This window comes from Necator americanus, chromosome I (genome assembly GCF_031761385.1).
Source record: "Necator americanus strain Aroian chromosome I, whole genome shotgun sequence".
NCBI classification, from domain to species: domain Eukaryota; kingdom Metazoa; phylum Nematoda; class Chromadorea; order Rhabditida; family Ancylostomatidae; genus Necator; species Necator americanus.
Window position 1 is genome coordinate 14,357,863 of NC_087371.1, and position 282,115 is coordinate 14,639,977.

The 282,115-nt window shown below is 40.6% G+C and overlaps 23 protein-coding genes across 39 annotated transcripts in view; 14 read left to right on the forward strand and 9 right to left on the reverse strand.

Annotated features, from left to right (window-relative positions):
* Positions 1–1,154: 1,154 nt before the first annotated feature.
* RB195_005539 (uncharacterized protein) lies at positions 1,155–2,906 on the reverse strand (the record flags this gene model as incomplete). 2 transcript variants are annotated; one of them, XM_064178106.1, is made up of 5 exons in its annotated part: positions 1,155–1,244; positions 1,401–1,500; positions 2,191–2,312; positions 2,645–2,785; positions 2,877–2,906. In XM_064178106.1, the coding sequence occupies 5 exons, from the start codon at positions 2,904–2,906 to the stop codon at positions 1,155–1,157; spliced, it is 483 nt and encodes a 160-aa protein (XP_064035188.1). The 2 variants fall into 2 exon arrangements, with proteins under 2 accessions (XP_064035188.1, XP_013291724.1); XM_013436270.1 differs by having other exon boundaries at positions 2,877–2,891.
* Positions 2,907–11,259: 8,353 nt separating this feature from the next.
* RB195_005540 (uncharacterized protein) lies at positions 11,260–11,493 on the forward strand (the record flags this gene model as incomplete). The annotated part of the gene is made up of 1 exon (XM_064178107.1): positions 11,260–11,493. One exon carries the CDS (start codon positions 11,260–11,262, stop codon positions 11,491–11,493), a length of 234 nt encoding a protein of 77 aa, XP_064035189.1.
* A 525-nt stretch (positions 11,494–12,018) lies between these two features.
* RB195_005541 (uncharacterized protein) lies at positions 12,019–12,315 on the forward strand (the record flags this gene model as incomplete). The annotated part of the gene is made up of 1 exon (XM_064178108.1): positions 12,019–12,315. The coding sequence occupies one exon, from the start codon at positions 12,019–12,021 to the stop codon at positions 12,313–12,315; it is 297 nt and encodes a 98-aa protein (XP_064035190.1).
* Positions 12,198–12,566, forward strand: RB195_005542 (uncharacterized protein; the record flags this gene model as incomplete). Its single annotated transcript, XM_064178109.1, has 1 exon — positions 12,198–12,566. The coding sequence occupies one exon, from the start codon at positions 12,198–12,200 to the stop codon at positions 12,564–12,566; it is 369 nt and encodes a 122-aa protein (XP_064035191.1).
* A 5,969-nt stretch (positions 12,567–18,535) lies between these two features.
* On the reverse strand, positions 18,536–19,301 carry RB195_005543 (uncharacterized protein; the record flags this gene model as incomplete). 2 transcript variants are annotated; one of them, XM_064178110.1, is made up of 3 exons in its annotated part: positions 18,536–18,598; positions 18,960–19,100; positions 19,158–19,301. In XM_064178110.1, the coding sequence occupies 3 exons, from the start codon at positions 19,299–19,301 to the stop codon at positions 18,536–18,538; spliced, it is 348 nt and encodes a 115-aa protein (XP_064035192.1). The 2 variants fall into 2 exon arrangements, with proteins under 2 accessions (XP_064035192.1, XP_064035193.1); XM_064178111.1 differs by having other exon boundaries at positions 19,158–19,268.
* A 626-nt stretch (positions 19,302–19,927) lies between these two features.
* RB195_005544 (uncharacterized protein) lies at positions 19,928–20,648 on the forward strand (the record flags this gene model as incomplete). The annotated part of the gene is made up of 2 exons (XM_064178113.1): positions 19,928–19,973; positions 20,488–20,648. The coding sequence occupies 2 exons, from the start codon at positions 19,928–19,930 to the stop codon at positions 20,646–20,648; spliced, it is 207 nt and encodes a 68-aa protein (XP_064035194.1).
* Positions 20,649–27,762: 7,114 nt separating this feature from the next.
* RB195_005545 (uncharacterized protein) lies at positions 27,763–29,688 on the forward strand (the record flags this gene model as incomplete). 2 transcript variants are annotated; one of them, XM_064178114.1, is made up of 5 exons in its annotated part: positions 27,805–27,921; positions 27,995–28,129; positions 28,216–28,261; positions 28,991–29,064; positions 29,620–29,688. In XM_064178114.1, the coding sequence occupies 5 exons, from the start codon at positions 27,805–27,807 to the stop codon at positions 29,686–29,688; spliced, it is 441 nt and encodes a 146-aa protein (XP_064035195.1). The 2 variants fall into 2 exon arrangements, with proteins under 2 accessions (XP_013306207.1, XP_064035195.1); XM_013450753.2 differs by lacking the exons at positions 28,991–29,064; positions 29,620–29,688 and having other exon boundaries at positions 27,763–27,921; positions 28,216–28,332.
* Positions 29,689–32,697: 3,009 nt separating this feature from the next.
* RB195_005546 (uncharacterized protein) lies at positions 32,698–32,964 on the forward strand (the record flags this gene model as incomplete). The annotated part of the gene is made up of 1 exon (XM_064178115.1): positions 32,698–32,964. The coding sequence occupies one exon, from the start codon at positions 32,698–32,700 to the stop codon at positions 32,962–32,964; it is 267 nt and encodes an 88-aa protein (XP_064035196.1).
* A 4,582-nt stretch (positions 32,965–37,546) lies between these two features.
* Positions 37,547–39,698, reverse strand: RB195_005547 (uncharacterized protein; the record flags this gene model as incomplete). The annotated part of the gene is made up of 4 exons (XM_064178116.1): positions 37,547–37,752; positions 37,810–37,935; positions 39,261–39,440; positions 39,500–39,698. The coding sequence occupies 4 exons, from the start codon at positions 39,696–39,698 to the stop codon at positions 37,547–37,549; spliced, it is 711 nt and encodes a 236-aa protein (XP_064035197.1).
* Positions 39,699–42,983: 3,285 nt separating this feature from the next.
* Positions 42,984–47,662, forward strand: RB195_005548 (uncharacterized protein; the record flags this gene model as incomplete). 2 transcript variants are annotated; one of them, XM_064178117.1, is made up of 12 exons in its annotated part: positions 42,984–43,105; positions 43,439–43,569; positions 43,788–43,883; positions 44,681–44,773; positions 45,036–45,083; positions 45,137–45,228; positions 45,784–45,855; positions 45,925–46,006; positions 46,354–46,431; positions 46,758–46,837; positions 47,070–47,170; positions 47,293–47,662. In XM_064178117.1, the coding sequence occupies 12 exons, from the start codon at positions 42,984–42,986 to the stop codon at positions 47,660–47,662; spliced, it is 1,365 nt and encodes a 454-aa protein (XP_064035198.1). The 2 variants fall into 2 exon arrangements, with proteins under 2 accessions (XP_064035198.1, XP_064035199.1); XM_064178118.1 differs by lacking the exon at positions 42,984–43,105 and adding an exon at positions 43,156–43,241.
* Positions 47,663–48,147: 485 nt separating this feature from the next.
* RB195_005549 (uncharacterized protein) lies at positions 48,148–51,077 on the forward strand (the record flags this gene model as incomplete). The annotated part of the gene is made up of 3 exons (XM_064178119.1): positions 48,148–48,178; positions 50,592–50,674; positions 50,937–51,077. 3 exons carry the CDS (start codon positions 48,148–48,150, stop codon positions 51,075–51,077), a joined length of 255 nt encoding a protein of 84 aa, XP_064035200.1.
* On the reverse strand, positions 50,920–73,013 carry RB195_005550 (uncharacterized protein; the record flags this gene model as incomplete). Of its 3 annotated transcripts, XM_064178120.1 has the most annotated exons (20): positions 51,424–51,549; positions 51,908–52,067; positions 53,016–53,146; positions 53,208–53,262; positions 53,956–54,106; positions 55,839–55,992; positions 56,056–56,187; positions 58,140–58,218; positions 58,296–58,408; positions 58,470–58,575; positions 60,474–60,599; positions 61,453–61,545; positions 66,364–66,525; positions 66,651–66,751; positions 68,093–68,150; positions 68,224–68,372; positions 68,432–68,599; positions 71,468–71,578; positions 72,417–72,575; positions 72,945–73,013. In XM_064178120.1, the coding sequence occupies 20 exons, from the start codon at positions 73,011–73,013 to the stop codon at positions 51,424–51,426; spliced, it is 2,403 nt and encodes an 800-aa protein (XP_064035202.1). The 3 variants fall into 3 exon arrangements, with proteins under 3 accessions (XP_064035201.1, XP_064035202.1, XP_064035204.1); XM_064178121.1 differs by lacking the exons at positions 51,424–51,549; positions 60,474–60,599; positions 61,453–61,545; ... (6 more) ...; positions 72,417–72,575; positions 72,945–73,013 and adding an exon at positions 50,920–51,054 and having other exon boundaries at positions 58,470–58,541; XM_064178122.1 differs by lacking the exons at positions 51,424–51,549; positions 51,908–52,067; positions 53,016–53,146; ... (9 more) ...; positions 72,417–72,575; positions 72,945–73,013 and adding an exon at positions 64,286–64,433 and having other exon boundaries at positions 71,468–71,572.
* Positions 58,788–59,701, forward strand: RB195_005551 (uncharacterized protein; the record flags this gene model as incomplete). The annotated part of the gene is made up of 2 exons (XM_064178123.1): positions 58,788–58,790; positions 58,844–59,701. 2 exons carry the CDS (start codon positions 58,788–58,790, stop codon positions 59,699–59,701), a joined length of 861 nt encoding a protein of 286 aa, XP_064035203.1.
* Positions 73,014–74,122: 1,109 nt separating the features above from the next.
* Positions 74,123–77,697, reverse strand: RB195_005552 (uncharacterized protein; the record flags this gene model as incomplete). 2 transcript variants are annotated; one of them, XM_064178125.1, is made up of 5 exons in its annotated part: positions 74,123–74,284; positions 74,356–74,448; positions 77,103–77,188; positions 77,247–77,334; positions 77,605–77,697. In XM_064178125.1, 5 exons carry the CDS (start codon positions 77,695–77,697, stop codon positions 74,123–74,125), a joined length of 522 nt encoding a protein of 173 aa, XP_064035205.1. The 2 variants fall into 2 exon arrangements, with proteins under 2 accessions (XP_064035205.1, XP_064035206.1); XM_064178124.1 differs by lacking the exons at positions 77,103–77,188; positions 77,247–77,334; positions 77,605–77,697 and adding an exon at positions 74,965–75,276.
* Positions 77,698–84,126: 6,429 nt separating this feature from the next.
* On the forward strand, positions 84,127–85,112 carry RB195_005553 (uncharacterized protein; the record flags this gene model as incomplete). Its single annotated transcript, XM_013450750.2, has 3 exons — positions 84,127–84,261; positions 84,323–84,923; positions 84,994–85,112. The coding sequence occupies 3 exons, from the start codon at positions 84,127–84,129 to the stop codon at positions 85,110–85,112; spliced, it is 855 nt and encodes a 284-aa protein (XP_013306204.1).
* A 4,210-nt stretch (positions 85,113–89,322) lies between these two features.
* Positions 89,323–108,762, forward strand: RB195_005554 (uncharacterized protein; the record flags this gene model as incomplete). Of its 3 annotated transcripts, XM_064178127.1 has the most annotated exons (34): positions 89,672–89,749; positions 90,743–90,839; positions 90,930–91,050; positions 91,489–91,551; positions 91,665–91,725; positions 93,205–93,291; positions 93,422–93,603; positions 93,680–93,830; positions 95,763–95,821; positions 96,852–96,976; positions 97,149–97,241; positions 97,308–97,410; positions 97,473–97,554; positions 98,178–98,269; positions 98,351–98,519; positions 98,573–98,692; positions 98,987–99,058; positions 99,141–99,278; positions 99,332–99,415; positions 99,522–99,626; positions 100,428–100,632; positions 103,090–103,202; positions 103,848–103,952; positions 104,017–104,103; positions 104,236–104,400; positions 105,004–105,059; positions 105,153–105,293; positions 105,628–105,727; positions 106,057–106,184; positions 107,011–107,129; positions 107,276–107,379; positions 107,603–107,716; positions 108,297–108,425; positions 108,484–108,609. In XM_064178127.1, the coding sequence occupies 34 exons, from the start codon at positions 89,672–89,674 to the stop codon at positions 108,607–108,609; spliced, it is 3,774 nt and encodes a 1,257-aa protein (XP_064035208.1). The 3 variants fall into 3 exon arrangements, with proteins under 3 accessions (XP_064035207.1, XP_064035208.1, XP_064035209.1); XM_064178129.1 differs by lacking the exons at positions 89,672–89,749; positions 90,743–90,839; positions 90,930–91,050; ... (4 more) ...; positions 93,680–93,830; positions 95,763–95,821 and adding exons at positions 108,610–108,627; positions 108,688–108,762 and having other exon boundaries at positions 96,853–96,976; positions 108,484–108,528; XM_064178128.1 differs by lacking the exons at positions 95,763–95,821; positions 96,852–96,976; positions 97,149–97,241; ... (21 more) ...; positions 108,297–108,425; positions 108,484–108,609 and adding exons at positions 89,323–89,385; positions 89,426–89,490; positions 94,016–94,142; positions 94,764–94,858 and having other exon boundaries at positions 89,663–89,749; positions 90,743–90,769; positions 90,799–90,839.
* A 4,998-nt stretch (positions 108,763–113,760) lies between these two features.
* On the reverse strand, positions 113,761–124,803 carry RB195_005555 (uncharacterized protein; the record flags this gene model as incomplete). The annotated part of the gene is made up of 10 exons (XM_064178130.1): positions 113,761–115,080; positions 115,928–116,005; positions 116,067–116,171; positions 116,241–116,318; positions 116,665–116,769; positions 118,330–118,431; positions 118,502–118,609; positions 119,112–119,199; positions 119,317–119,396; positions 124,741–124,803. The coding sequence occupies 10 exons, from the start codon at positions 124,801–124,803 to the stop codon at positions 113,761–113,763; spliced, it is 2,127 nt and encodes a 708-aa protein (XP_064035210.1).
* Positions 124,804–124,911: 108 nt separating this feature from the next.
* Positions 124,912–141,055, forward strand: RB195_005556 (uncharacterized protein; the record flags this gene model as incomplete). Of its 2 annotated transcripts, XM_064178131.1 has the most annotated exons (12): positions 124,912–125,019; positions 134,313–134,420; positions 138,243–138,398; positions 138,466–138,564; positions 138,634–138,721; positions 138,837–138,958; positions 139,519–139,598; positions 139,791–139,909; positions 139,961–140,096; positions 140,695–140,815; positions 140,870–140,983; positions 141,044–141,055. In XM_064178131.1, 12 exons carry the CDS (start codon positions 124,912–124,914, stop codon positions 141,053–141,055), a joined length of 1,263 nt encoding a protein of 420 aa, XP_064035211.1. The 2 variants fall into 2 exon arrangements, with proteins under 2 accessions (XP_064035211.1, XP_064035213.1); XM_064178132.1 differs by lacking the exons at positions 124,912–125,019; positions 134,313–134,420 and adding an exon at positions 137,822–137,833.
* Positions 131,266–132,722, reverse strand: RB195_005557 (uncharacterized protein; the record flags this gene model as incomplete). The annotated part of the gene is made up of 2 exons (XM_064178133.1): positions 131,266–131,346; positions 132,588–132,722. 2 exons carry the CDS (start codon positions 132,720–132,722, stop codon positions 131,266–131,268), a joined length of 216 nt encoding a protein of 71 aa, XP_064035212.1.
* Positions 141,056–142,982: 1,927 nt separating the features above from the next.
* On the forward strand, positions 142,983–149,019 carry RB195_005558 (uncharacterized protein; the record flags this gene model as incomplete). 2 transcript variants are annotated; one of them, XM_064178134.1, is made up of 17 exons in its annotated part: positions 142,983–143,065; positions 143,357–143,501; positions 143,622–143,737; positions 143,814–143,916; positions 143,978–144,114; positions 144,256–144,347; positions 144,838–144,966; positions 145,016–145,176; positions 145,240–145,387; positions 145,458–145,561; positions 145,612–145,707; positions 146,079–146,189; positions 148,207–148,290; positions 148,356–148,532; positions 148,603–148,693; positions 148,809–148,923; positions 148,977–149,019. In XM_064178134.1, the coding sequence occupies 17 exons, from the start codon at positions 142,983–142,985 to the stop codon at positions 149,017–149,019; spliced, it is 1,935 nt and encodes a 644-aa protein (XP_064035214.1). The 2 variants fall into 2 exon arrangements, with proteins under 2 accessions (XP_064035214.1, XP_064035215.1); XM_064178135.1 differs by having other exon boundaries at positions 145,618–145,707.
* A 490-nt stretch (positions 149,020–149,509) lies between these two features.
* RB195_005559 (uncharacterized protein) lies at positions 149,510–153,835 on the reverse strand (the record flags this gene model as incomplete). 2 transcript variants are annotated; one of them, XM_064178137.1, is made up of 14 exons in its annotated part: positions 149,510–149,519; positions 149,622–149,704; positions 149,896–150,015; positions 150,078–150,134; positions 150,190–150,261; positions 150,762–150,822; positions 150,953–151,068; positions 151,353–151,625; positions 151,728–151,834; positions 151,986–152,037; positions 152,111–152,242; positions 152,312–152,419; positions 153,618–153,662; positions 153,773–153,835. In XM_064178137.1, 14 exons carry the CDS (start codon positions 153,833–153,835, stop codon positions 149,510–149,512), a joined length of 1,299 nt encoding a protein of 432 aa, XP_064035216.1. The 2 variants fall into 2 exon arrangements, with proteins under 2 accessions (XP_064035216.1, XP_064035217.1); XM_064178136.1 differs by lacking the exon at positions 149,510–149,519 and having other exon boundaries at positions 149,618–149,704; positions 149,896–150,011; positions 150,074–150,134.
* Positions 153,836–165,434: 11,599 nt separating this feature from the next.
* RB195_005560 (uncharacterized protein) overlaps positions 165,435–282,115 on the forward strand; it is a gene marked incomplete at both ends in the record, with an annotated part of 123,139 nt that continues 6,458 nt past the window's right edge. Inside the window, 160 exons of one of the 5 annotated variants that reach the window (XM_064178140.1) lie at positions 165,435–165,484; positions 167,521–167,644; positions 167,727–167,876; positions 168,329–168,471; positions 172,568–172,738; positions 173,608–173,653; positions 175,074–175,190; positions 187,695–187,790; positions 187,953–188,117; positions 189,517–189,651; positions 189,869–189,954; positions 190,087–190,169; positions 192,768–192,878; positions 193,396–193,506; positions 196,386–196,518; positions 196,715–196,808; positions 196,987–197,070; positions 197,149–197,238; positions 197,306–197,418; positions 197,580–197,709; positions 198,629–198,754; positions 198,811–198,894; positions 200,206–200,322; positions 200,379–200,447; positions 200,511–200,726; positions 202,289–202,411; positions 203,205–203,269; positions 203,429–203,567; positions 203,714–203,785; positions 204,442–204,635; positions 204,699–204,777; positions 205,034–205,198; positions 206,522–206,657; positions 206,908–207,025; positions 207,098–207,242; positions 207,983–208,070; positions 208,139–208,278; positions 209,319–209,522; positions 209,586–209,753; positions 209,811–209,930; positions 209,994–210,116; positions 210,538–210,717; positions 210,771–210,834; positions 210,955–211,045; positions 211,167–211,254; positions 211,310–211,453; positions 211,516–211,690; positions 211,757–211,920; positions 212,164–212,280; positions 212,470–212,621; positions 212,856–212,964; positions 213,179–213,319; positions 213,389–213,550; positions 213,607–213,705; positions 213,765–213,946; positions 214,011–214,102; positions 214,444–214,536; positions 214,592–214,734; positions 214,831–214,911; positions 216,049–216,130; positions 216,428–218,353; positions 218,409–221,432; positions 221,706–224,432; positions 224,586–224,737; positions 224,816–224,913; positions 225,562–225,753; positions 225,823–225,998; positions 226,058–226,182; positions 226,282–226,371; positions 226,973–227,068; positions 227,135–227,208; positions 228,039–228,144; positions 228,213–228,315; positions 228,372–228,513; positions 228,643–228,799; positions 228,864–228,914; positions 228,976–229,110; positions 229,342–229,416; positions 229,544–229,680; positions 229,739–229,847; positions 230,068–230,231; positions 230,346–230,463; positions 230,788–230,954; positions 231,066–231,183; positions 231,700–231,866; positions 231,923–232,040; positions 232,552–232,721; positions 232,893–233,010; positions 233,354–233,497; positions 233,558–233,671; positions 233,728–233,811; positions 233,865–233,980; positions 234,632–234,746; positions 234,884–234,988; positions 235,398–235,531; positions 235,817–235,895; positions 236,231–236,364; positions 236,433–236,550; positions 236,603–236,734; positions 237,107–237,187; positions 237,460–237,591; positions 237,729–237,859; positions 238,056–238,218; positions 238,282–238,418; positions 238,699–238,786; positions 238,877–238,964; positions 239,254–239,403; positions 239,495–239,659; positions 239,870–240,003; positions 240,244–240,349; positions 240,419–240,510; positions 240,566–240,687; positions 240,872–241,047; positions 241,115–241,230; positions 241,288–241,383; positions 241,588–241,702; positions 241,768–241,928; positions 242,009–242,096; positions 242,159–242,322; positions 242,391–242,504; positions 242,720–242,849; positions 243,157–243,317; positions 243,399–243,567; positions 246,284–246,384; positions 251,041–251,106; positions 251,182–251,273; positions 251,335–251,457; positions 251,525–251,636; positions 251,691–251,747; positions 251,805–251,931; positions 252,016–252,108; positions 252,181–252,338; positions 252,503–252,633; positions 252,692–252,801; positions 253,145–253,267; positions 253,674–253,768; positions 254,227–254,305; positions 254,391–254,503; positions 254,961–255,129; positions 255,799–255,898; positions 257,432–257,623; positions 266,164–266,262; positions 266,320–266,439; positions 266,590–266,627; positions 266,742–266,835; positions 266,901–267,053; positions 267,692–267,809; positions 269,962–270,018; positions 270,112–270,264; positions 270,322–270,526; positions 270,893–271,023; positions 273,532–273,598; positions 273,699–273,838; positions 273,905–274,051; positions 275,109–275,258; positions 277,763–277,857; positions 279,277–279,376; positions 280,653–280,757; positions 280,843–280,917; positions 282,063–282,115. The exon at positions 282,063–282,115 is cut by the window's right edge and continues 61 nt beyond it. In XM_064178140.1, coding sequence (XP_064035218.1) covers positions 165,435–165,484; positions 167,521–167,644; positions 167,727–167,876; positions 168,329–168,471; positions 172,568–172,738; positions 173,608–173,653; positions 175,074–175,190; positions 187,695–187,790; positions 187,953–188,117; positions 189,517–189,651; positions 189,869–189,954; positions 190,087–190,169; positions 192,768–192,878; positions 193,396–193,506; positions 196,386–196,518; positions 196,715–196,808; positions 196,987–197,070; positions 197,149–197,238; positions 197,306–197,418; positions 197,580–197,709; positions 198,629–198,754; positions 198,811–198,894; positions 200,206–200,322; positions 200,379–200,447; positions 200,511–200,726; positions 202,289–202,411; positions 203,205–203,269; positions 203,429–203,567; positions 203,714–203,785; positions 204,442–204,635; positions 204,699–204,777; positions 205,034–205,198; positions 206,522–206,657; positions 206,908–207,025; positions 207,098–207,242; positions 207,983–208,070; positions 208,139–208,278; positions 209,319–209,522; positions 209,586–209,753; positions 209,811–209,930; positions 209,994–210,116; positions 210,538–210,717; positions 210,771–210,834; positions 210,955–211,045; positions 211,167–211,254; positions 211,310–211,453; positions 211,516–211,690; positions 211,757–211,920; positions 212,164–212,280; positions 212,470–212,621; positions 212,856–212,964; positions 213,179–213,319; positions 213,389–213,550; positions 213,607–213,705; positions 213,765–213,946; positions 214,011–214,102; positions 214,444–214,536; positions 214,592–214,734; positions 214,831–214,911; positions 216,049–216,130; positions 216,428–218,353; positions 218,409–221,432; positions 221,706–224,432; positions 224,586–224,737; positions 224,816–224,913; positions 225,562–225,753; positions 225,823–225,998; positions 226,058–226,182; positions 226,282–226,371; positions 226,973–227,068; positions 227,135–227,208; positions 228,039–228,144; positions 228,213–228,315; positions 228,372–228,513; positions 228,643–228,799; positions 228,864–228,914; positions 228,976–229,110; positions 229,342–229,416; positions 229,544–229,680; positions 229,739–229,847; positions 230,068–230,231; positions 230,346–230,463; positions 230,788–230,954; positions 231,066–231,183; positions 231,700–231,866; positions 231,923–232,040; positions 232,552–232,721; positions 232,893–233,010; positions 233,354–233,497; positions 233,558–233,671; positions 233,728–233,811; positions 233,865–233,980; positions 234,632–234,746; positions 234,884–234,988; positions 235,398–235,531; positions 235,817–235,895; positions 236,231–236,364; positions 236,433–236,550; positions 236,603–236,734; positions 237,107–237,187; positions 237,460–237,591; positions 237,729–237,859; positions 238,056–238,218; positions 238,282–238,418; positions 238,699–238,786; positions 238,877–238,964; positions 239,254–239,403; positions 239,495–239,659; positions 239,870–240,003; positions 240,244–240,349; positions 240,419–240,510; positions 240,566–240,687; positions 240,872–241,047; positions 241,115–241,230; positions 241,288–241,383; positions 241,588–241,702; positions 241,768–241,928; positions 242,009–242,096; positions 242,159–242,322; positions 242,391–242,504; positions 242,720–242,849; positions 243,157–243,317; positions 243,399–243,567; positions 246,284–246,384; positions 251,041–251,106; positions 251,182–251,273; positions 251,335–251,457; positions 251,525–251,636; positions 251,691–251,747; positions 251,805–251,931; positions 252,016–252,108; positions 252,181–252,338; positions 252,503–252,633; positions 252,692–252,801; positions 253,145–253,267; positions 253,674–253,768; positions 254,227–254,305; positions 254,391–254,503; positions 254,961–255,129; positions 255,799–255,898; positions 257,432–257,623; positions 266,164–266,262; positions 266,320–266,439; positions 266,590–266,627; positions 266,742–266,835; positions 266,901–267,053; positions 267,692–267,809; positions 269,962–270,018; positions 270,112–270,264; positions 270,322–270,526; positions 270,893–271,023; positions 273,532–273,598; positions 273,699–273,838; positions 273,905–274,051; positions 275,109–275,258; positions 277,763–277,857; positions 279,277–279,376; positions 280,653–280,757; positions 280,843–280,917; positions 282,063–282,115 — 26,612 coding nt within the window. Of the gene's footprint in view, positions 165,485–167,520; positions 167,645–167,726; positions 167,877–168,328; positions 168,472–172,567; positions 172,739–173,607; positions 173,654–175,073; positions 175,191–187,694; positions 187,791–187,952; positions 188,118–189,516; positions 189,652–189,868; positions 189,955–190,086; positions 190,170–192,767; positions 192,879–193,395; positions 193,507–196,385; positions 196,519–196,714; positions 196,809–196,986; positions 197,071–197,148; positions 197,239–197,305; positions 197,419–197,579; positions 197,710–198,628; positions 198,755–198,810; positions 198,895–200,205; positions 200,323–200,378; positions 200,448–200,510; positions 200,727–202,288; positions 202,412–203,204; positions 203,270–203,428; positions 203,568–203,713; positions 203,786–204,441; positions 204,636–204,698; positions 204,778–205,033; positions 205,199–206,521; positions 206,658–206,907; positions 207,026–207,097; positions 207,243–207,982; positions 208,071–208,138; positions 208,279–209,318; positions 209,523–209,585; positions 209,754–209,810; positions 209,931–209,993; positions 210,117–210,537; positions 210,718–210,770; positions 210,835–210,954; positions 211,046–211,166; positions 211,255–211,309; positions 211,454–211,515; positions 211,691–211,756; positions 211,921–212,163; positions 212,281–212,469; positions 212,622–212,855; positions 212,965–213,178; positions 213,320–213,388; positions 213,551–213,606; positions 213,706–213,764; positions 213,947–214,010; positions 214,103–214,443; positions 214,537–214,591; positions 214,735–214,830; positions 214,912–216,048; positions 216,131–216,427; positions 221,433–221,705; positions 224,433–224,585; positions 224,738–224,815; positions 224,914–225,561; positions 225,754–225,822; positions 225,999–226,057; positions 226,183–226,281; positions 226,372–226,972; positions 227,069–227,134; positions 227,209–228,038; positions 228,145–228,212; positions 228,316–228,371; positions 228,514–228,642; positions 228,800–228,863; positions 228,915–228,975; positions 229,111–229,341; positions 229,417–229,543; positions 229,681–229,738; positions 229,848–230,067; positions 230,232–230,345; positions 230,464–230,787; positions 230,955–231,065; positions 231,184–231,699; positions 231,867–231,922; positions 232,041–232,551; positions 232,722–232,892; positions 233,011–233,353; positions 233,498–233,557; positions 233,672–233,727; positions 233,812–233,864; positions 233,981–234,631; positions 234,747–234,883; positions 234,989–235,397; positions 235,532–235,816; positions 235,896–236,230; positions 236,365–236,432; positions 236,551–236,602; positions 236,735–237,106; positions 237,188–237,459; positions 237,592–237,728; positions 237,860–238,055; positions 238,219–238,281; positions 238,419–238,698; positions 238,787–238,876; positions 238,965–239,253; positions 239,404–239,494; positions 239,660–239,869; positions 240,004–240,243; positions 240,350–240,418; positions 240,511–240,565; positions 240,688–240,871; positions 241,048–241,114; positions 241,231–241,287; positions 241,384–241,587; positions 241,703–241,767; positions 241,929–242,008; positions 242,097–242,158; positions 242,323–242,390; positions 242,505–242,719; positions 242,850–243,156; positions 243,318–243,398; positions 243,568–243,634; positions 243,655–246,005; positions 246,067–246,283; positions 246,385–251,040; positions 251,107–251,181; positions 251,274–251,334; positions 251,458–251,524; positions 251,637–251,690; positions 251,748–251,804; positions 251,932–252,015; positions 252,109–252,180; positions 252,339–252,502; positions 252,634–252,691; positions 252,802–253,144; positions 253,268–253,673; positions 253,769–254,226; positions 254,306–254,390; positions 254,504–254,960; positions 255,130–255,798; positions 255,899–257,431; positions 257,628–263,762; positions 263,789–266,163; positions 266,263–266,319; positions 266,440–266,589; positions 266,628–266,741; positions 266,836–266,900; positions 267,054–267,691; positions 267,810–269,961; positions 270,019–270,111; positions 270,265–270,321; positions 270,527–270,892; positions 271,024–273,531; positions 273,599–273,698; positions 273,839–273,904; positions 274,052–275,108; positions 275,259–277,762; positions 277,858–279,276; positions 279,377–280,652; positions 280,758–280,842; positions 280,918–282,062 lie in introns of those variants that run through there. The other 4 variants (XM_064178141.1, XM_064178138.1, XM_064178139.1 and 1 more) reach the window with 4 other exon arrangements.
* RB195_005561 (uncharacterized protein) lies at positions 243,826–245,948 on the reverse strand (the record flags this gene model as incomplete). The annotated part of the gene is made up of 8 exons (XM_064178143.1): positions 243,826–243,832; positions 243,909–243,957; positions 244,016–244,108; positions 244,162–244,230; positions 244,291–244,566; positions 244,974–245,084; positions 245,722–245,783; positions 245,857–245,948. 8 exons carry the CDS (start codon positions 245,946–245,948, stop codon positions 243,826–243,828), a joined length of 759 nt encoding a protein of 252 aa, XP_064035221.1.

Below are 282,115 nucleotides of genomic sequence, written 5' to 3' on the forward strand. Positions count from 1 at the left end.
TCTTTTGAAATTTGCAAAATACATCCTGAACCTTAATACTAAATACTAGTGAATGTAAACGAACATCAAAATTTTCCACAAACGCTGCCTTTACGCGGTGAAATGAGCAGCTCAACAAATTGGTTTGTGCGTATGATATCTCTTACCACCAAAACGTAAGGCATGTAGCTGAGTGGTAGGTTTAATATGAAGGCTGCTGAACCGATTTACGTATCCATGTCCTCTTTTGATGTGCGCTGGATATGCTTGATTTGTCCACAATGGCTCCAAATACAAAGTTATTACAACGGGGCTATGCTAACAAAACCTTATTACTTCAAACGATTCACCGCAATAAATTGCTATCTTTCAGAACATAAGCACATATTTTGTGATCAGTGATGGTGTGTAATTCACGTTGAAAATTAAAGCAATTTTGGGCTGGAACGCGGACGAGTTATGAGATGTGGTGGAAGGGTACTACTGAAAATGTCAGCAACAACAACAACAACTGAAATAACCATCTCGGTTGTGTGTTTTTCAGCGCCTTTGCCACGGTTTTAACCTGCAAAGTGATTATAAAGCTGTGTTGGTGGCTTCAGGTATCTTGGTAGACCATTCTTTCTACCTTTGTTCTTCCTAGGACCGGCGAATTCGATCCCACTGCTGGTATTGGTTTGGTTGGAGAAACAGAGGACACTTACATATTTTAATATAGCTGTACGTGTACTAGGAATTGCGGCTGCCTAAACTGTTCATTTTTGTGGCCAGGAACAAAGAGTGCACGAAATTGATGCTGAATTCTTTATTACTCCACTAGGCCTCCGGTTAAGGCTACGCTCTTCCAAACCTCAGTAGTAGTCGTTGAAAAAAGGGAAGTTTTGAAAAGGATTTTTAATCTGTTCTGCACCACTCATATATCGTTCCGCGGCACTGATCCTGTAAAAATACCGGTAACCGGACGAAATCACCAATAAGATCAACCAACACAAATGATTTCATCTAGTAGTAATAATGTGAGTGTAATATGGATATACCTGGATTCCCAATATCCGTTGCCGTATAAGCTGTATTGAAAGAACTACGAAACACAAGATTTCTTGATTGGTATTTAGTTAATTGTTATAAACAACCATTATACTTTATTCATCTCAGTCCACCTCGTAAACTCCAATTCATTTACTGAAAAGACAAACAAGTATGTCTTTATATGTTCCGTCCTTCATTCTGTTGTCGTAGTTGCACCCATAGTAGTGTGTGAGTTTCTGAAATTAATAGTCTTAACAGTAAAAATGTAAACCTCTTTCTGCATTCAGATCTACGGATATATGTATAATTTAGCAAATCTTTTGATCATTGGGAAACGCGAGTCTTTCCACGATTCCTCTCTGCAGGATTAGCTATGTCCACGCTGCACTCACCAGCGTTTTCAGGTACTCCTCCCATTCCTTCGCGGCTCTTTCAACGAATTCCAAGATAACAGTGTCGTCAGCATAAAACAGAGGTACTCCTCCCGCCACTCTGTAGGGAACAACAATTAAAAGCAATGTATCACAAAACTGGTGTAGTGCGGAAACCCCAGGGAAAAAGGGTAGAATTCGGGTTGTGGACTTCAGAAACGAGCGTGCTTCTGCTCATCCTTCCCTAATCGTCGTAAAAAAAAACAACGTGAAAGACGGCGATCTCTCCTGCAAAACCATTAGCAAAGGGCTTGTGGATGAACCACATCCACGGGCGAGCGGTCGAAGACCGATGAAGCCTGCTCAGCAGCCCATCCAACTAAAGCGAAAAATATGCTCCTGAGAGGACCGGAGGGTGTATGGAGGGGCGCGTTATAACGTACCTCGTGGGGACTAGAAGTGTACCCATGCCGTTTTTTTGCGAGGATTAGGAGCGGATGACCCATGTTGACGATGATGATCCCATGATGACCCATATGGACCCACGTTTTTTTTTCCAAGATCTTCACCCCGAACTATACGTTTTCTCTGTGGTTGCCGTACTACGTCAATTTCGTGATACGCTGCGTTTAAAATCGTAATGTTAAATGTTCTTGTTACGGATGAATACCACACCTGTGGTCCTAATCATTTCATCACTGAGTGAACCTTCAGTGAGTTACAAACCTTAAGGTACACAGTGCTGGATACGATCGGTGGTATGCAGATGAACAATGTGGTACATAAAAAATTGTATGTCACAGATACCTACTCTTCGTATCTTTGCTCTTCAGCATCTCGAAGTACTGGCGGCCGAATGCTATCCCACGATAGGTGTTGCTTGGAGTTGATAAAATCCGCACCAGCTGCGTCTTCCAAAAAGCAGTCGTAGCTCTGTAAAATTCACTCAGATGCTACTGTACTAGCTACTGTAGCGGTGTATTACCATAATGATAAGTTCATAAACCGGTGTAGTACTATTTTATAAAGGTTATTTTGCCACACAGTTGCGGACAGTTTTCCTGTCCTAATGCCCGTGACACATCGTCACAACGTATGTACTTTTTTCTCTTCATAATCATGACCAGATCATGATCCTTTTTCCTTCTGCACTAATTGAATGTGTTTCCTTCCTAACAAAACTAGATACTACCTGACCATGAGTACTGCTTCCATTTTGGTGCTAGAAAAATAGTGGAAAGGTGGAGTAAGTTTCCAAAACCAACCAACAACGTGGCATTGACCCGTGCTTTGATTGCTTTTTGCAGAGGTTTCTTTATTTTTGAATCTAAATACCCCATAATATCGCAGTAATGAACATCGTAATATTCCTCGGATAAGGAAGTCGTCGAGAGATGGCAAAGGATCTGAAAAAGTCTTCTGAGTTGTTCCTAATTTGGTCAGGTAGTGATTTTGTATAACGAAGTTATAATGTGGGAAGAGCTAGAATAGACTCACCAGCAAGACCAACATAGTAGAGGACGTCATTGTAAAATGGTGCTTCGAGGGGAACTCTGCTCCTTTTATAGGAATTATTTCATTAGATTTCTCACTCCAACGAAAGGACCAGTCAAAATGCACTTTAAGAAAGAAGTGTCAAAAACACTTCTTTCTTAAAGTGCATTCTGGCTGGTCCTTTTGGATTACTGTGGGAAAACATTGAAGCTTTGAGTAACAATTTTATAGTGCACATAGCCGCAATTGGACCCTCATATAAAACTCTGAACTGTGGTTTCCTTTCAGTTTTTAGAAATGAATTAGTTTCTGATCGGTTCTTTTTGTCAAAGACGGTCAATAATTGGAGCATCTGAAAATGTTTGCCTCGAGACAGTTCTAGACCATGTGCTATAAGTTGCTGTCTTAGTTCAACGCCTGGAACTGTATCGCCTGAAAAATTGGTTTTAAAAGCACACTACGAGAGTTCTGCTAGTTTTCCTTTGAGGAGAGAACTCCTAACTGAACAATATTTTTGAGCGTGTACATCGGCATTGTGTTGTTGTACCCTATTCAAATTCCTGTGAACAACTTCCATGTTTTGCCACAGTAACGTGAAAACATCAAGCAAAACGCACTTTAAGAGAATATTATTAATCCGTTGCAGTAACTATGTTGAAATAATTCCTACAAAAGAAGCTTGAAAACAGACCGAATATCATTTCGCAATGATAACCCTTGCTGTATTATGCTCTAGTGGTGAGTTTGTTCAGGAGCTGTTTTACTCTTATTTCACCCATAGAAGAATCTGGACTGAAAATACAACCAAAATTCCGGCGTTTCCTTCAGATCTTCTTTCTCCTCTCGCTATCTACACCCAAGCCAGTAGGCAAAGTCGTCTTCTATAAGGTGAAAGATCCTCTATTCCAGGGAAAAAGATCAGGCAAAACACACTTTGATAGAAGTACTATTATGAAAGGCATCACCCCACGAATGGATTTTTGTTGGGAAATACCTATATTGGCTCGTAGATTATGAATACAGGAGTGGTTCCACTCGTCTCTCCCTCCATCACTGTAAACAGACGGCTTCGGAATGCGGTTCCTTACGACATCCTCTATTGCAATGCGCCACCTTTGCGCCTTGTCCTGTTTACAGTGATGAAGGGAGAGATGACCGGAACCACCCCGGTATTCATGATCTACGACCCGACATAGGTGTACTCCAAGGAAAATCCACACCACGCCAGATTCGTGGGGTGTTGGAATATAAGCTATTGTATCATTCTATATAATAGCGCCCTTAATCCATGCGTGTGTTTGTGTGCGTCACGAAAATACTCCATTAGAATGCTCCATTGCGCCGAGCATTGTACCACTGAACCATTGTCAACAATTATTTCGTTGTATTTGAAACACCTTGCAGGACAGGTTATTTTTAGCCTGTTTTAAGACGAGAACATTGACTCTTATGGGCATGTTCACCTCCAATTCTACAAAGCAGTAAATGTGATTGGTCCTTTGATCATACAGATGGATTGGAAGTTTTTGCCTACTGCACCCACAGATCAAAATCGTATCGCTTTCTTTCTCGGAACATGTTTTTTAAAGAAGTTTCTCAGGAGTAAAGCATCTTTTTCTTGCAGAAATCAAAAACTAGGAAATTGTGGTTTATGACTCTTATCTAACCAATATCTTTGTTGACGCATCTTTTCCGCAAGTCTTACTTATGTAACATACTACTTAAAAATGGCAATTGCGTCTCTAAATTTCGTTGCAGTGAAAACATTTCATGATGTTTAAGAAGTTCAGTTAAACACGAAAGAAAGGAAACTAAGTGCAAAAGTTTCCTCTAGGTGTAATCCTCGCGTTAGATTGAATCCCTGCCTTCTTCCTTTCTTAAATGTTCTCATTTTTTTTTAGAATTGGCGCAAAAAGTTCTTTCGTTTTTCTTTAGTAATATTTTCATGTGGATTATGTTTGCTACTTCGTTCTGAAAAAAGAAAAGAAATGAAAACTTTGTGTTCTATGGTAGTTTATAGGTAGAACAAAATTTCGTTTCTACTTATCTTTTTTGTAGTGTTTAAGATGAGATTTTAAATATATTGTCGCAGGGAAAAAGTGAGACGAAAAAGGAAAAACAGATCCCACGATGTGAAGTAAGAGGAATGGTGTTAAAAGCCGAGTTTAACGATGCTGAAGTGGTCCGCCAGCGCCAGAAGGCAGAAAGATATAGTGGGACGGGCCGCACAACGGATTGTCTGATTATGCGGCGGGAAATTACTGACGGGTGGGACAGATTCTTCAGCGTCAGACAGATACACCTGTGTGAGGAGGCTGTAGGATGTGATGGAACGGGTTCCTCTCCATCCTTCTGTTTACTGGGTCTCAGATTGGTGCGCTTGCGCCAGAAGGCAGTAGGATTAGGTGTCACGTTGGCGTAGTTTGGCATCCCATCTATGGTGCAAAATAGGTTCGACGTCAGATGTGCGGACTAGCGCTAGAATTCGTTAAGACGGCTCCCACGACGTCATAGCGCGCTGACCTCAGAAAGCATTGTAATGAAGTGATACCTGTTGCCTGCGGGGCAAATCACCGAAATGCACTACACAGGGTCAAGCGTGCGTTGAGAGTTTCTCAGCAGGGAGTCGTAGGAGTGGTGTCGGAGCAGGAGAGGGTCGTAAAGCGGGTTGGAAAAGGAAGAAAAAAATGAGAAAAAGAAAACAAAAGAAAGAAAAAAATGAAAGAAAGAAAGAAGAAAGAAAAAAGAAGGAAAAGACGAGGAGGCAGTCGATATTGAATGAACCCACGTTAAGGTATGCAAAATATTAGAAAAATAGATGGCGTGAAGTATTCTTTAAAGATTCCGCAGATATAATTTCACACCTCTTGGTCCGTGCCCTGCTCGAGAAAATACTAAACAAACAAGGACATTGAAATTAGGATAAATACGAGGGGTCGTGAGTGCGAAGACAAGAAAAGAATGTAAATTATACAAAGCGTTCTTAAGAAACCCTTGTGATTTTGCTTTGAAGTGAGTTGGTCGAGGAAATTTTGCCAAAAAAAAATGAAAAAATTGAGTATGAGAAGGGGAATCAAAACGAGTGATTATCTGATATGCATAGTCAGTTGTCAATTTGAGGACGAACCATCGAATAACAAATTAAATATAGCGCATTATAAACAATATAATAGAAGTTGTGATACTAATTAAATGGAAAGCAAAGTGTTTTAATTGCACGTGGCTAAATAAAAATGTCAAGAATTTAACATCCTGTCATTACTATCTGATCTAAGCGTTACAAATTTCTGCGTTATTATTTTATTTTCAAGAAATAGGACTAGCTAGTGGTAACTTGGTATTGGGTGCTAAGAGGCAGTAGGAGACAAACTTCACTTCTTTCACTGCTCGATTATTGTTTCGATACTCCATTACAACCAATAAAATGTATTACGTACTCTACGGAAAAGCAGGAGGCAATAACAGTATTTGAAGGCGCAGTATGATGTATAGAAGTTTTTATTGCAGAGGTCAGAGATCAATCCCCGACAAAAGTGGGAATTTTGCATTTAGTGTGCGAGAGTTGAAAGAGTACATTTTTCATCCGACAGTGACGAATTTCTTATTTTTAGTCGAAAAAGCAATTCGAATACTGTTACTGAGCAAAAAAAGACATCTATAGGCGCAATTAGGGTTAAAATTAGTGCAAAGTAGGCTCCACGATTTTCTGAATATCGACGCTAAAAGTGAATCTCATGCAAGAAAGCTGGCTGCGATCTGTAGAGAGAGATTTCTTCTATATTTCCACAAAATTTGGTGCTTCTAGCTTTCCTAGTCTTTTTGAAACTTAATTGAGAAAAATCCTAAATTTTGCTTCAAATTTTCGAGTTTTTCTCAACTAGCTTTTGAGAGAACTAGAATACCTACATAGACTACAAATCGTAGTTAAGGGTTTTCTTTGATGCTCTATCAAAATATGGCATCGAATTTTTCAACGGCGCTACCGTAATCTCGCAACGGGAAAAAGTGCGAAATCTCAGATTTTTGGCAACGCGTCAAAATCTGTATGACTTCAAACAAAGTCCAATAACTCAGCTCGTGGTTTATGAAGGCAAATTCTGTTTCAATTTTGTTATAGAGGAAGATTATTGCTATCATACTTCGTTTTTACTTTTCTACAACTAGTTTACGTTCTCTCAAAAGCTAGTTGAAAAAAGTTGGAAAAAATGCTAAATTTCTCAACTTTTTCTCAACTAGCTTTCAAAAAATCCAGAGAGCCGCTAAAAAGACTGTCTGTAATCACTGCTAATGAGTAAAATTGTGTGTAGGAAGTAGAAAATAGGGAAAAAATGCTCTAAGAATGCTGCCTCGGTTAGTTGTTTTCCATTTTGAAAAGAATGGAAGAATCCCGGCGGATCGAACGCTCAACAGTTCTTTCTCATTGTCGATGAGTAAAATTGTGAGGAAATAGTAGGAAATGGTGTGAAAATGATTTTCCAATGTTTTATCTGTTGTCCTCACTCACTCGCAGTACTTTATATTAATATCCATCATAGTGGTATTTAATAATATTTACTATATTATATTATTTTTGATTTATTATTAAGCGTCCAATCTGCTTCTTTAATTCTGTTTATTTTAACTAATTTTTCATTGCTATGAGCGGCTATACTAGAAAGAACGCTTTGAGGGGGTCGCTTTCTGGCGGGTCTTCTATGGAGGGTTTTTTCCCAACTACATGCTTGACCCTGCCCACGGCGTCATTCAGATGCGCTGGTACTATAGAGTGAAGAGAAAGAGGGGAGGGGAGGGGTAAGAGACGAGTCCGACGTCAGATGAGGGCGCTAGAGGTAGAATGCAGTGAGACGGATTCCACGACGTCATAGCGCGCCAAAGCCAGAACGCATAACAGTGAAAAAAATACAGGTTGCATGCGGGGCGAATCACCGAGATGTACTCCGTATGCCCACTTCTTTGTACGTTACACTCATCATCCTTGCCAGACGATTTCTTCAAAAATTATACAAGCATGCGGAAATCCGCTTGATCTAGCGTGATGTCTTTGTCTTTTTCAGTACGATGACGACTTTCATGTTATTTAACACTATCACACCATTCTACGTAAGCTGCAGGAAAGAAAGCGAGAAAAGCTTCGATGTTGTAGCGGTATAAAAGCGAGGAATATCATGACATATAATAACGGACTTAGCCTATCATGTGTTTGTACATCTGTGTGGAACAAAACTCTAGAGAGCAGAGAGATGGGTTCTACGGCGTTGAAGTGGTGCGCAGACGCCACAAAGCGCTGGAAACTGCACAGTTGGCGGGACGGCGCAAAAATAGGAATCAGCGCAATAATTGGTGCAGCAGTACCGAGCAATAATCCCAAGAGAATTTGTTTTGAATGATTGTGTCCTTTGATAACCGTGATAACACCATGTGTTGCGTTTCATCGCTATATATCCCTTCGCATGTCTACTCCTCTGCACGTCTGCTTCAGGTTGGTAACATCCTTTCTTCTGAATTTGTGAACACGCATCAAAAAGCTGTTTAAACAGTACCTAATATATTATACCTAACATATTACTTGATCTGACGTAGAACCTTAACTTTGTCAGTATAATGATATTTTTCGCGTCATTTTATGCTGAAACATCATTCTTTGATAACTGTTGGAGAAAAGGACGATTATATCAGAAAAGTAAAAGATAAAGTCACTGGCGTATCAATCCACTTGGGAAGCGCCAACGCGTTTTACTGGAATTCGTAATCGATGAGGTTTTAGAACGCGTGTGAAAACGGGGCCAGCCGACGGTCAAGTCAATGTTCTTATCCTCCCAGACAGGTCTGGTACCAATTTATCTACCTCGGAGGGATGAAAGGCTTGGTTTACACTAGGGCGGTTTCGAATCCTCGACCGTGTGGCTACACCGGACCTCTAACCGACTGCGCCACACCCGCCCATCGATATATTAATATTTAATACCTCAAATAATGTTTCCAAACTGTACCGAAGGAATATTGATGTGAAATCAAGTTCAAATACTCTCAAAGGTAAATGCTGACCCATGCAGTAAGAAAACTACTAACTCATTCATAAATGTTTAAATATCTTTAGGAAAAAGAACGAAAATACGTCTTTCAGAGAAGAAAAATTCGATTCTATAGCATCAAAAATCTACAGAAATTGCCACTATTTTTCATTCTCATTGATAGGTAAAGGTGCACGAAGCGAGAACCACAAGAGGTCTGATGTCCGGCGTTAGCCCTCAGCAATTCATCTACTAAAAAGACAAACATGTATGTGCTTCTTTTTTCTTTCGTCGTAGTTGCAGCCAAAGTAGTGGTGAGTGCCTTTCTGAAATTGATAGTCCTAACAGAAAAAAAATTAGAAATGATCCTTTTTTTCTGAACCAAATATCTGGATCTACAGTTACATGCATAATTTCTCGAGCCCTCTTATAATTGGAAGATTCGGGGTTTTCTATGATTTTTCGTTGCAGGATTAGCTGTGTCCACGCTGCACTCACCATTTCTTCAAGATAGTTCTTCCATTGCTCCACGGCTCTCCCAAGAAATCTCGAAATAGCATTAGTCCCAGCATCTAACAGTGTTTTTCCATTCATTACTCTGCAGGTAATAACAATTAGAAGCAACGTATCACAAAATTGGTGTTGTGCGGAAACTCTAGGGAAAACGTAGAGTTCGAGTGGATTGCTGAAACGAGCGTGGTTCTGCTCATCCTTCCCTAATCGTCGTAAAAAAGACGTGGAACACGGCATTCTTCCTTACATAATCATTTGCAAAATGGCACCTTTGGTCATGCACCGCATCCACTGTCGAAGACCGATGAGGTCTTCTTAGCCCATTCAACTAAAGCCAGGAAAAAGGCTCCTGATAGGAGCGGAAAGTGTAGAAGGGGCTCGTTCCAATGTATCTAGTGGGAAGTAAAGATGTACCCATCCCGTTTTCTTTACGGGGATTAGGACTGGATGAGCGGACTCATGTTTTTTCCATGCTGTTCAGCCCAAATTCTACTCGTTTCCTCTGTGTTTGCCACGATCGCAGGTACGACGTCAATTTCATGGTACACTGCTTTTGAAATCCTTATGTCAAATGTTCTTGCTATTGTATCTGTACCGCACCTGTGGTCCTATTCATTTCAACACTAAATTGCCTTCAACAAGCTACAGACCTTACTCAAAGGCACCACCCCACGAATCTGAGGTGGTGCGGATTTCGGATTTGTTATGCCTATGCGGGGTCGTAGATAATGGGGAAGAGGGTGACTCCCAACTACCGTAAAAAACGTCCCGGAAAATGCGTCGCGCTCCAATCGAATTCGCTGTAGAAAATCGCGCCCCGGAACTCTCGAAGCCGCAACTTCCGTTTTTTACGGTAATTAGGAAGATATGGACGGAATCACCCTCCCTTCCATAATCTACGACCCCGTACAGGTATGAAACCAGCACCACCCCAGATTCGTGTAGTGTACATTGCAGTGCATCAAAACTAGTGGCAGAAACCTACTCTTCGTATCTTTGCTCCTCAGCATTTTGAAGTGCTAGCAGCCGAATTCTATCCCACGTTAGGTGTTTACCGTATAAAGCTAGTTTAACCGGGTTATGTATGTTGTGTTGTTTCAGTTTCAGACACTTATAATGTCCCAATGGTCGTGATACGCCATCACAACCGTATGTTCTTTTTTCTTTTCATAATCAAATCCAGATCAAAATTCTTTTTTCTCTGGACTAATTCAGAAAACTAGGTACTTCCTGAGCATGAGCACAACTACTGTGTCCATCTTGGCGCTAGAAAACGGTAGAACGAGAGAGACAACTTTCAAAACCAACCAACAACGTAGTTTTGACTTTTTCTTTGACTACTTTTAGCAAAGGTTTCTTTATTTCAGGATAGAGATCGGCCATAGTACCACAACGATAAAAATCGGGATCTTCATCGGATAAGGAAGTCTTCGAGAGATGGTAAAGGACCTGAAAAAGACTTCTGAACTGCTCCTAATTTCGTCAGGACTCTTAGTGATTTTTCCATGGCGAGAGTTATAATTCAGAAAGAGCTAAAACAGACTCACCACTAGAGCTAACACAACAGAGGATGTCATTGTAAAATGGTGTTTCGAGGGAAACTCAACTTCATTTATAGTGATTATTTCATCAAATTTGGCACTCCAACGTGTCAAACATACTTCTTTCTTGAAGTGCGTTCTGGTGTTTCGTAATACTGTGGGAAAACTTTGAAGTTTTGAATAACAATTTCAAAGTGCATATAGCCGCAATTACAGTTATGTAACGAAGAACTCTGCCATTCTCCCATCCCAACTATTCCCAGCGCCGAGGGTCCTGTTTTACCAACTACTGCCGTCGAAGTCAGTGATGCCCTCGCAAAAATGAAGTCGAACGAAGCAACCAGTCCTGATGACATACCTACTGATGTCTGGAAGCTGCTAGAAGATCGAGGGTCCGTGTGGCGCGCACTTTTCTTTAACAAGATCGTTGCAGAAGGACGCACTGCAGACGTTTGGCAAAATTCCGTGACCGTGCCTATCTGGAAAGGGAAAGCGGACATTGCTGACTCCACTTCGTACGGGCCTATGTATACGACTGCTGTGCCATACGATTAAGGGTTTTGAGCGTGCCCTGGAAGCTCGCCTGAGGAAGATTGTCAGCGCTTCACTCAACCAGTGTGGCTTTGTGAAGGATTGCAGCACTATAGATGCTATCCATGCTGTCCATATCCTCCTGAAGAAACACCGCGGTGTGCATCTCACTTTTCTCGTTGTTGAGAAAGCTTTCGACCGTGTCCCACATGAGCCGTTATGGATGCCCATGAGGTCGCAGTACCAGAAGAATATGAGCGGTGGATGAAGCTGCTTTATGTGAAACCTACCAGCGTTGTGCTCTGTGCTGCTGGAACAAGCAGGCCATTCCCTGTACAAGTAGGGGTTCATCACTCTCACCCCTGCTGTTCATACTGTGCATGGACACGATAAGGAAGGGAATCCAGAAGCAGTATCCGTGGACCCTACTCTTTGCCGACGATGTCGTGCTCGCATCGGAATCTCGAGATGATCTTCAAAAACAAGTACAGTCTTGAAAGGATCGGCTGCAGGAATATGAATTGCGCCTCAATGTATCAAATTGAGTAAATGGAGTGCGGTCCAAAGATGGTTCAATTCGTGTCGATGGCACCGAATTTAACAAGTTGGACTGGAGCAAGCAGGCCATTCCCTGTACAAGAAGAGGTTCACTGTCTCAAGTACCTTGGATCCAGAGTGACTTCCGTAGGCGACATTGATCAAGAATGTCGAGCACGTGTTAATGCGGCATGGATGAAACGGAAAATGGCAATATGCATAATGTGCGACAAGAAAGTCCCTGTTCGAATGAAGTCGAAGGTCTACAGGACGGTTGTGGACCCTGTTGCCCTTTACGGATGCGAGTGATGACGAGCGCGCCGACGACGAAAGCCTTAGAAAGAGTGTTGGGCGGTATGGAGATGCAGATGTTGAGATGGACGATAGGTGTAACGCCGAAAGACAAAGTATCCAACCACACTGTACGCTCCATCTTCGGCGTCGTCGGCGTCGTCCCGATAGGTGAAAAGATGAAAGAGGGGCAACTTAGATGGTTTGGTCACGTCTTGTGGCGAGAGGAAAATCCTGTTGCCAAAACCGCGCTGAAGCCCGACGTTTGAGGCGTGAGGCCGCGCAGCAGAGACATACGAGCTTTGTAATTCGCACGGTTAGAAGGCGCGAATTTTGCAGACATGGCAAAAATGTGCTGTCGTCGAGGACACTGCCAGAGCTGATACCTGATAAATTAAATACCTAAAGGGAACATTTCCGTTCCGTCAAAGAACCATCGGAAACAATTTTACACAACCCCAACATCAACTTGTATAATCCTCTAGTTTGAAATAAACGTGATTTGAAAAACTCTGACATCCAAAATCGAGCAAGGGCGGGTGCAGCGCAGTCGTCTGAAACCGATTGCACCAACCTTATCTGAAAGGATGAAAACACTAACATGGGACATCGGCTGGTCCCGCAGATTACTGTATGCGGCAACGAACGTTCATTACACCCCAACGATTTCGAATTACAGTCAAACGGCTTGGCGCATAAGAGGATTGATACGCCAGAGATTCTTTAATATTTAAAATAGTTGCACTGTTTTCAGGGTGCATATTACGCGCTAACACTGTGTTCATATTTGCTGCTGTTTCGCTGTACCAATATACTCTTTCGATATATTTCTATGTTTCCCTTGTTGGCAAGGGAACCAAATGCGTAACTGTTACGATAAGAAGGGCTAGTGGAAGCTCACCAATGCCAGAAATTGTCCCCAATGGGCTGCTGTTTTCCGAAATATAAATACACGTGATTGATATAATTTCTAGTAGTTCATGTTGGAAACCAAAGCGAATTACAGATTAGTTTGTAAGCAGCAATGATGAAATGTGGCAAAAATATGGTGAAAGTAAAAAGAATAAATAACAACAGAGATCTCTTCACACCACCATCAAGCTTTTTTATGCTGGAAAGTGATTACGCAGTTCATGTTACGGTATAATACAAAAAATGTCGAATGTGAGTCGAGAAGGCAAGAATGTACTGCTCGGATGTATCGCGCTCACGAATCGCCAACCATGGGTTGATCGACTTTTCTGCGCACCTTCGGCTCAGGTACCCTGAATTAGACGTAGGAACGAAAATCGATAGTCTAAAGGGATGATCTATGTATTCACTATGAAGTGTTGCAAATGATTGCTACAGTGAAGATTGGTCTGACAATCAACGTTCACGTAGTATCTATTTACGGTATTTGAGGACTTCGTTGCAATTGATTCACTTGCTTCTTTCTCAGAGCTGAGTCATTGAGGTGCATTACTTGGAATATTGAAGTAATCCTCTTCGACGTAATTTATCTTATTTAGAGCATGGAACTTTCGTTATATCTCCTCCTTTCCGGAAGAGCACCATCCAAGTAGCGAACAATAGACAGAATAGTAATGAATTTCGAAGTTATTACTCTTGGAGAACAGAGGACTGTAAGGGTTAATGAATGACCACATGATCACTATTACGAGCTCCAGGCGCAAAAGTTCGCGAGACTCCCATTGCCACTGGACGACCGTTGTTGAGACTTATTGCCACTAAGACGTAACCAGCTTAAATCAGATAGATCCAGACCAAGATCAACTCTAAGTCGAATTTGTTAATCACTGCTACTCTGCATCTTCATCGGGTATCAGATAAACTCCTTTATCGTACAACAGTTGACTGATTCCCTCAAAAAATTGTTGTCAAATTCCATGATCTATGGGTGATAACTTTCCTCGTCTATGAGCAGAGGTAAAATGTGGTTGAGAGAGTGGTGGGGACACTTTACACTGCTCTAGTCAAATTCCACTTCAGAGCGTAAAAAAAGTTCTTAATCCTAAAATGCAGAGAAGCCATATCTCAAGTCATTTTCGTTTCTATTTTTTTTTTCGTTGAAAGCTCTTCAGTTTCTTATGTCGAATGTTCCTGTTACGGATTTGTACCGCACCTGTGGTCCCATTCATTTCAACACTAAATTACCTTCAGCGAGCTAAAAACTTTACTTAAAGGCATCACCCCACAAATCTGAGGTGGTGCGGGTTTCAGATGGGTTATGCCTGTACAAGGTCGTAGATTATGGGGAGGAGGGTGATTCCGTCCATTTCTTCCTAATTGCCGTAAAAAAGAGAAGGTGCGCGCGTGCACAAGGCTGGCGCGCTCCAATCGAACTCTTTGTGGAAAGTAGTGCGCCTTAACGCTCGAAGCCGCATCTTCCGGGCCGTTTTCTACGGCAATTAGGAAGAAATGTACGGAATCATCCTTCTCTCAATAATCTGCGATCCCGTATACGAATACGTCACCGGAAATCCGTACCACCTCAGATTCGTGGAGTGATGCCTTTAACTATTCACTTCTCATAAGCCTGTTTGGAGAGTTTGGTGAAGTTAAAGCATTAGCAATTCCAGTTATGTCTTGCTTTATCTCATATTTTTATACGCCTACTACTTATAATTAACCCTGTAAGAAACCGGCTCAGGTTTTAGGGCTCCGATCGGCTCAGCTATTCACTTCCAATGCTGAACTGTCGCTTGATGAACCGTGCCATCTCAAGTTGAAAAGCCATTTGACTCCACTTCACCCTCCATTCATATTTTACCTTATCAGCCGTTTGTTTACGTTGTATACTTAATTGTTCTGTTTTTGGTCGAAGCATCTCCTGTGTCTTCTTATCAAAGGAAATTACTGATAAAACATTATTTTTTTTTTACTAATTCGCTCTTTCTACGTGTTTTACGGCTAATAGTTAGTTACAGCTGCGGTAATCTGGTGACGTGAATCTGAGTCGAATACGATTCCACTTTCCTGTGTGAAATTTTGGTAAAGAAGGGATCTCATTTTGGAGAAATCAAGATACAATCACGTCCATAAATGAAAAACGCTTCCGAGGAAAAAAAATTACATTCTTAATTCTCTTTTTTTAGAAAGGTCTTCACTGATGAACACACCCTCATAAGAAAGTGGTTCTGAATGGATTGGTATAGTCGGGTCAAAACGACGTGAGGCGCAGTGCGGCTGCGTAAGTGGGTGCGCCTGATACTTTATCATTTGAGACCTTGTTGACAATTTGTGCTATATTGAAGCTTCGGTGTGATGTTGGTTCAGCGAAAGAGTCTACCTTTATCCTTCAACCGCACACAGTGCAACTGGTGATGTAACTGACGTGTTAGGGGCGACACTCCCAATCCGAGCGCCAAAATTTCACAATGTAAGGCACACAAAATAAGATAACTACAGTCTAGAGTCGACCACTTCGGCGGTGTCCGTCTCCCTGTCTGATCGCGTGCTTGTGCGGCGGTGGGGCAAGCAAGAGTCAGAGGAACAGATGCAGACGGGAGACACGAATCAGCTGACAATGACAGTAAAGGGAGGGAACGAATACTGGATATGAGTGACCATGACCGCAAGCATGTGGAGTAGAAGAGGGGAAATATAGCTAGACGACCGATGGAGGGGAGCGAACGGTATCAGTATGAAGGAAGATCGGGAGACGGTAGCAATGCGGCGTCAGATCTTACGCCTCTTGGCTGGGGGGCCACCACGTGAGGAGTAGAGGATCGTATTGTGATCATCATGGTAGATGTTGCACGTAACCGAACAGTCCAGCCTGCCCTCCGGGCTATGGCATCTGCCACAGAAGTGGAGCTCCAAAGTACGCATTGCGCTTAATATGGGTCTCTATAACTCTGACATTGAGCTGAGCAATGAGCATCTACATTTTCACCGACTGCGCAGATGACGCAGTTGGATGTGGAGGCTGCTCGCGCAAGCAGAATGTGTATGTCTTCTTGTACCTGGGACGTTCTTTCGAAAAAGGAGTCGAGCCAGCCTCACATGATCAATTTTTCGACAAAAGCCTCTATGTCTTCTTGAAGTTCCAGCTCCGTAGGCTGGATCTTGCGATGTCGATGTCCTCGGTTACATGGTGAAAGAGGATGAAACAAGAGGTTCTCACTGGGGAAATATAGGAGGAAGTGGTTGTTTTTTTAGATGAGGGAAGCGTTTGCTGACTTGTGCTACTGGACCTCAGAAGTATGTCAGTCAAAATTCTCACAGTCATTACTCCACGTACACCTCGATCTCCATATTTTCAAAGGGATTTCCATGCTATGTAAATTTCGTGATATGATGCCTTGAACATGCTCTTCAGGCGTATAAATCGTGTGGGACCGTCCGTATATTCCTGTAACAACCGACCTTCCCAATCCCTTCTTTTTTAATTACATGACGCGATATATACTACATACATATCAGGTGGTTGTACAAGTTTTTTTTATTGTTTTGATTAAAGATTACTTCTTTGGAGAAAGTGTTTCTCTCAGGAAACGACCCAGTATGGTATTGAATGTTGTGGATGCATCAACTTGTATATAGTCGGGTCAAAACGACATGAAACACGGACATTTGCGCAAGCGGCTGCGCTCAAAGCGGAGCGGTGGAGCGTAGCTGTTGGGATCGTGTAAGGATCCACGCTACCGCCATATACCTCTGCAGTTCGCCATGGTCCCACCTCGATTCCAACCGCTGTCTCCACAGCACCGCTTCCGAGCGCGGCCGCTTGCGCAACGGTCCGTGCTTCATGTCGTTTGATCTCCAACTATAAAATGCATTGAGGAATCTCAGAGCAAAGACAGTTTGAGCATCTGCAGGCCTAAATATGCTCAAAACTTCTCATGTTGAAATGGTGCTGTCGTTTTGTGCAGTGTACGTTTTCTAAGATTCTTCATAGAGTGCATTAATAGCTGATAGAGGTGAGTTTTTGATACAGTGGCTATTCTCAATCGACCTTCATCGCGAATTCAAAAATATTAACATCTCGTAAGTTTTCCTTAACTAGATACTGCGCTTTATTCAACTATTTTGTACTTTGTGTACAGTGAGAAGTACATTTCCTGTGTTCGAACCGGTGCGGATGTTCTATTTGCACATTAACGTATCCTTGATATATTCATGTGCAACTGACAAACCTTTCGTGTTCGTTTTCTTGTTGAAAATTGGGCGAAACCATAAAACCGAAGAAGTTCAACAAATCTGCCATCAAAAAGAGCGGTAAACACCACAGGGCGGTTTTTAGTAGGGGAAGGAACTGAATGGGCACTCATAATTAGCACTGATATTTGTTCTTGCTCGTTGTTAATATTCAACACAAATTAGCGGCAGTGTTCATCTATGGGGCTCATAACGTGTTGTTCAATTATCTGATAGCTTCTATTGGAGCAGTTCAGAGCGAAGAATGAATATGCGTCGCATGAACAAACAGTGCGTTGCGGCAGATGCGTCCTGCCCCCACCCTATTAATGATGATTAATTAATCTAATATTAATTAATCATCAATGCTCCTGCGCAATGTTTTAATCAATGTACCACGAAATTGGCGGTGTTGATTTCCCCAGGACCAGATAAAGGTGGCGTGTAGTTCATCAGCATGAACATGATCATCCTTAATCATCCAAAAATGCACGTGTGAAACAGTCTTCCGTGATTCCCAACGATGCGTCTTACCACTAGGTACAACGCAGAAAATTGCACCGTCGTCCAACGTCCGCAATTCCCTTCAAATCTTGTAACTCAAATAAGTAGCCGAAGCGTCACCACCTGCACAATCGCATACGCATTGGAGGTCGCTGTCATTGTATTAGTCGTAATGAGTTGCATCGTTGGGAGATGCGATCGCAAAAGCTTGTTCCACACGCCTTTTTCTATGATTATCAAGGGGAATTGAGCGTGCATATCACACGCATGCTCATCAACATCCTGAGAGGAGCCAGAATCGTCAATTTTTTGATACGCTGCCTTTAGCCGTGGAACTATTAACTGTAATGCTTGCAGCGCTATAGTGGTTAATTAGCGGCTCTAGGAAAAGATGCCGATGCATTGCATGCGATCAAAATAACAAAACCTTTTTGTCCCGATTGTGTTTAATGACAAAGATATAGCACTATTTACTACCTCTTAGTAATCATTTTTAACTATCGCAACGTTCTTGTCAGTGTAAAAGAAAATTCAGTTTTATTCGACAGCTCCTTGTGATTGTAACTTATTGTCCTCGTAGTCGTGGTCTACATTACTTGCTGCTGTAGTCGTAGTTATCACAGAACTCAAACATTGAAGCCATCGTAGTGCTGTCCTGAAAAGAAAAACCTTCTAAAGAGAGTTCACATGGGGTTTTTACACATGTAGCTGTAATCATGCTTATCCGAATGTCAATCTGTGGTTCGTATTTCTCATATGTCACATCGCTGCGCAATAGTCTATTATATATATTTATATATATCTCTATATTTATTCAAGCATCCTTTTTTCAACCTTAGCGCTGCGTTTTTTGGATAGGACTGTGTTGAAAATGTTTCGCTCTGTCCACAGTATGACGCAAACAGTTACGAGGAAAATTACGCAGTTGTAATCGGTTTTTTTTGTTGTTTTTTTTAATGGCTACACATGAATGATGTTGCAACCATGAACTGCAAAGGAAAAAAGAGGAAACGTGCCTCCAGTAGATCTTTTTTGAGCTGCTCGTTCCCAACAATCCTTGGTATCAGCTTCTCGCAGATGTTCGTGCACTCCTTGTCGACAGGGTCGTTTACAAACTTTGCAAACTCTATATCTTTAGCGCAGCCATCGAGCAGAGACTATAAAAATATCGTTAAGTCGTAATATTGTGACTTGTGTGTACGGCTCGGGCTCACCTCAGTGATGTTACTGTGGTCCTCGGCCGTTTTAAGGAATTCTTTGTAATTGACTAAATTCGACTCACAAATCCAACTACATGGTTTCTCTTTGCTGTTTATTGCGTGCATCGTGGAGAAAAAAATAACGAAAGCGAAATTCATTGCCCTTCAAATGTAAGGTTAAAAATTAAAGTCAAAAATTAAAGTTAATTGTAAATAAGGCTGATTCGAGACTACAAGCCATGGAGCTGGACTTTCTAACGGAATCACGGGCCAAAATGAATTAGAAACGCTTCTTAGATCTTAGATGTTGCAAATGGTTTGGCTCCCAACATGAAGGAATTTATCATTTTCATGCTATTTTCGTATGCGTGGATAAGGTTACAGATCCAAGCACAAACGGGTGGATACAAGGGACACTGTCATGTCTCGTGTGACATTTAAGCAACAGTAACACCTACACATAGAACTGTGCTCTAGAACGTTCGACTATGCCTACAAAAAGCCAAAACACTCATTAATCTGTCTTCATAGCTCATAACTAACTCATTACCTTCCCTCTTATTAAAGTAAATTAAAATCCTCTCATTAAAGTACTTGAACCCTTTTCCCCCAAATTACCTGCCACGGAACCTCTCCTTCTTAGAACCAACGCTCGACGAACAATTTTAAGTCTATATGGTACACAACACAATAGTGTTTATTATTACGTCTTGTTTTATGATTCACAAAGCCGATGTAATTAATTTGAACAATAAACTATGTTAGAGGTAATGGAACCACGATAAATGCAGCTGTTACATGGATCAAAGGAGAAAAATAAATGGATTATCAGTAAGAATAAATTTTCACGTAAGACGTTGATTCAAGCGGAACGTGTAGGCGACAGCATTCTTTTGTGGAAAAATACTGTCTTTTCTTCCATTAAATCATGATCCACAGCAATTAGGAGGACCAACTGAAGCGCACAACTAGATGAACTACCACATTAAAGGTTAATGTTATGTGGAAAACATAATAGAGAACGGGAGCTGATGGGGGGCAAGTCATGAGAAGTGTTCGTTCTTTGTTGTGTGGTTCTTAAGGTGCGATACTGCATCTCAGCATGCTCTGTGTCCAAATATTTCTGGGCACAAAACATGCTGAGATGAAGTATCGCAACTTGAAAGCCAGATGTTTTCTTTACGTCCAAATATTTTTACTACTATTGGATCCTGAGTTATTTAAAGATACGTCCTATGATTATAATGCGGATGCATCCATGACAATGGCACACGTCAGGAAGTGCTGGGTTGAGAAAGAAGTCCTGAATGAGATTTCCTTCCAAACACTCACATTTTTGTTACAGGGAGATTTCAATCAATGGCATACTCCTATCTCATGATACTGCTTACGTCTTGTGTCAAACGAACCGGCAGTTTTTCAATTCTCGGCAATCACAGCGGATCACATTCGCAACTTGAGAACGAAGGTTGCCATGAGGTAGACGAACATCGTTGCGCTTTCTGACGAATAGCGTCAGACAACTTCTGGAGTTTATTAACGTGCAATTTAAAAGCACCACCCCACTAATCTAGGATGCCATGTACTTACGATGAGCAAAAAAACGGCGCGGAAGATGCGGCCCGTTCACAAGGGTGGCGCGTTCCAATGGAACTCTTCGTGGAAATCAGCATCGCGGAACGCTCGACTTTCACAGCGCGCCACACTTATGCACGTGCCGCATCTTCCGGGCGGTTTTTATGGCAATTAGGAAAAAATGATCGAGATCCCACCGTTTTCTTCGGTTTCTGCAATCTACTGCCCCGTATAGTCTTTCGCCATCGGAAATCCACACCACCCCAGATTCGTGGGGTGATGCCTCTAACATCCATATTGTGGACTAGACTGAAAGGAACTCGAAGTACAGTAGCAGTAAGCACTTCTTGGGATCTAATCAACAAGAGTTGAATTTTTAGAGGCATAAGAGTTCTTTGTGCTCCTGAGATGATCCTCAGGATAGCTGGCGGTGTCGCCTACGGTTGTCACATAGGCCTGAACTCTCGTCCCCAGTACGATAGCCTTGAGAACGTTTATCTTGTATGGCCAGAGGAGCAACGACCAAGAGACACTGTTCATTGACGCTTTGTCCCAATCAGAAAAAAGCGAACGCAAGGACTATGAGCGGTGTCTGATACGCTAAGCGCTTGCCATTCACTCACTCACAACTTACTTGGGTACATAATACACGAAGCATGCATCGAGGTTTTTGCGGGGGTGTTCTCTGGACCTGTTTTCGTCTCGATTTTGTGCTTTGAGAAGGGAAGCTAGGAACTGTCAAAGTATGAAATTCTCTGCATCCTGGGATATTCTGTTTCGAACGGTTTAAGTTGCTCAACATTCTGCAAGAACCATTTATCTTTGATGTCTAGATATGATCTAAAAAAAAGAGCATAGCTTTTAGAGCATAACGACCACAAATCTTGTGGTACCGCAAATACTCCACGCAAGAGGACTCTTTATTCTCTGTCGTTACTGGATACGCTCTGTTTTTTCGGTTGTCGTTGGATTAGCAACGTCGTTGCAGGAAAATGCCTGTTGCTTAAGCAGAATTCGCTCTTATACACCAACCAGAAACTAATCAGCTGGTTCTTACTGCGAGAATAAGAGCAGATTCAATAGAATGCGAGAATCTAAATTTGACCCTCCTAAAAAATGTGTGCGAATTCAGAACTGTTTCTTTGAAATTCCTATCAACCGCGTTGCCTTTCATATTCTTTAAAATTCTTCTGAAAAACCATGGAATACGAAGAATAGAAGAAAGTAACATTTGAGGAAGCTGGGATTTCTGTAGAAATTTGCTACCCCCAATCTTTCATAATAGACCGACACTTTTTGATATATTTAATTTATGATTAGTAAACTTGATATGAAGTACTGCGATCATTGAGGAAGAATGAAAGAACAAGAAAGTCCTGTTCCTGTATTTCACATCATCATTATTGTTATAATCATATATTCTGTGCATTATACATTGCACGTGCTGAGATACGAAGTATAAGAAACTGAATATATTTCTTCTTGCACTTATGCAGTGCCTTGCAAGGAGCAATGGGGAGCATGAAATTCAAGTCAAGAGGTAGAAATGCGATTCTTCACTGGCGGAATAGAAAACGACTAGAAATCAAAACTAGTGAACTTATTTTTGAACCTGTGAACACTATCTCTGCTCAAGTTTTGTTTTGATACGGCGATATATTTGGCTACGATTATTACCATAAGTAACATCGTCATAAAACGCAAACGTATCTCTAGATTTCAACGGACTGAGGAAATCGCCTGAACGAGTTAGTTGCAAACCTAAAGTAGCAGTATCAAGCTGCGAACGAGTATAAGAGTGTGGAGAAAAAAAACCCGCACAGCTGCAGATTCTCCTAAGTGGATCTTGAAGAAGCAGCAATTCCAATTTCTCAAGTGCTAGAACGCATCTTGAGTGACTAGGCTTTCTCGGTAATCGATGTTGTCTCAGTACCTAAGCAGAGGTACATTGAAGTTGAAATGAATCAGTTTTTCGTATAAATTGCGGAAATATAGATTTCATTAATTCATTTACCCTCTATCGCATTGGTGGTTCTGGATTTTTCAGCCATTTAGCGAAGATTATACTCCTCTCAACCAGTTACGATGTATGGACGGATTCTGGGGTGCGGGACAAGAGGTACCCGTGAAAACCGGCTGACCGCTCCTGTCCTCCCTTCGGCACCGCGCGCTTCCGCGTAATTGCGGCTGCCGCTCCACCAGCTAGATATCCTCCACGACCGCCTGAGATCACCTACACCCCGCCTCCCTATTGCTCTCTAATCAACGCCGCGCGCGACTTTCGTGCCGCGACGAAGCGGTGGATAGTGCGAATTTTGAAGGGGGGAGTGAAGAACGAATTGTCGAGGCGAATTCTGATGTACGGATATAGTAAACTAAGCGCATATTATTGGGAATAAAGGAGAAGAATAAGTAAAAATTATTTCAAAAAGATGCTCCAGGGAAAAGAATAACACGCATATATTTTCAAACATCTCATAATTTAACACATTTCATGCCCTAAGTTTTCTATATAAACTAGCAGTGCATAAGTATGTGTTTGTCACGATGCCATTCAATGAATTCGTGTTCAACTTTCAACTGCGGCAGTTATAATAACAGCAACATTATGCGCTTATTACTTTGTATACATTCTTTAACTCCTTTCTACATTTTACCTTTTCAAAATTTTACATAGATATAATGTTTATGTAGAGCAAGTATTGAAATATGCCAATATTTGACATATTTCAATACTTGCTTGTACGTTTTATACAGTTTTATACAATAAAACTTTGTATGGTTCTTCAAACCTCTTTCAACAGCGTTTCATCACTTCATTTCTATCTGTTTTCTGCATTACATCAATATGAAAGGTTAGGTGTATTAGTGGCGAACAGAGACCTTTGTATCTTCGAGATATACCTTTAGGTACAATGTATGTCTGCGAGGCATTATTCGCGCCTCCTTAATCGTTGGATGCCAGTTTTACCCAGCTAGATAAGCAAAAAGAAATCCATAGAAAGCGAAAAATAGTAAAGAGGATAGCATAACATTGATCAGTGGGACATTTTTTGAAACATCTCTTGCATTCCCAGAGATGAATGAGTGCTTTCCATCTAACAACTCGAAACTGGGTAATTTCATTTTCACTCGCATTTCTAAATGGCATGTCACTTGTACAAACCTATTTCATTCTTTCCTTCTTTTATATTAACTAACAAGCACATTTTATGTAGACCTTCGAACAACATCTAACACCAGGTACTTTCCTTTCCGTTCCATTTTTAAAGCGCATCATAAGAGCTGTAAGCGCGGCGGAAAAAAAAATCGCCGTAAGAGTGGCAGACGCGGCGAAATGGGTGGGGAGGGTGGCGTGGGCGGGGCGTCTTGAAGACATAGCACAAGAGGAGCAACCAGGCTACTGTAGCGATCATGACGGTATCAGGAGACGCGCGGTGCAATTAACGACGCTCATCAGCCTCCTGGATACGCGGCGGCACATCATACGGGTACCTCTTGACCGTTCCTCCGGATTCTGTGCAAAGTGTAGCGGACAATCGAGTAGGATGGGCTCAAATATGTCCAAGGACGAATCACCTCGGCGAAGATGCGGATAAGCCGCATCAGGCCATAACATCCGCACGCCGTTTAAAGGCATCACCCCACGAATCTGAGGTGGTGCAGATTTCAGGTGGAGTATTCGTATACAGGATGGGAGACTACAGAAAGGGGGGTGATTCCGTCCATTTCTTCCTAATTGCCGTAAAAAACAGCCCGAAAGATACAGCTTCATTCGTTTTGGCGCACCATTTTGTACAGGAGGTTCGATTGAAGCGCGCCAGTCTTGTGCGGCGCCGCATCTTCTGGGCCGTTTTTTACGGCAATTAGCAAGAAATGGACGGAATTACCTCCCTCTCCGTAGTCTCCCATCCTGTATACGAATACTCCACCTGAAATCTGCGCCACCTCAGATTCGTGGGGTGATGCCTTTAAGTCTAAAAAGCATTCCTCGTCCGTTAACGAATGAAATACGAATCAATAATGTGATTAAAATTATTTTCTGTTAGTGAAAATATAGCAATTAGGATGACGACGTCTTTTAGTGCATGTTGTGCCAATAACTCATGTTGCTGTGGTGTATCATTTTCTTCACTCTGGCGAATGTTTCTGTGTGTAGTTTTGGGAAGATCGCGTAGTCGACACGGAACATCTCCGTTTATCAGTTCTTCCCGAGTATCTGATTATATGGACTAAGATATTTAGTAATTTGCTGAGAACTCTTGGTGGGTCTTGCATAAAATAACCAGAAACCAAGCAACCGTAAAATTTATTTAAAATTGTTGAGGTGAGGGCGGGAGGTTTTATCCCTACCTGGGAGTAATGATAGTGGAACACCCTGTCCCTTCATTCGCTTCTATATACACAAGGTAGCCGGGTAACTTTTATGTTTAATACACAAATACAATTAAAGGGTTAAAAGTGTATGTGGGCAATCACCCTCAACCTCTTTCACTCGGCTGTTGCCCCGGGCGCATTGTCTGATGCAGCGCCACCGTTCAATACGGTTCTACAGCTCTGCGTTGTGTGCAGTTACTCCTGCACCAGTCGCTCTGGTGGCACGCACGCTTAGGCTTGAGTCCTCTCTGAGATCCTAGAGGAGCTCTGAGTCCTGTCGGCGACACTCCACTCACTCGTGGTTCGGCTACAACCACCCCTTTCCGGAGAATACGCCCGGATTCACTATCGTCTCGATCGCACTGTACTAGTGCCTTTGCCCTCAAGCCTAGCTGCTTCTTGCTACAAGGCGTCGCACTGAACGAACTGTGAGTCAGCTCCTTATATAGCCTTATATAGCCTTATATAGAGGGATTTCCCGCGCGATATCAGGTGACTGCCGCGCAACTTACGAAATCGAGAGTGCCACATTATGAAACGACTACCTACAGTAACAGCATGCAACAAATACATAACGTCCTGTATACACAAGTACCCGGTACTAACAAGAACCCGAGACGAAAATAGACGAAAATTTCGCTATGGTTGTGAACGAGTTGAATGAGCTTGTCTGTCTGATGCGAAATTTTGTTATTTTCCAAAAGTACCTCGCCGGTGAGCACTCGATTCCTATCTGTCCTATTTTGGACAACTGGAACAATGTTTCAGATGAAGAGAATTTTTTAAAAAAAATCCATGCGAGCACCCGCTTACCAGTGAAACGAGCATATTCGAGAAAGTCAGATCATATCAACACCTTTGAAAGCGCATTTCAGTGCATGCTTTAAAACTTTTGGAAATTCCTCTTGTCCTATTTGGTCAACCCTAAGTGGAGTTTTTTGGTCAACCCTAAGTGGAGTGACTGCGTGTCTATGCTCGCATTGTCGGTGCGCAGCGGTTTCGAAGAACTATAGAAGTAACATATATGGACAGAAAAGTAGTTACGGTAGTGGAATATGTACGGATCAATAAACATGGTAAGTATTGTAAGAAGGTAGCAGTGAGTTGTCGATAGCCTTCGTAATTCATTTTTTTTTGTAAGGTCAGAATCGTTGTTTGGCTCAGAGTAAATTCTTATTAGGAATTGAATCAAAATTGCTATGGTGGATCGTCATCGCCGATTATGGTGGTGTCCTAAGAATTCTTTTTGCCATTTCCTTTCCTCGACTGCTATCCAAAGAGATGTGGGAATTCACGTAGAGTTTATTATTACCCAAAATGACCGGTTAGATGAAAAGAGTAGCAAGAGGCCATATTCGCTTTAGACTGGGCACCTAACAGATTAATCAAGACATTTTTCAAATCAAAGCAAACAGTTTTCTCATTGAATTTTCTACAAGAAATGCAGATATTTTTGCAAGTGATGTTAACATACTTTGTTGACCAAAATCTTTTCTGTGACGGCAACCTACAATTTCATCACTGTGTGGACCAAGTTATTTGTACAGTTTTGAAGTGTCATCATCCTGACAGTATCGGATGGCAGCAATCGCTGTCTGCTCTAACGTTCTGAGGTTTAACAGGCGCGATGGTGCTTTTACCTTCGATAACAGCATTTTGACTGGGTTCAGCATGTTGTTTGAATAATACGGCAGAAACTTCGTAACTTGACGTTACTGGTAATCTGATCGTTTACGCGCATAAGCTCATGTGCTTCGAAGAACATCTTACAGAGGTGTTACAAGTTATGCGCAAAAACTGTCCAGTTCAAAGTGAAAATAATTAGTTTTGTAGGTGCTGTCAGTCTCTTCTCACTGACAACACTCAGCCTATCCATCGGCTGTTCGTATCGTTAAGAACTCTAGTACATATAGCAGGGTCAAAACGACACGAAGCACGGTGTAGTTACGTGAGCGGCTGCGCGCGAAGCGACGCGGTGGGATAGCGGCTGCAATCGAGGTGGGAGCATCGTGAACTACAACGAGGAATGGTGTCAGCTGAGTTCCCCCTTAGATTTTTACTTCTACACACCGCCGCAGCGCTTTCGGCGCATCAGCTTACGCAACTGCACCTTGCTTCGTTTCGACCATACAATTCCACGACGACGACTGTTAGATAAAATGAAAATTACCCTGATTCCATGTAATTTGCACGAAACTTCTGTTATCGGCCGAGTAAAAACGACCTGAAGCCCGATGCAACTACGCAGGGGGTTGCGCTGGAGGTGGGACCCTCGATTGAAGCTAAAAGTATCCCATCTTGAGCCCAACCGCTTACGCAGTTTCACCAAGTCTCAAGTCGTAACCCTGCAGTCGGCTGAATTGGAGCGGAAGCTGACTGGTTACACCACCATACCATAACGATTAGTTTTGGACGGATTGCACGTCCATACATACTTTTATTATAATACTGTTCACTTTCTTTTACGCATTTCTAAAGATTTCGTTCTGCTTAGGTTTTTAACACAATCATTTCGGGAACATCGCTCCAATGAATACGAACCAACAATTGCCGACATTCCAGTCTACAGTTCGGAAGCTTCTTTCGACATAAATATTCATGTACAATTTTGCTGAAGGACATGTATTCTCCCCACTGCGCTCAGTTTCGTTTTCACCTTGAGAACGACATGCGGCATGTTGTCTGCCTAGTTCTCCTAATTCTGCTGGTCATGACTGACGCGCAAAATTCCACTCATCTTCCATGCTACTGGAAAACTGCATGTCACGTTACATGTAAGCAGGTTGCATGGAACTCCGCTATTTTCCGAAAACGTGGTCAAAAAAAGGTGAGCTCGGCTCTGGATTGTTGTCCGATCTTCGCTTCGCTTCAAATATCGCTTTTTCCTCTTCAAATTTCAGATCCTCGGTGAATATTGCGAGAAGACTCTCGAGTACGCAAAAAAGTCATTTTCGAAGCGTGGGCTTCGTCAAGATTTCTGCAAATATCTTCTGGATTTTCTTGAAAATGCGAAAATGTTGCAATCTTTCGCAGTGGTTGGTTTGTTGCTGTTCTTCGTTGATCCTTGCGCTTCCATGTTACTTTTTATAACTCTAATCTTTATAATTATAGTTCTTTTCAGGGACTTCAAAATGAAAAAGAAGATTCAGGAGAAAAATATTTTGCGAGTGCGTATATCAATGAGATGTTGCATCTGTGCACTGATCACGTCTGCAGCAGGGAATGTGCGAGAGCCTAACGATGAAATTTCCACAAGCCGCGTTTCTTGTGTTCGACACGGTCCTTAGGATCCATTATTTTCATTATAAGCTTTATCTAGAGAGCACCTAAAGGACTGCAATTATACGTATATACGTACAACCTCTTAAATAAACGGTGACAGGTCTGCGTCCCCAATTTCCTCTTTCGCCTTCCTTTCTATTCCTCCTTTTCCCTCTCTTTCCGGAATGTACTTTCAAGTGAAACCTACAAGAAACTTGACCGGTCGCAAGGAATTGAAAGAGAAAAAAGTGTGGAAAGAAAAAAAAATGTACAAAAAAAAGCAAACCAATAGATGAGCTCTCTGGAAATTCGTTCGTATTTTCTGAGAAGCGCAGTGCTTCGCACACCGTGGTGGATCCCGGAAGTTTTGTTCAATCACTTCTTCTAAAGGTTCACGGGGACATTCACCTTCTAGGGAGTGTCCAGCGAATTTTATGCGTTTTGCGAGGAAGCAGGAGATGGATCATCCCCGATGTCACCCTGAGCTGGCTCGGTCTATTTTTGCAGACTTTTGCCTGTCTGAGCTCTGCGCTTCGCTTCATCGGAACAAGGTCCTGTACTGGATGTTTGGCGGAATATTTATAGAAATGTTTGTTCGGTGAGTTAAGCAAGCAACAATCTTTCTATTTCCTTAGGTGATGGTAGCGTTAACTCGCTCTTGGCACATCCATACTGCACTGCGAGAAATGTTCTCCAACTCGATAATCAGGTGCCGTCTTCTCCTTTCGTATCCTCTCCAACAAAAGACTCCGCTCCATCAGCGCCTCGAAAGTCTGCTTTGTCCTCCCTTTTTTGTTCAGATGCTTTTGCGGCTAGGAGACATTTCCCATTTCATGTAAACCGCGACAAATCATTAAGTGGCTCAGCATTTATAGACCTAAGAGAGCTCACTTTTCAACTACAATGCACCACAGGACGAAGATCCAATACTCACAAGAGAATTGGGCGATTTTCTTTGCCCAAAAAATGCATAGAGCTTTTGCCCATTTCGGATTTCTTTAGCAGATCTTTGCAGCATTTCGAAGAAACCATTAGGAAAAACTTTCAAAGCAAACACATGTCATGACCTATAGGGTCGTGGAACCTCAGCGGGACTCCGATTGTGCATCGAGAAGTGATCAACAGACCTTTATTATTCGTTTCAGAATAGATCTTTATAGAATAGAGGTTTAAAAAAGGGGATTCAAATTACTTAGGAGTTCAATGTAAAAAAAGTAAAAAAATTCATAGGAAAACTCCACATCATTCAAGTTTAATGTTGTAGGAGTTGTGCTCGACACAACTGAAGCTCGACGTTAGTGCAGATCGGCGGAAGAAGCCAATTCCTGTCTGATCTCTTACAAAGAGCTCATTTTCCATTCGTACCAGGTATCTATAAAGCCGTATTTGTACCAGTTGCTCAAAATTTATCGGATTCCAGCTGACCCTCCAACAAGGACCTACCGCAGTCCATCCATTCGATGGAGATCACTTCATTCATGATCTTTTTGAAAGAATCGCAATCAGCTAAGGTCACGTTAAGTTTTGGGCAATTATCGATGCTGAACTTATAGTAGGTAGGCGCGTAGACCATCCGCAACATAGGTAATTCGAGAGTCAAGTGATTCTTTATGGATCCAAGTCGAACGGCAGGGAATGTGGCTGAAAATGTAAGGTCTAAATCTTTCGTTATTTCAGTAAACATGAGCCTTAATAACTCTAGAGCTGTTTTGTTCACAAAACTTCTACATTAGGAAAAATACCCAAGAATTATGTAGGTAAGGATCTTGGATGGGAAAAGGCACAAAAAAAGCAGAGAAGGAGACGAGATTGAAGAGTATCACGAAATCTAAGAAACTCAAAACAGGATGGGGAGATGCTAATTTGGAGAGCCAGTTTTTAGCTAGGCTTAGAGAAAAACTTCGTAGCAAAGATCCTTCTCCGTATTGCAAGCACCAGCTCATCTTAGAGGAATGGCGAGAATATAAGATTACAAGAACTTGTGATGTCCCTAATATTGCAACTATTTTGGTTGAAGTTTCATCCTGTTCCAAATACGCCACATTTGTGGTTGCCACTTAACGGACGCCTGAGATGTTCTCCTCTCCGATGGCGTATGCACTCACAGTATGTGCGTCTCATCACAAAAAGAGGTACAAAATGATGCCATTTAATTGTTCTTCCACCCACAATTTTCTGAGTCCGAAGGGTGGATCGCTGCGAATGGCACATGATAGAATTGAAATTTCTATTCATGGAATATTCCATGCGCTAACCTTTGCTGTTAATGTCGGTGAATTGGAAAAAAATGCTTAGTGCATTGGCGACGAACAACTAGTTCATCAGTAAGGCACGCATTTCTGGCTATCCATCACTTAACCCTGCGACAATCACGCGGCTCCACGGTGAGCCGCACACACTTCAGCGATCCAGATACCTATAGAAAGGGGTGCGACGAATCCACCAGCGCTAGATAGCTATAGAAAGGAATGCGACGGGTCCACCGGCGCTAGATTCCTGTAGAAGGGGGTGCGACGGGTCCACCGGCGCTAGATAGCTATGGAAAGGAATGCGACGGGTCCACCGGCGCTAGATAGCTATAGAAAGGGGTGCGACGGGTCCACCGGCGCTAGATTCCTGTAGAAGTGGGTGCGACCGGTCCACCGGCGCTAGATTCCCGTAGAAGTGGGTGCGACGGGTCCACCGGCGTCGGATTGGCGTGGCGGCGCCAGATAACTATAGAAAGGAGTGCGACGGGTTGGCTCTCAATAACTTCGTGTGCGTGTCGCAAAAGGTAAATGGGATGGTTCATAGTTATGGCCACTGAGCGCGTTGCTTTTCAAGATTATGACTCCTCCGCGTGTCTATTTCTTTCTCCGTTCGCCTCAAGTTGATAGCATGCCTTCCTAAGAAAGTGGAAGATGCATCCAAACGGCTGCTTAAATAGTAGCGAACAGTTTACATGATCTGACGTAGAACGTTATCGTTATCAGTAGGATAAAGTCTTTGACGTCATTTTGTGCTGAAACATCATTCATCGATAGCTCTTGGAGGGTAACAGGAGGAAAACCCAAATTTCGAGAAACGCTTTCAAAGTGTGTCTACATTATATTGGAATCGACGGAGTGTATGAAACTGAAGTTTGAATATTCTCCAAATGTAGAAATGAAGCGGTTAGAAAGAGAAATATGACATCTCTTGCTTTTATTTGTAATAAAAAAAGATGAGGAAAGATTGCTAGAGATGCACAAGTCTAATTTCACAGAAAAGAGCACTAATATTGATTTTCGTTGGTCAGTGAAGGGGAGCGAAGCGAACGCCGCAGAAAGTCTGAAGTCCGGCTTTAGCCAGACGTTCAGACTGGTAATTTATAACGGATGGAGATAATCTCTCCGATGTTGATCAATGGCTCTACAATAACGTATTCCTAACTTGTTCTCATTTTTTTACCGGGAAAATATATTAGCATTTAGAGGGAGATCAAGTTCCCAGGTGGCGACAATACAAATAAATCCAGCATAGTTTCAGATGGATGAAGGCACTTTTTCGGAAAGATATAAACCCAAAATTATCTGTCTTCCATAGAAGCAGAGTCAAATGTGGTGATGGGAAACGACCCTCTCGAATACGACCCCCACCCTTCCTTTTCTTTTTCTTCTTCTTCTTCTCCAACGTTCCTGCGACATTTCTCAGTTGCTGCCAATTCAAAACATTGAAGATTTCGTATGCTTCAAAATGGAAAAAAATTGAAAATTAGCAGAGGAACAAATGGCAAATGAGAAAATCGGTAGCTAGCAGGAGCGAAAAAGCAACAAGCAGTAGAAGAATCAAATTTGAAATGTTAGTGAAATATTGCTGTTGAAATGAAATTCGGGTTCATCCTAGTTTATTTTTATTCTAAAAGCTATGAAATATCTTTTAATACTGATTAAATGACACAACACGACGAAAAAAAGAGAAGGGTCAGTTGCGTAGGTCGAATTACATAAGAACGTCGAAAAAAAATCACGAAAAAATCGACATTTTGTTCCTACAATGTCGACAATGGGACGACGCAGATCGACACCTTGCGGAGTCAAATTTTTGTAAAACAGTTAGAAACTAGAAACCACTTCTAAAAAATGAAGTATTTCACTATACGTGGTTATAAGCAGTATAAAAGTAGATGTAGTAGAATTTAGTGACCAAAAAAGCTCAAATCTGTGCGCATTACTTGGTCTGGAATAACTTCGTGAAAAGACAACTGAAAGAGATATCTCATGTAGTTTCTTGGAGAGAATGGTCTGCCCTAGAAACAGTGCTTTCGCACACTTTCTGGTCTCTTTGAAATTTTGACGGGATCAATTTTTCATTTTAAAAAATCATGGAAGAACGACAAAGCGCTGAAAGTCGTTTAAACGGCGTTGGTTCTAGAGCTTGTGGTGACATGAGTCTCAAAGATAAGGAAGGTCGCAGTCGTAGTTCTGAAGTTGGCGACCACCTGCTGAAGGCAGTCATCGGAGGTCCGCTTAAAACAACACATGAGGTTGCCCAAGAACTGGGCTTTGACCAGTCTACAGCTGTTTGCCATTTGGAAAAAATGAGAAAGATGAAAAAGTTGAAGAAGTGTGTGAAGCATGAACTGAGCTAGTCCCGTTTTGAGATCTGCTCAACACTTCTGTTACGCAACAAGAACGATCCATTTCTCGATCGCATTGTTACGTGCAAGGAGAAATGGATTCTTTAACAAGAGGAAGCGTTCTGCTCAATAGATGGGCTAGGATGAAGCTCTCAAGCACTTCCCGAAGCCGAAAATGCACCCAAAGAAGACCATGGTGACTGTGTGGAGGTGTGCTGCAGGTGCAATCAACTACAGCTTCCTGAAACGTGTAAAGACCGTCACCGCAGAGAAGTACTGCAAAGAACTGAACGAAACGCACTGGAAAATCCAACTTCTTCGACCGGGATTAGTGAACAGAAAGGACCCGATTCTCCTACATGACAATGCCCGGCCACGCATTTCAAACCTGACGCTACTGAAGTTGAGCGAGTTAGGCTACGAGACTGCATCCCCCACCATATTCGCCAGACCTTTCGCCAACCGACTATCACTATTTCACACATCTGGACAGCTGCGTAGTAGGTAAGATCTTCCAAAACCAAAGCGATGTCGAAAACGACTACAGGAAGTTCGTGGATTTCAAAAGCTCGGACATTTTTGCGGTGGGAATAAGCAAGTTTGTGTCTCGTTGGCAAAAATGCGTGGATTGTAGTGGTTCTCATTTCGATTGATAAAGTTGATTTTGAGGCGAGTTACAGCGTTTCGAAGTGAATGTTTGAAAACGCGCATTATTTTTGCACCAACTAATACTAGTATATTACACTAATAATAGTATGCTACACTAATATATTGTCCGCACGTCATACATTTTCAAAACAAAATATTGGGGCTTTCATACTGTCCTGCGTCTGAAACTAAATACAATATTTTGTAATTTATGTAATAATTTAATATTATTCATTGTAATTGTATTAATTAATTTTTTTTATTAACAATAATTGTATGTAATTTTCTGATGCTACGTAATATTTTGTTCTGGTTATCATGTTATTTCCCTGCCTTGTAACCCCTGCTGCGTCCCCCTTCCCTTGCAACCCCCTCTGTTTAAGACCCCCAATGGGAAAATCCCATCACAAGCTTGACCCTGCATACAAGGTTAAGAAGAGAATCAGAGGTCTATGGAACTCAAAGTAGTGGGATTGAAGAGCTAAGTTGACAAAAGCAATTGTAGCAAGTATTATAGGGAATCCTCATGCGAGAGATCGTTCTCCACGTTACGAAAATTGGCTCACTTTGAAAAGATAACAACAATAACGGAAACTCACCATGTCCCTAATATTGGGATTGTTTTGATTGGAATCTTTGCCTGTTGGAAATACGCCGCATATGCCATTGGCCATCCGAACAGCAGATTGTTGGTGATTCTCAGCTTCGAGACATGTACGCAGGTTAGGTGTGCATGGCAGGAAGATGAGATAAAAAGCAAGGCCAATCATTAATCCTCCTCCCAGGATCATAAATGTCCGAAGGGTGGTTCTGGTGAATGGCACATAAGAGAATTGAATTCTCTATTAATATGATTCTGTCTGTAATGAAATCTCTATTTATATGCTTCTGTCTGTAACATCTTTTGCTAGCTATTGTCGCGTACAAAAAAGAAAGGGTTCAGTGCATCGGAACTAACTAGCGCAGCGGTAAGTCATCTATTTCTAGCCGTAATTCGTGCAGAAAGGTGGTGTAGCGCAGTCTGTAAGATGTTCCGCTGTGGCTACAATGGGGTTCCAGGTTCCAATCCGCCCTAGTGCAAACCAAGTTTTCATTCCTCCAGGGTGAATAAATTGGTACCAGACTTGCCTGGGAGGATAAAAACAGTGACTTGGGACATCGGCAGGGTCAAGCGTGTCTTTAGAATTGCTTAACAGAAGGTCTTAAGAGGAGTGTCGGAGAAGGAGAGGGCTTGTCAGCAGAGTAGAAGAAAAGGAAGAGAGCAAGAAGAAGAGACGAAGAGAATGTCGATTTCAATGATTTCGATGAGTACGACGTCAAGAAAAAAGTGTAAATTATGCAATACGTTCTGAACGAAGTCTTGTGGCCTTGCTTTCAAGTGAGATGTTTTTTTTTAAATATTAACCAAGGAAATGGAAAATATTGAGTTTGATAGATGGAATCAGAGAGAGTACATATGGTTTGCTGAAGCTGATAGAGGCAACAGTGTTACAACAGCTGATGGAGCAAGGTGATGTGTTGCCGTATTTATTGGAACTGTCAAACGTCAATCCCTGACAAAAGTGGGATTATTGCATCTAGTGTGCGCGAGTTAGTAGAGCATATTTCTCATCCGACAGTAACGAATTTATTACTGACACCCGAAAAAGCGATTTCGATGCTATTACTGAGCGAAAAAAAGACATCTGCAGGCGCAGTTATGGACAAAATTAATGCAAAATAGGCTCCAAGTTTCCGAATATCGACGCTCAAAGTGAATTTCTTGCCACAAAGCTGGCTGCGATTTGTAAAAATAGACTTTTTCTATAGTTCGACAAAGTTTGGTGCTTTTAGCTTCCCCAGTTTTCTTCGAAGCCTAGTTGAGAATATCCATTCATATTCGTTATTCATATTTATTTCAAGGTACTAAAATCCGACCAGTAATTTTCAATCGGGGCCTGTTTCGGTTCGCTAAAATAACCTCTAAATAAAACCTATATGCGACGAACAGTCCTCTAAAGCTTCAGAAAAACTGCCCGTGAAATGATCGTCTCAGTAATTTTTTTTCGATTGTGCAAGAATCAAGATTCCGGCGGGTAATGGACTATTCATTGTCGGTAATCACCGTCAATGAGGGAAATTATGTGTAGAAAGTAGAAAATAGTGATAAAATGCTTTTAGAATGTGATTTGCGTCGGTATTAGTTGTTTTTCCATTTCGCAAAAGTGGAAAAATTTCGGCCGGGATCGTACACCGAACCGTTTGTAATCACTGTCAAAAGAAGAACTGTGTCGTCGAATACACGTTGAGTGCTTCCTCATCTTTTCAGTTTGCATGTGCACATATGTACTCTTACTTCTAATCCTTACATTGAGCTATCAGTAGCGTCTACACTATATTATATATTTTTTATTTTACTTGCGGCACTTTATATTAATATCGAAAATAAAAAAGGATAAAGTCACTGGCGTATCAATAATCCACCTGGGATGTGCCAACGCGTTTTACTGGAATTCGTAATCGTTGAGGTTTTGGAACGGGTGTTGGCCTCTAGAATGACTTGCGGGGGCCAGCCGATGATCAAGTCAGTGTTTTTATCCTCCCAGACAAGCGTGGTACCAATTTATCGCCCCCGAAGGGATGGAAGGCTTCGTTTGCGCTAGGGCGGCTTCGAACTCTCGACTGTGTGGCCACAACGGGCCTCTAACCGACTGCGCCACCTATTTGATTTATTTATTAATCGTCCAATTTATTTCTTTAACTCTGTGTATTAGAGCTAATTTTTCACTGCTATAAGCGGCTTTGCTAGAAAGAACGAGATGAGGGGGTCGTTCTCTGGAGGGTCTTCTATGGAGGGCATCTTTTTCAGGAGGGTTTTTTTCTCAACCACAAGCCTGTCCCTGCACATCAGCTAGCCTTCGCAAGTCATTGTGAAGCTGCACGCTCGTTCATAATCCTCAAACGAAGTCCGAGTTGAAGTCGAACGAGTAGGCGCACATCGGCATTTTCTCATTTCTTCATCAAAATCGTTGTCGTTGTGTCAAATGTTGTGAGCAAGCGAGTTCGTTTTTTTCATCGCTTCATAATTATTGAACTATTAAATGAACTGAGACGTATGACCAAAAAAAAGTAAATTATCAAATTACGTAAGATAAAATGAAATTAATGAAGTTTTTGAAATATTTCTCCCATATTTCTTGCTTATGACAAAAGTGTTAAGCGCATAATTCATAGATTTAGTTAAAGAGACAAGCTTGACTTCACTTTTGAACTCTTCGTCTCATAGATTTTTTTAAGCAAAAGAACCTTGACTTGTTCTCAACTTCCTTTTTCTCTCCGATAAATTGCTTACCGTTTAAAGAGATTATCTCCTCCAGCGACGAAAACATAGATAAGTCCTTGATATCCATCCCAATAAAGTCTACATTGCCGTAGATTCTGTGGATTTGTTGGAGTTTTTTCACTTCCGCTTCTGAGAATGATCGACCCTCGTAGTAGAGGAGGCCAACAGTTGAGGTGCAATTTTCGTGCAATAGAGTGATATCGTCTTTCAATGAGTTGAACATGCATACGTCTAGTGGTAGATCTTCTGAAAAATAAGAAGATGGTTGCCAGTAGAAGTGAAATTCGTTCAAATCTCTATTTTAGGACTTCCGCCAAAACTTCTTGTTCTGTACAATTCTTCACAATTTTAAATTCCTGTACCCCATGTTTACAAAGTGGGGAACGTAGCTGCTGGCTCTTTGTTGACTCCCCCGTTAGTCAAACAGGGCCATGTGGCTCAATTTTGAACAATGATACGATTCTTAAAGATGGTTTTCAAAAAAAAAAGATAGTTGTTTGCTAGTTCACTCGAGTTACCTCCGCTTTGTTTCCTTCCTGTACTCCCTTCACTACAACATCAAAAAATTTCGCTACTTCCTTTCTTCTACTTTCAATGAGGAAAAGTAGCAACGATGCTTCTAAATCACGGACCTGTCGAGAAGATGCCCTGCACTCGATCGCCACCCACACTGGCCGATGCAAAAATCTCAGCCTCCTCGATTGTGATCTGCAGAATTCTATTGCTAACAATTTCCAGTTGCCGTTGGGTGACGATTTTTGTCAGTTTCCGTAGTCCGAGATTTTCCATGTAATGATTTGTCGTGATCCAAACCGCTGTATCTGTTCTACCTACAGAAAGGTTGGTTAATGTCGTAGGATTGCATATGTTCACAGGGAAAAACTCACTTTGACAGATTATTTCCTCAAGATTTTCAAGGAAAGAAAGAGTCTCGAAATTTGTTACATATACTGTAAGGCATCCATATAGTTTTTTCACAGATCGTAATACCGACAACCGCTCTGGAGGTATTGCTAAAATATGAGATTAGTTCGAATTTTCCGAAAATCCACTATCTTGGTACGATTTATGAGATTGAAGCAGAATTAACGATTCCAAGAAAGGTAAACTCGAACTACAACGAAAATCTGTGTCCACCCGGTGACAGTACCCCACGGGGGGAAAGCATAAGGTGCTCAGAACCACTGGATGCTGTTTACAAGCACAATGGTATATGAAAAAAAACAGAACGAGCGGTGAAATGTGGAACGAGTTGCAGCCAGATCCGCTCAACCCGTAGAACTTGCGCTCCATTGCCTTATTATCAGGAATTCTTAGATCACGTGATAACTAGAAAATCTATTCTTTCTTTTTTTTTTAAACTAAATTGCTACTTCTAATAAAAAGGAGAGATAAAAGAATGTCGTGTAATATACAAGTGCCTGCGCCGTTCACCAATTTGGAAAACGGTTTTTCGGGCTCAGAGTTAGTTACCCAGCGGAAGTTATAGAATGTTACCTGTTTCCTCGAACTGAAGATTACCATAGATTATAGACAGATTTGCCGGCACACCCAGAATAGATGTAAATGTAAGCGGAAAATCGAGTTGAAATCCTGAAAATGGGTTATGGAGAATTTTTCCGATAATTTAAGAAACCATTTAAGAATCTACATACTCCCTTCTATTTGCGGTCAATGCAATTGCATTCTTTAATAAAGTTTAGAAGTAAATAAGGAGAGAAAACACATGGTGCTAAAGGATAACAATAAAAGGATAAAGGATAAAGTGTCTGGCGGTAATCAATCCGCATGGGATGCGCCCCCACGTTCACTTCATTTCAGAATCGTTTGATGTTTACGAACGTGTAGCTACCATAAACAATGACTTACTATGCTAGCCGAAGTGTCAAGCCAGTGCTTTTATCCTCCCAGACAAGTGTGGTACCAATTTATCGACCCCGGAGGGATTAAAGCTTGGTGAATACTACGTTGACATGAAGAGGACCAGAATTATCTCTATACACTATATTAAGTACTACTTACTGTCATTCTCCTCTCTGAAGCTATAAAAGTATGAAGAAATATTGATTGATTCTGATGTAGGCGGAAAGCCATCCACGAACTATGCATGCTATTCCGATGCCCAAGAATTTTCCAGAGGATTTGAAAAGTTACATAAATTCTAGGAGTTTTTAAGTTCCTGTTACGGTCGACGCGTTTCAAGCAGGGGACGCAGTAAATGACGGTGGATTTTCGATCAGACGCTATTGCGGAGTGTTACAGGAGCATGAAAATCCTGAGACATCCATAGCCATAATCCTGCACAAAGAAGAAAAAGAAAGTCAAGAAAACAACTCACCACAATTTCCCTTATTCCTTAGAATTATTCTGTTCCCAAGCAACACTCTGTCGAACAACTGACAGTATTTTTTCACATCTAGTTCACGATTATCCGTAATCACGACAATACCATCGGATCGATTGAGCCGGTCAATTTGGATTTGCGTTAGAAGAGGATTTCCAACAATCTCAAGGACATCTGAAACTAACTCCTCCGCTGACTTCAGGTAAAGCGGAGAAGGCAAGAAAACTGCTCACTATCGAGATATCCTCTAGTCAGAATTTCGATATTTTTCAGGAACGACAGCTGTTTCAAAGTGGTATTCCGCACGGTAACGCTTCCTTGAACAGAAGTAACGTTTTGAAATAAGTTTTGGAGCTGTGACTCGGTGATATTTGACGTTGAGTCAACGACAAGGTCACCGACTACAACGGAACATTCCGAGGACCACGGCATCTTCACGGACGACGTCAGTGTTCCAGAGAACTCGCATGTTGGTGTCTTGGATGTCGAGCCAGTCTCGATCGTATCTGAGAGGAAGATTTCTCAAAAATAATGTTAGGTGCCATGTAAACGTATTCATAAGTCTATTAGTTCAAATGTGGGCAAGGTCTCGAAGAAGTGAAGACCTGAAGTGATTAATTGAGGTAGAGGAAATGCAGATGCCGGTATTTGTGTTACTGTAAAATTGAGCAAGAATGGAGCATGGACATTCCTTTACTTACAAGTTTCCAACTTTTGAATAAAGCGATGTATTTTTGAATGTATTACTGTAACATCTATTGGATTGTGTGCTACTTTTTTTGAGCAGAAGCAAGATTGTAGTTTTTGAGTCACAAACGACTGTTCGCAACGCAACTGTAGTACGTAAGTCGAGGAGTGTCTATGCCAGGAAGCTCGCTAGGGCCTGACCTTTTTCAAAAGAACAACGATCACAGTGCATAAACCTAATTCCTTCCAAAGAGATCGTGGAGCGTAATGATGGTTTTTTGGTCAGAATGGTGTTATGTGATGTTTGTCGGATTTTCCTACTCGAAATTGCATAAGTGGTGCCAAAAAAAAGCCGCAAAAGCAAGCTGCATTAGTTTTTCCAAATAGCTAGTTCTTACGAACATAGCAAGGAAAACTGTGGTCGTAGACCTTCGGGAATCGGCTTTGGCTTCTTCCATCGATTTGTTGTATTTCATACTTCTAAGAAAAGAACACAAGTAGCAAATATCAGTAAAGTGTCAGATATCGCAGTGAATGGGTAGAAGTTTCATCTTATGTGACGTACGGCACACGTCTCGTTAGCGAAATCTGAGGGGACATTGGAGCATGCTCCTCCCTCACTGTGCCAGCGTGTACGTACCTTGTGTACGTACGGCTTAGATGTGAGGACACAAAATGAGGCCATTCAACTAGCTCCCACCCAGGGCACTACAATTCCGCAGGGTGGGTCGCGTGAAATGGCATATTATCGGCATCAGCACTAGATGCACATTCATATCGACTGAGGTTTGAAGGTCAAGAATTTACCTTGTACTTTCTTTTGCCCTCTCCCTTTTGCTTCTCAGACCCGAACACAAAAATATGAATTGAAAAAGTGGAGCTTCATATTGAAGTATGAGCGGGTTTTCGTCCTCTCTCCTGTTTTTCTCCTGTGAAGCATCTATTTCGCATAGATTACAAATTATCCAATCACTTTAGGAATTTTTCGGAGTATTTCATGGTTTCGCGCTGTCTGACTAAAGTAAAACTACGATTCAAAAGCTGCATACCACGAAATTGACGATATTCCACGGATACGGATCAGAACGCGGAAAGATAACGCGAGGCAGTTTAGAACACGCGTATGAGGGTTGTCACGTCCAGTTATATCTGGTCGTCCTCGAAAACGGTAATTCCTGTACGAATTTACCTACGAGGCATCTTATAACGCTACTACACGTGCCGCCTCCCCGCTAGCAGCCTTGGTAGTTATAAGGTGCCTCGTAGGAAGAGTCATAGATTTTTCAAGATGATTAGGGGCAGGTGAGCGAAAACTCTTCACTCCTCATTTTCGTACAAAGTTGCCTTTAAATATAAGGATTTCATTTGTAAACAGGTGACACCTCACAGTAACTAACTAAAGTTTTTTTTTCCTCTCCCGATTGATCGTACTTATCTGGTGTAGTGAAAAAATAACCTCAGGGATGATGGTTCAGCTTAATGCTTCGCATTATCCACATATTCGCACTGATATTTGTACTTTAGTCTTTCTAAAGTTCTTCTAGTCGTACATACTTTAGTTTAGTCGTATTAACAGTAAAAACGATTGAATTCTAAGATTCTGCATCAATTTAAGATAATATAACTCAATTATGCGTTAAAGCCAAAATTCAATCGATGTTTTTTTCGGTGGAAATATCTCCTTTATTATTTATTTTTATTTATTATATGCAGTAATAACGAATCACCACAAACAATTTTCGTACCTTCACATTTGACAGAAATCGCTAACAAAAGCAGATGAAGGGAAGAAGTGAGCGAAATATTCGAGAAATAAATTGTAGGATATAGACTTCTTCGACGAATGTAAGACGCGTATAGCATTCGTGCAGGAAATGAAATTTTGATATCAGGAGTGCTTCGGGCGGCACGAGGAAATTACAGCACTCTCCCATTAAATCGGCACCTACAATCCAATATTATGTGTTAATCGAGCGTATGTAGTTTATGAGAATGGTAATGGCAGCAGTCCCGTGAACCTGCTACTTTTTACATGGTCGACAGAAACTCAAACTGAGATAGAACTAGTCCTTCTTTTTTGTCGCTGCTCTTTAAAAAAAACAGTTCAAAGTACAGTATGGCTCGGAAGGATTTCTGCAACTTTTGCAACATATTTGGACTCTATTCTCAACCTGACCTGACCTCGAAATAAAAAAATGATGTTCTTACGGGTAGATCTTGGATTCCGCAAAATTTGAGAGCTGCGAAGGCACAAGCAAACTTTGTAGAGAAAAGTAGAAAGGGAAAAAGGTAAATTCTTACTCTTTTTTACTATCAATCTTGCCTCGGTTCCTATTTCTGCTGAACGTCAGGATATGGCTACCACATTCTCAATTTTGAGGATAGAACAGGTGATTGGTCCTTTTCAGAGTCGTCTGAGATTCATTCATTCTCTTTGTTGGCCTCCAATTTTTTTTCTCCAAAATTTTTCTTCTTCGTCCGTCTCTCTTCTGAATTGCTGAAAGCAAAGACCACCTTTTGCGAAATCTTTTCTTTTTTTTTCAAAAAAAAAACCAAAAAAAAAATTTAAAAAAAAAAAAAAAAAAAAAAAAAAAAAAAAAAAAAAAAAAAAGTGTAATTTCCAGACCTTATAAACCATTCAGCTGTGCTTCTATGCTTCTTCTATGCTTTTTTGCTCATCTTCTTAAGGGCAACGCATCACGATTTTAACGCAGTGCGGATCCAAAAGCGAAAGCGTAGAGTTCGGATATACAGAGTAGATTGCATCACATCGTCGATTAGGAAACGATGGGCCGTGGTCCGGCCCATCTCTCGCTAATCGACGATTTCAGTTGCAACGACTGATTTTGCGCACGTGCCGCATCCGAGTGCGAGCGGTCGAAGACCACTGATGTCTTCTCACCGGCCGATTCATGTGCGACAACTGAGTAGCCTGCTGGGAAGACAGGAACATGTGCACAGAAGCGTGTTCTAACGTACCTAGGCGAAACTAAAGCGGCACCCACACCTTTTTTTTACGACGATTAGGGAATGATGAGAGGAACCACGCTCTGGGTTCCGCAATCAACTGCCGAACTGTACGCTTCCGTTTTGGGCTCCTGGGTACCACGTCAAAATCCTGGTACGTTGTCCTTCAGTGACGTTTTGCCCAGGTAGAGCTAACTGTGACCTATTGATTCGACGTCGGTGAGTCTCGCCAACCATGTGTTTGAGTCATTGGCGGGATCGCTTGGCGGCGCAGCACATCGCTGCTGGAATCTACTTGCTGTTTACTCATCTAATCCAAAGGTGAATTGCTTATATTAGTACTGTAAAGTGTGAGCCTGATTCAATGATTAAACCTCAAGTACTAGACATTCCGACAATTTTGTCTAAATTACAAACATTTACATGTAATCAATCAATCACATATATTTTTATTTGGAATTTTACCACATTTTTCTGTCATTCATTTTCCATGATTTTTTTTGACCGCTGGTTTTTAGTTTACGACTAACACCGTCGTTATTCGCGACTATGGCTTCCCTGCTAGATCCCCATGTACTCCTCCTGTGGTCCCATCTGCTCACTGTGACTCCTTTCTCGCTAGCATCCTTCGAACTTGCAAAAACTAAAGGTAAAATGTGAATATTTCCTTACACTGACAATAAATGCCTTCTTCGTTTGTTTTCAAGAGGTAATGCGTAATAATTCGTTTGTCGTCCACTGAAAGTGCACTACTTCTAGTTTTCCCAGTTTTTTTTTTTGATCGACTAAAAAAGGTTCCGCAAAAGAAGTTAGCTCACTCGTTGGTTTTTTTCCTCACTTGAGTCTTTCCTGACTGGTCAGTTTAAGCCTCGAATGAGGAGCGTTGGCGAACGGATGATCAAAATGATTGGACTGGGATCTGCGCGGATGGCAACAATCAGTCGCCGGTGGATCTCGCACTCAGTGAGCTCGCATTCTACTAAATGTTAGGAACTTAAATCCTGATGAATGTCGAATGAGTCGAATATTGAGTCATTCAAAGCATCTTGAAAAACGTTAAGTTGCAATTTTGGATCAAAGAATATCCAGAGTAGAGTAGATGTGAACAGAAACTTCACCATCGTGAATGTAGTTAAGCAGAAATTTTCCAATTCATTCAAGATAAGTCTCTACGCTTCGGTCGCTTGGGATCAGACAAAAGGCAAGGTAAATTGAGCTAAAAAGCTAAAAAGCCCCTGCTTTTTCGGGGGTTGGAAAAGTTTCTGAAGTTGTTGGAGGTTTTCGCTGCTGCGTGATTTCAATACGCATTGTTTCTGTTTGCTATTTATTTATAATGTGTGCAAAAGCTTTCATTTCATTCGTTGTCTTGTTTGCACGCAGAATTAATTCTGTTGAGTTAAAATGAAGCCCTAAGAATCTAGAAAATTACGTAATTGAACACTTATAATTTTAAAGCCAAAAACGTGACATGAAGCACGGTGCAGTTGCGTAAGCGGCAGCGCTCGTAGCGGTGCGGCGGAGCGTAGCTCTCGCAATCCGTTTATTATTGTAATTTGCCATAGTACCAACTCGATATTAAACTGTACCGTGCTTCATGTCGTTTTGACCCTACTATATTTCCAAATACATTTATTTTCTATACTAATGTTGACTTTTATTTAATACTTGTATATTTTTCCCAATTTTTATCTCATCTTCTAGTTTTCAGACAGTTTTTTCTCGTAGACAAAAAACCATTTTAAAATATTTTTGATTTTTAGGTGCGGCGGAGCTAGTCAACTATGACAGAATAACATTCAACAATTACCATCTCACGGGACCAGTTTTCGTAGATAATAGTAGCGGACATTCAGGTAATTTCCTCATATACGTGCCCATGTGTTAAAAATCAGAGAAAAGAGATGAAAGTGCACTGAGATAATTTGAAAAATCTTAGAATCTTGTCGAAGAAAGTACATTATTGCTTAGACCGTGAGACAATTACTTTGGGGATACCTGGGGAAATTCATGGATCGATAAACGTAGATATATTGATTATATTGTTGCATCAGTAACCGATAGGTTGAATAACTGGTCAATGGAAGACGTGTGCCAAAAGTTATCGATCGATTCTAGGAACAGTGGAAGGATTTTTCAAATGGGGGCTACCACCTTCGATCAGCGGCAAGTGATTCGTTAAAGCGCCCCCGTATAGAAATGAATATCGATTGGTTCAGGTGGAAACTTGAAAACTACGTATTTCCTGCGGCAACTACATTTTCACTGGAACAGTGAGCACACGTTTAACGGACTTCACTATCCAGCCGAGGTATTTATGTATAGTAGGGCCAGAAGGACATGAAGCACGGTGCAGTTGCGGAAGCGGCTGCGTTCGGAGCGGCGCGGTGGAGAAAGCGGTTGGAATCGAGATGGGACCATATAGCAAGGATTGGTGCCAGCAAGGGTCCCGCTAGATTCCAACCGTTACGCTCCGCCGCACCGCTTCGAGCGCCGTCGCTTACGCAACTACGCCGTGCTTCATGTCGTTTTGACTCTACTACATATATGTACGTGTGGCGTGTCCTAATACTGGATTAAGCCGAATTGAGATTTGAAATCCTGTTGTAGCGCCTGACGAAAGAGAAAAGGCGATTTGTGAATTAAAAGAATGCGGAGAAGAGCGGAAAGGATGAATCTTGTGATTTCTTGGTGATGGGCTATGTGACCAGGAACAGCACTGTTAATCAACGCTGAACAGTATTCCGTACAGTTTTTCTGAATGGATGTAACTGTTCAATTGATATTCTCAGGGCTCTATAGTTGACATAGGAGCTGTTGCTAACAATTTCACTGCGATTTTAGAGTTCCTTCTGAATTGTTTCAGCTCCATCTTGTACATATATCCGATCGATATGATCCCACTCTGAACATGAGCCTCTCTGGAAAAGTTGCAGTTGTGAGTTCTGCTTACGTTAACGCATTTGTCTGCCTTCCCCATCGACATAATCGTGTGAATCGTCTTCAGATAGCCATCCCGTTTCAAGTTGGAGATTCGGACGCTGGTCTCTATGGGATCGATGATCTTTTGATCGCGGTCAATTCAATAGGTTTATATACTTGAGATTTTCTTTCCCAGAATTTATCAAAGAATTAAGCATTATTTTAGTTTTTGTAGCAGTATTTCAGTATATAAAAAAATAAGAAGAAATTAAGCTCGTAACGTTAGCGGTAACATGGTGAAAACTCGCATTTCATTGGTAACACCAGTCACCACTCGCGACTGAGGGCCAGTTCTCACACAGTCTTATTTTTCCCCCAGAAAAAAAGTAACCGAGCAGAACTGTAGCTCTGAAAAAATTATAGGCAGAAAGGAATAGTCACAGTGTAGGAAGATAATTTAGCCGTTCACTGAGTGAAAGAACTCCGTCCTGAAAGCTTCCAACAGCTAATTCAGATTCTGGAAAGGCTACTGCTTCAATCAGTCCAAGTGTCCTACTGCCCATGGACACCAAAACATTCTTTAGATATTCGGGTACGTCGTCTTATTAAATTTTCTGTTGTCATTTTTGTTTTCTAAAATGAGAAAATGGAAAAGAAATCGGGAAAACACAAGCCTCATCCCATTATTTCCTGTTATATCGTCAGTTTTGCAGGCCGTATATGGTTTGCATTGCAGGTCTGAGCCCGGTTAATTGTATAAGAATGAGTAGTAAATTTCCCTACTCTTACTGTGAAAAACCCGTTGAAAATGTCGTCAGGCAGTCGTCTATGGTGTCGCGTTGGATGATAGACATGTTTTCCTGCGAGTACAGACGGAAAGCAATATTTTTCTTAAAATTATGTCACAACGTATTTCAGGATCCCTCACCACTCCACCATGCACAGAGGGTGTCACGTGGACAGTTCTTTCGGAACCGGTAATTTTGTCAGCCGAACAGGTACAGTAAGTTTATTTCACATGTTAAAAATCTAGTTCTGCAACTTGTTCCTTGCGAGAACTGGTCCTTGCCTCCGTATATTAGCATTTCTTCAGTGAGCCTTAATTTTGCTTTACCTCAGGAAGATGCGCTGCTTCAGTGTTTTCTTCTGGGACATAGAAAAGTGCGCTGAGAAGGTCTAGAGATCAGTTCTCGTTTGTATTCTGCTTAACGTTCGTGTAGTTGTCTTCAGTTAGCTGCCCTAAAAGGTCCCCATACTCATGTTGACATAGAAGAAGTTCGTAATTCAAGGCCCATTCAACCCATGAAAGGGAGAAAATTGTACCTGAACAAGTGAGTGATCTTTTCCGAGGTACACAAAAAAGAGATTACAAAAGATTTCCGCAGGATTATTCGGGCATAGAAACCTTCTAGAGGAAAATTATTTTTAGCTGTACAAAATGTGTGGTTTATAGGGGAGGAAGGACATTCCTGGAAGAGGACGCTCTCTCCAAAGTGCTCTACATTTTCTCCCTTCTAATACTGCTAATGGTAGCACCACCATTACTCATTTTATGGGTGATCTACAAGAAAACCACACTTCCAAATTCAAATGCGTCCACAATCTCCGGAGACGATTCGGAGACGGAAACTGCAAGGGAGGAGGAATTAGGATTTATGAGAGCAGAGTTAGAAGTGCCGCTGGAGGAGCCGGCGCTACAAAATCCTTCTCAACAACCAGCCAACCCATCTAATGGACGTCGTGAATCTTCTCTTGGTCGCCAAATATACGAGTGTCTGTGTGTCTCCCCAGAGGAGTCGGTGCTCCCGTACCACGGCGAATAAACCACGCCCACCCAGGAAACGTTGAAATTAGTTCTTTCATAATATGAAACTTCATACTATCATTTGTTGGGTCACCAGTGCTATAAAAGGATGCCTTTACCGTATAATCTATCCTCCTACTCAGTAACACGTTGTCCCTCCTACTAAACTATCTATTTGAACAGATTTTTACTTGTTGCCGCTTTTGAAAATTGCCCTCATTTCCTAGTCGAGTTTATACCGGCATTTTTTTCCAACTCAGTGTGTGTATTTTTTGTGAGTAAAGGAAGAGCTATAGATTTCTGCGTTCATTATGAATAATGTGACAGTGTCCTTGAGAATGGATTATAGTTGTAACCAGGATCCTGGTTGGTAATTGCTGATTGCTCTCCTCTCTATTCGTGTAACTTCATTTTTTTTCATTGTGTAAGTGAAAATTTCCAGGATGTCTTTCACGTTAAAGTTTCATTTATATCCTTGTACTATTTTTTTTTTGAAATGTATGAATGAGTACTGATAAATATTTGCGAGAAATTGGTAGTTAATAACGAATAACTTTCGAGTCTTTCGTTTCTACTTATTTTGTTATTTTTTTCTTTTTCTACGTAATTCACATTTTTTTCATCCTTCTATGATTTCCCATTTTTAACTTGTCGAAAACGGTCCGCTGCTGTTTTCTTTTCATCATTCGATTCTTTCATTCTTTTCTGATTCATTCTTGATGGCGTGTTGCGAGGCATGAATTCTCAAAATTCATCTGATTTCTTTGCACTCCACAATTCGATAATCTTTCTTACCTGGATACTTGAAGGACCCTGTTCACCGGACGTGCGGACCTCAACATCTTTTCCACTCGTTTCATTCCCTCGCCATTGTCATCCAAGATGTTGTCAAGTTCCATGAATGACGTTTATGAGCTTTTTGAGGCGTATCCACCTGAGCTCACAGCTGGTCCTCCCGTGCGGCGAACGCAACACCGCATTCCGTTAGCGGCCTCCCTCGAGTGCGTTTCACATCTCTTGGGATCCATTCTAGCTTCCTGTTAGTCCATCTATCGTCGATTCTTCTTATAATGTGACCGGCCCATCTATGCTTTGCTTTCGATATATAATATCATATATTCAGCTTAGTCGCGAAGAAGGGACATTGCTCTCAAGATGGAGCTGCAATGTCCGGTTAGGTACTGTGTGCACCGGTTAGACTTCAGAAGACATCTCTCAAGGGATATGTGATTAACAAATCTTCCTAGATGTAACAGCACTCTCTGCACAGTCCGCTACTGCGTAACAGAGTGCTGAAAGAACTGTCGAATCGAAGAGATGGAAGCTCTTGGTATTGATTCGATCCAAACCATTCGCGCGGGTACGAATGCGGCATACGCTGTTCTCATCCTTCTATTCCGTTCCTCATTCAGATTACACTCACAGAACGTCCGACTTACACGTATGACAAAGTTTCCACAATTTGAGAGCTTTAAAGTTGCACTCTTTCGTACTCGCACTAGACGTTTTTCACGGCTGTGACTGTTTATTCGGAATCTTATTCTCTTCCCTGGTTCGTTTAACCCTTTGAGGAACTCTTTCTTTCAGTCGTTTTTCTCAAAAGGAGAACGATGCCGTCCGCAAAACCAGGGTTTGAGAGGACGTCAACACGTATACTTCTTTCTTCCCATGCATATGATTTCATTATCCAATGTAAGACAGTCCTGAAGAGCTTAGGCGATATAAACATTACCGCCTTATCGTACTTCTTTTCCAATGGGGGTGGTGAGGTGGCGGTGGAAATGATGTATCGTAGTGCTACATCGATTGGATCAGCTACATGATGTCCTTACATATGACGCCTCTGCACTTTAATCGGCCAGTGCTGGCAATATTGCATTTGTTTCAGCGCTGTCGAAGGCTTTTTCGTAGTCGACGAAGATTAGGACAAGGAGCAAACGGTACTCCCGACAAATCTCCACGACCCTGGATGCGGAAGTTGGGTTTCATCCAGTATCCTAGACTTGCGCTCGATCTGAAGATCGTGATCTTAGGTCCTCCCGGCTACCTTTCTTACGGTTAAGAACGTTTTGGAGGTCCTCCATCGGTCTGGGATGCTTTCTTTCTGTAGATAGAACGTCATGAAGGATCTGAGTAACAGAAAAGTAGAAAACACCAAGCCTCAAAGTATTTTTCATTTCAACACTTCTTGGTAGTTTTCGAAACCCGAAAATTTTTTCGTACGCAGTTTCGAGGCACATTCAGCACAGATGCAGAATTCACCGAGAAGCAGGTCGTAATATACGTTTGGGTCCTCTTCTGTTTGGGAATCGATCCTACCTAGGGACGAAAATCCCAGAGCATGCAGTTGTCCTATACAGCTTCCTTCTTCGTTTTCGATAACAGACATCCTTTTCATTCTTCCGGCTAAGTGTATTTTCGAACGAAGGAGACGGTGGTCAGAACCACTAAAAAACGATTGTGCCACTGAGACGTCATGTAGACACCACCTCCGGTTGGTGAGTATGTAGTCCATCTTCGCACGAGTCGTGTCATTGGACGACACTCATGCCCACCAACGATGGGCAACCGCTCGGCAATTTCTCCATGGAAAACGAATTCGTGGAAAGAAGCGAGTGGCAAAATTGGCCCGGCGAGACGATTGCCGGTTTCATTCCGATCCTCTAGTTCAAGTCTTCTGATCCAACATTCTGTGGCTTTTCCATTTTTGCGTTGGCGCAGAAGGCGGAAGCGAAGAATAACCAGAAGAGGTGACAGAATCTCGTGAAAATTGGCGGGGTGGAGCGCCGATCACCATATCATTTGACGTCTGAGACGGCGGGGCTCAGTGCAGGGTGCAGAGGCATTGTGTATGCTGAAGCGGCAAGAAAATCTTCCCCGTACTGAGCACCTCTGCCATGGCGAGCTTAGCTTTCACCACAGAGCAAGGCCAACAAATATGAATCTAGGTGTCACTTTGAGACATTTTGCCAAGACGATGATGAATTTTAAAATGGTTTACTGTTGGCCGGGGGCGGGTATAGCACAGTCGGTAAGAGGTTCCGCTGTCTTCACAATCGATCAGAGGTTCGAATCTGCCCTAGTGTTCACCAAGCCTTTGATCCTTCGATAAAATGGTACCAGACTTGTCCCGGAGAATAAAACACTGACTTTACACATCGTCTAGCCCCTGCAAGTCACTGTATAGGTTGGTTACACGGTCGCAAACCTCAAACGATTCAGAATTAAAGTGAACTTGGTATCGCATCTCAAGCGGATTGGTTACCGCTTTACCCTTTATCCTTTATCCTTAGGCTTTGGCCAAGCATCCGAAACCGAGAAGTCGAGATGTCGGAGATATCGATCTTCTTCCCAGCTTGGGAGACCTCGCCAGAGGACATTCGCCACCCAGATATAGTCGGATCCACTTTGCTATTTGCGAAACTTGTCTCTAAGCTATTCCATCAATCAAACCGAACCCATTTTCTCGAAGAAAATCAAGACACGGCTATCAGCAGACTATGAACTTGCAAAAAATTGCTCTGAAGCTCTTAAGGAGAAAATTGTGCAAATTTGCAAATATTTTTACTTACAATAACAGAAAAAACCGCACAATACTATTTTCAATATCACCGAATAGAGCCTGAAGCCTCAGGGTATTTTCGAAATTACCGAGATCAAGAATCACCGTAAAAGAGTTGAAAACGAAATAAACCACTGAAACAAAGAAAGATGTGGTTTGGGAATTCAGAACAGAGAAAGAAGGATCGCTGGAACGCCATCCCCTCTCAGATGTGAATCCTACGGCCGGCATCCATCCTCTTCCTTGAACGAATGGTGATCGGCAAAATGAAGATTGATATGTGTTCCATCGTTGATTGAATGATATTCAGCAACTGAATTGTAGCATGAAATGCCGCGCGGGAACTGAAAAATTTCTTCTTTTTGAACATGATGATCAGCTTCCCCGCTTACGAACCTTAGAAGCGATTGTGGTTACGGAGCGCGAAGTGAACGCGCTTTATCTCCGGGGACTTTCAATTGTCCTATATTAGACGAATTTAAATGAAATGATACTTGGTCAGCTCTCTGGACTGCCCGAATTTTATGCAGAGCAAACATTTAAAACAGGGACGAAAGCAAAAAAAAGGGCAAAATTTCGAATTGTTCGGCGGTTTTAGCCATCAGTTTTGTCACCTCCAACAAACGATTTCGGCACTGGACCACAGATTTTCCCAATGTTTCTCTTATGTTTAGTTACTGAAAATTTCAAATGTGAACTTACCATGCACCGATCCGGTCCAGGACACTTAAGCTCGGTTACTCTTCCGGAGTAGTGATACTTGTAAAAAGTGTCTTCATAGCACTGAGCGATTGCTTCCAGATAAACAAATTTTGTTGGCAAATTTGGGAAAATTCTAGCCACCTCCTCTTTGCTGGCCATTCTGCAATCAGAGTGACTAAGAGATATGGTAGTTATTGATACCTCTTAACCTTTTGTGGACATAACAGTAGGAAGAGTACCAATCAGGGACCAGATCTCATTCTTTATTTTACAATATGCGCAGGCATAAAACAACTTATAGTGAGGTCAAGACGACATGAAGCCACGGTGCAGTTGCCTAAGCGGTTGCACTCGAAGTGGCGCGGTGGAGAAAACGGTAGGGATCGGGTTGGGACCATCGCGAACTGCAGTGATAAGTGAAGCTAGCGAGGATCCCCATTCGATCCTCACTTGTTCGTTCCAACGCACCGCTTCGAGAGCAGCCGCCTACGCAAGTTCAGCGTGCTTCATGTCGTTTTCACTCTACTATACTTCTGAGAACTTAAGCATTTTAATTCCAGACATCTAAGGGAACTATCAAATGTTTCTCCGTGCCAAGATTATCCGAAACTAAGTCGGTTGTAATCCATGGAGAATTTGGTGTGAGAGGTTTTCTACTCTTTTATGAATGCTCTTCCACTCAAGTATAGTGAAGAGATAATTTTGCTCCAAAAGAACTGCTGACACATAACTCTGTTCTACTGCAGAGAATTTGAACATGAGTGAAATACAGATAAACTGGGATGAGTTGAGAGGAGCCCATTTTTTTAAATCGACAATGAGCAAAAAATTTCTGGAAAAAACCAAAAATTTACAAATAGCGAAAGTTTGAGTTCTTGCTTCAAATGAAACTTTTCTAACGATAAGACTAAACGGGTATTGAATTCTCATGTTTTACTCGAAAATAGAAGACAAATTTATCGTTCATAGTGAACATTTTCTCACGGTGTGATTGGTGTCAACATCTGTTGGTTCGTGCTCCATTGCGACCTGCTGATAGTCAGGGCTTTTCCCCTGTCACGGCGTCTGATTCTTTTCCTTTCTTTAGGAGAGGAATGTTATGACTCACCTTTCAAAATCCATCTGAATCTGATCGATATCATGCTGTGACATCAGCGGTTTCTTGCTGAGAACATTGTAGGTATTCGGCTTAAATGACGGAATTACCCAACCTGATTTGGGTTTTTCGCTCTTCGTTTCCTAGAAAATAATTGTATGTAGTACGTACTTCGGAGAAAGATCCATAAAATTAAATACTTACAAATTTCATATGCTTAAGATGAGTTATTGCGTTCACGTGGCTTGGCACAGTGTACCTAAAATATGAAAAGTGAAATTAGTTGATGTAGATGATTTTGAAGTAAATCTATTGAACCCTGCTTTAATCTTATTGAAGTGAATGAAAAAAAAAACGGAGCTAGGCACATACAGTACACTATCTGTCTTCAAACTCGCCCATCTTTGTCTTTTATTCAAGATCAGTGCAGTAGAATCATAAGTGTCTATTCAATAATCCATTTCTTTTTAGAGTAAGATCTCTGCAATAGTACGCTGTGCTGCTATTTTCTCTGTTAAACTAACGGTTTTAGATAGTTTCCATTACAGTCCAAAGAAATTTGTCTCAGGAGAAATACTCAAATTTACAGTCTTTCCTACACATCTCTCTCTCGCTACCATCTCGTTACCGAAATTTGGGAGTACCGTGTGAAAATGCAAGAAAATACGACAACATTTCCTTGGGAATAAGAAAGAGGCACATGGGCAGACAAATTTCTGCAGTTATACGCAGGGATATAGACATAGCTCACTTAAGTCCGATCTAATTTAATTTAGGAATAAATCTTTTCTTCCTCGCACAAATCCATTAATAAATCAAAAAAAGGAGAAAAAGAAACCAAAAGGAGAACTTACCGAGTCACTTAAAAAATTAACAATTAGGAAAAAAAACTCCTTTTGAGTGAAATATGTGCAAAATGTTCAAGATTTGTGATGTAATCCCATAGCAGTACCTCTCCATTCCAGCTGGTATTGAGATTGGGAAGTGAATCCAAGTGCTATTCACATAACGTGGATCGGCGACAAGTTTCCCGGTTTCGGTAACCCTTTCGAACTGAATGCTCATCAACATTTCTTTCAGCGAGAAATCGGAACCATTTTTAGCTGAAATTCGGTAAAAAATTTGTTGCCTTGTAAATTAAATTGTATTAACCGACTATTACCATTATTGTCTGTATTAATATTATATTATTTACATTAGCTTTATTACCGCTTTGTATTAATTTTTTTATCTATTTATATCTATCTACATCTATATTTTATTTATATGTATTGACATAATATCATTTATATTTCGTATCATTTATATCATTTTATATTTCCTTTATCATCATTTATAATCATGATCATGATATATAATAACGAGCTTAGTCCGTGTGTGTGTGTGTGTGTGTGTTTGTCTGTGTGTCACGAAATTCGAAAAAGGAGGTGCGACGGGTCCACCCGGCGTCGTATTGGTGCGCCGGCGCCAGATACCTGTAGAAGGGGGTGCGACCGGTCCACCGGCGTCAGATACCTATAGAATGGGGTGCGACGGGTCCACCGGCGCCAGATACCTATAGAAGGGGGTGCGACGGGTCCACCGGCGCCAGATACCTATAGAAGGGGGTGCGACGGATCCACCGGCGTCAGATACCTATAGAAGGGGGTGCGACAGATCCACCGGCGTCAGATTGGTGCGCCAGCGCCAGATATCCAGAAAAAGAGGTGCGACGGGTCCACCGGCGGAAGATACCTATAGAAGGGGGACCCACGGGTCCACCGGCGCCAGATACCTATAGAAGGGGGTGCGACGGGTCCACCGGCGCCAGGAAGCCATAATATGGGGTGCGAAGGGTCCACCGGCGTCGCATTGGTGCGCCTCCGACAGATACCTATAGAAGGGGGTGTGACGGATCCATCGGCGTCGGTGGACCCGGTCATTGGAGCGCAATAAATTAGTGTGCATGACGCAAAAGGTACTGATAAGGAGTGTTTGAAACTGAAGCTCGAATGTTCTCGAAATGTAGAACTGACGCGTTTAGGAAGATGTCTATGAAATTTTTCACCATTAGTTATAATATAAAAAAGGAAGAAAAATTGTTGGAGATGCACAAGTCCAATTTCGTAGAAAACGGCACTAATATTAATTTTCGTTAATCAGTGAAGGCGAGCGAAGCAAACTCCACGAAAGTCTTAAGTCCGGCTTTAGCCGGACGTTCAGACTGGTCAATAATAAATTCAATTAGTTAATTCAATTTTTAGGGTTCATTCACTAAAAATCTGCAACCTGTATTCGAAGCTAATGTCGCCGAACGACTAAAGATAATTGTAATCTGTAAGGTTGATATATTCAATAAGCCGAGTGTCTGTTGGTATGTAAAACGCGTGTTACATTACTCGAAGATTGAATAGATAAGGGCTGGGAATGCGCGTCATGAAATAACATCGACGCGTATAAAAAGTTCACACGAACCGTAGTCAGTGTTCTCGCGTTCATTCTGTAGATTCTCATTGCTGTTCATTTATTCATTCATTTATTGTAGATCATATTGATTTTTGTCCGTTCGTTGAATTTGTCATTAATTGAATAAAACCAGGCTTAATTACCCAAGTTTGAGGTAGTGAGAAAGTACCGCGTGGCCTGACAGCGTCCTTTGAGCTAGTATAATCGAGCTCGAGCGAGCTAGTATAATCGCAAAGCACTACTTCAGCTAACGAGTTGAGTTTCATGGAAAGTATGATTTTATTACAAAAAAGCTTCCGCCTTCGGAACCGGCTGACGAATGAAGGATCAGAAAATGATCAGTCTGGGAGGTTTTTGCAAGTTCTCTTGTGTTTTTCTTGTAAACCTCACCTGTTTTGAGCTTGACGTTCTCCTTAACATAGTGAATATAGGCTACATTGGGCATAGAATGGAAGAGATGCGCAAACTCTTCCAAATAATTGTTGAAAAGCCTAGGAATCAGCACATCATCTAAGTCGACGAATGTAATATAGGAGGCAGACTCCTAAATGATTATGTATGCTTCCCTTGCTAGCGGGTAACTCGTCCTTTTTACGATCAAACTCACTTTGTACTGCAGCAAACAGTCAGTTTGAGCGGCTGCCTGATTTCGGAACTCGACGTTGATATTTGGATTGAAATGTAGTTCAGATATAGAAAGCAGGATTATCCGCAGCCATGGTTGAATGGTCAGATAACTCTGAACAAATGTAATGTTTATTTATTCATACAACTGCATTATCTGTGAGGCCTATTTCATATCATATTTCTGTTCAAGTTTTTTGCCCATAGATTATGGAGAGGAGGGTGATTCCGTTCATTTCTTTCTAATTGCCGTAGAAAACGACCCGGAAGATACCGCTTCGAACGTTCCGGCGCACTATTTCCTACAAGGAGTTCGATTGGAGCGCGCCAGTCCTGTGCGGCGCCGCATCTTCCGGGCCGTTTATTACGGCAATTAGGAAGAAATGAACGGAATCACCCCTTCTCCATAATCTTCTATCCCGTATACGAATACTCCACCTGAAGTCCGTGCCACCTCAGATTCGTGGGGTGATGCCTTTAAGCAGTGTAGAGGAAAAAATCAGTAGTAGTGGTTTTCCGAGACCATCTGTGAGGCCTGTCTCATCATATCTCTGTTTAGGTCTTAAACTCGCTGATTACTGATTAGCAACCGATTTTCTTTTCGTTGTCTTGTCGATTTTTCACAACGGTTTACTGCGTCATAGTGGCACGGAGGTGACTCTGGTGCCGAACTGCGATACACATAGGTAATGCGTCCTCTTGCAGCGTTTCTCAAGCCGAGAAGTTTGACACATTGTTCCGACTTCTCGGAATCGGAGGCTTGGGCAAGAGTAAACGACTGCTAAGATTCATCACCGTCCTGGAAAAATGTCGCAAGATTCATACATGTTGGAGACAACCAGTGGCGAAAACTAAGTTCGCCGTGGCAGGGGTGCTCAGTTTGTGGAGAAGTTTCTCGGTAACTCCGGCATACTCACTGCATTAGTACCCTACACACTGGGCCCTGCGGTCTCAGACGTCAAACGGCATGGCGACCGGTGAGAGGCGATCAAATCGCAGGTTGCTTGGGACGCTTTTTATTCTTTACCAAGGTGACACGTGCACGACTCGCCATGTAGACTATCTCAGGCTTTTATCCTACAACGGGAAAACAGTATCCACAGACGCTGACGTACATGCTCTTCCCGGAGCTACAGAGCGTATCGCATTTCATGTGATTCCTCTTGTGACCTCATCTGGACATTCTTCAGATGGAGATGGACCACACACTCACCAACCGGAGGTAGTGTCAACATGACGTCTCTATAGTACCATTCTTTTGTAGTAGTTCTGACCCCCGTCTTCTTCTCCTTCACCGTATAATAGATGGAAAAGAACATCTGTTATCGTCAACTGATGAGGACAGGTCAGAAGAACTGCAGCAGGGACCTCTGCGAATATAATACTAGGCTAACAGCCTTGTTGAGCGAAGACGCGACACCTTCGCAGTTATTCTCATCGTGAGATGGTAATCATTCACAAGAGGTTCTACTCTAACCTTTTCCGTTGGTCAACTCTCTGTCGAGCTCTATCATCTTTACCGGTAAATCCCGACCACGGACTTTCTCTTCCTAATTGCGAGTGGCGAGGGCTAAGGGCTGGTGGCCATCCGCTTCATGTAATTCTAGCACTGTACATGATGTCTTTTTCCAGAGAGAAAAGATCCCAGACCAGTGGAAGATCTCGCGAACCGTTCTTATCCATGGGAAAGATGACCGAGAGGACCTTCGAAACTATCGTTGGATATGCTTGCTGAGCGTTTTATACAAGGTGTTCACCAAGACCATTCTCACGCGCATATCTAAGACATATCTAAGACACTGTACGAAGCCCAACTCAAGAACAAGCTGGGTCCCGTCAGGGTTGCAGCAGCGTGGACTACATGCGGATTGTGTTGACTATAAGAGGTCTGCCGGGACTGTCGCCTGCCCAATGTCTTTACCTTCGACATATACGAGAAATATATGACGAAGGTATAATACGTATATATTGTATATGGAAAACAGAAAGGCTTGTGAAGAATTATTCGAGAGGATCACAGCAAATAGATTAAAAAAACTATTCTAAACACATACTGCGGCACTGTACCTCACGTTCGTAGATTTTCATTAGTTCGAACACCGGTGACACCATACTCCGTACGTATAAATGCATATGAGTGCCAAATCTAGAGCAGGGCAGAGATTACGATACCTTGCAGTAATTTGAGGACAAAGGGCTGAAGTTTTAAACTTCAGAACCTACCTTTTGTACACGTGGGCGGCAAACAGCGCTTGTTGCCATTGTTCATTGCCAAAGAGTGGAGCGATACATGTGACTACCTCGTGTTTTTTGGTCACCGGTTCTCGGAATGGGATCTGCGGACGAAAAAGTCCGGAAATTTCACGAAATCATCGAAAGACACGGTAAGAAGCCTACTTCAACAAGCCTGTTTCCCACTGATAATGCCACCGTATGAGGATCCGGGATGAGTGGAACCGTCACAAGCATAGGAATCCATCGGCAAACATTATGAGGGGTAACTCTGAAATCTTTTCCTGAGTTTAGTTTGGGGGAAATTCCGCTAATATCTGCAATTTCCTTATCTTTGTTTCTTTTTGTACCTGCGGCAATATCTCTCGCAGCCTCCTATTTTCCTGCCCTCTCTCTGCACGGTCTACCTATTTCTGCTGACGTCGTTTTTCCCGATAGATCACAAAAAAGGCAGCACTTAATTTTTTCTGTTTTGGCCTTGGGATGGTTTCTGTTTGGCTGCATCATTCCATTATATAGCAGTGTCGCACGTATTACAGATTATTATTATTATTATTATTATTATTATTATTATTATTATTATTATTATTATTATTATTATCACTTTTATTATTATTATTATTATTATTATTATTATTATTATTATTATTATTATTATATTATTATTATTATTATTATTATTATTATTATTATTATTATTATTATTATTATTATTATTATTATTATTATTATTATTATTATTATTATTATTATTATTATTATTATTATTATTATTATTATTATTATTATTATTATTATTATTATTATTATTATTATTATTATTATTATTATTATTATTATTATTATTATTATTATTATTATTATTATTATTATTATTATTATTATTATTATTATTATTATTATTATTATTATTATTATTATTATTATTATTATTATTATTATTATTATTATTATTATTATTATTATTATTATTATTATTATTATTATTATTATTATTATTATTATTATTATTATTATTATTATTATTATTATTATTATTATTATTATTATTATTATTATTATTATTATTATTATTATTATTATTATTATTATTATTATTATTATTATTATTATTATTATTATTATTATTATTATTATTATTATTATTATTATTATTATTATTATTATTATTATTATTATTATTATTATTATTATTATTATTATTATTATTATTATTATTATTATTATTATTATTATTATTATTATTATTATTATTATTATTATTATTATTATTATTATTATTATTATTATTATTATTATTATTATTATTATTATTATTATTATTATTATTATTATTATTATTATTATTATTATTATTATTATTATTATTATTATTATTATTACTATTACGTGTTTAATGCAGGCTTTCTGAACAGAAAAAAAGTTCAGCGAAACTGTTCTCCCTTAGTGTCACGTTTTGGATGTTAGAGGTTACGTTTTTTCCTCGTGCTGTCCGATGTAATTTCTTCTTGGAGATCACTAATGCAACTAATGTATGTTGCCCACAAAGACCCGCGCGATGTTCTTGCACTAATCTTCTCACAAGTCCAGATTATTAAGTTATTTGAAGTAGAAAAAATCTGTCGGATCAAATCAGTTTTGTTCCTAAGAACGTCTGAATACTTTTCTTCCTTAAAAAGAATCCTTTTTTCTTACTGGATGTACTGAAGTGTTTGTTTATAAAGTATTGATTTCTAACAATTCTAACAATATTTCTTTTTGAAACAAAAACGACCCCAGAACTATGTAAGGGTTCCTGAAATCCACTTACGACACTAGTTTTATTACAAAGCACTGAACGTCAACCCTGGACACGTCTCGCATATTCAAGAATATTTTGTAAAAATGTTCCTGAAGAACCCTTAGAGTCACTGTTTACGATTGCGGCCGTATTTATTATTGAACTCATCCGAATCGCAAAGTTCACTACGGCTACCCAGGCCCGATAGTTTATATTTACTTGTTTATTTGTTAGTACGATAGCGAGCACCTCTGGCCTAACAGTAACGGTACCAAGCAGAAGTGTCGAAATAATGGATGAGTACCTCTGTCTCGATGCGCACAATGGCAAAGCTGCATAAAAGTGAAGAAGCAAAGAGCAGTGCCCGGCTGTGATCGAACGTAACTCACCGCTGCAGCTCTCCCTCTCTGACGGCGTTCGTCACGTTGTTCCACGCAACCACCTGAACTCCCTTCAGATCTTTCAGTATAGCAATGTCGCCAGTTACCACTAAGGCAATGGAATTGTTGCCGAGACTGGAATATTATTCGAATAATACTTTTAAAATAATGTTATCTAAGAAATATTATTCGAGAACTGAGAGGATCAAGCTGTAATGTTTGCTAAGGTACAATTTGACGGGAAAATCTCGTTTTGGTGGAGGTTTTTGAAGAAAACTAGAAGGTTTACGTTCTGGTTTACGTTTTCTAGCCAACTTCCACCCATGATCTTCTTTGTATTTTTGCAGAGATCCTATACATGGTAGAATTGGTATTTCCACTGGAGAAAATTCTTTGGCCTGGCAACCAAATCGTTTTCCGTTCAAATTCACTTGTAGATTAGAGTCTCCGAAATGTCCACGAAGAAATCTTCATCTACTGTGTCTGCCACGCCCACTTCTAGAACTTCATCCTCGGGCCGATGTGTTATGGAAGTGCGGAAGAACCGCTGGAGTAAATTTTTTGACAGTTGCCCAGTCCACGCTAATCCAGTGACTTTTTAGTCATAGTAAAAGAAACGCGGTTTATGTAAAAAACTCAAATTCTTTTTAGAAGGCAAGTACCGCATTTAACGATCAAACTTGAGGAGAATTTCTCCCAGATAGAAATTCATGAACGTTTTGAACGAAAAATGTGGAAAAATTGAGTTGAGAGAAAGAAGTAGAATGTAGGAATGTCGTAGAATTTTCGTAACTTTCTCGTTCGTCAGGAACTGAAAGCGGTTTGCTAGAAAGCTGCATAGAGTTAAAGTAAAGAGACCTGTATCGAAATTTCTTAAAGGGTGCATTTGTGTGTTCTGATTTGAAGCGTGATCCACTTCGCAGAAGAAACACCCAGAAATGCTGTATAACTCAAAGAAAACAAGCTTCTCAATTAAAACCTTTCCCACCTTTCTGACGTTTTGTAATAGTAAGCTGATAGTAAAAATATCTCGAAGGGCTCTTCAGGCGGTTTAAACGGTTCGCCTCTGTAGTCTATGAATCTGAATGTAACACTTTAAAATAACAGACCTCGGGCATTTCCAGGGACAATTTTATTTTCGAAAACATTCCACTCACCTGATGTTAAAAGAACTGAAGAGGAACAGGTTTAACAGAACAAATAGAGGAATCAACACTGGAAGACTTTCAGCAAATCGCAGTAACATTTCTTCTTATTACTAAACGCTAAAATTCTCCGCGTATGAATGGATAAATGGGGAATGACTGCAGGATCATACGAAATAGTCCAGAAAATTTAGATGAGTAGATTCTGCTGCGATTTGCCATTGAAAACGTTATGGAAAAGAAAGGATTTTAAAAGCGGATTCTGCGGTATCCTCCCGAAAAAGACTGCTGGGTGTTCTTTTCTGATAGACAATAGAGAGAAACGTGTAGCTGACTATGTGTGCCTCTGCGATCATAATCGCGATCACCTATCGCTACGGCGATCAGCGGCGAAGCGAACGCGAAAAATCCTCCGTGCGCTTCAAGTACATCAATAAAACTGGACCTCGGTTCTGAACGCAGCAGTTTTTCTTTGATACCTTGGCTGGAACTTTCCTGAATGGAACAGAAGGGTCACGGAACACCTAGCAGGGTTTCACATGATTGCGATCCTTAGCAGAAGACTACGGATCGGCTAAATTCAGAGTCTTACCCTCCTTCGTTGAAGATCTTTCTGAAAATGCTGCTTTTTCGGCAATGGACAATTTATTTACCTCAGTGAATTGAAATTCATGCATGTGAACCGTCGAATAACAAACCTTCCTCTACTGTGTTTCCAACTGTTTTTCTTTTTTGTTCTCGATCCTGTCTTATCTTTGTTTTTCATCAAAAGAACGTTACATCTCTATTAAATCTCCGGGGGAAAAAAGGACGGTTTGAGATCAAGAAGCAGGTTTTCCTGTGCATGTACTGTTAATTTTAAAGAGAGACTGCTCCCAAAATAGGAAGCATCGTTTGTTTATGTGAATTTAAAAAAGAAATGGAAGCAAAATATGGATATGGAATACACATCGATGTTCAAAAGTAAACGAAAAAGTTCGATAAGTTCGCAAAAAAATCCGTCAATATACACTTTTGGCATGTTTTTCTGGCTTTTATTTGAGTTTTTGTGTTGTACGATCATACTAATCAGCTCGCTATCCAGCATACAGAACCAGTTATAAACACTGCTACGGATGATTTTTTGTACTGTTTTCCTTCTTTCATTTCATGGATGGGAATGATCAAATTTTGTGCTTGTGAGAGAAATTTTAGCTGCTTCTGAAATTGATACTGATATTTGACACCACAAGCGTTCAGCAGTGGCACGATAGTCATCCGATTCTAAGGTACGGTGTTCCCTTCTTCTTATAGCTATGAGACCCAACGAAAAGTCCCAAACCCAAATTTAGGTGGTCGGATAGATCACGTTCGATTTCACCTTCTCACGCCTTGATGAAATGTAAGCCACGAATGGAGGATCATAACAACCTCGTGTATGCTCAATCAAAGAAAGTATATATTATATATAATAATTACAGATAGTGACTAAGTATTTAGTGGTCGAAATTCACGAACAGCACCGAATACTTCGCAAGCTTTATTGCCAATGAGAGGCAGACCGAAGGCACCATCCTCTCGGTACCCGCGTGTATCTATCACACGTACATGCGTAAAGAAAACGAGGTTAGAGAAATGAGACCATTCAGAAGTGCACCATCCAGAATCCTCAATGCTGTAGGATGGCTGGGAAGAAATGGCGTATTCTAAGATCATACTAAGTCACAACCGTCATTCCTGATATTTTTAAATGACGATAAACTTCTTGGTACAGAAGGGCGTACAGCAACCTGGCACTGTAAGTGGAAGCGAGAGTGGTTCGATTAATCTCGGAATCACAAGGCACTAAAGGGTGCTGACTCTGCTTTGCACAGGGTTGGAATCCTTAACTTTTCGAGTGTTCTTCAGGGAATATCCAGACGAGCGATCAGACATACTTTCTTGATAAAACAATGACGAGGTTTGGGATGTGCATTACGAGTGCTGGAAGGTGGTGTGAGCGGATTGGTACATCCGGACCGTTACTAAATTCCCGTATTCAGTTGTAAATGGAAGATAATTTCTAGTAAGTTTTCGCCTGCGATGGCGGAGAGCGGGAAGAGAAGTGGTGAATACACCAACGACAGCCTGCGTGATACATCGGTTGGTCACACGGATTCGTGGTTACGTTTACGGTTCGCTCATGCGCTAAAATCTGACTTTTCTCTATGAGCATAGGAACTTTGGATTTTTTTTTCATTGGTATCATGAAACAGATCATTGTGGTATTGTGGCAAAATGGAAGGAAATGTGAATGTTTCGCAGTAGGTTTTCGGTTTTTTGTATTAGAGATGAGATTGTAATTCGAGAATTTCAGCTCAGAATTGACTGCCATTTTAAGCTTCGTTTCGTAAAATTCTTCTTGTTTACGCCTCCGTGATACCAGAAAGAGTTGGAACGTAGCGGTACAAGCGAAGCCTTGACGCTTTCCCATCCCAGCTTCAAACGTTACCCTGCTTCAAACGTGTTTTTAATAGACTTCTTCTTCATTTTTGATCCCCTTATGATTTATTGACTTTGACTGCTTTCGCTTCGTTTGTCTTGCCCTTTGAGATGACTACAACAGCACTTTGAACTAGAAAAACTAGAACCAATTACAGCAATATTTATTGATAAAACCTGTGTATCTATTAGTTTAATGTTTACGAACATCACTGATCAGGAGATCATATCGTTGACTGAGGGCTCTTCCAAGAAAGTTCGATGAAGTTCAGAATGCGGTGGTCGAAATCTGTATCGCCACCGCGATGGTTTCAAGTCTTTAGCAACTTTCTTCCATTTGAGTTCACTGCGAAGAACTGACGATCTGAAATGACCACTAGAAATCAGTGATGATGGAGAAATTTAGAGGTAAAATTTGGAACGAATCCGCGCCATTTAGGTGAGGATACTAGAGTCAGAAGCATTTCTGCAAACGTGTTATAACATATATAGAGATACATCGAGCGATTGCACACGAAATACATGGATTTAATAGTCTGTATAAATACAAATATACATCTATAGTCATCTTCTATATAGTTTTTCAGTCACGAATCTACATCTTTTAAAAACCAAGAGTCTCGTTTCTAGACCTTTTAACTTTTATTTTGGAACGTTTTCAATTTCCAGTTTCATTTATGTTTTCTGATGTTGTTTTTTTCTTGTACAAATCTTCTACGTTCTTTCTTCATTTTCAGCATTTTCATTTTCTACGTCTTTTTCCACTTGTTACGTTGGTACCTTTTCGTTCTTTGAACATTCCTGGAACTCAACTCTATCACTTAATTCCAATACAAACACGGCACATCACCTCAGTGGTGATGGGTGGGCGTGGCTTAGTGATCACAGGTGGACTAAAATATGCCTGCTCTGGCCTACTGACGGCCTCTTCTGCAGGCACTTATTCGGCTGCAGATAATCGCCTGCGGGTTCCTAACAACCGCCCCCCAATCATGGGTGTCACACTCATGGGTGATTTTTCCGTCAAAACAAAACCATGTCCATCTAAAAAATCTCCCTTTTTAAAGTAACGTATCAAGAAACTGACGTAGTACGGAAACCCCACGCTATCCGTAGAGTTAGCGAACCAGGCATTGCTCCACTCAACCTCTCCGAATCATCGTAAAAAAAACGACGTGGAGGAAACGACGCGTTCTTTTCCTCATGAGGTAAGTTGGAGCGCACCGCACTCTTGTGCACGCGCCGCGTACACTAGCGAGCGGTCGAAGATCAATGATGTCTCCTCACCAGCTGGGTTTCTTATTTCGTCGATTTTGTGATACGCTGCCTCTAACAAGGATTATACGAGAAATTTGATTCTTATACAATTTTTCTTTATGGGAAATTGCTTTTTTTCATATCTACTAAACCGTAATCACCGCTGACGGAGGTAGTGGAGTTTCCATTTTCGGAAGGTGTATATTCGTATATTCTTTTACAACCCATATTAGACATCTGAATCATGGCTAGATTACCAACATCCATAGTCGAATTTGTTCAACCAGTTGAACGCGACGCATCCCCTGCTACGCACGCTATCATTCCGCTTGATACGCTTCTCCCTTTTCCCTGTCCCTGTCGGAAGCGCAATGCTCACCTCAGGTTGAACACCTTCGATGTAGAGTATATCTTCTTATTATCTTTACAAGCCTCGTAAATTCTGCTTGAAACTCAAATATCAAGTGAAATTGACCGTTTCCTTTCTTCATTCTTAATTAAAGTGGATTAAAAACTGTTGTTATTTACCAGACATTTGAAAAAGAGCTGAAACGTTCATTCGACAAAAAGATTACCGCCATTTAGACCTACGTGGACAATAGCTTGGACGACAAATAACAACTTTTCCACTCCAATTGTGGAACGGTCATGTAGGTCCAGAAGGGCGAAGGAGCAGGGCAGACTAATGATTGAATGCAGAGCTGGATGCGGAGTAGATCAAAAAGGGCTGATCGGTCGGTCCTCCATCAGGGGTCCATCACTTACACTATGAATCACCAGGGAAGGAAGGGAATAGTTGGTGGAATCAAAAAAAGAGAAAAACAGAGAAAAACAGAACGAATAGGGATTTAATTCCTCTTCTGGTTACATACTGTACCTGCTCTTTTGATTTAAAATTCCTGAACGTAAATTTCAAACTCTTTTACCACAACCTCAGGAACTAGTGACTCTTGTGTTCCAAGAAACGAAGCATCATTTTTCAACGGAATAGTTTGAATTTCAGCTGAAATCCTGAAAAACTGCGCTCCAGAACTTACGAAAGGTTCTCTCGCACTGAAGGAATGCAGTTTCCATCTTCGGAGAGCAGCCATAGTCCTGCTTTTTTCAACGCCGACTTTTTTGTCGACATCGGAATGTGCACAATATCTGGTGGAATTGTTCTCTGTTTGTCTCGAAACCAACCGGTACCGACCATAAGCCTAAATTTAAGCGACCTGAGACCTCGGACGTTTTACTTTTCTGCAAATTGCTCCACTTTTCCGACCTCTACTGAACGAATGGTGATAATAAGCCTTTTTTGTGAAAGAAAAATAGCAGCTCTCACCCTTGTGGCATACGATGGCACATATATCGTCGTGGCACATCACAGGCGTAAGTCAGCGCAGAATCAGCCGAAGTGAATTTTCTACTCAGTAGTTGTGCACTCTGAAAATAGAATTTCGAAGTTTTCACGAATAAAATTACTCAACAGGTTGGGCATATAAAATACTGTTGAGAAATAAAACTGAGAAATTCTTGGCGAGACTTGAATGCCATCTTCTTTAAAGTACCAATAATTCTATAATAATCCATATTCATTAACTTTTCACTTTAAAGGACAAAGGACAAAATTTCTGACGTTAATCAATCCGCTTAGGATGCGCCCCCACGTTCACTTCAATTCAGAATTGCTTGAGGTTCATGAACGTGTATCTGGCCTATAGAATAGGCTTGCGGGGGCCAGCCGATGTGTCAAGTCAGTGCTTTTATCCTCCCAGACAAGTCTGGTACCAATTTATCGACCCAGGATGGATGAAAGGCTTGGTGAGCACTAGGGTGGATTCGAACCTCCGATCGATTGTGCAGGAAGCGGGACCTCTAACCGCTACACTACATCCGCCCTAACTTTTCACTTTATAAATAAATATTATAAATGCTAACATTATGTAAGAGGTCCGCTGTGGCCGCACTATCGATGGTTCGAAACCGCTCTAGTGCAAACCACGCCTTTCTTCTCCCTGGGGTCGATAAATTGGTGCCAGACTTGCCTAGGGAGCATGAAAAAGCACTGACTTGGTCATCGGCTGGCCAGTCACATATGGGCCAACACACGTTCCGAAACCTCAACGATTGCGAGTCGCAGCGAACCTCATCCCAAGTGGATTGACACCCCAGAGACTTTACTTTATTCTTCAACGCTGACATTGACGTTTAGGATGAATTACAACTCATCTGCTCCAGTATTCGTGATCCTAAAGAATTGAAGCGTCCCAGCACGATGAAAGAAGTGGAATCGATCAGATCGTTGTTTACCTGATGTGGATGCTGAACAGAGCAAATGTTAAAATAGTTTGTAGTTCTCGGCATAAGGTTCTTCTCTAACCTTTGGTCACTCGAAAACCTTTGAAGTCTTGTGATAACACAACAAGAATGCGTTTACATGCGTTACGAATCTAATGTTTGTCTCACGGAGCTTCAGAGTGCAAATTTTAAACGCATGGAATAGTTAATTAATTTCAACTATAATTCTAAAGCAGATATTATGTTAATGCATGTATTACGGCAGGTTTGCCTGAACGACCGCTATGAAAGCGCGATTGCAAGTGCAGTGCCGAGAGGATTTGTCTGACGGAGAAATTCCTCCGGGCGCGTCGCCGTCGCCCTAGTAAACATAGGGGCTAACGAGTATATACGTATCGAGCGAAGAACATATTTATTCGGTGGGGATAATTGATATTGCAAATATAAGCACCGGGAATCATAAATCATTAACTTAGCTCCACTTACCAACTGCTGTACCAGCAATCCTTCACGGTTCTGATGACCTCTATAGCGATACAGTGTTCTGGAAATACAAAAAATTTTTGCTGTAATGAAAATTTGTCGCAATACAACCGTACTTACCTTAATTCCCTTACCTATTCAGCAAATAATTAGTCCATACTTGATTTGGTGCTGCAATGATCGCATCCATCTCCTTCTTGGCCACCATCGCTCCGATGCGTAGTCGAAGGATCTCAACCACGCGATGTCGCACCACTTCGTCGTACTTCGGCCGTATACCATCCTACGAAAGAAGCAGTGATACTTTCACGCTGAAGACGCTCGAAAATTGTGAACGTTCACCGAAATCTCATTGAAGCTCATTTCGTAGACTTGCAGCATGGGGAATTTCAGGCCGATCGAAAGTGTGGTGTCGTGATCGGTGGTGATTATGGATAGACGCGTCAACATGTTGAATTCAGCAACACTGCAAACAAAATTTCGTATCCACGAGAACGTTCCTTCGTTTGCCTGAAAACAATAGAAATATAGCTGAAGAACGTGTACATAGCCAGTAATGATAACTTTAGGAACTGGTAGCGGCGCAGAATGTTCAGAAAAATGCAATTTTACGATAAAAATTGAAGGAAACACGGAAACAATTTTCAAAACCAGTCCCTGGAAACTGTCGAGAAACTTCTGCAAAGGTCACTGGATCCCGAATTCCCTTTCTATTTCATAGAAGAACAAACCGAAGGAGGGAGAGAGACGGACAGACAAAATCCGAAAGATCTACTCTTGAACGGAATTTCTGGATGTGACTTCCTGATTTCCGTAATTAAAAAGCATCGGTGTTCCTGATCACGTGCATCACAACGGTGTTACCCAAGGGCTTCATTCCCACACTATTTTTAATGGTAGGGTACAGTGTAGTGGTAAGTGGTTCCGTTGCGATTGCATAGTGGGCGGTTCGAAACCGTCTCTCAGGGACCCGCGTTGATGAAAGGGGTTCATCACGGGGTCACTTTATCTTTTATCCCTTTACTGCGATTTTTCCTTTACTCGACTGATACAAGGCAACATCAATTGTCAGCCCGCTGGTCTCTTTATCCATGTTTGGCTTAATCGCTTCACGACGGATGGATAAACGGACCACCTACAGTTCAGTGAAATAACGTGATAACTTGTACATTTAGTTCTATAAGAGATAACTGGATAAAGTGTCTGGCGTCAATTAATCCGTTTGGGATGCGCCCCCACGTCCACTTCAATTCAGAATCGTTTGAGGTTTACGAACGCGTCTTTGGCCGATGTACAGAGTTAGTGTTTTGTCCTCCCAGATAAGTCTGGAACCAATTAATCGATGCTGGTAGGATGAAAGTCCCGGTCGACACTAAGACATTTTCGAACTATCGATCGAGTCACAGCGGAACCTCTTGTCGAGTGCGCTACAGCACCCCCATTCAATTTTATAGCACCCGCTTAAAAAATAAGATTTATTAGCAGCGTCAATGCCGACCATAGTTTCTACCATGCATATTGATCGTTCATTGCATAGAAAGAAAGGCTATTGATTATGTCTTAGTGACAGATTGTTTGATCTTTATTTGGCTACTTTGGGGTGCCTTTGCCTGGAAAATCAAGACACGTGTATCTACTCCTAACGCTCGTCTAACAGATATGATTTAGCGAACAGATTATTTAAAGAACGTCAGAGACCGCGCTCTTGTAGCCAGATGTGATGTTGGGCCACCGTTGTGGTTGGCCGCTAGTTTAACTGAAATGCCCGCCTCTGCCCCGTGGTACCCGAGGTTGTATGGGCCGTGTTGGCGGTGTTTTTTCGTTTTGGTTTTGGTGTGATATAAATATGTTTTTCGTGTAGACGTCTGTTGGTGCCAGTGTGACGCTTTTGGGGGTGTTGTCTGACACTGTGGGGCTAAGGGGATGTGTTTTTGTTTTAGAGCTGGTGTCTTGCGCGGATCATGTGATCTTCCTGTTGATGTCTATGCAGGTGTTTAGGTAGATAACCCCCATAAACCACTGATTAGTTATTGATCACCGATCACACCCGCCATGACGGAGCCATTGTGGAGATAATAAGTCGTCAATAGTGTCTAACAATTGTCAAAAAAAGAAATCACAAGAAAAAAAACTATAAAACTGTGATACCCTTTCGGGTGAGTGTAGCGCAGCCGGTAAGAGGTCCACTGTGACCATACGGTCGATGGTTCGAAACTGCACTAGTGCCAAGTAAGCCTTTCATCCTTTCGGGACCGACAAATTGGTGCCACGCTTGTGTGAGAGGACGAAAACACCGACCTGATCTGAGTGGCCACCTCAAAGGGCCAGCACGCGTTCCAAAACCTCAACGACTACGAATTTCAATCAAAAAAACTCAGTGGCGCATCCCAAGCGGATTGCCAGAGATGCCAAAGACTTTATTTTTTTAATACCGTTTCTTCTTATTTAATATCTTCCCAAGACCAACTTTTCCAATGAAAAAGGCGTGTAAAAATCCCATTCTTGGAGCTTGCTGCTACTGCAGCAAATAACGTTTTATTTTGACTAATCCTACAGCTGATCCTGCACTTCGGATTCTTTGTTAAATCAAAGAATCTGCCCACTGTTTTCGCAACAAAATGTTTTTTAGCGTGGACAATGTCTGCTCCAAAGAGGAGAAAACTGCTAATGTACTTAGATGAAACGTATCCACTGAGAACAACGTCACTCTGAAGAAGACCAAAAAAATCTCATCAATAAAACAGCAAAGAACAACGAACTAAAGAAATAGCAGATTTTATCCTTTCCAGACTCCAACACAAGTGAGAAAACAAACATCAGTCAAAATTCCAACTTTCATTAGACGAAAAGGTGCACACTTTACAGAAAAAAAGGTAGTTTTAAAAGTCAGATTGTCTTTTTTGCCTACTTTGAAACGATCGTTACAAATCTTAATCCGTAGAACGTTTTTTGGATGCGAATTTTTCGAAAATTTTCATACGAGAACACTCTTTTCATCTCATTACTGTCACTTTTTTCTTTTAGATGTAAGATCTTCTAGAAAAACGCCACTCGTCGAGACATAGTCATCGCGATTTATGTTAAGATGCTTGATCGCATCGCATCCACAGCAGCGCACGCAACCCGTTCCACCTCTGCCGTGGCGCAGTTAAACGCGCTTCGTGGCCTCTTAGACCACCGACCTACTGGGTATCCGTAAAAAATGGTTTTTGAGCAGTTAACAGGGTTATAATACCAAAACACCATTGGTATTTTCCTTCTTGATTAAATTTCCGTTCGTACATGTGGGATTGCCACCGTAGCTATCGTATCTGCTACCTCTTATGAATCAAACTATCTTCATACAACGGTTTTAGGAAAGTTTCGAAGATTTCTTACCACTATAATCATGCTGGGGTTGGGAACTTTTGTATCCTTCTCAGATCGTTCAGCAGCTCCTTGCAGGAAAGCGGCGAGATTCCTATCGGCTTCCAGCTTTTGCATGCTGACCTGGAAATGGTGACCCGTGAACATGGCTGAGAATAGATATGCACATGCTGCATAATTCTGAATATTTCTGCGAAGATATCATAGTTTTATGGAAGGAGTTTAATAGGGAAAAGGAAAAAATTCTTAGTTATAGTTTTAATATTTCGTAAAAATTTGCAACAGCCACATCTAGGGCTGCTTGTGGAGCATATTTTTAGCAACAAAAAAAGGTCTTCAGAGTTTGACTTCAGCTAATTCATCAAATTTTATGATCGTACTGTGTTCTCCTCTTCTATTTCCTTAATTTTCAACCATCTTTAAACTCATATTCAATTTTGCTACGGAAAAGTTACGTATGTGACTTGTTGACGTTGCTTCAAGGTCAGAAAAAACATTTGCAGAGATAGATTTGATAAAACATTTGTTTATAGGCATAGGAAAATAAAACAAAGCTTTTCCATTTAGTTAAGGGTTTAATATAAGAAATGAAGAAGCCAGAAAAAATTTTCCAAGAATATCGTCATTTTCAAATACATTTTGATACTTATCTATTTCAACTAATGTTTGTGTCTCCATCCTTTTCCTCCCTAAAGTCGACTAGAGGGGGCGCTATCGACTAGGATGGAATATAACCGTATTTGTATGGTGAAATTCTGAATGCGGGCATGAATTTTATATCTTCCCATACTTTTACAGTATGCTAAACCAGAAATTTTCTATGACGATTTTTATTTTTCATTGTAATTTTTTTATGGAAAAGAGAAGTCAAAGTCATGAGTTAAGTGGAGAAGAATTTTCCAAAATCGAGTTTCAATTAGTGCAGGAGGTACAGTTGTTGATGCCAAGGATAAAAACGTACTTGTTCCTCGAACTCTCGAATATAGTGCTGAACTGCATGCATTTTTTCGATTGTGCGAGTCGAATGTACAGGATTTAGAATTTTTCCGCATATGTAAATGAGAAATTGGAATAAGAGTAATGTGGGGAGCAAGCTTTTCAAGCGAATCCATTTCCACATCTGAAAAACAAATTGGAATTTTAGAGATATAGATTGGCCGGTAAAAATCTACGCATTTTCCGAACAAAAGACATTTTTTTAAGAAAAATCTCAAGCGTTACTAACCGAAAATGAGATTTCCAGACTAACGCTGAATGATTCTAGTAAGAACAAGGGGACTAAAGTATCTTTCGAGTATTCTGTGATAGAAAATGCTTCTGGGTCAACGATTCAGATTTTTCTACGGCGAGAGTTTACAAACGTGCAGAACAGAAATTCAACGAAATCTCATCGGCACGAATGACTTTCAGAAAATTCCTACAAGAACTGAAACATCTTCCAGAGCTGCTCTGGAGAAGCCGCACTAGTGCGTAGGGAACAAAAACTTGCATATGTTCCGTGTGACGATTTTTCGATGTTATCAAAAAAAATCCCATCGCCGCAAATACCAGACAACATCACGACAACGAGGATAGCCGTTTGAACCGGTTAGAAGAGGACCTGTACGAACCTACAGAAGTCACGTGGTCATTCCTGAACAATCGATCTTCTCTTTAAAAGTCACAGCTATGTAGAGGGCTTTAGCTCCGAAGTACAAGAAAACCCAGTAAAGGGGAAGACAAGGACACTCGCGGTAGGCAACCGGTCGAGGATAAAACAACTCCATTATTTCTCGGCGTTTTCCTTCCAAAAGTTCTGCTGATCAGCGCGATTTTTTTCTCAAAGGATTAAACAGCTTCAGCATGCGTAATTTCCTTCTCCAAAGATGAAGCAATCATTTTGACTGTTTTCTCTTACTCTAAATCCTAGGTGAGCTCCTAAATTTTTCTTAACGACACGATACCTTCGTATACGTCAAAAATTTTCTCCTTCTTTAAAAGGAAGCATGCTTTGTGAACGTTGTTTTTCGTTTTCATTGCGCTGAAACCAGTGACGAGATCAGCCCACCGCGCTGCAGCCGGCGGCCTCTATTGACTTCTGTTATTTCCACAAAAACGCGAAAAACGTCTGCTTTATTGAAGAAACATTTACAAATTTTGTTACTTTATTTATTTTATTGAAGAAACATCACAACAACACAGTGACAACACCAATGTTTACACTGGTGACCGCGACGCTACCGCCGCATTTTCTTTGGTTGGCACACACTGCCTCTTCTCTTCCCTCTCCTACGCCGTCAACCACTCATTCGAACCTTCGCTTTTTGAAAGTACTTTAGCAGCAGTCGATTCAGTTCAAAAATGAGATGCGAACAGTTGTTTTGTTTTCTTGAATTTCAGTGCTCTTGTACTTTTCGGTGTCTTTTGGTTCCTCCATGGTTCATTTATTCTCAATTATCATCCAATTTATTCAAATAAATCATATTCACTAGATTTTTCTTGACATTGTGACTCTAGCGGAAGTTATCAAAATCAGACTGTAGGAGTCCTTCAAGTTGAAAATAGTTGAAGCCTTTACTTCAGGAAAAAAAAACCAGTCAATAGCTCATAGAAGCACCATTGTGACACCAATATTTTATCTAATACGTTTGTGTTTACTAACACGTCTGTTTGCCGCAAGTTTCTAATTCAATTAGTTTTAACTTCTTTGGATTCCCGGGAAACTCCAGTAGATTTAGATCGACTGATGGACTTGTATTTCTGCACTTTTTTCCTCCACCAAGCTACAAAACGTCGTCTCTGATCGCTACCACCTCGTCGTCTGCTTCGGCGCAATCGCGAAGTTTTCACCTGAAGGTGACAATCTCTTTTCTTTCCCCAAACGTTGACAGAGAAAAGTAGGGAAGTGTAAAGAGAGATACCAGGTCCTGAGATGTGACGAGGACTCCACTCCGAGCTTTTGAACATAGAAGTCCAGCATTTATCCAGTCGGAATTCGCAGGTACGTTCTCATACTGAAAACAACAAAAAATTCCAATAATAAAAATCAACAAGTAATTTCGCTGGCGCGGAGCGATATTGCATAAAAACTTTGTAGTAGACCATGAAGAATAGGACCGAATATCGTATTCTTCATCCTATTTCATGAAAAAAAAGAACCACATGACAAAAATTCAGGAAGAAAAGATGCTAAGCCCTAATTCTGAGATCTGGCTCCTACGATAATACCTCAGAAGATAAGAAAAATCATGTCATTCACTGCGAAACCTTCAAGGGTATCGTAGTTCAAATAATGGAGATAACTGCAAATTTTGTTACTGCTATGAAATTTGTAAAAACAGTTGTAAAAATCTTAACATGGATTCATTGACGGTCCTAGCAATGGTACTACTTAACAACGCGTCTTTAGGGTTTACTTACTTTCTTTTTTGTTTCTTTATTCATTTATTTTTTATTTCTTCTCAGACATGACTTATTTTTCCCTCCAAGGGAACATTCTATACTCTTCATTTCTTTAAAATCCTACGCACAAATCCAGCAACTATCACTGCATCATCCTTGAGAAGTCCAGAGTCCGGTGATGCCGAGATGGGCACTGCTTTGACGAGCGGAACTTGAGCGTAGATGCAACTAACCGCAATGGTTTCAGCTGTTGCGTAGGAGGACTGGGAGGACTTGAAGCTTGTGGGATCGTCGCTACTCCACTCCAACGGAAGAGATAGCGGAGCTAACGAGAGTCCCATCACAGCCATTACCGCGTCCTCGTCGCTGCGAGCTTCAGGCAACTCTGACCCGGCCATACTTCTTTTCGGCGATACCAGCGGATAGGAAATCGCTGACATTGGAAGAGAGCTTAGTAGATAAATGTGCCTCAGAGTTAGAGAACTAGATGCATCGATCGATTTTTGTGGCCTGGTGAACTCCGATCTTTGATCATGCCTAGGTGGTCGGATCCTCAGACCAAGACTTTTGTTGATCTTCATCAGTAGTCAACGTTTTCGCTGTTGTCAGTGAACAGGGAACCGAAGGCCTAAGTGATTGTTCCTTTCAAACGCCTCCCTACGCAGTTAAAGGCAGCAAACCACACGTTGTTTTTTTGTTGGTTCATTTGTTTATTATATATTAAGGAATCCAGAGCGGTTTCGCTCATCTTTCCTTATTCGTCGCAAAAAACAGCGTGGAAGACGCCTTTTCTGCGACGTTTTCAGTTGCTACGCGCCACCCTTGCGCATTCGCCACACCGCTATCCGAGCGGTCGAAGCTCGGTGATGTCCTCCCACCAGAATATTCAAGTGAAACCTATGTCGAAAAACCTAACCTAACCTAGGTCGCCGGGGGACCAGAACGTATACATAGAGGAGCGTTCTAAAGTACCTGGCAGGCAGGGAAGCAGTTCCCACGCCATTGTTTTACGACGATTAGGTAGAGTTGAGCGGAACCATCCCGGATCTCGCAATCTACAACCCGATCTCTAGTTTTTACCGCGGTTTCCCTCATCACGTCAAAGTCGTGATATGTGGCCTTTAAATGCCTAGCATTTTGCACAAAAACAGCCTCATGATTACTTTAGGTGTCGAGAAGTGGCAGTACAGGCCAGCTCATAGCTGTGAACCTTCGGAATGATCTAGAGAAAGGCCAAAACAACCGCTCTGTGATCAAAATTCGTAGAGATGACAAGGAGGCAGCTCGTCTGCGATCACGAAGCTCACATCATCTGTTTTGCATGTTACTTCTGCACATTTAAGGTAACCATTACGTCCACACTGCCGATGGTGCAATTTTGCACAAAGCCAGCTAGACATTTTCTCCATTTCGTGTCCATAAAATATCCACATTGGGCGGATGTAGCAGAGACGGCAAGAAGTCTGCTGTTGCCACACGATCGATCGATGGTTCGAAACTGTCCTAGCGAAACCTTTCCTATCTGCGAGGTCGATAAATTGGCGCCTGACCTGTCTAGGAGGAGAAAACATTGACTTGACCATCGGCTGGCCACGCGTCCGTCAACCATTGCGACTATGAGTTGTAATCAAAAACCGTGGCGCCCCCCAAAAAAGTCGAATAAGGCTGTCCGCAGAGTTAGCAGAAGCTACGGCGTCAAGTGCCGCCTTGCTACCAATAGGTGATCATTGATTGTACGCTATGACGTGGACGAGTTCGGCCGATAATCACCAATTGGGAGAAGCGCCACCACTTCTGCTCTGTGTGCAGCGTAGCTTCTTTCGAACGCTTCATTCTTCATTGTTCATTCAAGAAAATTCTAAGGCTGTGCGCAAAGAGTACATCCATAACCTCAGATTCGTATAACATCGATCTCCAAAAGTATTTTCGCTACGTGAATAGCACCCAAAGACGTTTTCGTAACGACGATTAGGCATTTGAGAGGGCGAATCACTTATATCTTTGACTTTCTGCGCTCCTACCGCAGAAACGTCGGACTAGCTTAGGTGTTAGTGAAAATAGGTAACAATCTCAGCCTCCAGCTCAAGCAGCTCAATGGATGGTAGCGAAATTTTACTTTTTGATTTTACTTTTTTTATTTTTTTTTTATTTTTACTGCTACAGGGCACGGACTGCTTCTTCCCAGATCCAGAGTACTCGTCTGCAATTTCGGTAACAAGCCTGTTCCTTACGCTGTCTAAACTCATTGCGAACAGTGCAAACTTACATCGTCCAGCAACTCGAATTCGGGGCTTTCAAAAATCCCACGAACGATCGTTCGTCTCCTGTTAGCGATGACTATGTAGCCCAGAACTGTAAGCAAGTATTCTTGGAGGTGTTCGGTTAGGGATCCACACGTCTTGTTACTTACCGAAGGAAATTGTTGCAACCACAGTTAGGTATATGAAAACTATCCAGAACGGAACGAAGACCACACCCGTAGATGAGGTGTGCGAAAGCTGAATTATTACGCCCAGCTTAATCAACTTGGAACGCGTTCAACGCAGCAGACGCGACGCGGCCGCTGGACCTTTAAAAAGCGTGGCAGCAAAAATGTCCCAGTTGTAGGGGAGTGTGAACGGAAGGGAGCGCCCCTACTCCGCTTTGCCGCGTATCCAACCATACCCCACTGGAAAACTTCGGCGATTGTTATTCACTACTCCACAATCAACATACAAGAAATAGGAAAACTCCACTCAAGCTCAAGGGAATAACATCAAAACCGTCACCTTTACGGTGTGCACTCCTCGAAAAACTGTCGCCAGCGCGATCAAGCCAGGCAGTTGACGACTCGACCTCTCACCAATGGATGATGAAGACATCTGAGCTTGAGATGAGGGCTTGTTTGGCAATGAGGCTCTTAACACTCTGACATCAAACCATCATGTCAACAATAATGGCTTTTTTGTGTATTTGCGCTGGGTTTTTTTTTGACTTTAAAGACAGCATACTACGAATTCGACGTGGTGAAGGAATCAGCGGGAAAATCTAGAGTTATTATTGTAGAATGGGATCAGTGTTGGTTCCGATTGTAGAATTGGATTAGTGTTGGTTCCGCTCGCCTCTCCCTGGTCGCTGTAAAAAAACGGCGTGAAAGACTCCGTTTTTCACGACGATTTCAGTTGCAACGGGCCACCCTTGCGCACGCATCGCATCCAAGTGCGATCGGTCGAGAACCAGTGGTGTCTTCTCACCAGCCTATTCCAGTTAAACCAACGAATAGACTACTGAGGGGAACGGAACGTGTACAAAGAGGAGCGTTCCAACGCAATTCGTAATAACTGAAGTGGTTCCCACGCCGTTTCTTACGACGATGAGGGAGAGATGAGCGGAACCACCCCTGACCTCGCAATCTTCAACCCCATCTCTAACTTTTTCGGATTCCTTCACCACGTCAGATTCGTGGCATGCTTCCTCTTAATTCAGAACCGTTTGGGGTTCATGAACGCGCACGCAGCCGAGCCGATCCAATGTCGAGTCATCAGTGTTTTCATCCTCCCAGACAGGTCTGATAAGAATTTATCGACTCCGTAGGGATGGAAGGATTGGTTGTCGCTAGGGGATTCGAGCCTCAGACCGATTATGCAGACACAAGGGAACCTTTTACCTTCCGTGCTACATCCGCCCTATTGGTGCATTAGCAGCAAAAAAAGTTGCGATACGCCTGACACCATAAAATTCATGCAGGAATAGCTCGGATGAAATGAGAGTTCATATCGGTGCCGGAGAGTGGGGCTATGTGTTTGGAGAGGTTCATATTGCAAAGCTTCGCGATCTTCAGGTTGCTCTTACATCAAAAACTAAGTCAAATTAGATTTATTTGGAAGGAATCATCACTTTCTATACCAAATATCTTTTCAGAACAACTTAACATTTTTTCTAGCCCTTTTCTATACTATCGAACTTTGCTCGCAATTTCTTTGGATGCTCTTATTACTCAGGGATTTTGACGTGTAGCGTTGTAATCTATGGTACGCGCCAAAATTCCTGTCCCCAACGATTCTTTTGCCGCGTGCGGCGGCAGTGCGGTTCACGTGGCGCTTAGCTATGTGTGCTGTCGATTGGAGGATATGCTCGGGCCCGAGAAGGTTGTGAGGAGGCAGTCGAGGGAATGGAATTTGGCGGAGATTTCGTTTTTGTCATCGATTACTTCCAACATTTGTCTTGTCCTATCACTTTGCCGATCGAAGAACCAACGAAGAGTTTTGTCGTGAGCATCCAAGGAGATTTTTATGAATTAGCCGAAATTGTGGGTTCATTGATGTACAACTCTGTTTTACATATGATTTTCAACATGATGCGTTGACTTCGTCTTATGTAGAACTGGAACGGTCGGTCGGTTTCTCGTGAACACCACAACAGTTCTGTCGCAGTGTTACCATCTGATCGACCAGCTTGTCATTCTAACAACACCGGTTCTTCTCGTTTTACATAAAGTTACATTCCACTTTAAACTTTAACAACGTTCCATAACAATGGGAAAGCAAGTTTGTGGACGTCTATGATGATCGTATTTCTACACTTAGAAGTGGATGAGAGCAGTGAGGAAATTGCCGCCATAAAACCGGTTGTGTACAGATGATGATGAACTGGCTGTTTAGTTCATTCTAAGGAACCGCTTCGGCGTGAATGCGGCAGCCAGGTACTTGAGAGAAGATTCTTCTCGAAAAATTTCAAAGCGTTGAGAGATTTTTTGAAGAATTCTTTTTGAAAGCTCTCTTAAAATTCAGTTCATGGATGTGTTATTAATCTTGTTCGAGGATTTCTCCAGAAAGACACCAGATACGTTCCATGATCGCGCAACAGCTCAATGTCATAAATCATTATGGAGTTTTTCCTTTCTTCAAAGTGATTGACCAAATACGGCGGCGAGCGCGCGTAAATCCCTTGTTTCCTATGTGAATCCATCCTTTTTTGTATTTACTCATCAATCTGGAGAGGTGAGGGGTCTCTACAATACTCCAGATTTCAAACGCGCTCTGTAGACACGGGAAAATTCGAAAATGCGGAAGATCGGAAGTTTTGTCCTGCTTATCAAGACCTCTAAATTTGAAAAACACTGATGCTGTCAAGGATTGACTTGGATGTGTGAAGACGCAGTTACTACCTTCTTTAACTATATTTTTTTTTGTTTATTCATCATGTTCAAATGCGTACCAAGAAAATCTAGTGAAGGGAAATACAAAACAGATACAGTATATGCATAGTGAAAAGACAGAAAAAAAGAATGCACGGATCAGTTGCGTTGCGGTCCCGGCACAAGTCATGCGTACTCAAACACATCCAGATTTTCTAGGACTCAGCGACGCTGCGCCGCAGCCTGCGTAGTGATCCAGTGATTAGGAATCAGCTGTTAATTTTTTACGCTGTTTTTAGGCTGTGCCTGCTTATTTTTGGTAAAAGCCAAACTTTATTCATCCAATCCATCACGGTATTGATTGATCCGGATCATCGGCCACAATGAAGGATTGGGATTTTTAACTGCAAAATGTATCACTTTTATATCGATCAAATAGAAACTTAGGTTTTCCCGTAGCTTTCAGTACACCTCACCTTACTCATGGTTACTCATTTCTGCTCATTTTCATTGTTTCTACTTAGCCAGCTTATTCTATTTGATCCCTTAATCCTTCATTTGACCACTTTTGGGATGGAGAGGATTTCTACGCACAGACGCGTAGATGAAAATCTACGATCAGCACCGGACAAGTTACTTTCTGTCTCGGAATCGTCTTTAGACTACTGTAGATGGAAACAAAATCTAGGATCAGCGCTGAACGACCCTAGAAGAAACGTTTCGCGAACCCCTAATCTTCCTCTGCTGCTGGGACACCAAACTCCTACCAGGCTTGAGCCACTTTTTTTCCAGTCCTTCTTGGTAAGAATCACGCATATATCCAACTCAGAAAATTCCTCTCCTGCTCTGCGGAAATAAAATCTAGCAAAACCGGGTCGTCCTGGTGCCGAAGTTGCTGGTTCGCTTCAAACTTTTCGAGCGACTCTCTTGAAACCACTTGAGGTCCTTTTTGTAATTCTACCTTCAAAGTGTTCTTTTTTCCGACAACCTCTGCTCCTTTTTGTGGATGACAGAAACATCTGCATTTCTGAAAAAAAGTTGTGCCGTTTATTGCAGCTCTCTCACTTTCTTCCTTGTGCACGTAAAAGAAGTTAAACTTGGCTCTACAACTTAGTGGAACAGTTCCCAGAACCATAAAACTTTTCTTCTGTACTAACTTAATGGCTGTTTTGCTGCTGAACGGTGAAATTAATGTTAAAAACAAGTTTTGGGAGTGATTTCTCTGGAGGTTAGAGGACATTTCCATAGCGTTTAGAAGAAGGAAAAGTGGGGTGCACTTAGCTAAAACCGTAACTCGCAATGTTTGAAGAACTTGGCCGCAATTAGCAGAATTTCCGCGGCCAAAGGGCGACGATGTTCCTCGGCAAATGAAAGAGAAATGTCTTTTTGTTCAGAATTGATCCCTAAAAAATGGCCACTGAACTGGAAATTTTCTTTAATAAAGAACTTTTATGCGGCCATCACTCCTTGCCAGGCCATACTGGCAAAATGCTGGGTCATCCCACTAACCATTTTTTCAGTGACACCGAAGGAGTATCTCATGTTTCGCGGAGAAGTGAAAGTTTTGGAAGAGGAGAAGTGGAAAAGAAGAAAGAAAAAGAAAAGAAGCTCAGAGAAGTTTTGGAAGTAGAAAATCTGCAATAAAAATAGAATAGAAACAGAATTGCAAATGTTTAAACTTTCCAGGCTCTGACGAAGGCGAGAACGCCGAAATGTTAGCCGTAATAAAGTTTGCTAACAATCTTGGCTGTTGCTTAAATTTGACTATCGACAAAAATAGAACAATATTGCAGGGAACGAAATACAGTATATTTTAGTCTAAAAAAAATCAATTTCTTTAATTCTGAGAACTAAAAGGCTAAAGGAAGTAGAATAATAGTATACCATATTACTTATGGGATTGACCCATATTGAACCTATGGGACGAATGTTACACATCCACTTTTTTTCAATTTTGCATTCGTTTCCCAATTTCTGCATACAAAATTTGTCTGCAGAAAGTTCCGGATAAAAAAATTCCCATAGATTCTGCACATGATGAGTATAAGGGTAACATAGTAACGGTTGATTACATCACAAAACCATGTACAGCCTAGAGAATTTCTCTGTGCGGGTATTTTTCAAGAGGGAATTCAGAAAAACGCACGCGCATTCCGATGCGTTAAATCACTGCAAACCAACTTTTCAATCAGATATGTTATACAATCCATTTTTTCCTCCTCTCTTCTGGAAGAATTGAACTACGTAATTCTTAGCGACCGTATTTGTATGGAAGTTAGCAATTCCCTCCCACAGTACGTGAGAGGAAATCATTTCAAAATTAAATCGATCGGCTTAATTTATCCTGTCATTCTTTCAATTACTTATTATAACACTTATTTAACATCTACTTTATTTCTGACTTACTTTATTTGCCTTATTCACTTTTTTCTCCGTGCGATACTTGTAGACAATTTTTCTGTGTAGAAGTATTCTTTGGGAATTTTGAGGTGGAAAATAATGTTCCTCTCCCAGCCACCCTATCATTCATGGTTATCTGTCAGCAGTCATCCGTATGATTAGTACGGGGAAAGGAAGGAGAGTGCTGGACGGGGGACGGGGCCGGGGGCTGCTGAGTGTTCGTCGGGCGCGGCGCAGCTTCTTCGTCACTTGTGTGTACGCGATAGTGTTTCGTTCCACCTCCACAACCGCATATAAGCTCGTCGACCATCCGAATGCTCGTCGTCAACTTCACCTCCTCGGCAACTCCCCTCATTTCCTTCCACATGGACGCACACACCTCGACCCGCATCAGTCCATGCGCAGCTTACAAAATTCCTTGCTCCTTCTTCCCTCACTTCGTGAAATTACAGGCATTAGCTGTCGCATCAGTGTCTTTCGGTCTCAGCTGATCTCTTTTAGAACATAAAATGCGTAGTTGCGAAGAAGAAGTTCGGTTACCTCCTTGTAGAAAACCTGTAGAAAAACTTCCTTAGCTCCTTGCACCGTAACTTCACCCTCGAGTCAAACCATGTCTCTCGGATGCTTCTTGAACTCTGCTACAAAGCTCCAAAGTATTCACTGTTGTTTTCCAGAGAAAATTTACCAGTTACAATCACGTTTTTCGATTTCTGTATTCGCATATTTATTTGATCTCATTTTAGAAAAGAGTGCTTTGAAAAGCGTTTGTATTGTACTAAAATGGTTGTGTTTTTCCGCTCTTTTCTTCTTCATTGGATAAAATGATGGCAAATAAAAAATTCTCACTTTACTCTAGCAATATCTGGTGAAAATTCCAACTATCACAGCAGAATTAGCAGCGAAGAAAAACAAAGTGGATGAAACACATAATTTCTTTAATGGCCCTTCTTTCATTTACGTGCTGTAATACCTGATCTGACAGCGATTGTCCGAGATTTCTGGAGCAGCTTTCAGTTTCCTATAAAACCCAGTGCACAAGAGTGTGCTGAATTTGTTGTAACTCTGGGAAAGTTCAATTTTTCATCAGAAAAATCGGGCATATTTCTTAGGATTTTGAGGAAAAACTTTCGCTAGTGCATTAAAGATCATGGTCAACACAACAAATAAGTAAGGAAGTCTAGTCTCAATAAGAGAAACGCAAAGTCTAAATTTCATTTAAGCTTGTGTTTCCAGGAAAAATACGCAGGAAAACGCAGGACACAGCGCAGAAAAGGGCTGGTCACGGCCTCCTGACCCTTCTAGCCACTTCCATCGAATTTTGGGACTGGGATCCACTAATGAACCGAATACAAGTTCTGAGTTGCTGCACTCTTTTCTATTCTTATCTCCTCATCATCCGGTTCACCAATGAATTCGAATGTTTCGACTATTTTTAAGGATCTATTCTATAAATGGGGCTTGAAATCCGCGAAAAAGTTGTTTTACAAGTCTTCGCGCGTAAATGCGTCTTCACTACTTAAGACGACTACGTCTCCAGCCAGGACCGGTTCTGTCCGGCAGGGCACGTCAACCACTCGAACATAACGTGCAAAATCTTGCTTGCGGAAACGCCTTGATTTTTTTCCGACCCTGAGAGCCTCATAAAAGGATCATTCCAAGCACAATTATGAACCTCCATTTCTCTACTTTCGCTTTGTTGAATTTTCTCATTTTGAATGAAAAAAGTCTGTGAATTACGGTGATTCCATGGACGATCTTTCATCTTTGCAGGAAAATGGACGAGAAAAAGGACTCGTTGAGGGGCGTAGCCTTTGCCGCAGTCGTCTTTTCCACCGTAGCCGTCTCGGCATGTTTGGTCACCTTCCCTCTGGTGTTCCATTATGTACAAACACTACAGGCTACAGTACAGGTAAAGTAGAACAGCAAAAATGCTAAAAATTCCGGCTACTTAAGAAATTTCCATTATTCAGGGTGAGGTCGAATATTGTAAGTCGCGATCACGAGACATGTGGCGCGAAATGGTCGAAGTAACGCCGGAAGGTGGTGAAGACTCATTAGATGTCCTTCTCCGTGCAACTCGTCAGGCAGAAGCGCAGTGTTGTACATGTCAACAAGGTCCACCTGGTCCTGACGGTCTTCCCGGACCTGATGGCAAAGATGGTGCCCCGGGCGCCGGCCCCGGCGAACCCGGACCTCCTGGACCGGATGCGGAACTCCACGACCGTCTCCTACCTGTACCACCTCAATGTCCGTGCATGGCTGCTCCTGGAATGCCAGGACCACCTGGACCTCCCGGACAGGACGGCGCTCCAGGACAGCCAGGCGGCAACGGAAACGACGGAGGCCCAGGACAGCAAGGACCCGCTGGACCACCAGGACCACCTGGACCTCCAGGACAGCCTGGACAACGTGGACCACCCGGCGAGCCCGGACAATTGGTACCTGGTGGACCTGCACCCGCTGGTCCACCTGGGCCTACTGGACGACCAGGAGCGCCTGGACAACCAGGAAAAGCAGGAGTACCTGGAAGGGATGGAGAGAATGGAAGTCCTGGACCTACTGGAGAACCTGGTGAGTTTAGCTACAGTTGGATCATGAGCGATTTTCTGCTTTCAAGGCTTGGGTATCTATTGTATCCTAGGACAACGTGGACCACCGGGACCACCTGGACCCGCTGGTGGCCCTGGAAACCCAGGAGAGAACGGATCTCCTGGAAGTTGCGACCATTGTCCTCCAGCTCGTCTTGCTCCAGGATATTAATAACATGTCTGTCCTCAATAAAAATTCTATCCCAGCTGATGTTTGTTTTTGTGAAGAAGCCAAATCAAGTGCTCAAAAAATTTATCTATGCGGCGTTTGACGTTTCTTGATTGTTCTTTGTTTTTTTTAGGCTTGATTCCCTCCTGAGATTTATAGTAGTGTGATAAAATTCTGAAGAAAAGCGATTAAGCTTTTGTATGGAGGATGGAGCAGTGTGAAGGTGGGACGAGAGGTAGGAGCAAAAGCCGGAAAATCGGGCAGTCGGCTTAAGGTCGGACACTTCATGTCAGATGATCAGATCCAGACTTCCTGGCAGATATGTCAAGCGTATGCAAATCAACTAGCGAATGATGACCCGGAGCAGAGAAGTGTACTGAGATTTAGCGAAAAAAGGTGTTTCAACGCAGAAGAGAAAGAAGAAGGATCTTTAAGGTATCCGAAGTAAGTAGAAAAAGGAAGGTTCAAGGGAGAATAACGAGAATAAAGAAAGTTAGTTTAACTAAGAAAGTGCAAGTCAGGTTCAGCAGTGCCTTCCTCTAGGCGTTGGTTTAAGAACAATCGGAGATTGACCGTCATTCAATAGAAAAAGTTTTGAAGCATAGCTCATCTGCTTGGATTTACGGTGATCTCCGGGGAAAAAATACACGCAACAATCTAGCCGTCCAAAATTCCAGTTATCCTGCGGTGGACGGAGCTTATCATCCGACCATGTAAGTTTGACCAATGCTGCGAATGCAGCCCTTTGCACACCTGCTGGGAAAAACGGCCCACAATGCGGACGAAATTCTGTTTTTGGCAAATTCTTCAGTGTTTTCTATGCATTTAAAACGAAGAATAGATTCACATGAGTCAACAACAAATTCATGCATCTCTAATGTTCAGGAACAGCTTGACAGCCAAGTAGTAGCACGTTCCTGTGTCGTTTACACATCTTTAGTGGGTTTATTACGGGTGACTCACCGGTGGTCACTGTTTCGAACGCAATTTTCCTTACACGTCTGCATGTGCTACCTACAATTCTTTTTTTTCATTATTCCTCTAAAATATCTAGTTGTGTATCGCACTCGATCCCAAGCGTAAAAATGTGGTCCTTGGTGCTGAATTGAATCCTCGAAATCCTTGAACTGAATTGAAGGTGCTCAACGTAAATCAACGTAAACTCAAAAAGTAACAACTAGATTCTACAATATTTACGTTTGTTTGTTTTTGTTTGTTCTACTCAAGGAAGTGTTAAGGATTTTCAAAAAAGTTTGGCATGGTCAGAGTTGAATATGGAAGGGCAACTTCTTTTTTCTTGGTAATTTTATGGTCAATCGGCCGTTCTTTTTTCTCTCGCTGTTGCTTTAAAGCATACCATGAAATACAGCCAAAATTTTCGTTGCCTTGGCGATCTTCGCACAAACTTTGGATGCGGGAAAAATCCTCCTTTTTGTCCTTTTCCTTTCATTTCTCCCCTGCTTCGCGCATCCATAAATTTCCAGAGCAGAGTTGAAATTGAGGGAACCTCAGCATAAGTTTTGAAATGGCTGCTGTGTATAAGGCTGGTTTTTCTCTGAGTTTATTATTTCTTTTGCCTTCTTATAGCATCTCTTCATAAATTTCCGTAGCAAGGAAGAATATGGAACTTTTGATTAGATCTTATGCAAATGCTTCAGCAGTCCTCAAATAACAAAGGAAAAGAGTTCGCTTTGGCCTTTCAAGTTCGAAGACGTCGTTTTCAAAACGACTCCACATTCCTCACCATGTGTAGGACTCCACGGCAGTTATTTTCACACCTCTGCAGAGCTCGCCTATTGCATCGGCAATCAGCGCTGCAGCGTTGCTCGGAAACATTGCGTGGATGCGAAATCCACATCTCCACATAAAATCCAACATTTCACTGTCAATACGGCGGCTGTTCATCCTCCAATGTTGGATTTACCACCAACAGATGGCCAGCTCGTTCTTGCGTGAGGTGCTCGCAGTTGGAGTCGATTTTTAAGTAACCGCATGAATGATTGATAAAAAAAAAGAGGTGGTGAGTGTTGACGGAATTACATACACACCACAAGGAACAAAAGCAGTCTGAATAGCATCGCATTGTGTAACCGCTGAACTGGAGCTCCATAACATCTACACAGCTTCACAACTCTGAACTTCATAATTATAATAATATAATTCACATTAAATACTATATTCAATTATAATATATTCAACACTTCTTCGTTACAATTATATTATTCTTAATCTTTAAATCGCTTGTGTAACAGTTGCAGAAGATTAATTCATGGGTTTTTCAAAGCAAAAATGTGCGACGTCCACACGTTGTCCTCCGAACGCTGCGGCAGTGATTGCCGGTAGAGCAGCAGTGCAGTCCTGGCTGACGTGCAAAAGCAGCCGGGGCGCAGAGCCTCAAAAAAACTCGAATCGTTTTGAAAACGACATCGTGCAACTTGAAATGTGCGGTAAACTCAATTTTTTCGTAAATTAGGCAGTGTAGCGTTGAAACAGTTGCCTAAAATCTATCCCCTATTTTCTAAAAAAACCTGTATTCTTCCTTGCTAGGGAAAGTTATGAGAAAGCGGCATTTATGAAAGTGCAAGAAAATCCATTCAGAAAAAAACCAGCTTTACAAACTGAGGTGCATTATGTGTTTCGAGAGTTCTGCTCAGGTTCCTTCAATTCGAACTCTGTTCTTGAGATTAACGGGGTTGCAGCGTAGAGAAGAAATGAAAAGGGAAAAGAAAGAAAAGTCGAATTTCCAAAGTTTACGGTGCTCTACTGTGTGAACGAAGTTCGTCTCTCCACACATGATAAAAAAGTTCAAAAAAGCCCAGGTATAGTTGCGCTCAATAGCGATTTTATTAGCTGTTTTGATAGTTTTTTTTCGATGAGATGAGCAAGAAATAAATAAACCCACGATATCATGTGGTTGGCTCCAACAATCTTTTTGAAGTTCTGATGAAGTGTGAAAGTTTGAGTCTCTGAATACTTCTTCGACTATAATCTCAGGATATGTTAGGTTCCAATTACTGTGCTTTGGCGAATAGTTGGTGCCATTTTGCTCCCTTGCGCTATGCCTATTTTGGGATGGATATCAGAGGAGTCTGACGGTGTGTTGCTCTGAAATTTCCGTTTGATGACAAGCTGAGAGCAAGCGACGGTCACTCACCATCGGTTCTTAAACATTCAGTAGTATTGTACGTAGCCGCGCATTCACAGGGTTCTCCAAGCGACCAGGACGGGTTGGCCAGAACTCATTCTTTTTCCTCGTCTTACCCCCTTATGTCCTTCTTCCTCGCTCTACCTCGGTCAAGTGTGTGTTCCGGTCGTCCGCATAAACATAGTACCTCTTCCGTTACAAGCAAGTTCTCTACAACTGCACAACCAAAAGAACCAAGCAAGGGCGCACCCGTTGTTCCCCAGCTGTGGTTCTTTCCGAAATAGAAACGGGACTCCAGTGAATACAGCCATAAATTATTTCAATGAACAGAGCCACAAAGTGCTTGGTCAAGGGACGTCGGATTCTCTGCACGTCATTTTGACGGCGTGTTTCATGCATCAAGGATGTCACGCGCGCGTTGCTGCACTTTCGCCCCGCCTTATCACCAACGACACATCTGCTCAGCGCACATACGCCGAGTTCCCAAGACTTCTGAGGCATCAGGATGAAGCCCGCCCATGCATGACTTTTGTGTCAATACGCCATTATGCACCCACTCTGCAGTTCTCCACGCACACTAAAAATCCAGAATTGTTTTTTTTTTGCATTTGCTCGGACCTTGATTTCTTCTTAAGGTACAAGTTCCCCCACTTGTCTTCACTTTTCTCCTTTACGTTCAACTCAATTTCCCAAAGTAATCAGCGAGCTTATATGGAGCATATAATCTCTCTCCAAGTGTTGTGCACAGCGAGCATAAAACGCAGTTTGCGCTGCGGACGACGCACTGCGGTCACCAGGGCGAACACAACGGACGCCGACCAGACGGGGTCTTGCTCCGCTCCCAGCTCTCGTGCCATGCATCAAACCCCTGGCCACGTGGTCGCGTCACGCCGCGATTACTCTGACCTTTAGGTATCGATGGAGAGAATTCCCTTCCCGAAGAACTTACCCACATCCAAACTGGAGATCCGAGACGGTTCTGCTCCGCTTCTATATGATTCCGACTACTTCTAAAGTGCGAATAATATCCACCGCAAAGCGCATCAACAATGCCGTTAGAATCAGCTGATGGGTTCATCCATCAATTCTTGCGCGTCGATTCACATGTTTCGCAATTACGCATTGGCACAGGTGACTACCGTAACACATAAAAGCAAACATATGATTGCAGGAGATCGATACTGACCGCTTCTTGTCTTTCTTCTTCAATACGCTGAATATTCAACGAAGCCCTGAGTAAGTTTGCGTTTCGAAACATTTCGTTCTTATTGATTGGGCTGATTCATAGCTGTGACTGCTTAAAAGCTTTCCAGAATTGTATCCACCCGTCATTATCGATAGTGCTGTAGCAGTTGTTGCACTTCCCCACGTGATTACCAATTGTACATTGGTTCTTAGTTTTATTTAGGAGAGGGATATGTCTTCTATGGAAATGCATGCCTTTGCACGTGATGTTCAACCGCTGGTGGACACGCCACTTCCAGAAATGCATGAGGTTCTTTTTGATTTATTTTCTGATTGCTTGTTTTCGTCATTCCAGCTATTTGGAGGTTCTTCCATTGCTTCACTTCACTGCCTCTTTCTTTCTTTTGTCCTACAAATGCAATGGTATCTCCTGCACTTAAACTACATTGTTGTTTGAATATTGAGGATTTACTAAAGTCTTTTTTTTTGTCTTCCCAAATAAGTAAGCATCGCTTTGCGACATTTTGAACCTGAACAACAAATTTTCAACTCTGAAATTGAAAGGGCAGCCCATCTTATCGCTCTCGCTTACTATATATCTTTCCTTTAGTCGACCTTATCTTTAGGTTTTTTCTTAAGGTGAAAGGATGTTTGTTGAAGGAAATTATCTGAGTGTAAATAGACTCAGATTATCCTTTAATTTGGAGCTTTTGGGATGTGTATTTGGTTTGTTAGATCACATACAAGATGCTCAGTTCTTGAAGATATCAGGTACTTCTCTCGATATCTCGTTAATTTCACAAAAACAGATGCATCAAATTTCGAATGCCACTTCCACTTGTCTCCTGTGTGATGGAAGTAGTGTTGATTAGGTTTGCTTTCATTTCTAAACCAAGAGCTCCTTAAGTTCCTCCTCACAGAATTGCGAAACTTCTATATCATGTCACCGTTAGCAGTATCTACTATTAAAAAATTCAAACCCGTGTGATTTTCTAGGAATGTTGGAGTGTTTCTTCGCTGAAAGTGCAGTGAGAATATCTAAAATGAATATTACTATGTATTTGAATTCAGAAAGCGAACATGAAAGTTGACACGTGGTTTCTGTTGCCCTCTTTTTCCACGTTCCTTTAGGACGTTTGCATTGACGAAAATTCTACTACCAGCGGAAAAGTCTTTCAAATAGATCTTCAGAGAAATGTGGTTTCTATTATTGAGAAATGAAACTTGTTTAGGAGTTTATCACTATAAAGTTACAGAAAGAATGGAATTCTTCAGTTCATGCTCTATTCCTTTCTTTTTCCAGGAACGAGTGGATACAGATTATGGGAAGGTGAAGGTGTCGATTTATGGTAATCGTAGTAAACATCCCCTCGTAACCTTTCACGATCTCGCCCTCGATTGTGAGTTTTCAGTGTCTTTTTACAGAAGATTATCTTTGTTGTTATAATTGGATCCCAGACTCCAGTAATCCGTGCTTGTTTTTTTTTTAGCAGAGAGCAACTTCCAGAACTTCTTCCAATTCGTTTCAATAGCAGAATTTACTGATAAATTCTGCATTTACAACATCAATGCTCCTGGACAAGAAATGGATGCTCACCCGCTTCCAGAAACGTAAGTGTAGTTCCTTTCAGTGCTTTATCTATGGCAACTTATCGACCGTTCGTCGTCCCATCATTGTTTGCGATATTAAAGGCATCACCCCACGAATCAGACGTGGTACGGATTTCAGGTGGAGTATTCGTATACAGGATCGTAGATTATGGAGAGGGGGTGATTCCGTCCATTTTTTCCTAATTGCCGTAAAAAACAGCCCGGAAGATGCTTCGCGTGCACACGGCTGGCGCGCTCCAATCGGACTCGTTCTAGAAAATAACGCGCCGGAACGCTCGAAGCCGTATCTTCCGGCCTTTTTCACGGCAACTAGGAAGAAAGGGACGGAATCACCCACCTCTCCGTAATCTACGATCCCGTATACGAATATTCCACCTGAAATCCGTACCACCTCAGATTCGTGGGATGATGCCTTTAATTGATTGAATGCTATTGTAGATATGTGTTTCCTTCCATGGATGACCTCGCTAGAATCGTTGAGAATGTTGTTGATCATTTTGAGTGAGTATTTTGCTCTAGTCTTTTTTTCGCATTTCTAAACATTATGTTCCGTTCTTCTGCGAGGTTCTCTTCTTTCTACTCTTACTCTTGTTGAGATTGATACTTGGTTTCAGTCTTCACTCACTTATTGCCTTTGGTGTCGGTGTGGGAGCGAATGTGCTGCTAAGATATGCGGTCAGTACGGTTATAAATCTATGTGTTATGATTTAACATGCAATACAATGATGGCGATTTGGGTTGTCTCACAATTATTGTGCCTGCTTTCTTCCTATCTTAGTAACCTTCTTCTTTTTTCAACCGGAGAGACCTACTCAAAAAGCTTTGGTATGGTACTACTTTACACCTTGCTTTACATCTCACACCTTTACTCTTCGAGCTGAATTGAAAAACTTATCACAACCTGGACCTACTCTTTCGTTCATCTTCTTTAGCAGGAACTCTTTTTAAAAGAGTTAAATTTATTTGAAACAGAAAGGGAAAAACATGGTTTTTACGAAGCTGTGAAAGTCAAGCGTTAACTAATAAATAAATCAGAATAGACTAAGTAGTACCGGAAACCCCGTAGCAAAAACATCTTAATCCATTATCTTTCAGCGCATCCCAGGGAAATGAAAAAATCTGTTATAGGTAACATGTACAGGACGGCGGCAAGAGTCTCATCGAGTAGCCAGGAAAAAGCATTGTCTGTAAATCTAGCCCATAAAGTGGCAATATCCAATGGGTACCCAACTGGAGATGGTGCTACCCGAGAAAGGATCCCTTTCTGTTTACCTTATATATCTGATGATATGAGCAGAGCGGTACGGAGCTGTCTTCGAAAAGCGGGTCTAGAGAATGACGTGAGGGTTGTGGAAATACCTCCAGCGAACTTCAATGGTCAGCTGCTACGTAGCCGTGCGTATGATCGACTCTGCAGAACTCCCAGCTGCATGGCTTGCGTCTGTTGTGTATTAGGGTCAAGGAGCATCTCGATGGACTCGCAAAATCTAAAACCCTCACCCACTTGGAGAACACCGTAGAATATGTCATCCAAACTCCGAAGTAAAGATAGAAGTTAGTATATTATCCTTAGAGTCCGAGATCACAGCACGTAGAACACTAGAGGCCTTTTGGAAAACCGCCAATGGTCCAAAAATGAACAAAAAGGATGAGTGCATTGCTATCACAAACGAGTTATCCCTATATCAAGACCTATGCGGGTTTTGATCTACGGGGCGGGCCGTGAAGTCCCTATATAAAACCCTTGTGACTCATAATTGTGGAACGTGGTGGTCTGTTGCGTTACCAAGTCTAGCTAATGATGTATGCTTTAGCCAATGTGTTGCTGTTGAGTTTGCTTACCGTTTGAATGCTTTCTGTATGGTGATGAGGCGCTTGAGAGTATAAATCACTAACGGTTTTGAATTTTCTAGGCTCTGACGAAGGCGATAAAGCCTTAACGTCAGCTGTTGTTTAATAAAGACGATCAATAACAATCTTGGATACAGCTCAAGAAAATCAATTAAAAGCTACGTTTCAACATGCCGAGATTCAAAGACAGTCGAACATGGGCAATGAGAATAGTGTTCTATGAAACACTACCTGTACTATAGTATTGAAATTATAAGAAATAAAACTAGTAGAGCAGATAAATTATGTTTATCGCTTTTACAGCTTCTCAACCAGCGTCGTCTTGATGCTTTAATCCTTGTCAACTGCGTTGCCAACACTGCGGGGTGGATCGAGTGGGCATATCACAAGGTTAACACTTTAATGTTGCTGTTTCTTATAATTAAACTTCGTTTCCTGTTTTTTTTTTGCAATAAACTTGCGGTCATTACGATTCCGCTCTTTTTCAAATTTGTTTGTAAATTGAATACTTTTTTTTAAGATGAATCTTCGATATCTGCGCAGTGTTGGAATGAACACATTCACCGTCGATTATTTGATGTGGCACCATTTTGGACGACGCCTGGACGAGTGTAGCCCAGATATTGTCCGTCAATACCGCGTATATTTCCAGCATCTGCCTAATCCATCGAATCTAGCAATGTTCATCGAATCTTATTTGAAGTGAGTTTGATACATTCATGCGCATAGTTCCACTTCTGACAATATTCATACTGTTTTATCAATGCGTTTTTTTTAGTCGCTCACCTATTGCGATTTCACGGGACGGTGAAACCGGTCCTCAGTTGCACGTACCTGTTCTGCAGATTGTAGGAGCTGGAAGCCCATTCGTCAATGATACGGTAGATGTAAACACGAAACTAGATCCAGCCCATTCTGACTGGATCAAGGTAAGATATAAGATGCATAAGAGGATGACATGCTGCAGGTTCATTTCACCCCCATTCATATCTAGAGGTGTGTATAAGATGATAACACATGTGAGATTCATTTGTTTCGCAAATTATCCAACCGTGGAATTCCATTGATGATAAGAAGTACATAACAATAAAATGCGTTCCAAACACTGTAAGAGCCTAATCTGGTCACATTAAGCTATTATGTTCTTTTTTGGGTATCCGACGCATGCGGACTTGTTTTGGATGATCGTCCTGAAGTGGTTACAGAAAGTATGATGCTTTTCCTCCAGGGGCTTGGGTTCTGTGAGTTTTGAATTCCTCCTTGTTTTTTTTTTTAAGAAGAAACATATAGTGGTTTACTCCAACCAATAATAACGTTTAAACTTTACAGATGTTGCATTTAGGTTGAATATTTCTTTTGTTAAAAAGAAAGACTACGTTTTCTGTTCTATTTGTTTGTTTTTTTTTGTGTCACCTGGTTCCTTTGGACTTGGTTGTCACTTGATTCTCGTAGCGTGCCCAGCTTGCGAAATTAAACTCCCTACTACCTTGGTCGGAACTCTTTTTTTTTCGTGAAATCAAGCTGTGGTCGAATACAGGTATGAATGAGTAGATGAAACCACCAAGATGATATCCAGAAATTACATGAGATCGGTCAACGTCCACCAAAAACATGTTTTCTGCCGTTCTCGAAGTTGTGTCGTTTCTGGTAACCTTTCGCAGTTACTGGGTACGATGAATCGATCATAGGTAATGTCTGATGAGGAGTTGGTACGCAAAAACTAGTGTAAAAACCCTCAGCATTCCTTGAAGCATTGTCTCGGTGTGCGTCTTTATTTCAAGGGACTAAAATACGTATTTGAATGGATGTTGTACATAGATTTCATAGGTTATAGTTTGCATTAACGAACACCATATTTGCAGTTCCAACAATGAACGTGGTGAAACTGATAAAGAAGATCCACGACACGCAGAACGATTCCTATTTGGCAACGACCGACAACATTGATGAATGCTGATCGTCAGGAATATATGGATTTTCTCTTATTTGAACTTTTGTTTATTTTTATTTCACATCATAGCCGTTTTGGCTAACAATGCCTTTTTGAAGGCGAGTCTCCATTTTTTTTTTTTTTTTCAAAATATCTATTTAATGGGAGTTTGTAGTGTTAAGCTTTTGTGATTGTACTTAAGCGTGTATCGAATTGTTGCAACTCGATGCAGGACTTTGCTTTACTCTCCGTGGCAGATGTTATTGAGTCCACAGCCAATTGTTTTTTTTTTGCTCGGTTTTTTTTCCCAAAAATCATGTGTTAGTAATAAAATTGACATTCCATCTAGATCGTCACTAGTCTCAACAATCGGCGTTTAGTGATTTATGATACTATTTATCTGTATACGTTTTTCTGGTAGCGTTCTCGATAAGTGATGCCTTTAGTTGTCAGAGTTTATGGAATTTATGTATACTATTCCAGATTGTACTCAACCAACATCAATAATAAATGAATGTTCATTTGAAAAATCACAAGAATATGTTGTATCTGTATTTGGTTACTTTTGTGTGCCATAGTCATACATATTCCAACAAAGTACGTTAAGTGTTATTGCGGTATTGTCAAATTTTGTGCTTAACATATCTTTGAAAAGTTGCCCATTTCGTGTATGTGCAAGAAGGTCATAAGGATTGGTTGAATCACTGTCGGGTGGTGCTTCTGGATAATTTTGATCTTTAAGATACGGATATTTGAGAATTGCACTTGTATGTTACGTACAAGATACGGATATTTGTGGTTGTTCTTTTGGATTTTTTGTTATTCCGGGTCTTCTATACTGCCAATCTTTAGAAATAAGGGATAGAGGAGAATGAAATAATGTCGCTAACGCTGGTGCGTTTAATTATGCGGATTTTGAGGTAGTGTTTAGAGAGCATGTGAACCATCATTGAGTGCAAAACCTAAAAAGAAACTAAGAAGAAGGTTCACGTGGGTGTAGCAGCCCTGAAGCAGGAAGAGGTAGAATACAAAGCGTAGCGGCCAATATTGGAAAGGGACCTCCTGCACAATGTGAACTGCTCCCCTGTCGTAAATTTTTGCTCGATGCATTCGAACGATTCGTCGGCGCATTCGAACAGCGCTGACAAACGTCGCAACAAGACTACTTACGAGAAAAGGCGTTCTCTGCAAATGAATATTGTATGACCAATCTCGGCACTAACTGTGGTGGAAATGAGCGAAAGAATTGCAAAAGAGTTGTGAGATTCCATATCGTCACATAATTGCAGCTCAACTGTGAATGTCATTAGCACAATGACAAAATAATTATGCCAAGTGTTTGGACTAGATGGATCCCTCACTTCATCTTTTTTGTAGCTTATGGCTAAGATGCTTTAGGGTACAATTGACCATCCCTGAACCGTATTAACTGGTGAGAAAACACATTATTGACATCTAATCGAATGCCGGTAGAAAATTACAGTCTCTAGCTTCTTGGCCACTTTAGAGACATTACGACTGGCTTCGCCCCTTCACAATAACTCTTTTAACCTGCGTTTCCCATAGAGCAGGAATAAAATAGTTATTCTTAATCCTACGACAGTTGAAAAATCAGAGAAGGAGGAGATCAGAGTAAAGAAGGGAACAAGCAAGATGCATCATCCGGAACTAAACGCTCGATGAGCAGTTATTTTGGAGAGTAGCGCGGCCCACTGATCTTTGATTCCGTTGTGAAGTCGATGCTGTGATTTGTTAAGCACAAAAACGTGTTATAATTTTAGGAATCAGACACTAGTTTACTAGAATCGAAGGCACTCTATGATTCCGATTGAATAGTTCGTTTGAATCTGATTGCTGTAGAACAATTTTGTCGTGGAGTGAGGGCTGAGAAACTGTATCAGGCAGAGGAAATTCGTAAAAAAAAATGTTGCGAAAGTGTTGTGGTTGTCCTGGTAAACTCGTGTCCATTACTCTCTGTACTTTAAAAGTTTTGTAACACCAATTATGTTTTGGTTTTCAGGATGGATTTAGTGGATACTATACAGAATTTGAGTGAATACTGGGGACCACCTGCAGAGAACTGGTTCGACTATTTCGTCCATGCCGAAAAACTTTCACAGCTACTCTCCAAATCAGGGAATCAAGGTTTGGATCACTTTTTTGAGAGAAAATTGTATCATGGTTCTTGAGTTGTTTTATCATGGTTCTTGAGTTTATCATGCTTCTTGGTCAGCATAGAAAAGTTTTCACCATCTTTTCAACATTTCAATGTTTTTTAAAGGTGTGGATACTTGCTTTATTCTTGTAATATTTTCAGAAGTTGTTGGTCGTCTGGCAATCCAGTTTGCTGAGCAGGCCGCATCCACTCAAAAAGAGGGTGAAATGATGATTGCTAAAGGATTTCCAAACGGTTTGGATCTCTTTTCCTTATCTATCGTCGCAGTTTCATTTTCGACTAAATATAATTCCACTTTAGAGGATGTTCAGTTCGCTGAGAAAAAAGCTGCGTGCCTTGTTCTATGTGCCATGGCTTGCTTTGCATACATCGGATGGGACATTGATTATTTGATAGATAAATAGTAAGATTCGTTGACTGTTTGTTTTTCATACAGTCTTGACCACTTTTATTACATCAATTCAGCAATGAAATCCTATCGGTTCGGATATTAATAGAAAATCTCCTTGGATTGTGTCGTTCCAGTGAAACCACATCAGATGCTCAGGTTTGATGATTATCTTTCACATTTAAAAAAAAAAAACTTTCTCTTCTTTATACCTGTATGAAACACATTTACACACAGGACACAATGGTGTTTCTGTCTTACGTTCCATTTTGTCTCTCACTTTGCGTGTTCTGAAAACATAGCAAGCTAGGTTCGGAGTTGCAGCGGAGTCCATCCGACCCATTCGACTCGTTGAGGCGCAGTCCAAATCACCCGTTCAAAAACTGCTCTTTTCCTGTCTCATTTTTGCCCCCGTTTGTCTCGTGATCTACCGTGACATTTAAAATGGTCCAGTCCTTCATGAAGAATGTCTAGGATTGTGCGCAAGATATCGTCTTTCAGTCTGGAGATAAATTTACATTGAGTTACGCATTTCATGCTTTTAATGTGTGCAATTAAGTTGTTGCTAGTTTAAAAAGATCGTGTTGGAATATGTTTGGGTGTGAATTTTTCGATGGGAACAAGAAAAACCTCCACCACATCGCCAACATTCTATCGGTAAAGCTAATTGTGACCAACATGCTTTGCTATGAGCTTTAATTCTAAAGATGTCGAAATTGAGCGAGTTTCTCGTTTTGGTAATTTACTTTATAAATATCCCCACTGATTTCCTCCTTCCTTAGTTTGCTGAATACTTATTCGCTAAGTGGGCCATGATAGTCGATCGCCGATATCGTATACCACCTCCACCTGCTAAGCAAACTGTGAACAATCCGTAAGTTTAGATATTTCAGATGGTCTCTTCATCAATTCATTCATTCAATCAAGCTTAGAGGTTCTGCGCTACATATTTCAGACTACTTGTCCCTGATCTGCACTTGACCAAACATGAAAATATTCGTAAAATGGTGGTTGATACGAGGACTTGGTTTCCCCAAGTTGTCTCTTCCCTTGAGAAATTTGTCGCAGAAGGAAGAGATCTCAACGTTCCTAATGTGAACTGCTTCCTGTCACCCTTTCTTGAGGTCAGCCAGGCGATTATCATTTCTTCGCAGTTGTTTGATGATGTTCTATTCAGAAAGGTGGTATGTCGTTAGGAGTTGGTGTTGCTGGGATAAACGTTTTGTGCATGTGGACACCTCGTCCAGATTTCAGCTTGTCCACATTTGTGATTCCGGGAGCAGATGTGGTAAATGCGGTACGTTATTTGGCATCTTTTCAATCAATAGAGTTTTGAAAGATTGACGGAGTGAAGGGGTGCAAGGTTTCCCAACACTGAACCTTTTTGTCGTCGGCCAAGTATTTCCCCATATTAATTGAATTAACTTATTTCGATTTTTGCTTGTTGGCCGTTTTGGCAAATAATCGTCTTAAACGCTATACCGTTCCTAACATTCGGGTTTTTGATATTTATCTTCGCTAGAGTTGCTGTGTTTCTCGGTTTTTGTTCAGATTTTTCCACTTTTCATACTTTTGTCTCCAATCTGTTCAGAGCCGATTCGACCTCCTTCAGTTCCATTTCGCAAATGGATCTATTGATATTGCACGAGAACAACTGAAACAGGCCAGTGTATTCTGAACCCTGTATCACGTTTGAGGAAGAGAAATTTGTGCGGGGATTCAGCTTTGAAACAATGGCTTTTCAGATAACTTCTCCATCGAACACATCTCCACTTGTTGCCATTGATAAAAGAGAGTTGAATGGTTACTATTTAGCACTAAATGTGCCATCACCAATGCCGCCTATTCCGTTCACAGGAAACGAGTTTTCACCAGATCAGAAAGTAAATATTTATTTATTTGTGCTCGTCTTCTTGTCATACATCCGACTTTTCAGCTCCTCACCGAAGATTCGTCAATTTTCCGTCGTTTGCGGATGTGGAGGTCACGCGCGGTCACAAGAACCAGTGGCCAATTACAGGTAAATTTCCTCCCACTATCTTTGCTTTTCCCTCTCATTATTGTATAAGTAACGCTACCACTTTATCGTTATAGTGAAGATTATTCTAGGAGACTTTAAACTCCAGGTTGCCTTTCGTTCCGAGAATGCGGCTAAAGATGTGTTAGAAGGTCGTGCTACTTCGGTTCGGCAACGACTTCTTGAAAAAGTAGTGCAACAACGGTTTATCAAGGTGTTTTTTTCATTCACCCATCATTCTTCTTCTTTTGATAGTTCTTCATCATTCTTCATCATTCAAGGGTTCATTCACCCATCATTCTTGTTCTTTTGATAGTTCGTTTGTTCACAGAATCACCCGTTTATCCACAAATCAGCTACTTCCGTTGGTATTACAAATTATTTTGGACTTTTTTTTTGTTCGAAATTCATATAAACGCCAATTTGATGGATATCCAAATCTATCTTCAACAGCTTAATCCACATGCAAGTTGACATGCTTTTTTACATCATGGAGTGCAACTGCTGGCAGTTTTTTTTTTAAATTTCCAACTACCTTCTGGATTCCAGTTCCTTCACTAGTAGTGTCCTGTCTTCAGTTTCAGTCTTCGTTTGTGTAAAATTGTAGTCTGGTGTCGAAATGTCATTGTATAAGCTTATGCCATTTCCTTATTTTAGCTCTAGTTATCTTTGCTCTTTCTTTATTTCTATTTTCTCGCCCTAGTGTTGCTGAAGGTAGTCTGCTGTAGACAAGAAGGGGAACGATAGGCTATGATTCGTAGGTGAAGATGTAGATTTTATTTGGAAGAGTTAAGGCTTTTTTTATTGTTTTTAAAATGCTGCTTCTGAGTGATTTTGAAAAGAACATGGGGAAGAAGTCTTGCACAGTCTGAAAGAAAAATCTTGCTTTTATTTGCATTTCTGTTTTTCCCGTTACTTTTCAGTTATTTACTAGATTACTACTTAGCTCTCACTTCGCATTTACTTCTCCTCTTCTTATGTATTAAATTCGAGGTGAACCTTGCATTGTTTTCAGTCGCTTCAACGCCAAGTATCTTCCATTCAAGATGTCGTAACTAGAAGAAGAATCGATGCTCTTCTAATTTTTCTTTGTGCTACAGTACCAGGAATGCGCGAAGAGCTACTTCGTAGTGGCTGGGATACACCGTCCAGACTTCGTTCACTTGCATCTCAGGCCCCGAAGACGGCAACACCGCCTTTGAGCATACAGATTGTAAAGAGTTCGTATTTGCAAATTTTGATTTAAACAATCCATTAGAAACACTTTGGGACTCATTGAACGGTGTTCTCCATGGGGAGTTCTGTAGCAAAAAGTTGGAAAAAAGGCAAGGGTCAAAATACCAAAAGCTCGATTGTTACTCTTTTTGATGTTCGGGTGTTTTACGCTTAAAAAAATCAAAATTTTCTTTGTTTCTTCATCTTGTTTTGCTTTGATTCAGGTTATTTATTTATTTATGTATCATTGGTTTTTACTAGGGAACGTTATCCTGATTCATTTTATTCGGTTCTAGGTTAACCTGTGACTTATTCATTTGGGAATAGTGTACCTTCTCTCTTATAGGATTTTATAAAAAAAAATCCTCACAGGTCTCACAAATACGAACCTGCCATAAATTCACCAAGAAGAAAGAATTCTCCGCATTGGATTTTTTCTAAGTCAAACATTAAGGGATTTATTTGTTACTTTTTTGGTTGAGCATGTTTGAGACGTTCCGGTTCTACTATTGCTGCTGCTTCAAAAAAAAGTAATTTTCAAAAGTTTATTATCAGTTCCCTTTCTCAAGGACGAGATGGATTTCGAAAGGAAATACGTAACAATACAGCCAAGGATTTGTTTTATAGTCGGAAATGTTTTCTCTGGTTCACATTCGTCTCTTCAGTCATTACATTCTTCCCTCTGCGCAAATTCTTGCATTTTTTTTTCGACATTTTCTGCATCAGTGCAAATTTCTTATTTTTTTACGCTATTTATTTCTCAACATTGCCGTTAGAAAGGGTTTTTGGAGTTCCTGCTATCTACAACTTTTAAAGATCCACCACTTTCCTTAGTTTCGCTGTTTTTTTTAAATGAACACTAAACTTCGTATGGCTTACTGCGGCTTTTGTCCCATTTTTTCTTATCATCAATGTACTAGAACGAGTTTAGCCTGTTTCCACTTGAAAATTGGTGCGGGCAATTTTTCGCATGTCTAGCCAGTTGGTGGGAGCCGGCTGCGATACGACGCACAAGAGAACGCGCTTATGTAGACGAGCGCAGTGTGGGCTGCTTCGCAGGTTTTCCGGAAGAAGGCGTGGGGGGTGACCCACAGGTCCACGTGACCTCCACTCCCCCGGGAAGGTCTGAGATGAGGTCATGCTCGGTTTCGGATGAGCATCGGGTCTGAGAAGGACCTCATTCGTGAGAATGAGAGGCTGTAACAGAAATGTCCCCCGCGGGGTTTGAAAACAGTCTCGATCGGCAGTGCCTGAGTGCGATCGCCCAATGTAACACAATTCAGACTAGTCTTCGGAAAACCCACTTTTGTTATTCAAAGTGGTGTGTTGTTTGTATTCCTTCTGATGAAAAGGGTTTTTATTACGACCTTCGTATAGATCAGTTTACAATAATATCGAAGTCAACTTTCTTTTATTTGCTTAAATGGCTCTATTGAACATATCTATCGAAAAAACAAGATTTTTAATCGAGGAATGTTTGCATTGCTCTTCTGCTTGCCGTTTATTTTCCAGCTCCCTCACTATAGTAGAAATCAGCCTTCACTATATACTAATTCCTTGAAATAGAGCTCAAATTCATACATGGTTGGAGATTCTGGTCCTTAACATAAAGTTTTGAATCTAAGATTTCTCGAGAAAATTGATTAGTTGCTTAAGTGTAACGCCAACAAATGTGGTAAAGGTAAGACAAAGATAAGAGATTCATAGAACAGCATCTCAGTGCGTCATCTAAAAATTACAAGCATAGGTGTGTATGATAAGAATAAGTAATCTTCATGTTTTGTGAGTTCCTAAAAAAAAAGATCTTCGCACGCGGCACGCAATTCCCATGATTTCTAGTGCGTTTGGAGGTTTTACAATCCTACTTAGGTTGGAGAGCTAGACCTATCTGAGGAGATTTAGAGTGGCTATGGTGAATCCGTAAACCGATCTCAGATAACGCGCCTTTGCGACTACGATTTATTGTTTTTAATCTCAAGGCCATACTTCCTTGGTGAAATTCATCTTCTATCTGTGATAGGATAGTCGATCTTACAGCAGCTGAAATTCCACCAGTTTCCGTTGAATTTTAGCCTTAGACTCATTTAGTTAATCGATAATCAATAAAAGTTAATTAGTCTATATTACATTGGTGAAATGGAACTTGATTTAATAAATATTTTTATGAGACAGATTTTACACTTTTTTAAAAGAAAATGTATCGGTTGAAGGACAAAAGTCTCGAGTAAAGAACTATTGAGGGATTGGGGTTGATGAAATTGAGCCCATCTAGGAAACTAAGTTTATTTCTGTTTTTCTAACTCATCTCAGGCCTAGCGATGATGACATTGTCAGACCGCATGCTGAAAGATTAGATTTTGTTCTCTACGTCGACGTTTTTCGGACGCTCGTTTTGTCCCTGCAATGAGGTGGAATAACTGGCGGTTGTTTTGCGTACGTGACTCTGATTTGTACGATTTCAGGGATTCTTAACAGCAGTGAAAACCCGTTTTGGACGATACTTACCTCATTCAGTGCGGCTGAACTGAAATTGGCAATGACAAATGTCGAACGACCTTTTCTGCGACCTTATATGGTATGCTTATTCATTTTGCTATTATCTCCGCGTTTTTTTTTTGCTTCATCTTTTATTTTATTTACTTATCAACTGTTATCAGTTCTGCAAAGTTGTCATTTGCTGCGTGTTTTCGGTGATATGGAAGTGATGGTTTTCAGAGAGGAAAGTAGGGGATATGCAGCGGCGAAGATGTTTGCTCCACTGGAGAAATTGAAGGACTTTTAATAGATAGAATTAGAGCTAGGGTCGAGTGAAGTGCTGGTGCTAATAACAGATTATTGGAAACCACAAATAAATGTGGAGAATTGAGTCAGACATTGCTAGCAACACTTATTCAAGTTTTTTTTTCGATGGAAGAGTTGACGAAAATTGACAATCAGATTTTTCAAGTTCTTTGGGATTCTTTGTCAAGTTTTTTCTCACTAAAAGAAAAACTACAGAGATATATAACAATTAATACAACAGCACCTTTGCGCAGGCTACAGTCACAAGTATACTTTAGAAGTTACAGACTAAATTCCTTTCCGCTGATCCTAACGGATTTCTTCGCTTGAAACTAAGCTGAAATAAAGCCAATGTTTCCTCTTTTTCTTTTGTTTTCGTTTCCATATTTTTCTACTTGGTTCAAACGCTTTTATTGGCTTGTTAGTGTTGAAATTTCAGTTTGTTATGCCTGAAATGCTGGCTGACTGTGTCCTTATCACTCGTCCTGTGAATGAACTCCACGCCATTTTACTAGCTAAACTCAACCAATTAGCTGAAATGATGGTAACGTTTCTTGTTTGAAATCAGTATTTATTGTTTTCCCCCTCTCCATAAACAAAAATTTTAGAATCGCACAGAATGGGATGCTCAATGTCAAACATATTGGCAGGAGTTTGGATTACCAGCAAACAGTCAGATAGTGATGTTAACAGAGGTTTGTGAGCGGAATCCTCTAAATCTTCGATTTAGGCTTTTTAGTGCTTGTAAGACCTTTTGTAACTGTGTATATACGTGGGCACTTTTGGAGCATCTGTGTTCCCTACTATTAAAGAGATTGTGGTTTTAGGCCGTGAAAGTTCAAGCGCAATGCATATCGGCCAGGGCACTAAGACATGACTGTCCAGATGCAGCTGGTGACGAGCGTCAACTTCGATCCATGAAGAAATTATTCAAGATGAATACCGATGCAGATATGTTGAAGAAGCTTGGCGGAATCGCATTTGCTGCTCAGGTATCCTTTATTTCTTTGGATTTTTCCTTGTTTCTGAATATATCTCTTTCTGTCGATTCGGCATCGCCGCTTTACTAAAAAAAAACCTGAAGTTTTCGAACTTGATTCGCTCATTACGACTGTTATATAGTAGAGCACTAAGGCCTAACATAGAGGGTCAAAATGAAATGAAGCACGGTGTAGTTGCATTAGCGGCCGCGAGGAAGCGTAACGGTTAGGATCACGGCAGGACCGTTCTAGTACTATCCATCACTGCAGCCCGCGATGACCCCTCGTCGATTCCAATCGCCATCACCAAAGCGCTTCGAGTGCAGCCGCCTACTTTTGTCTATTCTGTACTTATTCTGAATGTTTGCAAGACCTGCAGTCAAACTCGACCATTGTTTCGTCACAGGAATGCTTAACCATGATAGATGCAAGTAAAACTTCGAAAAGGACAAATAAGGCTTAAGGTTTAAGTGGAACAAATCGAAATTTTGAAAAACAAAAACTGCCAACAAAACGCTTTGTGTATTGTATGTCTTCTTCTAGACCATAGTATTGTCGTCTAATTGGTTTCGCCAAGTTTTTGCAGTTATTCTCATTAATTACGATGTTGTTTAGACGTTTGCAAGGGCTCTAAATGCAGAAGATTTCGACTTCATTACAACTGAAGTAAAGTGAGTGAACTGTTTTTATTTGTTTTTTTTTTCATGAAAAGAATGTCTAACCCTCATAGTCTTCGCTTTGAGTATCCAAAGAACAATTTTCAGATTCCCTTCAACAACGACAACTATGGCACAGCTGTTAGCGGCGTATCTAATGAGCTCAGCACCAGGAAAAGATGCCAGTCAAATGCGGAAAGTTTGTGATACTTTCAACGCACATGTTGGACCATTATTCGAGCAAGTGAAGTTAGTGTTTAGTAAAACTGCAGTGTTCTATAATATTCATGGTTTATTTAGTTCGTTTTTATACTTGGCAATTTGTCCCCTCCCCCACCCCCATAATAGGAAAATTTTCGCAAAGGTTAAGTCTAGTGATTCTGCAGTCTTATAAAATTGCAGTAAATAACAACTGACTGCAGGAGGTTTTTGTTCCCTAGTTTGCTTATCCATCTACTTGTAGTGCTTTTTGCTTGTATTTTTATTGTTTTCATTCAATTACATTTAAAATCCGGCTATTCTGAGTATGTGCGGAGTTGTAGGAGTCTCTCAAAATCAGATGCCATCTATAACTTGTTTCCAGCCGAACTGCTCGAAGAGATGTAAATCGCGGACGAGATAGAGAAGATCAGGCCCGTGCAGCTACAATAATAGAACTATCACGGTTCCTCAAACTTATACGAGTAAGTTAAGGGCTTCGAAAGGGGAACGCTTTTCTCAATTCTTGTGATTTGATTTGAAAACGTCATATTTTGGTGGTCGCTAGCAGTTTTCATTTGAACCGGCAAAAAAGGCGTCTCTTTTCCTATGCTCCTTTCCAGTGTATTGATTTCTTCTATTTTTTAAGTGTTCCTAATTCTATATTGTGTGCTTGACGAGAATCACTACCGTACTTTTTGTATTAGCAACATTTTTTTCGTTTTTTTTTCTGTTCATTTTCTATCAGTCTTTGTGCTTTCAACTTTTTGTTTTGTTTTCTTTCTCTTCTTTTGCATCCACTTTCTTTGTTTAGAATGAATCGCTGCTGTCATTTCTGATCACCTACTTCGGTTATCTGTTCAATCGTTACCTACTAACTAAGAAAAGGCCACATCTTCGAATGACTCTACCCCTCGGGGAAATATTTGGACACGAGACCGAGTGAGTTTGTGTTGGTTTTGCCGCAGGGTATCGCTGAATAAGTATTGCTCACCTTGTTTATATCCAACTGTTTGGGAAGGCTAATGTCACATATTTTCTTCCCTTTATTGGTCTTCATCTTTAGCCAAGTGGCCCTTTAGCATAGCTATTCCTAACGTGAACTTGATTCTAAGGTCTTTTCGAATTTTAGATTAGGGGCTTAGATAGTGTTCCAATAGAGCGCATTGCAGAGAACATGACGCATCTTCCATCTCAGTATGTCTGCTCCGAGGTGATACGAGAATCATACAACCCTTTACAATGCAATTTGATTGCTGTTCGCGACAGATGCACTAAGGAGCAGACAATTAATCTGTCTGTCTGAACCCGCATCCAATGTATTCCTCTTTGGGAGGATAAATAAGATGGAAATGAGCTCATCAGCGACTTACTTTTCCAACTATGCTTTCCAATATTATTCGATTGATTTCCTGACTCTTTGTGATGGTACTTTGTTGCGGTACCGAACCAATTGTTTGATGAACATTTTCAAAGCTGGATAGCTATTTCCGCCGCGTCATGCATGTAACCAAGGGCAAATTTTCACTGCGTAGCAACGCATTCAACCTAGGCCCATTTGTCGATCTGGGTGCACTTATCCAGTTCGATAAATGATATTGGATGCAGACTCAGAGGTACTCTGTCGCAAACCAAGACGAGATATATAAATCTGAATACAACGGGAAGGGTCACAACTGAAGCCCTATCTGATCGGTTTTCACATATACCCTCTGAAACGGTGTTTTTCAAAGTGGTTTTTTTACTTCATCGGTATTCGATTATTTAGACTGAACCACGTGAATATTTTGGCCGTCCAAGAACTACTGGAAATATTTTTCCACAACGCATTCCTCGTAAATGCCACAAATCCAAACTGGTTACGATCAGCCGCTGATTTTCGATACGGTATGTTACTCGCACTAATTAGTGCTAGTTGTTTTAAAATAATGTGTGGTCATGATGTATCGGTAAGTGAAATCATTGCCGAATTCAAACAGTGTATTATCTTTGACAAACGTACGTCTTGTACATTTGTTTTGAGTTTGCTTCAGGAAGAGGACTTCTCGGTGAAGGTGGTATTCTATATATGGAATATCTGATAGCTTCCAGAACACCGTTATTAGTAGGCCCACAAGAAAGTCAGGTTGAGGATTTGGTGAGAACTCTTCTACTGTACTTAGATATGCCCACTCCACACGTTATTTTCTGTTCGTTTATCTATCTATTTATTTATTCATTCATTCAACTATCTATTTTCGTACTTTTAATTCGAACAGGCTCTGAAAATACGTCTTTCAAAAAACAAAATCCTGCTGTAGCTTCATTTTCCAGATTTTCAAATTTCTTAAAAGGAACAATGCTCAGGTTTTTTTCTGCAGGTCTGGCGACGTTTGAGAGTCTGTTTGTCGAAATCGCACTGGTTCACTTTGGCTGCTCTAGTGTGTCAAAATATCGAACACAAGAGAGAGGACGAATATATGAAGGCAATGGAGGTAAATCGATTTTTCGTTCTTCCATAAGACCAGTGGGTCAATCACTTATCCATTAAGTTAATTCTCTTTTTGCACATTAATGACACTCTGCACAACTGGTTTTGCAAGCAACAAGCAAGCTGTCTCAAATTTGCAAAAAGCTCCCTCTTTTCAAAAATGCTTCGTTTTAAATTCGTTGGAAAACTTAAGAAAAAAAGAACTCTGCAGTTTAAGTGCCAGTGAAGTAAGCGTTGCATTCGAATGTCGTACCTTTCATAGTTCACTGAAAGTTTCATAGTTTCTGCGAACTGAGGTCTCAAAAAGCAGTTGCGGAAGCTTGCGCGCTGTCGGAAGTGTGTTAGAGAAGCCCGGATTTCTATTCTAACGTACTTTAGCTGGGTTATTTTCGTTATTGTCATCATCATTCTTTACAATATCTTAATCTTCACCGTGTTTCTAATTTTTCCTTTCCACCGTAAGAAGAGGAGAGCTTAACAAAATGTAATCTTCTGGATCTGAAGTCTTTTCACCTAGTAGATGTGTGTTACAGGATAAGGGTTCATACATTTTTTCTTCTTCGGAAAATGTCATCTCCATTCAGCTCCTATATTCACAACTGTCTCTCGATGCTGGGGCCGATTACTCCTGCATGGTGTTCGACAATACCCTAGCAGAACTTCTCTCTGACGTCTACGAGAGAAATCATATGCAACCTAGCGCAGATTTACTGGTAGGTTATTCATCTGCTAGAACATTTATTTTCAAACATCGTGTTGGCTTTTTTTCAGTTCTCTTATGCATACAGAAGTTGTATGAATCCAGAAGGTCGGGATGTTCTAACCAGGGAGCAATTTAGAAGAAATCAACGTCTACTCAGAACACTTGCATCGCAATTATTTGATGCACACTTTTAGGTTGATGTACCTCATTGGGTAGGAATTTGTTGTTGTTTTTTTGTGTTTCCTATTTGTATCTGCTCCGAATCTTTGCAGGTTGCGCTTATCGTTGTTGATCTCAGTCTGTTTGGTTCTTATTACCGGTTTTTAAGTGGTTTTGATGAAGCTTAATGTGTTATTGTGCTTGTTGCTTACAGTTTAATCTTCCAAGCAAGTTTTTAATGTGATATAATTTTGTTAGGAGTGAGATTTTTTCGGTTGTTGTTGAAAAATGTGATATTTTTGTATATAATGAATACAGTGGAGACGACTTCTGTCCTCTTATCTCGAAGAAGGGCGGATTTTCATAACGCACTGGCCGCACGTCCGACGATTGGACCCGCCGAGGTCGACAAGTTGGTGCATAGACTCGCCAGGGGAAAGCAAAAAAACTATCTCTCTTCACTGGCTACTTCCCACAAATTATTGCACAAGCTGGAGGCGTTAACTTATCATCAGATTGATGGAGTTTTTTCTTTTGACCCGTTCAAGAATTGTTGAATCTGAAGGTAGAAAGTGAATTAGAGGACTTGAAGAAAAATCGACGCTATTCTACAATAGGCTGCTCGCAGAGCCGCCAAACCGCGCGCCCTTGCGTCTCTCAACTCTGCGAGCAGCCTCGGTTTCCTTTATGTTACAACTTCGAGATGTTGGACCCACAGAAGTAAGAGCAGAGTTTTCCAAACCGTTAAGCTTCGAAATGACTCATTTGTCTAGAGGATATCTCAACCTGTGAATAGTTCTTCAGCAACCAAAACTGCAGGAATTCTTCGGGCTTAAGAACTGAAATAGACTGAGAAAAACACAAAATCGAACAAAGCACACCATCTACAGATGCAATGATCCCATGGTGAACTAAATGTGTAATTAGTAGTAGTGGATTGTAACCTAGAAGTCAATACTATTGGACGGTACAGCTCGTACTAGTCACTGCCTTTCAGCCAGCTGAAGTGATTCGTACCCGCACGACGGAGAGGAGAAAAACCTTGAAGATAAAGGCATATTGAGGGATCTGATAGTAGTATTTACTCTTAACCTTACCCGTCACTCATCATACTGCAGTTGAACCATGGACCTGCACTTGGGACGGGCGAGTGGGATTTGGACTGTCGAAGTAGCTGGGATGGCGATTGTCCCGACTCCAACCCTCTTCGCAAACGGTAGCAGTCGTCCGCACGCATACATCAGAATCCAAACCCTCAGTTTTGCCTTTCGTGCTTTTACGGCAAAACTTACATGGATTCCGCTGGACAAACGGAAAATTTGAAGCTTGTGAAGAGGTCAGAAAAAGATCAGCGTAAATGCAAAGTCACAAATAAGCGATACTTTTCCAAATGTATATGGAGGGGATGCTGCCTTTAAAAGTGGAGAACCTGCGGGGAATACAGTAAATTGTTTGGTCAGAGGAACCCAGCTACTACCATTTCCTTATAACGGGAAGAGGAAAACGCTTACGTTCCAATATCTCTTATGAACATAAGCAGAAAGTATCCTTCCTATTATTTGTTTGATTCTCCTATTCTATTTAATTCTTCTTGGCAAGAAATTTAGTCAAGTCATAAATGGTCGGAAACCTTTGAACCTCTGCCGGAGGTCGGAGAAAATGAATCAAAGTGGTGTAAGTGTAAGGGGTACAATCTTGTTGAAAGTGTTGAAACGAAGGGCGCTGGAGCCGTGGTCCCTATCGACATTAAGAGAGAATTTGGTCAACTGAACCCACAGGATAATTGTGAGTTCCTCTCTTTTCTCCTCTTTTATTCATATTTATATTTTTATATTATTTTATGGTTATTCTTAAGCGAGTGCACACGTTCCTAACTAGACAAATGTGTAGTAGAACGTAAGCTTCTGACTTGCGCGTTTCTTTCTATAGTCGGGTCAGAACATCATGAGGCACGGTGCATTTGCGTACGCGCTGGAAACGGCGCTGTGGAGGCAGCAGTTGGAACCGAGGTGGGACCGTCGCAAATTGCAGCGACGGGAGGTGCAGCAAGGATTCCAGCACGCTCCTAACCGCTACGCTCCAGCGAAACGCTTCGAGAGAAGTCGGGTACGCAATTGCGTACGTGCTTCATTTCGTTTAGATTCCAGTATACCAACATATCTTGCCAAAATACTTGAAGTTTATGAGAATGTATGCGTACAGAAAACAAATGGAGAATTTATCAGTTAATCACAGCCAGAGGTGTTGAGTAATCGTTGATCGTGACCACAATCTTCACATTCTGTTCTTTTCACTTGGGGAAAAACCATGACTTTGTTGGACGTTTCTGCTCATCATCTATAGTTGGGTCAAAACGACATGAAGCACGCACCGTTGCGCAAGCGGCCGCGTGCGGAAGCGGTGCGGTAGAGACAGTGGTTGGAAGCGAAGTGGGACCATGTCGAACTGCAGAGGTGTGTGGCGGTAGCGTGGATCCTTACACGATCCCAACCGCTACGCTCCACCGCTCCGCTTTGAGCGCAGCCGCTTGCGCAGATGTCCGTGCTTCATGTCGTTTTGACCCGACTATAGTTCGTTCGTTCTGGTTCGTTTTTTCCACAACTTTGCGGCCATAGTCCCAGTCAGCATACGCAGGATTCTGTTCATTAATATAATTCTGGAATGAACGCTGATTTCAGTTGTCTGGAGCTCGCAAATACCATGGGTAACTGTCGAAAATGCTTGCCCACGAGACCTTCGGAGAAAAGCTTTCAATAAAATATTCAGTTTTCAGACTGCTACTATATCTTCTGCTATATCACCAGCAACGGATGGATGAGATTGAAAATCCAGGACCGTATTCATCCGCAACGTTGAACAAGCAGATTTTAATAATATTTATGTCTGCTGCTTCTCATTGTTTACACACGCGAACTGCATTCTAACTTGAATGCTACTGAAATGCAGAAAAGTAATCTGGTGGAGTTGAGATCGAATCGACCTTCCTGACGTCGTAAGTGAAATATGAAAAATGCTACACAGAAAGTTAAGTGGAATCTTAAAAAAAACGGTACGTATTTTTAAAGTTGAAAGTTAGAGGATCGATTTTATGTGATTACTAATTAGCTTGCGTTGCTGAAGGTGTTCCATGGCTTTTTACAATAATGCAGGATTGTTGCGTCCATTTGTTTGTGCGTCTCATTTCTCGCTAATCGTCGTAAAAAAAAAACGGTGGAAGACGCTGTTCTTAAGAACAACTTCAGCTGCCAAGCGCCACTCCCGCGCACAAAGATTGAAAGAATTCAAAGATTACTTGCATGCTAAAATCAAGGAATGGATTACCTAAAGAGCAAAAGTATGATTTTTTAGCTTTCTACTTTTTTCAGCAACAGTCAAGGCTTCTTACTTAAAAGCATCACCCCACGAATCTGAGGTGGTACGGATTTCAGGTGGAGTATTCGTATACGGGATCGTAGATTATGGAGAGGTTGGTGATTCCGTCCATTTCTTCCTGATTGCCGTAAAAAACGGTCCGAAAGATGCTGCGCGTGCACAAGGCTGGCGCGCTCCAGTCGAACTCCTTGTGGAAAATAGTGCGCCGGAACGCTCGAAGCCGTATCTTCCGGGCCGTTTTCTACGGCAATTAGGAAGAAATTGACGGAATCGCCCTTCTCTCAATAATCTACGATCCCGTATATGAATACTCCACCGGAAATCCGTACCACCCTAGACTCGCGGGGTGATGTCTTTAAGGACAGCATATCATGATTTTGACATGGTGCGGGACTCAGAGCTAAAGTGTTGAATTCGGGTGGTAGGAATAGAAATAAAAAAATATCAATAGGAATAAGAAAGTAGGAAAATCGCGGAATCCAACGTGGTTCCGCTCATCTTTCCCTAATCTAATCTAAAAAAAAATGTCGTGGGAACCGCTTTATTTCCAACGAGGCACGTTAGAACCCTCCTCTATGTATATACACGTTTTGGTCGCCTCAGCAGCGTATTCATTGGTCTTACTTGAATAGGCTTGCGAGTAGACCTCATAAATTTCTGACCACTCTGTCGTGGATGCGGCACGTGCACAAGGGCGGCGCGTTGCAGCTGATTTCGTTTGGAAGGAAACTGGCTTCTTTTAATAATTATAATTTATAATGTTTTAATTTGCAATTTTTACGACGGCTAGGGAGAGATGGAATCATCCCGGATCTTGCCTTCTACAACCCCGTCTGCAGCGTGTCCCGCCGAATCTCCACATCAGACTCGTGGTATGCTGCCTTCAAGCTTCAGGTTGTGAACCGGATGCAGTTCTTCAGAAGAAGAACGTAGTAACGTCGTATTTGTAATTCAGGTGTTCTACGCTCGCTACTATTGCTTCCGCGTGTTCCTTGGCACTCGACATCCATGCTTTCTATTTGAGGCACTCTATAGTTTTTTCTTGGGTTTTCCTCGATGTTCCGTTGTTTTATTAGAAGATTTATGTCTCCATTTATAGTTGTAATTATAAATAATAATTATTGAGGCGTGGATGAGAATATCACAATTTGAACAACCAAAGTAATTTGCTAATTAATTGATTTACTAATTGGAATGATAGATGGTTTCTTTGACATGAAAAAAAAAGAAGAAAAAGAGATACGGAAATGCGGAGTACCTCTAGACAACTTCTGCATCGCCACTATTTATTGGAAATCGTCTTCATGCTATTTGAAAAAGCAAAGAAATGATAGCTCTCTTACCTCAGAAGCACGAAGAAATCTAAGTTCTTCAAGATCGTTCTAAGATTCATTTATTTTCATTTTTGCATCGTTTCCTGTTCAAATTAAGCCCAACCATCATTTGTTGTGGTAGATAAATAATGGCATACCCAGAAATCGACGGGGTCGAGACCTCTCCATGAGTAGATGTGAACGACATTTCGTGGAAGCCTACCGTAGGTTCTAACTACCTTACAGTAGGAGATTCGTGCCAAAGATTCGTTGACGTGTCATTTATTTTCAGTCAGTATTTCGTCCGGAATGAAGCGTTTTCTCAAAAAAAAAAAGATCAAAACATAACAATTGCGGCCGAAACTTATTTATTTAGACATTTATTTGTACTCTCACAGAAGCTAATAAAAAAATTAGCATATCACTATGCAGCACATTGCGTCGCGTAATTTTATGTACAAAAGAAAACATTCCGACAGCGCTGAGATCCGTGGGACGGAGCTAAACATTCACAAGTTGGGGTTGACCATAAAACCTCAACACTTCTCCGTTCGGTAGTATGATGCGGCCTTCGGGTGAGTTTTCGTTACAGGGGCGTGTCCTGAGCAGCCAGAACTCGCCGTTTCCCGATGTGGTTCCCTCACTATCGCACGGTTTTATGCCAGACGAATCCTTTAGTTGGATCCTGGGGATTTTATGCTGTGAGGGTTGAAGGCGCTTAAACTCGTCTACTGAAAGATGGCTTCGTGAATTAGACTCTACGGGTGTTCCATTGTCGCCTGTGCTTGCTTGAGCGACTTTTTCGGCGTTTTCACCTTCGGTATAAACATACGCCCCCATGTTCCCTTCCTTTATAAAGTAGCTCGCTCCTTGCGCCTTCTTCCTCTCTCCGGCCTCTTCTTCTTTCCGCTTCCTCTCCTGATCTCTCTCCGAATATACTATAGCCGCCATGTTCCCTTTCTGGACGTATTGTGCTGAGCCGCTCTGCACATCTGGCAGCTGCACGTCAGTTCTGGTGTCTCCAACTGCGGGTACGCTCTTGTAGGGGTACCAGTACTTATTTCCATCCGTAGAGCGGTTCTTTTGATTCGCAAGCTGCGAATAACGCCAAGTACTATAGTCAGTGTCATTTTCTCCGTTGTACCTGTTTCTCATCGTTTCATGGTCCATACGGATAGCCTTAGCCAACAGTTCGCGATAATTTCCCTGATAATCAGGCGCGTGGAATTTTCTTACTTTAACCATTGTTTTCCCGCCAGAGGGGGGATTGTCAGCGGATTTCACCGCTGGGATGGATGCTCTCTGCTCAGAAGCAGATTGTGGGGAACGCCTGAGGTGCCAAGCGCCGTTATGGAAAACCCACGTCCCCGTCGGATGCGTTGGCGAAGCTGCCTCCAGTGCCGTTTTAGGGGCCACTTCAACTGCGTTCTGTGGCTCAAAGTGCCACTCTCCTCCCCGAAACACCCATGCACCTCCTTCACCTTCAACCCGATTCTCCACGGGTGTTTCTGCGTTGCGTTCCTGAGAAGACGGTCGCGTATGTGATCCGTCATGACTGTTTTGGCGTCTGTCTCCTAAGAAACGAGGGTGTCCGGTAGAATCCAAATAAGAAGACCTGTGGAGACCGTTATGATGATCGTTTCTACGGTTAGAATGATGTTCTCCAATTTGTTGAAGATCGGGTTGGGACTTGGGGTGTTCCTGAATACTGTGACGTTCGCTCGTGGGAAGTTGACCGCTCGCTGCCATCGGACGAATGCCTCTCACTCGCGACATCTCTTCCTGAGTCATCTCGCGCCAGCCGTAACGAGGAGAAAAGAGCTGAAAGCTAGTGCATATAGATTCAAAAGCAGTGTTCGATGAAATTCCTGATATTGAATTCTTTCTAACTAGGGTTAAAGTTTGAAAGCAAGATTTCAGGAATGGCAGAGAAAACGCGGCATATGTGGAACTAGAAGAACTCGGAAGTTTCAGTTGATCTCACGATGCAGCTCTTCACTCTCGCAAGAGAAATGACATGGAAGCGCATAGAATTACTCCACAATTCGTCTGCATACACGAGCCGGATTCCTATAGTCGGCGCAAAACGACATGAAGCAGTTGGGTGAGCGGCTGCACTCAAGGCGGCGCGGTGTAGAATCGAGCTGGACCATCGCGATGGGTGGTCGACACTCCCTTCGCCGATCATCGACGGTCCCTCTCGATCCTAACAGCAATGCTTCACCGAACTGCATCAAAGTGGAACTGTTGGAGCTATAATACTACCTGTAACAACCTTTATAATATACCCTATAGAGTTTCCGTAATTAAGGAACTGTTTTATTCCTGTGAGATATTTAGGAGGTTTTCCGTGGACTTTGATATTCCAAAGCTATTCTGACAAAGATTTTCGTCACTACGGAAACGTGTTGGAATAAAAGATCGGATTTCGGTAGCTTCAAAAGTGTCCAAAAAATCAGAACATTGGGGGAATCATAAGTTGGTTACTCAGTGTTCTTAAGGCAGCTTCCTTCAACTTTATAACATTTCAAAATTCCAAATGAATTAGGTGAAAAATATTTCGAAAATAGGGGTTGGTAAGAAAATCCCCGTTTGAGGATCTGTTTTGTAAAACTTCTATTCGCGTCAACTAAAATTTGCAATGGTCATTCCAGGAAAAAACACTAACCAATCTAGGATAAGCCCCTTGACCAGCAGGTTCATACCAGATCTCATCGTAGTAGGAGTAACTCTTAGCAGGTGAACTCTAAAAACGTTTTATGGAGGAAATGAAAAGTTTTTTTCGAAGGTTGAGAACAATAACCGGCCTCGTGCATCCTTGGTTCTTGCATAGGTGGTGGCGGGTTCGCTGGAACGGCTTCATGTCGAGCTTCCGCTGCAAACTGTTCGGTTCCTCCTATGCGTTGTTGCTGCTGAAAATAAATTCCATAACAAATAACCAACAGTGATTTGGGTTTTATAAAAGTTATTTTGAAACCTACCTCATAGTAAGAAGGAAGCCTGGGAGGTGTAGGTTCCTTTACCCTAGTTTCCGTTCGATGTTCTTGAGGAATATGATCCTGAAGTATGCAGTACTTTACTGCGGAGGAATATTTACTACATTGAAATAAATCCTATTTCGATTTTGAAGGATTACTGCACATTTTCTTTTTTTTTTTGCCATTAAAATTTCTACTGGCAAGTGTTCTTGGAATATAACTTTTACCTTGATCTAGTGCAGATATTGTTGCCAGATAACCTTTTCTCAATTTCCAAACCAGAACTGAATAACTGGAGATTTTATTCGTGAGACTATTAAAGGGGATTTACACTCATCGTTTTCCTGATATTTTTTATGAAAATTTTCTCCATATGTCAAATAAGTAAATGGATACACTGGATATATCGATTTCTTCCAAAACCAACCCCATGGCGTCCTCTTGCAACAGGTAATGGCGCAACTTCTGCTTGTACAGGTTTCTGTGCATCTATTTCCATTCGATGAGCACTGGCCTTCGCAGAATCGTAGTCCTGAAATGAGCGGAAATGCTTGGAAAGTAAGAACTATGCGCAAGATTTGCAGGATGAACGCTTGAGATGTGTCTTCGCTATATGATTTTCCTAGACAATTCTAAATTTCCTAAAAAGCAAGCAGCGATAGAGGGACCATTCGCTGTTGTGGTCGTTTTGGGACCAACTACTCGCAAACGGACATCACTGAGGAATGGATGAAAGACGACGTTTTTGGAAGACGTTTTCGCGGATATTCGCCGTAATTTAATAACCGGTATGGTTTCGATTTTTCATTGCTGCAGTAATTAGCAATTTCCAATTTCTGATTCTAGAGTTCTCCCTGGTTTGCAGGAATTAGTTTTTTTCTTTGTTCGGCCTCTCCTGCTTCACTTCCTGTCTTTTGACATTTTCTAGACACTACATAGTTAAAGGCATCACCCCACGAATCTGAGGTGGTACGGATTTCAGGGGCGATTCCGTCAATTTCTTCCTAATTGCCGTGGAAAACGGCCCGGAAGATGCGGCGCGTGCACAAGGCTGGCGCGCTCCAAGTGAACTCGTTGTAGAAAGTAGCGCGCCGGAGCGCTAGAAGCCGTATCTTCCGAGCTGTTTTTTACGGCAATTAGGAAGAAATGAACGGAATCACACCTCTCCCTTAATCTACGATACCGTATACGAATACTCCACCTGAAATCAGTACCACCTCAGATTCGTGGGGTGATGCCTTTAAGTACCGAAGCGAGCCAGCAGTAGTAGGGATATGAAGGAGATAGTGAAAGAGAAAGGATCTTGTTGAGTATGCCTTCATCACTTTAAAAAGTGATCTCAATGGAAGAAGCTTCGAAAGCTTCTTCCATTGAGATCATTTTTACAGCTTTGAATATAAGGACTCATGAGTAAAGCGTGCAGGAGACCTTAGCTATGCTTAAAAAAGTTTAAATCTTGTGTTCTAAAAAAAGTAACAATCTCTTCGGTCATGCTACGTTCCATTCGGAACGCGCTTTTGATCTTTACATGTACTCACAGTTACTTAGCAGTCGTAGTATGGTCAACGTACCTGAAGCTCGGTGCAGATACGTAAGGTGCGCTCGAAAAGAAGTTGCGGTGGAGATTGGACCCTCGCTAGAACCGAACATCGCGACAATCCGAGGGGAACTGACGATGGTCCCACCTCGATCCTAAGCACTAACTCCACGGCGACGCTTTGAGCGCAGCCGCCTGTGCAACTACATCGAACTTGAAGTCGTTTTGACGCAATTAAACTACGCTAGGTTGCGACAACCGGGATTTCGAGACGACTAAGGACTTATTGTGCAACCACACTGCAGCGAAAAACCACTAATCGTTGGCGAAAGCTGGAATACAGTTCTGATAACAGCTCATTCGGATCCCGGAAATTCTATGCCTGAATAATAGTAACGAACCCTCAATTGGGGACAATCGGTGAAATGGATGTGAGTCAGAGAAAGTGAGTGAGGGTATTTTGAATCCGAACAGAGAAATTGGGAATGTGCAAATATCTTTTCTGAATCCTATAGCCGATACATATCTGATCAGTGCAGGAAAACCACATCACACCTGATCCACGTTGGAAACAGGCCATCGACCGGATCGTTCCGCTGCGATTTCCTCGATCCATGTAGGTGCTCGACGATTGTTGTTTGCCGCTGCGATTGAGTCCTGAAGAAGAAATTTACGGTAATGTTAGGTGAAAAGACCTTATGGAATAAAACATAGCAACCAAAGGAACCTGTGGTGGCTCGTCTGGTAGATGCGGCGATGGTTCAGCAACGGGTGCAGTCGTCTCTTCTATTCTGGATTCGATACGATATTTTCCGTCACCTATGGGGACCAACTCCTGAACGAGGTGAACAATCGCAGGGATTTTGAGTCTATGTTGTCTTTTAATGAATCTGAAGCACGTCATTTCATCCGAAAAGAAAAACTAGAAGAACGTTATTTAAAGCATCAGTCACGACCTTAACCAACAGCTTCGTTTGTAGGTGGCTGTGGAACATTATCGCTGTGCTTCCTATTCAACTGCACTACTGGACTAAACTATTAGTCGCTCACTTCCATCAAGAAAAGGAAGCGATCAACATTTTTAAGATCTCTATGCTGTTTACATCTAATTTTTCTCATTTCATTCTCATTTTATCAGTACATTCAGTAACCGTCTAATCATGTTGTAATTCCCTATTTCTTCTCCTTTTTTGATTTTTTTTTCCATTTAATTAGTTGTTTAATTCTTTCAGTTACGTTTATTGTTCAAGTTTATTTGTTTTTAACTGCGTGAGCGAATTTGATAGTTAGGAGACCGATAAGGGATCTTCACAAGATTATCAAACTCTGTCTCTAACCTGAATTTCAACAAAATGGCGGCCATCACGTTCAAAGCGTCTGCTGCCCACGAGGCCGTCGGACGACCATTTAACTCGAAGATGCTCTCTGGAAGAACGTGACTGTTTCTCGTCATTTTGTCTTTTTACGCCGCTCCACATGTCGAGAAATAACTAATGTGGGTCTCATGGCTAGAAGAAAAAATTGCCATTGAAGAAAACTCACGTGTTATCCGGAAAAGCAGGACGACGTAGACGTTTCAGTGCACATCTTGTCATAGATTTGCGGCAGCGTCCAGGAAATGGCTGGAAATTAAAATTCCACTTATGAACAGAAAAGTCTCGAAGGGATTCTAATAGGATCGCAAAAAAGTGCGCAACAGCTCCTTTTTCAACAATGTTGTAATCAAAATTTCTATACGATTTTTTTTTTCAAATTTTAACTCAATTCGATGGGGGTCCAGATCACTTTGGATTTCCTTGTGCTGTTGTGGGACCAACGAGCTCTGTTCTTGCCTTGCTCTGTTCTTCCTTACTTCTAGCAATATTTTGCACCTGAAGAACCATTAATCGCTCCTCTATTGGTTCCTCTTCGTAATACATATGTGTGGTGGCCTTGAACACTTGCAGTGGTAGAAAGTTAACGGGCACAGGAGTTGGTTGATCCCGAAATTTTCGATTGAATTGTAGAATACTGTACTTTTCACTATTGTCTTCTGTCGATAGTCAAATTTGAGCAACAGCCAAGATTTTTAACAAACTTCATTACGGCTAACGTTTCGGCGTTGTCGCCTTCGTCAGAGCCTGGAGAGTAAGAACATTTGCAATATATCCTCTCAAATGCCTCATCCAGAACAAGTCATCATCCCCTGGGATAATGTGTTTTCTGTCAATTTCTCGGTTCTATCAAAAATACGGGAATTTTTTGGTTCTAGATGAATTTCCTGGGTTTTATCTCCTTTACAGGACTAGCTGCTCTGGTAAAAGAATAGGTGAAGACAAGAATGATGAACAATCAGAGGCGGTAGCAGTCGTAAATTATCAGCGGGGAGCAGATAAGGATCGTTAGTGTGCCACTAATACTCGGATGACATCTAAACAAAAAAGTCAACTGTCGTGTCTCTCATTTACTCAGTGAAGTGCGTCTGGATTCATCCTAGAGAGAACTTGGGACCTCTGCTACGTACATCTTTTTCATTACGTGGGGTTGGAGGCCGTTTCTATCGAGTGAACTCCATTGACCACAGTCTCCAGACTCTTCTGATATCTGCATGCACATGTAATTTTCTACACTGCAGAAAAATGCGTATCAACACAGATAACGTATCACGGATCATTCTTTCGTCAGCGTTGGAAGTTGCACTTCCTGCTGCAGCGACGCTGATGGGAAGGAAGTGGGGACCTGTATGATACTGTATGTAACATACTGGAATAAGCTTGCGAAAAAAGCTCCTAGATACGTCTTTGTACGATCGCGAAATCGCGGAGGTCTCAAAGCTCAAACGGTGAAATTCCGCCGTTTTTTTTTGCTTTCCAGGCTCCATGTTTTACAAAAACTGCTAAAGATGGCAACAACTACACCTACGATGAACGTTCATATTCTAGATACCTTGTTAGCAGGCAGTAATTGCCGAAAAAGATGCAAAAACGGAAATGGAACTGAAATAATATGGTGTTGGACAACGGTAATTGTTTCGCAGACCTTCATGAACATAAGAACCTCATAATAATCGCTTCCAGGCTTCCAGTTACAGTGGAATAACTGACGATGTCGACTCCCACCCTCCAACGCCTGAGGAGCAAGAAGCGAAAACGGAGGATAACAGCACTAATATTTCAGCTCGAATGGGTCTGGCAAGGAACTTCCGTCTGACGTTCAGAAATCAAGGACTTTCTGGGACTCGCATTTTGTTGCCGCCTTCACATCTCAACTTAAGAATACGGTTTTCGATAAGACGTCGATGAGTTCTAGTTCTCCGACGTTCGAAATGTTCGCCGACGCTGAAGAAGACGTCTAGGCGAGAATAGTGGAAGGATTTCTGAAGATTATATTTGAGAGTGACTAGGAATTGAAAGGTAGTTACCTATGTGGAAGGATGGTGAAGATACAGGCAGCCGTGTTGAAGCGCTACACCTCGATAACATCATGCAAGTGGGTCAAGTCGTTTTGTACATTGGTAAGGCTGTTTCAGTGAGACTTACCGTGGAGTTAGCGGCTTCCCGTCTCTATTGTCGCTCGTCAAATTCCCCACTCCCTGCCAGTATACGATATTGCTTCAGTCGCATGACGTAGAATCCCCAATGGATAGAAAAACGCACTCAGCAGTCCCACGGACACAGTGTGGCTAGGGAGCCAGTAGTCGTTGTTGTTGTTGTTGTCTCACAAGACGGAGAGGGTCTACTTTCAGTTTCTCCAGTTCCCCTGGGTGGTATTGTCGTACGTCTAAGGATCTTAAGAGAGCGAATGTGCGATAATCTTACAGTTCAAAAAGTGATACCAACGGTATAATTTTATCATGGACACTTATTTCCGCCGATCATTCAGTGTCAACGCCCTTCGTCGCTAGCATCTACCCCATTGAGGAAGAGCTGTTGTGTAGGTGTGCAGATAAACAATGGAATGAAGCCCGGAGACTGCGAGTTTCGAACCGAGTGAAGATAGATCCACAGCGTTCATTTGGGATGACTTTAAAGCATTTCTTGGACGCTCTTTTCCTCATAAGCGAGGATCGTGCCCCTCGTTTCCTCTGAGTTTCCTTTGCTTACGTCTTTCAAGTAGTGGGATCATATTTCCATATCGTTTTCTAGGTGAATGTTCTTCGATACACAATCCAGGAACCGTCCTGATTTCTACAATGCAGGTAGCATTGCATTGTATCCATTCTGACTGGTGAATTACTCCGACTCTGGCAGAGCCTCCAAGCCTCTTTCTGTATGAGCTCTCAAAGTAGTTCGACATATACTGCTTGTCGTAGAGCTCGTGGCGTTATAGTTCGCAATTGTTTCCGATGCTGTACCATTTCCGAGACAATGTTCAACGTGTGGCAACAGTTGTGGAGCCGGAACTGACGAGAAGGCAGCAGAAAATTCTGCAGACGTAGTGTTGTCGCACTACGACACCTAGTTTAAGAGCAGGATATCCTTGCATTTCGGCCGATAAACTCCAGCTAGGCTACGCGATCCATCTCGTTATTTATCTACTACGGGCATTCACGTATTTGTACAGAACGTGTTGCCAAAAATCGCTACTTGACAGTTGCACAAAGAAAAGAATTCGCATATGTGAAGCTCATTTTTCTAAATTTCCCTACGATGCCATTTCACACTTCCAATACCATGAAAAACCCGATTTGAGCATTTTGCCCCGATACCCAGGCATTCCTCAGTTTCTCTCGTATGTGTTCGACCGTTCATTCATCATTTCGAAACAGTTGTCTATTTTGGGTTTTGTGGAAGATACGACAAAACAAATATTGGTGTGTCGGTAGCACAGGTGGCAAGCACGCTATCACCGGTTCTTCTACACTTCGCATGAATACTAAACTGTCTGTCAAGTTTTTTACAGCGTAATAAAAGCATGCAGTTTCACAAAACGAATTATGTTCATTGTTATCCCGCACGTATAAAGTTGGACCAGTAATAAACTCCAAAGGAGGAAGAATAGATCACATTTCATTAATTTTAAATTGGAATTCCAGGGAACCCGCTGCACAGGCTGTCATCTCGTCTATCCAACGCTTCAAGTTCCTTTGGTTGGCCAGATTTGACCAAACTGCGTCTTAGACTTTCTTGAACACAAATGCTCGGTCAGATGTCAGAAGCCCTCTGAAACGCTAGGTCAGACGTCAGAAGCCCTCTAAAATGCTCGGTAGACAGGGTCCCATGATCTGGTCAAAACAGCCGGAAGCTAGGCGCAGTTGCGTAAGCTGCTCCGCTTGAAGCGACGTGGATGAGCGGAGAACTCACGGTTGGCAGATCCTCGGACTGCAAAATGAACGGAACTACAGGGGTCTCGATCGAAGCCGCTGACGTTCAGCATGTTTTGACCCTTCTGTAATATAGGAACATTTGGATAAAGCAAGGAACGCTCAACGAGTCTGGTCACCAAATGTTCTTGGCGTAACATCTCCAAGTAGTCAGGGCATCCACACTCTCAAATCGAAAGACCGTCTATGGAGCAGAACCTTGAGCCATAGCTTGCGATCTGCTGCATGTGCAGAACAGAAGAAGCGGCGAGAACGTCTTTGCCACCTGTATCCTGCCTTTACATCCATAACCATCATGACTTCAACACAATTCAAAATGGGTGGGAGTTTCAGAAAGTTTTCTAAACGAACGGCAGATTCTTGCGACGGCGGGAGATCTCACACAAGTCCTCACGTGCTTAATCATTTCGTCTTGTGTATTTCAACATTTCCGACATTACATAGCAGAGGATGGTGCGAACGCAGTTGCAATACGATACATTTGGTGAAAATAAATGGATGGAAATACAGCCGTCGCCTCGCAACATCGTTTCCGAAAAGCATTATGTGTTGATGTCACCATTTTGTTGTGTGCACCTATTCTAGGACTGGAGATTGGGCCAAGATGGGCATGATTTTTGCCAGACAGAATGAAAACATGCAACGCTATTCCTATTGAAGAAAGAAGGATTTCTAACTTCTGCGACAAAAAGCGATCCAGTTTAAAAAAACGACGTAAGAAAAACGTCATCACTTGAGAAGTATGAGTTAAAAACACATAATGAAATTGACTATAATGAGAAACGGATGATCTTTCCCTATGGAGATCTGCTAGAAAGGTCCCTGGAGCGATTTTGAGTTACTGTTAGAAATCTGCCTCAGAACGAGAGAAATGAGTTTTTGCCGATTAGTTGTTTTTTGTCGTTGGTATCACTCAATTAGCTGCGAAACCGTCGCAAGCGTATCTCTCTAACGCCATCACACATACGACACCACCATCTAAAGGGACATCGCAGTAGATTTAATTCACCCGCTATGAGAACAAAAACAATACTCCCTTCGCTCGTTTTCTTTTCCTTCCGAGGTGGGTGAGAGGAAGGGACGGAGGGAAGAAAGGAAGGAAGGAAAAATTGATCAGTTTTTTTTCGTTTTTTCTACTGAACTTTTCACGCACAACGGTGAGAGGATATCGGTCATTAGTGGAAATTGGCGATGAGTTTGATGGAATGAGGTGATTGAAATAAGATCGCGAAGAGAGAGCAATTTTCAGACTTTTCAGAGCGACGAAAAAGTCGAAAGGTTAGACCTTTGTCTAGCACAAATTCAATTTTCGGTTTAAAACTAATTGTCACAAATGTCATCAATTTAGTAATTCTGAGCAGAGGAACAATTTTCACAGGGGTCGTGACTTTTTTGGGGCCGAGGAAGTGTTGCACATTTATTTGGTTTTTGTCGTAGATTTCAATTTTTTGCATTTTTTATTGCTATTGTTTTATTGTCCATAAATTGACATCAAGCCTCTTTTATATACATCTTTATACAAGAGGGCTCATCCCAATCCGTGGTGCAAAGTGAAAAAATTCTGCTGACTTCAACCAACAAAATATGGTGTAATGATTTTTAAGCAGTCCCGCCTATAAACTGAAAATAACTTAAAGGAAAAATAAAACAGCAGCGATACTCACCTTTGCTTCAATAAAGCTGAGCAATACAAACAAAAGTAAGACAGTGGAGAAGTGTCGAATCATCAGCAGGAGCGCGACGGTTCTCCCACTAGAGAGCGGTACTGAAATCGAGGGAAAGCCTTCACTTCAGCTGATGGATTATCCACAGATTTCCAAGAGAGAGCGGCAGAGATGGCAGCGAGCAGCGGACCATCGCGAAAGAATGGTTTTTTGTTGTTAAGCGAGGATGCATTGTCAAGTGACCACATGCTACGCAACCAGCCGCTTATCAATCTTTCAGTGGGTTATCGCACCGTGTGAGTGTTGCACGTAACGTAACGCTTTTTCGTGTTGATTTTATGAGGAGCGAAGCGGAGGGAACGTGGGACTCGATGTGGTGAAATTTTGTCGTCGTCCGCACAACAACAAGTGAATGTCTGCGTGCATCCGCACGTTATATCTATCTCCCAGAAAAAAAAATATCCAAGAAATGGCTGGTACGAATGTATTGAGCATATGAAATGCTTTCACGAGATGGTCGACTGAATAAACTTTGAGACTGAGAACGACCGAGGAAAGAGAAGCACGTGAGTAACCTAAACCTATTTCCCGAGAATAACGGATCTGAGGAACATCCGGAAACACTAGAGATGGGTTTTTTTGGAGAGGGCACATGAACCATTGCGATGTAATACGTTACAACAGAAGCTAAGAAGAATGGATGGCGATGAACTTTGTGCCTTTCCTTTATCTGATCGTGGCGCACGATTACCAGTGGGATTAAATGATGCTGGAAATTTTGAAGCTTATGGTTATTTTCGTAGCCGAAGAATCTCTAATGCGCAAAGAAAAACGAAAAGAATTCCCCGGATGACGGGCAGATTGAAGGACTTTTGTTTTGTTGATGGTATGTTGAAATGGGATTAGGATGCCAAGAGAAAGAAAACTTCATGATTTTCATTCGCATATGTAACAGATGCAGAGCGTTCCGTGCACTTCTGCGAGATAACGTGCAAAGGTTGGCCTACAAGTAATTTGTAACACATCGCTTTGCGGAAATTGCTGCAATATTTGAAGTAATAAATGAGTGGCACTAACCGAACTAACAGCACGATGTTATTGTTTTTTTTTAGAATTCGATTGGAAAGTGAGTGAAAAGAAGAACGCTTTGAAATGAAAAAGGAGAATTTCTAAAGAGGACGAACAAAAGTCGTCTCTATCAACATAAGTTATGCGAAACTTCGGTAATTAACATCACATGGAAACAGGTAAGGATAACAGCTAAACAACTATGTATGTTTAGTTTCAAATATTTGAGTGAAAGTAGCATAGGTACGAGTATTACAATGGACATAGATTTTTCCGAACAACTGAACCAAGTCGAATGTCTACGGGGGAGAGGAAGTGGATCAACTTATCCCCCTCATCCGCAGACATTCGATTTAGTGTTGTAATTTTCTTTACCTTGGCGACATCGCTTACGCCCAACATCAGACTCAAAAAGAAGTCGAGGTTGCTAAATAGGCTCAGCAAGAAGCTCGGGAAGAAAAAAAATTCAACCTTCTTCCAATCTTAGCATAATAACAGCAACTTTTCGATTATCGATGCGAGGCAAACGCCAAGACTGTTAACAGTCACTACAACGGCTAACGTTTCGCCACTGTCACCTTATTTAAGGACCGGGAAGTCAGATCATTTCTAACATATCTTCTCAAATGCTTCATGCAGAATAAGACTCAGGAAGACTCTACTAAAAACCATACCTTCTATAGAAGTTCATTGTTAGTGATTACAGAACATCTAAGGAACAAATCACATTGAAAAAAATCCTCGGATTATTAGAAAAATAACAAACTGTTTGGAAACTTTCCTAGGGAAAAGTTCTAGCATGGAGCTTAATTATCTACTGGTCCCTTGGTCGCTTCAGTTGGAAGATTGACCTCAACTCCTTCACAACGGTCGCACCCGCGACAGAATATAGTAAGGCTACTCATGGAGATACTGCAATGTCCAGGGCAGGGCCAACCGAATGAACTGAAGCACCAAAATAGAAAAATCCAGATCGATGGTGCTCATGAAGGTGTCTACATCGCATAGTGACGATCTGGTTCAGCGAGATAAGAAAATCTCCGCGAGTAAGGTTTCGTTTCCTTCATGCACTCAGGCGAAGGGAACTGACAACGATAGCGTTTCCTCCTCTTTCCTCGGTTCTGCTCCTTTAGAAAATAGATACCTCTGAGATGCAACCATTCTCAGAAACCCAACCTCTCCTTTCTTCTTCTGTATCCTAAATTGAAAAGCCACAGAAACGCATTTTTCTTTATTTCCCTGTTCCAACAGGATCAAAGCAAAATTATGGAAAGTATCATGTAAATATAAATCATTCACGAAGTCAACGATTATTGCAATTGTCATTTCTGTCCTATATATCCTTCTAAGTGAACAGAAGTGGTCAAACGCAGCTACTTTAAACGAAGCCTCAAAATAGAGGAATTCCTCGAATGCACCACTTTTGACTCATCAAATTTCCTTCTCAGTCATTTTTTTCGGATTACGCCAACGCTGCGGAGCAATTCTTATCACACTCCTGGAGTGTCTGCGTCAGTTTTTAATGTCGAAAAGCTGATCGTGCCATAAACTGAGTGGGGAGGGTGAGGAATGACTGAGCGAAATTATTCCGAGAGGCTATGTAGTGGAGAACAATTAAGACGACTTTTATTTCTTGATAAGAGAATTCCAAAAATTCTTCCGCGCAGGATATGTTAAGTGAAAATACGGCTACGTGTGTGTGTCATACGAATGTCGTGTGTTCCACAACAATTGTTTTACAAAAAAGTGAAGGTTGCAATTGAGTAACAGCTGTTCCTCATAAAACAAGCCCTTCTTTCATTACGGGGAAGAACACAGTCTCACCGGCGGTAGATCTCCAGTTACTTAAACGTGGACTGATCAGATAAACTCTCATAGTCAAGCAAGTCCGTGAATTCGAAGAAGCCAGAGTAAAATCCGAGAGCTACCGTAACCATCAAGAAGATACGGTCAGAGGTGTTTTAGTAAACATCTATGGTGCGCGCTGCGATTTTTCCTTGAAATATTGTACATTAGAAACAATTCGATTCCGTATTCATCGGCCTTTTTCACCCCAACCACTTTCTCCTGGGCTCACATTCGAATTTGAAAAAAACGTAAACATGATGCTATTTTTTTAATTGGCTAGAGAATAACAGCGAAAGAATTTCATAAAATTTTATCGTTCCTTTTTCTTGGCTATTCCCCCATAAATTTGAATTAAGTGCTTGTGGACGATTTCTCCAACATTATATTCTTCTCAAAAGTGCAAATATTTCTTGTAGCTGAAACAGCCCAACAATCTAACAATTCAATAATTTACAACAAAACTTTTCACTCGTTCGGGATCGCCTTTCTCGAATTACATGCCCTTGCCCTTTCTAATAGTAAAGTTCTGAAACGCTCAGCAATCTGCGAAACAGAAGATTTGAGGATCAAGAAGCATAAACTCAGGTGAGGCTGACATTATTTGCTTGCAGTAAACCCCAGTGAACAGTCGTAAGTCGTTGCTCCATAGAGTTTAAAGGAAATTTGATGAAAAAAGGTAATTATCTTCGTATGAGCACTCAGCATCACCGCGTTGGTCTTCTGAGCAGATAGTGGGATAATGTACTCCTTCATGTGTCTTTTTCAGGTCCATCACAATAATTTCAGGAGGAATGTAATTGCTTCTAATCCCCATAATATTTTACTTTTCTAACCACAGGGTCCAGCACACACGAGGATTCATTTCGATCAGTTGTTTTAGCCTCGTTCATTCCTTTAGTGACCTAGGAGTCGCCTAAGTTCTCTTGTGGCGAAGGCCAGTTTTTCCGAACTCTACCAAAACTCCTGAAATGTGCATTATTTTATCTTTCATACTTGCCGAATTATACGGATGGCTGTCAGCTCAGCTGTTGCCCAGATCTGTTTTTTTCTCTGACCCTCATTTATCAGTGGAAGCAAACATAAGTCAACGTAAAGTTACAGGAAGAAAAGCAAATGTTTACATCGTAGCACTATTAGAAAGGTCTGACAGAAAAAGCACGAGAGCTTCGAAGACAAGGGCAGAAACACGAAAAGAACGCGACCGTTAGGAAAACAGTCGTTTATCTTTGTTTCGAATGTCGTCGAGGAGTGGTGGAGGCGGACCGTCTGACTGTTTCTTCAACTCATGCTTGAATGACAAGACTTTACTACAAGCCTATGAGTCATACCGTACAATTGTAGCCTGGAAAAAGCCCCGTCCCAGAGTAGCTCATCGAAAGCACGTACTTCCCTGGAGGAAAAAGCAGTGAGAAAAAAGTTGCACTACTCAAACCTAACAAGATGATTGAATAACGCTTTAACTTTCACAAATTGTTTATGGTAGCGCAGATCCTAATAATCACCAGAAACTTTGGTTTTTTACAATGATTGCTACTGAGGAACTCAATGAAATAGTTATAGGAACAGAAGGTGGAGAGAAAGGACATCTGCAAACTATTCAGTGTGAAAAATGATGGAAAATAGTGGCGCCAAAAATTTTCCCGAATACTTCAAGGCCAGCAGATGTTGTTAATAGTTACAGACTTTAAATACATTATGTATTGTATTTTCCTTAAAAGTAAAGAATAGAGTTTCCACGGCTATACGGCGGTTTTGAACCATCGACAGTGCAGTTATAGCCGAACCTCTTACCAGCTGCGCTACAACCGTGAACGATTATTGGCGTTTGTTTTCGCCTTATAACCACGAATTTCTAAGATCACATTAGACGAAGCAACTCACACTGTAATGAAAATAGTAATAAAAAGAAAGCCATAAAACGTTCTAGGGCATGTTGTTGAGGAGGAATCCACAAAACCACCATTAATATAGAATTTCATAAAGGAAAGCGAATAATATTTGTCGCAAAGGAGGAAGCGCACCCCGTTTACGTCTGTGAAGCATCGAAACTCTATTAATTGCGAACGAGCCCGGTTTCTTATCTGCCGCTACGAGGACGAGGGCTCCACGGGCTGTTGTTGATGTTTGCCTATTCGTCGTTTTTATCGCTTTTAACTTTTATCGGCTCAATTCTGGTCAGACCACTGAGGAAGCCGCCTTTTAGGTGACACCGAAGTGGTAGAGACTGATGAGAATTGTTTTTCATGTTGAAAAGAGAACTACATATGTGTAGACTCTAGGAACTAAATTCAGGGAATGGTTAGGGGGATCTTTTAGGAACACCATAATCATTACTCTTGGAATAAAAGAGGGAGCAAAATAAAGGGGTAAATAAATAATAATAATAAAATAGTAAATAATAAGTATTAATACGATGTTAGTTTTTTCAGTGTTAAAGAAATTAAAAATAAAATTTTGAAGAAGCGAAAGCTACTATAAAATGAAAGTTTTAATTCTTCAAAAAAAAATGCTGTATTTTTGGACGCTTTTTTTCTCTTCCTCATATCGCTTGTAATAGTTTTTCCGATTTCTGAACACTATCGAAGTGATAAGAACTGCACACAAAACTTCTGAACTGTAGCAATTGGTGTACGTAACCAGTAATTCCCTACATCATTTCTATTCAAAACACTACCAAGATATACTTAATTTTGCTTAAAATCCTGAACTTTCAGTGGAGCTCTCAGACTTTCCTTCTTTACAAATTTAGATTGAGCAGCGCTTAGCACGCAATGGAGAGACGTTCTGACCGTCAACAACTTCTGACTTCCCCCTCCCCCCATAACCAACGTCCGTCTATTCATAATTAGTCTCAGAAAGAATTAACGAGCAGAGAGTTGCGAACATTTTTAGGTCAGTCGAATCGTAAGCGCAGAAAATGTGCGCAGCATTCAGCAAAGCCAATTGATGAATCCGAAACTAGCTATAAAATCTCTCTCTCTCTCTATTTTCTTACACATATTTCTCTCTGTAAATTGGTCAAGGTAAATTTTCCCTAGACGACTTCTACTTCGACAACTACTTATCTGATTACATTTGCTGCAAAATTTTGAACAGCTGTGCTTTTTGCCGCGATAACAACTTTTATTGCAGATGTATTTGCTCGTCAAAGTACATTCATCTCAGTTTCTCAACAGCGACACGAGGATCCCAAACAGAATAAAGTGTAAACTTTGAGAACATTCCGGTAACGAAGTACTATTATGTGGAATTCCTGTGATTTAGTTCTGATACTATGTTTACAGTGGTATGAAGTGTATATGAGAAGTCAGCAGAAAAGTTGGCATTATCTCCTCCAAGTCCGGAGAGATTAATAAAACAGTAAAACATACAGACTTCGGTACTTATGTTTGTTCGGAGAACCGCGCTGCGCTTTCGACTGCGGCACACCTGAGGGCAGAATGAGAGGGGAAAGGGAAAGGAGAGAAAGAAAAGGGAGAGAGGAGTATGATCTGCGAGTCTGTGTGTGTTTGTGTCTGTCTGTCTCTCGGTCTGTCACGAAACGAATGAGTTGCTAATGCGTCGCGGTCGTACTGGTGAACATAAGTACAGATAATCACATGGCAAACGTTACCCAACGATGCTTGACAGTCGCGAAGATTTCGATTTTTTCACTAGTTGTTCCTCACTATGACATTTCAATCCGTCTCTCTGGAATGAGTATCGACTAACGATTTTCACGAGTAGATGCAATTAAAGGCATCATCCCACGAATCTGAGGTGGTTCAGATTTCAGGTGGAGTATTCGTATACGGGATAGTAGATTATGGAGACGAGGGTGATTCTGTCCATTCCTCCCTAATTGGCGTAAAAAACGGTCCGGAAGATGCGGCGCGTGCACAAGGCTGGCGCGCTCCAGTCGAACTCCCTGTAGAAAATAGAGCGCCGGAACGCTCGAAGTCGTATCTTCAGGGCCGTTTTCAACGGCAATTAGGAAGAAATGGACGTAATCACCCTCCTCTCCATTGATGCCTTTAATGCCGAAAATTAATTATATGTGGTGGATGGATCAATAATGGCGCATGGATCATTGATCATTCTCAATCAATACAAAATTATTTCGACAGCGGCAAAAATGTATCATTAACATCATTATTCGATCGTGTAAATCTCCCGCAGAGATTAAATTTTTGACTGCATTCCAGCTCCTTTCAGAGTAAATCCAAGGATTTTGATAGCACCTCCCTTTTTTACATTTTCAAATCTTACCGTGTACATATTTTCCTAGACGCATCCCGTACATCCAGGGCATCTGAAAAAACAAGAAAATAAACCGTTTTGACTCTGATTTATGCAGTTTTCTGCCACACCGATGACGTTCTTGGACACTCTTCGAGAACTGACTGACTAGTTTTTTCTGGGAATATTTTTTCACGGATGAAAATCAGGGATTATTTTCGTCAAAATTGGATTCTGCGAAAACCACTGCGTGAAAATAGTCATTTGTAACAACCCTTACAGCGTTCAGATGCCCTGGATGTACGGGAATATCCACCCCATATAGAATTCGAGAACTGAGCAGGCTCATCTTCTTACATCTTCGTAAGTCTAGAAAACTACGGACACAGATGAAACTTTCAGCAGCTTTTTTCTATAAAAGCGGAGCGATAACAGCGTCCGTAAGCTTCCTCGAAACTATTGAGATGACGATGAAATGAGACTTGGGAAATTGGTAAAACTAAAAGTTTTCTTTCAATCCTGCATCCTTTATATAGGAATCCGAGCACACTTCACTCCTGACCATGGATCCAAAACAAGAAATTGCTTGAAAATTGCCCTCAATTCCCACACTCTCGTCAGCAATCTTCCGTTCAATAATAAATCGTGATTCAGAGTCAGGAGCACTCCGATGTACTGACAAATAACCGAGGACACTGTAACGATTTACTCACCAATTGACTGTGAGGCCCCGGAGTTACGTGCCGAGGCATGCCTTCGGTTATGTTCCCGGTGCTCGGAGGATCAACAGATTGACACCTGCAGCGGTTAGCGAGCAGATCTAAGAGGATCCGGATGAGATGGCCCATCTCTTAAATCAAGATCTACTGGAGAAACAAAGATTCTCTGGACACAAAGTTAATATACTCACTTCTATATTCTTCTTTCTAGTCAGTAATAAATAATTTATTTGGGTGTTTTTAAAGCAACATGAATTACATCAGACAAACGTATAAACTTTGTTCTTTACAGAAAAAATAAATATTAAAAGTTATGAAGGCACAAAGCAAAAAAAAAGATGGAAGATGTGAAAAAAATAATTATTCGTCTTATTCCGTGTCTACGTTACTACATGTAGTGTATAATTCTTATTTCTGGTTCGTAATAAAACACTGATTCAGGTTTTTTTTAATACTTGTACGAACTGCATCCATACAGACACCTATAAATAAATAAATATTCAATGAAAAGCAAAAAAAAAGATAGAAAACTAGAAAACAATTAGCTCCTCGTCTTATTCTACGCGTACATCGTAGGTTCATTTTAAAGAAGAAAATTTTTAAAAAAGTTAAATTCATTTATTTTCGTCAACAGATACACCGCCTATTCGGCGGGATCTTCAGTGACTCGTTACGATTCACTCTAACTTTCAGTTACATAGCCTAAATTAGGATTTTGAAATGGAAGCTCAAGTTGTTATCATAAATTAGCTCTAAAATTTGGTGGAAATAATTTTCTTCTTACAAAATGATCGACTACAGACCTTAGACTTGTAGTAAACCTCTCTCGACAAACATTCAATCTTAAAGGTATTATTCCACGAATCTGAGGTGGTACGGATTTCAGGTGGAGTATTCTTATAAGGGATAGTAGATTATTGAGAGGAAGGTGATTCCGTCCATTTCTTCCTAATTGCCGCAAGAAACGTCCCGGAAGATACGGCTTCAGGCGTTCTGGCGCACTATTTTCTACAGGGAGTTCGAGTGGAGAGCGCCAGCCTTGCGCGGCGCCGCATCTTCCGGGCCGTTTTTTACGGCAGTTAGGAAGAAATGGACGAAATCACTCTCCTCTCGATAATCTACTATCTCTTATAAGAATACTCCACCTGCAATCTGCACCACCTCAGATTCGTGGGGTGATGCCTTTAAGTTTAATCGAACAATCGCCTAATACGTGCATCTTCTTGTTTACATATTCGTCAGCCATTTCAAATATCTCGTAGATCTTTCTCAAAGACTTTATGGTATATTCTAGAATCAAATAGTAATGAATTTATGGAAACCCAGTTTTAAGTTATCGAACTATTTCCTAAAGTTAACATCAATATTTATTGAAAGCTTCAAGAAATAAAAATTCGGAAGTTGAAAGAAAAAGCTGCAAAAGCAAGCAAGAAATAAGAAAAAAGAAAATTTGTGCGATCTGTATCAGATTCCTCCTGACAGCTGGTAAACGTCCAAACATCTGCGGTCAGCGCCTTAAAAAATGGAAATGCTTCAACGGATCTATGATACTACGTCAGTGTAGTTAGTAGGAGCTTTATGCTTGATATTTTCGAGAACAAATCAACTAATTCGGCAAATTCTCTTCAAAATTGATGATTTCATTCGGCGAGCGCACCTCATAGAAATATTCGAGCCCTTCCAGATATGCAAACGCACGTGTATTGCTGCATTTTTCAGGACCATATCCACGATGATGCCGCCGACACCGCTCTGACAATCCGTGAAGGTGTCATACCCTCGATGTGGTCGCTTCTGCCTGCGGCATGCCTCACCATGGCTCTGGAGGTGCTAGCGCCAGCGATCTGATCGCACTTAGTGTCGGCATGCGGTAGAGATTAACTAAAGTGAATGGATTTGCTGTTTGCTGTAGCCTACGGTAATTCGAAATTGGCCTCGAACAATGTAAATTATCCAAAAAAAACATCTTCCATGAAACGATCTGGGTCTATGAAAAGTATGAGCGTGCTGTGGGAAGTTACATAAACGGTGAACACGTAAGAACTGCCGGATCCAAGTTAAATAAAATAATATGTTTAATAGAAAAAATAGAATAAAAGAAAGAAAATGAAAAAGGATAGAAATATAATGTGGATAAGAGTTATTATCTTTTAATAGCCACACGACTAGACGGTACAGCCACTTCTTTGAACTGGAGTATTTTGGATCCTTAAATTCCTGACACAGGAAGCTGGACTATTCAGAAATATTCGTACGAAATATTTGTACAGAACTTTAGCCACTGGTAAGATTTCAACTCCCAGTTTTATCAGAACGTGTGGTATCCTTGTTCCTCTCCAAGTCGCCGTCATTTTCCTGTCATTTTTCTTTACTAGGAGGTGCCAAGATTACTTCTTAGGGTACTTTACTTATTAGGAACGAAACGAATCAGAAATATCTTTTCTTCAAAATTTCCTAAGAAATATAATTGAGTGAAAGGACAACATTATCTAATTTAATTAACAAGTGAAATTACAGTATTTATGAATTTTTCCATCCTCCAGATGGAAATAACGACTGTTGAGAAGACGAGCGAGCAGCGGAAAATCTAAGGACATTTGAGAAAACTAAACGAACCCTCAACAAAAACCCATAAATTCTTCAGATGATTCTTTAGGGCCATCGCCTTCCTCGAAAATGTGCCCCCACGATCGTCCGCGGGTGACAATTGAATCGTGAGCGGATCCTCGTAAATAAGGCGGCATATTGTAATTGGTTGATAATAGCAATAAAACGTACTTGGAGAGATTTATTCAAGTCAAATGTAGCTTTAGGAGGTTCGTTATAACCTGGGGAGGGTTTTTTAGTAGTGTATGTTTGATCAGTATAGGAGACTTATAGAACTAGGGTAGCAACAAGAAAAAAATCAAGGCGAGAAGTTTAGAAAAGGACGCCTCTATGGAAAAACTTTTTCCTTTTTTTGTTGTTTTTTCTTCTGAAATATGTTTAATTAGAACTTTCCGCTTATAAGAAAATTCAGGAGACAAAGAATGTTTTTTTTTCAAACGCTCCCTGCCCTAAAATGGTGGGAATAAAAACTTTAGGTCACAAAATAAACTGGTGAAGATGAGAATCTTCACATTATTCAAAGTCAAAATGAGAATGAACATATAAACAACTTTTTTTGGAAATTCTGAAAAGAATGGAAATTAATAAAGTGATTGGGTTCTAACGAGAATAAGATTACTACCTTACAAAAGTGATAAAATGACTTCAGATAAAGAAAACAAGAAATTAGTTGTGGTGCTCAGTTCCGTTCAACGGAGCTCTCAGCTCACGCCTCAATAGTTCCAGCAACTGTAGAGTACATCATTCTGAATGAAGTGATTTTGTCGCAGTTCCATGAGTAGCGGATTATCCACGGAGAGATGCTGGGGGTTTGAACAGTGATCAACTGCGAAATAAACCGATATGCTACTAACAAACGTCTTCCACAAAAACACACGCTGTCCAGCTTATTCGGGCTGAGAATCCGCTAAGAAGTACAAATTTTCAGCAAATATTACTGTGCAAACAATATATGCATTGATGGGATCCTAGACTTTTTCGCTAGAAAAGCAGAGTAATCCCGGAAAATCCGCACCGTTTTACTGATCAAATGTTCCAAACAAAAAAATTTTCTTCGGGATTTACTGAAGCGGAACTAAACGTTAGGTGTTGAGTAAGGAATTCAAATTATTGGGTGAAGGGATTTATACATAACGTATAGAATAAAGATTGAAGTGAAGAAAATCCACACGTTGCGGATTTGAAATGAAATTATAAAGCTACATCTTCAGCTTTGAGTAGATCTAAATGGAGGAAAAAAGCAGCTTATCATCCTAGAGCAGAAATAACAACGAGAAAAAAGCTTATTTATCCTGAGAAATGCATGAAAATAATCAATTATTATGTATATAATTAATGTAACTCATCAACAATCGTGAGTAGTGAAAGTAATAATACTTTTCTAGTAATATCAGAGTGTAAAATTAGTCCCAGGCAAATTAGAAAATTTGGAATTATGATCTACATTAACTTCAATGGAAATAACTGGAAGAAATTATTGCATTAATTTAAAGTCAATGTAGAATTTTACGAAAGGTGATTCGGATTAAATGTTGCTGTTTTTGGAAATTCTTGAAAACATCGCCACCCCGAGAAATGTCATGACAGCTTATTAAACAGTTAAAGATTTAGTTTAACTAATTGTAGACATTAGTATTCCTACAAAAATAAAAGAAAAAATAAAAATAAAAAGGAGAGAAGAACAGTGAGAAATGGCTGCTTTACAAAGGTCGTATCTACATCTTTCCGGCTACCAAAAATCAGTGACCTGCGCTCACTGATTTCCAGTAATACAACGAAGAGGTCAAATCAATTCTTCTGCTACTCCTTAATGTCTTGGGAAAAAAATTTTTGCTAGGTTTCCAGGAGGTTAGATGCCATAAAATTCTGTGCCAGATATCTATAACAACTACATGATTTACTTATCTTTACTGCGGTGCACCACACCGCCCACAAGTATTGTTTCTCGTGAACATGGAAGAATTTCGAGGCGACTATAGATCATTTCAGATCGTCAATACGAATTTTCGCGCCAATGTTGGCCGTACATGGGAGGAGTATCATCGTAATTGTTTTGGACGTATTCGAGTGTATTTTCTCTTAATTTAAACTTTTCTAAGCTTTTTTTTCTCAGAGTCTCCTTCCCTATTTGATATTATTTGTCGTATACATCAGCAGTTTGCTTCGAACTTTTGCATCTGAAGGATCCTTTCATTTCAAAAGAACAATTTTTCAAAGAAATTATCTTCTGGATCTGTTGTAGCAAGAAGTCCAAACTTTCGCAAAAAAAGGATTTCATTTGTCCGGATAATTTTTGGCGCTGAGTTAATTTCTCGCTCCCTTTTTAAAAGTTTATAATACTAAATAATTAAGCGTGTAACAAAGTGTGAATCCGAAGTAAAATGAGATTCAAATAACCATACAATAACAGACAAATATAGAAGAAAATAGCTCAAAAAATGACGAAAATTGTTTAGAAATTGTTTGAAAAGTAGATAGATTATTATACCATCCAGTTCTAAAAAAAATATCAATTCTCAAATATTTTCATCGCAAATACTTCCGTCCAACGATAGCGGCAAACGCTCGTCCTACAAAGGTCATCCCGTGTCGTCCGATTCCTCCAGGAAGTGATAACAGTGATGCTAACTTCCGTAAGGGGTGCTTTATATCTTATCCTCACTTTTCGCACCTTGTTACTGCGAAGCGCACCGCGCCGCCGCATGCCCTATGGGGCGTTAGGGGGCCACCACTATCACCACCACCGAATCCTACCGGGAGAGTCCGGGCGCTGTTGGAGGGCGTGAGAGCTGCGAGAAAATGGTTTCGGGACATTTTGGGCGTTCCTGGAAGTGTTTTTGGGCGGTGCTGTAGTTGCACGACAATTATAACATTTTCCATGGTTGTGTCCTTGGTTGCTGGAGGTTTTCCTCTCCACTTTTTTTCTCAGTTGATCGGTTAATTTTCACAAACCTGAAGTTCGTGGTGATGCTAACTGACGTAAGCTACCGCAACCAAAGTCCTTTAGCTATACCGTAATAACCTAAACGTTTTACTATTCAGAATACCAAAATGTCCGGTGATATGGGTATTGGCAATGGACCAGCGCCTAATTCAATGAACACTAGGAAGCGGCCGCTTACGGATGCATCGATGGAGATGAACACTCCGAAACGCGAGTACTACCAAAACTTCCAGACCTATCAATACATGAATATGGTAGGTGCTCCCCTCGGGACCAACCCGGAATCTCTTCCTTAGTGATTCAATAGTAATATTCTTATAGATGACTCCACCACCGATGTTCCACTCAACCCCATTCTCGATGCGAGGCGATGAGAATCAACCGCCCCCTCAGTTCATGGCCGGGGAGTTCTGCCAACCGGTTGGTCCCCCGAGTCAAACCCGTTCAGATACCTCTTTCTAACTGCAACAGTTAAAATGAGAATTTCAGATCGCTTTCCCTTCGTACACACCTTTCAGCTGCTCGTCGGCGAACTCGTCCGTCTTGTCGAACTCGTCCAGCAACGACTCTGGGATTAGTGAGTGCAGTTAGTACTTGGGAATAACAGCTTTTTTTCAAAAGATGATCCATACACCAAATTAGATCAAAATTCTTAAGAAAAGAACAACTAGTGTCAAAACATATAATATCAGGTGGTGGTTCGTCGTCATCAAGTTGCGAGACCTCTCCATCTACATCATCTGAACCCAAGTCCAAGGACGATGAAGTGCTCTTCCAAGTGCCCAGCCGTCTTAATCACATCAGCAAGAACAAAGTAGGTTGTTTCTATGTCTTGGGGATTTCTTCGCGTCAATTCAAACAGGTTCTTTGAGGCTAAGTGCTCCCAACTAAGTACTACCTAACTTCTGCGTCGCTAATCCTCGAAAAAAATTGAAAATTGAAATGCTGAACACTTCATATGTTTCCTTACCACTTCGAGTTCCGATGGAGCAATTTCATTTTCGTCATCTAAGGGGTTTCGGTGAAGGTTCGAAATACAAGTTTTGCGACCCAAGCAAATGAAATTCAAATTGGAGAGTAATTAAGTAGTAGCTAAGCAAAAGTAGATTTTGACATTTCGGAAAAATTATTCGGTCTTCCATGGGTTTACGTGCGAGACTCAGCTATCACAAAGTCTTGAAACCATAGACTCACACTGTCAAAATTTACACACATTTACACATTGTACATAGATTATGTAAAGCATTGCACTATTGAGGTTCCGACAACATTTTGAGCACCACCAAATCTTACCCAAATTTCATTAGAAAGCACTTCGGACTTCTTTGACAGGCATTCGTATTCATCTAAAACAATTAGTGCATCTTGTTCCAGGTAACCCTAGCCGAGCTGAAGCGACGAATCGCCGCTCCGGAATGCCTCAACAGCAGCTTCCTTGGAATCTACCTCAGACTGTCCGCATCTTCTTTTGTTTTTTTTTTCCTTTTTTGTGTTTTCTTTTCAGAATAGTAGATCGCTGCTGTTCGATGCATGGACACAATTCCATGACAATGAATGAGAATTTAGGGAAATGAACAATGATTTGATCTTATTCTCAGAAACATCATTTGTTTTCTCCGAATTACATAATATTCTATTCTTTTTAGGGCAAAGACCAAGGAAGTGGGCAAAGAGCTGAGAGATAACCTAGCAAAACATGGAATTTCATTGCCATCTGGTAGACGAAAAGGAGTTCAAAACACTGTGTTCACATGCTTAGTCGAAGGTACAGTTCAGTACAGTAATTGAAGAATTTTTCGCAAATTTTTTGTTCCAGAGGAAGCTACTCAGCTGGGACGTGATATGCACTCTCTGGTTCAACAACATTATCCTGTCCGACCGTTGATCGACATGGCTGCTCGTAAATCAGTCAGCCATCCAGACGAGCGGCGCAGGGATCTCATCGGAGCAATGTGAGTTTGAGATTCTTGAATGATCCTTCGTGAAGAATTATGTGAATCATTAGAATTGGAAATGAAACATCAAGAACTGGTTTGTAGATGCTTCCTGCATGTCAGCGTAGCTCATAAGCAGTTTAGCATCTCCATTTTCTAGTTATTGTGTTATTATTTTTATTTTTGATCAGCAGTGCTACTAGCCTAACTGTTTGCTTTTGTGAAAAGGATTTGTCCACGTTTTGATTAACGCACGATTTCCTTATAACTGAGTATAATTCATTACAACTTCATAGCGACAGCGCAGCAAAAGTGTATTTGATTGGGAAGTATAAGTCGTATAGCGGAGTAACACAACAACATTTAAATACTTATTCATTTTTACCACTATCACTATCCACATGTCAGTGACTGACTACTTGGAAGAACATTCCGTCTATTACTTATTTAATTTTATTTACTTATTTTCTTTCATTTCTTCAGTATTTTATGGTTTTACACTAATAAAAACCAATATATTGTTGTGGATATCTTAAGCCGTGTCCAAAAATTTTATTGCTATTTCATTCTTTCGTGTTTATTATCATGTTTTGTGATAGACCTATTATATTTTCAGAAGGATCCTCGATGAACTGAACGGGATGTTTAACGAGCTTCAAACTCCGTTAGGTGTTCGTATCCAAAACAATATCCCAATCCATCATGAACTCGAAGTTGGAATGAACCATTTTAGTTTGGTATGTCACAGCTGACTATTCTTAAATTTTTGTCGACACAATGTGCCCGTTCAGATAACTCACACCTTTGGTCCTATTAATCAGTCCACATGGTGTAACGCATTTCTGAACTATGCCAAGATGTCACTGGCTATGTATCAAGGACGAATGGAACCGAGTAACCCTCAGGTAAACGACGCTTACTTCATTTTCATTGCGACGTAGCTATCACGATGCTTTTATTTCCAGTATAACCAATGAATAATAGTTACTGCTCTATTGTACACTGCCAGCAATAATTATCGCCAAAGAACAGAAGAAAGACTTGACTTTTATTGCTATGTATTGTTGAGTATTGTATTTCCATAGGATCTTTGTATTCATATAAAGGTTTAAGCATTAATCTCAAGTTGTGATCTATTTTTTTTATCGGAATCTCCTATCACTTATCTTGGACGGACGGTTTTAAGAGCAGTAGTGTGGTAATAAGTTAATAATTTATGTGATTGAATTATCTCGAAATGTACATATAACTCATATTATAATAAAAGTATTTTGTAAATTCGTGAAGCTTCGAGAGTCGGTACCGAAGGGGACTGTGAGGAGGACAAACATCACAATGCTATCTTGACTAATCTGAATGCAAAGGAAGAGAAAGGTCGCACCTCCTCGGAAATGCTAGGAATAGGTTTTTTGCGAGTGTTGTTTTGTTGATGGATGTGGCACACAACTTTCCTTCATGCTGTTCGAGAAGTTGACAGATGCGCCTCCTAAATTTGGTGATTTTGAATGCAATATCGTCACGTCAAAGTGCTCTGTCGATAATCACCAGTTGGCTAGGACTCTTTTGTAAACACCTCGGGCAGCATAATCTGAAACTGTAAAGTACACTAGGGCGTGTGACATTTATATGCTCCCACTACTTGTTGTATGCACGAATAGTAAAATTGGAGAAGCTACGATCTAGGTTTGGAGTAATTGATTTCTAGGAAACGGGACGGGAAGCAGTCAATGGTAATTCCGTGTGGGAAATGAGGATTTTCAAGTTCTGTATATGTCGTAGATGACACTGAGAGAACTGCGCACAGACGACCACGAGTGGATATGTATGCATATTCACTAATTTTCAGCAAGAACAAAAGCACTTCTCGAACCTGTGTAGATGAGACACCTACGGTTATGGTCAGCGCTAGGGAGGGAGCGGCTTCTGGGGTTTACACTACGAAGCAACTTCTACACACATGTAGCTTTGTTGTATATGCACATATCACTGCTCCACAAGCAAACTTTTTCCAAGATCAACAAAGGACTTCAACGAAAATCTACGTGAAAATTGAGGTAAGACATTTAATCCTCATTTCTATCTTTTATCTTGCTGAAGTACCCACTTTTTCCTTTCGATTCCTCTTATTCACCTATGATAGAGGAATCAATTCTACGAAAATATACATATACAATTATACGAACTCGGTCTTATAGGCGAGATCGCAAACGGTTAGGTCCCATGTTGAAACAATCAGGCCCGGAACCTGTACGATGTTCTGCAGAACCGCGAGACCCATCAGCACCCACTACTTTGTCTACTGTATTTCACGACTGTTAACTATGTTCAGCATTTCCGCCACCTTCTTGACCTCATTTCTTTAAAAAAAAAGTTGGAGTTGCAAATTGTGACTTATTTGGGGTTGTGAAATTTCGAGCTATGCACTGTGGTTGCCAAGGACAACGTAATTCTTCGCTTGTAATTCCTTTGGGTAGCTTTTTTTTATTTTTTGGGATTTCATTGCAGGTTCTGAGGACGGCTACGCGAGGAATTTGAAGTTCTTTTAGCAAGAACGGGAGCTGTCTGTCAAAACCATGCATGTTTGTTAGATCACTAGTCGTGCCTGTTGTATACAACGAAAAACGGGTCCCCTCTTTCTAAATTGTAATCCAGCATTAACAAAATAACTCCCAAAACACTCCCCATAACTTTACCACTACTTCAAAGCAAATTCAGCGGTCACTAGTCCTACAAACAAAATGCACAAGTTAATCGTGCTGGGATCCTCGAAATACACACTGATTGTTTTGATTTCGCAATGATCATGTGCTACTCGCGTAGATGTTGCGGAGGACGCATTCTGTCCATTGGATTCTGTCTTCGAAGTTCTTTTCTTGACCTTTTTGTAGCTTTGAGTTTTGTAGAATGTCAGAAGGGTGTTTGGTTCTTACTCTTTCAACGTCGGATATCTACAATGTGGCAAAGAAGAAAATCTGCGGTTTTGAATGGTGAGCTTTGAGGTAGCTTTCTAAAAAATGGACCTAAAGAGAATGCTTCCCAAAGGAGTGGATTTTTCTATAGCCGGGCAGTTCTAGAGGCTCTCAGAACTGCGCTACTCTTCATTTCTGCTTAGATTTCAGTTCTTTTGTTTTGTTTTGATACTGACTAGGATTAATGGGCAACTTAACATTGGTGCTTAGAATGTATAATGTATAATACGAGATGAATTGTGCATAACGTGACTTACAGAAAGACACTATTGAACGTTTTCGTTTTTCTTGATTTTTTTTTTCCTTCAGGCAAGCTGAAGCTATGGTAGACGAAGAGTTTCTGGACATTTTCCTATGGTGTAACCGTGAAATTGAAGGGAACTTATGGCGATGTAACGCGAGGGTAACGATTATTGCTTTAGGCGTCAATGGTGCTTCGGATGCTATTCGTAAGGTGAGCTTGAGGTCTACAGCGCTCTGAATTTTTATTCTCAGTTCCTTCTTTCTTGTCGCCATGTTGTCGAATTCGAACTCTCGAACTCAGGCAAGATTACATGAAATTTTATGATTCCAGCAAGTCACTACATTTCACACAAGTAATCGTTCCATGAAGTATACAATTCTTCGCAACGAGCTGAGCATGGGTGACATTGAAATTAGACTAGAACTATACGATATTTCTGGCTATCGGTAAGTGGGGAAGATTATGTATTAAGAGCGTGTTCCGTTTTTTTCCAACTTTGCCGCACAGGATTTCTTTTTCTAGAGATTATTCTATGTTTACTATTGATTTCACGAAGCCCTCGCCCTTAACCGATCTTTGCATTGGGTTTCAGGATAGCGACGTAAGAGTTTATGTGAATACTCAGGTTCGAGTTCTTCTTCTGTTCCATCAAACAGTTCGTTAACTGTGTTATAATTATTCTTCAGTATCTTTCAATACACTCCGCAAAATTCGCTCACTTATTCGTGCGGATAAAACCTGGCTGTGCAGAGAAACCTTTTCCAACTACAGAAAACAAATCTGAGTTCGGAACTTGTAGCGATTATGACGTATTAAGTATGAAGTGAGTTTGATGAATGTCTTATTATTTATGTGTTTTTATATCCGGCGGCCCTATAGCTTGCACCTGCACCTTTCATACATTTTTTTTTAAATGAAACGACCAACGTGTATAAGAACAGCATTAAGCTGTGATATCTTATAGGAGTGAAGGAGAAACGGTGAAACTGGACAGTGATGAAGAAATGTTCCGAGCAAGAACACAGGACGTCGATAACATGTGTTTCCTCCTTCCGAGTTGGTTTCAGTTCTTGCTTTACAGGCAAAAACTCGTGGCGTGTAACTTCACACTTCAATATTACTTTTCTTTTGTGCAGTTCTAGAATAGAAGTGACCAATAGTTTGAGAGATATTAGCAATGGATATTGTGAATCAAAAGCTCTTGAATGTATGCGTAAAATTATCGGATCGGGTCAAAACAATCTGAAGTCTTGTGCAGTTGCGTAGCAGCAGCTCGAAGCCGAACAGTGGAACCAGAGGTGATCGAGATGGGACCTTCGTTAGGTCTACTCGGACTGCCTGTAGAATTCGGTGAAGCAGGCGAGGATACGAACTCGCAACAGTTGGTTCCACCAAGCGACTTCGAGTGCAGCCGCTTTCACAATTGCACAAGGTATCAGGTTGTTTTGACAAAACTATATATTGAATTTTCTAAATTAGTTTTAAATTTTCCTAATAAAATTTCCTAAATTTTCCTAATAAAATAATTAATCTCGCTAATCTATAGGTGATGATGCAGCAGGATCTTCACCAGCTACTGGTCTAGAAGGCAATGTTTTAATTTTAAAGGATGTTGGACCTGGTGAATTCTTGGTGCTTTTGAAAGCCATTTACCCTCCATTTGCAGCAATAACGAGTAAGTTTCGAACACTGCTCGCTATGTTTGGATAAAATTTCCATTACAGAAGAAAATCTGCAACCTCTTCTTGCGATGTCTTTTCGTTTTGGTGTCGAGCATATGCTATGGAAAGGTGAACGGTATCTGATGACTAAAGAAGCGCAGCAGTCGTTCGATGTGTTTGAGAGACTTGAATTCGCAACACTTTTCAATATGGCTGCTCTTCAGGTCTTATTCGGTTATTTATGTTTTATCGTTGTTAGATTAAGGAAATGCACGTCTTGTTTGCAGTCAGACTGTCTTTCCAAATTACTGACAGCTAATGATGTCCGCCAAGTGTTAGATGATCCCAGAATAGAATGTGCCCCTAAACAAGTTCGATCAGTTTTACTAGAAGCATTGCTTCAGCGCTTCCGAGCGGATTCGGTTACTCAAGAAGGTCGTGGTTTCCTGATTGCGACGACGCTAGGTATCAACAATTTCTAAATGGAATCAGGCAGCACGTTCAGGTAATGAGTCGGCAGCTGTCGCCAAAGGTCACGTTTGTAATTTGTTCAAATCAGTTAGAGCCGCAAAAGAAACGATCGCTCCTCTTTCTGCGGAAGTAAAGGTGGTGAGTTGAGCTGTTTCCAAAATTTTCTTGAGCATTAAGGGCTGTCTTAGGAACAGAAGTCGACTGACATCGCAGAGATTGCATCACTACGGGAAGAATTGAAGAAGCAGGAAGCGATAAGAATGAACTTGGAGATGTCCTTAAAGGTTTGATTGCACTTGTGGTATCAAGATCAGAAGCAAAGGTGTTATAAGTGATTTATTTTCTTTGATTTGTTGTCAAACCGCTATTATTTCCCAGGGTAGTAAATGATGTTTACTGATTTGATCGTAAACGTCCACCCTTTTCTTTTCTTTTTTTTTTTTTTTTTTGAAATGAGACTGATCGATTTATTTCCTTCCGCACTGAAGTACTTTATTACTCATCTAGTACTTTATTATTTTCTTATTATTAAAAGAAATTGAAATCAACAGCCAAATAAAATGCTGAAGTGAACCGCTGATGACCTCTTATTAATTAACAGGGAAAAGAACGGCGGGTATAAAGATAACAATAAATAAATGTGTTATTATTTCAGTGTGCGCGTGACTTTATCAGAAGTACGGAAAGAAATTTTGTATCGAAAGCTACCACAAGTACGGAGCGTGAGATACTGCCGGGAATGGATCTGCAGATTACGACTATGAAGGTAGGTTTAAAAGATAACTTTTTTTCTACACAATTGATGCTGTTGAAGCGGTAATGTCCTATTAACATGACACATAAATCTGCGAATCCCTGTGAATCAGGTATTCCTAAACTTCTTGGGAAAGGAACAAACAGTCATCGCGGTGGCGTGAACAAAACACCCATTTAACGTAGTTAATTAGTTCTTCACTATTTTTCTCCGTGTTATAGTGCATGGATGAGTGTTTAAAAAGTCCTTTCTCACTAATTCTGTCGTTTGTTTTGCTCTTAGTACGTATCAAATCCTTATTTTGTAAAGATTCAATTTCTCTCCCTTTTTTGTTTAGTTGTGCATGATTAGTGTTAGCTGTAGTATGAATCATAGTAAAATCCTGAATTCCGTCCTAACTGGGGACAGATACACAAAAAGAGGAGCGGAAATTGGGAGAAACTTATAAAATAGCGAGAAAGTGTCTTATCCGTTCCCCGACTACGAAATATGAAGGTATAGCGCAGTTACACAAAAGAATGCGACAGAAGTCAAATACCCACAAATCAAGATTAGATGGCAGAAATGCTAATCAAAAAGGGCTTTCTTAAGAGTATGTATTATTACTCGTGCATTATTATGAGAGAAAAGTAGTGAAAAACTGCAGAAAACGAAAAATTTTACTACTCATTTTACGCGAACCGTATATGTTTGACACACATCCCTGAGGTAAAGCGTAGTTGGGGGTGGAGCACTCAACCTCTTATTTCTGGAAGTAAATAACTAAGTCAGTTGGATGTAGTATCGAGTTTGATAAGCTGTACACGAGGTTGTTAAATAAATTTATTGGCCAACGTTTCGGCTATATCGCCTTCTTCAGAGCCTGAAAAGGGCGATTCAATCTACAATTTTGCTGGTGGTCTTGGTCTCAACTGCTTTGTAATAAGTCAGTTGGGACCCTAAAAACTAAGCATTACTCTTAGATGATCCGTGACATGTAAGCTAAGTTTAAGAGAAAAAAGGACGATAGAGCTGCCAGAAATACGAGCGGTGTTAAGTGGCTCCTTTTATACACTATTCATCGTAGGATCAATGTCGCATGGTTTTAATGACAGAAGCAAGACGATGGCAAGTCACGAAAGAACTGCGGACCATCGTGACTGCTATTTCGCTTGTACACGCACAAGTTCGAACCCCTGTCCACTTTCACGAATTATTGCCTTCCCGGATACCCCGAGAAGGCGATCCAAAAATTAAGGTTTACGACGCAACCACAAGGGAAGGTCGGACGCCCTTAGTACCTTGAGATACTGGGTTAAAACCGAATCTAATAGCGATGGCGCAACTCTGCCTCTGCAGCTGCGCCGCACTGTTTGCTGGACGTTGGAGCAGATTCCTCTCGCGAAAGAGGGCCGAGAGAAAACAGACTCTGATCCCTTGTAGAACTTATGTTAAATTATTGATGTTAAACTATCTAACATCTTCAGATTACGCCCATACATGTTAAACTTCGATGACGCTTTTATCGAACGGTAAAAAAGATAGTAAATGATACTTTAGATAATCTAGATCATATCTTCTTGTTTTCTATCCACACGATCAGTCGGTCTGAGTAGATTGTTTCATTCTATCTCACAATATCAAATGTTTTTACATTTTCATTTTCAGCTCCACTTTTTATTACACCAGATATCAATTTTTTTAAAGATAGAATAGGAAATTCGAGCAAATATTCTACTGATTTTCTGGTCAAATATTTGAACATTGGTGTGATGTTTGAATCCATAGATCTCCCTACGTTTCTATTTGATAGGCGCTATAGAATTCGAATTATGCTCCAAGTTAACTTGATCCGGTATTTTATGCAAACCAGCGGTATCTTGTTAATCCTCAAAATCTATAACGTTCCTACAAATTTCTGGGTAATTTGTAGCAGACAACATCTATTTCTGTTTACTGCATTGTTTTTCTGTAATTGAAATAGTTTTGTATATGCAAACACTGCGAAAAATTACAGGCTGGTGCAATTTCAAATTCCTATTGCTTTAAGGTTAATGCTACAGAAAATGAACCTCCTCCTCCTGTACCACCGCATTCGAGGAAGATAACACGAACTATCCATGACTGTTTGAAGGCATGTTATTCGAAAACTAATATCATTGCTACATAATTGTGTGATTGTCAGACTACAGTTTTTAGGACCTAGTGTTCGACGCATTCAATGCTTGTGAGCTATCGAAGGAGCAAAACATAACTCCAGGCGGTTATTCGGCCAGGCGATTTTCGACTCATGAAATTTTCGTGGATCTTGTGCTTCCTCCGTTCATATCGATGAACAGTATCATCTATTCATTTTTAAACCATCTCTTCGTTAAGGTAGAATCTATTTGTTTGCTTTCATTTTGCCTTTATCTTATCATTACTGTGTGGTATATACTGGTTTTAGATGTATGGGAAGCAAGTCATTCCAGTAGTGAGATCTCACCTCCTGCACAAAATTGATGCGTTCCCTCCAGGTCTCGCAGACATTGTAGCTTGTAGGTCCTGCATACCTTTTTTAGTTGAATAATAGGTTAAGAACTGATTTCGTTAATATTTTTCCTTCTGAAAACCTTGTTTGCTTAATAGGGCATATAAGAATTTTTCTTTCAGCGGCTATAATTTCTGGTTACAAACTTGATGAGCAACTGGAAAATGATGAATTGCTCATCTTAGAGCTCAGAACTTATTTGCAGAAAAGACTTCAAGCCGATTTTAATGTATACTGGTTGGTTTTTTCTTGTGTTTCTTTCTTTATCGTCAATTCAAATTCATTTGCAGCGATAACATGAAGGCGGGATACCTAATGAATTCGCTCCCTTGATTAATCAAAGCCCTTTATTCTTTACGACACTATGACGTTGTATGTCTGCAAATTTATATAGTTTTCTTGATATTCCATCATAGACTATTATTATTAGACTATGAGTTCAATGTTATCTTCATGATTCAGACCCGGTATTCAGATGATGTATTCATTTCTATTTTGTAGGTTTTCTCATGAAGTTCTACGAATTGACATGTTCTGAACTTTTTTTTTTTGCGAAGTCTTAGATTCAGTAATATTGAGGAATTTAGAAACATTCTACAAAATTACACATAGTAAAGCTTTCCTTGTACACTCTGTAACAATTTATTAATGATGAGGGTGACAAAATAGCATAAAACAAGGTTATTCATCTCATGTCCAACTTGAACTGAAGTGGAGTAAGTACGTTAAAGCAATAAATGCGAAAGACATATATGATTTCTTGGGATTCTTCGAGGCAGACTAATGCCAGCATCATTCCATTCTTTGGTAGAGTCTATCAGAGTTACAACCGCCTGTTCAGAAAAAAAAATGGAATAAAATGAAGCAAAACTGGTGACAAGGTAGTTAGGGATGAGAAAAGAGGTATGCTTGCACATCATATATAGTATTGCTACCCCTCGGATGACTTCGTCGGGCTTGCTAACACTTCATTTCTACGACAGCGAATATGGTGTTCTTCGAAACCGCGAACTAGTGCCTAAAAATACGTAAAAAAAAATAGACGGCAAGGTTAAATTAATTTCAACGTTAAATTTCTGATGTTATTCTGTGGTAAGATTTTGCACTAGGTAAGGTGCACCTGGCGCAAAAACTGATTGCACCCATGTTCCTCATCAAAAACATGGGAATCGTTAGTTTACTCTCGGATGAATTCAACATAATTCTCACCAAGGGTTCATAATGTTGTAAAATTTGAGTAGCGAGAATCTCAACGATATCGCAGTTCTTGAACTGCACGACAGCGAATGTTTTGTCCGCCCTTCCGATGAACCCATGAATTCGTTCTACCTGAAGGAGAAACACTAATCAGCAGCACTTTTTCGTTCCAAATGCAATTATATAAGACCTACAGTAAGGCCTCTTTCAAATCCATGCTGTCGAACGAATTGTTTCTTATTGATTGGCGGCTAAATTGGAAAATGTTGAAGAAAATACGAATTTCTTCAAGATGTGAAAAACTACCTCAGCTGCTCTATCAGATGTTCCAGGTGTGCTGCTATTAGTGTGCATGTCACTACTCGAAGGAACTTCCTCCTGCAAGATTACAAAAGGATTGTACATATATAAATGTATACAATGTTTTGCATACATAGACTTTGCAGGCAAAACGTCTCCAGAAAGAACATAGTGCGCAAAATTGAAAATCAAAAGTCAATCAAAATTGAAAAGCAAAATCAAGTTGCGAATCTCAGATGAGCCAAATGTCTGGTACAGCACATTTTTGTCCTAACAAAATCTTCACATCGCATAGATGACCTGATGAGAAAGGTCATCAGGTCATCTACGTGAAGTAAGTTGACTTTTCAAGACGATGAAGGTGAAGAAAGGTTTAATTTCTGTGTTATAAAATGATAAGTTCTAGTTTTTCGATGATGAAAGAAACTATGACAAAACGGCATAGATCAAGAATACCTTCAGCAATATACGCTACCAATATTTAGTCCGCAAAATTATTCACTACAAAGACTTGAACTATAATAAGCTTGAATTAGTTACAAAACGACACGTATATCAAATTGACCAGTAGAAACTACCTTCTCAACAGTCTGAGAATTCAACTGCATAGATGAGCTGTCCTCAGAAGTCTTCGAGACACTAAAAAGCAAACCTTTGATTAGAAGCTTCCAGTCCAGTAATTGTGGGAAACACAAAAGTCCGGGAGTCTGAGGCCGGATCATCAGTTCCAACTATTTCCAACAGTAAGTGAACATGAAAGTCATCGTACCTTGGAGAATTAGCTTCAAAAGTAGTGCCACTACTAGATGGTGTAGTTGCGGATGTGCTAGTATTCGGCAGAGATGGCGTTATTTTGCGTTTGGGAATGGCTGGTGGTCGAGGAATCTGAATTTACTATTCTCCAAATGCAAAACATAAAATAGAAATAGCTTTGGTATCCATAATCACGATTTTATCGCAGTTAGCTTCTCCGACTCCCAAACGACATGTGGTTGCACTAAAAGGAGTGATGTACATTTAGGAGTCAGAGATGGTAAAAATTTCGTCGAAGAGAGCATAGAAACATGAACAACATTCACAAAGAAAACTTGATAGTTATACAATATCTTACATTGACAAATAGGAAATTACATAATCAACCAAAAGGAAGAGTGATGGAAAATCATTACCTTTCTGATCAAGAGAGGCGGTACGGAAGGGACGGATGAGGTAACGGAAGCAGTTTGAGGCGTGCGATCATCCGTGGCAGAAGATGTTGTTGCTACTGAGAAGGAGAATCCAGAATGAGGCGAAGAACTAACAGGAACAGATGGCGATTCATGACTATCCACTGCAAATGATGTTGATGGAATAGCGGGAGAGGAATCACCATCGGAAGCGGAATCCTCTAGGCCACTAGCTTGATGCTGCTGAGTAGCTTCAGTGGTTGCGATGTTAGACTTCTGAACAGGATAATATCCGAAACAAATATTTCAAGTGCCAACGTAAGCAGATAAGACGGGAAAAATTAATAAGAGAAAACAAAGCCGGTAATAGCCCTTCACCACCGTGTTTTCTTCTTCCTTTTTGCTGGAAGAGCTCACGTGTAATGAGTTTGTTGTTGCTTCTCTCACGGGTATTTCCAGAGATGTTGATTCGCAGTTGGGACGAGCTGGAGCATATTCACATAAAAGGTACTTAGATTATTATTGTCATTATTATCTAAGAATGAAGCTTTAGTAAAAGAAAACAAACTTCGTTGTAAATTCCGAAAAAGTATTTACGAATGTTATTTCAGAATCGGAATAAAAAAGTAAACTTGCCTTCATCGTCGGAATACGTAGGACAACTTCGTTTGACAAGTGGAGATGGATTCTTAAAGTAGAAAATACTAAATCAAGTAAAAAAAGACACAAAGGAGAAGAACAAAAACAACCAAAATACAAACACTTGTTGAAGACGAAGCACGTGATGATGGACGCTCTCGTTTCTTCGCACCCTCTTTCTCAGCTGAATTCTTTGCCTCGGATTTGGTGTGATTAAGATTATTCCAGTATTCTTTTATAGCATCAGGACAGTCCTGAATAAAGCTGATAGTTAATAAAGTTGTTTTGTTGTGAGTTGGAAGGCCAAACGTGAAAGTGTTTACCATTTTAGAGTGATGCAACCATTCGTCAAACTGCTCCGACCATCCGCGCCATCGCACTTTGTACTCCATACCACCGCGACGCATTCGATGTCCGACAACACATTCTACCTGTAACGGGGAGACATACAGGTGGAAATATTAACGAAAAAAGGACTAGATAGAAACTGCGAATAATTTGCAAATGAGCAGAAAATTCCAGCACGTTAAAAAGAAGTGGAGAGGACTGCAAAGGACACAAGTGAAATGAACCCGCCTGCCATGAAATCATTTAGCTACTACTGTCGAGAATTACCACTTAAAAAAAGTATCAGTTTTCGCTCTGCTACTTAAATAAGGGAAAACATATTTAAGAGACTGCTAGAAAGAAAAACAATATTATCGAATTATTATGGTGAAATAATGGTGCAACGAATCAACTTTGAAAGGGATAGAACTTCAAGACAACCATGGACAGATGGTCATAACCATATTTCATCACTTTTTAGATACTTGGGCTCAGATACAATGAAGAAGAAACCGCTGAACAGTCAAGAAGAACAAACTGTTGATTACTGTCAGACAATTGGCGGAGAGGTAAGAAGACCCCACCAAAAAAGTCAAAAATAAACAAGATAGAGGCTAAAATTGAAAGATGGATAGTTTCGCCTCAACCTAGACGATCCATTTTTCCAAAGACTGAGCTCTGTCCTAGGAACTGTGATCATGGAGCGTAGATAAAAAAGCAGAGCCTTATCATGCTCAGCAACAGGAAGCAATTACTGCAGCAGAAGCCCCCTTCGCATTCTCCCAGATCATCAAACCACATGCCGAGAATTTCAAAGTCGTAACAAAATGGAAGTAAGATGACTTGCGCAGTTTTGTTCATTTGTTAAATAGAAAATAAAAGCCGTTTGTTACTAAGATGATTTAAAACATGATTTGAGACGTTAGGGAACTTCGAACGAAAAAAAAAGAACTTCTATATTGAGCGGCTTGAGCAATAGTCGTATCTGCACATCAATCACGTAAAAATATCCAGACAATAACATAAATTACGTCAGCAGATTTAGGCGTAAAATGTAGATGGGAGTGGGGTCACTCAGTCGTGCTTTTATCTCTAGAATTAAATAACTACATCTGTTGGGGTCCTAAAAAATGAGGGTTAGTCTTAGAGGATAACCTATAACATGTAACCTGAAGGTACTAAGAGAAAAAGGAAGATAGAGCTTCCAGAAATAAGAAAGCGGTTGAATAGCGCTCCCTCATCTACATTTTCAGAAAGACCGGAATATAGGGAAACAAGCGCAGGAGAAGCATAAGAACTTACTTCGTACACCTCCTCAGTGACTTCGTACTCTTCGGACGACTGTTCCTGCAAGGAGGAAGAGGAGATGAGGAAAGACAACGTGGCTCGAGCATTGAAGGATATACGACAATAAATCCAGCATGATCCTGGGAAAAAAGTACAGTACTGCCACAAACCTCATCATTGCCGACCGGAGAACCTGTACGTCGGGCGCTTCTTGACTTGTTCTTCTTGCCCATTTCTGTAAAAGCATTTACTAATCAACGAGAATAGAAATACCGTAACTCACGAGAAGAACGCACGACCAAATAACACTTAGGCTTGGGATCAGAAAAGGATAAATCTACACCACAAAGCAGAAACGTACAATTTGCAGGAACGCGGTTATGGCGCCCTTGAAAGGAGGTTCGATTGGAGCGCGTTGGACTCACTTTCAGCAAAAGTGAAGTGGGATTCTCGTATTTGTTCATCCGAGACTTTTTCTTTAAAGGGAACGCCTGTAGGACTGATACGGGGTCCTACATGCGCTTTCTTTTTAAGTTGTAGTGTAATTAGTTATCGTTGAAGTTATAAATTAATTAGTTATAGTTGAAGCTCATCTTCCAATTTACGCCGTTGTTTTGGGATGGAGTTGGTTAGCATGTTATTAGACTACAAGTTCCATATGCTTCCAAAAACATACAACTAGGAGTAACTTGTACTTCAACGATCTTCATATAAATGGAATCAACCATTGGCAGTGGTTCGTTGGTAGAATGCTCGTCTGTCAGGTGATCGGCGCTGGTTCGGTCCTCACCGCTGCAAAATTCTTCATCTTTATGAAGTGTTTTCGTGACACAAAGACAAACTCTCACATACACACACAGACTAAGCGCATTATTATATAGCTTGATAGAAGCCGAGAATCCCGAAGAGGATGAGTCTCTTGTCTAGACGGATGGATCTACATTGATCGCGTTCTGGCACGACTTGTTAAGATGCGCGTAATCGAAGTGAGACGCCTGTGCAGATGTTTCAGGCGAGAGCTCTTTCTCCTGGAGTTCACGGAGTGCACATCACTTCTAGATATACACCTTATTTCAAACAAAACAACGAGAAACATCCTCGTTTTTTTTACAGTGCAACCATTCAAAATAGGATAGCTGGTCAAAGATCAGTTCTACAGTACCGCTGGGCAGCAAAATCTGAGTAAGCAGTGGGATGTTCTCTTCTTATTCCCCCTTAAATAGAATGGGTGCAAAAAATACCAGGAGGTGGTGCGCTGTGATAATTCCGTCTTCGTTTGCTATTACTGCTGATGGATTGTCACTGGACTTCATTCATAGGTTGGTTATTGCTACCCGAAAAAGAAACTTTCTAGGGTAGAAAGTAGCTGGAGGAGAAGAGGGAGTGCTCAACACTGCTCTAATCGTACTGTACTTTGGGGCGTAAGAAACGACCTTAGAGCGCAAACACCGTTCTTTGCTGTCAATCCCGGGTTGGGCAGAAGCCATCTCTCAGGAGCTTTTCGGTTTCGTTGAAAGTACAACTACTACATGGGATGATTTAGCTCATTTCCAGTAAGCCTGTTTGGGATTTTTTTTAAAGTTTAAGCATTATCAGTTCCATCTCTATTTTCCTTTTTCTTTCAGCAGCTTTAGCCTACATGTGACGGATCTTCTAAGAGTTACCTTTAGATTTTAGGTCTCCGACTAACTAACTCATTCATGAACATTTATTTCTTATTCATTTTCAGTCGAACCTGTCAACCTGCCAAAGTATGAGCCTCTGAAAAAAAGCCAATTGTCAGTTAAGAACGGTCTTTCTGCTCTACGAACTCCAAAGTACAGTTCGATTGAAGCAAAGTTGAGTGCCGCCAACTACATTTTACCCCTTGCCTTTCCTTCATCAGCCTTTTCTTCTTTAAAGGTAGCGTGGCACTAAAATGACGATGTCTCCGTGGGCAGAAATAGAGTTTGGGGTGTAGATTGCGAGTATAAACGTGGCTTCGCTCAATACCGCCGAGTAGCCTCTAAAGGCGGCGTTTGTCTCAACGTGACACGTGAAAACAGCCGCCCTACTGCACGCGCCGCATTCACAATCGAGCGATCGAAGATCGGGCTGCTGAGGGACCCGAAGCGTGTGCAACGGTTTAGCGTTCTAACGTATCTCGTAGGGACAAACGCGGTTCTCACGCCTTTTTTCAGGACGATTAGACTGAGAGTTGACAACGATGCGGTCTCTGCGGTTTTGGAAATAATGATTGCTCAATTGTGAACTTTCAACAATCACCTATCGGCAGAGCCACACGCGTGAGTGAACTGTGCTGGCAGCCTTAGGGGGAATTAAGAGGGGGGGCACTCTCATACCTGTTATCTTCACACCGAATACTATATTTGCCCACAGAGAAGTCAACTCATTCACTTTCCTGATACAATACCTTTGAGGATGAGGATAGATATTACTCTTCCTTTAATGAGACCCATAAGCAGCTGAAATGTTCTAATTTTATTCTTTAAAAACAATGTTCTGAAGTATTCTCCGGAGGCTTATGGATCATTTTGAGTTCCAAGTTTTTACGAAGCTGTGGAGCTATTTCCCGTATTGAAATTTTATTTACTTTAAATTCGAAGTTCTATCATCGTTGACATAAGTGGGTAAGGCAGGTGTAATATACTCGCTGGGAATAGGAAATACTCATAAATGCCAGTGACAATCAGACTGTAGTGGCGGAGTAGCGCTGCACACAGTCAGATCGATAGCATTATACATCACTTAAAACGTCACCCCACGAATCTGGGGTGGTACGGATTTCAGGTGGAGAGTTCCTATAGGGGGTCGTAGATTGTGGAGAAGGGGGTGGTCCGTTTATTTTTTCCTAATCGCTGCAAAAACGGCCCGGAAGATGCGGCGCGTGCACAAGGCTGATGCGCTCCAATCGAATTCGTTATAGAAAATAGCGCCCCGGAACGCTCAAAGAACCCGTATCTTCCTGGGCCGCTTTTTTACGGAAATTAGGAAGAAATGGACCGAGTCACCCTCTTCTCCACAATCTACGATCCCGTATACGAATACTTTACCTGAAATCCGTACCACCTCAGATTCGTGGGGTGATGCCTTTAAGTTGATGTATAGTGTGTAAGTTTGTACAAATGATAAAAATTCACGATCAACTGTTTTTCACCTGCTGCTACGGAGATTTAGAAATAATGAATTTGTCCCTCCTCCTACCCGCCTTTTCTTTAGGAACAGGGACAGAGGAACAGGGACGCTTCAAAACACTGGCTTTCACTTATCTCTTCAGTCATCGCCAATTTATCAGTTCTCCCACGTATCACATCAGGTTGGGGGGCTTTGGCTACCGAGAGTTTGTGGAGTTTGTGCAAACCTCAACCTTCTTATGATCGCTAGTGGATAGGAAATTTCACCAAAGTATTCTTGTCAAACCGATATGAAGCTCGGTGCAGTAGAGGCTGCCCTGGAAGCGGCGCCGTGAACTGTATCGACGAGTACTGCTAACAAGAGTCCCCCTCGATCCTAACCGCTACGTTCCACCGCACAACTTCAAACGCAGCCGCTTGTGCTACAGTGCCGAGCTTCATGTCGTTTTCCCCAACTATATGTAATGTATGGAACTAAGTCAATGTACGATCGGAATTGGCGCTCTCCTTAATTTGCTGCAGAATCTTCTTTTCTATTCTCAAAACGATGTTCTCATAGGATTGTCTTCTACGTGGTAAAATCGTATGAAGAATCATCAGTGGCATGTTTTTCCAAATGTGATTTCCAAGAATTATGGACTTTTCACTGCAATAGAAACTCTTCTTCCATTTTGGTTGAAATTGTTTCCTACTCTCTTCATAGAGAATAACGTAGTGTTTATCCACGAGAATGCAGCGACATTTAATTCCTCTAAAAATGACAAAAATGTAGAATTGGTTGATTTTCTACAGTAATGCACCCGGCAGCAGGCGCTTTGTGAGGTGAGTGCTTTGGTTGATTTTGGTGAGCAATAGTCTCGCTTCCGGTGCCTAATCTTCGAGATCCTTTCTGTCATTGAGAATAAGCAGGAGGTACGGTTAGGAGCACCAGGCCTTCCAGAGAATATTGGGATTTCAGATAATCACATCGGTGTTCTACGGTTCTATCTAGACTGATTGTTTTTGTATTACAGAAACAAATTCGTTGTTGCATACTATGACGGTTGAACCATTCACGAACTCCGACCGACCCCTTCACTTGTGGACGGTTAGCAAAGGGATCCTCATCACTTGTCCTGCACACATTAAATCACATTTTCCACATTAAATTCCGTAGTCAGAAGTCGTTCCCATTTGCCGCTACAGACATTAATATGGCATTCTCTTGTGAATCTACAATTTTCTTTTTGGTTTTGACTACGCTCTGCTCTGCGCAGTAAGTAACTATTTTGTTGGTGATTGGTGAGGATGCATACATAAGTGGATTTATACTAACACCACATTAAGTTACCAAGTTCTGAGGCATAATCCGATCAAGAGGACATGAAGCTCGGTGCAGTTGCGTAGGTGGTCTTCTGCGAAGTCATCCAACTAATAAAAAAAACCAAGCTAAGATTTTTGACAAGTCAGCATGTTGAGAGCCAAAGACGGCGATAGTCAATCAATATGATCTTACTAACATTTCCATTGAAATAACTCGCCCAAAATGAGGTTATTTGAAGAGAACAATTCAAAGCTGAAAGCAGAATACTATCAAAGATCTCCTTTGTTGCCGCTCTAGTCCACCAGAGCAACAAGCAGCCATGCTGATTTGATTCTTGTAGTTGGGAGGGTTCGTAACGGTAGCCAGTATTCTTAACAGTGGATGATCCTCTCGTCACGAAAAATGCTAATCTCTGTCAGTTATTGTCGTTCCTTGGGTGAGGGTAGTACAGTCGGTAAAAGGTTTTGCTGTGACTGCACGATCGGTCGATGGTTCGGAACCGCTCTAGTGCCAACCGAACCTTCGATCCCTCGGGAGCAGGTTCAAGCGTGTAGTTGAAAAGAAATCCTCCAGAAAACTACCCTTTCGTCTCGTTCTTTCTGGTGTAGCCGTTCATAGCAATGAAAAATTAGTTATAATAAACAGAATTAAAGAAACAAATTGGACGCTTAATAAATAAATCAAATAATGTAATAAAAAAAGACTCGCGTAATAAAGGGTATAAAAGGGTATAAAAGGGATAAAATATCTTTTTCAGGGACTCTTTGGTTTTTTTTTTGAAAGGTAGTTGAGGAAAAGTTGAGGAATTTAGCATTTTTCTCAACTTCTTCTCAACGGACCTTTGAGATAACAAAACCTACCTGGAAGAAAGTAAAAATGAATTGTGATAGCAAAAATCTTCCTCTACATCATACCTCCAACCGAATTCATCTATATAAACTACGAGCTGAGTTATGGGAATTTGTTTGAAGTCATACAGATTTTGACACGTTGCCAAAAATCTGAGATGTCGAACTTCCTCCCGTTGTAAGACTATGTACTGTAAAGTCGCTGGAAAATTCGATATCATATTTTGATAGAACATCACGGAAAACTCTTATACTGCAAATTTCGGTCTCGGTAGGTGTTTTGGTTCTCTCAAAAAGTTGAGAAAAACTTGAAAATTTGAGGTAAAACTTGGGATTTTTCTCAACTAGGTTTCAGAAAGACTAGGAAAGCTAGAAGCACCAAACTTTGTAGGAATATGGAAGATATCTCTCTCTACAGAATACAGCCAGCATCATTCCACGAAATTCACTTTGAGCGTTGATATTTAGAAACTCGTGGAGCCTACTTTGTATTAATTTTATACCTACCTGCGCCTGGAGATGTCTTTTTTCGCTCAGTAACAGCATCGAAATTGCATTTTTGAGTGATAGCAATAAATTCGTTACTGTCAGATGAGAAATGTTCAATTTTAACTCTCGCGCACTAAATGCAAAAATTCCACTTTTGTCAGGGATTGATCTCTGTCAGTCACAATAAAAACGACGTATTGCCATCAAGTTTTATGTGATGTTGGCCTCAACGGCCTCTTCAGCCAACCATTGGTACAGGATACTCTTTGATTCCTTCTCCCATACTCAATATTTTTTTATTTTTTCTTAGTGAAATAAAAAAAAAACAACTCACTTGAAAGCATGGCCGCAAGGCTTCGTTCAGAACGCACCGTATAATTTACAGTCTTTTTCTCGCCTTCCCCAAGACCCCACAAACTAATCCCGGACCAAAAGATGTGAAATTATGCTAGCAAAATCTTTAAAAAAATATTTTGCGCCATCTATTTTCCTGACATTTTGCATCTCTTATGAGTTTTTTTGAAATCGAAAATTTCCTCGTTCTTCCCTTATTGCTATCTTCAACTTTTTCCTCACTGTTGGAAAGCCTTACAACCTCCCTCAATCTCTGACACCCCTCTTATGATCCCTTGTTGAGAAATTCTCAACGCACGCTTGACCCTGCTCCGCAGTCGACGAATTTGATGCATCTACTAGCCCCGGTAAGTCATTGTATAGGCTAGAGAAGCATTTGTGAACCTCAAATGATTATGAATTAAGTGAATCTGTTGGTGTATCCCAAGCGGATTAATTACGTCACACTTTATTCGTTTAAAGGCATCACACCACGAATCTGAGGTGGTACGGATTTCAGGTGGAGTATTCTTATACGAGATAGTAAATTATGGAGAGGGGAGTGATTCTGTCCATTTCTCCCCAATTGCCGTAAAAAACGGCCCCGAACATGCGGCGCGTGCACAAGGCTGGCGCTCTCCAATCGAACTCCTTGTAGAAAATAGCGCGCCGGAACGCCCGAAGCGGTATCTTCGGGGCCGTTTTTTACGGCAATTAGGAAGAGATGGACGGAATCACCCCTCTCTCCATAATCAGCGATCCCGTATACGAATACTCCACCTGAAATCCGTACCACCAAAGATTCGTGTGATAATGCCTTTAATTCCGCCGGTTTATTTTGTTACCAGTCAATTGATTTTCAATGCTAGTGATCAGGCTTTTAAATTTATCGGTATCGGTCATTCATCTTGTTGTCAGCCTACATGGTCAACTCCCAGCTTTTATACAGGTTTGCTTGACCGGTAGCCAGAATTAATATTGATCCTTATTAACAGCTAATGCTTCGGCGTAACTGCCTTCTTCAGAGCTTGAAAAAATAAAAGCCATCAGTGATTTATCCTCTCAAGCGCCTGATCATCCTACAGAAAGCGTTCAAACGACAGACATATTCAGCGAACAACACATCGGCTAGAGCTTACTCCAATGTCAAGCGTGGTGATGGAAGATGACTCTCTCGAATACGACCCTCCTTCTTCTCCAACGTTACAGCTCGGTTGCTTCCAATTCAATATTTTGGGAATTTGGGAGATTAGGGGATGAAGAAAGGGCAGCTGTGAAGCTCGGTGCAACAGAAACGAAGAAACACCAAGTTGTAGAAGAAGCAAATTTGCTGAAACGCTCTTGATATATTGGCAAACATTTTCATTTTTATTCTAAAAACTGTAAAATATTTTTCAACACTAATTGAAACGCCTGAAAAAAGAATCAACTTTTTGTTTCGACGATGTGAAATTGGACGGTATAGGTTCGATGCCCCACCCTCCTAAAAAATGAGTTTAATCATGCGTAGTCCTCAGCAAAGTTGAAAGAGCAAAGCCAAGTTAAAAGTGGATTTATTGGAAATCAACTACCAAAAAAGCTCAGATTCTGTGCACTGTTAGGTCTGGGAGACCGAGAAATATTTTATGTAGTTTTTAGAGAAGGAGGTTTGCACTGCAAAGCGGTCATACTGTTGTTTTTTTCCACCACCTAATTTTTTTTGGAATTTAGGTGGGACAGTGACGGGGAGAGTGGCATCTTTCCAATCTTCCCATCAAAAGTTTGAAAGAAAAAACCAAGGCCCTGGGAATCTTTTGATGTTACATCTGATGGGAGAAAATCGGCGGATACAAAAATTTAGAAGGGAATCTGCGTTTCAATAAGTTACCCATATACTGCTATAGAGAGACTAAGGAAGCCCCAAGTGCTGGATTTATTCGGGCCACCTGGTTTTCTCAAAACCTAGCCGGGAAAAGTCCAAAAAAAAAGTGTCAAAAACAGCGATACGTCTGTTTCGTAGGGCTAGCCTTCTTTTCTGAAAAACTTCCTAGAATATTTCTTTGTTCCTCTTATCACAAAGTTATTCGCGGTCTCCCAGACCTATCAATGCACACAGAATCTGAGCTTTTTTCGTCATCAAGCTTCAAGTTCCTAACTGTTTTGCAAAAATTTGACTCAGCGGTGTGTCGAACCTGCGTGGTCCCTTTGTAATATAGTCAACACATTCTGCATTGTCAAAACGAAATGTTGATGCTTCCATGTTACTGTCTTACGCCTGGATTCTAGTATAACATTTTGTAATGTATGTACCGCTGCGCTCCACCGCACCGCTTCTGACGCAACTGCAAATATACTTCGTGTCATTTTGACTCCACGATACTTCATTTGCCGCATTCGGTAGTCCTGTACCATGTGCCACAACTATTGATTACAAATAATTTTATTTTTAACTACAATTTTCTGCTATCAGCTCTGCTGATCTTCATTGATTATGTTCGTGATTGTCGCCGATGTTCGTCGATATTTCTAAGCTGTACTGCGCTCCTCGAGTATCACTTTTATGCAGTTCGTTCTGTGATTCTCGTGTTATATTGCACATTGTATCAGTGTGATGCAAGGATTTTTATAAGTGAGAGTTTTTATCCAGTAATGGTCAAAAGACTTATCTTCGTATCATATCATCATCATCACTTTCAGTCGTTTGTCATTTTATGTCCTAGTAGTTTTAGTAGGGCCAAAACGAAAAAAAAAAGAACCAAGCACGGTGCAGTTCCGTAAAAGTCTGCGCTTCAGGCGACTGTGTGTATCGGTTACGATCGACGGATAACCCTTACGAGCACCATCCATCGCTGTAGATCGCGATGGTCCCACCTCGATTCCAACCGGTACCTCCACCGCACCGCTACAAGCGCATCCGCTTACGCAATTGCACCGTACTTCATGCCATTTTGACCCTACTACATATAATTCGTCCGTCTTACAGGTTCTGGATCTCTACCGGTCTAGTAGGAGATTAAAATCCTGCGGAAGTTAGTGATTTCGGAAAAATGACTAGCTTGATGCTCTCCAGATATAATGTATGCGTCGATATGATAATGTCAGTCCTGCTGCTCATTCGAGAGAAGGGGAGGTATGATTTTCATAGTGTTGCACTTCCGTTGCAGTTCGCGTTGGAACGTCGTCATAAACATTTGTGTCATCTCTCCAACTAAGAAGCATGGTTGAATTTCGACAACGTCATCTACATTTCTCTTTCCTGAAGTGGAGAATGTGATCATTGTAAGGAAGAGTGGTGCATTCGCTGATGAATGTCCGATTCGTAAAGCTTTCCAAAAATGTATCTTCCGAAGAGGTTCACCTCCACTGATGCTGTGTAATGAAGCGAAATGCAATCGTTCTGCTGTAGAAAACTTACCCGACTACTTCCCAGGAGCTTCTTAATATGGCCCCCAGTCACGATTTATGTTTGCAGTCGACGTACAGCCTTTCCTAGAGGCAAGTGGTGCAGTGTTTGACCACTGAAAGTTAACATGGTATGATTGACATCGACTGAGAAACCAAATCTGCTCGTTTAAAGGCAGCATTCCACGAATCTGGGGTGGTACGGATTTCAGGTGGAGTATTCGTATACAGGTTCGTGGATTATGGAGACGGGGCGGTTCCGCTCTTCTCTCCCTGAATCACTGTAAGCAGCCGGCCCCTGAATGCTGTTCTGCAAGATGCGTTTTATTCCAGCGCACCACCCTTGCACGCGTAGCGTCCCCTACTGCCTATCGGGGCAATCCGAATTGATTTTCGACGAATCGTAGTGCGGAGGCCGCGCAAGGGGTGGAGCGTTGCAATAGATGGCGTCGTACAAAACGGCATTCTGGAGGCGGCTGTTTGCAGTGATGCAGGGAGGGAAATAGGTGGAACCACCCCCGTCTCCATAATCCACGACCCCGTATACGGATACTCCACCTGAAATCCGCATCACCTCAGATTCGTGGTATGCTGCCTTTAAAGGCATCACTCCACGAATCTGGGGTGGTATGGATTTCCTATGGTTAAAGACTATACGGGCGCTTCAATAGAACGTCGAGCGTTTCGGGTTCTGTTTTCTACGAAGAGTTCCATTGGAGCGCGCCAGCCTTGTGCACGCGCCGCATCTTCCGGGCCGTTTTTTTACGGCGATTAGGAAGAAATGGGCGAGATCCCGTCTGTTTCTGCAATCTACGACCCCGTACAGTCATTGGGTGAGGTGATGCCTCTAAAGAGACAGTCATCTACCCTAATATCATCAACACAGCGCTCAAAGATGTTCTCAGAAGTTGTAAGAGGCGAGCTAAGGAATTATGTTTCACCCAGCATACAACTCTGCCTTGTGATACGTTGTGATCGGTTAGCATGTTTGTCCTGCAATCTTTTAAAAATTACACATACAGTTTTTCTTAACGATTGGAGCTTTCGAAGTAGAGTGCTTTCCGGTACAAACTACACTTTTACAGTAATTAAAATGAAAAAAAAAGCTTTCCAGCTCGTCAAATTTCGTGTTTACCAGTATTTATTTGTCAACTATTTCGTTGAACTAAAAAGGAAAAAGAAGAGAAGAAGGTTCTCTGCACTTTTCGTTGTCGTAAATGTTGTAAATAATATGTAAATAGTAACGCTTGTTCATTGAACATATTGTTGCGGTGATTCATTAATTCAGTTTTTCTGAGTTCACGCCAAGGAAATCCTGCAGAGCATGCCTTACATCGCAGAAAAAGTTACTCGAACACAACGAGTTGATCAAAAGATAAATGTACCTGGGATTTCTATATAGGAGCGGTAGGCGCTGAAAGGAACGTGTACATGTTTTTAAAAAGGAGAGATTGCGAACAGAAGCAACTTGATGATGTGAAGAAAGTAAAAAAGAAGGAAACTTGCTCATTTCTCGATGAGTCTGGAATAAGGTAATCGATTAGGAGAATAAGGACTTTTATTTTGTTGTTTATAAATACACAAGCTCCTCTTCTTTCTGTACTCACTCGCTTTTTCGTGGGCGCGGTGGGGATCCATGTATGAAGTACGGGTCTTGCTTCAGTTTTTCATTTATGTTATGTTCAGTTTCTCGTAATGGAACGAACATACGAGAGTTTGAGCGAAGGTGTAAATAGGCGTTTGTTATGTCACAGTCTGCAGTTCGGCTTTTAGACGAGAATTCATGGCAATCTCAGTAAATCGAGATGAAAATGCTACAGAAAAAGGGGGACATAAGCTGGAAAAGTCCTTAGCCCTCAGCCCCATAGGTCCTCTTGGCACTCACGGCTGCTTGAACTCCAAGTGGCTTCCAGTTTAAATCAAGGCGTAGAGTAGATGATTTCGAAGATGTGTGGGTGTTCTCTGCTTAAATTTGAAGGTTCCCTTTTGATTTCGCGAAAGAGCAAGAAAGTGATGTGTGCCGACGTGGCGATCCCCATTCATGAGTATTTCATGCGTGCTTATTTCGTCTAGGTGTGGTGTAACAGTAGGTGCGCTCGTGGACGCGTAGGCTTCGGAGCGGGCGAGTGAAGGAGGAGGAGTCGAGGAGGTCGCGGCAACCCTCAAGCAGCCCGGGCCTACCCATTCGCCTCTTTGCAACTCGGCTGGGCCGGCGCCGAAGCAAAGATCGCAAGTTTCGAACGTTCGTTTCGACGACGTCAATCAGCTGACTCGTATCGGTTCTTCCGCAGCCACATCGCAGCTGATTGTGCGTCTCTAGCTGACCGCACAAGGACGGAGCGCGATGGCGAGCCGTCGCCAGAAGCAATTCGATCGCAAATACAGCTCGTACAGGTGATCTCACGTTTCTGTGTGCTTGTTCTGCGCCTGATGCGCTTATCACGCGGCTTCATGAACTCAACACTGCATTCATCAGCCTCGTTTTTGCGCGCCTATTCATCAGCGGAGGAATTGCGCTGTTCGAGTTTTCGATGCGCCGTACAAAAAGCTGGGCAGAAGCCCGCCTCACGTAAAAGCGCCCTCCGGGCATTCATTGCATAGTTTGCGACTCTTCACCTCAGCCAACAGTAGCCGGTCCTCGCTGTTTCCTCCACACATTCACGATGTACAGGAGGAGATTGCGGTAAGCACTGCTCGTAGATATCTTGTGGATTTGCCGCGAACCGCATTGCTGTCCAGTCGAGGATTTGTTTGCGATCCAGTCTCTGTACGCCCACCGAGTCCTCGAAGAAGTTGGGTGCGAAAATCGAGTAGCAACTCGGAGGAATTCTCAAATTTCCGGAGGAATTGAGATTGAATTTTTTTTGTGTGTAGAATCCTCTGACTTGCTTACTAGCGTTCACTTTCATATTATCGCGTCGATGCTTCTGATATCGGTGCCACAGTTTCGGTTTTCAAGTATTTAGTAAACAAGGACGATCACAGTCGAGAACGTTTTCTCTAAAATGTCTTCAGCTGCATGCATTGATTTAAAAAAGGAAGAAATCGTCCGGTGGTTGACGTTTTTGGATTTCAGTCGATTTTGATATCACTGTTCATACCCGCTGGAGTCGAAGCCCTTTTCTTTTACAGATTTCTGGAAATTCCGGATTGTTCGATTAAAATAACTAGAACAAGAATGAAGTGCTGTAACAATAGCCTCTGGCACATTTTTTAATTTTTTGAGTGTTGTTCCTCTTCGCCGTCTTCTCATTTGCACTGTTAAAAATGAGTTAGTGTAAAGTTCTCTAAAAGCTGCAGTCAATCGATAACGCGGGTGCACGTTTGCGAGATTTTCGAGCAAATTTTGATTATTTTGAAAGGAATAAATCCTACTTCTAAGGATTCTCTTCATTTTCTGACATCTAAACATTCAATTAACATAAATTTTATCCAATTAATGTAGCTTACACCGCAAACCTCTGAACTAAATCGTGGGTCACCATATTTTTTCAGGTTGAGATTAATTCATGTTCTTAACGAATCTTCCTCTCTAAAGGTACATAGCAAAATGAATCGTGAATTGAGGCCAATGCAGAGAGTCGACGAAGGCTCATGTGCGTTGTAAGAAACGAATAATTTTTCTCGTAAAATTGAAAGGATTTAAATAGAAGAAATGTACCTATCTAGGTAAATACTACTTAACAGTTGTGAGTGTGAAGCTGGTCGGATTTTCCATTTTTTTTCTAGTTTCAAGGATTTTAACCTGAAATTGAACACATAGTTACCATGGATTTTTGTCGTTATCATTTCCCTTTAAAAATTTGCATATATCTACCTAGATAAATTAAGGAGAATTTCCCATCAGGAATCTATTTTTTCTTACAGTAGACCTGGACATCTGCCACAAAATAACGCAGATGTTTGCAGCAGTTTCTTACGCACTACACTTTTTCTATCATTTTTCTTTTGATGACCGCATCAAATTGCAGTTGCCCAGAGTTTTTGGAAGTGACAACAGAGGTGCAGAAAAAATGCGGGGAAAAACATTTCCCCTGATCTTTTCGATGTTATTTCGGCCTTATTTCCGATAGCCTACACAGACGATAATGAATTTTTCAACATTTTTTGAACACAGCTGCTCAAAAACCGGTCATTTCTCACTTTAGCTCAGGAAAGGCCAAAAGGATTCCATCGATGGACAAAGACCGTTAACTATTCTGGTGGTTATATTGTGAATTGAAATATCTTCGTTGTTGAATAGAAAATAAAAATATCAGTAAAGTTGGGAGTAATCTTATGCGATAACATAATAGTTAGCCAATAGCTGTTAACATTTAAAACAAATACTATGAAAGTGCAAAACAGGAGAGTACTCAGAGTTAAACAAGAAGGGTTCACAGAAGTTCATTTTTGCGCAGAAATTCTCAAGAAACATTAGTTATTTCCAGGAAAGTCACGGCAAGTGAAGATGTGAACTACAGTTCACATTCGTCTCGATCGAGTTTTCGATCCGAGTCGGTCACATCACGCAGTGACAGACGTGGACGTTCAACTAGTTCCGAGATTGTTATGGTATGATGAGTTTGCAGTTGTTCTCGAAGTGTTGGGACCCTTGAGTGCTCAGATCAATTCTGCTGTGTTACGAGGTGTTTAGAGCTCGGATACTCGATCGTATCCGGTATACATTGCTATCCAAGACTATCAGCCAGATGCCAACGACATTGAGGGGATACCATTGGAACAAGGTCAGATCGTCGAGGTGCTCGACAAAAAGAATCCAACCAGTTGGCTGGTACGGACGAAGGTGAGCCGAGCACGCTCTTCCGGCAATGAAATGCAGCTAAGTAGTAAGTAAAATGTAGTACTAAAGTGCAATAAAACAAACAAGTAGTAGTTGTAAGTCTGGATAATAACAAAAATAATTGAGAATGTGGAATGAATGATCAGCTTGAGTTAACCCATTAGAATAGGGGACTTCTTCTGTTTCGTTAAACTCGGAAATTTTGTAAACGCCCAGGATTTCCTGCAACGATGCAAATCCATAAAAGTTAGAGGGATTTTATTCGTGATTGCGTTGCGCTCAGGTGTTTTTTTAATAATATTTTTTTCCTAGTAACGTTTTCCCTTAGCAAAAGGAATTGTGAAAAGATAAAACAACCTAATTTTTTAAAATTTTAATTGTATTCTGGAATTGTTATAAAGAAATGTTAACTTTTTGTAAATCTTGGGATTCTCTAAAAGCGCCCGTCCGTTCAGGCTCGTCCTCCGCAGTCCGGCTGGATACCTGGATCTTACTTTGAAACTCCAACCGAATACTACAAACAACGCAGGAGAACGCGAGAAATTGAGGCTACTAGCATGACTATGACCGAGGATCAGGAAGCACTGCTGAAACGAGAGTGAGTTCACCGAAAAAAATCGGTGCTTTTTAAAAAAAACACATTCATATCACATCAAATCATAGTCGCGCAAAGTCCTGCACGTCGTCCTTGACGTCTATGCACACTCGAGGAATAAATTTTCTGGGACAGGTTGGAAATCTGTCATCCTCTCTGTTGAATTTCTATGTCCAAGTCACAAAACCTCCCTTGAGTTTGGGAGTTACTGGAACTTTTTTGGGTCCTTTAACTCCTTTAACTTTGTACCAGTATTTTCAAAAAGGGAAATCTCGGTTTTTTTTTATTCTTTTCTTCTTATTTTTATTTCCTCTATTCTCTCTTTCTCACAGTTGAAAAATATTAAGCATTCGGAGGGAACATAAACGTGAAAAGAGAAGGACAGAAAAATCCGGATCTCACGTGACAAAATCCCAGAGAATTAACGTTTTTTCGCCACCATCAGTGGTAGTAAGGCTTCAATTTCCTAGCCATACGCACCATATGTGCATTGCTGTCGTCGCTATACTTTGCACGAATAGTAGCAGGAAATTCTACAGTTTGCAAATATTCAAATCCAAAGTCGGGCGATTTATGGAAGAACCGAAAGCAAACTATTTAGGTACAGCAAATTTTTTTAAAATCTATTTTCATCTTCACTCTTCTGTTTTGGCGTGAATACCACTTGAAGGACACCCACTTCTGCTTCAGAGAGTCGCCGCTATGATTTTTTGGATATTTTTTTTCTCGAAATGGATTACCTAGTACCTCCTGTAAATAAAATGATGATTGCTGGAGAACAACATGACAATAACCTGCTTTCAGAGGAATTTTCACGAATTCACTTTTTTCACGCCGTCGAATCCTGGTTATCCTTAGTGGACTTTCTGCTCACATATGCTCCTAACTATCAATTTATTAAGACCATTACATATATTATTTTGCAACTTGAATTGATTTTCTCATCATAACAGTTTTTCTTCATACATTCGCTCTCCAATTTTTAAATTTCATTTCAATTCATATGTTTTTCAGAGTTTATAATCGATAAATGGGGAAGTGTAGGAGATTCTAAGGGGAATTTTTATCTGTTTTCTGAATTTTCGCTATAGAGCATGAAGAGGTTTCTATTCAACTGTGATTTCCGCGCTACGCATATCCGATTTCAGGTTTTAATTGGATTTTTTTTTTCAAATTCTATATCGGCTCTATCTCTTATCTACTGTAGAAAGAAAACAGGTGAATTTAAGCGGACACTCTGACATTTCTTGAATCCTCCTTGTTCCTTCTATCCTCTTTTTAACCATGTGAATGTTCCCTAGGTATTTCTTTCTGGGACATCTGCTTTCGCTTTTTTTTGCTACTCTTTCGTTTCTCCTTCTCTGCTTCCAAGACACATCTCGTTTCGACGTATCATCGTTGTATGTCTAGAGGATCCGGTCGGTTGCTTGATCGCAACTCGATGGTTTGCTCTCTGGAGTACTCGCCATGAGTGTGGCGGGCCTGTGAGTGCTCTGAACGGCACGGCCGCCCACGCGTTTGCGTGATTCTCGCTGATGGGAAGATTTCACGGGGTTCCATAACCAAAAAGCTGCGTAGTTCCGCTGGAACTCGTATGGTTCCTGCTGTTGGAAAACGTGCACATCGCACTATTTATTCTCTCCCTCTCATCACTCAAAATGCTGGGTAAATTGACATTAACAAGCTTGAAACACACCTGACATCCTGGCTTCCCGATGAATTCATAAAACAACCTCTTTTTAGCACCTGGAGAACACTGCACCCTCAGTTCACTCCCCCGCTTCCGGTGATGGTGATTCATTCATCCGAACCTACTTGTGAAAAACAGTGTGCTCGTCATGTGTGCTTGTTTAACGTTGCTCGGCCAAGCAACCACAGCCGTAAGGCGACGACGTCATGAACGTCACATTCGTAAACTGGTCCCTCCTGCTGCATCGACGGATGGCCCCGCATGAAGGTGTAATAATGGATATCGCCACGCAAGTTCATGAAGATAATTGATTTATCCAATGCAGTTTCCAGAAGATTTTCCGGCCACACCAAAAAGTCAAGGGGTTGTTTAACGGGGGAATGGCTGTTACAAATTTTTCTTCAAAATAGCTTCAACAGTTTGAAGTGACTTTTTGGGAAGTTTCTTAACTTCCACTGAAAATGGCAAGAATCATTTTTTGGAAAATTTCTTTCATAATCTCTTACAAATTACCTGTTTGGCTTTCCCAATAATACCAAGTAATAATAGATGATAAAAATGAAGATCCAGAAGTGCGAAAGTTCTCAATGAATTCATGAAACAACATCTTTGTAGAAGATCCACTTCTACGGAAAGAAACGAGCAGGAAAGGGATTGGAAAAGTTCCGAAAAGTCCTTCAACTGTGCAAATCTGTCGTGATTTCCTCAAGAGTAAGGTTCTCAAGCTGCTTTTTTCCTCCTTTGGAAACCAACCAGCGACAAAGTGCTATCGTCGATCTGGATCAAACGATCCTAAATCTTCACGATATCTGCCCCTATCGATCGACTGTTTATTTCGTAAACAGACACAGTTTTAGTGAGTGTTGGCCAGTTGTAGTGTGTAAACTGTGCTGATCTTGGAATTGCTGTTCGCTAGCGCTCTTCATGGTTACATTGCGGGAGAAATTTAACGAAACATGAATGATAATCGAAAATTTGTCCACTTCAGCAGGCGGCTGAGTTCCTCAGCGATAAATGGTCAATGATTGATGAAAATTTTTGAATGGAAATGTAGAAGTTGGGGAAGTTACCGTTCCTATTGTCATTAGCCGTACTGTATGTTTTCATTTCTATCTGGCAACATAAGGGGTTAGCGCAAAATCACATGTCTCAGAGTAACTTAGAGTTTACTATCTCAGTTAAATTTGGATAGCATCGTGTCCTTCTCAGTAGATCTTCTAATTGTCGTTTTAATGCAAGTAAAGAATTCCCACTAAGTTAATAATGATCCAGACTATCCATAAGAAGAAACCTTGCATGATTTATATGGAAGGATACTTGTCCTTACCAAAATGATTGAAATCATTTCGCAGAGAAGCTCATGGAAAGAAAATAACGCGTCGACATGCAAGGTGATAGGAACTTCATATTTTTTGCGATTCATGTAGCATCTAGGACGTCCGGATTAATCTTAGAATAGTATCATTTTTCTTGTGATTCATATGAAAATTTTCGAAGTTTGAAAAATTTTCTAATCTCCAGAGATATACCTGAACACTAACAACTATCGAAAACCTAAGATTTTACTTTATTTTGCTTGGAGTTCACAATATTCATAGGTTCTTTTGAAATCGCTGCTCTACCCAAGAACGGAATTGTATGTTATGAACTTTCTGTTCGGCTACAAGCGTCCTGAATCCTGAAAGCGAATGTTGGATGGATACAGCTTACTAGTCTTCAGTCTTCTCATTTTCTTAGTGAACAGTTGTTCTAGCTGGTTATCGACAGAAATGTTCGGAACACTTGACGCGTGATGTAGGGTTTGTGATTCGGGATGAAATTGGGAGGGAGGGTTCAAGCGAGGTGGTTAATCCGAGTCATTAATAACAATATGAACGCTGGACAGTTGGTTCTTTGTTGGACCAAGAAATATTCGCACATGAATTTCACGTGGATAAACTTTGCGCAATGCATTTCAAACTTCTGAACTTTCATAAACTGACAAACGATGTCTCTAAACCATTGTAATAGTTCTGAGGAGTTTTTCGCTTTTCCCTGAATCGCTCGGGCAACTGTCAAGCTCTCCCATAGAGCATTAAAGATGAACAATGTCTTTTTTGTTAAACGTACCTGAATGATCAACGAACTCTCATCTGCTGTATTCTGTTGTGGTGGCGTTTTAAACAATGGGATGAGGGTCGGTGCGGTGGCGGAGAAAGTGCTGATTAACGACGGTCGATGGAAACTTGAAGGGATTCCCTAAAGTATCAAAACGAGTGTGCAAAACTCTCCCACAAAAGTGAAAGAGAAATTTGTTGCTGTAAAACTGCATTATTTATGTGAGAGCTCAAGTAGTGAATCTTTTTTTACATTTCTTGAAGTGAATTTTTCAGCATTTCTTGAAGGGTCCATTCAAGAAGCTCTTTTCAGCCAAGTCTACCATGATCTGCTACGCTCTGAAGAGGAATTCGTCGCAGAACTTCGCACCTGTGTCGATAACTATATTCGTGTTCTTGACGACAGCAGCGTGCCGCCACAAATTGCGGCCGCTAAGGAAAAAATTGCTTTGAACATCACTGAACTCTACAATTTTCACGCAAAGTAAGTTAGGGAGAAGGAACTTTTTGAAATTTCTTCTTTTTTCACTTTTCAAGTCAACTCGATAACTTCTAGAAGAAATGAAAGATTAACTTTTCCTAGACGGTATTTTGAACCAACCAGTCTATTTGGTTGATTTTCCCAGTTTTCTTTATCTTAGGAATTGTCTGGTTTAAACTACAACATCATAATTTTAGGAAAACTATTTGCTTCTTTTTGAATAGGTTTTCTTTAATCATTAATTAGTAGAAAGCCAGCAAGATTGCTTAGTCAGAAGTTCGCTAGATGGATTCGGAAGTCAACTGATTAGCAGCCCCACTATGAAACCTTCTATCAATGAATTTAACATTTAAATCTCAAATCAATTCATCAATAATAACCAATAATCTAAAGCAGGTTTTCAGCAAAAAAAAAACGCTGCATACCGTAGTTTTTGTGTACATAGTATGTGTACCTATTTTTTCTGGTTCTCTGTGTGCGGAATTTGCTCGTATTCTATGGCCCTTGATTTAAGTGTTAAAGAATCCTTAAAAATCCTCATTTGTGACCCTGTTTCACAGGGTCATGAAAAGTTTAGAGAAAGAGTTCTATATTGTTTTAAACTGAGAAAGAAACTTTTGCATCCAAAAAGAAAAAAAAAGCTTAGCATCATCTAACCAAAAAACATACGTATTTTCATCACGTTTCCACAAATTAGATAGGTTTTTACATCAAAAAAGTCGCTAATTTGTCTTTTTTTCCGTAGTAATTAGTAGAATTCTTCCAAGTCCCAAAAATCCTTGTCCTGTCAAAAATGTCAAATGTCAATGCCAGTGTTTCTGAAAACCATTTCATCTACACTTACTATGACTAATAATTGTATAACGTTTCAGTGTGATGCTAAAAGGGCTCAACTATTACTCGGATGATCCTGGAAAGGTAAGTTATATTCATCTTTCGCATACCGTTAGAACATTGCCTTTGTTAAGTATATCTGTGGAAGAATAACTATAGAAGGGCCACTGGTATGAAAGCGCCATGGCTTTCGTATAGTCTATAAGTGGCGTGATTCTTATGAAGCAAAAAATAAGTTAAAAAAATAAAAACTAAGGTTAACCAAGTCGAATTCTATTATTTTGAACAAAACTGGAGAAACTGCGCATCAAAGGCGGATCAAACGCGGGTGAGATCGATACTCCAATTGATTGAGAAGTCAGAAGTTCCATCTCTGTTTTAGTTGTTCTAAATTTACAGTGGCTTCTCCAGGTAAAAGTCAATATACTAGTTCGGATGAATTTTCCAGTCAAGGTCCCGGGGGCAAATTCAAACAAAGCACTGCAATCAATATAGACTCAACACTCGCGTTACAGGACCACCCAATACCTGCAATAGAGTTAACCGTTGACCACACCCGGTGGTGTTTATAAGTAAGCTAATTGAAACAGGAATATATGTAGTTTTTTTAAAATCCATATAATTTTAACCAGCACCGATAGTTTGCAGTGCAACTATTCCTATTTCACAATGGACTGAGGGATATCTTTAGAAAGCAGACCTCTTGGAATTGAGTAACAAATTTTTTTAAAACATCCATCAATAATCAACTGTGCAGACAGTATTTTTGATCGTTATTATTTTAGGTTCTCAAATTTTTTACTCTGTTTTTGTGAATTGAAATTATATTTGCCAATGGACCTGGGAATACTACTTCTTTTGCGGTGAAATTTTGACTTGGATGGAACAGTATTCAGAAAAATAGTATAAAGATTGAATATAGCACAAATTCTTTAAGCGCCCTGGAATTCTCCTTGCTCTAGAGTGAAGCGAACAAAACTCAGAATCGTTGTTCCTAAACGCAAAAGTGAGCTTCATATTACTTCGTTTGAATGGGCACATAACGTTGAGCATAGATATTGATTGGTGTTTCGGGAGTTTCTTGGCCACCGTATGGAGTGCCTAATGCTCTTTCCATGAATCCTTTTTGAAATAATTCGCTTGAAAACTACTCGTGAACGCACTGGACCCGTACATACATGGACAGCACTCCACAACGACCAACAGGGGAAAATTTGTTATCTATCAATTTTATCTTCTCAGAAATTTTCTTGAATCGGATCTATTTCGACTACTTGAGCGTTTTGAGTTAAACGTAAAGCGTATTGATGTATTGATCACACGAAGGTGTCAGCTATTCAAGCGAAAGCTCTCTCGTACGATGATTAGTTGAGCTTTTCGTATTAGTAAACTTCTTCAGAGATCACGAACATTCAAGAAAAAGGAAAGATGTAAAAATGATTAGTTGAGAGCCCTTCATATGCTTTGATCTTCTGTTTCACCACTAATCGATCGAAATTCTCAGGTAGGACAAACGTTCGTGCGATTAGAACGTGATTTTGATCATCACGTACAATTCTTCAAAGATTTACCCGCTACACTTGAGCTATTGGAGCAACAACCGTTCAAGGATTTCTTCCAGGTTTGTGCTACTGCTGCGGTTCTTCCGCAGAATATTTTTGCCGCATTCGTTTCATTCATTCATTGAATAAAGGTTTCAACATGTTCTTACATGTGCTTACATGTCCGTACGTGTATGTCCCTGTTTGTTTGCATGCTATTCCTGGAACTGTATTTTATTATTACTACACTATACGCTGCTGTATTCTGTACAGGTAATCGTTATTAGACGCTCTCCTTCTGTCTTCTGTGTGCATATCTCACTGACTTTTGTTCTCTGTTGTTCTCTTTTGAAGTTACGCGTCATTTCTCGCAATTCCAGAACTTCTCTGTCTTCTCCCCGATTTCTCCCGTAAACTTCGCTCTTTCGTCTTTTTTGCTTCCTTTCTTTTCGAATCTTCTTCGCTCTACCAAGAATATTGGTACTAGCTGAACTCAATTTCGGAGTCTTTGAAATTACTCACTCTAAGGTGGAATTGAATGTTTTCCTCAGAATTGTCCTTCCTATATTTTTATAGGTCCGTTGTGTGCATACGTCTGTGTGTTTGTCACTTCTCCATGTACCTGTTTGTCTGTCCGTAAACATTGCTCTGTAGGTACCTAACTCTCCCCACTTGCAACTTTCTCACATTTTTTTTAAAAAAAAGAAAATACCATTCCCGACAACTTTTTGATACGTATCGATTGTTAAAGGCATCACCCCACGAATCTGAGGTGTTGCAGATTTCAGGTGGAGTATTCGTATACGGGATGCGAGACTACGAAGAGGGAGGTGATTCCGTCCATTTCTTGCTAATTGCCGTAAAAAACGGCACGGAAGATGCGGCGCCGCACAAGACTGGCGCGCTCCAATCGAACCTCTTGTACGAAATGGTGCGCCAAAACGAATGAAGCCGTATCTTCCGGGCCGTTTTTTACGGCAATTAGGAAGAAATGGACGGAATCACCCCCCTCTCCGTAGTCTCCCATACTGTATACGAATACTCCACCTGAAATCCGCACCACCTCGGATTCGTGGGGTGATGCCTTTAATCGAATTGCACGATTCCGCTGTGGTGTTCACGCCATTCTCAGCCCTTGGTTCTCCTAATATTTTCCCTTTTTGTTTCATTTCTCTTACTTGCTACTCAAACGCCTGTAAGTGAAGTGCTGCGATACTTCCGTAATTCTTTCGTCATTCATTTTGGAAAAAATTCTAGAGCATTCTTTGTTTATCTTTGTGATTGCCATTATTTCATGCTATTTCAACTTGTTTTTCTCCTAGAAGTTGCCGCCGTAAACCTCTACTCTTTATATCCTTTCGTACTTTTCCTTCTCGATTCTGTAGCACATTGACAAGACGATTATACGTTCACAGCGGGAGATTCAAATCAAGTTCAATGCGGCTTTTTTATTGTGCGATTTTTCTGCTGATTCTTTTTGATCCATTTTCTTAGTCTCCTTTATAGCAGTTCTTTTGGGGGATCTTCTGGTGTGAGGTGAAGTGCAAATTGTGCTGCGGAATAGCTGTCCTCCGTTCTTTCTTTTTTACTTTTTTTTTTGCTCAGAAAAAAATTTTTTTTCATATGTGAATCCGCTCTGATGAGATTTTATCTATCACGTCGTTGTTCTTCCTCACATCTTTGACGTGTGTTTCTTTCGGTCCAACCTCAGCACATATCACATTTCACGAGGATCAGTCATCAACGCAGGTGTTGTGATGCGTTTGTGCAACTGTGGTTGTACGGAAGTCGGCGTTTTAAGTCTAAATCATGTCGAGTCCTCTGCAAAAATCTATCAGCGTCTGAGAACGTTCTCTCCTGCTTTTTTACTGCTGATCGCTTGGACGCCATGCATCTTTCAGCTTTTCTGCCACCTCTCGCCTTTACACCGAGCAGCAACTGCGTTTTCGTACGACACGTAATGTCTTTTCCGCCGAGGGATGTTTATTCGAAATGATTTGCTCAAAACTGGGGGAACCATAGAGAAATTAGTCAACTTCAAGTACGTACGACCTAATTAACGGAATTCGTATATCGCTATGAACTGAGTACTGGTAGGGAAGGAAACTTTCAAAAACTTTTCCTTTTTCATGAAGCATTCTTCTAAAATCTACACTTCTGAGAGAAAATCTGTGATATTTTTCAAATCTTCCCTGCGACGAGGGGCATCTTCGACATTAGATCCCCTGATCAGAGGCGATCTTTCTGGTTAGAGATATCTCTCTCTGATTCCCGTCAATTTCGCCTAATATCCTGTGCAACTTACTTTAACCTTTGGACGCTTTTGAAAAAAATCTTCACAAAACAAATCACAAATATTCGGATTTGAGGTATGCTGCTAGTAATGCTCCGTAGCGCAAATTTTGTTTTTCTGGCAGTTTAGCCAGAGCTGTATGTCTGACGGTCCCGATGTCTTAAGGTCCAGTCTTTATATATGGATCAGGGATCGTGAGACTCCGGAGTTTTGACGACGAGGACCTCATGGTTTAGCATTTGGTCGTGCTTCTGATTCTTTTGCACTAGTGTGAAATGCATTGGCATTTTCCCTAAAGTCCCCTAACTAAATAGGTTGTTGTGATATGGTAACACATATGGCCGGGAGAAAAATTTCAAAATTCGAAATAAAGTTGGGCAAATTTGTGTTTTCCACGAAGTTTACATATAGAGTGTACTCTCTGGTATAATTTCTCCCTTTCGAACAAAAATTATCTAGGAAGTTTATACAGGAGGGAAACCGAGGACGTTTGATGTTGACCAGGCGTAAATTAAGAACCAATTGTGCACGCAAAATTTGTATCCACATGAATTAAAATCACGTTGTGAAAAATTTGCTTCGAGCGAAACGAACAGATTGATGGTTTTTCCAAACAATTTTTTTAAATAGAGTAAAACAACAGAAAAGTTCATTTATTAAAGGAGCAACAGTAAATTAAATGTTATAGGTAGCGTCGAAATTTTTTCGTAGGGGCTTTAGCTGAGTGAAACAAACCAGAACTGCTCACTTTCTTTTCCATGTAGCATTGAAAAATGCCCGAAACGTTTTGAATCTGAGGAGGAAGCTGGGAGGGAGCCGAGCTGTAGCTGCAGTCCGTAGGCGCCGTAGGATGTACGTGTTTTCGGCTGTTGTCATCGACTGTCAGTACTTGAGTGCAAGCTCGAACCCAATTTGTAGGATATTTCTGATCCCGGTCCACCCGTTAGGTATACTAGAAAAGGAGGCTGAAATAGACATTTCGAGTAAGGGAAAACATCAGTTTCATTTTTGTATCGAATCCTTTTCCCTTACTATTTGAACGCAAAAAGAAAAAAGTCAATCGATACCAATTGCACTGCTGTGGATCTAGTGATCCGTTGTGGATCACTAGATCCACAGCAGTGCAATTCTTTCAGCATTCTGCAAATTAATTTAATTGTGTTGTATGCATTTCTTGAGTAAATTGGTGCGAACGATGCCCAACTCATTTTTATGAGCAATAATTTTCTGAATGAAAAAATTACTTGTAAAAAACAGTGATAGTTTGATTGAAACAAATACTATAAACATTTTGTGAACCCTTAAAGGTTTTTGAAGAATGAAAATGAAAATGAAGATTTCTTTGCGGTGAAAATTCTTCAAGAGTCGAAAGTTGAAGTATAGGTTTAGCTTTTTTTTGGCAAATTGTATTCTTAGAAGTGGTTTGCTAGATGGGTATCAGATCGGCGCACTCTTATGTCTAGGAAAATTTTCAGTTCAAGTTTCATTCACAAAATTACAACAAAGGGTACAGTTTATCTGTAAATGAGGTGAGAAATATGAATGTGTTTCACGCGAAAGTTCTGAGCAGATGCGTTACCATCTATTCAAAACTGCGGCGAATCTTGAGGCGCGTTTCCGACATTACGGCGTGCAAATTCTGTTAAGGATATGACTTATAGGATATTACGTCTCGCCTCTCAATTTTATGGAGACTGATTTTTATTTTAAGGGAAAAAATGGCAGATGAATGAAGAGGAAATATTTGTCTCTATCTTCAAAACCTACTACATCTCGTAGTTTATTCCTCGCCTTCCTTCAAGAATAATTCGTTAAGGAGCGAACTATCAAATAAACAGATTCACAATCAAGCGAAATTAGTGTGGTAACAATGAGATGGCAATTTGGAAAAAAAATCAATAGCATTAACTGATGTTCCGGAATTGTGGGGATAATTACCATCAGAAGTTTTTGAGTATGCGTATGAGTTAAAACATCCGATAATGTGTAAAATAAGCTCCTCTCAGAGAGTTCCTGGCATAGTTACTCAATAGGTGTCATTGTAAGAAATCCTTACCTATTTTACCAAAGTGGATGATCGGAATCGAAAATATAATATGGGCATTGAAAAAAAAAACTATCAAATTCATACGCGTTTGTTGAGTTGATCCTTTATAATTTTCATAGTGCTTTTCATGAAGAAGCATGCAAAAAGCAGGAAAATCTTTGCTTTCCATAAATTCGTGAAGCTATGTTTTCATTCACCAAAAGAATTGATTTTTTTAGTTCGGATAAGGGATCTTTCTAATTCAACAATCAGTAACGCAACGTTAGAACGTTGCGTCTAATGCTTAATTTTCTTCCTCTACTTTCTGTACATTTCTAAAAAAAAATTGGAGTTTTTTTTTGAACCGGTTATTGGAGAGTACTATTCCCCAAATAATGGAAAATCTTGAAGAATCTTGGATGTGTGATGTCGCTAGATATTTTTTCTTTTCAAAAATTGTAGAAATTTACTAAAGAATGCATTTTTGGGGAAAAATACACGTACATACATATTTTTCGAAAACATTTATTTGCCAACACCGTCGTAACGGGTTTTTCCTTTAAGCTCTTGAAAATTTTTCAAGAGGTGCATTCAAGAAAGCCGATCGATAATTGCTGAAATGCTTGGGATCATAATTTCAATTGAGTATTTAGAAATTTTTCCCTCATGGAAGTTGTTGCGATGTTCTTTTTATTCTTCCAACACACATGCACTTTCCACGTATTACATTAGGAAGAGAGGTTTTTCGAAGTACTTGTCTTTTTCGTAAAAAGAGAAAGAATTTAGAAAGGTGGTTTAATCATGGTTTCCGGGACATTTTCGTAACTGAATGATCCGATTCTCGAAATTGGTTTGATCCTTTTTGAATATTGAAAAAATAACTGGTATAACCTCCTCAGAATAAAATTTACGTTTCAAGTAATAAAATAATAAAAAAAGTGATAAAATTCCAGTTCGCGCTTCTCAAATGTTAAGTGCGTTGAAATTTTTTTTTGATTTTTGATGTAATGTGATAATAATGTGGAACAAGAGACCATTAGTTATAAAATACTACAGAATACACTAATTCACTGACCTAAATCTGTTCCTACCTGAGCTTAAATTTACAAACGAAGCTTAGACATGCATATGTAGCTTTTCTGCTCCTGCAAATTGTTGTATTTCTATGAAAAGTAAAGTTTTCTGTTATTGAGATTGTTTCCTCGTAAGTTGGCGTGATTTTATGGTTCGACTTAAGCCCTGTCAGTGATTTTTAGCACATTTTGTTCTTTGCTATCACTTATTCGATGATATTAAACCTACGCTTGTTTTTGTTGTCATGAGCTATTCTGAAGGTGGGGGTGCGCAGTCACTTCTTAACGTCGGCTCTATACAATCTAGAATTATTTATAAAATGCAAGAATTATATCCTTAATATCCTAGAATTCTTCTTCAAACAGATACTTTGGTTGTAGAAGTGTACGGTGGTTCGCTGCAAATAAAATAGAGTTGTTTTTTGCTACTTTTTCTGAACCTTCGTAAACAAATTCTCTTCCTCAATAAACCCATCCTTGACCATTCAGCCTTCCTATGGTTTCCCAAATGTAGCGCTAGTTCCACCTGATTCGAAGTTTGGATAAGAAATGAAGCTTAGACGCCTGCTTGCAACCAGCACACTGAGCTACTTTACACATTTTTTCTGGATTACTGAGGAGAATTGAGCATGAAAAGCTCGTAACCACATCTCTACTTCTGCACTCTTTTATTTTCTTTCTATTTTCCCTCTTTTTTACTCCAAACCAAGCTTATTTTGAAAACATTGTCTAACATTAGTGCTGAGAACAATCAAAGTTTGGGTATCCTCTGAACACAATAAAATCGGTAGTTGAGATTGACGCGCATGGCACTCCGCTTATTTTGAAAGATGTCGGGGAGGGTAATATTACTGTTCACATTCATTACACTATGGCTTAGCCGGATAATTATAGATTATTCTGTATAAGTGGGTTTTTTCTCTTAGGAATCTTCCAGTCTTATGGTATGTACTATGCTTCCGCTGTAATGTTCGATAGGAGTTGGAACTACGAATTTCTTTCAAACTGTTCTTTTTTTCTCGTCTTTTGGCTAACGTACTATGAAGTTTCTAATGACTTACATTTAAGGTTTACAAGATGACTACTTGTATCTTTAGACTTATCTAGAATATTTTGCTTCTTTTTTTTAACAAATTGACAATTTTCTGAGCATAGCACTTGCTTCGAAATTTTTTGATTTATTCACTAACCTAATATCTCGTGTCTTTTATAGTAGTGATAAGAATAGAATTGAAATTAGAAGAAAAGACGTATTGAGCATTTGTTTTTGTCGGAACATAAATTTTTTGTCCAGACTATTTGAGATAGCTTCGATAAACTCTCGCTTAATTGCTTAATTTGTGTTAATTAATATTCTTTGGTATCGGGCTTCATTTAATTGGGTGTTGACTGCAATGCGGTTTTGAGAACCTTAACTATAACTGTAGGATATTGCAGCTCTTGAAACTATAACACTAAAAATTCAGTCTCTGGGAAATTGGATTGATTTGCGCTTAAGAAAAGAAAGAAAATAGCTGTTTAGAAAAATTGTCATTTTTTGGAATCCTGCTGCTTCCTTTCTCCTTCTTTTCTTCGCTCATTAAAACTTCTTTTGAAAATTTTATCTTTCTATACATTCAACTCCACACATAAAGAATATTAATTGGACGTTTCGGTGGTGGCTTTTTAAATCTATAGATACGAATCTATGGATATAAGTGAAAGTAATGAAAAGTAACAAAATATGTGCTGCACATCATTTTCCTTGTTGAATGAATGAAATCATTTGTCGTTTAAAAGTTAGTTTGACTTTGAATGAAGCGGTCTATTTTGATATGCGTTCTGGGGCAGTGGAAGTGCGATCTAGCCGGTAGTCGTGCGTATCGTGCGAGAGCCTAGCGATTTTATTTTTGTCAGGCAGCGCGGATTGAGCTCGAGTATTCGGAAATATGTGTTGTATGACAGCATGGGTACTTTTTTCGTACATTTTCCATTCTCGAAACACACCAACGCCAGAGGTTTGTGACTGAGTTGTGCGGAAATTCCTACAGATTCCCCTCCACCATATGTTGTTAGGCAGTTTTTGTAGCGCGAATTGTGTGCTGTGAGCTGAACATGCGGAGCGCGAACCTCAAGAAACGGTCAATAGCGGGACGCACACAAGCGGATCGGCGCGTCAGGTGGCGTTTGCGAGGGCGAAGCGCCTGCAGATGAGGCTATTTTCAAACCGAAGCAACAAGAGCAAAAAATTCGCGGGACACTGTGTTTCGAAAGGACAGCGGCAACAATAACAAGCGGCCATGAGTAAGCCGGCAAGCGAGGAGGTGGTGGGATATTCTGAGAATCCGGGGTTGTCACCGGATGACTGTGCAATGTAGATTAGCAAGCGTAGGAGGTACTTAGCTTTACTGGTAAACATGTGGTCCTCGAATGATCAAACTGTGAAAATAACATAAATAATTTGATCTAATCTTTTTATTTTTTCCCGAAAGAAAAAAATCAGGGCAGAAAATTTCTGCTTTGATTATTCTGTCCTATCACGATGTTCATAATTCTATTCACTTCGAAATTCTCTCGATGAAAACTAAAGGCACCTTTTGTATGCCTTTAACTTTCTGTCCTCTACAATTTGGTGTTATTTTTCTTTATAAAGTTTTATTGTTTTTTTTTTCGGGATTACGTACCATGAGAGCTACATGATTCTGATTTGCTGCGAATGTTTATATTAATGTAATTCACAAAGAATGACAACAAAACTTAATAAATAAAAAGTGAAACCATTACATTAGGGACCAAGAAAACTGGCATGGAAATTGATGGAAACGAAATTTATGACTCCAAAAAAAGGACAAATCCGTGTGCAGATCACTTCAACGACATTTTCGTTCTGTTTCCCGCAATATTTTAATGCTATCAAATTCTTCTTGCCGCCGCTTGCCGCTGAATGTTCGTCATCGAAGCAGCAAACGCCGTGCGTACAAACTATTACTTTTTGGGAGTGTTTCTTCATTAGTAAATGGTGTTTGGTGCAATTCTTCTCTTGGTCAGTCTCATGTAAATTTTCTGAATGAATATTGCTGTGTATTTCATAAATGGGATCTTTTTTCCATAGCTTTTCATTACATTCTGTCATCTTTAAAATGTGAATGGATTGTCTTTTCTAGACAGTCCAAGCCCTTCACGCTCGTTGTGGTAGTTTATACTTTATATTTGTACTATCAGGTTCGATAATAGTTCTTGATCACCGTAGACTTTTGTTAGATTTGCTGCTACAAGTTTCCGACAAAAAAAAAGCCGTGCAGATTTCATGCTATGCAGGTTGTCCCTCTGCTTTTCTGTCCGAGTTTTCGCTATTTCTGGAAATCCTCTTGCCATTACTTGAAGATACTATTACCGGTTTTTTTCAGTGATACTTTATCCACAAAACATTTTTTTAGAACAAACCTTGCTTCAGTTTGACAAAACACCTTTGGCGTGTCAGTTTTGAAGAAAATAATAGATAATCTGACGGCAGCGACGTTTTATTCGGAGCTATTCTCGAGCTTAAATTTTACACTCGGGTGGTGGTGGGTGTTGCTTGGTGCTTTCGATGCGCGCGTTCACCTGACCACATTCGATTCTGTACTGAACTTTGTGAGAGCTATTCCTATTAATTGCGGATTACCCTAGAACAATAGCGAGGGCATGTAAAGGACCTATGGATGGAAAAGCATGGAAAAGTATCAGCGATGAATCAGAGTCTAATAAATAGGGATCTTGTGACTGAATTCAGGGCGAATACACATGGAGAGTGAAGTTATTCTCAGAAAAATTGTCAAACCTCGGGGGGAAGTCGTAGCCGTTCGAAGATTTGGACGTTGACTTGTGTAAAGAGAAAAGTAAATGAAATCAAGGTGACCTGTTCGAGATGTAAACTTTTCTTGGATTTAGCGTTGTTTTACTGTACAACATTTGGAATTCCCTTTTTCTTTTTGATTGTGGCGCAGTCGGTTAGAGGTGCGTTGTAACCACACGGTCGAGGGTTCGAAACCGCCCTAGTGCAAACCAAGCCTTTCCTCCCTCCGAGGTAGATAAATTGGTACCAGACTTGTCTGGGAGGATAAAAACACTGACTTGATCATCGGCTGGATCCCGCAAGTCATTGTATAGGCCAACACGCATTCCAAAACCTCAACGATTACGAACTCCAGTAAAACGCGTTGGCGCATCCCAAGTGGATTGATACGTCAGTGACTTTTACTTTTACTTTTAGTGTTGCGTAGAGGAGAAGAAGTTGCGGGGGATCAACAGTTTTATTTTCAAGCGGCGTCGCTCAGCGTTTTTGAAATTTCCACCAATATTTTGCTGCAACTCGGTTGAAATATTCCAACCAAAGGTGAAGGGAGCATTTTGTAGCAGTGTATTTTTGTATTCTGTATGTTTTCAGACAGTACTATTGCTGCACGATACGCACATTTTATTCATATGTATTGTTTTGAACTCTTCCAGAAATCCGAAAATTTTTCGATAATCTTTTTTATTTGTGCAACCTTGCGAGTGGATATGACACGATGGATATAAAAGGTTGAAATCCTATGCGGGTTTCTAATTCATCCTTAATAGGCGTTAGTAGTGATTTCTGCTACTATGATTCCTACAAACGTGCTCTCATCCTAATTTTAATCTTTTTATTTCCACTTTGAACTCATGCAAAAATAGTTTTGTTTTCTTTACTGCTCGTCTTTTTTTTCATTTTCATTTAATTTTCATATGCGCATTTTCCTGAGAAAGAATGTAGTAAATTATTGAAGAATTACGTATATATTAAAATCAAATATATATATATATATATATATATATATATATATGGTTAAAAATAATAGAAAGATTGCTTTTTAATTTTCATATTATTGTACCATCCTTGAAATCCTAACAACCTTTCGCTCAGTTTTTCTTTTCTCTCTGTTTTCATTATACTACTACCAACTATTTTGTGTTTATTCTCCTTCCTAAAATTAATGATGATGGAAAAGTAAAGAAAACAACTGCGTAGAATAACCTTGTATAGGAGGGTTAGCCATAAAAATGCGTGGGTGATTCTTAATGTCGACATCATATTCTGCCGAAGAATCTCAAGTGATCGCACCCCAACATGGTAGAATTTTTTTTCCCGGCTCTACGAAAATTTCTTGAACCAACCTTGCATTGTGCATTAGCTAGCTGCATTACTGCCAAGGCGAAATAAGAAATATTTCGTACATACAAGGATCGATGGGTCCGGTGCTTTTGAACCAAAAATTATGTTGGAATATTGGGTAAACTTGCTTTCTTTCTGTCCTTATCATCTTCATTCGTTGCTTCTCACTGCCTCAGCTCTAAGTTACAGTGAGGAAATTTCAGCTAGTTCAATACTAAACCAAGAAGACGGTGTTGAGTCATTAGGAATGAGGCAAGACGCGCTCAGAAATGATATATAAGCTGCCCATTTTGGAAAAAAAATATTTCCCCCTGTCAAAACAATAGGAAAAAAAACCCGAACAGGGACAGCTGCCTATCTCCATCCAACGTTAGACATTTCTTCACAAAACTGGACCAACGCCCCTTCTCTGTGGAACATAGTAGCGTTGAAGCGCAAAAAATTCTACAGAATTTAATTTTTGTAAAACAGTGGATTTCGAAAATCTTACGCATTGCCTCCCATAACATTTTCTTTCAACTTTTTTTTACAAAGGCTTTAATCTTGAAAGACAGCCAGAATTCATTTTTACATTGCTTTTTGTATGTGATTTTCCGTACCGACTTCTAATATCTGCCATACAGAGGGTGCAAGCTGCTTGCGTTTTTGTGAAAATTTCCATTTGGAATTTGCTGATAGTTGATATTCATCCGTAAACCAAAACGAGATTAACGTTTATTTCCCATTTCGTTTTAGTGTTTACGATGCCTTGTGAGTCTGTCTTGATTCCAGACGGATATGTTTTACAGAGGGAGAATTTCGAGTTCTTCTCCAACTTATTAGTGCCTCATTTGAAAAAATGGGTGAAAATAAAAGGAAGCAGCGTGTTGCTGGCTAACCGTAGTCAAGAATAAAGTAAAACAAACACAAATTTGCAAAGTATTATTACACATGCATTTTTGGTTATTGGTTAGGAACCGGTGAACCACATTTTGTTGTAGTTCGACGTTTTGCAAAATTCCAGCTTATACATAGGTCATGGAGTGGCTCTATGGATTACGACTCAGTTACAAATGGTTACTGCCAGAGTTTGGATTTCTCACCACTTTATCATTTAGAACAAAGTAGGAACTTTGAAATTTTTGTTTAGAAGAAAAACAGCAGAACATTCCTAACAAAATCCTGCATTCGAGGACTTTTCGCATTGATAAGTTCAAGCCGAACAACGACACTAAGACCCTATGTGTTAGAAATGCTAGAGTACATATTTCTGGACTTTCTTTTCGCGAATCCCAATAGAATGTTTCATCTTCTGCGCGGATGTATGTAAATGCGATACGTTTTGTGCACTCACCATATCATGGATTTCAAGCTAGTCCATTAATTACGTTTAAGTGTCATATCAATGATCTTTTGAACTTGTTCTGTAAGATCTGGATATTCCTTGATGTTTAGTAGTTGAGTTGATTTTGAGACCACGCTTCCAAATTTACTCTAAGAAAAAAGAAAAAAATAAAAGTGAGTATAAGTATAAGTACAAGTAAAAAAAGTATAAGAATGGCATTCTTTATTGTGAATAGCGAAAAATTAGCTCTTCTTCTGATGGATAGCCCTGTGTGTTGTCTAGATTCGCTAGATTCTACAGATTTTCCGCTCGATTCTGCTCGATCTCCGCTAGATTTTTCTAAATTTACTATTTAGTACTGAATTTTATCCGCTCGTTACACCTGATGCACTTCTCCTTTGTTCTACCTGGTGATTTTTCTGTAATTGCGTACTTTCTCTTTCGTGACCATTCGGTCCTCTTCTTAGCTGTCTTCATGAAAAATTGTGTGTCGTTGAAAATCTTATCCTTTAACGTTTTATTTTGTGTCTAACCTTAAATACGTACCTGTGGCTAGTCTCTCAACGATCAACATTTTTTTCAGTGTGTGCATTTTCAATTAAGAAAAACCTGAAAAACAAGAAATTGAAAGGGCGAACAGCCCTTTCAATTTCTTGTTTTTCAGGTTTTTCTTAATTTTTTTTTATTCGTCGGTTTAGGCAAGTTGTTTTCAGTCACTTTCCAACAAATACGAAGCCGGTGCTCACAGCTTTGCCGAGCACCTGAAAAATGTCTCCGAAAGAATCACTCACTATCAGAACTACTTTAAGGTAACCAGTGGCTCATTTTCTAGAAATTTCCGAGCATCTCCAATATTTTCAAGTTTAAGTGCACTGTACAATTCTCTCATTCATTTCTTGATGAAAATGTGCTAGAGGAATTTGAAGGAATTAGAAACGGAAATTATCCAGGCGTTCCACTGTATTTTTTAGGAGTTTGTTAAGTATACTGCAAGAGCTAATCAGAGCAGCAAGAGCATGCAGAAGGCGCTCGAACTAACGCTGGGAATACCGCAACGAGTGCACGATCTCGTCTACACGAATAACATTCAGCAATATCCTGGTGATACTGGAAAACTCGGACGACTTATTAGACATGTACGTGTTTTTTTCTCTTGCATGGTAAATTCTTAAAGAAAGAGCAAGAACCAGGGAAATTCGAAGCGTACTAGGGTGGATCAAGATTGAGGAGAACTTCTGACCTCACCTACTCTACCTTTACGAAAATAATTTTTTAGTTAATGATAATGTACATAATATACCGGTCACTGTTTGTTTAATATGAATCAGCATAGAAAATCCTCAAATGTTGTTTATACAGTAGTAACGAGAACTGTGATCAGGGAAATTTAGTAAATAGTTGTTTAAATTGTAGATTTACTAAGTTATTAATTCATTTATTTGAATAGACATTAGATTTAATAGATGTTTTAGAGAAACTGTAGAAAAATTGGTTTTATCTACGTGTAATGGTAATTGTTTTGATATTTATTATTATCTATTTATTATTTATTTATCTATTTACAGACTCCAATTAAATTAACTAATTAATTGACTTTAATCTAATTAGTTACCTCTTCTATTCATTTTTACTTTTGAAACTTCAGCAATTCATGAGTTTCTCTGCTAATCCTTACAGAAAATGGACTGTAGCCAGTTGGTTAGACATCCAAACAGGAAAAAAAGCAAACTGGGGTTTAAGGAAGACAGCAACCGGTTTATTTATTTTAGTTTATTAAGCTGAGATTGCAGATCAACACGAATTGTTTTTTAACATTAGTTTCTAGGTTATACAACTAAGCACAGGGAAAGTTAGGATTCCTGCCTGAATTCTGCTTGATTCCATTATTTTTCCAGGAAATTATGGGAATCTTTAGATGACTTTTTTTTTTGCTTTGACGATGCAGTCCTTCCGGTTCTGATGCCAGTGGCTTGATAGAAAAAAGTGTATATGTAGAAGCGAGAAAAAAGGCAGTATTCTAGCTGCCAGGAAAATTTTGAAGTAATTATAGTATTCAAGAAAATTTGTTTATCAAAATAATGTGAATAAGGTGGAAAATGTTGTGCACTTTTATCATAGAGATCTTTTTTTTGTCAATGACTTGTTTTTTGTTCTTGTTTATGTAGAATTGATCTGTATATGGACACAGTAATATGATAGTGATTGAACATTTTTATTTTTTGTTTAGTATTTACACAATTTTATTTTATTTTCGGATTTTTTGAGTTGTTTCGAACGGAGATGCATTTTTTCGTGCACTGAGTCTCGCTAGTTCGAGGAACCACATTTTTTGCTTTAGTCTGAAAATTTGAGTTTTTTCCGCTGCTGTTTCTGAGGGATGGTTATGCCTGAACAAGTTCCCAATTTGTAATTCTTCTGTTCAAGAAAAAATTTAAACAGAATCACAAAAAAAATTATTTAAATAAAAGTCGGTATACAAGTGCAGGTATTAGAAAATATGCCACTTTGTTGTTATTTGATTGATGTTTTTTCCAGGACTCGTTCGAAGTTGCAGAGGGAGATGAGCCAAGCAAGGAACGTTATGTGTTCCTTTTCAAGAACAAACTGATGATTACGGACAAGAACGACCGCAGCACTCCTGCCACATACACTCACTACGCTACAATCCGGGTAAGCCCTCGAGGCAACTAAGGTTGTAATGAATGCATACTGTAGGGTGTTCAAGGCTGAAAAGATATATGTGGTAGTCTAAGGAAATTTATCGCTAAATTTTCAGAATTTTTGTGAAAGAAATATTCTTTTAAAAGCTTTCTTAAAATAAAATCCATGATGAGCAAGTAGCAATAGATCAAACTGTAAGGAGCTAATCAATACGTGACTATTTCAGTTGGACAAATACACTGTAAGCGCTCACAAGACGAACGAGGACACAATTGTCCTAAAGCCGAACGAATTAGGATTACCCGAATTCAGGTACGGCATCGTGTCCTTCTATGTTTCGTTTCCCATGTGGATGCCCAAGGTCGAATAGTCCAGAAGACGTCTTTTACGTAAATTTCGCTATCAGAGTTGAAGTTGTTGCCGACAGTGAATAATATTTTCCAGTCTTAAACCTAAAGACTCTGGGACTTCTGAATACGTACGAAAAGCATGGCTAAAGGACATCGCTGAGGAGCAGGAAGCATATGGTGCGTTCATTTAAATGTTCGCTAAAAGATTCCGAACTGATAGGTTTGAATCCGGCAAGAATCTTCTGTAGCTTGGAAGCAAGTTGAAGATTTCGTCGTTGCTTACCCTGACTATTTCTTAGATGTGTTAACACATCTAAGAAGTGCAAGAGGGACCGCATATGACCGCATTTTCCTGCCTTGCATACAAGTGAAGGGAAGAGGCGTCAGATCTTATCCTGACACAATAACCTCGACTACAGTATTCTAAAGTCAAGCCACGTCGTCTAGGTTGCCTGCTCGCATTCCCACAGTAAAAGATTAAGGAAGGGTTAGAACGCCCTCTGTTATTTATAAATGCGTTTGGTAAAATCTGATGGTCCAGAGAATGTTTTTTTAGCTTTAATTTTGACTTCAATTCACAATTGTTCGATGTCTACGAAAGCCTGTGCGTAATCCAGCGTGCGGCGGTGAATTTACATATTAAAGGCATCACTCCACGAATCTGAGGCTAGGGATTCCGTCCATTTCTTCCATTTTCCTAATTGCCGTAAAAAACGGCCCGAAAGATACGGCTTCGGGCGTGCTGACGCACTATTTTCTACAAGGAGTTCGACTGAAGCGCGCCAGCCTTGTGCGGTGCCGCATCTTCCGGGCTGTTTTTTACGGCAATTAGAAGGAATTGTACGGAATCACCCTCCTCTGCATAATCTACGATCCCGTATACGAATACTCCACCTGAAATCCGTACCACCTCAGATTCGCGGGGTGATGCCTTTAAATCAGTGTTGTTATCCGCCCAAACAAACCCGGCACCATTTTATCGAACCTAGAGGGATGCAAGGCTTAGTTGCCTCTGGAGCGGTTCCGAACCGACGATCGTACGGTCACAGCCGAACCTGCTACCGACTATACTATTCCCGCCCCTGCGCTTCGGCTCCTAAAAACAGATGAATAATAGAACGTAATCGTCCTAGGAAAATTATGAGAGTTCATAAATGACATCAATGCTCAATAGGGTACAGATGTGAGTTTTTAGATCATCTTGATGAGGTTGTCATAAAGGTCTTGCAGAGAACGGTCAGGGGATGAATCTGCATCTTTTAAAATGGTAGTACCCATTATGTGGAGTCATTCTTGTCGAATTTCTGGCTCAGTTTTAAATCTAGCTGTTTCGCTAGTATTTCCCTAGTAAGAACAATGAAATCCATACAGTGTCATAGAAATCCTACTTTAACATAAACATGTCCGTCTTGCAGCTAAACCTTGTAGCAGAAGAGGACTAGTGAGGTGTTTTTGTAGCTTATGGTTATTGAACCTTTCGTGGTGAGCGGCTCAGAAACCATTAGGTTGCTTCCTACGTGATCACGCACACCGACTGACTTTGTTTAAGCAGTGCATACACAAATCCCAAAAAAGTAGGTCGTTATTTTGCAGTTACACAAGTATCATTGATGTAGGGCTAGTCGGTGGGCTAGTCAGGTGGTTAGCAAATGAAAAGAAAAGGGTGATCAAGAAAAGATGACAGCTGATTGTTGGCTTCTCATGCGCACCTACCAAGGATTTCCACTGAGTTTCTGAATGTACATGTTCGTAAGCCATGGAAACTATGGAAAATACATCTGAGCAACTTAAGATCCGTTCTTGGAAAATGAACATTCTAGGATCGAAATAATTAAGACTCAATCCGTGATATTTCGGAGTTCTTTTTTTCAAAAGAGGTTTCTAACTGAGTCATTTCCGAACAACCCGACTGGTTTAAAATGGGGATTTTTCTCCTAAAATTCAAGGCTAAAAATAGGAGCTTAATCGGTCGAGAGTGGTATTTTAAGTGGAAAAAGAAAAGAGAAGTGGTCTCCAAATCGTCACCAGTAAGTAAAATTCTGTAGTGAATGTCAAAGTACAGCGCTGACTATAAAAGCTACAATACTGCAGAGAACGAGGCAGTAAACCCTGCTTCACGTCAACCACCTCCACCAACACCTGAAACCGCGCGGAGGAGAGCGGCGAGCACTCATCCCGGCTGCGTCCAGGGCTAGTGCTTGGGGCGGCTGCAGGCGGTGCGGTGGTGGCAGTGACGGAGGAGCACCTCATTCGGGTTGTAATACGCGTCGCGCACACGATCAGGCTGGCGAGAGTCTTGTCGAAGCTGCCGAGCAGCGATCGCCGCGGCCCTGTCGTAGCCAACAGGCGCCTCGCCTCCGTTATCTCTCTCACTGTCTCACCTCAGCTTCACCGATCACTTGAGCGCACCAGCCGTAGCCGTGCTGTGAACGTAGAAACCACCACCACCATCGGGCTACATGAGCTGGCTTTGACATCGACTCTCAACTCACGACGCCACCCACGTGCCTCTACTCGAAGCTGTCCGTGTCATTGAGTGAAGCAAGCCTGCCTACACCACCCTAGATCCAGAGATCCCTTAATCCCCAAATTCTCCCTATTCCGGAGCATTAGTCACTAGCTCCCCACTAGTGCCCGGCTCCATATTCTATAGCTAAAATGGTCCTGAAAACACTTTATATTATTGAACTAACGGACACCGAAGAGGGCGGGCTTGAACTCGTCGATCCATCATGGTGTAAGTGATTACTGATTTATTGATCGTTGTTTTCTTAGCTGCTGAACATGAACAAACGGACACCACATCGGAATTTGACATGCATCTCAGCGATATGCGTTCGGAGTTCAGCGAGTATTCAAGCTCAAGGAAGAGCTCAGTCTTTCCTGGTTAATCAGTAGTTTTCGATCATTATCGATTAATCATGAGTGCAGTCGAGTTGAACAGCTTGTGACTTTACTGACTTTACTGGTTTTCTTTTAAAAAAAGCAGCTTTCGCAAGCTGGTCAGCTCTTTGTAGGCTGTGTGATGTGACGTCCGTCGTAAACATGCTTTTCAAAAGTAACACTGATGTTATCAATCGTCGATTGATTTATTGATCGAATCTGTCAGCCTTTTGTTTCGTTTTTTTTTGACGCATGCGTGTAACACTTGATGTTTGTTTGCGCGCGGACATCCTGAGATCGTAAATGCGCACTGAAGATTTGCTTCATCAGCAGTGGAGTAAAAATCGATATCGATCGATATTCTTGAAAAAAAACGACGAGACAACATCTTGATTGATTTCTTGAACATGGTGCTGTAAATCCATGTTAGTCCTGTGCAGTGTGATGTCACCGGTTTTGTTTGGTCTGTACGTGTGACGCATTATTGATCACTGACAAATTACAGTATTGATCTTTGTAGGTCCAGAAGAGGGTGGCCCTCCACGAAAAAAGGTGAAATCACCACCCGCAATTTCACCAACCGGATCCTCTACGAGTATTTATTCGGGTGGAAGCAGTAGTATAGATTGGAGTGAGTTTTTTTCCCAGCTAATACCTTTTTTCAAAAAATCTTTTTCTATCACCAGGTCACCACGAATCGTTCTCATTTTCCTAAGAGAGATTTTTAAGAAACTAGTAAATATTATCTACATAAGTCACTGGTCACACTTCCTAATTTTTTTTTATTTACTTTTTTATTCTTTCTTCATTTATCTCTTTTCATAATTTTTTATTCCTGGTTTATTCACCTGCGCGTATGGTCATTAATCTGCTTATTAATTTACTTTTAAAAAAGCCGTGGATGTAAAGTAAAACTTCCGCATTTTGCCATGTGTTTTCGAGAATTTTAGCGCTGGCTTCACTTTGGTAACCTGGGAAAGAAATTCCTGATAAATTTTGGAAATGTCGGTATTCCTAAAATGTTTTACAAGATTTAAAACCGTCATGGGACCTTCAAAAGAGTCCTCTCCGTTTTTTTAGCACGTTTTCTCAATTTTATCGAAAAACTATCAAATTCGCGCTAATCGCTTCATGGTCACCATGTGCAGCTGTGCGAACGACCGACAACAAGTCACAGCTGCAGCCAGCAGGACCTTGCGCCCATGTTGTCCGCAACTTTGCGTGGGTTGTGTAGGTTGATCGTCAAGAAAAAACCAACAGATGATGATGGTGTCATGATTGTCAGCTGCTGGTTGGTTAGTCATGGTTTCTACAGACTTTGAGAGTTTTATTTTGAGAAAGAACAGCAAAAATCAAATTGCTGCCTTCATTTTGGTTTTAAAAGCATCACCCCACGAATCTGAGGTGGTACAGATTTCAGGTAGAGTATTCGTATACGGGATGGGAGACTATGGAGAGGGGGGTGATTCCGTCCATTTCTTCCTAATTGCAGTAAAAAACGGCCCGGAAGATACGGCTTCGAGCGTTCCGGCGCACTATTTTCCACAAGGAGTTCGATTGGAGTACGCCAGCCCTGTGCACGCGCACATCTTCCGGGCCTTTTTTTTACGGCAATTAGAAAGAAATGGACGGAATCTCCGTAATCTACCATCCCGTGTCTGCGCTGGCCACCTCAGGAACGCAGTTGCCTGATTGTGATTGGGTGAATCGTAGTGGAGCGCTCTACCCACCATGGTTCGACCAATGGAGGAGGAGAAAGTTCTGCCTGGGTCTCGAAACGAGTAAATAAATACTTTTCTCTTGATTGGCCTAGTGAAGATAATAGCGGATATGATACGAAGCACTCTTGATTGTGAAACAGATCTCGCGAGAGGACATCTTTCCCTCTATGAAAGGTGAACGACGTAATTTCGCCGTAATTCCCATGGAATGCAGTCAGTATTGCTCTTTCACGTTGAAAATCACGCAAGAACCCTGCATCGAGTTTGACAATGTTTTTACTCTTTTTTGGGCATCCTGGCACCTTTTGTTTCGTGAATGAATGAATAAGTGCAAGTTTTGTTAAATTTTCAGTTATTTACTTTATAAGTTGTTCAATGAAGGGTACAAAGGGAATAAACAACTTTAGCGAGTACTGACCAATTTTCACTTGAATTATTATTATTATTATTGCAAAAATTTAATGAATAAATTCCCATCTTTGCACCTTAACAGTTTGACTAAAGTTGACGTCAGTTGGAAAAATCCATGCATGGCTCGCTTCTCACAATTTTTCCCTCATTTTTTACATCCTGTTGAACTAGTTTTTACAGCGATACGTAAGCAGCCACTCGCAAAGTTTTGTCAACTGTCTGGCGCATTGTAGTGGCTTTCACTATGTTTGCTCTCAATACGAATTCTAACCGAAAGAGCTTATTTTTTGCTGTGAAGTTACTTGTGAATTAAATTAAATTAATGTACGCTTGCGGGTAAATAGAACTATCATAAGGAGAGATATTTTTAACAGAAATAATCTTCAGAGGAGCATACGAGAATTGCTGTAAGGTTGAGGCAGTAATCCAGAAAAACGGTCTTGATTTAGTCTTATCAGAAGACAAGCTCGCGTTGTATCTACAAACGTAACCAACACAGTATTTCGCGTATTACAGATTGGTTTGAGGATAACTCGTCCTTCCTGGCCAAGTCGGTCTTGAACATTACGCGGTGTCTCGGTATGGGAACTGATTGACTTTTTTCGCTGGAGGGAAAAACACAGAAAAAGACGGCTTTACTCCTTGCTATTTGATGTACCCAGGAGTGAAAAAGTTTCAAAGCATTCAGGAAAATGTCGCTTAACAACTCACCGAAATGCCAGCGTTAGGATCAAATAACTGGAAGATCGAACACATTCATTTGATTCTTCCGGAAAACCTCAGTAAACTTATTTTTCACACAGGTCTTCATTTTTACTGGTTAAAAGCATATTTTTTGGAGTGGAGAAGGCTACGAATAACAGCAACCGTGACACAGATTAAATTTTTTGGAAATTTAAATCCCATGAACTTATCAAATTAGTTGAATTTCAAATTTTAAATTCGGAAATTTTGAAAGTGAGCGGATCTAAACGAAAAGTTCTTCGAAGTAATTTTACCAGGAAAGATATTGCAAAAAAAAAGGATTGGAATCCTAAGAAGAGTGGATAAGGTTTTAGTGGTAACGATACAAACTGTAGATTATTACGAAGCTTACTTCAACACTAAGTTGCCATAAAGTCTAATGCTATCACTTGGATCGGATTACTGCAACTGTCTTTGTGATTGTTATTCATTCCGCTAAAATTGCATAGAGAAATTATCCTGACCGATCGCCATTCGTGCCAAAACTTTTCGAAAAAGTCGTAACCAAAAATTCATGTTCTGGAAAAGAAGATTAGTGAAAGTGAAATGAAATTCAATAGAAGTAATACGTAATCCCACTACCCATACTTTTGCTATAGGTTCCTTTATCCGAGCAACTCTGACAATTTTTCAGCGACAACCGGTACGACGCTTGAAATGCAGGGAACACGTGTGACGCGAACACAGTACGGTTTCCGAACGTTACAAGAATCCTCAGCAAAGATGTGCCTTAAAGTTACCGGATATCCATTGCCAGAGATCACGTGGTAGGTTACATCTAACTTTTAATTCGAATTAAAATCTATGTTTGAATAAATTGATTTTTATTTTACTAAATGATTTTTATTTTAATTTTATTTCTACGTTTTTGTCCAATTTACAACCCCTTAAGTTAGTTACCCCACAGCCGGTTAGCTTCTCATTCAGATATTGATTTATTGATTGGCTGTTTTTGCTTTCTAGGTATAAAGATGACGTGCAATTACATGAAGATGATCGACACACATTTTACGCTGATGATGATGGCTTCTTTGCGATGACTATCGACCCAGTGCAGGTAATCAATAGTGTATATTTCATTTAAAGATTCTTCTGCTACTTTTATCATTTAATCGTTCAATTAGCACATAATTATTTAGTGCGTAGACCAGCTTTATGTCTGTATTTATTTCATGCATATTAATTGCACATCCCTTCTTCACCCGTATCGATTTTATTGATCGCTTTCATTCCAGGTCGCAGATACAGGCCGTTACACATGTATGGCAACGAATGAATACGGTCAAGCCTCAACATCTGCCTTCTTCCGAGTACTAAAGGTCAGCAAGAATTAGTTGGTCCCACAGCGATTAGATACATCATTCAGTTGCATCAGCACCCAGTGCAGCGAATTATAGGTCGAAAAAGAAGCTGCGCCACCGAAATTTGTAAATACTTTGAAAGACCAGGAATGCAAAGAAGGCGAAGTGATCAGCTTCGAATGCGAGGTGGGCGGAGTTCGCTCGCTGCGTTATTGGTTCGTTCGTTGACGTATTAGTTTACTCGCCCATTCAGGTCGAGGGATGGCCAGAACCAGAACTAGTTTGGCTGGTCGATGACCAACCGCTACGACCATCTCATGATTTCAAGATAGAATACGATGGTATGAATGCAAAATTGGAAATCAGGTGAGTGTAACTCAGATATTGCAGTGCTCTTAAACAATATCTTAAAAGATATCAAAGACACATGGAAAATCTTCCGATCCTATTCAGTCTACCTTTTTGCGTGCGCTACTCATAACACTTTCCCCTGAAGCATAAAAAAATTATCTGCTGATTTTTTCCAGAGATGCCCAACCAGATGATACGGGTGTCTATTGCGTGAAACTCCAAAACGAATTCGGTACAGCTGAAAGCAAGGCTGAACTGGTTGTCATACCAGATCCAGACAAGAACCATGTAGCACCTGAATTCCAGGTAAGATTTATCAGAGAATCTCTTCTTATTCTAGAGTTACCCTATATCTGATTTTCTTTGTAATTCTGGTGGACATCGTTTGCTGACCTCGTTCTGTTCTACATCCTAAAATTCTATCGGAGAGAACTGGCTAATACTAATATTAGTGGGAAACCATCATAATTACATTAATAAATATCATTGTTAGTAGGATGGTTTCTCTTTTTCTCTTCTTTTTTTTCGCTGTGCAGATCTGTTTATGCTATAAAGAATCAAATGCCACACGGAATATAGGAAACACATTAAATTCTTCACCAGAATAGTTACGTTTTTTTTCCTGTTAGATTTTCTAGTAAAGGTTTGAAGAGTGCATAAAAGATTTTTTGACAGGCAGAATAATTATTATCCTGAGCATATTAGGACAGATCTTGCTTCCCGACCTTCTCCGTTCTGAGGGCTTCAATTTTCTTTTTTCTTTTTTCATTCTTTGAGGAAACGAAATGAGAAGTGTTACACCCTCCGGTAATCACGGTACTCGCAGGGACGTATTTTGCCGCCTTATGGCTAGAGAAAATTGTTTAATTGTGGAAAAAGGTTTTTCTTCAGAGTAATGGATGAGGATAAATGACAATTATTTCTTTTAAATTGAAAACTATCAGTTTTGTTGTTTGGTAATCACAAAAAATTGTCGTAATATTTAAAAGTAGCAAAATTGTTCAATTCTTGAAAATGGTGGTAGGAGTTACAGTTGTGAAAATCACAGGAACAATGATATTTCAGCATACGAAGTAGATAAGGTCCTTCATTAGTTAGTCTACGATTGTCGACACATTAGTTTCCATGATTTTTCAAATTTGAATATGGGCGTTGATCGATTGTTGATCGAGGGCAATGAATGAGACAAATTAGCGATTGTTGATTTATTTACACTTCGCTTCAGGCCACCATTGAAGATGTGGAGTGCGACGAAGGTGATGAAGTTCGATTCAAATCAGTGATCACTGGTGATCCTACTCCAGAAATTACATGGATGATCAACGGTATCCCGCTAACTGAATCAGAAAAGGTACTGTCATCGTTCGCATATCGAATTTTTCTCGAAACTATCAGTTCTTTTTCCAGATTCGTTTCATTTCTGAAGACGGCATCTGCATTTTGATAATTAAAGACGTGACAAGGCATTTTGACGGCACAGTAACTTGTCAGGTGAGGATTCTGTTGGATAATCTTTTTCTCTTGTCCTTTGTACTCTCCACAGTTTGTAGGGTATTTCCCGTATGATTTTTTCTCGATGCCCTCGCAGCTGTTCGAGTCTATCTATCACAACATCGAACCACCACCTATATTACACTCACCCCCGCACTCGATAACAACAGAACTATAGAGGGTTAGATGTCCTAAGCAGCCGCAGAATAATCTTAGATTCAATAATCCGACCGGAAGGGAGGATTTGAAAGGAAAAAAAGAGAAAAAAATTAAAAAGAGGAAGAAATCTGCTGCAAGGAGGAGATTTCAAGACAATCATTTTTCTAAAAATAATCAATATATTTGTTAATAGATGTAAAAATAGAAGACGATCAGTATCCTTGTCCGAATTGATCAGCCTACTGTTTTGCGATTACTGTATGCGCAGTGTCATTCTTTCTTCTCTTTTTTTTAACCTTATGGTTTTCCTTCAAAGTGTTTTGAGAAGTATTTCCATTTATAGGATGTTCTGCGAATATCATTTCCTGTCAATTTATTGCTTTTATTTTTTATCAACATCATTCATTAACTTTATTTGACTTTTGCTTTTTTCTCCTCAAAGTTATGTGACAGCAACGAATTTGACACAGATACGGTTTGTTACAGTCTCCAAGAGTGCGAAGTTAAAATTTAGCGAGGAGCACAGCCAATATCAGAAATAAAATAAAAATTAAATCCAAAAGTTGAGCGTGAGAACTGGTAATCACTGTCAGTTCTGAGCTGGAAATCTTCATTTTTTCTTTTCCGACCAAACACACTTCTGTTCTAGTTATTTCAAACATTTTTTGTTTTCTTTGGTTGTAAGCGACTTTTGCACATTCTGGAGAATCTTGCACTTCGTATTTTTTTTCTCTGATAAGTGCCACGTGGTGCTAGGTGCATTAGACGAATGAAAAATAAAAAGGTCGTAACATCGCGTTGAAGCTTTTTTTTAAAATAGTTTTTAGGCTGCGTTATGGTGAAAAACTGTTTACAAAACTTGTGAATTGTATTGGTACGTGATAGAAAGAATCCATAGCTCATATCCTGAAAAAATCCACCTTGGCCTAGGCTGAATGAGATTCGCTTTTTTCGTCTATACTTTTCTTCCGAGAACTCATACTACAATTGGATCATACTCGAGCTCCTTTTGACACAATTGTAGCTAATATGCCCCATTTTTTAATATGCCCACCATAAAAGTCAAACTGCTTTTGATTACTATAGCATTGATACGCAAAAGAAAACGGCCTTTTGTATCCTGTATATCGACTGTATAGCGTGCTTTTCCAGGGTTCAAATCGTCTCGGGACAACCAGCTGCGATGGTCGCCTAAAAGTACGAGTACCGCTAGCGCCACCGTCGTTTGCAAAACCGCTGGAGGACAGAGTGGTACAAGAAAATTCTGTGGTAGGTTAAATAAAGAGCGAGTAATTGTTGTTGGTTCTGTACAGTACTTGTTTAAGGTCTCATTCGAGGTTGATGTGTTAGGTTGGCCAGAACCCACCGTAACGTTCACCTTAAAAGGAAAAGAGGTAGAATTCCCCAATATATTGTCTTTGGGCAATTTACGAGGCGGATACGTGTTGCAATTTCAGCTAAAACATGGCGTAGACGGCGTCGAAATCGCTGGTGCTGACGGGTTTTACAAGGTGATCATCTCCGGATGTAAGATGGACCAGCACGATGGTGAGATCGTGTGTCGAGCAGTAAACGAACATGGTACAGCGGAGAGCCGAGCTCGACTCACTGTTGAGCCGATGGAGGAGGAATCCCGAAGTGCACCGACGTTTATCAAGGATATTGAAGATCAGGTGGGATAATTTCTGCTGATGTGTCTGCGAATCAACCACTTTTTTTTGAATGGGCAAGATTTTCTCAAGTGAACTTTATGTTATCGAGTCTTGAAGTCGTGAATCTGATCCTTGGATGAAGGGAAAGAAAAGTGCTATTCATTTAGTCTTCACTGCTTAGGCGCTGAGGATCTAACTTTGCTCTTCTAATCCTCTTTGTGCTTCAGCGGTTGTCTTGGCTTGATTTTGAGGCCATTTCCCGCGCTCTCTGTCCGCAAAAAAGTATGCTCTCAGTCGAGTGATTGGACGATTTGTCATGTCAATCGATTGATTGGCCCCTACACTGCATTCCTTTTGTCCGTGGGGAATGTGCAAATGTCGACGTTCAAGTGGATTTTCTTTTGGCAGAATTTGTGAGGAAATACTGAAAAAAACTACTGTTGGGGTTAAAGATTTGTTCTTAAAAAAGTTTTATTTAGTCTTATTTTCTTTCTTCACATTTTCTCTGCAGCATTTATCGTGGATGGTGGTGGAGAATGGTGAACGCCAAAGGAAAATTTCGAAAAGACCTGTTAAAGGCTATATGACCGTCTACAACTGATTCTAACAGTTGTAGACATTTACGTTTTCAACACGTATTCGGAGAAGTGCCACGCGCTTTCCCTTTGTAATATGATCCTCGGCAGTTTTTGTTTGCAGAAAAAAAGACGTGCATTTCTGAGAAAATCATAACTTTCTCAACTTTACCAAACTTTATCAACTTCTTACTTTCAAGTTTCTTTTTTTGAAAAAAATCTTGTAGATACAACAATCTCAGAACTATGCGGGTGTGGTTGGAAACTGGATGGAGGGGTCTCGTCTCACAGTACCTTTTTCAAACTAATCGAGCTTCGTAAAGATAGACATATACTTGTTGCTTAGCCCTGAAATAATTGAAATCTGTTTTTTTTTCTCATGAAAGATATTCACGTGGGTTTAAACGAAAATAGTGAGTAAAGTGGCTGAAGTCTACGATTCCGTCGTATTCTGCTCCACATAGCAACGATTGTACCCACGGTTCAGTAAACATTCACTGCTCATCTTCTCGGCATCCGTCTGTCATCGCAATTAACGATCAATCAACGTTTTTTTGCTGGTGTTTTGCTGACAATGTGCCGCCTACATGGTGTTTTTATTCCTCCTTCTACAAGCAGTCCATCAGTTCCTTTGTCATTTTCTGCAATTTCCGAGGTGATATCCTGGTTTTGTAACCCTCAAGCTAAGCCAATTTCTTGATCAATATTGATACGAACAGCTTGGCTTGATCTGTGTTGTAAAAACGAAGAATCCATGCTTGTGCCTCGTGTGTTGCTTGTTTGCGGCACGGCAACTTCGGCAACTGCCTGCTGAGGTTAAGCCTCGTCAGTCGTTTGCTGCCGTGCCCTCCGTCGAACAGCGAAACCGACTCTCTACCCTTCTCTCGACTGCACTATACACTACTAGTTACTTCTGGACTCATTTATTTGTATATTTCGCCTTAGGTAACAGAGCACTTCACGATGTTTCGGGCATTTCAACGAAATTGTTTAACAATCTTTTTTCAGACTGTCAAATACGGCGTTCACGCCGTCTTCGAAACAACAGTCAGGGGTTCTCCGAATCCAGAAGTCACTTGGTACATTAACGGAGTGAAGATGGACAAGGATACACCCGGAGTGAAGATTGAGGTGAAGTTTTGAATTGCTTTTGAGTTTTATCGCTCACTGCGCACAATATGAACTTATAAGTCGAGCTAAATATTACATAAGCAATCGAGGGCTTTACCTGGAAACAAGTTGAAGTTTCAAGTTTTTCTGTAAAAGTAAATATGGGCTTTGTAATAATGGTAGTGCAGAGTTCAAGAAGTTTTGCCTATTTATAAAAACTTTTGCAAATAGGGATTACAATCAACTTCAACGTTTTTCTAATCTTACAGATTCTCCATAATTTAACCTGTTTTCTTTGTAACGGATCTTTAATTCGTGATGTTTGATAGTTTTCAATAAGTGTTCATGAAAACATATTCGACACAGAAGAAAATTAGAAAATGTGCACATGCTTGATCCGCAATTTTTTAAAATCAAATCATGTTTTTTTTTAATTTTTTTCGACACCAAATGACTTCATTTCCATGCTAATGCTATCAGAAAAGAAAAACTTCGTTATTTCTTACTTAAAAAACAATCGCCTTTGTATTATTTTGTATGGAGTATAGATTGTATGTATTTTGTATTTCTATATAAAATAAGAATCCAAATGATTTGCATGGATTCGTATTTTGTATGGAAATAAGTTAGACCTCCGAAGGAAAAAATCATGCTTGCGGTACATAGATAAAATATTAATCAGATCCTTTACTAAGAAACCATGGCTAACTACAAACCTTTACTTGATATCGGATTTATTAGCGATTAATGTCATTTGTTTCTATGTACATACATGTTCAAATATTGTTTCCATGTACATATTAAAATATTTCAGGTCGTCAACCACGATCACAAACTAACCATAGACTCGGCACATTACGCTGGTACCGTACTATGCAGGTAAGCTATCTTCATTTCTATTTTGATGCAGTACTTGGTTATTTTTCTGTGTCATTTGATGCATCTATGCGCTTTCGGTCTTTTTCACTTCCGCTGTTTAGTAATGCTCTTCAAAAGATTTTTTTTGAAAATCAATTTTAAATGTCAACTACTTTAAAGGGCCGAAAATGTGGTTGGTCGATTCGAGACGAAAGCGCGCCTAACCGTAATTCCACAGGAGAAACCGAAAAAGGCGCCACGCTTTTCCGAATTGCTCACCGACAAGACGGAGACCGAAGGAAACACTGTTGTGTTCGAGGTATGCTGACATATTTGTTTTTGTTCCCGGCTGTCGTGCGAATAGGACGTTGTTTAAGTGCTCTGCGACATATGACGTGTTGTTGGGAATGACATGCGATAAAAAGTGATGCATGATGCGAACTGACTGATTCACCAGTGTTTTAGGCACGAGTGGAAGCAGAGCCGAAGCCGGATATCAAATGGTACTTGAAGGGAGTTGAACTGACGGCTTCTGAGGTGAGCTAACGAACTTAAGAAGCGGGGAATTTTTTGCCTGCCGGAACTTTTTTGGGACACACTGATCCTGTTGAAACGAGCCGACTGACACCCGTGTTCCGCCAAAGAATATCGAGCTTTTATTCGAATGTTCTAATGGATTATTCATCTAACTTTGACTGATTCAAATCAAATCTTTGATATATTCCCCTAAATGTCACCCCTTCGTCACTTTGTCGGTGGTATCCGCGAGTGAATACACAGCCGTCTGTTTCTCGATCCAAATGATATCTCTGAAACAGAAAACATTTGAAAAGATTCTTTTTGTTCCCAAATTTTTTTTATCTTCCCAAATTTCTAGAATCTAGAATAGATTCTAGAATGCGAAATCCTCACAAACACGATTTCCCTCGAATCGAGATAAAAGGCAGGCTCCTTGAAAAAAAAAACGGTATTAGGTTTGGTAAAGGGGCAAACCGTCCACGGATCTGCACAGCAAATTCAAACAAAACTTTTCTGCCTAAAAAGTAGAAATGGTAGACTTTCTAAAATGTGTCTGACCATGTTCCAAAAAATCTTCTACTGAAACCACTTGTCAAGTCAATGGAACAAGTCTGAACGCTGCTCGAACTCTTGATTTCCTATTCAATAATCAATAATGATCTTTTCCCTTGCAGCACATTGAAATTCGCGAATTTGATGGATCAGTGAAACTGGAACTACGAGGAATTAAACTCGACGATACTGGCGATATAAAATGCACAGCAATTAATTCTGAGGGATCGGCAGAAACTTCCAGTAAACTGACTGTGAATCGGAAGCCGTTTCCACCATCATTCGATAAACAACCCCAAAGTATTACTGTGGAGAGGTACAGTATCATGCATCTGCAAGATTTTGGTATTTCACTTTTATATCTCTACTTTTATCACAGAGGATCCGAGGCAAGATTCGAGGCGCACGCAGAGTCGAGTCCAGCCCCTACGTATCAATGGTCGATTGACGGAAGGAAGGTGAGAACAGCTTCAGTATGGGCTGTTTCTCGAAAAAAATTTATACGTGTTCTCCGAAGGCACGAAAAACTGAGCGTTATATCCTGGAACATGGAAACCAATGCAGCATTTAGTGAAATTAATGGGCAAAGACTTTATGGACAATTCTGACTGAGAAAGTGAAAGGCTAACTTTCGTCCCGCTCTTAACATAAGCACACCTCGTGGAAATTCGAAACAGTCACTCCTGAAAACCGATATATTGATTCCTTTTCCAGATTCGCGAGAGCACGGAAGGTGCTCGCGTAGAAATGATCAACGGCATGTCAGTGCTGATCGTTGATACTTCAATACATTCTCTATCGTCGACCATTGCCGTTGTCGCCGAGAACAGTCTCGGAGTGGACGAGACCGGCGCTCGACTCACGGTTGAGGAGAAGAAGGTAGGTGTGGTTTGGTTTAGGAGGTCTTAATGGTAGAAGAAAACTTAGAAGGCACTGTGTTTGATAGAATAGAAAAAGGAACGGGAAAACAACCATGAAGGCATCTTATGCAGTTAAATGCTCCAGGAGACAACATTGTGGATTTTTGGAGCTTACCAAGGATCTGTTCAGGTCGTTCTTGAGGTTGCACCACACAACTAATTAACCACACATGTTGTCCTTCTGAAGGCCATAAGAATTCATAAGGTTCACACAACGTGAGGGTCCTAAGGGGACTTATGACCATCTGCAATTGTGGTGTTCTAAAAATCAGTAGACTTTTCGCCGACTTAAAACACGCGAAGCGAAAAACGGATCTGCGCTCCGATACTAGTTGACTTACTTAACAAACTTAACTTGTTGTCCTCAAATTCTAAATCCACAGAAGTGAAAGGAATTATAGAGTTCCCAAAAATTAAAGATGTGAACCAAGAGGTAATGGATAATGCATTGACAGGTCGAAGAAAAGAAGGTAGAAGAGTCTCGCACTGAGACCACTACCGTAACCACACAAGAAGGCAGCATTGAAGTTTCACAGGTAGATTGGACTGTGCTACTGGCTAATAATTTCGAGTGCCTTCTCTCTATACCGTTTCGTTTTCTTGGCCGGACCACAAATCCGTCTTCTAATCGATAGTTCTGAGATCGCTAACATTTTTGAGTGCTTCTTTTTTTCATATAATTCTTAATTAATTACACTATGATCGATAATCATCCGTGGGTCTTTTATATGGCATTGTCATAACAGCATTTTCGCGCATGTCGTTCCGCTTCTACAGTAGCCAACAGAATTATCGTTTCCCAACGAGTCCTTTAAAGATCGAAGTCGCTCCCTCGAAGTCAGTGGTAACGGAAGAGACTGTAAAGGAGGAATTTCATCAGGAAACAACAATGGCTAGAACTCCTACCATTCAAGTGACCACTACTGAGGAAGTACGCGATGAAATGCACGCCACTTCCGTAGCTGGTACAGACGTACAGGAACCAGTTGGAAAGGTCGAGGAAGTCGCCAAAGAGGAGACGGCTGCGGAACAAAAACTCGAGACTACTACCCAAGTTAATGAGGTACAGATGGGATTGCACAATTTAAGGACCACAGTAGTGCTTATGAAGTCATATTAGTGTATCGTTATTGGAGGAGAAATTTGATTTCCCTAAGCTGAACAGGACATATCACTCGAAATAAAAAAAGCGAAAATTGGGTTGTCGAGCTTTATGTAAGCTGCCATACAATTTAGTACGTAGCTTTCCACAATAGCTTCCACTAAAAACTCACGTTTTTAGTTACCCAAAATCACAAAGGATCTCCGTGACCAAAAAGTGGTCAAAGGCGAACAAGGTAAATTTGACGTTGTTGTCGAAAATGCTAAAGAAGCTAAATGGTATCATAATGGCACAGAGCTGACGACGACTACTGAAGGTACGTAATTGCAGAATTTTAATAGTAGAATGCATTGAGCATAGACAACTCGAAGATCAGTGAAATTTGACGATAATGTTTGAAAAAGCTCCAGAACCGCTAGAGAATGCAATTGAATCATTAGCTGTTGATATGCTTTCCAAGATATTTTTAGGATTTTACAAAAAATTTATTGATTTTTTGACATCTATCTCACTAATCATTATTGGTGGCATTGATTTTATAACACTGGAGATCATTTGCATTATAGGTGTCAAAATCACCGAAGAGACAAAATACGAATTTAAATTATCGATCGACTCGACAATTTTTCTGACTGGTACTATTTCTGTAAAGGCTACGAACGAATCGGGCACGGCGGAAACGAAGTACTTTTTCTTAGTCGTATTCCACACCACACTACTGCTCCTACAGTAACTCTATCTCCGGGCTTGTTTCAGATGCGAAATGAAGGTCATTGAAAAACCAGAATTAAAGGACAAACTGCAAGATGTAGCCGCAACATTGGGCGAACCTTTGAAGGTTGAAGTTACGGCTGTGGGACAACCGCAATTCAAGTGGTTGATCAATGGACAGGTTCTAGAGGTGGTGGAATTAATTTTTATATTAAACCTCAAACGTATTTTATTAGAGATTTTTCAAGTTCTTCCTGGGCACCCGAAATATATCCCTTAATTTTCTTTGTCAAACGAGAGAACAAAATGAGGAGTTCAGAGTCCATGGCCAGTACATTTTACACGAACGGATGTGAATTCCCGCTACGTGACGCATTTGTTCGCGGAAAACATTTTATTCGACAGTTATTTATCCTATTTATCCGCTAAAGCAGTTTATCCAGTTGCATAAATGATGTTAAATACGGGCGCAGAGATCCGCGTTACTGTCAGGGTTTGGGGCTGCGCCGAACGAAATTTTCGAATTCTGGGAATATTTCCAGCAAAATCGATACCATAGCGATGAAGAGGATAAAAGTAGGCTACAGATGGACAAGAACTCGATTTCATTTCGTCTTGCGTTAACAATCGCCTAATTTTTCTTCCACTCAAAACGTAACAAGAGAAAAAATTGAAGTACGGAACCCTCTGCTTCTAACACAGCTACCATTCCCTGCTTATTTCTTTATGTAGTTGCGAACTTCTTTCTAGTGTGATTGATAACTGTACTCCGACCACTGCCTCTTTAAGAAATAAGCGTAGGGAGACAAAGTGAAAGATGGTCTCAATCCATCAAACTCTATGTATTATTCGTCCCAATGACTTAATGACAAATGCTATGCTGCAGCGCTCAACGCTGTAGGTCTCGGAAAGAAATTCCGTTATTTTCAGGACGGCAAAGATGGCGTACGAATCACTACCGATAATGAAAAATCCACACTTTCAATAGACAAAGCTGAACCGATACATAGCGGAAAACGTGAATTTCTTTCCTCAAGCTTACACATTACCCTACAGCAGCCAGCCGCCTAATTCCACTAATTTCAGTCACTATTATCACCTCAAATGAAGCGGGTACACTAGACTCATCATGTCAAATAGCAGTAAACCCAGGACAGACTGCACCAAAAATTACAGATGGACCAACAAATGTCACCATTAAGGAGAAGGAGACTGCAGAATTCAAGGCGAGTCATTTTTCAGCCCGACTCTTTTTCTTTTCCTTTTTCCCACGTAACTATTTTTCTCACATGACAGCGGCTTTACGCTGTAGGTTTTTGTACGTAAGGATTCTTATTTTCGAAGTGTAGTAAACTTAGGACAACTGTTTGTGAACATGTTGGCTTTCATTGTTTCACATTGATTGCAATGTATTTGTTGGTGCCAATGTGGTTTTGCGTTGGCATATTTGTATACTTAATAATGCTGAATAGTCTTTTATTAATTTTCTTAACGTTAAGATGGATACGCTATGCTTTGAAAGGAAAAACTGGGACAAAAAACATAGTTTGCGTTGTTTTGTGGATTTTTATGTGATCAGTAACTTCTTACAATAACTTTACATTTCTCTGTATTATTTGAGAGGACAGTGAATGTTTGTAGTGTAATATGACATCCAAAAAACCTCAGAGACCCATTTCTCGTAGCACTGAACTAAAACTTATGCTTTTCAAAGTCTAACTTCGTTTTCTTCCTGGTCTCGCAGCTTTTTTTCGTCATCTTAGCTACAGTATCCCTCACGACTGCCGTATTTGGTGGACAACTATCACTTAAGCATGACAAATCTCACATCTCAGTCGTCTTGCAGTTCCCTAGAAACTTTCTACAAATTATTTAGGACTTTTTTACGGTGACTCCTGCTGTTTTTTTTTCTTACTTCTGTGGTTACCGTAATACGTACTGTAGTCCTCCAAAAGTAAGAAAGGCATCAAAAACCGACACCGATCTGACAAATAGCTCTCTTTTCGCATTTGCAACGAAAATCTCGACATTGCTGAGGAAGTCCTGCATCACTTTAGCTCTGGAACCAAAACTTTAGCTATTCCGATGGTTTTCGGAGACACAAAACTTGTTTGTACTGAATGGTCACCAACAAGTAATGTTTAACAACTAATTATTACAGTTAGAAAATTTGAAGAATTTGCTGCCCTACTATATTATATTATTATGAAATTTTTTTTTCTTACCTTCAAGATTGAAGTGTTCTCGAGGAAGTGCCGAAATTTAGGTGAAAATCACCGGCTTACCCGAGCCAACCGTCAAATGGTCGATCAATGACAAACTGATCGAGGAGAGCAACACGGTAATGATATCACGAGTTGAGAACGAATACACGCTCAAGATCACCGAAACTAGCACATCGCACACGGGTACGGTGAAGGTGACCGCTGAAAATGCTGTGGGCAGTGACTCGAAGACGGCGGAACTGAAGGTGATTGATTTTAATCGAACGGCAGTGATGGCTTCGCTAGGGATGTGTTTGTTTTGCTTTCAGGTTGAAGAAGGGCTAACAGCGCCAAATTTCATTTCTCAAATGTCGGACACAACGGTAAATGTGGACGAGCAGTTGAAAATGCAAGTGGTTCTGGAGAAAGCACATCCGCTTACAAGTGTCAAATGGTACAATAATGGTAGAGAAATGCAGCCCGGTCCGGGTGTAGAGGTACAGCTCGATTTCAAAACTTCTACAGTAGTCATCGGGAATTGCTGGTGCGTTTAGATGACCGAACCTCAACCGGGTACGTATAATCTCGTCATCGAACACGTCAAAGAGGAAATGGCTGGCACGATAACCGCGAAGGGATCCAATCCGATCGGAGAGTGCGGCTGTGTGGCTAAGGTATGAGCTGATGCAATCAGAATATGGATAGGTAGAGTTGAAATGGAGTTAATTGCTGTTTAGCTCACCGTCGCAAAAGCCTCGAAAAAACCGGAATTCACAAAGACACCGCAGAATCACGAAGCCTATCTTGACGATGAAAGTGTGAAATTTAGCGCTATCGTCGTGGGAACACCCACACCTAAGGTAGATCGCCTCTTTTTTTCTTGTTTTCTACTTTTTTCCGGAGCTTTTCTCAAGATACAAAACTAGACTGTTCACTTGTTGTGTTGTTTGAAAGTTATGTGGCTGCAACGATTTTTTTAGTTTACTCGTTCTTCTCAAACTTTCCGAACATATAGAAATCGCTTCTATTTCACCCCTCAACCCCTTCAGAAAAAAAAGCTCACGCTGTTATCTTTTTGCTATTTGAAGCAATATTTCTCCTACTTGTACTTCCTGTTGAAATTTGTGGAAAACTTTCAGGAAGTTTAAAAGTTGCAAAACTGCCCGTTTGAGATTCGAAAGAAATAACAACAAATAAATAAGTAAACAACCAGTTTAATAAGTGAGATCTTTCGATCGCCTCAGAGTGTGAACAGTTCCTAGTTAGAATTCCTTTTTCCAGATCACTTGGTTCCTTAACGACAAGAAACTCGAGAACAGCGAAGAAATCAAAGTAAAATTCGATGAAGACACTGGTAAAACGTCAATCCGCATCTACAAACCCCAGCTAACTCATAGCGGTACTGTAAGGGTGACTGCTGAAAATGAGGCTGGAAGCGTAAGCGCTACTGCTACACTGAAGGTAGGTGGAAGTTGTCAAATCGATTGATGCTGATCAATACAGGACCTTTACAGGTTGAGAAAAGGACCGAAGTGCCGAAATTCACTAGCAATATGGATGATCGACAAGTTAATGAAGGTCTGTCGTGCTATACTTTAGAACATTTTCCTTCATTATTTTCAGCCATAACACAGCAAGAGAACTGCTGTGCTGAAAGAGCACCGATGTTTGTGTTTGCAAATAATCTGCGGATTTCAGGTGATACAGTCAAGTACACCTCCACTGTTGAAGGTTTCCCAGAGCCCGTAGTGGAATGGCTGCTCAATGGGGAGCCTGTGGGCAAGCATCCGTGAGTACAATTTTTAATTACTGTTCAAAACGTATTAACTGGCTATTGGCCCTTTCATGATGTCAAGATGAAAGCATGTCTTCGGCACTTTTTTCAAGGACTTAATATTTTATCGTTGCAGGAACATCACCGTCACCGACGATGCTGGCAAGCACACCATCGAAATCAAAGAAATCACTCCCGAGCAGTCCGGAGAATTGTCTTGCCAAGTAATAGTTTCGATTGGCGAGGTTTCGTTAGAAATCGACAACTGCGCCATTTCAGGCTTCAAATCCTGGAGGAATGAAGAAGCAGAATGTGACTTTAAATGTAAAACGAGTAGGAGAAGCACCGACATTTTCGAAAAATCTCGAAGACCGCCTCGTTACTGAGGGAGAAGTCACGATTATGGAAGCGAAACTTAATCAAGTATGCAGTTTTAATCTCCAAACACGCTTCTAAATGCATTATCGACTGTTGTTAATTTGTAGGTCAAACCGAAACCCACAATCACTTGGCTTCGAGATGGGAAAGAATTTAAGAGCGATGATCATTTTGTCCTCATCGAAGAAGAAGATGGAACTCTTCAAATGAAAATTATTACTACCAAAATGGAGGACAAGTGCAGGATTACGATAAAAGCAGAAAATTACTTTGGGGTTGCAGGTAGCCACGGACTTCTACAAATCGTCGGAGAGTTCCCTTTGTGACGATGTGATTGGTCCGTTTCAGAATGTTCCGCCTCTTTGGGAGTCATCAAACCACGTCCTATGGCCAAGCCTGCATTCCAGAGTGATATTGCTCCAATTAACCTCACCGAGGGTGATTCTCTCCAGACTAAATTATTAATTACTGGTGATCCACCACCATTTGTGAAATGGTACATCAATAATCAGGTGGGTACACTCTTCGAAATTTTATTCAAACTCAAGCCAGTTACTCGTTTCGGAGAAAAAGAAATGTTCCTAAGAGAATAAATGGTCAAATGGACTTCTTTAATGTTTAATATTCAAAAGTATTCCTTGAGCAAGTCTTTGATCCTTTCCGCTTTAAGAAATGTGGTTTTGTAGGATTTCATTGTAGAGAAATTTTTGATTCAACCTTGGAAGAAATTTGCCAGAGAAAAAAGTCATGTTTAGCTGGTCTGCCCAACAGAAGACACAGAAATTATAAATGTGGATGGCGTTTACTCGCTGACCATCCATGGTGTTACTGCTGACATGACAGGAAAGATCAAATGTGTTGCTTATAATAAGGTCAGTTGAGCCCTACTGTATCCACTCATCCTACTTTTTCAATACGTCACTCGAGTAGGTGACTGCAAGGCAATTCTTCAAAACAAAACTTTCGAATTCTTGGGATTAATCTGAGCTGCTCTTTATCTCTGAATGAAAATCATAAGGAAAGTATTAGAATCTTCTAGTTTGCAACCTTTCTCTTTTCAGATGGGTGAAGTAACCACAGAGGGAGACCTCAAGGTGGTTGCTCCGATCCCAGTGGAATTTGAAACTTCACTTTGCGATGCTACCTGCCGAGAAGGTGACACCCTTAAGTTGAAAGCAGTCCTGCTCGGAGAACCAACGCCAGTGGTGTCGTGGTGCGTATTTCTCGCGCTACAGATTTGTTTTCACGAGAATCCATCCATCTTCTACAAATAACCGTCGAAAATCTTAGGAACCAATCTAGTTTAGCAAGTAACGTCGTAGAAATAATCAGGTTTTGTGCCACAGAGTTCATTCTGTAGAATGGTGGAGCGTAGTCGTGGGCGCACAACCGCTTCTGGAAAATGACTCATGCGTGTCGACTAATTTCCAGAATGCTTTTTCTTCAGGTATGTTAACGGTAAAAAGCTCGAGGAAACCCAGAATATCAAGATCCATGCTGAGAAAGGAACATATACCGTCACTATCAAGGACATCACATGCGATTACAGCGGAAAGGTGAGAGAATTTACGAATTTCGGGGATTTTGGTAGTTTCTTCCTTGCGGAATTTTTTCTGTCCTAAATAAGTGCTTCAATGTAAGAGAGTTTTGTGAATTCTATGTTGTTTTAGTTTAAGCCATAGACTCCTTTTGAAACTGATTGATTTCTCTTAATAAAGGTTTGAATCGGTTTACCTAGATATTTTCGCTTAAAAACAACCTCATTTAAAGGTTGTTTGCGAAGCTGTGAACGAATACGGTAAAGCATCCAGTGAAGCTATGCTATTGGTGCTTCCACGTGGTGAACCACCAGACTTCCTGGAATGGCTCAGTAATGTTCGGGCTCGACAAGGATCCAAAGTAGTTCACAAGGTAATTCATTCAGTTTTGATGTAATGACTGAGTTTTGCTAGTTGTCCTTATTTTTTCTTCACCTTCCAGGTTGTTTTCACTGGTGATCCGAAACCAACGCTTACCTGGTACATCAATAACAAAGAAGTCACGAATTCAAAGGAAATCTCCATTGTTACTGATGACAAAACTTCTGTACTAACGATCAATAACTTCAATCCGGAGGTCCATGTCGGCGAGATCATCTGCAAGGTAAAATTGTATCAGAGGTTTCGCAATACTATTTAGTGGCAGATTGAAAAATCCAGGCCGAAAACGATGCTGGTGAAGTGTCGTGCACTGCAAATATGGCCACGTACACCAGTGAGATGTTCAGCGAAAGCGAATCTGAGGCACAAGCTGAGGAGGTACCTGTCCATTGAGTGATCGATTCATTGCGATCAGTTAGTCACATTTGGTTATTTAGGTGATTGGCGATGACATGACGCTGACTGACGACGAATCCCTCCGTGACGAACTCATAAGGACGCCGACGCCTGTAATGGCGCCAAAATTCATCACGAAAATCAAGGATTCCAGAGCAAAACGAGGTCACGAGGCGATTTTCGAATGTGTTGTGCCGGATACGAAAGGAGTCGTCTGTAAATGGTAAGTAGCTAACAACTTTTTCACAAATTCAACCGATGTATCGATTAATTCATTGTAAGTCTAGGCTGAAAGATGGTAAAGAAATCGAATTGATTGCTCGTATTCGTGTGCAGACTCGAACCATTGAGGGACATACGACACAAGAACTGATTATTGGTGCGTTTTGTATAGCAGTATCTAAAAAAGGGACATTTTGTTCACTTCGTACAACTTCCAGAAAAGATTCTTTTTTCTTTTCGATCACAAGAAACGGCACGTATTAAATGGGCAGCTAAATGTATTGTTGATATGACTCATTTTTAACCCTTTAAAAATATTTGTTAGTAGTTGTTCAAGCTAACTTTTTTATGCCTTAAATCCTACTTATTGGTTTTTTTCCAAACTCCACACCTCTTCGTTGCGCCCGTGTCGCGTTTTGCGAGCGCCACTTTTGTATAAAAATGCGAGAATTGTCAGAACATCTAACGGAAATCGGATCAAATCAATTGATATTCCAGAGGACGTCCGGCCGGAAGATGCCGGTACTTACACCGTTATCGTCGAAAACACGGCTGGTCGTGATGTATGTGAAGCGACACTTACTGTCGTTGGTAAGCTAGCTGATATCGATCGATCGAGGAGCTGATTAAACCGGATAAATTTTAGAGCAACTTGATAAGATTCCTGACAGAGCGCCGGAGTTCATAGTCCAACTCCAGGACAAGACGACTATGACCAACGAAAAGGTCACCTTCGAATGTAAAGTGGTCGGTGAACCGCAGCCAAACGTGGTCTGGTACCATGATAATGTAAGCGCCAATGGCTTTAAGATCTGTTGAATGTTGACTAATCCGTGCCAACCAAAACCTAGGATAAGATTATTCCAAGAGCGATGCCTCTTTTAGAAAGTTCTTGAAGAGCACGCCAAAGAGGTAATCATCGAAAGTGAAGAAGGCATTCAAAGGCTCGTGATCACATCCACCGAGGTACGGATTTGCCTTCTTCCTCTGGAGACTTTTTCTCTTTTCGCTCATATTTGTTTAAATGGTAGTAACGTCTCTGGTAATTCACTAACACAACTTGTAAAGGAATTCTGACACTCATAGTGTTAAGCAGACTTCTTTAGTAATCTTAACGCAATCGCCGTAGCTGTACGGTAGTTGCGTAGTTATTAAGGAGTTGTTTTGGTATAATTTCCATAGTTTCGTGCTAACTGCAATTACGTGAGGATTTTCCCACTACGAACGAAGAGGGAAGGTGAAGGGCAGTACTGGTTTTGTGTTGTGCGAAAGCTGTTCCCTAATTTTTCTGCAGACTAATTACGTCTATTCAACAATAGTCAGACCACATGTTTTCTACCTATCCAAGTTGGAGTGACCGAGCTGCAGTCGGGGATGCCGAGGGAGTCACTAGTTCCTCTAGATGCTTTCAGATCATAACGTAAAAAGATGAAAGCTTATGCCTTTGCGAGGGCAGCTCGGTCACTCTCTTCGGACCTTAGAAGCAGAGCAAGGTTGCTCTTTTTTTGTGTGATCAAACTCTCATCTCCAATGATGAGGTCAGTCCTCCAGCAACTTTTGCAACCACGAGAAAAGAGAAGAGACTGAGAGATGGATCTGCACAGGGTCATACACGTGTCGGATCTATTGGAGAGTTTTTTGGAGCCAAAGCTTGGTGCAGTTAACAACTGGCCTGTTTTCACATCCGAATACCACCACCATTTCCATTTGCTCACCTCAGATTCCTTGTTGAGAGCAATGAGAGCATCGAAGCAGTTGCGAACAGTGGTCTCAACCGAGCCTTATGTTCGGAATCTGTTTTCTCTTCCATTCGTGGAGTGCGATGACACAAGCATGTTTTTTTGTAACTGACATTTTACTCAGAAAAAGGATAAAGAATGGTCTCTCCTCTGCTCTGTTTCACTCTGCTAATTAATAAGAAGAGTGGTGAATTGATTTTTTTTCCTTCAAAACTTCTTCCCTAATCCAACACAGAAATGCAAAGTAAACAGCGGAAATGTTCATCATCAGTTGATCGCATTCGTATATTTTTCACCAGAACTACTCGTGACCTGATGAAAGTCGGCTATAAAATGTTGACATGGTACCCAACTTTTATTCCAGGTCAAGCACGAAGGCAAGTACAGTTGTGTTGCCGAAAATGTAGCCGGCTCCAGCAGAACAGAAGCGACGTTAAATGTCCATGGTAAATTCTTAAATTTCTCTCCTCAAATATTTCGCGGGTTTTTGCACCACACCTCACTGCATCCCGGGATCTTTTTGGTGTTTCTTTCAATTAATCATATTTTCGACTATTAATCGCAGACCACGATTAACCAATTAGATATGTGGTGTTTCTGATTTCTTCCTCTATAATTCGTATAAGGAGCAGATCGGATCGCAGTCGAAAGAAATCAACTCTTGACCTAAAAATTGGATGATCTGATCTCCGCCTAATATCTATTTGTGTGACATTTGCATCCCTGAACTAACTGCATTCCAGCACCACTCGCACCAACATTCACAAAGTCGCTCACGGATCAATCAGTATCTATCGGCGATCAGTTTATTCTTTTCTGTTCCGTAAAAGGCACACCACAGCCAATTGTAGAATTTTATCATGAGTCAGTAAGACTGCGCTCATCTGACAGAGTATCAATCGAACACGATGTTACAAACACTTACTGGAGAATACTAATCAAAGAGAGTTTAGAAAAAGACTTAGGGCGATACCGCGCAATTGCAAAAAATACAGTAGGCACTGCTATCTCAGAAGCAACAGTTGCCAGATCATGCGTGGCTCCAATGTTTGAACAGATTCTAAAAAGCACATCGGTGAAGGAGAGCGAGGAGATAAGGATGGAGGTAAAGGTAACTGGCACGCAACCAGAAGTATGTTGGTTCATGAACGACAAACTGATCACGGAAGATGAAGTGCACGAAATCAGGAAAAGTGAATCCACGCACACTTATAGTCTGATCGTCAAGAAGGCCAGTCTCACAGATGCCGGCAAATACACCGCCAAAGCAAAGAACGTCGCCGGAAGCGTGGAAAGTTCAGCTGAAGTTATCGTAATTCAGGCGTTAGAAAAACCCACATTCATTAAAGAACTGACGTCCACAGAAGTGAAAGTTAGCGAAACGGCAACGTTGAGGGTTTCTGTGAAAGGCACCCCTGCTCCAGAAGTATCGTGGAAGAAAGACGGTCAGCCTGTGGACATTGACAACGTTCATATCGTATCAAAGAAAGATAGCGAGGAAAATTTCTCAATAACAATCAACTCTGCACGTGTAGAGGATGCAGGAAGATATACTTGCGAAGCCAAGAATGTGGCCGGTACTACTGAATGCTCAGCAAGCTTTGCCGTTGTCAAGGACGTAGAAGGACCGCAATTTACGGAGAAACTCCAGCCAATCCAAGTCAAGGAAATGGAGACGGTAAAACTGTCAGTGACTGTTACTGGAACTCCTGAACCACAGGTTGAATGGTTTAAAGACGACAGACCAGTAGAAATTGACAACATTCACACAATTGCTAAAGAAGAGGGCAGCGGTCACTTCACGTTGACAATCAATGAGAGTAAAGTGACTGATATTGGGAGATACTCCTGTAAGGCGACAAATGCAGCTGGTGAAGCTAGAACTGAGGCAACTGTTCATGTCGCCAAGGAATCCGCGGCTCCACAATTCACTGAGTACCTCAAACCTATAGAGGCCAGAGAGACGGAAACAGTGAAACTATCAGTGACAGTGATAGGAATACCAGAACCAAAAGTGTCATGGTTCAAGGATGACAGACCTGTTGAGATTGACAACGTCCATACAATTGCGAAGGATGAAGGGAGCGGTCACTTCACATTGACGATCCAGAATTCTAAAGTGACAGATGTTGGCAGATATTCTTGTAAGGCCACCAACATATATGGGGAAGCCAGAAGCGAAGCAACAGTCCACATTGCCAAAGAATCTGCAGCTCCAGAGTTCACTGAATACTTGAGAGCTGTTCAGGTCAAAGAGAAAGAGACCGTGAAACTGTCGGTGACCATAGCTGGAGAGCCACAGCCCCAAGTTTCTTGGTACAAGGATGAGAAACTCGTTGAAATTGACAATGTCCATATCATTGCCAAAGATGAGGGTCGTGGACAGTTTACACTGACTATCCATGAGAGTAAAGCGACTGATACTGGCAGATATTCCTGTAAGGCCACCAACATATATGGGGAAGCCAGAAGCGAAGCAACAGTCCACATTGCCAAAGAATCTGCAGCTCCAGAGTTCACTGAGTACTTGAGAGCTGTTCAGGTCAAAGAGAAAGAGACAGTGAAACTGTCGGTGACCATAGCTGGAGAGCCACAGCCTCAAGTTTCTTGGTACAAGGATGAGAAACTCGTTGAAATTGACAATGTCCACATCATTGCCAAAGATGAGGGTCGTGGACAGTTTACACTGACTATCCATGAGAGTAAAGCGACTGATACTGGCAGATATTCTTGTAAGGCCACCAACATATATGGGGGAAGCCAGAAGCGAAGCAACAGTCCACATTGCCAAAGAATCTGCAGCTCCAGAGTTCACTGAATACTTGAGAGCTGTTCAGGTCAAAGAGAAAGAGACCGTGAAACTGTCGGTGACCATAGCTGGAGAGCCACAGCCTCAAGTTTCTTGGTACAAGGATGAGAAACTCGTTGAAATTGACAATGTCCACATCATTGCCAAAGATGAAGGTCGTGGACAGTTTACACTGACTATCCATGAGAGTAAAGCGACTGATACTGGCAGATATTCTTGTAAGGCCACCAACATATATGGGGAAGCCAGAAGCGAAGCAACAGTCCACATTGCCAAAGAATCTGCAGCTCCAGAGTTCACTGAATACTTGAGAGCTGTTCAGGTCAAAGAGAAAGAGACCGTGAAACTGTCGGTGACCATAGCTGGAGAGCCACAGCCTCAAGTTTCTTGGTACAAGGATGAGAAACTCGTTGAAATTGACAATGTCCACATCATTGCCAAAGATGAAGGTCGTGGACAGTTTACACTGACTATCCATGAGAGTAAAGCGAGTGATACTGGTAAATATTCTTGCAAAGCGACTAATATATATGGGGAAGCCAGAAGCGAAGCAACAGTCCACATTGCCAAAGAATCTGCAGCTCCAGAGTTCACTGAATACTTGAGAGCTGTTCAGGTCAAAGAGAAAGAGACCGTGAAACTGTCGGTGACCATAGCTGGAGAGCCACAGCCTCAAGTTTCTTGGTACAAGGATGAGAAACTCGTTGAAATTGACAATGTCCACATCATTGCCAAAGATGAAGGTCGTGGACAGTTTACACTGACTATCCATGAGAGTAAAGCGAGTGATACTGGTAAATATTCTTGCAAAGCGACTAATATATATGGGGAAGCCAGAAGCGAAGCAACAGTCCACATTGCCAAAGAATCTGCAGCTCCAGAGTTCACTGAGTACTTGAGAGCTGTTCAGGTCAAAGAGAAAGAGACAGTGAAACTGTCGGTGACCATAGCTGGAGAGCCACAGCCTCAAGTTTCTTGGTACAAGGATGAGAAACTCGTTGAAATTGACAATGTCCACATCATTGCCAAAGATGAAGGTCGTGGACAGTTTACACTGACTATCCATGAGAGTAAAGCGACTGATACTGGCAGATATTCTTGTAAGGCCACCAACATATATGGGGAAGCCAGAAGCGAAGCAACAGTCCACATTGCCAAAGAATCTGCAGCTCCAGAGTTCACTGAGTACTTGAGAGCTGTTCAGGTCAAAGAGAAAGAGACAGTGAAACTGTCGGTGACCATAGCTGGAGAGCCACAGCCTCAAGTTTCTTGGTACAAGGATGAGAAACTCGTTGAAATTGACAATGTCCACATCATTGCCAAAGATGAGGGTCGTGGACAGTTTACACTGACTATCCATGAGAGTAAAGCGACTGATACTGGCAGATATTCTTGTAAGGCCACCAACATATATGGGGAAGCCAGAAGCGAAGCAACAGTCCACATTGCCAAAGAATCTGCAGCTCCAGAGTTCACTGAATACTTGAGAGCTGTTCAGGTCAAAGAGAAAGAGACCGTGAAACTGTCGGTGACCATAGCTGGAGAGCCACAGCCTCAAGTTTCTTGGTACAAGGATGAGAAACTCGTTGAAATTGACAATGTCCACATCATTGCCAAAGATGAAGGTCGTGGACAGTTTACACTGACTATCCATGAGAGTAAAGCGAGTGATACTGGTAAATATTCTTGCAAAGCGACTAATATATATGGGGAAGCCAGAAGCGAAGCAACAGTCCACATTGCCAAAGAATCTGCAGCTCCAGAGTTCACTGAATACTTGAGAGCTGTTCAGGTCAAAGAGAAAGAGACCGTGAAACTGTCGGTGACCATAGCTGGAGAGCCACAGCCTCAAGTTTCTTGGTACAAGGATGAGAAACTCGTTGAAATTGACAATGTCCACATCATTGCCAAAGATGAAGGTCGTGGACAGTTTACACTGACTATCCATGAGAGTAAAGCGACTGATACTGGCAGATATTCCTGTAAGGCCACCAACATATATGGGGAAGCCAGAAGCGAAGCAACAGTTCACATTGCCAAAGAATCTGCAGCTCCAGAGTTCACTGAGTACTTGAGAGCTGTTCAGGTCAAAGAGAAAGAGACAGTGAAACTGTCGGTGACCATAGCTGGAGAGCCACAGCCTCAAGTTTCTTGGTACAAGGATGAGAAACTCGTTGAAATTGACAATGTCCACATCATTGCCAAAGATGAGGGTCGTGGACAGTTTACACTGACTATCCATGAGAGTAAAGCGACTGATACTGGCAGATATTCTTGTAAGGCCACCAACATATATGGGGAAGCCAGAAGCGAAGCAACAGTCCACATTGCCAAAGAATCTGCAGCTCCAGAGTTCACTGAGTACTTGAGAGCTGTTCAGGTCAAAGAGAAAGAGACCGTGAAACTGTCGGTGACCATAGCTGGAGAGCCACAGCCTCAAGTTTCTTGGTACAAGGATGAGAAACTCGTTGAAATTGACAATGTCCACATCATTGCCAAAGATGAGGGTCGTGGACAGTTTACACTGACTATCCATGAGAGTAAAGCGACTGATACTGGCAGATATTCTTGTAAGGCCACCAACATATATGGGGAAGCCAGAAGCGAAGCAACAGTCCACATTGCCAAAGAATCTGCAGCTCCAGAGTTCACTGAATACTTGAGAGCTGTTCAGGTCAAAGAGAAAGAGACCGTGAAACTGTCGGTGACCATAGCTGGAGAGCCACAGCCTCAAGTTTCTTGGTACAAGGATGAGAAACTCGTTGAAATTGACAACGTGCGCATTATTGCGAGAGATGAGGGTAACGGACATTTTACGCTGACAATTCATAACAGTAGTGTGACAGATGCTGGGCAATACCTTTGTAAAGCAAAGAATGTTTCCGGAGAAAGTAAAATTGAAGCGACAGTCCGTGTTGAGACGTTGATGAAAGAACAGGGTATGTTTTTCATTTCTCTCTTTAAACTTACTTCAGCTATAATTTTCACGAAACCCTCGGGTTCTATTTTGAGGCTCCTGCCAATTAGTTGTTTTCTTTCTTGGCATGTCAGAATTAACTGATTCCAAGTTTTTTTCTTCATTTTTTTATACTTAGCATGTGGTGTAAATCAAATCATTTCTGTAGAGGTAGCACCTTTTCCAAGAAATTGATTGATTTGCTCTACACGTTGTAGGTATCTAGTTTTGCACCCTTCAACTAACTGCATTCCAGCACCACTCGCACCTACATTCACAAAGCCGCTCACGGACCAATCAGTATCGATCGGCGACCAACTCGTTCTGTTTTGTTCCATAAAAGGCATGCCGCAGCCGACTGTAGAATTCTACCACGAAACTGTTAGAATACGGTCATCTGAGAGGATATCTATCGAACACGATGCGTCAAATACTCACTGGAGGATATTGATGAAAGAAAGCGTTGAAGAAGATCTGGGAAAGTATCGTGCTGTAGCAAAGAATACCGTAGGAACCGCTATTTCAGAGGCTACAGTGACGAGGAAGAGCGTACCGCCAATGTTTGAACAAGGCCTAAAGAGCACATCGGTGAAGGAGAGCGAGGAGATAAGGATGGAAGTAAAGGTAACTGGCACCGAACCAGAAGTATGTTGGTTCATGAATGACAAACTGATCACGGAAGATGAAGTGCACGAAATCAGGAAGAGTGAATCCACGCACACTTATAGTCTGATTGTCAAGAAGGCCAGTCTCACAGATGCCGGCAAATATACCGCCAAAGCAACGAACCTCGCCGGAAGCGTGGAAAGTTCAGCTGAAGTTATCGTAATTCAGGCGTTAGAAAAACCCACATTCATTAAAGAACTGACGTCCACAGAAGTGAAAGTTAGCGAAACGGCAACGTTGAGGGTTTCTGTGAAAGGCACCCCTGCTCCAGAAGTATCGTGGAAGAAAGACGGTCAGCCTGTGGACATTGACAACGTTCATATCGTATCAAAGAAAGATAGCGAGGAAAATTTCTCAATAACAATCAACTCTGCACGTGTAGAGGATGCAGGAAGATATACTTGCGAAGCCAAGAATGTGGCCGGTACTACTGAATGCTCAGCAAGCTTTGCCGTTGTCAAGGACGTAGAAGGACCGCAATTTACGGAGAAACTCCAGCCAATCCAAGTCAAGGAAATGGAGACGGTAAAACTGTCAGTGACTGTTACTGGAACTCCTGAACCACAGGTTGAATGGTTTAAAGACGACAGACCAGTAGAAATTGACAACATTCACACAATTGCTAAAGAAGAGGGCAGCGGTCACTTCACGTTGACAATCAATGAGAGTAAAGTGACTGATATTGGGAGATACTCCTGTAAGGCGACAAATGCAGCTGGTGAAGCTAGAACTGAGGCAACTGTTCATGTCGCCAAGGAATCCGCGGCTCCACAATTCACTGAGTACCTCAAACCTATAGAGGCCAGAGAGACGGAAACAGTGAAACTATCAGTGACAGTGATAGGAATACCAGAACCAAAAGTGTCATGGTTCAAGGATGACAGACCTGTTGAGATTGACAACGTCCATACAATTGCGAAGGATGAAGGGAGCGGTCACTTCACATTGACGATCCAGAACTCTAAAGTGACTGATGTTGGCAGATATTCTTGCAAAGCCACTAATGAAGTTGGAGTTGCTCAAACCGAAGCTTCAATTGTTATAGCAAAAGAATCGAAAGCGCCTGAATTTACGGAAGTTCTGCGACCAGTTGAGGTCAAAGAAACTGAAACAGTCAATTTGTCAGTAACAGTGATAGGAGTGCCTCAGCCGCATATAACATGGTACAAAAACGACGTTGCAATAAACATTGATGGGGTTCATGTTCTTTCAAAGGATGAAGGCAATGGACACTTCACACTCAGCATCAAAGAGGCTCTTACCACAGATGTTGGTGTCTACTCAGCCAGAGCCACCAACGAAGTTGGAGAAGCTCGTAGCGATGCATCCGTCAATGTAGGCAAGCTGTCAACTGCTCCTCTCTTCACAGAAGAGTTGAAACCTATCGAAGTTAAAGAGACCGAAACATTGCTGTTGTCAGTATCAGTGACAGGAACCCCACAACCGGAACTAACATGGTTTAAGGATAACGTCAAAATCGACGTTGACAACGTCAGAGTTGTTGTCAAAGAAGAGGCACCTGGTCGATACACGTTGGAAATTAAGGATGCACGTTTGACTGACATAGGAAAATACACTTGTAAAGCTAGTAGTGCAGCAGGAGAAGCACAAACAGCCGCTCATATGGCTGTCATCGAGGATCTCGTTGTCCCACACTTTGTGGAGGGGCTGAAACCTTTAGAGATAGAAGAAGGCAAACCTGCTGAACTTTCTTGTACCGTTGTTGGTAAGCCAGAACCAGAAATTGTCTGGTTAAGAGATGGTGTACCAGTGCAAATCGATGACTCTCACGTGATCAGTAAAGACGCTGAGGGAAAGAATACGCTGATAATTAAGGATACACGCGCTAGTGACGTCGGAACCTACACTTGTCAGGCTACTAACAAGGCAGGCAAGGATGTCAGCGTGGCGGACATAAAAATCCCGAAATACGGTTTTGAGAAGATTAAGGCGGAGCAGGTTGAGCCCCTTTTCATTGAGCCTCTTCAAGAGGCAGTAGCCGCTGAGGGGAAGACAGTCGTTCTGGAATGCCGAGTTAACAAGGAATCCCAACCAGAGATTCGCTGGTTCAAAGATGACGCTCCAATCGAACTTGGTCAGCACATGGTTATGGAAACTCTGGAAGACGGCAAAATCAAACTCACCATCCACAATACAACCAAAGAAGATATTGGCTCATATCGTTGTGAAGCGGTGAACGTAGCTGGTAAAGCCAAAACTGAAGCCAGACTACAGTACGCCACTTCCGTGCAGGAAATCGTCGCAGATGAAAGTGAACAACTCGCTGAGATTACACCGGACACCGCACGCCCAGCGGGTGAATTTTTCATTTTCATTTTTATTTTCACATCAACTCACCGCATAGTGCACGTTTCACGTTCTTGCCAACTTTTGTGTTCTCAATTTTTGACTGTGTTGTGGGTTATTTCAGTGTTTATTGCGTGATATTTTTTGAAGTGTGCCTTTTTAGAAGCCGTAGAGACTAAAGCCGGCCGAGGACCGCCGGAATTTGTAGAGTTGTTGCGATCATGTACTGTGAACGAAAAGCAACAAGCTGTATTGAAATGTAAGGTGAAGGGTGAGCCGAGACCAAAGATCAAATGGACGAAAGAAGGAAAGGAGGTAGTATACGACCATAAGAACGATTTCGTTATGGCAACTACAGTTCAGTAGATCATGGCAATGACAAATATTTATTAGGTGGAGATGTTGACGCGTATCCGCACCGAATACAAAGATGATGGCACATTGACAATGACAATTGACGAAGTAACGCAGCAGGATGCTGGAGAGTACAGGTAAGCAATAGAGATCCTAAGCAGGAATGCTGAGGCACAATGTTACAGCGGAAGCAAGACCTATTTTAAAATTTTGGGTGTAGAAGTAGTTACGCACAATATTAGCAACAATAGAACTACGCCGGCAGATCCAGAAGAACTACTCCCTGGGACTTCGGCGGTCTCAACATGATGGGACAATGTACATAGTCAAATTGAGCCAAAGAACTAACTGCCCACTATATCTAATATAGCAACAAATTCAAAAACTATGGCATAAAAATGTAATTTCTATGTTACAACGTGTACAAACACGCACGAGGACGAATAAGGGTAACAGGAGGAAATAGCGACTATCAATATATGCTAAAATGAAAATCAGGACAACAGTAAAAGCTTAAGTTGAGGCGAATTAGAGATGAAAGGAGCTGAACGCTCGTTGGATGAAAAAAACACTTGTACCGAAAGAAAGAAGCGACTATTTCTCGCTGCGCCTTTTTTTTCGAAGCTCCAGGGTTCTTTGCAGGACCCTATGCACCGGAGCTTCGAAAATCGCGTATCCGTCAACTTCTTTCCATATTACCTCGAAAGTTGCTTGTAACTGAGAAATCAGCTTCCGAGGGCCTGAGCAGTTCACCGTGCTGACTCAACTTCTCTTTTTTTTTGCAGATGCTATGCCGAAAATGAGCTGGGCAGTGCTTGGACTGAGGGTCCAATTATTATCGCCGCTTTCGGAGCTCCACCTCAAGAAGGAGAAGCCCCCGATTTTATCATGCCTGTACGGCCAGTTGTGGTTGGTGAAGGAGAGACAGCCGTCTTGGAGGGTAAAATCTCCGGAAAGCCGAAACCCACTGTCAAATGGTGAGCCTCATCGTATCTTTCTTACCTCTTTGGTATAGTCAGAATCTGAGACATCAAAACCCTCTTTAGGTACAAGAACGGTGAACTGCTCAAGCCCTCGGACAAAGTTGTCATGGAATCCTTGGATGATGGCACACAACGTTTAACGGTGAAAGACGCCACTATGAACGATATGGATGAATATCGATGCGAGGCTTCTAATGAGTTTGGTGATGTATGGAGTGATGTTACGTTGACTGTGAAAGGTGAGGCGGACATTATTTGGTTGTTCATGAACTCGGAAGTGAAAATTCACTTGTTCCAGCAAAACCACAGGAAGCGCCATCATTTGAGAAAACTCTAGTTGAAGTGGCCGTTGTTGAAGGCGAAACTGCTACATACGAATGTAAGGTGACCGGACAACCTCAACCTGAGATCAAATGGTTCAAGGTCAGCTGATTTTCCACGGATTAGATAATTTCCTGAAAAGAATATGTACAACGCTAGGATTCTCTTTGATTTTATACACTGAGTTTCATTGAATTCAAGGACAAGGAAGAGATTTCATCCACCGATCAACATTTCGTGCAGACCAGAGAAGCGGACGGTACTGCTCGCCTTGTTATCAGATCGGCTAAGGTGAGTCTCGGAAGCAGAATTTCTTTTGTCCCCAAATAGCATTGAAAATATGCAAATATTCGAAAGCAAATGAAGTTATGGTCCTACTTGCACTAACCGCAGAATGAAGGAACTAAATTAGTGACTGGTAATTTGCGAAGAGGCTTGACCATTGGTCGCTTACCATTAGAACTTTTCGCAGGTGTTCAAAATCTGGAAATAACGTAATGTGGCACAGCTATCGCTTATCCAAAATTGGTTGGATTCGAAAACGTGCTTTTGTAGCTGACTCGGTTCTCTTTCGTATAAAAGATGTGTATGACTACGCAGATTTTTGAGCGATTGTCAACTGCAACACTCATGTACGTCAGAGAACTTCTTTTGATTTTTTCGGGAGTATTTCTTGAAAAACTATTACCAGCGAATAGAATTGATTATCTCGAATATTAATAGTACTTATGAATTGTAATGAACTTTTGCCGACAGTTAGAGTACCCTTTCGAAAAATGTGTAGACAGGTCCATCACCTTCGCTATGCGATTTTCGCAACGTTCACATTCATTTCGACAGTGTTTGCGGTGATCTCTTCACTATGGTCCATTATTGATAACTTGTTTCTTAGGTGAAAGATTCTGGTGAGATTCGCTGTGAAGCTCGAAACCCAGTTGGTACGGCTCGCACGGATGCACCGCTTACCGTAACCATTCCGGAAGAAGAGGTAGGTTCACCTGCTATGATTTGAGGACATTTTTACTTTGGTTTTTGTTTTATCTACACATTTAAGGTCGCACCTGAATTCGCTCGTGATTTGACAGCCTGCCAAGTTCAGGAGGGAGAAATTGCGCAATTCGAGTGCAAGTAAGTGACGCTAGTTATGTTTTTTTAGTTATCCAGTGTCTGCTGTAGACAGACCTTTGTAACAGACACCTGTTCATATTAACAAAAATGATATAGGATAATTTTTCCATCGTTATCCAAAAATCAATTTAGTGATACTCACCTGTTTGGTCGCAAAATTCAGTCGCAAATGACCCAAGTTGAGATTTGAGGGAAAAACTTTTAAGATTATATTTGTATCTTCTTTTTTTCTTGTAAGAAATACCAAGTACAGCAGGAGGCAACCGTTGGAGATGCTATGGTAACACTATTTATATACGTGTGTCCTTTTCGAGCAAAAAATAGCTCCTCCATACACCGCTGTTGCTACACTTACATCTGATACCTGGCCACGCCCACATTTGTCCGTGCTCCGGTATCATACGTACACAAGATCTTCTGCGAACATCAATTTTTTCAAAACCCTTCAAAAACGTCCGATTTTACTTTATGTGGAGACTGCTATTCCCTTCCAGTACACTGCTGGGTGTTTCACAACCATAAACAATCAATATTTTACTTAGAGTGAGTGTAGTGTAGTGGTTAGAGGTTCCGCTCCCTAAACGATCGATCGAAGGTTCGAATCCGTCCTATTGCTCGCCGAGTCTTTCATCCTCCGAGATCGATAAACTGGTACCAGACCTGTCTGGGAGGAGAAAAACACTGATTTGACACATCGGCTAGCCATAACTCATTGTTTGGTCCAGTTACCCGTTCGTGAACCTCAAACGATTCTGAATTGAAGTGAACGTGGGGGCGCATCCTAAGCGGATTGATTAACGCCAGACACTGTATCCTTTTACTTTACCTAGGGTCAAAGGCACTCCGCTTCCTGTTGTTCGATGGTTCAAAGACGGTGAAGAACTCAAACCTGGCGATGGCATAAAGATTGAATCCCTTCCGGATGGCACTAATAGGGTTAGCGCTAAATTTCCTTTGATCACTTATTCCCAGAATTATCTATTTTACCTAACCACCCCATTTAGTTGACCATTGACAAAGCAAAACTTGCTGATCAGGGCAATTACCGCGTGGAAGCGACAAATGCTGCTGGATCAATGAGCAGCAAAGCACCATTATCAGTACAAGGTACAGCCAAATCTTCCTTCAAACGTGAACTGGTTAGCGAAATCAATAAATTTCAGCTCCAGAGACACTGAAGATCAAGAAGCCACTAAGCGATGTCAACACCGAAAGAGGAACCAAGATTCTACTGTCTGTTGAAGTTGAAGGAAAGCCTAAGACTGTAAAATGGTATAAGGGCACCGAACAAGTCACCACAACCAGGTGAGTTTTTGATGCAAATTAATGATTTTTTCTTGAGATACAGTCAGCCCTTACCGTGTTTCAGGAACAGTTTGTCCCTATATTTCATTATTTTGTTGGTTTGTGCCTGAGGCGAGTAACAAATTTCAGCACCACAAAGATCGAACAGGTTTCTGACGTTGAATACAAACTCGTTGTCGAAAACTGTGAAATGACCGATGCGGGCGCGTATCGTGTTGTTCTATCTACTGAAAGCGAATCCGTCGAATCTAGCTGCACAGTAACCATCAGTGAGAAGGCCGTTAAGGTACTCTACTCTGCGGCGTTACTGCACTCTCATGCAGCACGAATAAGTCAATTTAAAAATTTAGGTCTCAATGCCATCGTTCAAGAAGGGTCTCAATGACCAAACTGTTCCCAAGGTTTGGTGCTAGAAATTCTTCCAGACATTTGCATGTCTATTTATCATTATCGACTGTGCAGGGACAAACACTTGTGCTCGAAGTTGAAGTGGAAGGACAACCGAAGAAAGTGAAATGGTATAAGAATGGTGACGAGCTTAAAGATGCGAAGGCCGAAGATCTTGGTAATGGAAAGTATCGGCTTACTGTACCCGATGTGAGTACTATACTGGAGTTGGTAGAAGGGATCGGTCTTATTGTTTGACCTGTTGGTCCTCTTTTCACGAATGCTAGTTTTTTCTTAAATGTCAGGAGGCAAACGCCCAAAACATCTGCATTCTCATCATGAAGTTACTTCCGTGTATTTTCTGTGTATAGATCAATGAATTGTCGTCTAGGAATGCAAACATCGATTTTTGTCCCGGATCTATTTTTTAATCACTTTTAGTTCAAAGACTCCGACGTTGGTGAGTACAGCGTCACTGCTGAAAACGACGTCGGTGAAGTGGAGAGTAAATCAAAGGTGAGTGAATTTTTATGGTCCACAGAAGAAATTATCTGTAGCTTCGTTTCAAGAATGTACCCTGACTCCTTAATCAGTAGTCCAATGAATACTGTAATCCTCATACTTTAGCAGCAGAAAATTCCAGGTCACTCTGCAAGGACCCACTGATGACGGTAAAGGTAAACCAGAGATCGTCTCTGGATTGGTTCCAACTACTGTCAAACAAGGCGAAACAGCAATGTTCTCGGTGAAAGTTAAAGGACCTGTCAAGACTGTGAAATGGTACAGTGGTGCCTTTGCACACATAGTTATTTAGCAATGTATACATAGACAATTTTAGGTATAAAAATGGCAAAGAAGTACCGGATGCAAAGACCAAGGACAACAGTGATGGTTCCTATGAGCTCAGCGTTCCGAATGCTCAGAAGGAGGATATGGCTGACTACAAGGTAGATGATATTTAGTTTTTCCCCGTTTGGTCATTTTCAAATTGTCTTTCGATTTTTAATGCGTTAGTCGCGGGCGGTGCTCATAGAGAGCGGGTGCTTCGACTGGGGAGACGCAGAAGTCCACGAAATTTGCTTTCCACGAATATCCCATTAATAACGCTGCCATATCACTAAGATATTTCCCTCTCGACTCATTTAAATAACGTTTTCGTCTTCTCAGGTTGTCATCTCGAACGATGCCGGTGACGCTGAGTCCTCCGCTGCCCTCACTGTCAAGTTGCCAGGGATCGAAATTGTTAAAGGACTTGCTGATACTACAGTACCCCAGAAGCAAACCGGAACCTTGGAGATCGAAACCAATAAACCGCCGAAGGAAGTGAAGTGGTGGGTCTCGCGCTCTATTCAGGCCTTTTAAAATGAGGATTTGGCTTGGCATTGTTAATATCTCATACAGTATTTATGGATTTTACAATATAGCTGTTGATCGTTGCTGACTAGGTATAAGAATGGCAAGGAAATCACACCATCCGATAAAGCTCAACCAAAAAAAGTTGACAATAACAAGTATCAGCTCGTTATTCCGGATGCTGGCAAGGATGATACGGCAGACTACAAGGTACTGTAATCTTACTACTGTTCATGTTAGCCAAAATTAAGTAAACCTTATGCGGGGGCAAAGCGACCGACATTTTCTCCGTTTTTTCTATACCCATTACTTTTCAAGAATCAAATTTAAAAAAAAAAACCGGAATTCTCTGAAATAGTGATTATGAAACAAACAAACATGAAGCATCTGGAAAAGTTTATTTGTGCAAAATTTTTCCACACTTCTAACTGTTTAAAATAATCCTGGAAAATAGTTCTTTTTGAAATGAAGTTTCTTGGATTTATCATCTTTTGTCTGTATGTCGTTTACGGTAATTTCATTCCTGCACTTTAGGTGGTGCTTACCGATGATGATGGTAACAATGCTGAGTCATCTTGTGCGTTGACAGTTAAACTGCCCGGAATTGAAATTGTCAAAGGATTGGAGGATACCTCGGTACCTAAAGGACAAAAAGCTGTGCTCTCCGTTGAGACTTCCCAGCCACCGAAACAGATCAAATGGCTAGTTATTCGATCCTTGATTTTTTGCATTTTGTGCTTTTTTTCTCCTTAAAATTCCTTAGAAGAAATCCTTCGAATTTCATGGGGTACATGTATACATGCTGATTACAGGTACAAAAATGGTAAGGAGTTGTCACCAAGCGACAAGGCAAAGCCGGAGAAGGTCGCCGACAACAAGTACCAGCTCGTTATTCCTGATACTGGCAAGGATGACACCGCTAATTACACGGTACTAGTTTTATATCAGAAAAATACTTGTTTAGATGAGTTTAACTTGATTGATTAATTTCTCTTCTTCGAAATCTACCTGATCCACATTATTTTTGGTAGTTATTTTCATATTTTTGAGAATATGTTTTGTCGTTTTAGGAAAATTACTCAGTTTTCATGAATAAGGCTTTCTTGCGTTTTTTTTTTGCCCTCACATTAATGTGCTCTCAGCTACACAAAATGAAAAAAGACCAACTGAAAACACTAAGAACAGTTGTGCTATAAAGATTATCCGATTCGACAAGGAAATTTTGCAAAAAAAAAGCAACCACTTCATCTACTCATTTCTCACGAGTCAATTTTCGCCCGGGAATTTCTGTGGGATCGTTGACAATGCCTAAAACTGTCTTGATTCGTCAATGGATAGGTTCACAAGGAGGAAACGTAATGAAACTAGATGTTAACTTGCCTAAGACGAGGAATTTTTTACAGTTCCACTTTTAAGGGTAATGTATTTTACATTTCTCTGACTCAGGTGATGCTAACTGACGATGATGGTAACAATGCCGAGTCATCATGCGCACTGACCGTTAAACTGCCTGGAATTGAAATTGTCAAGGGTCTAGAGGACACATCGGTGCCTAAAGGACAAAAAGCAGTGTTGTCTGTAGAGACTAACGGACCACCGAAAGAGATTAAATGGTTAGATGCTTTGGTATTTGATCTTTGGATTTTTCCAGATGAATCAATTTTTTAAGGTACAAAAATGGCAAAGAACTCTCTCCATCTGACAAGGCAAAACCAGAAAAAGTTGCGGATAACAAGTATCAACTTCTTATTCCCGACACTGACAAGGATGACACGGCTGACTATAAGGTAAGTCGTGAAATGCTACGCAGTTCAAGTAATAACACCTGCGGGGCTAGAGACGCAGAGGAGCGGCGAAATCTACTTCTCTGCCGTCTCCTCTTTGTGTCGTTCTACAGCGACTATGTGCATCTGAAGCGCGGAAATGCAATAAATGTTCCTACGTTTTCCAAATCTTTTGGTTTTCGACTAAGCTTTCGATTCTCTATTTCTTCATTTTTTATGCAAATTAAATTTGATATCTTCACTCGTTTTAATTTTTCTTTTTTTCACTTCCTTGTTTTGCATTTAACTCTAATTAGACTTTTGCTGTAACTTAATAACTGAATTATATTTTTTTTTCATAGGGACGTGTCTCTTTGTTACACACCTAAAGAACTTCCAATTCAATGAGATTTTTGAATGATAGTGATGATAATTATAATTATCATATGGGGACCCGAACTTCCTTTTAGAAGAGTGACTAGATTAGTCCTATCGATTATTCTTATCCACAGATTTTTCAAGTCAACAATTCCAGGTCGTTCTCATTGATGACGACGGTAACAGCGCTGACTCATCGTGTGCCCTTACGGTCAAACTACCGTCACCCATAGAGATTGTGAAAGGACTAGAGGACACAACCGTACCTAAGGGACAAAAAGCCGTGCTCGAGGTGGAGAGCAGCAAGCCGCCCAAGCAGGTCAAATGGTGGGATATTTATCGTTGTTTTGCTCTAACTCTTCATTTCTTTCGGTTTTTTTAAAACTGTTTCCAAGAGTTGAAGACCAGTATTCGGCTAGAATTCGGCATTTCTACTGCTATGCACGTGTGTTGATTACGGGGAATTCCTGGATCAGTGGATGAAGTTTACCAATTCAGGTACAAAAACGGTAAAGAATTATCCCCATCTGACAAATCAGAACATAAGCAAATCGGTGACAATAAGCATCAATTGGTTATTCCCGACGCTAATGATGAGGATACCGCTGACTACAAGGTAAACATAGTTTCTACATCTGATTTCGAGAAAATACTGCAATTTTATGGCGCGAAAAAACCATAAAATTTCGTTTGTATGAATATTCGAACCAGGAATTTAACCTTTACAAGACGATTACAATCTTGTCATTGAGCTACAATAACGAGGATGTCCGTTCGACGTGAATGAAACAAACGACCTGAAACTAAAAAAAAATATGCAACATTTTTTCTTTCTCACTTTTTCTTTATAGTTCCTTCAGAGCTTTCTTTGTCGTTGAGTTTGGTCATTTCTGTCGAATCCTAAACATAATATTTGTAAATATATTTCAATGTGGATTCTGGGAAATGGTAATTTTAAGGTTATTCTCACCGATGACGACGGCAACACCGCTGATTCGTTCTGTTCTCTTACCGTACGACTTCCTGACAAAGAACCGAAGATCATTAAAGGACTTGGAGATCGTACAGTACCCTGTGGGCTACCAACTATCTGGGAAGTGGAGGTGAAGACCTATCAACTGATCGGACCAATACCTAGAAATCCTATGCCTTTTTTGTTTCAGACCGAAAACGAACCACGAGTTGTCAAGTGGTACAAAAACGGTAAGGAACTGGCGGGAGCAGCAGCGGCACAGGTGAAAATATCCAAGATCGACGATAACCATTACACGCTTGAGGTTGATTTTGTACTAGTTGTCCCAATTCCGAGTTGAAACGATTTTTTCGGTTTTAGATCCCGAAATGTGCTGTTGAAGACAGCGGTGACTACAAGGTTGAGGTTTCAAATGATGCTGGTATGGCGAACAGCAGCGGCAAGGTTAGGGAGTTGATATTGATTTTTTAATCCCCTGGAATATTCGATGATTTCAGCTCACTGTCGAGCCACAAATTACCTTCCTCACTCCACTTAAGGATCAAGAAATCACGGAGGGTGAAAATGCCGAATTCCAAGTCGAAACCAACGCTAAACCACATATTGTTAAATGGTAAGAAAATTTCTTTTCATGCTTCTTATAGCTAATTTTCTTGACAGTTTCTGCCGAACTTGTACAGGTGGTTCAGAATTCTGTTGAGGTTCAGTGCAATACCTTTAAAAACCGAATAGAAATTCTTTTTTGAATTTAAACAGCAAGGAGTTAAAAGGGGAAAAAATGTGCGGTGCTACCGTATCAAGAAATCACTGTCTCGTCGACTGCTTCAACTTTGCTTCATTCTCCCGCAGTTGCTTCAGTGCTGCAAAGTTGTGGAAATGTTTCAAAATTCTCTTTTGCATTTACCCGTTGCATTCGTACCGCTCATAAACAAACCATACATATTTATCCAGCAACTAGTGTAGGACAACTACGGTAGATCTGCAACTCCGATTGCGAATAATTTCACAACTTTTTGAAAAATCAAACGTTTTCCTTTAGAAGAAGAGTGCACACAAAACCAAAATAATTTCTTTGTGATTAATTGAAATTTCAGAATATTTGGGAAGCGTTTTAAAAATATTTTTTTTTCGGACTTGACGCTGATCCTATTCTTTTCCCTTTGTTTTTATTGATGAAAAAAATGACCTACTGCGGATACTAGCATTACTTTGATTTCTATGCCAACATTTGAAAAAGTTCCCTTTAAAAATTTTTTCAATTCAGGTACAAGAATGGACAGGAGATCACTCCGGATGCGAGATTTGTCATTTCCGGAGAGGACACCAAGTACAAACTGGTTATTAAGAATGCCATCCGCGAGGATGCCGCTGAATTCAAGGTAAATGGGCGGGTCTAATTCTTAGTCTAGTTGCGAGCACTTGGAGTTCAGACAAAAAAGAAAACAATAGTCAAATGAAATGAACCATTCTCTTAATGTTTTATTTCATTTGACTATTGGCTAAGTTGATTTTTTAGGTGATTCTGTCTAACTCCGCTGGTGACGCCGATTCGTCTGCTAAACTCACAGTCAAGAAAGCCAAGCCAGGAGTGCCGAAGATCATTAAAGGATTGGAGGATCAGGTTAGCAAAGAACCAATATATATACATATATAATGTGACCAACACTATATATAATATAGACCAATATAATATGCATTAGGTATTATATATTGGTTTATATATAATATGACATATTATATTATGTAAATATGTATTATATTATAATATATACTGTAACATTGTATATTATTTATTACAATATATATGTATATTAGATAACTACTGCTAATTCTTTTTCTTTGAAACTCCACTCATTTCCATCGAAGTTTCCTTGCTGCAACTTTACACGGATCGTTCACTTTTTGAGGATTCGTCAGCAAAACTTAAAAGGATGGGGATTCTAGTGGATCATCGATTGAGTGTCGATACATCATGCACTCAGATCTCACTTCGGTGCTACAGTGCTGTGCTATTAACACGTTAATTGCAGATAGTAGCCAAAGGAGCCTCACTTGTCTTTGAAGTCAAGGTTGAAGGCGAAGTGGAAGAGGTTCGATGGGCCAAGGATACGGTGCCAATCATAGCCGGAACTAACGCCATTATTGAGAAGGTCGACGATCAAACGTAAGAACGTTTAACGTGTTTCGATAGCTTTTTGGTTGCTTTCAACGACTAAGATTACAGAACGTGTACCATGGTAGAAACCTACTTTTGAAGGATATTGATGCACTCTCATTTAATTATTTAACCTGCGAATCTGATAGAATCTAAGAGAAAATCATGGAAAAGAACATACGTGCATAGTAAATGTAGAATCAGACTAATCAATAAGTCAATATTCTGTCTGGGATCTTCATCTCTGGACTCGTTTCAAGCAACGAATTCATCCCATTCATTTGCAACTTATAGATATCGATTGACAATCCCTAAGGCAGATTTCGATAACGCTGGACATTACACTGTAGAGGCGATTAACGAGAGCGGAAAGGTTTGTGGATCTTTCTGGAGTTCTCTGAGTGTTTTTTTTACAAAGTACAATTTCAATCATTTGTGTGAAGAACATCTACATTTAACTGAAATTTCTAATAATTTTTTTTGGTGTTTCTCTGGTATCACCATAGAATGCCTTGAGAGGAAAAGGAGAAAATATACATGTTTTGTGATTTTAATTCTAAAAAAAAATAAAAAGACTAAAAAGAGAAATTTAAAAAAAAGATTAAAAACACCAAAATGTGAGGAAGGAGATAAAGTCTAGCTGCAAAAATTGAGTTCCAAATCTGGAAGGAAGATAATTCCTTGTTTTTGATGAGTAATCTATTCCAGGCTGCCTCCGACGCTAAGGGTGAAGTTGACGAGAAACCCGAAATTGTCAAAGGGCTTAACGACATCGAAGTGTCTGAGGGAGACGATGAAGTTTTCAAGGTCGAAGTCTCCACACCGGTCCGCACTGTAAAATGGTAGGTCTCGAAACGAGTTTTGAGACTAACATTTCAATTAGGAAAATATTTGAACAGGTGCTTTTTAGGTATAAGAATGGTCAAGAACTCAAACCATCAATTCATATGGAACAGAAGAAGATTGGGCCTAAGAAATATGAACTCGCTATCAACAGAGCCGAAATGGACGATGGAGCAACTTATAGGGTTTGTCGAATATCGATCACTATGGATTAGCAAGCAGTTATCCGATTTTAAGGTTGTGCTATCGAATGCTGCTGGCGAATGCGATTCATCTGCTCAGCTTACGGTAACAAAACCGAATATTTTGAAGATGTTAGAAGGACTTAAAGATATTGATGTGGACGAGGGACAACCGATAGAATTGAAGGTCAGATGATCGTTAATTTATTGACTGGATTCATAGATTAGGGCGGGTGTGGCGCAGTCGGTTAGAATCCACACGGTCGAGGGTTCGAAACCGCCCTAGTGCAAACCAAGCCTTTCATCCCTCCGGGGTCGATAAATTGGTACCAGACTTGTCTGGGAGGATAAAAACACTGACTTGATCATCGGCTGGCCCCCACAAGTCATTGTATAGGCTAACACGCGTTCCAAAAACCTCAACGATTACGAATTCCAATAAAACGCGTTGGCGCATCCCGAGTGGATTGATACGCCAGTGACTTTATCCTTTTTATTCATAGAATCTTAAAAGGGGTTCAGATTTGGCAAATTTCACCAATGGAACAATGATTTTCAGGTCAAAGTTGAAGGAATGCCTAAGACAGTGAAATGGTATAAGAATGGAGCTGAGATCACTCCTAGCGATCATCTACAACTGGTAACTGATAAATTTCTTCTTCTATTGAGAAAATTCCTCCTTCATCGTTTTTCGTCCGTTTATTTCGTTTATTACGAATATGATCTAGCAACTTCTTAAACACTTCTCTATCGAGATCACAGTTGTTTTTCAGTTTTCAAAAGAAAAAAGGTCCTTTTAATCTGAGAGATTCTGTAGAGTTCCTCATTTTCCCCCAAAATTTTTTTTATTGAAGAAGTCTAGTATTTTTCAGACTTAAAAAACTTTCAGTTCTACATCCTATCTTTTTCTAGAAGGAGAATCCAGAAACCGGCGAGTATTCGCTTCTGATTCCGCAATCGGAAAAGAGCGATGGTGCCGCATATCGTATCTTATTGGCGAATGACAAGGGCGAGATCTACAGTGGTTCGATTGCACATGTGAAGGTATGTTGTAGTTCGGGCAATGATCCTGTAAATATCACCGTTATCTTCTCATTGATCATACACATTTCTTAAACGTTGAGATAGCGACGAGTTTTTTTTTCTTCTGTTTTGAAAAATCCTCACGATAGCAATTACAGACGCCAAAACTAAAGGATATCGTGAAACCGGCTAATTTCCTGTCACCTCTGGAAGACACCGAAGTTCTCGAAGGAGAAACTCTCACGTTGAAATGTGTTGTCGCCGGTGATCCATTCCCAGAGCTTACATGGTAGGTCCATCTTTCTTTGGACACCATTATGGGAGGTGAAGGGGGGAACAGCCATTGAAGTCTAAAGTTGCGTCCTAAAGAAGAAGAGAAAAATTCAAACAAGTCGTCCTTCTGCACATTGTATCTTCTATATCCTTCGAAAAAGGTGGAAATCCCCCGCATGTATCTCTTTCATTGACGAACTCTGATTTTCAAGGACAAAGGATGGCGTTGAACTGGAGAAAGACGAACGCTTGGTAATGCGCGTTGCACTGGATGGAACGGCTACGCTCAGAATTCGTGACGCTAAAAAATCAGACTTCGGACAATATCGTATCACCGCCAAAAATGAAGGAGGAACGGAAACAAGTGCTTGCCAGGTGCTATCTAATCTCCGACTTACGTAGATTACTGTATTCGGGATGAACTTCCAAGTCTTATAGGTCACCGTGAAAGAAAAAGGCGAAGAACCATCAAAACCACGATTCATCATTCCATTGAAATCATGCGAGGCTGAAATCGGCGCGAAACAGATGTTTGAGGTGAAAGTGCGAGGGTTCCCGAAACCTACGCTTGAATGGTGAGATCTAACAGAAATTGGACGCTCACGTTGAACAAGCATAGTTTGTAATAGTTGATCTTCATTGATCTTGATTGTGGTGCTAGTCGAATGAAGCAAGTATTACTTTTCTACCGCTTCTTTTGGCTAGAACCACGATCAATGAGGATCGACAAAAATCAACTTGTGTTTACCAAAAGAGGGAAGTTAAAGAGATTGCGACGGTAGCTCAGAAAAAATATCCTATGAAACAACGCATGGTGTTTCTCTTCTGGACCCACACAATATTCTTCTATTCTAGGCTCCTCAACGAACAACCTCTCGTACTCGATGACCGTGTCACTGTTGAAGACCTTGGAGCTGGGAACTACTGCCTTACAATTAAGGATGTAAGTACCGTACTGTACAGTAGTGTGCGCTTATTCTATGGTGGTGTGCAGAGTTATGTAACCATGAGAATCACTTCATCTCCGTTGCAGGTCAGAGAATCCGATTACGGTACTTTGCGCTGCAGAGCCACTAATGAACTTGGTAAAGATGAATGTCAAGCAGAATTTGGTAGATCAGGTGAGCAACTCCTTTAACTAGTGTGTACAGTAACCACAAGTTTCCTGTTTTTCTGTAGGGTTTTGATTATACAGGGGCACTTGTTAATTTTTGTATCCTTTTCATCGGAATGTCACCAGTATTGTGTCCTTTTTCGAAAACGTTAGCAGATCGATGGTAATGGTCGATATATTCGTTCGGACTTTAAGGTTGTGCGTACTACGCTCTCATGGATATAAATTCCGTAACTGACCCTGGCTGGATTAGTTACGTGTCGATATCTAGAACAAATCGTTCCTCAATTTTTTAGGTGCACGAGGTGGACGCGAAACGGACGACCGTTATCCACCGAGGTTCAACGTACCATTGTGGGACAGGCGGATCCCGATCAACGATCCGTTATCGATTGAGTGTCATGTGGACGCGAAACCTACCGCAGAGATCGAATGGTTCAAAGATGGTTAGCATTTCAAAATATCTTCAACCCTTTTCGAGATCTAACTATGGCAAATTCCCTATTGTTTTCTTTTCTTTCAACTTCTAATTTCTAGGCAAAAAGCTCGAGGCTAGCGAATCGGTAGAGATCCGAAACACTCCGGATGGCGCTTGTCGCGTGAGGATAGCCCGATTTGGTCGAGAAGAAGTCGGTGTCTACCAATGTGTGGCTACAAATCCACTTGGCGTTGCTGAAACAAGATCGACCTACACCGTCGAGGGTATGTTGGACAGTTCTCGCGCTTGTTCTGCATTATTTTATATACTAGTTTTGGGGATTCTCAGTAGAAATTAGCACGATTACTTAAGTGGGCTGTCTGCAAAAGGTGGTAGATATGAAATTGACAGTTTTCTAGCAGTTTAACTTATTTCATCATGGTTCAACACAATTTTTCTCTAATTGCAGATTTTCTGATATTACATCTTTTTAGTAACCGAAGAAGAAGAGATCGTAGAAAGGAAGGAATATGCTCCACGGTTCAACCCAGGCCTCCAGGATAAGGCCGTCAATGCTGGACAAAGCGTCCGATTATCTTGTGCTGTTGATGCACTACCGAAGGCTGGTGTGAGTAATTTTTTGTAATAAGAAAATCTGTAGCAGTCTCCTAATGGCTAGGGGAAATTATGTAAACAAAGTAACAACTTATAACTTTGTTAATTTATATAGAACGAGAATTATTATTGTTTTCTCGGAAAAATTGAATTTCTCTTGAACATTCCTTGCCATTTCCCTTAATTAAAACTACCTATTTTTCGGTTTCGTTTAAAACTCGCCGAGTTGTTTTAGTGAAAATATTTTTTGTAGATCGTTTGGTACAAGGATGGACTTCCACTTCGATCTGGAGGACGCTTCACAATCACCTACTCGGAAGACGGTACTTGTACTCTGGATATCAATGACGTTGTTGGAGGTAAATCCAACAAATAAATTCGCTTTTTTCCTCCATCCTTGCTGTAGCCTTAAAATATATCGATTACAGGCGACGAAGGTGCCTACAGATGTGTTGCTAGCAATGAACATGGTTCGACGAACACAAGCTGCTTAGTGTCTGTTAAGGTCCCTAAGACTGAGGTAAGTCCGTAGTTGGTGATGAACTACGGCCATCACATTGTATCATTGCTTCTAGGCGAAGAAAGAAGGCGAGGAGCCGTTCTTCACCAAGGGACTTGTGGATATGTGGACGGATCGTGGCGAAACATTTACTATGACATGTGCCGTGAAAGGAGATCCATTCCCTGAGATCAAATGGTAAGCCCCGCCACTTTTTAGCACAACGAACTGAAGAAGGATTAGGGTGGGTTTGAAGTAAGTAGCGGAAGTCGAGCAAGCCAAATCTACTAGTTGAATTTGTGGACGAGTGAATTGATAGAATGGATGAATGAATCAATGCTATGCGGCATCCACGGAATAATTAGTAAATATATCTGCCTAGGTACCGCAACGGTACATTGGTCCGTAGCACAGCCCGTACCATCATTGAGACCACAGAAGAAGGTATTTGCTCCCTAACAGTCAAGGAATGTACCATGAGTGACGAGGGTATTTATCGCTGCGAAGCTGAAAACAAATACGGAAAGGCGAAAACGCAAGCGACTACACACGTGCAAGGTGAGCTCACATGTCGACTTTGTGTGTTAATTAACGTCGGATCATCGCAAAAACCTCGAGCATTCAGTTTCGCTCGGCAAAGGTGAAGCACCGAAGCTCGAAATGGGATCTCCACCCAAATTTGTCATCCCACTTGAGGATCAGACAGTGCTTCTCAATGGAATTATCGATCTGGAATGCAAGGTACATTAATAAGTGCGTGAATATCGATAGGTCAACGGATTCAATTCAATGCTACAGGTTACCGGTCAACCTATGCCGCAGGTGAAATGGTCCAAGGACGGTGGTCCAATCTGGGAAGACTCTAGGTATCAATGGGAAATCGATGAAGCCAAGGTAATACGCGGTTACCAAGTACTGAAATGGAACGTACGGCCCTGTGAAATATAATGAGCTTAGATAATGGGATTTTTCGTTAGACTTATTTAATTAATGCTTTTGGCTTCTCTTCCTCTTTTGACTCCGTTGGTTATAGAGGAGGATAGTTTCAGCAATCCACAGCTATATTTCTGCGAATTTCTACCATATTTCCTCTTTCAGGGAATGTACCACCTTCGAATAACGTCAGCCACCGTAAACGATGAAGGAACGTATCGTTGCGTTGCAACTAACGAATCCGGATCAGCTACTACTAAATCATTTGTTAGGATTGATGGTAAGCGCTCTGCAAACGCGTTAGTTCTTTGATTTTTGCTCGAATATAGTAGCGCTTCTCCTTAGATGGCATGTTACCCGCCCATGTACCCGCCACGAATGTCCCACCGCGATTCACCATTCGACTCGGGGACGCTCGCGCTATCGAGGGACAGCCGCTTCGACTCGAGTGCAAGGTGGAAGGTTCACCACTTCCAAATCTCACATGGCACAAGGATGGAGCTCAGGTACTTCAAGTTGTCCATAAGGCTCCCTTATCTCTCCTAGAAAAAAGTCGCAAACGAATGACGACACGCGATTTTTGTAGATCCAGCCATCGGATCGCATCCAGATCACCATGGATCCCGACGGCACCGCACGTCTGGTAATACCGCAGTGTTGTATGGACGATGAGGGTGAGTTCAGCTTTTTTTCTTCTTTTGTAAAGAACTCTGAGGGGCTTACTTAATATCTTAAGGTATCTATCGAGTAATTGCCACAAACCCATCTGGATCCGCCCACGACAAAGGCAATGCTACCGTTAAGCGTGCACCACGCGATGCTGAACGACGTGATGTTGGTCCCGACGAATTTGACGCAAATAAAGTGCCAAGACTCGTCGAACCACTTGAGAATGTCAAGGTATGATTGAATTTTAGCTAAAACATTTTTTTTTTTGAAATTTGATATAGATTTGTGCGAGTTTTAAGGTACCCGAAAAGCAACCGTTCCGTTTACGCTGCAAGTTCAGTGGCGAGGGAAAGTTGGCAATAAAATGGTTCAAAGATGGAGAAAGGGTGTTCCCGTACGGAAGATTGCAGCTGGTAAATAGAAATAACGCTAAAGTGAAAATTTCATCATCTTGGAGCATTCGTTCTCATAGCTCAAGCACATTAATTCTACTGAGTCCAATACATAGCTGTTAAATTCTTACAAGGGGAAATAGAACAGCCCGCCTTTTTTAGTTGGAAATTTCTCTGTCTAGTTTCCAATTGAAAATTACGCTGTGATTTAAAAGGTTTTGATTTCTAAACTCCAGCATGAATCTTCCGATGGCGTTTGTGAACTGGTGGTTGAATCGTCTAGTCGACAAGATGCTGGTTGGTATCGATGTGTGGCCGAGAATGCGTACGGTTCGGCAAGGACGAACTGTGAAGTCACAGTAATCCGTAAGTTACTGTAGCTATTTTTGTTTGTTTTTCCTTTGCAGAGTGATGTCCAAGACTCATATCTCATCATATCTGTTTCTGTTTATAGGCAAAGGGGTGGAAGAGGGTGAGTCGTACTCGGTAGCTTAGAGCGAACATTGTTGGTTGATTTATTGATTTTGATTTGGATATAGAATTCAGGATCTGTGTTGGTTTTTAGAAATAGTTCAACTATCCATTAGCCCTACTATTTAGTTAAGATTTTGATATTGATTAGACAATATTGATTGGATCGGTTACGTAACTATGTTGATCTCCCGCTGTTTAGAAGAGCGTAAACCTGCTCCGGATTTCGATGCCACATTGAAGGAAGGAAAAGCGCCAGGATTTACTGTACCGCTCACAATCAGACGGGCCAAACCAGGTGACAAAGTCATCTTTGAGTGTGTCCCATATGGAAATCCATTCCCGCAGATCAAATGGCTTAAGGTGAGAGCGCACACCAATGTAATGTTGTTTGGACACCGTTTCACTCATTACTGAATGTTGATTATTGTTGATATTTTCTAGGATGGTATTGAACTCACCGCTACGGATAAAATCAGCTTTGAATCACTCCCGGATGGTACACAACGCCTGCATTTGACTGACGTGGACTTCTTCAGCGAAGGTTTCTTCCGCTGCGTAGCCACGAATGAATACGGTACAGCGTCAACGAAGGCGGAGCTTAGAATCGATGGTGAGATCGATCGATATCTACTTTTTCTATTTTCTTCGGCAAAGACGAATATTCCTGAATGTTGAAGAGGACGAAGACTTCCCATAATTCTGATTCTTTGAAAAATTTTATTCTCTAAGAACAAATAGCGAGATCATCGTGAAGAATCCAGCAAATAATGGACAACAATCAATTAAGGTTTGAATTTACAAACAGCTACAGCATTATATTGTGAGAGTATTCGATCAGCGTAGTGATTGATCCATTTCCCTCGCCGATTCATGACCTGAATGATTTCCTCGATCGATAACGAGCTAATCTAAACACTTCACAATGGCATTACCAAAACGGCTAGTGCTCGCCTCCCGAAAGGCATGCCGCGATCCCAATTTTGGTAGGTAAACGGGGTGCCTGAAAATGGTGAGTAGTTCAGTTTCTATCGGCGCAGCATAAAGGTGAACATGCTTACCGTCCATCCATTGCCATTTATCACCGTTGTTTGATCGACCGAAACCCCCGAGCATTACAAAATCAAAAGTAGGATTTTTCTCACGGGCAAGATCTAAATGAAACTGATTTATTCGACATCGTTTTTTGAATGTGGAGCGGATCAACCTTTAACAAATTGGTTTTCTTGTTCGTCGCTTATACTTGCAAGCATTGCGTCGTGATGATGTTCTGCACCTGGAACATGAATGAACATCATTTGTGGGAGGTTTCTTACATATAGCAATCCTACCGTACCTAATTGAAAACAACGGTTATCCGCATCTAAAATGGTCATATTAGTTCGTGTTATGGCTCTGTAACAGGATTGTGTAGCGTCCATGTAGAGCCAGTGTTTCGGGCAATACCGAACTGTAGGCCGGTGCAACTTCCTCTCACAAATTACGGTAGCCGGGGTATCGCATGCCGCGTTTCGCCATTCTCCGGATGACAACAGATGTACGCATTTTGTGGCGCGATCGATTAGTTCCACACCGTTGCCGTATGCCCAATTGGTGAAACGGACAATTTTGCCTGTAAATGAGTGCGCTAAAAAGAGTCGCCGCCTTTTTTTTCCCAAATGGCCCAGAAAATTAAACTCTGATTCGGACAAGTGTTCATAATTTTTGCTGAGCTCCGCACAAAATCCTTAGTTTTTTGTTTAAATAATGTCTTATTTAAACAATTAATCAAATTTAAATTAATCAATTCAATTCGAATAATTTAAAGTTCCACTAGGAAGATACATGCTCGAAAAATTAAAGTAAAAAGAATATCATCAAAAGTTTGTGGAATATTTATCTACCCTCTATGTCCAAAAATTTCCTTGTGAGTAAAATGAGTAGATAAAAAAAAACAGAAACATCACATATGAATATGGAAATAAGGAAGTATCAATATGTAGTGAATAAAAGTGAAAATATAATAGTATTAACGTATACCGTTAGGCCATCGCAACACGAATCCTGGAGCGAATAACCCAGCTGACCCGTCAACTATATCAAACCGAGCCCGTGCATCAATCCATGCTGCCGATTGTGGCTTCATAAGCGCTGAAAATCACTTCTGATAATTTCAACAGATGAAATCCATCCTTTCGAAAAAAAAATTAAAGGAAAAAATCACATAAGGAAGAATTTCTTTCTTTCTTACGCTTTAGCACGTTTATAGTAGTAAAATTAAAGGAGTTTTTTTCCAATAAATCTTCGGTGAACTTATTAGAGCTGTTTTTATTTAAAATTAATAAAATTATTGATCCATGGTCTCAAAAAATTCGAGTTGCGAAGTTCAGAATTTTAGAACCTTTAAAAATGTTTTATTCTGCTCCGTAAAATGCGAGACTAGGATTTTTCAAGGATATAACTTCTCAAAGGTTTTCCCGAAATTCTAAAAAATAATTACCTGACAACACATCTTATGCCGAATATCAATGAAATTATGCCTAATTTGCAGATTTTTGCTTATCTTGAAGATGGAATAGACTAGGACCGTTTTTTTTTAAGAATTTAACCCAATGTTTTAAGTTAATCGAAATTTTTAAATTTTTTTGAGACGAAAAAATTATGAGGAGATCTCGAATTCTCGACCATTTCTTAGCAAAAAATATAGAATTTTATATCGGAGCAGATATTTTTCTTTTGGATGAAAGGCAGAAACGATTCTGGAGAAAAATGAAACAGCAAAACTCACAGCTTACGAAAGAGTTCTCTGAATCACATTCTATACGCAACAAATGTGAAGAGTTTGAAATCCTGAAAAAAAAAACTGATTGATTGTTGGTGAACTTTCAACGTCACATTTCCTAGCATTTCACTCACCTTTTACAGTACTGGTACGCATCCGCGTGGCTCATTTTTCGCCTCGACACGTAGTAACATGTCCGGGCATTGTTGTCGTGTCGCCATCGTGGTGGACATGTTAAATCAGCTAATACTGTTTGGAATATCGGAATACTGTAGAGCACAAATTGTGCAATGGAGATCATGACCGTGTATGTGTGTGGAATGTTTGATGCGAAGCTGCTATATGCACTTGGTACTTGAATTGATGTCACCGGAGAAGCATCTAATTGTACGCAGGATTACGTCCTGAAAAAGTTAAATGTATTTGAATTACATAAACGAATCATAGTTGCACAGGAAACAATCACGAGGTAGTGCAAATTTGAAAATTTTTAAAAATTTGGGAAATTTTCTATTGAATATAATAAGGTGAAAACATACGCAAAAAGTACAAAATTATTGCAATTCAGGTGATCGTTCTATGACTCGAGCACCACGTGACGAACCGACAGAGCCGGAAGAGTCGAAGCCACGAATCCGTCGTGGACTCTACAATCAAAGTATTCATCAGGTACGAACGGATGACGTCATCAGTTATGCCCGAAATGCAAAACGGCGTTAGATTCGATGCGTTGGCGGGCGCATAGCTGTCACAGTGGCACGGAAATTAAAAGTGCGTCATTGAATGCGGCGCAAAAAATAAACGGTCCCGAAAAGGTCGGATGATAAATGAGGGATAAGGAGGTTGAGAAATTAAGGAAAGCGTTCTGGGTAGAAGGGCAATTTTTCAAACAGGTTTCACCAGATTTCTCTCAGAACCGTCAATCAAATCAGAGAATTTTATCAAAATTAGGTGTAAGGATAATCAGATAAAGTCGTCTTTGATGCATCTTATGTTCATCTTCAAACACTCAGGTTCCATATGTCCCACAGTTTTTGGCGTTCTCTACAACTTGCCAAAGTACACGTTCTTACAGATTTTTTAATTGTAAAATCAGCTAAAATTATTCAGATGAGGAAACATGAAATGGTTCTGTTGGAGAAAACCTTAATTTTCTAGAAGAATACCAAAAAGTTGTTTTCTTATAATTTTATCACGGAGAAATTAGTCCCAGCAATAATCTTCATTTTACTGGGGAAAATAGACAAATAATGCAAAACATTTTTTGCATAATTCTGAAATTTCTGTAATGTTTTTGAGGATTTTCTGGAAGTGCTAGGAAGATGAAATACTTATTTTTTGACTGAAATTCACCTAAGTTCGTAAACATGGGAAATAAAGGCCAAGTTGGAGAAAATTCAGGTGGAAAACATTAAATGATGAGCAAAACATGGCAAACATGATCTTTTGTTCACCTTTTTTTCTCGGTGAAGTCGAAGTTACCAAGTTTTTCTTCGTCTAGAACACATCTGTTTTCGAATTACAAACTCAAGTGCAATGCTAATGGAGCTGATAAGGTGAACTGTATAACTCTAAATATTAGTGGGCGGCACTTGCAAGAATGTGTGGTAATCAGTGATGAAATTAGTAAAAAAAAAACCCTGTCAGCGGTGGTAGGGTGGATGAACTTTTGTAAACACCAAAAACTTTTAATAATAAATAGCCTACAGCAGTTTATAAGATTTATGTGTGTAAGGGCGAGAATTCGATGTCACTTTTCACCTTGAAAAACGAACGCAAAAACGAAAAGAATGCAGAAAAAAAAGAATGCAGAAATAAAAAAATCGCCTCGTAAAAGAATTTGCATGCAATTTTTAATCCAAGTAGTTGCGCTGAAATAATTAAGGATGGAAATAGAAAATAAAATAATGGAGAGGTATAATTACTTAACCTACTCTCTTCTCAAATCTCTCAAGAAAAAAGAAAATTTGCTCAGTAACTGAAAATGTTCACTTCTTCTGATGCTGGACCTTTTTTCTTAGACGTGATTGGTTTTCCATATTTCTGGTAGTATATAAGCAGTTTTTGGGAAGTTTTAGTCTGGAACAAATTTTTAAGTGGAGTGTTGCTCGAAAAATGTTATGAAATAAGACAGAGACCAGCTAAAGTGATGTCAGCAAGTTCAGAATTAAATCAGACCTAAGAGATACAACAGATTTTCTCTTGGAAGAGGAAAATTTCGAAAAGTTTCTTCTACGTTTTTATTCTGTTCAAAATTCACCTCCTTCGCTCCTATCTTATCTGCTGCGGTAATTCCTTCAAAACTCGTTTTAAGATATTTTTCAGCAGTAAAAATGACGAACGCCAGCGTTTGCATGGCTGCATTTATCTCCTTTTTTTGAGGTAGTTCCGCAATGCGTCTTGATTGAAGCCATATCGTTTATCAGGTGGTGAAAGGCTTCCGTCAAGTTCCAAAGGTGAAGCACTAAAGAGGGAGAGAGAAATAAAAAGAAGAAGAGAAAAGAAAAAAGGCGGAAGGAAAGGGAAAGAAAGACAAAAGAATCAAGATACCAAAATGAAAGAAAGTGCAAAATAATTCTGGAAAATGTTCGTAAGAATTTCAGATGTAGAAACTGTTCGTCATTAATAGAATTTTGGCGCTATTTTGCATTGAAAAATGAAAATTTTGACACATATGTTTTTCATATATCTCTTTTTACGGAAATAAAAATACATATTAGCCCCTTTTTCAAAGTGATGGTGATAGCTCTTTTGGTTCGGAACTTTCATGCTTATTCTGGAGCACTTCCAAGAGTGTACTTTATCAGAAACAGCTACTGGACCAGGTTACGTCGACAACAGCGAAGATCTTACTCGAGAGAAGGGAGATCTTAACTAAGGGCATTTGCATGAACTACATCTTGTACGCAAAGAAAGTCCATGCTAACTTCAATCCTAGAAATTTTAGTAGACTCCCGCGATGAGATGTTACAGAAAGCATGAGCGGCTGACCCCGTTCAGGACTACTGCATGCAGATTCCGCGACTGTACTGTACTAAAAAATCCTTTCTCAGGCTGATAGCTTACGGCGACAACGGCTAAAAATCTACACGGGATTAAGGGTGTTTTTAAGTCGAAACATGCGACAGTGGGGGCTCAGGACGCAAATGAGTCCGTCATCATACCGCGGCCGAGTTGCTACGGGCGCGCGGCGTCGTTATCGTCGTCTGCGGTCTCCGCCGCTGCTCTGGCGCCGCGCTATTTACCTATCGGCTTAGTGGCTGTCAACAAGCGGCTCAGACAAACTGCAAACCGACTTTGCGGTTTTTTCTTCTTGTTCAAAATTTGAAGATATGGCGGCTCTTCAAAGGCGATCGGCAGTGTTTGTATGTTGGCCGTTTGTAAACATGGAGCAGTTCATAGTTGTTTTTTTTTTCCTCAAAACCGGTACCATGTAGAGCCGGACTGTAGGCTAAAGTGTGTCAGTTACCGTACGAAAGAATACGAACCAGAAGAATGGTGGCTGCGATTTTCAACGTTGCTCCACGTGCTTTTATATAACTGCATATGTTGCCTAATCCTGAGAAGGGGCGTGTCTGTCCTGCTTTTTTCGGAATGGCGAAGGAGAGTAGGCGGAAAGTCCCGTCAAAAAAGAATTGCCAATCCAGGAAAAAGTGAACAACCGAAATGGCTAAGCAGCACAAATGCAATAATATGGCTAGTCGAGCGTAAAACATTTGCAACTAGCGTTAGAGAAATAAAACAAATGGCGCATGAACGCTGAAATTTCGCTTACTTCTCCATTTTCTGGATTGGAAATTGCCCGAAAATTACTGAACGTAAATGTCAACTTCGTGCATAATTCTGTGAAAGTGCAGACCACTTTAGTGGCATTGGTGAGAAGGAAATCCTGCATAATTTAGGGGTTATTTTCTAAGGATCACCTGGAAATAGATTAAGAAGAGAACAAAACCATTGCAGCATTGAATCATCTCATAATTAAAAGAAAACTTAACTTCAAGTAGTTTTTTCTTTGAACAGAATCTTTTGGAAGTTCAGCAAATACAGAGTCCAAGAATGGAGCGGAAAAAAAATTTCAAATTTTGTTTCTATTAATTGAAATTGAGAAAAAAAATGCTAATAAAAACCTTGAAATTACATCATTTTCTTTCTGTCTCCTCTTCCTTCTTCGCTTCTTCTCTGAATAGTCGGTAATTAAAGATCAAAAATGAATCCTCTGCACAAGTGATATTTTAAGTTTTGTTCTAAATGTAGAATAGCAAAACAAAAAGGTGCATCTTGCTCCTGCGTCTTCTTCATTTTTAGAATTTTTTTCCTTTTTTTTGTTGCTTACTGCAACGAAAAATTTTGTCATTCATAAGTTCTTTCGTACAGAAACTTGTTTGAATTCATTGCGTAATGTTTACTTGTGCAGTGAATCAGCCGCTGAAGAGAAGACCGCTGCGAGGTCTCCACGGGATTTTCCTCTAAGTGGCGCTGAGAGACGATGAGTCATTGAGGGGTGAAAAAAGTGCGATTGTTCGGCAGCGATTAGTCAACGCAACGCACTTTTGTTCGGAATCGAGTGACCAGTCTATAATGGGTACGGTAACTTGCGGTGGTTTCATCGCCATGTGAGGTACCACGACTCCTTAATGGGAGTAAATATGTACGATTTCACTCAAATATTTTTTCGCAGATAGGTTTCGAATTGGAAAAAAGGAGCTAATTTTAATTAAAAAATAAGTGGAGCCGAGGACCAGATTTGTGGCTATTTACTGCCCTTGTACTTTTACGGTCGAGTATGAAGACCTCCTTATCTGACACCACTGCTGAACGGTTTGCTTGTTTTGATTTGGTGAATGTTTACCTGAAATCCCAAAGAACGAAATATGGAAGGTCAAAAATGTTGAGAAGCATGAAGCAGGGGAGAAAAGATAGGAGAGGAGGTGAATTCTGTTAGGTTGGAGAGGTACGGATCGTTTATCGGTGTTCTTAGGGAAGAATGAAAAGCTCAAAGGCAAAGATTAAAATATTTGAAAGAAATATGTGAATTGTTGTAGTCTCACTCGTCAATGAAATTTTAAGGGAACTTTTTTATCATTTTTTTAGGGGTTGCGTTGGCACACTAGAGTGTTTTCGTATACATTTGAAGGGACGAGCTTAAAAGTGAACTTTGAAAAACTCAAAAAGTCCTTTAGGCATACAGTTTGATTTTGTTTGCACAAATTCCGCGGGCCTTGTCTAAATTTCTGCCATTGCGGAGTTTTTATCTGAAAATTAAGGAAAACGAACCTTTCGACTTTCCACTGTAGATTTTCTATTTAAAAAATTTTTATTTTCAAGGGGAATGTCGTGGATATGATTGTATGCGCCACCGGCTGGCCAACACCTACTGTGAAATGGTTCAAGGTAGAGCGTTCTTAATGTTTTTTTTTCGTTTAAATTGAAGTATCTAGAATGTGGTGAGATTCCTCTGATTTCTAGGATGGCGAAGAAATTGTCTCTGATGGACCCACTGGTCGTCGCGTGATCTTCACAGATGATCTGGGAATTCATCACTTGGTGATACTGAACCTGTACGAAGATTTCTATGCTTTTGGATTATGGTAATGTCAAATGTCTGCAACGCTGTTTAAGATCACCTGAGGACGAAGGCGATTATTCGCTGGTGGCCACAAACAAACTTGGTGAAGCCAAAACAGAAGGTGCCCTCAGTGTGATTCGACCTCGACAGGTTGAAATGTACGGTCCTGATGACAGGTATCTCTTGCTTGGCTGGTTCCAACCGTTTTGGCAGGAATAATCCTTAAAATTTTTGTACATTTAGGGATGGCATGCCATTCCCACCTGGTTTCGTTCGACAACTGAAAAATAAGCACGTGTTCACTCGAATGCCGACGATCTTTGACTGTTTGGTTGTTGGACATCCAGCGCCTGAGGTAAAATCGAATAAGGTTATCGCTGCACACTGTAGATGGAACTGTTTGTTTAAGGTGGAATGGTTCCACAATGGAAAACGGATCAGTCCTAGTGGACGCATAAAGATACAGGTAAATCGCCTGAAGGCCATCATGGGCAGCAACGTTAGGACAACGTCATTTTTTTAGTCTTGTGCTGGCGGTTCTCATGCGCTCATCATTCTTGGTACTACGGTAGAAGATGCTGGAGAATACGTGGCTGTTGCAAAAAATTGTCATGGAACCGCTTCATCATCGGCTATTTTAGACGTGACTGGTGTGTTAATTCCCATTTATTTTTTATGTCTTTACGTCTCTTCTACGTGTCGGATTGCTGCTGGTTACTATGATTAATTTTCAGTTCCTCACCTGGATACCATCAAATTTGACGGTGCAATTGATGTTACTCCTTATCTGACTGAGGAATACGGTTTTAAGAAACTCAACTACTCCAGTGAGCGCTTTGGGATAGGAAAGACAGTGTCTTCTGAAAAATTATTTGCGCTGAATGTTCTGATGTTCGCAGGCTTGCCCACACCTCCTGACCGAGGTCCGTTCATCAAAGAGGTCACCGGTCACTACCTCACCTTATCGTGGATTCCAACTAAACGAGCACCACCACGATATCCGCAAGTATCGTATGTTATTGAGATTAGAGAACTCCCGGAGAAAGAATGGACCCTGGTAAGCGAAGCATTCATTAGTTAATTCTGGGTTTTCTTTTGGAGAAATTCTTCGAAATTCTGTTTTTCAAGCATTTTCTCGCCGTAGCGAACCAGAATTCCTTTTGGCTTTACTTGAATTTCTCTACTTGAAAAACATTCTCTATCTTATATCCACAACTGCAGCTCGACTACAACATTCCTGAACCAGTATGCAAGGTACGAAACCTTGAACTTGGCAAATCCTACCAATTCCGAGTCCGTGCAGAAAATATCTACGGTATCTCTGATCCATCACCAGCATCTCCACCATCCAGGTTTGAGAGATCTTCTATCGCTGTTCATCATCACCAACTAAACTTTCCATTTGTTAAGGTTAATGGCACCACCACAACCGGTGCTTGATAAGAAAACCAAAAAAGTTATACCATTACTTGATCCATACGCGGAAAAAGCGCTCGATTTAGCTTACGCTGAGCAGTACGGTAAGTACAATTCCGAACGACTTTTTTTGAAGTTCTTCTTGATCCCCTTTGCCAGCACTCTCCGAATACTTTTTTCGTTTTTATCATTTAATTGGTCTTTTTGATCTTTTCAACTCTCTTTCTCGAAGGCTCCATCTTTTCTTTCCCCTTTCCTCTTTCGGGCAAAAATTCTTTTGTCGCCCCAGAGCTGTTCTTCCTGTCTAGAAATCCTTGATGACAACTGTTAACTAAAAGTTTTTTTCTTTGGCGTTTCATCAAATATCATCCGATATAGCGAAGAATGTTTGTGTTTTCCACAAATGCTCCTATGGTTGTGCATAGTAAAAGGTCTGGCTCGTTTCAGCTTGTGCACCATGGTTCGCTCCTGGCGTGATCGACAAGAGGTACTGTGCTGAGAATGATGTCCTCTCGATAACACTGAATGTCGCTGGCTATCCTGACCCGGAGATTAAATGGAAATTCCGAGGTATGGTATGAAGATTAAATTGCTCAGAACTTGATGGTTTTTCTCTTTGAGGTGAAAGAATTTTTTTTATGACAGTGAGATAAAATTAAAACCTCTTCAGCGTACTGTTCGTTGTAGAGGAGGCATCTCAGCTCTGCTGATTAACTGAGGTTTCCTCAATCATCTGCGTCACTTATTATATATGTTTTCAATGTTTTGATTTACTTTTTTAATTTTCCTAAATTTCTAAATTAATCTATTCCGATTTATTTTTTTGTTGGGAAAATTTCTTTCTTAATCTGTTCTACAAAATATCGTGCAGTTAGGAATATTCAACTTACCTAGCAGATTGGTGTATAACCAAATTCCGTTCAAATGAAGTAGTAAAGAGGAGAAATAGAATAAGAAATTGAATAGAAATTTGCAGGATGGGATATCGATACAACCAGTCCCATGTCCCAATGTAAAGTCTTCACAATTGGTGGCACAGAAACTACATTGTTGATCAACTCTTTCACTAAGGTAAGCAGAAATAGACTGATGATGCACGCGCAAAAAACGAAAAACATACCACAAAAATCCTGAACCTGAAATACCTGAAATATTTGCGACTTTTCTGCAACTTTAGTAGAGTAACTTTAACGTTCACAGGTCAATTTCATTGTTTCCCCTTAGTGACATCCCTAACACATACAGTGAAGGGATGTGACTTGGAGAACACACTCTTTTAAAAAAAACCGAACTTTTTTTGAAGTTGGGCAGTTTTTGATATCTTTGCGGCATAATGAAGCATTCATGGCTAAGATAGGGTCCTCCGTATTATTACGGATCTTAGGAAACTAATGGAACCTAGAAATGGACACAACTGAGAGAAATATCTGCTCAGTCTCTAATTTTCCTATTTAGCGTGAATGATCTTAGAATACTAGTTTGATCAGTGGTGCTTATAATGATTTTTAAAATATTGCTGTTTTTCTCAGGACAACGTTGGTCAATATCAATGCTTTGCCACAAACGCATATGGTGAAGCACAACAGAACATTATGGTTGATCTTGCTAGTCAGTTGCACATCTTTCACTCCAATGTTTTCTGTTACGTATTGATTGCATTGATTGATCCCTGACGTATTTATTTCCATTTTAGTTCGTCCTAACTTTATCCAACCGCTCTACAATCGAACATTTTCCGATGCACAACCAATGCGATTGGACGTCCGCGTTGAGGGTCAACCATTCCCCGAACTCAAATGGCTTAAGGTGCTCAATTTTGAGGTTACTGTGCCTAAGAATTGGAGTGGGATGTAAAAAGACGGTTAATATAGAGCTTAAGTGGATAAGCGTAAGAAGAAATAGTGTCATTCTTTCCGTCCTGAATATCTTCATCTTTTTCCCCACACATTGTGTGTTTTAGATTTTTTATAACGGGGGAATAGTTTTAATGAAGTTGCGTGCATAGACATTATAAAATATAATGTATGTCGAAATACAGGGGCGAAATGACTGCTTAAAACAGTTAAAAGTGGAATAGTTTGGGAAATTAGATGTGTACGACAATGGTACTGTATGTATGTAAGAATTCGAAGAAAAAAAAATTGAGTGAATTCCGCGTGCCCCTCATTTCACATATATTGTATTCAAAACGGTTCACATTAATTTTTTCGGTGCACTGCAGTTATCTTTGAATTTTATTGACCGATATCGAATTTTTTTCCAGGAATGGCGACCCATAGTGGAGTCAACACGTGTGAAATTCGTTCAAGATGGTCCGTATTTGTGCTCGTTGATTGTCACTGATCCAATGTGGCGCGATAGCGGTATCTACACATGCATCGCCGTTAACGACGCTGGACAAGCAACAACGTCATGCTCGGTTACTGTAGAAGGTACTAATGATAATGTACGATTAGAGAATTTTGATGTTATCACAACATTATCAGCAATTCGCTGTCGATTAGTGAGAAAAATATCCCGACAACTACGGAATAAGTGAGACCGTTGTAATCGCAAAATTACTACAGTATGTTGCTAAGAATAAGTCTATCTGTAATTAATATTGTTGCGAAAACTCGTCTTCCTGCTGCCTAAATTCTTTTAAGCTGCAATTTATGAGGATGTTAAGAAACTTTTGCAAAGTTCGTCCATTTTGACGTTCATTATTCATTTTGACGATCGTCTTTGTGAAGAATATAAAGTTATGGTATTCTAGTTGTAATTTTGTACTGTTTCGTGATCTCAGAAAGAAAATGCGAGAGCACGAGCGGCTAAGAGCAAATTTGAACGAAACTCCCATGACTAAAACTTTCCATGCGTCTGAATACTACGTAAAACAAATATTTATTAGTTGCTCGAGTTCTCTAGCCACATAACCAGGGATGCGGAAATGTGGTGCAACCAACAGATTTTTTTTTAAATGCAGCTTGGTTTCTGGAAAAGCCCAAACTAGAAGTAGTGAGGAAAAAATAGAAGTGTGAATTAGAATATATGCTATGATTTCTGCATTTAGTCTGTTCGACGTTCCGATTCTCACGTTGATCTGATTATCGACTTTTCAGCTGATGGTGATTTCAACGATGTAGAACTGCCGAAGAAACGTGCAATGGTTGAAGCACGGAAGATTCGTGAAATCTACGAGATTGCTGAAGAAGATGAAACGTGATTACTTCTGATTATGTACATATAGCATATATAGTAAGACTGACAAACAAAAACAAACGGACATCTATTTGTAAGCGTGTGTGTGTATATGTGTATGCCCCTTCTTCTCCATCTCCTGTTCTTCCTGTTCCACTATTTCCGCTCCTACAATGCTCAAATGCACATGTGCCATTTTTGTTTCGTTGCTCTTTGCTGAACTCTCATGTGATGATACGATGTATGCAAAAATCGCCTGTCCTCCTCACGCTCCGCTGAGTTAGAATTGTCGATTAGTGTAGATCACAAAGCCATACGTTGTAGTGTACATCAGCGAATTTGATTCAGTTCTCTAGCGTAATTCTGAGGCGTGTCATGTCGTGATTGATCGGTGATCCGATGCGGATGGATCACCTGATACACGTCGAACCTTCTATGTTCCTCTATGCACAAGTCTCTTATTGATTGATTTTCGCTCGTATGCTCTTGACTTTGTGATTTGATTGCCTCTCTTTCGCTCGATTGTGAAACCATTCAAGCGGCTGTAGAGTTAAATTGCTCTTTATGTAGAGGGAAAAATCGATTTATTGATTAATTTCAGTTTTCAGCCGTGTGAATGGTTGCTTAATGTGGTTTTTCATGACTATATGGTCTTATAATGTGCCTGTACAGGAGCGCGGACGCCCGGCCGCGTACTGTGCCCTGTTGTGGTCGATCAAATAAATCAATATACTAATCTATATGTCCTTGTCGGTCCATGTCACTTAACACAAAGATTCGTGTCGTTTTGTCTGCGCCGTCGTGGATGCTCAGTCTAACCTGCAGATTTATTGATTTATCGATTAGTCTCCCACGATGGCGCGTGTAACACGAACACGGATATTGTCCTTGCGTGCTTGTATGGTGGTTTTCGTTGTTCGAGCCGAGGAAGAATGGGGAACTTCCGCAGCACTTCCGCAGCTTCGTCGCTCGACTCGGCTACGGTTGGGTGGATTGTGTGCAATTTTACGTGTATAATAGATATGTATGTGTGACGCATAGGTCGCCGAGCAGAAATAGTGATTGAATTAGCCGCCAGAATGGAGTGCTTGCATTCGTGGCGAGAACGGGCTATTCTATCGTGTGGATACAGCTAGAACAGTTAATAAGTGTGAATTGAGTGTGGTTTTGTTTCAATCGGCCAGTCGATAGCGCAGACCAGTAACACTGTGTCGTATCGATCGATAGAATAGTGGCGTTACGTCTTTTTTTATCGTAGTGAAACCGAATGGATGACGACCAATGTGGCACACACACACATACAGACACGAGTGAAATGCGTGGTGCACACTGTCCATCGAGCCGCACGTCGCGAATACCGCCCAGTCCTGTCTGAACACGACAAGCTGACCAATCACTATGTGACACGTCACCATGCGTCGCGTACGCGTGTGCGTCTGTCGTGCGCACCCACTTTTTATGGGGAAGCACGACAGTGGCACTGCTTGGAAACGTGACGTACGATGACGCAGCGTCAACGTAGATGGCAGTACGATGACTGTGCGGTATTTGCAGGCTTGCGGCAAGCGGCGCACCGTTCCGAGTACGTGAGCGACGAACTGCGGTTGAGTTTCTGGCTCAACTGAAACCACTAAGCGATGCATTGCAAAGGAATGTTGACATGTACAATAGCGTGGATCACGAGAACATTGTGCGATTCCACGAAGTGATCAAAGATGACGATCTGGCATTGATCGTCTACGAGAAGTGAGTTCTGCTGTCGATTCGAATTGATTAGTTCGCTTCACGATGCTGAAACTGAAAACTTGACGCGCCCACCTGGAACATACAGTTAAATGGGTAACAATTAGAAAGTTTACAGAAACCAAAAGCAACTGCTTGATTTCAAACTGATTTGAAAAGTGTGGTCAAAATCTGAAAAAGAAACTATTAATACAGGGAAATCTGGAATTGAAATCTCATCCATCGGTCAAAGCTATCTTTCTGGCACGTTTAGTTATCTCTCTATAGCAGCAATGGTTAAGAGTGGCCCCAGCATTTTTGTGAATACGTGGTTTAGCTGGACGCTTTGAGTCGGTCGCCACAATAAACGCTGTCTTTCCCTTACTTTATCCTTTATTTTAAACTGCTCATATCCATGGTTGCCTTCAAATTCATGAGAAACTGAATGTGTGGACATAACCGGTAAATAATGAACTATAAAAGTAACTGATGATTGTACAGCTAATACCCCTAGTTGGAAATCAATAATTCGAGAATCTTCCAAGGTCCCTGGTAGGAATAACTCCGAAGCAACCTATGCAGTGACATAATCGTATCAGTTCCGAACATGTCACTTGTTCATATTTGTCTGTAAAAAACATCTAGGAAGTGATTCAAATTAATTTAACTATGAAAACTTTCAAATGTTACAAAGTTTTCAAAATTTTGCGATTTTGGTTTCAACGAGGATTTTCAAATATCACAAAAATAGGTTAGAAGAATTCTGAAGAAAAAAAAACCATGAAAATAGCACGGCTGCATGTGTTTCCTTCTTTATCTAATCTAAAAAAAGAAACCATGTTTTCCAGAAACCGTACCCAAACTCTTTATTACCATTATTCTTTGGGCTATATCATTTCATTCTTTGAAAGTTCTTTTTCATGTCGTGCAAAATAATAAAACAAAGATAAATTCCTTTTTTGTGTTGATTACATACGTAACAATCGCTGTAGGAAGGGCTGTGCAGATGTTTTTTTTCTGCAAGTGTAGGAAGACATCCGAACGCGTGCATAATTGGTTGAGATTGAGGAAAAGTGGTTTATAACATGCATAAATATGAAATACAGAAATAGTCTTCATTTGTATTAGAAATATGTGGGTCATGTTACATTGTTGAAAAGCGATCAGTTAATATGTCAATGCCAATTAATGAATTAAAGGGTCAATCAGTTACGCATTTGATTACTTATCTATCAATTAGATTCCAAATTCTTCTTTTTTTGTTAGGATATCTATTTTAGGATTGAGTCTTTGGAATCTTCTATATTTAATTCCATGATTTTCTGTAATCTGTGCCAATTTTTTTTCTAGATGGCCTTCTTCCTGAACGAGAAAAACAACTGTATTTTGGGTATTCTGAAGGCGAAGGATAACATTTAGTGTCCATCTTGGGAAGACTTGTATAGAAACTTACATGGACCGAATAATTAAATGCTAGAATACCGTGTACAGGAAGTCATGATATCAGTGACTATTTTTATCTAGGACGCAGGGGTAATTGAAATGGTTGACTTTTCTTGCTTCGCTTGAAATCTTTAGATTTGTTCACCACGAAGGGTAAGAGGGTGAAAATTGTTGAAATTGTCTTTGACTTCAAGGGAAATCTAAGATTTTATTCGATCCGCTACTTAGCAGAGCAACAGACAAGTTTTCTTTAGAAAAATAACCCAAAAGTACCTCAGTAGTTGCCCTACACCTAATTGCTTCGTCATAGTCAAGCTGGCTTCCGTTAAATTCCTTGGAAAAGTGGAAAGGAACGGAACTGTGCTGTGTATTTTTTGCTTTTTGGTATGGTAAGTTGAATCTAAAATGAGGATCAAATGATCAAAAAGATCAGATGTGAGCTTTTGGTCCTCGCAAATAAGTCTAGATTCTGAACTGAATTTTGCTAGTTTTTGAAGTTGTGAGTGTGTGAGAAATTACATCAAGATGTAAGGAAACTTACTCTTTTGCAGCTTTTTTCGCACCGAAGTAGCTGGTATTTTTTTTCTGGACTTCCAGTAGTTTTAATTAATTAGCTTTAGACCTTTTAATTAATGTTGTGCAGAATTTTTAAGTGATTTTAATTTTAAATTTGTTTTCGTTGCACTGCAGCTGTACGTAGTCCCTTTACGTAATAAAAGATAGAGTGGTTAAAGGATAAAGTCACTGGTATAAATCCACTTGAGATCCGTCAACACATTTTTACTGCAATTCGAAATCGTTGAGGTTTTTGGAACGCGTGTTGGCCAAGATAGAATGAGTGAAGATAGAATGATGTAGTGGAAAAACCGAGGACGAGTTCACTGTGAATGGTGTCGCACCATCCAATTCAGAAAGATTCACAACTTCCCAACAAATGTTAGCAGCTCATATCTGTTTTACGTTCCCATATTTTATGTTTACCTAGTGTGAAATTCTCAGAAATCATAAATTTACAAATTTTATAGTTTTCATTTGTAGGTCAGAGACAGAATTTCGTTCTCTTCAGCCTAAAATTTACTTCTGCTGTGTCTAAATTGTTTTTCTTAGAATTTTTACCGCAGTTCTTTCTTGATTGTCAAAATTTTGTTAAAGACATCACCCCACGAATCTGAGGTGGTACGGATTTCAGGTGGAGTATTCTTAAACGGGATAGTAGATTGTGGAGAGGGGGTGATTCCGTCCATTTCTTCCTAATTGCCGTAAGAAATGGTCCGGAAGATGTTGCGCGTGCACAAGGCTGGCGCGCTCCAATCGAGCTTGTTGTAGAAAATAGCGCGCCTGAATGCTCGAAGCGGCATCTTCCGGATCTTTTTTTTACAACAATTAGGAAGAAATAGAATAACCGTTCCCTCCATAATCTACTACCCTGTATAAGAATACTCCCCCTGAAATCCGTGCCACCTCAGATTCGTGGGGTGATGCCTTTAAAGGAAGGTGGCCAAAAGCTCAAAGTTGCCATGAATTCTTGAAATTCGCATAACATTAACATGTAGTACTTTCTCCTATAAACACCAAAATAACCACAATACCGCAGAAATTCGAAGAAATTCCTCCATGATCGATTCTCGTGCATATGGGAGCTGCACTACGCATGCATGTGATATCATAACGACAGCCTTCAATTTTGCTTCTGTAGAGACATTGAGTCAAGCTATTGTTGCATTTGTTTGTGGGAAAACATGCTCCGTTTGAGCATTTAGATTGACTTCACATGTTAAAATCGCATAAAATGTGTTTCCCCTCTCGAAAACGACGATACGTTGTAACGTCGTTAAAGCGCGTTCGCTAACGCTTTGGATTCGGTCGTGGGAAGATCAAAGGGCAGCAACTATATTATATGGGTACAGATAGGTGCTATTATCTGTAGCTTCCAGTCGTTATCGCATAGAAAATATTTTTAAGTTTCAGAAAATAAAACAACTTTGAAGATCAACGAAATTTCTGGATGATCACTTCTATGATATTCTCGGAAGAGAATCAAAAAACTGTTGTGGGCGTGATTTCTAAAAAGAATTCTGCTTAATGTTTCTCTCCCTTCCTTAAAAGGAGATTTGGATAAAAGTGCACGTTATAGGGACTTTTTTAAATTAGAATTTTGAAACATTGCGTGCTTTTGGCTCATAACCTTGACTTCGAAGAAATTTTTTTTCGACACATTTGAATCTTCGATTTTGAAAGGTGGCACGGGGAAGAAATTTGCTATTTTGACTTATATCAAGGAGGTAAGGAAATTTTCTTTCAAGCGACGATAGGTTTAAAATATCTTAAAACCATAATTGTTGTGAACATGGCGACTCACCAAGTTTCAATCCACAAATAAATTATTTCGTTACTGGACAACTGTTTCTCTTCCCCAACTTCTCGATTCCGGTAAATATAATCAATAAACATCGCGTTTGCTGTAACATTGTCTTCTCCTGAAAAGAAACTGTTTTTCTCTCAAAAGTGGAAACATATAGCTTTACAATGCCGTTACTGAACAGCTGGAAGCAGAAGAAAGGGAACAAGGTTAATCTATCTTCACCAGCGTGGACTTAGGTGCTGTTACGGATGACATCAACGGAAGTGATTGCGAAGGCGCATCTGGAATCCAGCACGTCATAAAATGGACGAAAGAGGGAGGGATAGTAGATGAATTCTTCTGTGGGTGGGAGACACAAGAATCAGACTTCACTCAAATGCAAAAATCCAGCGAAAAAGAATTCCAATTGCACTGTCAACTTCAATTCAAACGGTAAAACACCAGAAATAGAAGCAAAAGAAAATAAATATGAATGTTATAAAAAGAGATTTTTGAAGAAACAGTAAAATTCTCAACAAATAAGGAGCCAAATCCTGGTAATCGTCGAACGACACTAAGAAACTGCTCCCATTTACTGCGCAACTGCGCGGAGCCAATGATTAATCTACGATGGGACCTCGAGCGCGACGGTTCGATTTGATCGAAGCCATATGAATCGGCGCCGATCCGCCACTGTACGCTTCATTGCGATTTCGTTTTTGCTTTCTGCCTGAAATGATGAAGTCGTTGACTTTCTCATACACTTGTGATATTTTTCCAAGGTGGGTGGCTAACTTTCCTAATAGATACATTTTCTTCGAGAAAATAATGTTATAAATAGTGGTTCCCTTTCCTGAATTTCCCTAAATTAACTCCCTAAATTTCCTGATTTCTCTATTGTTAGGGAAAGCTCCGGAAAAATTGGTTTCTTGAAATTGAAAGTTGAAAGCTCTAAAAATTTTTTGTCCTTTGCCCTGAGCTGTTTTAGGTGCACATCAACTGCCTTGACAATCTTATTAGTGTTGTTATTCATAGGATTCGTAATACTCATGGAGTCTCAACAAGTAGCTATTTATAAAGAAGTAAAGCTCTCGAAAGACAGGATTTTCTTGGATGAGACGCTGGACTATAACGCCATCTGATTGCTTTTTTTTTTTGAGAAGCAGTTTTTTGGAAAAAAAAAACACGTGAAAACTTGTTTTTTTAAGCAAAATCGCCATTATCTTTAAAGAAACATCTAGAGCCTGAACAGTTAGTTCGTCTGACCTTCCAGTTTTTCCGCTAAGTTCCGTAATCCTTGTTAACGTTCCTCTGATCCTTATTGACAAACATCTGATATCAAATCAGTATTGTCATTGTTTTCTTCTCAAAACTTCTCCGATAATACTTTACATCAAGCACATTGTGCGATTGGAAGTTTTTTTCCTCGTGAAATATAGCGAATTTTTTGTTGTTTTTTCTGCATTTGCTAAGGCGAGTATGCTTGAATGCAAAGTGGAAGTCTAAGTAATTTGAGGAATCGTTTCAAGGGCGGGTGCTGTGTAGCGGTTAGAGGTTCCGTTTCCTGCACGATCGATCGGAGGCTCGAATCCGCCCTAGTGCTCACCAGGCCTTTCATCCCTCCGGGGTCAATAAATTGATATCAGACTTGTCTGGGAGGATAAAAACACTGAACTGACACATCGGCTGGCCCCCGCAAGTCATTGTATAGGCCAGCTACACGTTCATGAACCTCAAACGATTCTGAATTGAAGTGAACGTGAGGTCGTATCGCAAACGGACTGTTTAACGCCAGAAACTTTATCCTTTACTTTAATTGTTTCAAGTTAAATTAATTGTTCTTTTAAAAGAAATATTCTTAAAATGTGATTCAAAGTAATCAGTTAGTCGTTTTGTAGCCATCATGGAGAACTAGCGAGAACCCCAAGAGTTTTGAGACCTCAACCGCAAGTTACTGTACCCTTACGGTTAATCTTTGTTCGTTCCAATCATTCGGTCGTCTAAAGAAATTGGACTCAAACAGATCCGAACACAGTGCAGCCGTGCATCACCCCACTTTTTCACCCTCTGTGCACAACAGCAGCTGTTTTTGCGCTGTGGTCCTGTTTGACGGTGAATCGCTCTCCGATTCGCTCATGCACTCTCTCGTCGAGACCCTTCGGGAATCCGCCACCTGCCTGTCCTTACACACTCCTGACGAACGAGTGCTCCTTGTCGGCGGAGTTTGTCATGGAGAACTGCGGCGACTGCTATGGAAGAGCAGCTCTTTAGCTGATTGATATTGCACTGGAAAATATTCGTTAAATTTATTCCTTTTCGGGCAGCTGCCATCTATTTATGTTTTTCTAATTAAACAGAAGACGTCGAAAGGACGATAAAATGGTCTACGAATTCATACCCGAGTAGTGAGTGCTTTTCCTCTTTTTTTCACCTTCTTATTTGGATTCTCTTTCCCCTCATATCTAATGCACGAGTTTTATCTTCGACAAAAATCTTTCGTCCTAATCTCACATCTCATTATTGAAAATGTTAACGAAATTTCAAGAATTTGATTTATTAAACTTCATACCTAGTCATGCTGATACTGCAAACGGTTGCCTAAGTTCCTCTATGCTGCAGCTTCCCTCTAGGCGCTTACTTAAAAGCATCACTCCACGAAACTGAGGTGGTAAGGATTTCAGCAAGTGTATTCGTATATGGGGTCGTAGATTAAGGAGAGGAGGGTGATTCCGTCCGTTTCTTCCTAATTACCGTAGAAAACGGCCCGGAAAATACGGCTTAGAGCGTTTTGGCGCGCTATTTTCTACAATGAGTTTGATTGGAGCGCGCCAACCGTGTGCACACGCCGCATCTTCCAAACCGTTTTTTACGCCAATAAAGGAAGAAATGGACGGAATCACCCCCCTCTCCATAATCTACTATCCCGTATACGAATACTCAACCTGAAATCCGCACTACCCCAGATTCGTGGGGTGATGCCTTTAAGTCGGAGGTTCTCACTGCAGGTTATCGCTGCTAGACCACCCTATTGCCTAAAAAAAGTAGTCAAACCAGATCTCCTTATTTCTGGAGCTTTTGGAAATTTCCTCGTACTTTCCCACTTTCGTATTTCGCATGTGCTCCTAATGTTAGGAAAAAGTTTCGAGTATTCGAATATTCGATTGCGAAATCCTGGACAACCTGCTGCAGACATAACTTTGAACAGAAGAGATGTTCACCTAGTTATTGAATAGTTTAATATTATACTATAATAACTTTTATTATTATCGCTGTATTCAAATGGATAAAAGTTTGAGAGATATTGCTGCATAACAATACTAATATATAATATTAATACTGAGGAATATTGATAGTTTAAGTATCCAAAGAAACCAGCGGAGTGAGTTTACAGAAAATACGACTTAGAGCGTTTTGGCGCGCTATTTTCTACACTGAGTTTGATTGGAGCGTTTTTGAGCTAAGGAGCTGAGTGTGCCAAACTCTTTTTTTTTTCTCAGTGGCACTTCAAAAGTTGTTTCTTTTTGAGAGTCGGTCAAAAGAAAATCTCCCAAAAAGAATGATTCTTAAGCTTGTAACCACGTTAAAATTACCAGTCAAATATCGCCAATTTATTTTTCAAAAAAAAGTTCACGAATTTCTGCTGAAAAACGACCACTTATTTTTCTCTATGTTTTTCCATATGGTGCTGGTCATTCTATGTAGACCTCAGTGATATTTGCAGAGCGTGGCAAGCATTTTCCAATTTTTCGTGATTTTTCTCACTTCACTTAATTTTCTGGTAGCATATGCGCTAGGAACAGCCGAGTTGCGTGAGAACAGATGGTATGTCCTTTGTCCAGGGCGGAGTGTAATGTACCAGTCAACGTTAGCTATCGATGCTGTACTGGTTTGTGAACTGTGGAAACACCAATGAGCAGTGTTGACCGATCGGATTTTCTGAATTTTATTGAAGGAAATTTGTGATTGGCCAAATTTGTTGCTATGGATGGAAACTCCAGATATTTGCGGAGTAAAGTGCTCTATCAATCACTTTTTATTTCAACATTCATATTCAACATTGTTTTATTTCAACATTATTTTTATTTTATTTATTTTTTTTATGCTAACGCCGTTTTGAGCGCATTCAACATCATACATGCACGAGTGATCAAATCTTCGGAAGTTCCCGCTCAGAACTTGTTCGAGAAAATATTGAATTCAGGAAATTCCTTCCTGAAACCCAGTTTACACTGTAGGAATAGCGGTCCTGTTTAGTAAAAAGGTGAATTCTATTGGTAACGACTACAGTTTTCGACGACAGATTTGTTTTCTTTTTCAAAATAACTACTTTTAAAGTGGTTACATCCATCACAGAGCACATTCTAAGTACTGTTAAAATATCTCAACTTGGTCTAAGTAAGTATTGTTTGACGAAATTTAGAAAGAAAAATCTGTAGGGATCAATTCTCGTTGTCAATTCGTGGTAGCTATGCACTGGCGGAAGGAAAAATAAAAAGACTGAAAATCTCGCTATATGTTGTAGAGTGCGCAAAGAAAAAAGGAGACACCACTGAAGAAGAAAATACTTTAAAAAAACAACTTATTATGTGAAGATGTCTCAGAAATAGTTGTGAAAGTATAACTGAATTTCTTGAAAAAAGGTGATATTCATGTATCTTATGAAGTGCACAGAAGTCATTCAGTCAATTATAAAAACGGTAGTTAATTCCCCTATGGTTTTCACACTTCTAAATTCTTCCAGTAGTAGTCAGTAATGGCCACTGATTACCTCTGATTCCAGCGCAACTAGCGCCCTCCTGGATTCGTTCACTCATCCTGGTGTCTCGATTGGTGAACCAATTGGAGAGGATCGTGAACGTATGGTTCAGATATTTGTCAGGTACGTTCATACATCGCCGTTTTCTCATTTAATGTCCTCCCATACGAATAAATCCAGACAACTGTTACTGGCGCTAAAACACATGCACGACATGAGAATTGCCCATTTGGACTTGCGACCGGAAACGATATTACTGCAGGACAATAAGCTGAAATTGGCAGATTTTGGACAATCCAGGTGAGCAGAAATTTGTTTCTTAAAGGACTAGTTACAATAACTTGAGCTTGTATAATAGCAACAGCTCACCTCTTGACCTGGTCAAGTTCGGAAAGTTCGATGCTGCGGTAGCCGCGGCTCTAACCAGAAGTCATTTTTTTTTCTTTTCAGGAGACTTTTACGTGGATTGATCACAGGAACAATTCAAGGTAAGACCACAAACCTTTCCAAAGACTCAGCTAATACCCTACTAGGGAGTAGTTATGGGTTCGAATTAAACCGCTGCTATACTTATTAACACCGTAATTCCACCATTTTCTCAGGATCTCCGGAATTTGTCTCACCCGAAATCGTTCGTGGATATCCGCTGACCCTTGCTACCGATATGTGGAGTGCTGGTACTCTTACCTACGTTTTGTAAGTCTGGAAAAAATGGTTTCTAACCGGCATTGATTGATGGCGTGAACATAATTGATTTTCAGACTAACCGGCATTTCTCCATTCCACGGTGACAATGACAATGAAACGCTGGCAAATGTAAATAATTGTGCTTATTCCGTCAAAGGCGAGGAATGGCAACCATTCACATCCGAAGCAGCTGATTTTGTGAAGAGTTTGCTGAAGGAAATCCCTGGGTAAGAGGTTGATAGAGCTGGATGGAGAAAGGAGGAAAGGAAAGAGAAGGAGGGAAATGTATGTGAAGACAATTAGCCAGATATTGATAGTTAAGACGGATATTTAGATAGACACAGATAGACTATCAGGAACAGATAAACTCACATGTCGGCCGGAGTACAAATTTAAAAAAAAAACAAGTAAATATGTCCATGGGCAGGTAAGCAAGTAGACAGGCCAGCTATGAGACGAGGTAGGACTATGGATGGACAGACGTTTCCATAGTCTGAGACCACTGTCAGCAAATTCTCTTCGTGGTACATATGTATACCGGCAGCAGTGAATGACAGAAATATCAGATAGGAAGAAAAACTGCCAGTTGAGAGGATAAAGTGGAAGGTAAACAAGCGAGAGCAGAAAATAAAGACAATAAAAAGAAGATGGAACGATAAGTTGAAGAAGAAAGGTAGATGAAATGAATCCCAAGGGTGCACATTTTATATGAACAAATTCATCAATGAAAAATGAGATTTTGATGAAAAAGAACTGGCAGACATCCTGAGAGCGCTAGCAGTGATAGGCAGAAAAAAATTATGGGAAGAAACAAAGAAAAAACAAGGACTTAGAGAACAAATTACAACGTGTCCTTTTTCTTCAGTGAACGACTAACAGTCGACGAAGCACTGGAACATCCATGGCTTTCCGATCCACATCTGAAGACCACACCATTGTCGGCCGATTCACTTAGAGAGTTCAAATATCAGCACAAATGGCTGGTGAGTTGTGAATAAACATTTTTAGAAATCGAATAAAATCCTGCAAAAAACAGTTTATAATTCCTTTCTCGAAATACTTTTGTTCACGAGGATCACCTTAATATTCGTGGAAAAAAGGCTTACTAGTTTATGTTGTGATACTTCTTTGCGCTACTTGAGGTAGACAGCGGAAACTACGTAGAGGAAAAAATCGTTGGAATTTTTATAGATGAAAAAATGAAAAAGAGAGGAAAAGAAGAAGAACCAAAGAATTCACCGACTATTGTAGGGATCTGAGAAATAAACGTTATTCTTCGTTTTCCTTTAGATTCCTAATTTAAACACTTTTCAACGTAAAACGTTAAAGTCTGAGCAGCTACTGAAATTATAGGAAGATTTTCTATTAGTATTCACTTGTTTTAAAGGAGCAGATTACCACGGGAGCTAAAATATCGTAACCGAATGGCGATTGACACAGTTCGGGATTGTGATTTCGGTGAGGAATAGTGAAAATAAACAAAAGTGTGGTGGTGTGTGCGTGTGTGAGGGATGCGACAACCAGATATCCGTCTTTTTTCGTCCGCCGTCTAGTGCGGCATGCAGCGTTCAGACAATGACATTTCTCTATGCACTCACTTTTCTCGCAACGCTTTGCAGTTTCTATTGATCTGAAATTTTTTTATTCATACAATTTTATTATAACCGTTTAAAGCAATCCTAGCTGCTCTCCATATAATATCGAACTATCGCTGATTAAGATTTTCTGTTCGATTCTATAATTTTTATAAACAAATAAAAAATATGAATGAATAAATAAATAAATATAGGGATATGTGAAGCAAATTTTCTATTTTCGGTTTATGTTGTTGTCTTCATTTTTCGCTCTTCTACTCTCGCCTTTTCGGATAAAATAATTCTGATGTGTTCGTTTCCAAATGCCATGTTTATGGCAGATTTCTTTAGAATAGCCATCAAACGGACTGTTGTTAAAAGGTTTTTTTTACGAGGCGTTTGTGAAAGTGACGCAGTTTACCTTGTTTTATAAACAAAAACGACGAAGAGAATAAATGAAAAATAAAATATGAATAAAGTAAATAAAACTTGGTGACCCCTAAATTTTACATATAACACTAAAGGAAGTTCCGTTGGTTTCATGGATTTCTTCCCGGCTTGGATATATTTAAAATTTCTGTATTTGCCAAGTACCTTCCGAAGTGTGAATCTTCGTTTCTTCTTTCCTAGAAATTTTCTGTTTCACCTAATTTTGAGGATATTTTCATTAGGTTGATTTAGTGTTGGCAGCAGTTCTGAGAAAGAAGAGTAGAGAAAATTTCTTCTAAGATAAAGTTTATAATCAATTGGAATAATATCATTTGAAAATTTTGAAACGAACGGAACATCACTCTCTAATCCCAACCAAAGAGCCCAATTCGTAGACTTTGATTTTCGCTTTTATTACTGCCCGTTTTTTCTTTGTTCGGATAAAGTTCTGAGAAAACTTCATTTGGCTGATGCTTACGTAGCTTACGCCCAGAAGAAGTACACCTCTCAAAATCTCAAAAATCCAACTTTTTGTCTACGGAAGATATTTTGTTTTCCGGGTATTTTTTGCAGAAAATTCTGATTTAGTAGTTTTTGATTCAGATTGATGATAAAAATAAAGCTACAGATTTCTTTATTTGTCTTCTTTCGCTATTGTGTTTTAATCCTGTACATAATTCCTCTTTTTCGATCTTCATATCAAGTTTTTTTTAGCTAATAACTTACCGAGTATAACTTTACCTATGGCCATTTTTTTCACACTTTTGAAGTCCTAAAATTCCATTCACCCCGGTAAATCTTATGCGTAGAATAGCTTCTCTTCAGAGTTACTTTATCACGTCACTCCACCACTCTTTTTTGAGGGGACTCGCAGCTAAGATATGTACTTACAAACAGTGCCAGATGCAAGACCATGTGTGTAAGACCATGAATCCTGAGAAATTAGGAAAGACTGGATCTGGAAGATAGGCGGAACATTGAAAAAATAGTAGTACTTACTAGCGGTTATGCTAAATATTTTGTGAGATTTCATCTGTCTGCTAAATTTGCATCGTGCAGAAATTTCCTTACTTTTTCACTCAAACAATCCTACATTCTGCTTCTCTTCCCGATGCAAAGACTGCGCTTTCAGGAGCGACGGGTCTTTGTTCAACAAACACCATCTGAACAGATACTGGAAGCGATCTTGGTAAGAAAAAATGTTCACCTGGTTTATTTTCTACGGAAATCATGAGAAATTTGGTGGAGCGTTCTCAAGAAATGTGAAGATCATCTTTTTTAGGCTCCATCCGTTACCACTATCGAACCGCAGAAACGTCCAGGACCGGAAAGTGTTCGTCCTGTAGAAATCTACGATTATCTACGGATTAAAGAACGACCACCACCGCCGGTGGAGGACTTACCGCGAAGAAGACGTGAACAAGCAGATCCAAGAGTCAGTAGAAAAAAGTCTAAGAAAAATCCTCGACATTTCTGCAATCCTTGTTTGCAGCAGTTTGGACCCAACGCTCCGCAACGTTTCGACCCTAGAGATCCAAGGAATCAACAACAATTTGATCCCCGGGATCCACGAGCACAGTTTTTCGACCCCCGCGATCCACGATTACAACAAGACCCTCGCCGACAGGGTCGCCCTATTCCTGTAGACAAAAGCGGCCGACCAATACAGCCTAAGAAAATCCCATTGGATCAGTACGGTAGGTATTGATTGCGTTGCGTAGCTGCACTAAAATAGAAGAGAATGTAGAGAGCATTTATCTTCTGCATATATGAGTCTTTTACTTGTAGACGCACTTGTGGATGCTCACTATCCTGGTAAGACCCTTTCTTGGTTGAGAAGCATCTACATTTTCCATTGCATTTTTTTCATACCTTCTTCTCTTTTTATACTTTTCACCGTAGTGCTTGCATTGTTTCTAGAGGTCTTGTTTTTATTTGCTGTTCAGCTTAAACGTTAGCCATATTCATTCTTCTTTTTAAAGTCTATGCAGTGGTAGCTAATAACTTTTTGAAGCGAAAGAAAAAAAAGTTGGACATTTGTTACAAGCGGTTACGGATTCTAGGCCGCTTATTCCGACCAGAAGACTTAGCCAGAATTCCACACGACTCGTTTGGAAGACCGCTAGATCTTGATCAGCGTCTGCCACCCGATCAGCTCGGAAGAGTTGTTGATCCTCCAGAAGAACTACGACAGGTACTTTATTGGTCCATATATGAAGAAGCTTCACTTGCTCTTTTTCTGAAAACGTCTTATTTCTACAATACTAGAGCTTTGTTCAAAAGAATTCTTTTTCCAAATGTAAAATTTGTTAAAAGAGAAAACCCATATTTTGGGAAGAACTCGGGGCGCACTTATGTGCATTTCACCACTCAAAAACGCGTAAATCGTTAATATTTCAGATTCGCACCTATAATTCTTTGTTTTTACCCAGTATTTCCTTCAAAAATTGATAAAGACTATCTGGTTGAGATCAACTGACCGTCGGTATTTGAATTCGCTGTATTTGAAAAAAAAAACACTTCATATTACTAATTACAGAGGAAAAATGTGTAAGATTTGAAGGTTCGCGACATTTTTCTCGAGAAATTATACACTTTTCAATTCTTATTCCGTTCCTCATTCCATCTCATTATTCCTTATCATGAAATTCAATGACTTTTCTAACCACTCAAAATAAATACTCAAAATATGCCGATGTCACAATCCTATGTTTTACCAACAGCTGTTCATTCAAATTTAAGAATTGTAGAGTACGATTTTTGCTTTTTTCTTGTCAAAAAACTTTTTTTCATTATTCCTTTCCTGAACTGTTTTCTATTACTTACAGGTACATATGTAAATACATAAATTACCGACCAATTAATTGGTCGCTCATTTGTGAGTTGTTTGTTTTCTTTTCTGTTTTTATAGGTCCATTAGCAGCGTAGGATGTGTATGATTTGAAATAACCAGTTACTAGGAAAGAATTCAGGTGCACTAAAATGTCATAGTGCTTCTTAGGTGTGTGCAACTTACATGTGATTTCGATTTTTGGTCATCCGGGTACTGTAGTAGCCTTAGAGCGCTCACCCTTCAAAAACTAAATAAATTTAGAATACGAAAAAATATTTTTGGGAAAACGTTGAGGTAAACAGCACGTTGACGGGTAATAAAAAAAAGGCGATGGGTTCTTAAACACTTTGAAAACCAGTTGAGGTCGTATACATTGCACTCAGCTCATCTCCCTCACATCTCCAGAAATATTTTCTGTGAGCACATTATCGTCTTGGAAGATATTTTGACGTGAAGATAAGGTGCGAATTTTTTATTGAACTTCTATTTACTTTCCTATCCATTTGTTTCCTCGATGTTTTATATTTTCATTGGATTTTCTTCAAAGATTAGCCTACATAAGATCATTCCGAGCATTATTGCGCGCTGTCATTCCGGGGTTTTTTTTTTTCATTTATGGTTCTGAGAAGATGAAATAGAATATGATCCACACAATGAAGTATATTATCCACCTTAGGGAAAATTACAAATTCAGCTACGTGTTTGTTTGAATGTTTCTTCGGAATACGCTCAAGAACTCAAAAGTTTTAGGACAGAGATAAGCCCAGTAAAACATATCCACTCGAACAAACGGCTATCTGATGTCAAAAAATCCGACAGTTTTTTTTTTGTATAGAGCTTCTGTAGATCCTCGAAGTGGTAATCAACACCGAGGTCTTCTAGGACTTTCAGTGAAAAAAGTTAGGATATCTTTGCGTAGGTGGACAGTAAGAAGTAAACGAAGAATTGTCACAGTAGCTCAGTGCTCAGTTGACAACCGTTCTTCTTTCCTATGTTTACATTCGCCTTCTGCCATCAAATCGTTCATTGAGACCTCCGTCGTCAATAGTTTAGATCGGTGTTTGTCAGTGTAGACGTGTCCTATGGACAATTTCTTCCCAATGTTATTCTGGAATTAAGCCCATTTCACAAAATTACTTCTACCAAAAAATTTCTCTCCTCTTTTCACCACCGGTTCCTTGGAAGGCATTATCTGCACCTCACTAGAACGAGCACAATTGAGAATATACTACTGTGATCACTTATATAAGGTTAAGTGATAATAGGTTATTCAAAAATTTCGCTATTGACAATATTATAAGAAGATCGTCGAATCTCTTTTATATGTAATAAATAAATTATCTTAGTATGTTTACATTGTTAAAATACACCACTACGGAGTCGGTGGACTAGATAGTAGACCTAGAACGTGACCTCATTGGTACCCCTCAGTAAAAATCCCGAAGAGGTGGTTGTTCAGCTTGTCGAGCAGCTCTCAGGAGAAGTAACTGAGTGTGCAAGTTTCATGGTTCTTTTCTTGGTTATCAAGTTATAGAAAGGTCTCGTTTCACTTTTCGTTCTTATCTCGTGGTTTCAGTTTGACTAACCCCTACGATCAATAGCTATATTTCACTCATTTCTTAAATACAGAACCTCAATTTGTTTTGAGGATATTTCTATGTGTGGTAATGATAATATTTAGTTGGGAACCTGGTGGAGCTTTTAGTTTAATAATAGAATTTTTTAGACATAAAGATCGAGTACCGTACCTAGTTGCTGAATTTTTCTAGACATAGAGGTAGAGTCGTGATACGTGGAGGAGTGGTTTCTTTTTCACTTTGAAATCTGGAAAGTTCTTTCCCCTAAGACAGGAAAACAGTTATTTTTCAGTCGCGACAATTTGGACCAGTACCAGTCGACCGATTTGGCCGTCCCATCCAGTCACCTCCTAGACCACGTAAGTACATATTTCCCCTTCTTTTTCTCTTCTCGGTTCTTTTTCCGCTAACCGCATTCGCTCATATTTTTCACTGAGGTCCTCTAACAACCAGTTGCAGAAGACCAAGCTCGACCACCTCCTGACTATAACGTTCAAGAGAAAAAGAAGCTAATCCCTCAGCCTAAAGGTGAAACTCCTTCGAAGAAAGAGATGAAGAGAAGTAGAGAGGATGAAATGGAGGATGCTGGGTTGCCTTATGTACGTAGAAAGTCCACTGTCATCTACAGTAACACGTTGATTTATTAAGATTGTTTGTAAAAACAGGTCCCACTCCGTATGATCCGCGGAGAGCATCGGCAAATTGAGGAAGAAATTGCTAATCGGATTTTGTCCGATATATCCGAAGAAGGTTCTATGACTGGCAGCATGGGAAGTATGGAGGATTTAGAGGCAATCGTTGCACCGAAGAAGGTAAGAATCTTAGTGCTATTCTTTCGGGGAATTCTATTCTCCATGGACTATTTTTGGGCAAAAGAATGTCGTTTCAAGCAAGAATTAAGCACCAAAACTAAATATTGATGTTGCAAGAAAATGAATTTTCAAGGCAGCATACCACGAATCTGGGGTGGTATGGACTTCAGGAGGAGAGTTTGGAGAGGTGGGTGATTCCGTCCATTTCTTGATAATTAGCGTAAGAAACGGCCCGGAAGATGCGGCGTGTGCACACGTCTGGCGCGCTCCAATCGAACTCGTAGTAGAAAATAGCGCGCCGGAACGTTCGAAACCGTATCTTCCGGGCCGTTTTTTACGCCACTTAGGAAGAAATGGACGGGATTGATCTACGATCCCGTGTACGAATACACCTGAAATCCCTACCACCTCAGATTCGTGGGGTGATGCCTTTAAAAGAGAGTGAAATGAAGCAAGCTAGGTCCATCCGTCGGAAAAGTGATCTGAGTTCCACTGCCTCCATCTGATAATATCTCTGAGGTCTAATTAGCTTTTGAGCACATTACTCGCCATTAACATATGAATGTGTTGTTCTTTTCAAACGTTAAGTATTTTCTTGTTTTATTTTGGAAGAATTCTAGCATAATTTTTGAGAATGTGTTTAACGTTAAAGGCATCGTCTCTTCCTTTCCTCGCTCATCATCTGCTGCGCACGTGTTCATCGTGGTCATTTCGCGGTTTTTATAGTTGAGTCGCTTGCGCGCAATGTCGCAAGCAGTGAATTTGCTACTTGAATATTCGAAGATTGTTGCATTCGATTTTCTCACAAAGTTATTTTTCCATGGATCAGTTTTGCTTCCTTGAAAATGAACAAAGAAATCGAGTAAGTTAGAATCTTGCTGATTTTTTAAAATGATTTATTCTCAACCATTCCCTCCTAGAATAGAGAGAACTAATTAAGGCTCTGTTTCCGTTAATTCACAAAACGGTGCTCAAATGCTTCATAAACGACAAATTAATTCTACAAACAATCGTTTGATTTCTTTGGTTTCTTACATATTTCCGTCCATTGATTTAGCTCGCTGAGCCGAAACCTCGCTCACGATCCACTACGCCTAGAGCTGAATCTGATGCCTCCACGCCAACCATATCTCCTGTGAATACGGTAAAGGAAAGCGAATTCTTCAGCGATAACGATTTGAACGGTCTTCCTCCAAAGGATATTGAGGTTGGTGGATTTTCTGCGACATAAACTCTACATGCAAAATTGATAGCTACGTAATTACGCCCATAACCCAGGTTAAAGAAGAGGACGTTTAAAAATCTGGGAAATTTGTATAAGGAAATAATTGCTGCTTTGATGGACGCTAGTGTTTCATAAGGACGTTTCCCGAAATCTGCAGGAATCTCTCTAAAATTGGGAACCGCGATGACCCTGAAAAAAGCAAATCCATTCCAAAATTGTTTGTTCTTGCGGCTGCTCTATTTATCTGGACTGTTCGTCACTGGCAGTCTTCACGTGCCACTTCACTCCACTACGTTTCCGCCTCCTCAGGATTTCAGGCGATTATCGATCCATTATCTTGGGTTCTTATCACGGCTGTAAGCTGTTCTCGTGTTATCTCTTGCATCTCAAACTGTTGTTTCTAAAAGAAATATAGTTGTTATGCATGCAGATCAGTATCGACCGCTATTGATCCGTCGATTGCCACCCAGGCTTGTTTTTCTCTATTGTGATGATGTTTTGAACTAGCAGTCCACTCAACTCTTGAGCAAATGTTCATTTCTCCACTCGACATCGCACTGTTTTTCCTGCTTTCTGGACTAGGCTAGAGGCTTTATTTAGAGTCAGAAAAACCCGTCCCATGTCCGAGACGATGACTCTTGTCCATACCAAATTGGCTCCACGAGAGTCAAACACGAAAATCTCATGTTTGGATCATAGTATTGAGAAAAAGCGCCTTAAAGCAGCTAAGGTAAGTATCCAGGTAGCGGAATTGATCATTATAAGATACGGTAGGTTTTTTTTTCGTGTGATCGAGAACACTATTGAATTTTCCATGCTCGACTTTCAATAAACGACGGAATAACAATGATTAAGAGTACGTTTCTCAAAGTTGAGCTGCACATTTTTGTGGTTGTGATTTTTGTCCTCGGGTAACCTTTCGCCAAGTTCGCTTTTTCACAGTCTGAAAGTGTGAAATCGAAAATAGGGGAAGAAAATCATAAATCCAATAGGATTAGAGTGGAGAAAAATCTTCTCTGATTCTAAGCTACACTTTGTATTTGTATCTCTGAGTATGCACTTCATATCCTTTCAATCCAAAGTAGACTTAGAAATTCCTTTGTTGGGCAGGTGAGACGTTTTTCGGTTAAATCATTTCGATTTCACCTTTTCGATTTCTGAAGAAGGCGAAATTGCCGAAACAGTAGGCAGAGATAATGGATTCAACAATTTCGTGTGTTGTTCAACTCTAAGAAAAATTTGTCAAATGTTTGCAATCTCAAATAAACTCTATGAATTATTTCCTGGAAGGGAGTTTGGTTCTGTACCTCCACGACAATCGTAGTGATCTACATAGTTTCATTCTTTGAGCATACATCTGGATAGCGTAGCTATCTTGAGATCAGCGCGCTTCAAGGTGATCTCGGCTTATTTCATTCGGATAGCTTGGATTGTGCGGGAATTTTTGTTTGAATGTCTTTCAAATCTAACTAATAACATAGATAGTTTGCAACTATTAAGCATTTTCCCGTTCACTTTTAATTAGTGGTTAAAACGGATTTTTCTATTCCATTTTTAAATTTATACAATTCTCCTTGACATTGCTGTGTATGTATAGTGCTAGAGTTTGTTTACATTTAACAGCCCAACAAATTGAACGGACATAGCTTAGGAATTTATCCACAGTGTATTTTAGCAACGTGTAGGTTCACAGACCCGTTAAATTGTTCGAACCACACTTTTTTAATAACTGTGAGAACTGTAAGTTGCCGTTACGTTCTCAGCCGATATGCCGCGGAAGAACTTGGAAAACACCACATTGCTATTTATTTTTGTATTTTGCTATTGCTGTTCACATTCACTTATAGAGAAAATATCAAAGTTGCAACCAGTTCGATCCTGAGAGGCAGGGTATCACGATATTGACGTAGTGTGGAGACCTCCTGGAAAATATAAGTGTTTGGGCGTAGATTACGGTAATGAGCGTAATCTCAGTTTCCCTTAATCGTCCTAAAAGAGGCGTGGGAAAAAGCGTTCGTCCTACCAGGTGATTGGGAACGCGCCACCTTTGTGCACGTACCGTATCCACGTGCGAGCGGTCGAAGAGGGTCAGTGAGGTATCCTCATCAGCTTATTCAAGTAAAACCAATAAATAAGTAAATATATAAGGCCACTGAGGAGCCCGGTTGTTTAAGGAGGAGCGCTTTAACGTCTTTCATAGTACCCACGCCGTCTTTCAGGACAGTTACGGGAAGATGAGCGGCGCTGCGCTCCACACTGTACTCTATATCTTCCATATATTATATTTCGCACCCCTACGTCAATTTGGGGATACGCTGCTTTTAACAATGGTGAGGGTATGTAGAAAACCAGCCAAAGCGTTGTATAAGGAATACTTGAGCTTTCCAATAGTCAACAATGCTAATGTACCCATTCGTTTTTCTACCTAAGAAAAAAGGATTTAAGTTGAATTCTTATCTTTCAAGTTTAAATCCACTCATATTCAGGTGCTTGAACGAGCCGACAATGATCCATCAATTCCAGTCGGGGCTCCCCTCTTTCTCGAAGGACTTCACCCCAACACAATGGTTCTCGAGACAAAGTGAGCATGTTTTACGAACGTCTTCGTATGAAAACTCATTATGGTCGTAGGAATGATACGCTTCCAAAAAAAGGGATTATTGTTTTCTTCAAAACAGTTCCGTGGGAAGTATGTTTTAGTATTCTGTGGAATATTCTGGAAATGTTACAGAAATGTAGGGGATGTGTATGTTATGTAAGTATGATACATAGTGTGGTGAATGCTGCTACAAAAGGAGGCTGAACCTAAAGTGATTGGAAAGTGGAGAGTTGAAAAAAGAAACAGAATGAACAACTGACTGTTTTTCTGAAAAAAAAATCCATTGTGGAGTATTGGAAAATCTCTTGTGCATTGAACGAAATTTTTGTACTTAACGGCGAAGTTTAATGGGAAATGAGAAGAGAATGCGGCATGCATAAGAGCGCAAGAAAACATTGCAAATCGTCGTAACTTTGTTAAAACATGAAATTAATGCGCCACTACGATTCCGGCAAATCTCTACTTTTGAAGCATCTCGTTAACTTATAGCTCAGAGGGCTCTGTCTCTCAGTAATCACACAGTATATCGCAGGTTTTCTTAACGTCTACTTTCCTTTTCTTCTTTTTGCATGAATTTAGTGTTTTTGTTTTTGATGTGATCTAGTGGATTATTGTTAGTTTCTTCTCCTTTGTGTTGAAATGAATAAATAAATAGGAAATAAGTTGCAAACGAACGCGAAACCTAATGAATTAATAGTATGTAGGCTGAGTTGGAAACGAAGAGTTGGACGACTTTTCAGAGTGAATGAATGAGCAGGGTGAAGTGCGAGCGAATGAATGAATGAACGAATGAATGAATAGATGGATGAATGGCGATACGTTTTTGTCAAAAAAAGCGAATGAATGAACGAACGAACGAATGAATAGATGGATGGATGGCGACACGTTTTTGTCAAAGAAAGGTGGTTTTCTTCGCTCATTAAAGAAAACTGAATAGGAATTGAATGTACGCCTGAGTAGGAAGTGAATGAATTAATGAATGATTAATTATGTAGGTGAATGAATGTTGATTCAAATAAAAAGTCCTAAGTTCCTTAATTTCCAATTTTTCAATATCAGTTCCTCTTTTGAGTTCTTAACCAAAGAGAACCCAGGCGAATTACAGTGTCTTCGTTTTTTTTTTTTTAAATTCCGAAACTCTCATCTTGTCCTATTAGGAAAATCTCTATTATCATGTAAATTTTATTTTAATCTTTTAACAATTTTCTCTGTCTTTTTCTTCTTTTTCCTTTTTTTTATTTTTTAAATGCGTGTTACAATATTGGGGAATTTCTAACATTTTACCTTCAAACTACTTGTAATCTAAAATGTTTTTATTTTCAGCTACATATTTCCTTGATATATCTCTATTATGGTAATTCTCCGTACTGGGCAGCTGTTTCCCCAAAATATTCATTTCAGACAGCGAACACCATCTCCAGCTGGTTTGTCACCACGTCGCTCGAAACCAGGTACAAAGAGTCCCGTATTGCTTTCACCCGGACGTGAACATTCCATGGAGGTGAGCAATATTTCTGGAAGCGTTTCTAGGAAAATGTTCTTTCCACAGCTTGTTCGCCAGCGTTTCCCTCGAACTTTTAATCTCCCTGCTTATTGAGGTGATTTCGCTTTTTCCCCATCTGCTTCTACTGAGTTCCTTGAGAAATGCTATTCTGTTCTCCTTTTGAGACTTTTTTGTTCCATTTGTTTGAATACTAATTCCACCGTATCTTTTTGTTGTGGATTGTTTGAGGAACTTTACTAACAGGAATAGTTGGGCACTGTGAAAATTTCTGTTCTCTTGTGGAAGACTGATTCCTATTACCCAGCATCTTCAAAATCATCACATAACAAACGATATCTGTACAATGTTGTTGTCTGTGCAGTGTATCTGTACAGACGTTTATTTTCGTAGTTGTTCGACTTGCGAGTTTGAAAAACCTACATTTTTATGCCGAAACACGTAAGAGCATGAAAAATTCGGAACTTTTTTCTCCTACTGCTCGAAATGTTTTTGAAACAATCCTTCTTCTGCTTTTCTAGATTCTAACCGAGCAGAAGTAAGTTAGTATCATTTACTCTTTATAGTTATTTCACTCCTTTTTTGATGTCACTACTCTATCCACCACACTTCGTCCTTGAGGAAGATCTCGGACTATATTTTCGCCAACGGTCATGTTTGTTCTCGAGACTCAAAGAATTCCGTTTGTGCATCCATTTATCTGCTTTTGCTCATGACTTTGCGAGTAGAACTAATTCATGTTTCCGAAATGTCGGGGAGTATCTCACGAATTTATTCGGGTCAAAACGGCTTGAACCCAAGTGTAGTTGCACTGCGTTCCAAACAGTGCGGTGAGGCTTGCGGAGTCCACCTCGGTCGCTCTGACTGCCCCAACTCACACAACTGCTCCAAACCTCAGGTGGTATTGACTCGAACATTCGAATAACTCAAAATCCGACTTGAACATTCATGCACTTAAAATTACAATCTCATGGAAAGTTTGATTATTTGAGCGAATGAATCATGTTAGGAATGCTTTTGAATTCGCTACTTCTGCTGCTTCTGTGACACCGAAGACTAACCTTAACTATTCTCAATGCTGTTTCAAAAAATAGAATTTTACTCAATCCTGTCGAATCATTGGACGAGAAATTCCCAGCAAAGCACTTAAATTCTGGAAAAATAAGAAAATGTCAGAATGCCAAAACCTTTTCTCATTAGAATTCTTTGACAACTGTCTCTTTTCAACGATTGTACGGGAATAACACAATCAAAAGTGCCTGACTGCTCCTTAAAGGTGATAATTGCGACGAAACGTGGAAAACCCGGCTTTTTGCCACCGGGCGAAGTGGCACCGGAGATCGACGATGAAGACGCAAAAATGGACGAAAGGAAAAAGAAGGTGTTTTGTTAGAGCATGTTTTCTACCTGCAAGAAAGCATTCTATTCACGACGATGAAGTTCATACGTTTTTTTTTTCTTTTCAGATGAAGCCTCTTACGCATAAGGATGAGTTCCAGGATTTGCGAGATAAACTGAAACGTGAAGACGAGCGTAGGAAGGTTAGTTTTTTTAACTAGAGAATTTTTCCGGACGTTAATGATCACTTTCAAGAGCTCCGGAAAGGAATACTGTAATGTTATTATGCTCTAAAAAGTAGTTCAATAGTAAAAAAAAATGCAGTAAAAAAACATGGATAATTCTCCCAAAGCATGGAAAATTCATGAAAATTACATAGGAAACCATGTCTTTAGTAGTTAACGAACGACTCTTCGAGTTGGTCTAAAGTTATCCAACATGGTACCGCTTACTAATTTAGGTCTAAATTATTTAAATGTTTACTTGACCCTATGAATGACAATGTATTACAAAATAAACCTACTAAAAAGAACAAGAAAACGAAAAGGAGAAGACCGATTTCTCTGCAAATACGGTTTTATTTGCTAATGGATGTAGGTCTGTGTAGTGAGCGAATTTTAGCAAAGCTTGCTGAGGGGAAGGGCCTAGGGTTACACTTCCCAAGAGTCGTGTAGATTTTATGGGCCGAGGCCAGTTGTTAAGTGTGTTTGTTGGTCCAAACATTGTTCGGATGCTATTTCTGAAACTAATGGTAGTATTATGACGAAAATTTGCACGAAAATGATCGTAAAACTCAGTGTGACACAGTTGTCATGTTAAACGCCGGTCCGTTTCTATTGAACTTTTTTCTGGAAGAAAATTGCAGCATTATTCGATCCTAATCTCTACCCGTACAACTGTACTGATACTTCATTTCGGCTTTTTTATTTATTTATTGCCATCACTGAAAAAATAAGCTAGCAGGACAAACAACAAGTTGTGCGAACGGCAGAACTATAATGTACAACATTTCCGAAAAAAAAAAACTGGTCACCCTCGCTACACTGGTCATCCTCGCTACCAGATCCGACGTCGACATTGTTTGTCCTCAAGAAACTGAGGCCCCACCCATCTTTGCTTGTCTCACGGAATATCGCTATCACCACCCCTTCGCCTCTCCTTCACCGCTGCACACACAACGAAATTCAATTCGGAACGAGTTTCTGATGAATTTCTGAATTTTTGCACTGTTTTTTTTTACCTCTGGGGTGTGTGGGTTCGAAGATTTGTATTTTTCTGCTATATAATTCTGTTTGCTCAATATTTCACACAGAAGCAGAAATGTGTATCAACACTGGACTCATTTTAGGCCGACAGAGAGGAATTAGAAAGATATCGTCCTAAGAATATCTACAAGGATGA